General features: G+C 45.8%; 1 protein-coding gene across 2 annotated transcripts; it reads right to left on the bottom strand.

Moving 5' to 3' along the window:
- Positions 1-32,603: 32,603 nt before the first annotated feature.
- On the bottom strand, positions 32,604-217,873 carry ATP10A (ATPase phospholipid transporting 10A (putative)). Of its 2 annotated transcripts, XM_024349066.3 has the most exons (22): positions 217,194-217,775; positions 135,184-135,388; positions 89,586-89,671; positions 80,701-80,807; positions 79,496-79,627; positions 77,427-77,557; positions 75,189-75,441; positions 71,711-71,928; positions 70,257-70,451; positions 67,214-67,781; positions 61,688-61,791; positions 61,467-61,593; positions 55,390-55,574; positions 48,292-48,619; positions 45,192-45,268; positions 41,172-41,297; positions 36,765-36,965; positions 34,481-34,561; positions 34,297-34,401; positions 33,608-33,795; positions 33,086-33,461; positions 32,604-32,981 (listed from the first exon to the last, which is right to left on the bottom strand). In XM_024349066.3, exons 1-22 carry the CDS (start codon positions 217,640-217,642, stop codon positions 32,784-32,786), a joined length of 4,440 nt encoding a protein of 1,479 aa, XP_024204834.2. In that variant the 5' UTR covers positions 217,643-217,775; the 3' UTR covers positions 32,604-32,783. The 2 variants fall into 2 exon arrangements, with proteins under 2 accessions (XP_024204834.2, XP_510255.4); XM_510255.9 differs by having other exon boundaries at positions 32,604-33,461; positions 217,194-217,873.
- Positions 217,874-271,193: the final 53,320 nt, after the last annotated feature.

The following is a 271,193-nucleotide window of genomic DNA, read 5'->3' as shown; positions in this document are numbered from 1 at the left end:
TAAAAAGAAGGAAATCCTGTCGCATGCTACAACATGGATACACTTTAAAGACATTATATTAAGTGAAATAAGTAAGTAACAGAAAAAGACAAATATTGTGCGATTCCACTTACGTGAGTTATCCAAATTAGTCTAATTGGGCCAGGCACGGTGGCTCATGTCTATAATCCCAGCACTTTGGGATGCCGAGGCAGGAGGATCACTTGAAGGCAGAAGTTTGAGACCAGCCTGGTTAACATAGTGAGACCCCATCTCTAAAAATAAAAATTTTTAAAAAGATTAAAAAGTAGCCTAACTCATAGAGACAGAAAGTCGAATGGTGGTTGTCAGGCACTGGGAGAAGGGAAAAATGGGGTGTTGTTCAACAGCTATAGTTTTGGTTTTGCAAAATAAAAAGGTTCCAGAGATCTGTTATACAACAATGTGAATATAGTTAACATTACTAAACTATACACTTAAAGATTGGTTGAGATGACATGTTTTGTGTTTTCTTTTTTACCACAATTAAGTTTTTTAAAATTTAAATGTACAATATGGTCTAAATCAGACATAATATTTTGGCTATATTTTAATTCATAACAACAGAATTAGATCCCTAAATCTTAAATTTAGCTGGATAAAAAAAATTAGATTCCCTAATTTTAAGAAAACTTAGGAGCGGAAAATTTAAATTTGGGAAACTTTATCCACTAATTTTATTTTGTTCTGCTTAATTTGAGGGAGGAAAAAGACTATTACCCATTGTAGTGGCAGATATTTTGTTCTAGTTCTAAGAAACCAGCTGAGAGCCGAGATTGGGAAGTCTTGATTTAGGGCAGGAATTCTCAACTTGCTGGAGCCCGCCCCAGCTGTCTGTGGGGAACCTAGGCACGCAGGCATTTTTAAACATCCTGGTAATTCTGACTGGCACTCAAGATTGAGAATCGCTGATTTCCAGGAGCAGCATCTGCTCGTACTTGGTTGTGGAAGCCCTTTGCACAAAGCACCTCACAGGACCCTGGAGTCCTGCAAGACAGCCAAGCAGACACTGGGATAGTCAAGAGTTGGGCTGTGCCTGGCCAACATGGTGAAACCTTGTCTCTACTAAAAATACAAAAAACTAGCTAGGCATGGTGGCGGGCACCTGTAATCCCAGCTACTCGGGGGGCTGAGGCAGGAGAATCGCTTGAACCCAGGAGGCCGAGGTTGCAGTGAGCCAAGATCGTGCCACTGCACTCCAGTGTGGGCAACAAGAGCAGAACTCTGTCTCAAAACAAACAAACAAACAAACAAACAAACAAACAAACAAACAAAGAGTTGGGCTGTGGAAAGAATGCAGGAGAAGAGGAGCAAGAAAAGAATGCCTGCCTCCACAAACATAACACATGGCTCTTCCAGGTATGGCATGGGGCCAGGTAAGGCGGAAGAGAAGCTCACATTACCCAGGTGAGAGGAGACCTGTGGACAGAGAGGGGAAAGAGAAGAGCACCCCACTGTCCTGGTTCCCCGCGGCAATGTCACCCTCACAAAGGATGGGTTAACTCTGAACTCATCTTGTCCCCAAATAGGTGCTCTCTCACAGTGGTTTTTGTTGTTGTTGCTGTTGTTGTTGCTCCTTTTAGTTTAAATTCTGGAACTGTACAGAAAAATTTAGTAATTCTTAAAATGCCCATGAATTTGTCACCTTTATAACATTTTCACAAGGCCTCATTCTAAGTGGTTCTAACAAATTCAACACCAGGTACGGAATTATTACTGTAGCCTATACACATACACATTCTATTCCTTCCACAACGGAGTGTGAAATCTTCAATCACGATCATTTGCACAGCAGCTCCAGGTCTCTCCTCGAGGCCCCTGGAGGAAGGAGGCACAGTACATTGGATCTGTGGATGAGCAGATACATTGATGAGTGGTGCTTCAGCAAGATAACAGATCTCCCAGGGCAGCCGAAAACATTCAAGTGCTGAAAAATTAAGGCACCTTTTTCCTTGATACCTGCAAAACAGTTTATTCATCATATTGTTTTTACTTTTACTAATTCCTCTGACCATGAGTGACAGGTTTATGCCATTGGATAAGTGATATTGCATCCCAGAGCCCAGAGTCCACTGTCTTCCTGATGAATGACAGAGGCTAAGTGGATGGGTGGGTGGAGAGATGGAGAGGATGACAGATGGAAGGATGCATGGATGTATACATGGATGCATGCACAGGATGGACATATGCGTACATTCATACATGCCTTCACACACATATTCATCCTTCCATACACAAGAAAGACAGATAGGTTGCTATGTAGGTAGGCAGGTATACAGATGAATGGATAAATTGCTTTTGTATGGTCCACAAAGCACTCCAACTTCACATGATTTTACTGAATCTTTGCAGTACTCTTGAACAGCTACTGTCATAATTACTCCTAATTTATAGATGAGAATGCCATACCTGGGTTAAGTAACTTGCACAAAAATCACACAACTCGCAAGAAACAAAGCAAGGACTTAGACAAGAGATTTGGTCCTCCTGCAGGCCCTCAAGAAATGGACCCTGTCCTAAAAAATGTCTCTCTCTCTCTCATCCCAGATGCTCTCAGCTACCAGTGAACTACCCTGTCCACAATCAGTGATGAGGTTTACAAAGAAGTACACCTGCAAGAGGTCACATCTGCTGACTCCCACACCAAAGGATTAAGAACTCAAGTGAAGTTGTTCCCTAGCAAGTTGTTGGTTGACAGAGGGAAAAAAAGGAGAGAGCTCCAGACTGCCAAGGCTGCCTGTGTAGGGGAGAAGAGGAGGGTCTTCAGGGGCATAGGGTTGGGGACATTCAGAACTATGATAATGGCCTTTTCTTGATCCACACACTCATCTACCACCAACCCTAGCAGAAAGACAGAGGAGGTATTTATCCATCCCTACTGCTTCCTTCCTATCCTAGTCTAAATCCTTGATCAAGTAGGGCTGGATACCAGGATTCAGATGTCACAATTTTAAGGGGGGTTTCAAGCAGGGCAAATCACAATACTTCATCTTCTCTTGCCATTATCTTTTTCTGTTAAAAATACGAGGTTTAAAAAGCACGTAAACATTTATCCATTTATTATTTACTTTGAAATTCAGCCTTTGTTTTATCCAGAACCAAATGCCAACACAGCATTCTTCTCCAGGCTTAATATGACTTATTCACTTAGGAAAGGGCTGGGAGGCTATGAACCTTCTGAAATTAGATGAAAGCTGTGTACATTTTCCGAGGGACAGGGATTATCACTTTTATTGGATTCACAAAGGATCTGTGTTAGAGACCTTGAGAGGAATTAAACATCTCTGTGAGTATACGCTGTAGGGCTTTGCTGCACTGTCCTTGGAGGCTGTGCTGACACTGACCCCAGTGGTGAATCCCCCAGGGCTCTCATGGGAAGTTAGAAATGAAAGCAGCTCAAATAAAGAAGCCTGACTACTGAGTGTGGCCAATGGGAGAGAGAATCAGGTAGGGGAAGAGACCTCCAGACCACAGCAATTATCAATCAGCATGGGGAGTTGGGAGTCTGCAGAAAAGTTCTTCTTTTTTTTCTAGAAAAAAAAATTTCTTTAAAAAAATAAGGATTCTTCTAGAGGGTGTGTACTTTAGAAGACAATTTGGCATGGCTTAGTGTCTTAGTGTGCCCGGCTGTCATAGCAAAATACCATAGACTGAGTGGCATAAACAGCAGACATTTATTTCTCACAGTTCTGGAGCCTGGAAGTTCAAGATCAAGGTGTCAGCATGGTCATTTCCTTGTGAGGACTCTCTTTTAGGTTGCAGACAGCTGCCTTCTTGCTGTGTTCTCACATGGGGAAAGGGGGGATGGAGAGCGGAGAGAGAAACAACGAGCAAGCCTCTGGTCTCTTCTTATAAAGGCACTGATCCCACCATGAGAACCTTACCCTCATAACCTCATCCAAACCCAGTGATCTTGCAAAGCCCCATCTCCAAATACTGTCACATTGGGGGTTAGGGCTTCAACATCCACATTTTTTGGGAAATGATTCAGCCCATGGCACCTAGTAAAATTAAAGATATATAGTGATGGTTAATTTTATGTGTCAATGTGACTGGGCCACAGGGTGCCCAGAATAAACCTTATTTCTGGGTGTGTCAGGGAGGTTGATTCCAGCACCCAATCCTTTGAAGGCCTGAATAGAACAAAAAGGTGGAGGAAGGAGGAATTTGCTTCCTTTTTCTGGCTTCACTGCTTGAGCTGGGACATCTCATCTCATCTCATCTATCTCCTCTCCTCTCCTCTCCTCTCCTCTCCTCTCCTCTCATCTTCTCTGGCCCTCAGACTGGGTTACACCATCAGCTCCCCTGGTTTTCAGACCTTCAGACTTGGACTGAATTATACCACCTGCATTACTGGGTCTCCAGTGTGCAGACATTAGATCATGGGACTTCTCAGCCTCTACAGTTGTGTGAGTGAATACCTCATAATGAATCTGTCTATCTATTATCCATCCATTCACCCATCCCACTGGTTCTGTTTTCCTGGAGAACCCTGACTAACATATGCACATAGGTTGCTACCCAGCAATTCTGACCCTCTACATATGCATTAGAGACACATCCGTACACGTGACCTAACAGGTGCATTGAACACTCTCAGCAGCACTGCTAGCAACAACAGCAGCAGAATGGACAGACACACAAGACACATTCATACTGGGGGACACTGTGTAGCAGTGAAAATAGATGAAGCACATCTCCAGGCATGAGCCAGGAAGGATCTCACCAATGTTGGGCAGGAAGAACTGGCTGCAGAGGATACATACAAGTGATCTGGTTTATATGAAGCTAAAAAATAGGCACAACTGAGCACTATATTGTCTGTGAATATGCACATGTGGGACATGGCTTCCAAGAAAGCCAAGGAAACAAGTAACCAAGTTCAGGGTATTTCCCTGGGGATAGGGTGGCAGGCTGTCAGAGGAGGGCACATTGAGTAGGGGGTCATTGGTATTGGTAATGTTCTCTGTCTTAAACTTGGCTCACAGGATCATAGCAGTTTATTTTATCATTATTTTAAAAAATGTATGTGTGCATATATACATATATATACACACATGCAATATAATACATATTTACATAATGTAAGTCACATATACCATATATCATATATAAAGCATGGCACTCTTGTATGCATATTTCTTTTTTTTTTTTTTTGACATGGGGTTTTGCTCTTATTGCCCAGGCTGGAGTGCAATGGCAGGATCTCAGCTAACCGCAACCTCCGCCTCCCAGGTTCAAGTGATTCCCCTGCCTCAGCCTCCCTCAGCTGGGATTACAGGCGTGCGCCACCATGCCCAGCTAATTTTGTATTTTTAATACAGATGGGGTTTCTCCATGTTGATCAGTCTGGTCTTGAACTCCCGAACTCAGGTAATCTGCCCGCCTCAGCCTCCCAAAGTGCTGGGATTACAGGCGTGAGCCACTGCACCCAGCTTGTATGCATATTTCAAATTAAAAAAGAATCTCATTAGGAAAACAAAATGTAAAAAATAAAAAAATTAAAAATTCTCATTAGAAAAACAAAATAAAATAAATTTTTTTTAAAAAGGGAGAATTAATAAACATTGTAATATAGTCACGCAATGGAATACTAATCAACAATAAAAATCGCAATATTCATATGTATTAACAACATGAATGAATCTCCAAATAACTATGCTGAGATGCATACATCTCACTGTGCTGAGCAACAGACACAAAACAATGTATGCTCCGTGGTTCTGTTGATATGCGTTCTGGGACAGACATAACTATAGTGATAGAAATCAGATCAGCGAAAAGTGTGGGGAATGGAATTGATGAAATGGGCGAGAGGGAACCTTCTGGGCTGATGGAAATGTTCTATACCTTGTTTAGGGTGGTGGTGATGTGGCTGTGTGTTTACATTAAAAAACCAATGAACTGTATCGTACATTTAACATCTGTGCATTTAACTGCATGAAAATTATACCTCAATACAAATGAAAGTTCGGGGTGACAATTTAGCTCCTCCTTTGATTCTGCTGACAACTTCAGGCCTTAGACTACCCAAGGCTTGGAGAGGGAGGCTCTAGGACTGCTGGGAGCTGGCGAGGGCAGGCCATTGGCAGCTTGGCTATGGAGGGCAGGTGGGGGCTTCAGGCCAGCTAGGGGGTCACAGGCATAGAATGTAAAAATGGCCGTTTCAGTAGCCTTCTCTTTTACATCAGAGCCAAGCAGAGTGGACGAACTGACTTTCACCCCGGGATGAGGCTTCAGGGTGGCCGATCCACTCTAGAAGAAGAATTCTAGTTAGGAGCCAGAACTGGGTATTGCAAGTCAGCTCCCAGGAGTGGAGGAAGCTTTGGGTTAGACAGAGGGCACACTCTGGGGTAACGGAGAGGCTCCACTCCAGGCCTCAGAGCCTGGAGCAGCTGTCTGGTCCTGAGTCCTCTTCCTCATCTGTGTAGCAGGAGCACTCACCACCAGGCTGATGTAAGGCTTGTAGATTACAGTGAGAGGTGCCCCAAGGATTCAGAGCTCAGGAAGTTACAGCTTTTATTATGACTGTGCACGACCTGCTGCACCCCTTGCCTCGCTTATTTTCTTGCTGTGTCATATTTGTCATCATCATCTTCTTCCCCTTTTCTTCTTTCTCTCCTCCTCCTCCCTCTCCTTCATCCTCTTCTCCTTCTCTTTCTCCTCCTCCTCCCTCTCCTCCTCATCTCTCTCCTCCCCCTCCCCGCCTTTCTCCTCGTTCTTCTCCATTTTCCTTCTTCTTCAATTGCAGCTCCCAAAGGCATTCAGCATATAATTTTGTTAATGGAAAAATCCAACTCTGTAAAGTATTTTAAAGAGTTTTATTCTGAGCTAATATGAGTGACCATGGCCCAGGGAACAGTCCTGAGAAAGTCCACCTGAGGTCGTCTGGTTACAGTTTCGTTTCATACATTTTAGGGAGACAGGAATTATAGGTGAAATAATAAATTAATGCATAGAAGGTACACATTGGTTCAGCCTAAAGAGGCAGGCGCTACTGAAGCAAGGGGGTGTAGGTCATAAGTGGTTTCAAAGATTTTCAGATTGGCAATTGGTTGAAAGGATTTAGCTTTGACTAAAGACTTGAAGTCAGTGGAAAGGAATGGTTGAGTTAAGATAAGGGGGTTGTGGGGCCAAAGTTCTTGTTATGAAGGAGGAAGGCTCACAGGTGGCAGGCCTTGGAGAGAAGAATAGATGGTGAATGTCTCCTCTCAGACCTTAAAGGTGTCAGGCTCTCAGTTAATCTCTCCTAGATCAGGGAAAGGCCTAGAAAGGAAAGATCTGGCTGCATTGATGGCGATCTTCTACAGATGCAAATTTTCCCCACAAAAGATGGCTTTGTAGGGCTGTTTCAATCCATCGGCCTTGTGGCAACCATTTCATTTATTTTTTAAAATTTACTTTTATTTTTAAATTATTCATACAGACAAGGTCTCACTGTGTTGCCCAGGCTGATCTCGAACTCCTGGCCTCAAGCAATCTTGCCACCTAAGCCTCCCAAAGTGCTGGGATTACAGGTATGACCCACTGTACCCAGCCAAAATTTTTTTTCTTTTTTTTCTCTTTTCTTTCCTCCCTCCCTCCCTCCCTTTCTCTCTCTCTCTTTCAAGACAAGGTCTCACTCTGTCACCCAGACTGGGGTGCAGTGGCGTGATCATAGGACACAGCAGCCTTGAACTCCTGAGCTCCAGTAATCCTCCCACCTCCATCTCCCAAAGGGCTGGGATGACAGGTGTGAGCCACCACACCCAGCCAGCCATTTCAGAATGTGTCAGAGAAACATATTTTGGGGTAAAACGTTTTGATCTCCTTCAGGTCAGCTGTCACGTGATGCTACACCAGAGTCAGGATGGAAAATAAGCCACATTGTACTGGGCTAATAGAAAACTGTCTAACGCGATTTCATGGTGTGTCAGGCATGACTGAATCCCTGACTTGCATGGCTTCAGGTCTTGCTTATAATTTGGTATCTTACTGGCACAAGAGTCTGTTCGGCTAGCCTTATAATCTCTATTTTAACCTAAATGCCAAAAAACAGGGGGTGTAACAAGGTGTGTCTGACCTTCCTTCCCATCATAACTGGGAATTCAGTTTCTCAAGTTTCTCTGGGGTTTTCTTGAGCAAGTTTTCTTGAGCAATGAAGGGAGCCCATTCATTTGGTTGGAGGGCTTAGGATTTTATTTTTGGTTTACAATTTTTATAAAACAAATAAATTGATATACCCTCCCTGTATTTGGTTTCAGAAATTAAAGAACAAACAAGGCTTTGCAGAAGACTGAGAAATAAAAATAAAATCAAAAGTCCCACAACAAACTGGATGGAATCTCCTCTTGGCCAGAGGCCCCCCAGAGAAAGAAAACTGATTTCCTGGCTCGCCTGTCCTCCCTCCCTCCCTCCCTCCCTCCCTCCCTCCCTCCCTCCCTCCTTCCTTCCTTCCTTCGTCATCCAGGCTGGAGTGCAGTGGTGCGATCTTGGCTCACTGCAACCTTCCACCAAGCGATTCTCCTGCCTCAGCCTCCCGAGTAGCTGGTATTATCAGTGCACACCACCATGCCCTACTAATTTTTGTATTTTTGGTAGATACGGGGTTTCACCATATTGGCCAGGCTGGTCTCAAACTCCTGACCTCAAGTGATCCACCCACCTTGGCCTCCCAAAGTGCTGGGATTACAGGTGTGAGCCACCGTGCCTGGGCACAACCAACCAGCATTTCTTCCTGAAAACAGACCACCAGTGGCTCTGGCCAGTCGAGGGAGGATGCACAGTGAAGAGGGGTCCTCTGTCCACCTTTTGACATCACAAGTCCAAAAGCTCCACCCTCGGATCATGCTAACAACACCGTTTGTTGAACGTGGGCCCTATGGAGAGCCAGGAAGCTCGACTACGCATGCGCACATTTTTCCGTTCATAAATATTCGTGACTCCTCCTATGCTTATTGACTATGCATATCTGGGCACACTGCTTAGCATAAATCCCTGACTTATTCTTCTCACTCTCTAGGTGCCTGTTCTGGCTTCTGGCCGGAGGCTACCCTTCTCAGCCTGTCAGAATGGCCACCCTGCAGGCTCAACACTGTATGAGAAAAAGCTCTCCTTTCTAAATGTATGAACCTTGTCGTTCTTCAGTTGACAAGACGAAGCAGGCAGGTAGAAGGGAAAAGGAAGAGAAACTTCGCTTTCGTTTTTATAAGCCGTTTTTCCTGTTCATTAAATCTAATTCAGAAAATGTCAACTGAGTACCTCCTCTAGCTTGGGCACTGTGCTAGCTTCTAGGAAACACGAATAAAATGCTTTCCCTTGCCTGCCTCCCAGAGCTCTCTGGATTTTGTATTATAATAGGCTCAAAAGCTTCTAGAATAAACCTTGGTGAAGAAAACAATTGTTATGTATATCATGCAATCTCCCCCTAATTGATCCATTATATAAAGCCAGAATTTTTATATTCTGAATTTGTTTAAAATTAGAAACAATCCATTTGGTTGGCCAGTTTTAGACTAACTGATGATTTCTGAAAATAATTTCCGGAGGCTTGAGAAGCTGGTTAGTCAAATTGGACAGAATATAAAGTTTTGAAAACAGGCCATGGTGCCTACTGGGGGGGTCTTCTTGCACTTGGCAGGTTCTTTGTGGGCTGATGGTGAAAAAGAAGCTGCTCTTGCTCTTGCAGAAGTTACAGCTGAGAAGGGGACACACGAAGGAAAGCACTTGAAGCGGATATAAGATGAACACTGAGGCTTCAAGTGTGGGCAAGGAGCTAGGGCAGCATGAGGGGTGATCCAGCCATTATGGGAACTTCAAGGGGAGAGGGGGCTTGAGGAATGAAAGGCACTTTATTATGAGAAGACGATGAGGCTAGCAGACATTCCAGGCAGAGGGGACAAAGCTGAGTACCGGGATTAATTTTATGTGCCAGCCTGACTAGGTCACAGGCTGCCTAGATAGCTGGTAAAACATGATTTCTGGGTGTGTCTGTGAGGGTGTTTGTGGAAGAGACTGGCATTTGAATCAGTACACAGAGTAAGGTGGATGGCCCTTACTAGTACAGGCAGGTATCATCCCATCTGCTGAGGGCCTGAACAGAACAAAAAGGGAGAAGAAGGGCAGATGGGCTTTCTTTCCTCCAGCTGGGCCATCCCTCTTCTCCTACCCTCGGGCATCAGTGCTCCTGGTTTCTGGGCCTTCAGACTCAAATAGTGAGAGACAAGACTAGCTGGATTTCCTAGGCTGACTAAGAATTCCTAAGCCTAGCTGGGGAAGGTGACCGCACCCACCTTTAAACAAGGGGCTTGTAACTCAGCTCACACCCGACCAATCAGGTAGTAAAGAGGGCTCACTAAAATACAAATTAGGCTAAAAGCAGGAGGTAAAGAAATAGTCAATCATCTATCACCTGAGAGCACAGGGGCAGGGACAATGATTGGGATATAAATCCCAGGCATTCGAGCTGGGCGTGGGCAACCCCCTTTGGATCCCTACCCATTGTAAGGGAGCTCTGTTTTCACTCTATTAAATCTTGCAACTGCACACTCTTCTGGTCCATGTTTGTTCTGGCTCAAGCTGAGCTTTCTCTCACCGTCCACCACTGCTGTTCGCCGGCATCCCAGACTCTCCATTGACTTCCACCCCTCCGGATCCGGCAGGGTGTCTGCTGCATTTCTGATCCAGCGAGGCGCCCATTGCCACTCCTGTTTGGGCTAAAGGTTCGCCATTGTTCCTGCACGGCTAAGGCTCGGGTTTGTGCTAATCAAGCTGAACACTAGTCACTGGGTTCCACGTTCTTTTCCATGACCCATGGCTTCTAATAGAGTTAAAACACTCACCGCATGGCCCAAGGTTTCATTCCTTGGAATCCGTAAGGCCAAGAACCCCAAGTCAGAGAACAAAAGGCTGGCCGCCATCTTGGGAGCAGCCGCCACCCTCTTGGCAGCTCTAAGAACAAAGACCCACCCGTAACAATAGGACTTAGACCATGGCCCTCCAATTCTCCACCTTTGGTCTTGGATTGGGACTTATGCCATCAGCTCCTCTCAGGCCTTCAGGTTTGGACTTAAATGAGACTCCCAGCTTTTCTGGGCCTCCAGCTTGCAGTAGTCAGGCCATGGAACTTCTTAGTGTCCATAATCACATGAGCCAATACTTCATAATAAATTTCTTCCTATAGCTATATAAATTGAATATACATATAGATCTATGTATATCCAATTGGCCTTCTCTGGAGAGCTCTAATATACTGAGAGACATCAATGATTTCTCAGTCAGGGCAGGCTAGATAATGCTGAGTAACAGACAACCCTAAGGTTACCATGGCTTAAGGCAGCAAGGTGGATGTATCTCTCATGCTCACGTCATCTTTATTGGCAGTGGGCTCTGCTCCCAGGCTGATGGAACCACCATCTATGGCATCGCTGTCTCCTTGGTCTGGGAGAACCCAGTGAATCACATGCTCTTCAAAGCTTCTCTGCAGAAGCCACACATGTCCCTTTCACTCACATCTTAGTAGCCAAAGCAAGTAACATGGTCACACCTAACTTCAAGGGCATGGGGTCGTGCCATCCTGCCATATATCCAGAATAAGAGGAAACGCTATAGATGAAAGCCTCGAAGCATATTGACCCTTCATGGCGGGTCAGAAGTGGCAGGGGTGAATGGAAGCAGGCTGATGAGATTGTGAAGTGCCCTGACAGGCTCCATAGTTCAGACCCTGGAGCTGTGGAAGGCCTCTCATAAGCAGACTCAGACACACAAGGCATGTTTAAGCTTCCGAAAGAGGATGCTGGTGGTGGGGTGGAGAAGGTCTCAGCAACCAGGGACAGGGAGGAAGATTCTGCATTGACTGTGGGACAAAGTGGAGGAGAGGTGATGAATTTGAGGGGTATTTCTGAGGTAAAATCAGTGGGATTTGGTGAAAGACTTGCTCTGTCAAGAGAGGAATCTAAGACAGGGTGGAGGGTTTTCAGTTGGGAGCTGAGGCCATTGATTTTATGACTAAGAGCAAAGGTTAAGCAGAAACAGAGGCTCGAGGGGAGACAAGCTGGATCTGGGACGCTTGGGGTTTGAGATTCCTGGGGCATCCAGGACATCGCGTCTCCTTGACACGCAAGGCAGAAGCCCCAGGCGCTAGGTTGAGAGTTATCTTCGGAGGCTGCTGAAGGGCTGGCGGTGGGTGGGCACCCCGAGACAGAGGGCACATAGTGAGAGGGAGGCTCTGGCTGGAAGTCGGGCGCACACAGGTGGAGATGCAGGGGGCAGCCAGCGGGCCGCGCGTGAACACCGAGGGGAGGAAGCTTCCACGGAGCAGCTTCAGCTTCAGGGACAGCCCTGGCGGACGCAGGGGAGCCGGGGGAGCCATGAACTCGAAAAGGAGACATCCGTGGGATACTCAGAAATCATTGGCGATATTTGAGAGAGCAATTGCAGTGCAGCTGTGGGGGCAGACACCGCCAAAGGTGGAAGGCCCTTCTTCAAAGGGCTTCACACAAGCTCTTTCCTCAGCTCAGAAATTCCCTGGCTTCCGGCTGAGGGTGGTGGCTCACGCCTGAATCCCAGCACTTTGGGAGGCCGAGGTGGGCAGGTCACGAGGTCAGGAGTTCGAGACCAGCCTGGCTAACATGGTGAAACCCTGTCTCACTAAAAATACAAAAATTAGCCCGGCGTGGTGGCACACACCTGTAATCCTAGCTACTTGGGAGGCTGAGGCAGGAGAATCGCTTGAGCCCGGGAGGTGGAAGTTGCTGTGAACCTAGATCGTGCCACTGCACTCCAGCCTGGGCGACAGAGCGAGACTCCGTCTCAAAAAAACAAAAACAAAAAAACAAAAGAAAAGAAATTCCTTAGCTTCCTTAGTATGTAAAATAATCTGGAAGAGCATTTCTCACTCCCCTGGGCTCTCCCCTCTGGAGGCCTCCCCACCCGTTGCGCCCCAGGAGCCTCTACTCCTGCAGCCTGGTGTGCAGCGCCCACTGCCTTCTCCTGCGCAGCCGGGGCTTGGCGCTCCTCTCCCTGCCCATGCTCAGCTGCCTCCGCGCCCGGCGGGGATCGGGCATGTGCTGTGCTCATCTGTGCAGCCTCAGTGTCCGTCTCATAGAAGAGGTCCAGGAAAATTCATCAGCTTTGAATGAGGGGAGGTGGGGGAGCGAGCATACCTGCAGGCTGAGAAGGAGTCAGTAAAGAAAGAGAGGTGGAAAACAAAAACGAAGAAAGACCATGGCATCGGGGGGGAGATGGGGCAAGAATGCAGGAGAAGGGATTTCCTTGGCAAAGGCGTAGGGATGCTCCTACCAGGGACAGAATGCAAAACAAAAAGAGCAAGAAAAGTGGTGGATAAATCCACGTCCAGTTAAAGATGGCGGGCTGAACACCCGTATTTATCTCCGCTCCTTCCGGAACCGCAGGAAGTTATAGTTGGGGAGAAAACAGTGTATAGACCGACCTAGTGGACAAGAGCATCCGATGATCAGAGGAAAGGAAGGCAGCAGGGAAAGAACATAGAAGGAGTCGCCACTGAGATGTGCAAAGAGCCCGGAGTCTCCCTGCAGAGCCCGGGAAGCCTGGGCGCCGGGAACCCCAGAACACCAGGAGAGGGGTGCATTGACTGCAGAAGCAGATACCCTCCCCCTACACAGGAGAAACGCATCCAGAAGCCTGTGAACTCTGGCAGTGGGAGAGAGGGGTGAGAGACTGGTGTGAGAACAGGTTACCTGTCTGTTGTGGAAGGGGAGAGCTTCCAGCCCTGCCCCGGCTTGCTCCACAGCACAGGTAGACGCACCTGTGCTGGGTCCACACCACCCCAGGGTGCAGACTGGATGCCTCATTACTATAATAACTAAATAGCCCCAAAGTAAAGACCTGCAACTTCTCTAACTTGGGTCCCAGCTCAATCACCCTAAGGAAAATTGTTATCTCCAATTAGATTTCAATCATTTACTTTTAAATATATACAAAGAATCATCAAACATTTGAGAAAGCATCATACACGAAAGTTAGAGCTCAAAACAAACAGGGAAAAACGTAATATCCCCCAAAATACTGCACCTATGAAAAAAAACAGGAAGGCATTACAAATAATAAAGAACAAGAAAGTGCTTTTAGGAATTAAAATTATAGGCTGGGCACAGTGGCTCATGCCTGTGAACCGAACACTGTAAGGGGCCAAGGCAGGAGGATTGCTTTGAGCCTAGGAGCTTGAGACAAGCCTGGGCAACATAGTGAGACCCCCATCTCTATTAATTAAAAGGAAAAAGAACATTTTTAAAAGAACTTTAAAAATAAGAAATTAAAAGTATATCAAATTAAAAATTTTAATGAGTAGAAAAAGTCAACGAAATATCCTAGAAAATATTTATAGATTCAAAATGACAAAGGTGAAAACATAAAGGAAAAGAGAAAAAGTAGACTCTAAATGTACAAAGAATTATAAATTCCATAAAGGAATAACCGAAGAAATGGAGAGAAGAGGAATTTATCAATAGAATAAGAAAAAACTGTCAAGAGGAAGGGACAAGAGTTTTCAGATTTAAAGTGTCAGTTATGTATCCCAGGAAAATACTGAAAAATTTTTTCAAGTATTTTTTCCAAGGCAACTCATGTCACTGTAAAATGTTTATAACGCAGCTATAAAGGAAAGATCCTGAACACTTCCAGAAAGACAAAATAACAATCACATGCAAATAACTGGGAACAAGGATGGCTTCCAACCAACTTCTAAGCTGCAACATTGCAAGGTGGAAGGCGCTGGAAGGCCTTCAAAATGCCAAGGGAAAGTTATTTTCAACCTGGAATTTCATTGTCAAGCTATTATCAGTCAATTATGAGCAAGGATAAAGCAAGCAAAGGACCTGACCAATGCTCTTACCTTGATCTAACTCTAGTCTGGCTCCTCTGAATTCTGACTGGGCCCCGACCTTGGGCTCTGTTCTTGGCCCACTTACTCTGATCTTAGCAAGAATCCTGCTGAGTCACTTAGTGAAAATCCCCCACCCTTAGTCCGACCACTCTTGCTATCTTATCACCCTGGCTACCTTCAGCAAAAATTCAGATAGGTCATTTTAGCAAAGAACTGCCTTAGCAAAGAATGACTCTTGGTAATTTTCCATCCACCAGCCCCCCACACCTGTTTCTTGCCTATACATCTGCATTTTTGCTTATTGTAGTCAGAGTTGAGCCAGTGTCTCTTGCCTACTACAAAACCCCATTGTGGCAGCCCCCCTTGAATAAAGTCTTCCTTACCACCTTTTACTTAACAAGTGTCAGGAGTATTTTTCTCTTTAATAGATCACACAATTTATTTCCAGTACACTCTTGCTAAGGAAGCTACTGGAAGATTTCACCCAAAATAGGGAGTAAATGAAGAAGAAGGAGATGTCTGACTAGGAAATGGAATACAATGCTGGGGAGGGTGAAGGGGACCGCTCCAGGTGCTAAGTGAAGGCCGGGGCCCGGGGGGGGGGGGGGGGGGGGGCGGGGAGGCGGGCAGGCTTGCTGCCTGTAGCAGCAGGAGGGGGCTAGAAGAGAGCCCTGCAGGGAAAGACAGAACTGATACCTGCTATGTGAGGAAACGGCTCCCTGGTAAAAACAAATCAAAACCTGACTTGTAGCATTGGCTGATTTCTGTACTGTAAAGCCTCTCACCATGCTGTGTTGAGCAACTAAATTATAGAATTCCTGAATATTTAACAGCAGACTCTTTCAGCCAGTAGGAGGTGGCACAAGTACACTGCCCGAACTGGTCCATTACCTGATGTGTTTGTGTGGAAAACAGCATTGAGAGGCATTTTGCTGTCCCATTAGGTGGGACAAGATGAATTTGGGATAGCTATATAGAAAATGAGGCAAAGGGAACAGTCAGTTTTAATTCCAAACAAGAATAAAAAACTTACGTGAGACAGCAAATGGGACTAGCCTAGCAGTATATTGGGCTCAGTGTTGAAGTAAGCAATGAAAACTGATTTAACAGAAATGGGGATAGATTGGAAGCATTGGGGTGGGAGGGGCGGGTAAGTGCTAAGTTTTCATCTCATAGCAGACAGTGGATGGATAATCAATCAATAAACAGGACAACAAGCATTTTTATTTAGAACTTTGGAAGAACCAGGTTGAAAGTAGAATTCAACCTCAGGCAGGGAGGGAGGCGTTGGCAACTGCCTTTTTTAAATGTCATGGTTTAGGTCCTTTTGGGCACCTTAAACCATGAGCACGTAGTCCTTGGGTAGACAAAAAGATTGTGTTTTAAAGGCGATGCGTACTCCAGAAGTGGGGAGGACCTCAGGCAAGTCTACTGGACAGTGGATCAGGAAAGGGAGGGCTAAGGGGAAAAGCTTCTGCATGCTTCCTCTGTAGCAAATCCACTTAGAGATTCTGATCCTCCTCCTCTACCTCTTCCTCCTCCTTTGCTTCCTCTTCTTCTTTATTATGGTAAAATATACATAAAATAAATATTACCATCTTAAACCATTTTTAAGTGTACAGTTCAATGGCATTAAGTATCATACATTCACCTTGTTGCACAACTATCAGTACCGTTCAACTCCAGAACTTTTTCATCTTTCTAAACTGAAACTCTGTGCTCATTAAACACTAATCCTCATTCCCCCTCCTGTCAGCCCCTGGCAACCACCCTTCTACTTTCTGTCTCTGAATCTGATTACTCTGGGTACCTCTTATAAGTGGAATCGTGCAGCATTTTCCTTTTGTGACCAGCTTATTTCACTGAGCATTCTGTCCTCAAGGCTCCCCCATGTTGTGGCACGTGTTAGAATGTTCTTCCTCTTCAAGGCTGAATAATACTCCCTTGTATGCGTACACCACATCTTCTTTATTCACTGAGTTGATGGACATGTAGGTTGCTTCCACTTTTTGGCTATTGTGAATAATGCTGCTATAAACATGGATGTGCAAATATCTGCTTGAATCTCTACTTTAAATTCATTTGGGTACATATCCAGAAGCGGAATTGCTGAATCATATGGTAATTCTATGTGTTTTTTGTTTTTGGTTTTTTTTGTTTGTTTGTTTGTTTTTTGAGGAACTGCCACACTGTTTTCTACAGTGATTTTACCATTTAATATTCCCACCAGTGGAACAAGTGTTTAAGTTTCCCCATCCCCACCAATACTTGCTATTTTCTTTTCTTTTTTTTTAAACGAAAAATGCAATAGCTGTCCTAATGGGTATGAAGTAGTACTTAGAGATTCTTAATACTGTACTCAAGTTATTTCTCAATCGAATTTCAGCCACTTTCTCTAATTTGGGTCTGGAGAGAGAGTCCCTGACAGCAGCTGGCATCTGGGAAACACTTACTCAGTGGTGGACATTCTAAACCAGCTGACTGTTCACTGCAAACAAGACTTGACCCGACAGATGGCCTGTATGTTCTGTGGGCCTGTAGAGAAGAATCACCACTCAAAACTCACATCTCACTGCCTCCCACCCAACCCACTCGCCGGCCTTTTGCTTTCTAAATGGAGGCATCTGACAGGCCCCACGGTGGATACCCCTCTGTGCACCAGGGATCTCCAGGTGCCCAGGTGATGATGGTTGATGGAAAGAACGTCTTGCTTTGCTTGAGTGTGAGACATTTTGACATTGCCATTTTGATCTTCCCTAAAAGCCAATATTGCACCTTTTGAGGAGATACCCTCTTCCTGCCCACAGCCTCACACATCCTCCCACATCCTCTGCTGTGGAACGGGGCTAAGGGTGGTGGGAAATGCAGGGACAGGGTGGGCACGCCACGTCAAATAAAAAAGCGTATCATGGGTTTTTCTTTTTTCTTTTTCTTTTCTTTTCTTTTTTGAGACAGAATTTCACTCTTGTTGCCCAGGCTGGAGTGCAGTGGCACAATCTCAGCTTACTGCAACCTCTGCCTCCCGCATTCAAATGATTCTTGTGCCTCAGCCCCCCAAGTAGCTGGGATTACAGGTGTGTGCCACCACACCCAAATAATTTTTGTATTTTTAGTAGAGACGGGGCTTTGCCATGTTGGCCAGGTTGGTCTCGAACTCCTAGCCTCAAGTGATCTGCCTGCCTTGGCCCCCCAATCTGCTATAGGCGTGAGCCACTACACCTGGCCCTACTGCTAGAATCTATTCCTTGTATCTAGTTGTAATTTCGTATCTGTTAACTCATGTCTCACTATCCTACCTCTTCTCATCCTTTAGTAACCGCTATCCATTTCTATGATATGCACCTTTTTATCTCCCACATGAGAACATGCAGTATTGACCTGTCTGTGCCTGGTTTATTTCACTTAACATAATGTCCTCGAGGCTCATCCATATTCCTAGGAGCAGTTTTCTAAGAATCTCTCACTTTACACAAGATGCAATGGCCCTGGCTCCATCACAAGCAGGAGAGAGACACACAAGTTTCTAACTATGGAGTAAGAAACTCTTCTATGATAACAGGTGGACCCTGAAGGCTGGCATGGCCGCAGCCTAGAGGGACAAACTGCCTCTGACGGTCAAACTCACTCTGCACAGGCTTGCCGAGAACTTGAGTGTTCCTCTGTGGGAATGAGAGAATGTGCCCAGCCCAAGTCTTTCCTCTGACATCGGGTGTATCCTTCACACGGCTAGTCTGCTGGTTTGGTAGTTAGCCAGATGGAAACGACCTGAAACTAAGTCTGAGTCATCTGTCTCACTCATCTTTGAATCCATTCATTCATTTGCTCCATCACTCATTCATCGTAGAAATAATTATGGAACATTCTGTGTGAACCAGGCACTGCTCTTGGCACTTGGGATACTGAAGTAAACAAAACAAAGACAAAGATAACCCCCTAACTTCATGGCAGGGCAAAGACAAGGACCAAGGAACATCTGTGTAAAAGTGAATTGGAGAGTTTATCTGAAGAGGGTGGCAGGCATGGAGGAAAGAGAAAAGCTTGAGCCTAGTAGAACAGGTAGGGTGATCATGAGTGTTCCACAGGGTGCAGGGGCCTCACAGAGCATGGAGGAGCAGGACCTGCAGCTCCCTAGTGTGGAGTGTGCCCCTCCATATGCAGGAGGTCACAGAGATCTGGCCCCCTTTGCTGGGAGCAAATGTCGGACTGTGAGTGCAGTCCCAGGGAAGTCAGTGCAGGGGTTGGGGGTGGTGGTGGGGAGAGACAATTGCATCTGGACACATTTTGAAGCTGAACTAAGAAGATTTCAGAAAGGATTGGGTGGGGTCAGAGATGGGGACAGTAGGGGAGGAATGGGGTCGGGGTTGACTTGGGGTGTGGGCCTGTGAGCTCAGGAGGTGTCTGCGTGGAATGGAAAGGTGATTTCTCACTTTGCCCAGGCCATGTGTGGTACCACGTCCGAATGTCTGCACACTTCAGATTCAACTGGACCCCTTTGGGTGTACCCAGAGCTTATTTGCTGCTGTGATCTTTACAGTTCCCTTTCATATTGGGCTCAGATGTGTTGAATGTATCCGACTAACTGAGAATTTGAACGAGCAAAAAAGATGATGGGACCAGATAGGCAATTACTGCTGGAAAATCATGGCCTTCCCAACTTCAGTGTTCTCTGCCCCAGAGGCAGGTTTTCATTTTAATGTGAAACTTCAGCTACTGTCTTGGAGGGGGTGGACTTTTCATCTTCCAGATCTGGGGAGGAAGGTTATATTGAGCATTATGGAAGCCGCTTCAGATGCAGATTTTAGGAAGACCCAAGAGAAGAAAATAGGACTCTATGACATCACTTCCATATGGAAGGGAGCTTGGAACAGATTTCCTAGTGCACAGTAGTCTTGAGAGAAGTCACCATGCTGTTTTCCTCGTTCCCACTTGCTCTGCCAGGAGTGATGCCCAAAATACTCCTTCTCGATTGACACTACAAATATATCCCTCTCTCCCAAGAAGCTCATCATGGCTCTGAAGTTCCCAGTTCATGAAATTAAAATTTATCACTATAGTTTTCTTCCCCCGCTCTGAGACAGAGTCTTGCTCTGTCACCCAGAGCTGGAGTGCAATGGCACAATCTCAGCTCACTGCAACCTCTGCCTCCCAGGTTCAAGCAATTCTCCTGCCTCAGCCTCCTGAGTAGCTGGGATTACAGGCACATGCCACCATGCCCGGCTAATTTTTGTATTTTTAGTAGAGACGGGGTTTCACCATGTTGGCCAGGCTGGTCTCGAACTCCTGACCTCGTGATCCGCCCGCCTTGGTCTCTCAAAGTGCTAGGATTACAGGCGTGAACCACTGTACCTGGCCTATCCCTGTGGTTTTTAAGGCTGTATCAAATGGCTCCATTTTACCTCTCTGGGCACATTTTACACACAAATGACAAACATAATCATAATCAGCAACATAATAAGAAGTCTGTAATTCTTTGTTATTTTATGTATTTGTTCGTTCAGAAAATATTAAGCACCTACTGTGCATAGGGCACTGTTTTAGTAGCTGGGAATACAATGGTGGATCTAACTCCAGTCTTCATGGGACTTATAATCCAGAAAAGGATCCCAATAAGAGAAGAATCTCCGTCCGGTAGAGTGTTGGGTGGTCCAGATGAGACACACTCAGAGATGGCAGAGATGATGTCTTACAGGGACTGACCACGGGCTTGAGGCCCCAATGAGGAGTCAGCCCAACAGTCTCTGGATCATCCCGCAGACACTCAGGGTCCAGGATACTAGCAAGACCCCAAGTGAGGCCAGGCCAGCAGGTAAACAGGGTCTAGAGCCCATGAAGCATGATGGTGAGAACAGAAAACAGGTGCCTGCTGTGGGCTGACGCCCTGCACCCAAATGTCTGCTGAGGGATGGTGCTGGTCCAGGGCTTCCTGACCAAGGGAGGTCCATACACCTGGGTGGGAAAAAGATATTTATTGCCACTAATCTCTAACCAAAAGTTAGCATTTCTTTCAGTTATAAATGTGCACAATAAACGACTGTTACAGTACTGGGAGGCAATGTTTGACAGATTCAGCAAATAAAAAATACAGGATGCCTAAATAAATTTCAGATAAACAAAATTTTTTAGTATATCTCACGCAATATTTGACACATACTTACACTACAAAAGTTATTCATTGTTTATCTGAAATTTAAATTTAACTGGTGTCCTGTATTTTATCTGGCAACCCTCTGTCCTGGGGACTCTGTCCCCAACAGCAATCAGCTATTTCCATTCACATTATGCTTGTTGCAATTATCCTGACACACATGTGTGCTCACTATTCCAAAATTGCAGCAGCTATGAAACCAGCTTCCAGATTATTTAATGCATTAATAATGCACATATGTTGTCATATAGCAAGTTGGTTTTTTAAAACTTATTTTGCTGTTTCAGTGTCATTGGTTTTCTCTGTCACCTGATATAGTTCATTTCATGCACTTAGAAGCATGAGTGTGGCGAGTCCATGGTCTTCTGCAGATGACCTTGGGGATCCATGGCATGAAGACAGGGAAAGCTCCAGCAGTGCAGTACCCGTCACCCCTTCTCCATGAGCACAGGCCTGACGGCATCCCCCACGTGCCCCCGAGGCCACATTCCCTGTGCAGTATGCTGGCCCTGAGGGAAGGCTGCCGGATCCTGTGCAGGACCTGAGAGCCCACATGTTGACAGCCCTGATGTCAGCAGTCAAGGTAGCAGGAGCCTCGCAGCCTGTACACGTGGATGACAGTCCTAGCACACCTTCCAGTGGGTCCAGGAGCCCCCACCGCCCCAATCCTTGCAAAACCTTCCCCTCACAGAGCCAAGGTTTGTCTTAGAGGCTGGGCGGGGTGAGGAGACTTGGGGATGAGAGCAAGGAGAAGCAGCCCTACTGAGGAGCAGCCCCAAGAGTTGCTTGGAGGGGACGGGATAAACATTAAATTGTTCCTGCTACCCAGTGGGTGAGAGCAGACAGGCAGGAAGGGCAGATGATTCTAGAGAAAATCCACCACATTTGCTGGTCCCAGTTTTGTCCTCATGGTGCATACCACTGTGTTTATCTCTGTGTATGTCTGGAGCCCTGGGGCAAACCCGTCCCTCCCTCCCTCCCTCCCTCCCTCATCCCTCCTTTCTTCCTTCCCTCCCACACAACTCCACTATGCTAAGCCCCTTCTTGTTACTTTGCTTTGGGTCCAAGCTCAGTGCCTTCTCCTGATGCCAAGATCACATTCTCACCCACTCTGGTTTAGCTCCCCCCACCCCAGCCTGCCCTCCCTTCCTTCCCCACCAATGTCAGCCTCTGCCCCATGTGGCCCCTTCGCAGTGCTTGTTGACACACCTGACACAAAGCTTGTGTCTCCAGTAACTCACCAAACGTACCCAGGACAGGGCCCAAGTGTGAAGCCGTGAGCGCACTGAGGGTGCTGCAGGGGCACCCAGGCCTGGCCCAGGCGTGCTGCTCAGTGCACATTTGTTGAATGCGTGAATGAATGGATGAGTGAATTGAATTAAACAGTAGGTGCCACATGAACCCTGATTTAGAAATAACGTGGGTCCCACAAGAATTACCTTTAAAGTGTTTATTTTAATTTACTTATCTCCAAAGGCCAGGATTTGAGAAAGACAATCGGTATGTCTATGCACAAATGGAATTCATATTTTTGACTTACATGTGGAAATTCCTGTTTGCAGAACCTTTCCTCCACCAAGATCCTAGAATGTAGTCCAGGAAGACTCATGCACCAGCCTGCCTGGGCTCTAGTCCCAGCTGCACCGCTACTGCCATGTGACCTGAGCACGTTAATTACCCTTTCTGGGACTTGATGTTTCCCATCTGCACATCGGGTGAAATTAGAATAAATTTTACAGGCTTTTGTGAGGGCTGAGGCGGTCCATCTGCATAAATCACTTTGATGGATGTCTGCCTCATCATGAGAGACACGTCAGGCAGGCGCTTGGAGGGTGCTGCTTCATTTGGTTTTAAAATGTGTGGGTGTCACATCACATTAGGTGGCCGATCTAATGGCCCTAAGGGAAGGACCTGAATTCCTATCCCAGCCTCCCCACGCCGCAGTCAGCTGACTCCAAAGCATAGGGATGCAGGCAGAGATGAAACCGTGTATAAAATACATTTATTTAGATCCAAGAATACGGTTAGCATCCAGCTGCTCCTCCCTCCACCTAACTGTGTAAGAACCAGGCTGCCACACAGAGAAACCTTGGTGCTTCTGCTTCGAGAGAACCAAGTTCATATCATCTCCATCTTAAACACTTTTGTTAAAGCTGCATACCGAGCACACGTATAGCCATGGTGTGTGTGTGTGTGTGTGTGTGTGTGTGTGTGTGTGTGTGTTTGAGGGTGGCATTTGGTAAAGCCCTCTCAGAGGTTACTTACATGCACCTTCAGCCTGTGGGCACTCACTCACCATCACTTTGCTAGATTGTGCTTTACACTGTGCTATGCTTAATAAGAGCACATGGAAACAGCTTTTTAAAAAGGGTGATTATATGTAACTACATATATATGTGTATTTAGGAAAACATGGGACAGTTGTCTTGGAGACAACATCCTCATTTAAAGAGACCCCTCTTAGCCCTGGGCTGGGGTCTCTGCATTTGATTCCCACCCCTGGCTGGATTTGGGAATCCCTGTCAGGGCTGGGGGAGGGAACGAGGGAACCACCAGAGGGAGGGGACATGTGATCCTGGTTCCTTGTGCAGGATCCCCAGCAGGGAGGCTGCAGACAGCCCCACGTGGCCAGCCCGCGTGAGAAATCCAGGCTGAAAATAGCCTAGAGCCTCACACTCTACAGCTCAGGGAGGCACGATTTTTCCTCTAGGGTTCAGAGCAGCGTTAGGAGAGCACTGATGAAACTGCGGCACACCAGAAGCATTGGCTTATTCTTATATGTCACTGGAATACACCGCAGGCTTGATTTTCCTTTAACTCCAGTGCCTTCTGATAAATCTGGAATGTGCATTGAGGAATGCTGGGGGGTGGGGGGCATTTCCTGGGTTCGGGGGCTGTGAAGATCTCTCCCCAAGTCCCCGCAGAGACCAGGCTTTGTGTACACAGCCTCCTCCAGCAGGAGGGCTCCCAGTCTCTGAATGTGTCACGTACACTTCCTTTCAAGGCATCACTATGCGGCTGCATGCTTAGGTGTAGCCGAGAATTGAGCTCCTTCTTCACACAGAGGAATATCGTATCACCTTTCTTTTTTCAAAAAACAATGTATATTATCTTCAGCAATAAAACTGCATGGTTTGCTCTCAGGGCATGATTCAAGAAGAGACCAAATGAAAGGGGCCTTGGAGGATCTTTAAAAAATTCCAGTTTTAGTGTATAGACCTAATGGAATCTCCTTTTATTGAATCTATTTATAAATGCTCAATCCAATTGCGTGGATTTGGAAAGCTAACATTTTCAACACGAGACAGCTGGTGGAATGTGTGCTCTTAGTTCTAAGAATAGGTAAATCCCAAGGAATATATCTGTGCTTCCTGTTGTGAGATGGTGCAGATGTTCTAATAGCAAAGATCAAAATGACATTTGCCAGTTACGAAAATCATCCTCAATTAACTGTGAAAAATACTGTCTCGTCTATCAGATAATTTCTCCCTCTCTCTCCTCTCTCCTCATTTCTTGTATGGGATTTTTGAGATGGAAACTCCCCATCTTAGTGGGAAGGGAGGGGATAAGGGGCAGAGAAATAAGAAGCGAGTATAAAGTATACAAGATGCTATCATGAGGCAGTAATTCCTGCAAAGGAAATACAGTGTGTGTACAGCAGAAGTGTCTGGCTTAGGGTTGGGGAAGGTGTCCCAGTTTATGTCTGCAGAGGCCGGCCGAGTGCCCCAGGGGAGCTGTCCTGCCCAGTGTGGCTCTTCTGATGGCTTCCGAGCCCCTGGCTGTCAGCCCCTAGTTTTCTCTGAGAGAAAGTGGGAGCTTAAAATAGCAGAATGACTTGCACTGGACCTCCACATCCACGTGTTTCCTGCATCTCGGGCCATAACTCAGGACAGAGATTTATGGCCACCTGGGTTCCAACAAGTTACTCAGGGCTTCCCAGTCAGAGCAGACACATTTGCTGTCATGTTGATTTTACAAGGAGATGAACTTTCAGAGGCTCTGAAAGTGAAGGGTGATGGGGCAAGCCCTGCCACCAAGCAGGCTCAGGCTGGAGGCTCTGGAAGCCTCTCTGAGCTCTGTCTCGGAATCGAGTGCTTTGAAAATATTTTGATCTAAAATTGTATTCCCTAAGGTGCTCTTGCCTCTTTTTTTTTTAATTAAAAAATTGTTGTGGTAACTTGCACATACATCAAATGTAGCATTTTAACCGCTTTAAAGCATATAGTTGGTTCCGGGGCCTGAAGTACCTTCACGCTGTTGTGCAACCACCACCACCATCCATCGCAGAGCTTTTTCGTCAACCTAAATGGAAACTCTGTGCCCATTAAATACGAACTCCCCTTTCCCCTTCCAGCTCCTGGCCACCCCCATTCTACTTCCTGTCTGCACAAGTTTGACTACTCTAGGCACGGCATGTAGGTGGAGTCACATCATCTGTCCTTTTCTTTTCGTTTGTTTGAGAAGGGATTTCACTCTTGTTGCCCAGGCTGGAGTGCAACGGCATGATCTCGGCTCACTGCAACCTCCACCTCCTGAGTTCAAGCGATTCTCCTGCCTCAGCCTCCCAAGTAGCTGGGATTATAGGCATCCACCACCACGCCAGCTAATTTTTGTATTTTTAGTAGAGACGGGGTTTCGTCATGTTGGCCAGGCTGGTCTTGAACTCCTGACCTCAGGTGATCCACCGGCCTCAGCCTCCCAAAGTGCTGGGATTACAGGCGTGAGCCACCGTGCCCGGCCTGTCCTTTCGTGACTGCCCTCCTTCACTCAGTTTCCTGTCCTCTAGGTTCATCTGTGTTGTACATGTGTTAGACATTCCCTCCTTTTAAGACGGAATAATATCCCATTCTATGTAGAGTCCATATTTTTGTTTGTTCATTCATCTGTCGGCAGACATGGGCTATGTTTATCTGTTGGCTATTGTGCGGAATGCTGCTATGAATATGGCGGTGTAAGTATCTGTGTGAGTCCCTGCTTTGAATTGCTTGGGTAGGTACCTGGAAGTGTAACTGCTGGATCAGATGGTCATTCTGCCTTTAATTTTGGGAGGAATTGCCACATTGTTTCCCACAGCAGCTGCGCCATTTTGCATTCCTTCCAGCAGTGCACAGGGCTCTGGAGCTTCCACATCTTCACCAGCTCTTGTCATTTCTTCATTGCTTAAATGATCCAGAAAGCCTTCTTAATGGGGGTGAGGTGCTATCTCACTGCGGTTTTGTCTTTCTCTATTGATTAGTGATGTTGAGTATGCCTTGACTATCCTTGTTATGAGATTTTATATGAATGATTACCAAAACAATGGAAAAAACTCCGGTAGGATATGTTTGGTGGTTGTTTTTGAGGGTAGACCGAGGGTAAGGGAAACCATGGTGCCTGGGAGGGAGAAGGGGTCCTAGGGCAAGACAAGGTGTGTGGAGGGTTACTAGTTTAAGGACTAACCTGTGGTCACTGCTCCTGAGACACTTGTACAGATGTGTGCACGGCCACATCCCAAGCATAACATCCTGGGGTGGGATGAGGAGAAGGAGGGTCACAGGGGCAAGGGCCAATGAGCAGGGCCAGTGAGCAGCATGCAAGACCACACCCAGGGCCCCTCAGGGGCTCGGAGGGCTGCAGGGTGGGCTGCCACTCCAGTGGTCAGCCGTCAGGATGAACTAGAATCTCATTCCAACGTGGAGGGTGGGTTTTACAGGAGCAGCCCACTCCGGTTGAGCGGGGTAGCTCAGGCAAAACCTGCTGGACTCCCCCTATGCGCTGGGCAGGGGCGGAGGAGGCCCCTGCTACCCACTGTCATGGACACTCCTTGGCAGAAATTTCAAACAAGCGTCGAGGAGAGGTGGGGCTTCCTGGGTGTTGGTCTTATACAACTGCTGCTCCCGTGCAGCAGCCCATGGCTTTCAGCTACATCAGCTGCAAAAGAGGTACATTTTTGTCAGAACTGTCCTCATTCTGCAATTTGCTCTCTTCAGTTTCAAACTACTCTAATGTGTCCTCACATGTGTGGCCACACACATAGGACTTTCACAAGCATGAACTGGACCTGACAGCTGGGGGACAACGTTGGCCTTCCAAGTGACGGAGATGTCACTCTGCGGTGGGCCAGGCTTCCAGAGTAGAGCGTTCTGAAGGACTCACCCTTCGTCACTGTCATCCAGAGAAGGACTTGCATGCCCTTTCTTGCTTGCTTTGGCTCATTTTTGAGACTGCCATACCCAGAAGTCCTGAGAACAACAAACTATTTTTTTTTTTTCTTTGCATTTGAAGAAGGGAGGGGATGGCAATGCTTCTCTCTGGGAGTCTTTGGTGAAATCCACAATTTCCACTGGGCTTCTTAGCCCTGTCTTGGCAGCCTGGCTGGGCTACCTCAGTGCCCCACCTGTCCAGAGCTGTCCTGCGTGTGCAGATGCCGAGGGAGACAGCTGTGAGTGTGTAGCAGTGATGGGCATTCACTTAGTGGATATTTCCCGGCTCCAGCTGTGCTGTGTTTGGGCCACGGAGTGTGATGGGAGACAAGGAGGTTGCGTGTCCCTGGACAGTTACCGCTGTTACACTGATGAAAAGAACGTGATGGCAAGCCTTGGTGTGTGTCCCCAGCCTGGGACGCTGTCCATCAAAGTGCGTGTGGGCATGAGTTTCATGGTGCCCTGACGCCCCTGCAGGGTTGGAGGGCAAAGAAGAAGCTCACCCAGGTCCCCTCAGGCTTGCTGGGTGATGAGGCAGAGCCACCCATGCACCGTGGGGTCAGGGCTCTGGAAGTGTTTTCCAAACAGAATAACCATGGCAGCCTCTTGTACCCCAAAGGCCTGAGAGTGAGTCTTCATCACAGGCCTTGAGCTTGGACAAAGGAGATTCAGGATGAGAAAGACGCTTGGCACTACCTGTCTACACACCTCTGCTGTCTTCCCAGCGTAGGGACTGCTATTGATAATAAATGACTGGTTAACTCAGACGGCCCAGCTAGTCAGGATCCCCTTCTTTGTTTTATTTAGTGATTGTATCCCTGGCCAGGCCTCTTTAAAATTCATGGCTTCGGGAATAATAAATAAATAAAAAGAAACTTCACAGCTTCATTCTGAAGGCATAGATGGGTCAGCCCTGGCTGTCCAGAACATTTTTGCATTTCTCTCTGGATTATTTGCCGGACAGCTGGTCTGTCTTACATTATTTATTATTTTTTTGTCATTTAACTTTGAGATGCAAAGTTAACATCTGTAAAACTAAAAAGATAGCCTTTTCTAAAATAATTAAATTATGAGCTAGGAAATACCACTTTCTGCAGTAAAGCACGAATCTGCCTGTGGCATTAGAGAAGGCAGCTGTGCTGAAAGCTGGAAGGGAAATGGGAGGACAGCCCGGGGCCTGGGGCCTCCCCAGTCTCACCTGGGTTGCTGTCGCCCTCCAGCCAGAGAGGCTGGGAAAAGGTGAAAAGCAGACAGGTTTGCAGTTCAGGGAACAACCTGGACTTTGTGTGCCATTTTAAACAAGAACTGAGGATGCTGAAAATTCCTCATTAGGAAGAAAACGTTAAGAGCCGGCCGAAGTCTGCCCTGGCTGGATGGCTGTGGGTGTGGGCACGCTGCTTGGGGAATTTTGGAAGCCGCGGATGGTCTCCCGGCAAAGTTGGAGGCACATCGTGTACTGGTTGGGCCTGAGCCTGGGCCTGGCTCAGAAGGTGTTGGTTTGTGCCATCCCAAGTCTGAGCCATGTCGTACACTTTCCAGCGAAGGCCTCCAGCTGTGGTTTGATTAATGAGGACCAGAGAACAGCAGTACCATTCTAAGTGACCTGTAAACACTCTTGTCACTTCTGTTGTTCCAAAACACTTGCCCCAGGTTAGGTATAAACTAAGGTCAAGTAGTTCGAAAGTATTTTAGTGCTTTTAAATACAAACATGAGAAAGGATTCATTCAGTAAGACACCAGGTTGACGTTGTGTGAGAACAGGCTAGGTTGAGATAAAAAAGGAGTTGCAACAGGAAGATCCTCTGGGTGGGGCTCTCAGGGCCCGTGTAACAGCGGCCACACCATTGAGAGGCCCTGGAGATGGCTTCCCTTCGGAGTGAGATGAACCCCAGGGGCCGGGAGGGAGGGAGCAACAAGGCTGTCTTCCCCAGAGCTTGCTCAGACCACCAAAGGCCATCATTTCATTAAAGAAAAACAAGGTCAGACGGCGCTGGCTTACACCTGTAACCCCAGCACTTTGGGACGCTAAGGCAGGCAGATTGCTTGAGCCTCAGAGTTTGAGACCAGCCTGGCCAACACGGCGAAAGCCCATCTATACAAAAAATACAAAAATTAGCCGGGCATGGTGGCAGGTGCCTATAGTCCCAGCTACTTGGGAGGCTAAGGCAGGAGGACCCTGTGGGCCCGGGAGGTAGAGGCTGCAGTGAGCTGTGATCACACCCCTGCACTCCAGCCTGGGCAACAGAGTTAGACCCCGTTGGAAAGGAAAGGGGAAGGGGAGGGGAAAGGGGAGGGAGAGGAGGAGGGGAAAGGAAGGGACCAAAAAGCTGGTGGTGACAAAGATGATTTTGTGATCCACAAATGTGCCCTCACCCTGAGTGTGGGAAGCTCCCCTGGACATGGGCTCTGCAGCAGTGGCAGGGTGAACACTTATGAAAGTCTTCGTGCCTTCGAGGTAACAGGTCCAAACAGGGGCATTTTCAGTAGAGATGCGAGGAAAGCAGGAGGAGGGCGAAGCTGAGTCCCGGCCCCTTACCGAAGGCACAGATACGATGAGGGCAGGTGCCTCCTGGCCAATGAGTCAGGGAGCCGGGACCCTCTCTGTGCTCACTCCTCTCCCAGGTCTCTCTCCCTGCTCCTCTCTGCACTCTGCACCTCTCCCCGCACCTCCCTGGCCTTGCTTGGCTTGGGCCACTTCCATGTGCAGGGGAGAAGCTCTGCTTGTAGTTACCTCCAAGCACTTGCAGCCGTGCACACTTACAGCTGGGCCTGCATTTTCTAGTCACAAATAAGGACATTGCCTATGTCTCTCTAACTCCTACACCCACTTTTTTCTCTATCTATTCTATAAATGACTGAAAGACAGTCTGGGTATATTTGTGATTTGTCTATTTCTCCTTTTTGTAAATTTGAGTTTCATGTATTTTAAAGCTCTGGTTATTAGGAGTACATCACTTGGGTGATTCTCATGTCCTGAGAAGGCCTTTTTATCATTATCAGGTCCCTCTTTATGGCCTGAAGTTTATGTTGTCTGATATTAATATAACTATGTCTCCTTTCTTTTACATATTGTTTATATATTAAATCCTTTTGCATCCTTTTACTTTCAACCCACTGTCTTTATACTTCACATGCCTTCTTTTGAAGAATGCATGTCTTGTCATATTAGCCAGAGATTACAGAAAATATTAAATCATAATGGGTTACTGCCAGCAATTGTCCTTTACCTCTGATTATCACAGGAATGCCTTCAGTGTTTCAGGATTACCACTCATTCTTTGATTCTTCAAACATTTTCTCAGCACATTCAAACTGCTAGGTTCTGTGCAAGGTGCCAGGGATCCAAAGTGAAGAGGACATAGTATCTGACCTCCGAGAACTTAGAATTAATTGATTTTGACTTCGAGTTAGGCACACTGTACAACGTCAAATGACCAACCCAGCTATTTTGTCGCCAAGCCTCAGGAAGCCAGCCTTCCTACTTATTTTAGATTTGTTACTAGGATTTGGTAACCTATTTCACCTACGGCTTTTTTGAGATAATCATGAAGTTCGCCCCCCCATATTATGTTCATTTTGACATCAAACTTAGTTGCTTGCCATAGATTGTTATTGTGGATTTCCATAATAATCCTCATCCTAAAGAGCAGCTGTCAATGCCATTTACAACATTTATTTCTCTAAACTGGCTGTGGGATGCATATTCCTGAAGCCAGTGCCAAGGTCATTCCGTTTCCCAAGAGCAAGCATCTACTCTCCAGAGGAAAAGACATCCTCTGGAAGGAAGGTAGGTTGTATGTGCAAGGATCATCTGGAAGCTGGGGATCTGGAACTCTCAGATACGCAGGTAAATATGCGTCTAGTCCTTGTACTTGGTGCTCGCAACCATTACCTTAATTCAGGGAGCACTGTCACCTTCCAAAGGAGATTCTTTTCCTATGCCTTGTTCCAAGAACAGAGGAGGTGGCATCAGGCTGGGCAGGGTTGGGACGGCTGTCACCTTCGGTCCGAAATCACTGGCTGAAGCCCCCACCACCCCTTTGTCTCCCCATTTAACAGGGCATAGAGATTCTTCTGACGTCCACTCATGCAGCAGCTCAGGTGTTCTAAGGGAAGTGGACCTCTCTCCCAGCTCCAGCTGGGAGTCCCAGTAAGGACGTTCCCCTCCATTTGCCAGTGAATGGTTCTGAGGATGTTGTGCAAGCTATGCAGGGTGAGGCTGAGGAAACCAGGACTCTGTTTGGAATGTGGAGAGAGGGGCCCTCTGTCTCTTCTGAATAGTGATGCATGGATAAGTCCTGGGGGTGACTCCTGCCAAGCATCCCCATGAACAGAGGCAGACCCAGGACAAAGCTGTCCCTGAAAGCTGGGAGAAAAGCCCAGGTCCAGGCACCCTCTCTTGGGACCTACACTGAGCCTGTGCCTGTTTTTCTGCTTGACTGGAATGAGGTGCATTTTCTGTGACTTGCAATGGCCCACACTCATGGCTCATTGCAGAATGAGCCATGCTTTCCTGATACGCCATGCTGAGGAATTTCCTTGTCCTCAGATCCTATGCCCTCTCTGCATTGCTGTCCTCGAAGACAGGCATCCAAAGAGGCCCTAGGTCCCTCCCACACAGCAGGGAGTACACCCTTCACAGCCCCAGTGCTGAGCAGAGCCAGCAACTAAGAACTGTTTGACAAAGTAGAAAGAAGGGCTCAGAAGATGACATGCCATATCATTGCCTTGGATTGTTATCATTTCCTCCCCTTCCTTTTCTAGTTTTAGAGGGACAGAACTAATGGCTCATTAGAAAAATGCCTGAAGACCACTGAGCTCCTTGGCACGTGGTGCTGATGGCCTGGTGCAGGGTGCCATGGTGGCCGGCTGTGCAGCAGCTTTGGTATGTGCCATGCAGCTGTTTTCTTCATAGCCTCTAAAAGGACTTGCCTTACGGAAGTGCCCTCAGATCATACTCTGTGAGGTCAGGTATTAATCATTTCATACACCAGTGGTAACTGGACACACTGTCTTTGCAAAGTGAAAGTTGTTTATTGCTTGTTATGATTTAACAGGCAAAATACTACACCAGGGATGTAATACCTACAAGGCGGTCTTCCTGAAATGCCTGCCCGGAACAGAATGCTGGGATGCACTCAACTGTGAATTTTTCTTGAGGTCTTCCTTTCCTTCATCTGGATAAAGTGGAGCCCAGCCCTCCTGTGTCAGTGAGACTGGAAGCCTCTGGGGGCCATGTGCTCTGCCCTCTGCCATCTCTGCTCATTGTTCCCCCATGTTCACACCTGCCTGCATTAACTAGGAGCAGTCACACGTTTGTACTCAGTGCACAGTCATACATGTTGAAGAAAACAAATCATACTGCTTGTTCTTAAAAATGAGATGAAAAAATAAATCTAAACACACTTTTCAAGTGTTACTCTTCTTTAAACTTTTATATATGTTAAGGCTCTTTTTCTTTTCAATATACTCTACTTAGAACTTTAAAAAATAAACTTTCTTTTTTGGTACCTCTTGTTTCCTGTATTAGCCTGGGAAACATTTAGAAATACATCTCCCTAGAACTCTTCTGTGCAAATAATAAACATAAATAATATTAACATTTATTTATATATATTAAAAAAGGCCATTTCAAGGTTTTCACTGTGACCGCCTTGAAGATGCTCCTATAAGTAGTCTGTGGTCTGGCCCCTGAAGTCCTGATCGGCCTGAGTGGGGCTGGACAGGAAGTCCACGTCCCGCTTGTCCATCTGCAAGCCGCTCCGTCCGGGAGAACTGTAAGACACTCCCCAGCCTGCTGACCAGCGACCAGGAGGAAATCCAGTTGAGTAAGCTGAAGGTAGGCAGGCTGAAGAGGGAAGACAGGGGGGTCACCCTGCCGGTGCTGGCAGCTCTCACCTTGGACTCCTCAGGACACCCTCCTGGACTCCTCAGGACAGCCTCCCCTGGCGCGGAGGACATGGGGGCCGGTGCGCTCAGCCCCTCCAGCAGGGTGTGCTCCCTCAACGGCATGCTCATGTCCACTGTGCTGGGCTCCCTGCTGGCCTCCAGGGAGCAGACCGGCTGCTGTGTGTGCCAAGAAGGCTGGGACAGGGGCACAGAGGTCTTGACGGTCCTCCCTGATGAGTGCTCGGTTCCCGAGTCCTTCGGGAGGCGTCCCTGAGCAAAGGTCTCTTTGGGAGCACTGCATCTCCTGGGGGACTTCCTGGTCAATTGACGTGCCAGCTGAAGCTGTGTGGGGAAAACGCTCCCCTGGAGGGATCTGAAAAACAATCTAGAAAAAGTACATTAAAACAAAAAGTGAGATATTCCTGTCAGTGGTGTCTTTGAGCCTCCAGAGACCCACACAGAGCAGAAGCAATGCCAATGTCGTCTGGGCTCACTCGGGGCTCAGAGGCACTATCCCGCTCCGACACCCACCTGGGCAGCAGCGCAGCGACAGGCGTCATCAGGCAAGTCAAGTAAAACACTGGGTCACCCAGTAAGGCTTGCATAGTCCAGTAAGGGTTGGACGGAGGATAGCACGTGGCACAAGACGCATTGTAAATCAAAGCCACGGTGAAAAACAAAAGGACACTGAAGCCACACGTTATCCAGTTGAGCCAGGTCTGAGGGGGAATGAGAAAGAAAGGGCTTTTATTTCCACCTAAAAGTGACAACAATGACAATAACAAAAACGTGCCAGTCATCAATGAGCAGGTGTGAGGTTCTGAGGCCTTCAGACACACTGCGGTCTATGACGCGGGTAACCGGTGGGGCTCAGTGAGGCCTCCGGAACCCATGGACCACCCTGGGAGACGCACATGAGGTGAGAGGGAGTCAGGGGCGAGAGGGCAAGACAGGAGGGAAAGGAGAGAATGTGGTGGTGGAAGCGGGAAAGAGGCGGGAGGGAGATGAGCGTGGCCGGGGAAGTGCGAGCAACAGGCTGCAGCAGCTCCCCACACCACAGGGCTCGGAAATGTGTCATTGTCCTTCTCATCACACTGAGGTCAGCTTTGCAGTCTCCTGTCTACTCAAAACGACCTCCCAGACCTCATGAATCTGCAGGGAAGTGTGGGGTCCATGGCATCAGTGCTCTTCTGAGACGTGGCCACGCAGGCGGCTCTTACCCAGGTTTTGGTTTCAATGCCCAGGTGGAGCAGGAAAGTGAGCAGCGCGATTGTCACAATAGGAGTCCCCCAGGTAAACAGGTCCACGCTCGAGTCATAGTAGGCCTGAAAGACAGTGGGGTCCTGGATCTGTAGGTCCCCGGATCCAGCTGGTAAGAAAAACTGCACCCGGGGGCCAACTTACCAGGTAAGGAATGGAAAAGCAAACCAGGCTCTGGAAGGCAGCGTCGGCCATGTTAAACCAGAACGTTCGTGGCCGGTATTCCTGGGACACAAAAACAATCAGTGATGTTACAGTGAAGCATTGGCATCCTCTGTGAAAGCAGTTAGAATAAAAATGGAGTCACTTGTGTTAAAAACAACAACAATAACAACAACAAAAACCCACCCTGAGGAGTAGAGCTGGGAAAGCCCATGAAGGGAGGGTTCTCATGCATAAATACCTGATAACAAAAATGATCATATCCACAGAAAAATATATCTGTAAGGACATGTGCCCAGCAACTGTCTGTCCAACCTCAAACAGGCACCATCTTTGTCGTTTATCCTTGTAGTCAAGGGAAGAGCATCTCAAAACGATCATGAAATTTTTCCCTTTACATACATTTGTCTTCCTTTACCTCGCTAAATATGCACATAGCTTACTACAGCACACACATTCCCATTGCAATGCCCTATTCCCAAATAAACACCATTCTCTTTTAGAGAGCCTCTCTCTGTTTGCTATTTAGGTTGACACCTCGAATGACATTTCCTAGGACGCTACACGTAAGTTAATGCACAAGGCAAGCACCCAGGGAAAACTCACTCTCTCAGGACTTTTGGAGACGCGAGGCCCCAGAGTCCCGATGAAAAGCACTACCAAACACCTACAAAACTATCTGCAGCTGAGTCACTCACTGGGAACACCTGCACCAAAAAGACAAGCTTCAGTAGCTCCAGGTTCACAGTAAAAAGATGAGACTGGCCGGGTGCGGTGGCTCACGCCTGTAATCCCAGCACTTTGGGATGCCCAGTTAGGCGGATCATGAGGTCAGGAGATCGAGACCATCCTGGCTAACATGGTGAAACCCCGTCTCTACTAAACATACAGAAAAATTAGCCGGGCGTGGTGGCGGGCGCCTGTAGTCCCAGCTACTCGGGAGGCTGAGGCAGGAGAATGGCGTGAACCCGGGAGGCGGAGCTTGCAGTGAGCCGAGATCACGCCACTGCCCTCCAGCCTGGGTGACAGAGCGAGACCTTGTCTCAAAAAAAAAAAAAAAGAAACTGCTTTCTGCATCTTCCCAGGGAACATGTCTCTCAAGTAGGAAGTAGGAATAGCACCTGAAATTCCGGGCATTCTCCCCCAATTTGAGCCCTTCTATTCCTTCCACTTTGACCAGGTTTTGCCTCTCTTGGTGGTGGGTCCCTTAGAATGTTTCTTAAGAGTGAGTCTTCACTTTTAAAATTACACGATGGATGTGTCCCAATGTTGAAAGCAAACAGCTATATGCCCATGGGCAGAAATGAAAATAACCTTGATATAGATGAACAGAGTCTCTATTACCCAGGTGACCAAATGTGTATTTGACCCTGCCAAGTACCAGAGCAGCTGGCACGGGACCTGCAGGAAACACACACTGGGGAAGGAGCTCTGGCTGAGCACTTAGGGAAAGTGCTGGCTAGGCTCTTCCTGTGGGCCACTTTAATTCCACAGGACAGGACACACTCCCAGCGTCTTTGTACCACAGGTGGCCGAGGAGGCTGAGGCCTGGCCAAGGATGGGAACTCTCCTGAAGCAACAAATAACAAGCAGAGGCCCTGCTCCCCTCCCTGGCCCTTAGCCTCCCAGCACCCCGTGCATGCGGCCTGCTTCTGTGGGAACTGAACATTCTCAGAGGTGGCCAGGGGAAGTTAACTCATCAGTGAATGAATCTGGAATTAGGGATTATTGCAGGAGAAATGAGACTCCATGTTCTTTTTGCCCACATGGAATAATTCAAGGCAAAGAAAAGCACTTGCTGTCTATTTTAATGGCTGGCAGAAACATCTGGTCATCAGTGTGTGAATCTATGTGGTATATTAATGCCAGTATGTATTTAAATCTATTTGCTCTTTCAGTGGCTCAGTGGCTTCCTTGTGGGTTTGTCTTCTTGTTAATTCCCATTCAAAATAAGTCACATTTTCTTCCTTGCTTTAGAAAAATCCCGCCTCTAGCTTCAGTGATCCCCTGTGACTGACTGGACTCTGGGCTTTTCTTGGGCTCCAGGAGACTCTTGGAGGGGGGACAGTTTCGCTTACAACACTTGATGTACTGTAGCCAAGCAGAGAGAAGCCCTTTTTCTCCATCCTCTAGAATGGTGAATTCTAGAATTTCAGTTTGTCCAGGGTGTCCATCTGAAGGAAGGCTGGGGGACTGGCACTTTGGAAGAGTGAACGTGGAGGGCAGAGCTCAGGAGGTGGAAGGCGGAGACTCAGGGGAGCTTTACCTCCATGTTCTGGCCACTCTTGTAGACCTGCGGGTTGGTCAGCAGCACGTTGGCTGGCACATCCCTGTCCAGCACCCCGGTCACGAGCGGGGGAAGTGACGAGAAGAGCAGATTAAAGAAGATTAGATACCACTGGTCAATCATGGCAGATGCAGAGAAGCCACAGAAAAACTGGAACCAAAACAGGAGGCCCACGAACATCTGAAATCAAGAAAGGAAGAACAGGAACAGGCGAGTCTTCAGCCATTGCTGAGGATTCTCATCCGAGGGAGCTGACAGGCCTGCAGAGTTTCACAGTCAAGATTAACTGTATTGGCAGCGATTTCTGCCAAAGACAGCCGTGACCTTGAGCCCTGATGCTGGCCTCTGCCTCTCCCTCTTCTTCTTTCCCTTTGCCCTCCTCACTCCCTTAAGAAAGAAGAACTGGCAGTGGGAATTGGGAATTCCCAGGAGCAGCCCTTGCGGGGATGAGATTTTTGTGCTTGACAAGCTCTGGATCATTAACATAAAACAAAATCAAGGTTTCACAGGGGTGTAGGGCTGCTCACATTTCAAGAGGGCCAGTTGAGTATGAGCTGTGGCATCTTCCCTAGTGGCCCTCCTCTGTCTGTGACCCCAGACAAAGCCTACCTGTGGCTATATCTCTGCTCCTGTCTCTTCTTTAGTGACCTGCATACTCTCTGAGGAGGTGCAGTGGACAGTGACTGACTCCCACTGAGGGGAGGACACACAAAAGCACAATAGCAAAGCCAATGACCTCATCAACATCGCTGCGGTGACCTGATTGTCCACGGGGACCTCTGCTGGGGGGAGAGGGAGAGGCATCATCTCTGATCCTCATAGCTACAGCTACCCAGCTCAGCAGAACAGGAAAGTGAGATTCAGGGAGGTGGAACAGCCACCTCTGGCCCCTGCTCACTGGGGTGGGAGCAAGGTCAGATCTCTTCTCACTATTGCTAGATTCCTGTATATCAGCGGCCTGAGTGCATTTATACGGTGGACATGACAGTTTAGTGATTGCAAAGCATTCTAACACTCATGAGCTATGTAGCTGGGCACAGAACATGAACTCCTTAGTCTCGCTTTCCTTGCTCATGACATGGGCATACCAATGATACTCAGCCAATGCAGCTGCTGTGAGCATGAAGCGACCCAGTGCATTTAGAGTACTCATCAGAGTCCCTGGAGAGCTATAGGTGATCGCCTATGGTGTGTGATGGTGAGTGGTATCGTTAGTTCCCTTGTTTGGGACTCAGGCAGGGCGAGTGCTCTTATCCCACATACAGAGAGGGAACTTGAAGTTCCAAGACATCAAGTGACTTGGCTGAGGTCACGGTGTGAGTAAGGAACCCAACTTGTTCAACTGCGATGGGTCTTGGCTTGGAGGGCAGGCACAGTCCCAGCAGGGAACTCTGACGCTAGACAGACATTTTCTGCTGGGCACCACAAGGCCTGGGCTTGGTTCTGGAGCTGCAACTATCTACCCTTTTGACCCTGACTCAGTCACTTCACCTCCCTGAGCTTTTGCCTTCTTGACCTGAAAGTGACTTGTGAAGATCATAAGAAATGATAGCTTATGTTGAAATTACCCACCATGCCACACAGCCTCCAAGTCCTGTGTCAGACTATGATTTAAATGTCTTAATATGCAGCCTTTCCCTACATGCTGAAAACGAACATTTGGTTTTTATTCATTGACTTTCTTCCCTTCCTCACTCCTACGGCTGGCTCTCGCTCACTCACCCCCACAGGCTTGGCCTAGTGAGTCATCGGTAGCAAATACAGTCAAGAGAAAGAGAAGATAAGTACTCAGATAATTGAGATTTTTTTTCCTATAGTACCAAAAAGCTTTCTTCCCAAACCACTGTTGCTATGGAAACCTTTCTTCTCTGCTTTTTATTGGAAAGAAAGGCCACCTTATTCCTAAAACTAATGAATTTCTCATTTCAGGAGGCAGAGTGATTATCCTTGAACTCCTCATGTAGATTAATGCTTGTTAACAAAGGCCTGGCATTTTTATGGAATAAAAACAGGCGTCCTCTTCTCCTTTCTGCACCCTTCAATGGGGAGGGACTCATCGTAGCAGGCAGGAGGCTGTGCCCATTCCAGGTGGCCACTAGGGCCTTTGTTTGCATCTGAAATGTTTAATGATTTGGCCTACATCATTCTTGCCCTCCCTTTGATCTGAGACATTTTAACTGGGAATTAGGGATCAGCTGGCTCAACTCACAGGCTTTGTTTTGTTTTTTTAAGATTTAAAAGAAGACTGGACATGGTGGTTCATGCCTATAATACCACACTTTGGGAGGCAGAGATGGGACGATAGCTTGAGGCCAGGAGTTTGACACCAGCCTGGGCAACATAGCGACACCCTGTCTCTACAAAATAGAAAAAATTAGCTGGGCATGGTGGCCTGTAGTCCCAGCTACTCAGGAGGCTGAGGCAGGGGGATTGCTTGAGCCTAGGAGTTTGAGGATACAGTAAGCTATAGTGGTGCCACTGCACTCCAACCTGGGCAACAGAATCAGACCCTGTCTTTAAAAAAAAAAAAATCCAAAGAAGGAATTAACTTGCTCAAGAACTCACAGCTAACAAGTGATAGAAAGGGGGCTTGGATTCTTCCCTGCCCACCCCCATTCATCCCTCCACTCCTTCGGGAGCTGAGAACCTTTAGGCTTACAACTGTGCACTTGAGGCCTCAAAGCTCTGGGGGATTTAATGCCAGGGCTGGGAGAAAGGAGGTATGAGCCGGCAAGCCCAGGGGTGGTGTGACACAGCCTTCCTCGGATAGTCCCAGGCACAGCCTAATCTGAATTAATGTCTGGGACCAAACCTATCAAGTTAAACATGCCCTGACTGGATCTGAGCAGCTGTATGAATTTGCTAGAAGACGCTCCGAAAAATGAAGGGGGTGAGTGTGAGGGGGAAAGAGAGGTTGGGAAAAGAAAGGCAGGTGTAGCCTCCAGAAAAACAATTAAGAACATGGAGAACCAGCCTGAGCAACAAAGTGAGACCCTGCCTCTACAAAATTAAAAAAAAAAAATTAGATGTGCGTGGTGGCACACACCTGTAGTCCCAGCTGCTTGGGAGGCTGAGGCTGGAAGATCACTTGAGCCCAGGAAGTTGAGGCTGCAGTGAGCTATGATGGTACCACTGCACTCCAGCCTGGGAGACAATAGTGACACCCTGTCTCAAAAAATAAAAATAAAACGAACATGAACAACCACTGACAGTTTAGAGCTAGCTAACTGGAGAGTTTTTATATGGAACTGGAAAAAGAATACACCTTTTATTTTATTTTATTTTCAGAAGAGTATAGGATAATCTTGACACTGGAGTTCTGGTGTTTAGCCAGGTAGATTTATGGGACTACCTTGGAAGATCACCTAGCCTAAGAGTTTATTTTGTCTCTTTGTTTGTACATTCAGCCAAAAGCAGCAGCAGCCTAGCAACTCCTCAGAAAAATATCTAGAAATCTCTTACAAATGGGGCAGAACTCAGGCGGCCATGTGGTCCATCCTGCAGGGCTATGGAGGAGCCCATCTGCCAAAGAAGCAGTGAAGAAGGAACGAAGAGTCCAACGTGAAGATCCACATGAAATGACCATGCAGAACCCTCAGAGAGACAGAAATGTCTGCAGCCAATCTGCCCTGGGTGTGACTTTATAGCAGGGTCACTTTAGCTACAGAATGAGCTCATCTGAGAGGGGTGTGTCTGCTCCGCAAGCCTGGGAGGTGGGAGAGGGCGGGAAGGCCCGAAGGGCACCCCCTTCCTGCTGGGTCTGGGCCTCCCTGACCTAGGGGCTTGCCGCCTGTCACCTGTCCTGGTGTGGGTGTGTCCCAACAGAGGCCGTTCAGTATGGGAATCAGAGTGAGGCTAAGTTCCCTTATTCTGATCCCAGACCACAAAGCACACTTGTGCTTATCATTGGATTTTCCGTCTACTCTAGAGAAAATGCTGATTAGAGGACTCCTGTTTGGGGATATTTTGGCAGCATGCTCCTGAGAAACCCATGGACAGAGTGGTTAGGAGCCTGGGAGCAGGACTGGGTGGCCTGGGGTGAACGCAGCCTTGAAGGTTTACCAGCTGTGTGCCCCTGTGCAAACTGCTAGCCTCATAATTATGCCCCTTCTCACTCTGCAGCCATCAGTGGACTTGCTAGTGTTATCCACCTGTTTCCACCACCTCTCCATAGAGATGCAGCTGCTCTCACGCCCCTGAATTAGACTCTGAGCCTACAGAGCGCAGAGCCAGCCCAGGACAGGGGACAATTACACAGGCGAAGGAGGATGGAGCAGGCTGTCCATGGCCTCCCATCTGCTCCATCCTCCTTCGCCTCATTCAGGCGATGGTCCTAAGAACCGAACCTTCCAATCCCAAAACTCTAGACAGGTATCCAATACCTACTGTGTTTTTGTAGAAGAAGTACAGCACCATGTTGGCAAGTCGGGAGTAGCACCAATGCCCGTGAAGAATCAAGAGCCTCTCCAGGTATCGGAATTTCGGCACCGCAAAGTCGCTGGCCATCACTGCCTTCAAAGGGAGAGGGATTCCTGTTACTGGTGATGCCGACCTGGCGTAAGGTTTGTCTTCTCTTCTCAAAATGCAAGGTACACAACAGGGAAGGAAAATCCCCATTCTGAACACAGTGCGAGCATGGCTGGCCAGGGTCTCCGTCGCTGTCGTCTCCCTCAGCATCTCCTTCCGTTACAAAAGAGGCAATCTCACCCAACACGCTAGTTCAGGGATGTCACCTTATAGGATTCATTTACGCTTTCAAATATGTGTCATTAATGGGGTTTAAAAGGTTTTCTTTTTTCCTGCTGTTTTCTCAACAAATGAAAACACACAGAGATACATGGAGTTTATCTGCCTTTTTTTGCCCCCGGATGTCATTTTCCTCTAAATCGGTCCATGGTCACAACCCAAGGATGACCCAAAGCTGCTCCTGCCGTATGTATCAGAGACAGACATTCCCCTGTCCTGGGAGGTGCATTTTGGGCTGTTCCCCCCAGGAGCCTTGGTGATGGGCAAAGCCAGGCCCACGGCTCCACTGGCCTCCCACATACTCCCAACCCAGGACGCCGGGTGCGGGCAGTGGCCGTGTGCAGGAGGGAGTGGAGAAGACGTTTCCTCCATGAACAGGCAGGACCCTGCCGTGGAAGCTTCCCCTGCATATCATCAAGCAAGGTGCTTACACAGTGAAGCCAACTAGGCTGGAAAACACCATGAAAATGATACCTTTTGTCCCCAGAATAATTTGAAACCCACTGTACAATAAATGTCTTTGGAAAAAAAATCAAACAAAGTGGCAGGAAAAGCTAGATTTCTGCTTATCAACAGAAGGTTATTCTAAACAGAATGCCAACCTGCCTTTAACATCTAACTGGTTTCCCTATATTCAAATAATATGTAGAAAGCAGTAAGTTATGCCTCAAATGGTACGCTTGAAATGGAATAGTGTCATGATACACAAAACCTTAGAACATCAATTTTCTGAACCAAAAGTTAAGGATTTCAAAGCAAATGTCCCTCTACCTCTTGCTGTCAACGCATAGGGGCTTAAAAGGTTTTTCGTGTTCTGTAATGCTTTACTCATTAACCCCATGATTCATTCTCTCAAAAATCATTTATTAAGACTCCACTATTGCCAGCCACAGACTTGGAGAAACAGATACCATCAGACACAGTCCCCGTCCTCCACAGAATCAGTCTGAGAAGCTCAGTCAAAAGGGACCAGTGTTAAAAAGAGGCTGATGGCCTACAAGGCCAAACTCTAGGCTGCCTTTGAAGAAGAAACCCCCGCCCTTGAGAACCACAGTCAAAGCCCTCCGAGGACGCCTGGCTTGCCAGCCTTCTGCAGCTCCTTCCTCCCCTAAATCCAGGCCTCAAATACAATGCTTGTCCTTCCGTCAAAGTGGCCTTTCCAAAGCCTCCCAGCTTTTCTGGGAATTCTAGGAGAGCAGGATCAGAGATGTTGGGGTCACCTCGTATCCCTGGCTCCCAGTCAGCCTTGGCTCTAGAGGGTGCAAGACAAATAGGGTGAACCAGATGAGCCAGAGCTCACGAAGACAGAACTTCCCAGGAGCTGTGGGATCTCCTTTGTTCCTCTTGCCCCCTGCCTGGGGCAGTCTCCCCACCTTGGCTGAGCTGGGGAGCGCCTGCTCCTCCTGCCTGATCCTCCACGGCTCAGCTCTGACATCTCTGGCATCCCTCTCCCTCAGCATTCCACAGCTCATCTCTCAAAGGGCTCAGCAGGGACTGACTAAAATGCAAGCAACAGGGTCGCAGTGCTGGAAAACCCAAGTGCATAGGATGGTAAGGAAAGGTATCAAGCCTCGTCCCCATCTCACCTAACACATCCCCAGGGAGGATGCACAGCTTTACATATGTGCAGAAGTGCCCAGCAACCTCCTCTCCAGCAGCTACGCCTGTTCAAAGCTGCGTCTCTGGGCACCTGCCCTACGACTCAGCTGTTCCCCTCACCTTGCATGTAGAGCCCCAGGGCTTGGGCTGGTGCTCCCACCTTGAGGAGGAGAGCAGGCATGGCAGCTCCGGCTCCTCCCCAGCCACATGCTCAACATTCAAGTGTTTGATCCAAAAGATGTTTACTAGTCGAGTTTCCAAGCATATGAGGTCAATAGGCACTGCCCCCATCAGATTTTCAGTAGAGGAAACAGTGAAGACAGAAGCAATGCCAACAAAGTCAGAATGAATGAACTACAGTTGACGCTTGAACAACACTGGAGTTAGGGGTGCCCCCGAACAGTCGAAAATCCACATACAATTTCTGACTCCCTCAAAACTTAACTACTAATAGCCTACGGTTGATGGGAAGCCTTACTGATCACATAAACAGCGGATAAACACACACAATGGAATCTACATGTATTTCACATATTCATGACACACCTATGTTTTCCTTAATTTTTTCTTTTTCTTTTTTTTTTTTTTAAAAAAAAAAAAAAAAGAGACTGGGTCTCATTGTATTGCCCAAGCTGGAGTGCAGTGGTGCAATCATAGTTCACTTCAGGCTCAACCTCCCAGGCTCAAGTGATCTTCCTGCCTCAGCCCCCTAAGTAGCTGGGACTACAGGCATGGGCCACCACGCTGGGGTTTTTGCATTTTTAGTAGAGATGGGGTTTCACCACATTGCCCCGCTGGTCTCAAACTCCTGGCCTCCAGTGATCCTCCCGCCTTGTCCTTCCAAAGTACTGAAATTACAGGTGTGACCCACCACGCCTGGCCCGCTTTAATTTTTTCGATATTTCTAGGCTATGCGGTTCATCTGCAAGTTTTTTCAAATTGTCACAAATCTCCAAAAAATTTTCCAAATATTTATTGAAAATGTCCCCATATAAGTGGACTCAAACAGTTCAGACCCGTGTTGTTCAAGGGTCCACTGTATTTTGTACATTTACTTAGCAAATGTTTCTTGAGCTTCCCCTTGTGCAAGGTGCCACAGTGGGCACTGTGAAGACACAAAGGTGAGTCAAACATGAACACCATTTTCAATTTTCTGGAGGAAGAAAAAAAGTGCGAGTAACGTAACATGGAGATTCCAGTCAGATGACGGGGGGGCGGGGGGAGTAAGGCAAGTGTCAAGGACCAGCCATGACGGAACTACTGTGCATCTAGCTTGGGACCCTCCATCTGAGGGTGGAACATCAGCTAAAACTATTAATGAGCTCTGCACAGGCCTGGCATGTAGTACATGCCCAACAGATCATTACTGATCGAACCACTGAGTCAGCAAATGAATCAACCAGCGAGTAAGTGGTGTCAACATCCTGGTTTGTAGAACTTCGGATAAATTATTCCCTAAAATCTCCACCAACCCAAAAATGTTGTGATTCATACTTAATCAAATGTTGGAAACTGTTGTAATACTAAATCCAAAAGAAGCACATTTTTAGTTAAGTCATTTGTTCAATGTCTGACTCCCAGACCGAGAGTGAACACAGTGGCAGAGGAAAGATGCAGAGGTGAACTTCCATGTGAGTGAGGATGGCTACATTCCACCTGTACAGTGACACCAGGCTCCACCTACATCAAAGGCATTTTTTCAAATGGTATTGCTCAGTGTTCACGGACAGTAAAAAGTGCATGCTGGGACTGAGCCATCGAAAGCCAGACAGAAGGCGATGACTCACCTTGCCTCTCTCTGAACCACTTATTTCACAAAAATAGACTTGTGACATGGGAAGACATGCTTATTGCACACTGCTTCATAAACAGGAAGAATGGCATTCCTCCTTAGCTTCCACTAGTGGCTTAGCAGCTGTATTGAGCATCAGCTATATTAAGGGCAAACCCTTTAGCCTCGTTCAGTAGAGCCCAGAGGAAGTCGGGGACAGCCCACAGGGTGATAGGACAAGAGGTCAGTAGGGCCAACTGGTCACACAGAATAGCCTGATTGGTCTTTACCTGCATACCCTCCTGGCCGGAGATTCCCACACCCACATCTGCCACCTGGATCATGCTGACATCATTGGCTCCATCACCTAGAAACAGCACAGGCAAGAATTGTTTGATTCTAGAAACAGCACAGAATCAAATCAATGTGCTAGATTTTCTTGGGAGTCCCCAGTGAACTCAGTCCAGTGAAAGGGTCCTGGGGAAGATGGGGGAAAAAGGAGTAGAGCATCCACCCTGGGAGAATAGAGTTAAGCATTCAGAATAAGCTAGCGACACCAGGAGATGTTTCAGAAAGCGGGCTGGAGCTGAGCCACCTGGTACGTGGCACCCGCTCTGCAGTGTCGCTCTTACACCAGTAAAGCCCTCATCCTGCTGTCTGGCACAAGGAAAGACGCTATCATCATCTTCATCATCATTAGTTACTGAACCACTCCAGCCAAGCAGCCAAGGCTACTTCCAGCCACACTTCCCGGGCAGTTTCTAAACTAAAGGAAGGAGGTTAAATTCAGCCCAGCACGTTGTGGAGCTCTTTTTTTTGCATATGGATTGCCACAGTATTAGCCATTGTGCTCACTTTGGGGCCCTCTAGGGGTGCAATAAAGGAGAACTTCTCTTCATTCTGTCAATTTGTTGATAGAAAATGTTTAGGAACACAGAGCATGGTCAGATATCTGGACACCTTCGGGGAAAGGACAGCAGAGACATAAAGTCGTTATCACTCCGTGACGGTCACCATTCTTGGAACTGGGCAGCAGAAGAGCCCAAATCAGGGCATACATCCCAAGTTGCACAAATGAGAAAAGGTACAGATACACAAAGTTAGAATGACTTGTAGTGTGACTACAGGATGTCTCTTCCCTGTGATTTTCCTGTTCTTTATAATGTTGAGACCAGTATTAACTGATCAGTTTTATATATCAAATTGGAATTCTCTGAAGCAATAAAAATCTGTACAGCTTTCCCCAGAATGTCCCATTTAAAATGAGATATGGTAAAACATGAGATATGGTATGCAACAATGCTCTCTACATTATAAACCACTGGGCACTAGGAGTAGGTCACATCGATGCTTTAACGCATTCTTTCTTTCTTTCTTTTTCTTTTGAGACAGGGTCTCACTCTGTCACCCAGGCTAGGTGGGAGTGCAGTGGCATGATCATGGCTCACTGCAGCCTCAACCTCCTGGGCTCAAGTGATCCTCCCACTTCAGCCTCCTGAGTAGCTAGGACTACAGGTACCTGCCACCACACCCAGCCAGGTTTTGTATTTTTAGTAGAGATGGGGTTTCGCCCACCATGTTGCCCCAGCAGTTTTTTTTTTTCTTTTTTTGAGACAGGGTCTCTCACTCTATTGCCCAGGCTGGAGTGTAGTGGTGTGATCACGTTTCACTGCAGCCTTGACCTCCTGGGCTCAGGTGAGCCTCGCACCTCAGCCTCTCAAGTAGCTGAGACTGCAGGTGTATGCCACCACACACAGCTAATTTTTTTTATTTTTTGTAGAGATGGGGACTCACTATGTTGCCCAGGCTGGTCTCAAACTCCTGGGCTCAAGTGATCTTCCTGCCTTGGCCTCCCAAACTGTTGAGATGACTGGTGTGAACCACGTGCCCAGCCATGTGCTGATGTTCTTATGGGTCATTACTTTCCCGTTTTCTTTTGAGATTCCATTCTGTGTTTCCTTTTCTTTTTAATCAGCCAAGGATTTCCTTCCACTTCTTCAGGAATACCAGACAGCAGTGGCTACGCGGCTGAGCCAGGCACTGGCCAGGCCAGGGAAACATCATTCACGTCTTACTGTGTACTGTGGCCTTTCAGGGCTGACGTTGTCCTCGTGCTCCCAGGGAGGACACTGACGCTCAGAGGAGGAGGCTGGCACAGGGGTGGTGCAGGTCAGCCTGAAGACCATTTCCAGCTTCTCAGGGAAACCTGAGGGCCACCCCAGGCACATGAAGGCAACGATGGCCTCAGGACAGGCCGTGGCTGTTAGGTTCCCCGGGCCTCCTGAACACGTGCCCTGTGCCCACTCTCCTTAGCGGTTACTGGCCTCAGGGTGTGTAGAGCAGGGTCCCCATGACGACCGTGTTCAGGCCAGTGCTCGCTCTCCTCACTGCCACTGTAACCCAGGCTCAACAGCGGTCTCCTCTGGCCAGGTGAGGTGCCCACTGTGAACAGGCAGCAATCTCCATGTCAACAAGCAGGGGCTGTCACAGACCTTTTGCAGAAAATACTGCCAACACTGGCTGATTGATTGGTGAGGGTACTTGATTTCTGATCCAGTTCTCACCTAGGTGTAGATTCTATTTACAGGGAGGCCCAATTGTTGGCATGTGGGGATCACGGCCACTGCTTCCTTCCTGGCCCTCACCAGGAGGTGGTGCTGCTGAGCCCCTGAACCTGTGCTAGAGACTCTGCCTGCACTAGAAGTGGGCAGAGAGGATGTCCTGGAAGGAGGCGAGTGGCCACCATCCCATCCCTAGAGAGGAGCAGACAGGGCTCTCCAGGCCAACAGTGTCTGCCAGGAAAAACCACCATGAGAAACACAGTCCTTAAATAACTGGTGTAAAACTGAGCAGTGATGTGTATCTGAGGATGGACTTATTTACTCAGAAGCCTGTCCCAGAACCATCAGCACAGCTGACAGGAGGCAGTGGGAATTCTGGTCACCAAGCCTCTGGGCCCTTAGGGCGTTACAAAGCCTTGGACACCCGGAGGTTCATGGTGACCAGAAGCAGCTGCAAAGGGCCTTCTAAGTTGGCCTGGGCTAAGGCTGAGTGTGTAGTGCCCTCTGCTGTGGCCAGGACAGACTGGGACAGGCAGGTCTCTTGTGTCCTGTCTCCTGAGAAACAGGGTAAGCTCCATCTTGTTGCCGTAAAGCAGCACTGGATTACTGACCTTGCAGCATGAACCTGTAACTCTGCTACTCTCTTTTGTGGCTTTCCAATGTAAACTTTACCTTCGGAACATGTTGCCTGCTCTATCACACTGGGTGTGATTTTACACACAGAAAGAAAGGTGAGGAAGTGTTTTCCCATCTCGTGGTGTAGCATGGAAGGGTAGAGGAAGTTTGGGTCCAGCTGGGAGGAGGCCGTCTGGCCAGCTGGGATACTTGCCTATGGCCAGGGTCATGGCCTTGAGCTTGCTCCGCACCAGCTTCACCACCATGCTCTTCTGCAGAGGCGTCGACCGACAGCAGAGGACGGAGCGGCACTGCTTGGCAAGGAAGAGGAATTTGTCCTCCAGGTTTTCCTCGAGAGCGTAGGCCAGGCTTCTCCCATCGATCACGAGGCTGGGTCTGCGGCCAGAGGCAGTGGACGTGGAGGGTGGGCAGAGAGAGGAGAACCTCATGCTCACTTTGCCCTTGGTCTTCTCAGGGGCTCTCTGGAGGCCTCTGGACTGCACGTAGCGTAGGCACTGGTCTAGCAGGGCTGCACACGCCTCCTGAAAGGGACATGAGAGGACAGCGCAGTTCCCTCAGAGTCATGCCACAAACATCCCCGCCCTGGCTCAACACCTCTGGAGCTGACATCCTTCCGGGCTCCAGGCTGCAGTACCCGCCTGCCCAGAGGCCACCCTCCAGAAACTGTGAAGTTCAGCCGGAGAGGATGACTTTCCCCAGAGAAGAGACTGAATTGGTGGCCGGGCACCGTGGCTCACGCCTGTAATCCCAGCACTTTGGGAGGCCGAGGCGGGCGGATCACGAGGTCAGGAGATCAAGACCATCCTGGCTAACATGGTGAAACCCCATCTCTACTAAAAATACAAAACAATTAGCCAGGCGTGGTGGCGGGCGCCTGTAGTCCCAGCTACTCGGGAGGCTGAGGTAGGAGAATAGCATGAACCTGGGAGGCGGAGCTTGCAGTGAGCCGAGATCATGCCACTGCACTCCAGCCTAGGTGACAGAGCGAGACTCTGTCTCAAAAAAAAAGAGACTGAACTGGTCTAGGTTTCTCTAAGATCTTACTTGATCACCCATGATACAGTGCAGAGGTTGGAATGGACCATCTTCACTTTGGAAGGCCGTACTGTATTATTGTGAAATTGCTGGATAGTTAGACTGAAGGCCCTCCATGTACTTCTTGATAGTTCTCAGAGGCCCTTACCTAACCCACCAAGGACTAACTGCAGGACACAAAGCTCTGCAAAAGGCTTTGTTATGATTAGCCCCTAAAGAAATGCAATTTTCAGTATCCTCCCTAAGTTCTCCAATTCTGTCAGGAAAAGAAAAAAAAAAAGCACAATTACGGAGGCTTTTAATAGGCAAAACTTGATCTGGATTCCAGAGAAAGGAGGAAAACCTACGGTGGTAGCAGCACTAGGGATCAGGGGCAGGAGCTGGAGGCACAGGAGGGACCACCGTCTCCAGGAACAAACACGCTCCGGGGAGCCTGGGCAGCTCCCGATCCTCCGCAGACGGTGAGTCTGCCGGGTCAGTGACCAGTGCCCTGCAACACACCACGGAAATCCAGCTGTGTTCAACACACGCTTACTGAGGATCCTTTGTATTCAGAAAATGAAGTCAGACTAGAGAAAAGAAGACTGAAAAGACACAGTTACTGCTGTAGGGGGAACAGACAGCTGATGCACACACACTCATGGCTGCAGCAAATCACCAACCAGGATGTGCGAAAGTGTGGAGATGGACAGGAGAGGGAGAGCTTTGCTTCCAGGGCATGGGGTGGGATATGGCAGTAACTGGGGAAGGCCTTGAGGAGAATGCAGGATGCCATCACAGGAACTCCATGAGCTCCCTGGACCCGCACAGCAGTGGAGACTCCTCCTTCATCCCCGTTGCTCCCACTGACTGCAGCCTGCACGTGGGCAGGGCGCATAGGCTCACTACTGCAGAGCTCTGAGAGGGAGTAGCAGCCGATGGACTGGGAGAGGAGACAAGTGTGCTAAGGACACTGAATGGGTGGTGGGTATGTCACTGTTACTCTGGTAGCCCCTGGCTTAGCCCAAGGCACCAGGGAACCTGGACGTGGGCTCCAAGGCAAGGACAGAGAGAGCTCCAGGAGACACCTTCTAGCTCTGGCTTGAGGAGTGAAAAGGGGGTTCCCAATGCTCTGAGAAGATGCGAAAGTCTCCAATTTTATTTATTCTTTTTCGTCTATTATTTTGAACTCAGTCCCAGGCAATTTTGCTACCGTGGCTGTGCAGGAATGGCAGTGGCTGAACTGTCTGCTGCCGCAGACCCCAAGGGAGCTAGACCCTCCTTTCCATCAGAGCCTGTGGTGCTCTGTCTTCTATTCTGCCCCCACTTGGCGCTGGACGCAGGAGAAGGGCAGGAAATATGGGAAGAAGAAGGTGACACACTCCAGCTTTCCTGCCAGAAGACTGAAAAGGGGATTCTTGGGGAACCAGAGGCGCTGGAAAAATTGTAAAGAGAAGCTTGGCTAACTGACCCCATAATGTTGTTAATGAATTCCTGGGCTCACCCATAACAAAGCCTTTGAGAGGCAAACTCTGCAACAGACTGCCACCCAAGTTCCAAGGTGACCTCTGGAGGGCAAAAATGCAAGACTAGGTCTTATAAACATATCTGCCTTTGAAACCAATACCCAGAGCTCACAGCCCAAACCCCACAGGGTTGATCACCTGCTTAAAAAAAAATCCACATTCTCCATAGAAGTTTAAAATGGCCAGTGTCATAACATAATACTCAAAATGCCCATGATGCAATCCAAAACTTCTTAGCATACAAAGAACCAGGAAAATCTTAACTCTGTGGAAAAAGACAATCCACAGAAGCCAATGTCAAGATGACACAGATACTGACATTATCGACAAAGAAAGACGAAAACAGCCATTATCCAAATGTTCCAAGAAGTAAGATTGAACATGCTGGAAATGAACAGAGAGACAGTCTTGGCCAAAAAGAAGGAAGATATTTCAGAGAACCAAATAGAAATTTGTGACAGAAATACATTAACTGAAATAAAAAGCTCACTGGATTCTAAATCTTCTATGCAGATACTCTGCCCTCAAGGAGAAAACTATAACTCCACACTCCTTAACTGTGAGCTGTGCACAGTGACTTCCTTCGGAAGAATTCAGTATGGGAAGAGGCAAAGAGTACAGTGACTAAAAGGTCAACCCCAACAGTGACATGGTGTTGACAGCATGTACCCTTGATAGGATATGATGAAAATGGCACTTGACCTCTGTGGCTGTCCTCCCTAAAACCCTTAGCTCCACTTTAGTGATAAGAAAAACATCAGACAAATCCCAATATAGGGGCATTCTACAAAATACCTGGCCAGCACTCTTCAAAATGGTCAAAATGATTAAAAATAAAGAAAGTTTACCGAAGTGTCACAGCCAAGAAGAGTGTAAGGAGGCATGATGACAAAATGTAATGTAGTGTTCTGGATGGGATCCCAGAACAGAAAAAGGACACTAGGTAAAAACTAAGGCAATGTATGAACTTCAGAAAGTAATGATGTATCAACATTGGCTCCTTAATGTAATAAATTTACTAGGCTAATGTAAGATCAGTAACAGAATAAATTATGTATGGCATACATGAGAAATAAGTCTGTACTATCCTCACAGTTTTTCTCTAAATTTGAAACAATTCTATATATAAAGTTTATTTTTGAAAACTCTCTGGATGGGCTCAATGGCAGAATAGACACGACCAAGGAAAGAGCCAGTGAAGATCCGCTTTCACTTAATGAATAGTAAATATATTTTCTCTTCCTTAAGATTTTCTTGATAACATTTTATTTTCTCTAGCTTACTTTATTGTTAGGAATACAGCATATAATACATACAATAAACAGAATAGGTGGTAATTGACTATTTGTTATCAGTAAGGCTTCTGGTCAACAGCAGGCTATGAGTAGTTAAGTTTTTGGAGAGTCAAAAGTTATATGTGGATTTTTGACTACATGGAGGGATTGGTATCCCTAACCCCTATGTGTTCAAGGGTCAAGTGTACTACAAACAGTTGGAAAATAGAAATTTAAAAATACTACTTACGAAACCTACAAAAAACGTTGTACAGATGGTCCCTGACTTACAATGGTTCAATTTACAAATTTTCAACTTTTGGATGGGTCTTTTGGGGTATTAAATACATTTTCAACTTATGATATTTTTGACCTATGATGGGTTTATCGGGACATAACCCCATCATAAGTTGAGGAGCATCAGTGCTTGGGAATGTATCTAACAAAACATGTATATGATGTGTATGCTGAAAACTATAAAATGCTGATAAAAGAAATAAAAGAAGACCTAAAAAATGTAGAGATATACCATGTTTACAGAGTGGAAGATCAACATGATAAAAATATCAATGCTTCCCAAATTGATTTATAAATTTAACAAAATTCAAACAAAAGCTCCAGCAGGAATTTCTGAACAGAAAAATTAATTTAAAATTCATATACGAAGGCAACAAATAAGAAGACTAGCCAAAACAATTTTGAAATAGAATAAAGTTGGAGGAATAACACTACCAATTTTTAAGACTTATAAAAAACTACAGTAATCAAACTACTACAATGAATCAATACACATCGTATTGGTGAAGGGATAGGCAAACAAATGAATGGAACAGAACAGAAAGTCTAGAAACAGACCCACACAAATATAACTAACTGATTTTTGACAAAGACGCTTTCAACCAAAAAAAGACGCTTTCAACAAATGGCACTGGAGGAACTGGGCAGCCACACGTGGAAAGATGAAGTCTAACCTAACCCTCACACCTTTCATGAAATGTGACCCAAAATGGACTGCATCTATAGATAAGATGTTAACGTGTAATGCTTTTAGAATAAAACACAGGAGAAAATATTCATAATCAGGCACATCTTAGACATGACACTAAATGCATGATACATAAAATTTTTAAAAAACGACCAATCAGACCAGGCACAGTGGCTCAAGTCTATAATCTCAGCACTTTGAGAGGCCGAGGCAGGACGATCACTTGAGTACAGGATTTTGACACCAGCCTGGGCAACACTGGGGCATCCCATCTCTTAAAAAAATAAAAAATTAGCCAGGTATGCTTGTGCGCTCCTGTGGTCCCAGGTACTAGGGATGCTGAGGCAGGAGGATCCCTCGAGCCTGGGAGGTTGAGGCTGTAGTGAGTTGCGATGGCACCACTGCACTCCAGCCTGGGTAACAGAGTGAGACCTCATCTCCAAAAAAATAAAATAATAAAATAAAAATTAAATTTAACAAGAATAAAAATTTATCAAAACTAAAAGCTTTTGTGAAAGACAATATTAAAAAACAAAGAAGATAGGGATGAAATATATGCAAATCACATAGCCAACAAAGGACTTACATACAGAAAACATAAAGAATTCTCAAAACTGAACATTAAGAAAACAACTCAATTAGAAAATGGAAAAATACTTGACAATTCATCCAAGAGGATATTTGAATGGAAAATAAGCACATGGAAAGATGTTCAACTTCATTAGACACTAGTGAAATGCAAATTAAAACCATAACAAGATACCACTACACACCCCTTAGAGGGGCTAGCAGAAAAAAAATCAATGACAATGCGAAGTGCTGGAAAAGACACTGAGCAAAGTAATACAGCACTTTGAAAAGCAGGCTGGTGTCTGGCAGCTTCTCATAAACTTAGACACATTCACATCTGACCTAGGTATTTAAAGAAATGAAAACATGTTCACACAAAAACCTGTATACACACATTTATAGAAGTGCTGTTTATGATTGTCAACAACCAGAAACAACTAAAATGTTCTTCACTGAGTGAATGGATATGCAAAATCTGGTGTTAGTGGATATTACTCAGCATCAAGGAGAAATATACTACTGGTTCATGCAACAGCTCAGGTGAATCTCAAAATTGTTATGCTGAGTGACAGAAGCCAGGCTCTGAAAGTTACACACTGGAGTATTCTGTTTACTTGACATCTGGAAAAGACAAAACTGTAGTTCTGGAGAACAGATTGGTGGCTTCCAGAGGTTAGAAAAGGAGGGAAGTTACAATTGCACGGGGGTAGCATGGCAGACTTTCTGGGGATGATGGAGCTCTCCTGGACTGTGGATAGGGTGGTGTATATACATATACAGATCTGTGCACGTGTTAAAATTCATGTAAGTGTATAACCAAAAAAAGAGCCAATTTTACTATATGCTAATTATAAATAAATAAATAAAAGCAATGACCAGGTCATCAGGTCAACCTTTAGTATAAATTCGCAAACTGTCTTGGAGAAAGAGGTCACTTAAAAAAAAAAAAAGGCCCTGGTGAAGGCACAGGCTCTGAAGCAGGGTGACCTTGCATAGATGTGAGAGGAAGGGGGTGCCCCGGCCAGCGTGGCTGTGAAGAAAGGACTGGGAATGGTGGGAATCTGGATCATAGAATCCAATGGAACAAGGTGCGAGAGTCACAGTGGCGTCTGTACAATGCGGACAACGGGGCTCAGCAGGCAGCCTTTCCTACACTTACAGATGGAGTGAGAGGCCCTAGAGGCCAGGAGATGAGTGGGGGCTGCTGCAATAACTCACGGAGCAGGAATGCTCCCACCAAGGCCATCTCAGAAAGGGGCACTCCCAAGCGACAAAGTCCCAAGGTCCTGACAGCTGATGGTGCAGGTGTGGACCTAAGAGGGTGGGGTGGGGAGTCTGAGTGTGAGCCCCAGAGAGGCTGTGGTGGCTTTGGCCACACTGGGGAGGAGCAGATCAGCCACAGCAAGACAGTTCCCTGCTCCATTCAAGAAGCCTGAAAGCCGGCGCAAGAAGTTTTGAGTGGGAACTTCTGCGAGGACTCAGAGCCCAGACCAGGGCAGTATATGAAGTAGCTATTGGCCACAGACTTGGGGATTTAAACAGACAAATCCAACTGGATAAAGAAGTCCTCAGTGCCTGCAATGGTCCTGAGGTGGTCAGTGCTAAATGGACCACTGCCCTGGCTCCACTGTGGAAGCACATGGGACCTCACGAGAAAGTTCTTTGATGACTTGGACACTATGTCAGGAGAAACCAGGCTGAACTTTGTATCAATAAAGCCCAGATGTGCATTCCTTTGGTACTAAGAAATTCCAGCAAACTTTACCTCTTCCAAGGCAATAACATGCACATCCTAAACCCGAACGCGGAGGGTGAGGTCCTTCTCACAGCAGCTGCCAGGAATGTGAGTGTCTGCCAAGGGGGTCACGATAAACATGGACCACCCCAGGGGAAGGAAGCGGAGCCACTTGAAACCCACCTACCTGGGAAGTGGCATTCAGGGTGATGACCTCCTCGTCGTGGTCCAGCAGTTTGCAGGCATATGCAATGTTGACAGCTGTTTCTTGTTTGTCACCAGTGAGAACCCAAATCTGCAGGCCCGCTTGACGCAATTTAGAAATAGTTTCAGGGACTCCGTCCTGCAGGCGGTCTTCAATCCCAGTGGCACCTGGTCAAATGCACAGCAGTGTGAGCGAACCTGCTTCTCACGTGCCCCCCAATCCTTCTGGGGTGCAAATGGCATGCACCAGATACATCGAAGGCAGGCACTGGTACAGCCCCTGTTGCCTGGGCCCTGCCCGGGGCTGGGCTGCCAGTTGTCTGCCATGTAGTGACAGGAAGTCCCCTGTGGAACCATTTCAGGACAGTGGTGGACGCTTTTGACAGCTCTGTCGATGTGACTCAGTCGAGTGCGTAGGAATAACTGTGAGTCACTGAGCATAATTATGCGTACTTACACCAAAGTACCTCAACTTTTTTCTAACTTGTAACTTTACAGATAACCTGAAAGCAAAGCGTATGGGAAGGTGTTGGGAATGACGATATTCGGAGGGATAAAAATATCGTCTTAAAAATTGCCCATCCCATAGAAAGCTTCTGGTGAATGAAATTCAGAATGTCCAGTCTCAACAATGCTTATTACTAGTCACTATAGAAACAGACTTCACAGGTAAGGCCATTATTTCTTGAAACCAAGATTATCCTAAATACGCTTTTTCCACAAACATAGAGAAGTTGAGAGGCAGGTTTTGACTTTTTGGTCTCAGTATGTTGGGAAAAATCTACTATTGACTGCGGAAATGTGCTTAGGCCTGCCTCAGATTTTTTTTTTTTTTTTTTTTTTTTTTTTTTTTTTTTTTTTTAAGATCTGTTTACAACTTGGTGAGATGGTTTCTGTCTTCCCCACTCTGGAAGTGAGCTGCAGCCCCGGTCCCTAGGTTCGAGCCCTGACTGAGGCTCCTTTACTGCGCTACACCATGCTGTGCCCTGTGCTGGGATGCTGCTATGGACTGAGCGTTTGTGTCCCCCAGATCCATAGGAGGGAGCACTAATCCTCAGTGTGGTAGTATTAGGATGTGGGGCCTGCAGGAGGTAATTAAGTTCAGATGAGGTCATGAGGATGGGGCTCCCGTGATGGGATCAGTGTCCTTATAAAAAGAGGCACTGGGGTCGGGCGCGGTGGCTCACGCCTGTAATCCCAGCACTTCGGGAGGCCGTGGTGGGCGGGTCACTTGAGGTCAGGAGTTCCAGACCAACCTGGTCAATGTGGTGAAACCGTTTCTACTAAAAATACAAAAATTACCTGGGCGTGGTAGTGGGTGCCTGTAATCCCAGCTGCTCGGGAGGTTGAGGCAGAATTGCTTGAACCCAGGAGGTGGAGGTTGCAGTGAGCTGAGATCATGCCACTGCACTCCAGCCTGGGTGACAGAGCGAGACTCTGTCTCAAGAAAGAAATAAATAAATAGGCATTGGAGAGGTGATTTCTCAATCTCCCCATTGTGTGAGAACACTGCAAGGAGGCGGCCATCTGCAAACCAGGAGGAGATCTCACACCAGACACTGCGAGCTGTTAGAACCTTGATCTTGGACTTTTAGCCTTCAAAAGTGTAAGAAGTAAATGTCTGTGCCTTAAGTCCCCAGTCTGTGGTATTGTGTGACAGCAGAACAAACGAACTAAGCCACCCTTACCCCTTCTTCTAGAATGACAGGATGGCAGGCATGGGGAGGGGAAGGTAGAACTGAGGTACAGTAAACACACAAGTGTACATTTCTTAAATATTCCTTTGATACACTTTCACAAGTCACATACCAGTGTCACCAGCCCTGAGCTCAGGGGGAAGAACATCAGCAGCACCCCAGAAGACCGCCTCAGGGGCAAGTGGCTGATCTGCTGTCTTCCAGCTCAGGTAGCCTGGGCCTAGCTCCCATGTCGGGGATATACTGGAAGGTGATGTGGGAACTTGGGGAGGGCCCAGAAAGGAGGAGGGAACGTTGCACCCATGCTGCACACTGCTCTGAACCTTATCACCTGAGTACCCTGGGAAGACCACACAGAGTGTGGAGCTTAAGACCTGCTCAGGAAGAAAGCCAGGTCACGCTCTGTGCTCCCCGCGAGCACATCCCCAGCCACCCGGGCACCGGGAGGGCATCTGACCTTAGCTTCGCTCCTCTACCCTGGCCCTTGGGCTCTAGCAGGGGGGCAGACTGTGTGTGGCCCGTGTCCCTGGCTCATCCTGAGTGTCACTTGTACTATGACAGGTTCCTTGATGTCTGGGGAAGACAGGGATGGTCTTGCCTTCCTCTGTGTGTTCACAGTAATTCATTCATACTTAATGATAGTAATAATGATTATAGAGTAAGACTAATAATGGCTAACCTTGATGGATTACTGACAATTTGCCAGGATAACGCTTCCACTACAGTGCTTGAAACATAACCCAAGCAGTTGCCCACTCTTCTCTAAATGGCAACTTCCTGCCTCAAGGACCTTGTGCCTCCCACCTTTGTATCCCAGCTGCTGAGCTAAAGTCCCTCAGTCAAATGTCTGCCAAGAAAGAAAGCAGGGAAGGCCTTGCCGGAAACTCCAGTAAGGAGGGTGTCTGCTGTTTCACAGGAAAAAGTTAACACCTTGAAAACAGAACCTCCTTAGTTCAGGAGCTAATTGGTCAAACTCATGGGCCTCCCACTGGGTCACCCCACCAACACTCACCTTTATAAGGTGTGAGCCTGAGTCAGGTGCAGAATAGCATTGAACTGAAAAAGGAGTTATGGGAGGGACCCCCACCTCGGCATGAAAGACGGCAGAGGAAAGAGTGCCTGCAGGCAGCAGCCTTTCAAGATGATTTGGGGCACAGCGGCTTTCTTCAGCTTTCCAAGGTACTTGTTTGTGATATAATTTATGTGACTCTGAGTAAATGCCACTGTCTTTACGACCTGACCCTCTGGAAGGCCTGGCATTTCTGAGTATCATAACTCAGGAGTTGGTGGTGTGCAGAGCCCAGCGTCACTGTGCTTGGTGCCACACAGCTTTGAATGGGAGGGGAAAGGATTTCACCAACGAGGAAGTTTTAGACATTTAGAGAAACTAGCAAGGACACTGGGGAAAATGAGCAAGAGTATCCTTTGAATTTAGGTTCCTGCCCAGAGCATTAAGGAAAAGAAAATTTCAAGAGCATGGAGAGAATGGAGATCCTTTCTGCTGAAGATAGTTATGTATGGTTCTCTGATGCTATTTAAGATAAGCACCTGGGCCTGGTGCAGGGGCACACGCCTGTAATCCCAGCACTTAGACAGACTGAGGCAGGAGGATCACGTTAAACCAGGAGTTCGAGACAAGCCTGAGTGAGACCCTGTCTCTACCAAAAAAAGTAAAAATTTATCTGGGCCTGGTGGCACACGCCTGTGGTCCCAGCTACTCAGGAGGCTGAGGCGGGAGGATCACTAGAGCCCAGAAATTTGAGCTCACAATGTGCTGTGATCGCACCATTGCACTCCAGCCCAGGTGACAGAGTGAGACTCTGTCTCAAAGCAAAAAAACAAAAAACAAAAAACAAAAAAAAGCACCTTCATGAAAAGATTTGGCTTTGGAATGGTAAAAATATAAGTGGCTAGCTTCACTTTTCTTAATGAAGCTGAGGAGCTGGAACACAGTGCCCGCGTTTGAGCCATGTGAACACTAAGGTGGTGGGTGGCTCTCATACTCTCCAGCTCAGGCCACGTCATTTGAAACATAAACATATCAGGTAGCAGGAGATGGTAAGTGGTTAACAACCGGTCTGTGGGAGGAAGGTCGATTTACTGCATTTGCTCATTTCTGTGGTGTAAATACTCCCACCTTGGCTGACTTCAATCTACTAACATAGCATCAAAAGGCGACGTGAGATTCCTGAACATTTATGTGGGCTACTGCAAAATTCTTCAAAATGTATCCATGAGCTCTGCCAGGAGGCGTGAGCAGGCTCCAGTGCACGGCTGGCACCCATGTGGGCAACCCAGGAGTTCCATCGCTGACACATCTCAGAGCCATCCTCACGTGCACCTGGAGGGAAGGAATCCACCTGAGGATGACAGCGGGATGTGGTGGAATCGGTGTGGAGAAACGCTGATGACCAGGATCCCGACTCCAATCAGAGGAAGTGGAACAGGGGATCGGTAGAAAACTCTGATTTTGGATCTTCACACAGTTGCCCAAGTAAAAATTATAGAATCCAAGCAAGGAATCCCCATGAAAAAGGCCTAAGAAGATGACTGGATCTCAAGTTCACCATGAGCCTCGGGTGCCGCAGGGGCCGTTAACAACTTAGGATATGTTAACAGAGCTGCAGCATCCAGGCCAAGAGAGGTGACCGATGCATGATCACCAGAGAAAGCCTGCAGAGGAGAGGCCAGCTGGGTGGAAACGGTGTGGAAGCACCAACCAGGAGACTCACCACACAACCGCTCAGTGCCAGGCCCTGTGCCTGCGCCACGCTCAGTGCCTCCCGTCATCCCTTCCTTTCACCCTCACAAGAGCCCGAAACACTGGGATTACCACAGAGCAGAACTTGGATGCAAAAAGGATTGAGCCACTTGCCCCAGGCTGTCCGATCAGCCTGCATGACCATCCTGCATGACCAGCTTGCAGTGGCAGAGCAGGGCTGGATAACTGAGTCAGGGCTCCTGGGCTCTGAGAGCAGGGAAGATGGAGAAGGGGCAGCCTGGGACTCACAGCCATCTCCCCAAATAGTCAAGGTTTCATCATGTGGAAAAGGGAGGAGATTCTGTCTGCATTACTCCAGGGGGCGGAACCAGCAAGCACTGTGAAACGGCACCGGAGGGCCAATTTCACTCCATCTGAGAAGTTAGTGCTGTCCAGGGGAAAAGCTCCTCCCTGGGGAAGGTGCCCCACAGTGAAGGGTTAAAAACAAGGCTGGTCAATGAGGCTGGGCGGGCACGTCTGGGACAACCAGCAGATGCCTCCTACCCCACAGGCCTGCACAATACTGTCTTCCGGGGAAGCCCAACCAGTCCAGACGACAGCAGCCCTGCTTTAGTAAGCCAAAACTTCAGGGCCTAAAAACAGGCACAGCCATTTCTCAGGTGTTCCATTTAATTCACATCCAGGGCTGCCGCTCATGGTGCCACTGGGCCCCTGGATCCCAGGGCTTTCCGAGTAATGCGTGGCCTCCTATAAGATTCTGTGGGCAAACAATATATAAAATGTGTGCAGATATATGTTATGCCTAGTGTACATTATGCTATTAAATGCAAACCTTAACTATGTATTATACTAGAAATGTAGATGTAAATATATAGCTATCCCAACTCCTCTGCCCAGAAAAAGAGGGCAAGTGAACACCGCCTTTTTGTGTTAAGTGAAGATGAACTCCCCAGGGCTTTGTGCTCGAGAAGTACCATCTGACTCACAGCACCCGGGATGGAGGTGGGGGTGGACCATCCTCAACACCAGCTCTTCAAGGACACACAGAGCATGTATACAATGACTTGGCTATTTAATGAATGCTTTAATAAATAGGAAAATAAATATTTTAAGTATTAAAGTAAGCATTAACATAATAAATACCTTCATTTATCACTAATACTAGTTAGCATTTATTAAGTACCAAGATGAACACAGTTGGAAATGTGGACATATTTCAGTAAAAATGAGCCCATTTTCTTTTCATTCACCTCGAATCTGTGAAACATTCCTAAGATGCAAAATGCAGCAGTTTCTGGGTCCCAAAAGTTCCCCTGTTTCCCGAGGGAAAAATCCTTTCAACTCCCAACTGTCAGAAATCTCACTCCTTGGCTCTATTTTTGGTGGGAAACCAGGTTAAGGGGAAGCATGGCAGCTGCTGTCTTGGGGTGCCTCGGGGGCAGCACGTGCACCTCACAGAAATGAGACTAGGAGAAGATTCAGGCAAGCACCCTCCCGCCTCGGCTGTGCCAGCGTCCTGCCAGGTGGCTCCCTAACCAAGGCCAGCCTGCGGAGCAGCCGCTGACAAGAGCACTCACCCCTCCAGGGCCGTCCCTGCAAACTCCACACTGCCCTTAGGCATGCGACTCTCAAGTTAATTACCTAATAAGTGCAGGTTGGTCTCCAGGCGAATGGCAGACTGGAAGAGGAGCTCCTTGCTGTTTTCCAGGGAGGATTCGGCTTCTAGGTGGCTTTGCAACCAGCAGGCATACTCCTCTTTACTCAGAACCTATGGGAGATACATTGTTGAGTGCTGCACCGGGCGCTGCTCACTGTGGGGCGGCCACCTGCACGTGCACCCTCGTGGAGCTGCCCCCACTCACCCTCTTGGCGATGCACAAGGTGCGCAGGCCTTCCGCCGCATACACGTTGAGGTAATTCTGAGTTTTGCTCCGAATCTTTTTTTGATGCCTCCCTCTGGCGTCAACTAGGTTGGAGAATAAGCAGAAACATGGGTAAGAACTGGCGCCTGTGGAATGATCTTCAGACACTCCGAGATTTACCCCACGTCTGTTCGTTACTTGAGAATAGAGCACAAGTTTTCATATAGAATTCAAAGCAAAAATGAGCTGTTATGTTTTAAAAAAGAGTCTCATCAATATGCAAATGTTTGACTGTTTTATTTTATTTTTTTATAGAGACAGGGTTTTGCCACGTTGCCCAGGCTGGTCACGAACTCCTGGGCTCAAATCATCCACCCGCCTCGGCCTCCCAAACTGCTGGGATTACAGATGTGAGCCACTGCGCCCTGCTGATATTTGGCTGTTTTTAACATCCTTTGTTGAAATAAGCTCATGAAAGTAAAAACTACATCAAAAGTCATTTGGCATCCTTTTGCCCAGCCTATTAAATGGAGGCTCACGTTCTTCCTGTTAATGAAAAGTCTTACTTAATGGGAAGTGCACTTTCTATCCTCAGAACAGTAGGATCCTTACAAGTAGCATTGCCAGATACAACAAACGATGTCTAAATATGGCATAGGACATACTTTTACTTAAAAAAGGACTTGTTTGTCTGAAATTCAAGTTTAACTGGACATTCTATATATATAGTTTGTGAAATCTGGCAACACTACTGACCAGTCATGAGGCCCGTGGCCCAGGAAGGATTATCTACTAATCTAAGTCCACCGCCTGAAAGAGGACCTGGTAAGAGACCCTTTTACATGCCTGACCATGCTGCATTCTCCATAGGGGTGACAGAGCCTTCAAGGGAGTGATCACTGGTTCTTGGAGGTGGAAGAATCTTACTCTTTTCTAAACAAAGTCTAAGTACACATATAGAACATAAACAGATACACAGCATATCTATGTTATTAAAAGGCCATGAGGGGACAATTGAAAAAGAAGTCAGAAAAGACTCTTCGTGGAGTTGATAATGGGGAAGAAAAACAGTTGCCCTAGAATCCTTTGCTTTAGGTATTTACATTTCCCGAAAGGATGATGCTCAAACTCATCTGTGTATTCCTGGTATCGTGGTAACACTCTTAGAAGATGCAGATAACCTTTTCCCAGAATCAGATTGTTCCTCGAGCAAAGCCGTGCCTAACTGAGGGGCTTTGGAATTGAAATACTCATGATAAAGCTGTCCCATTGTCCTGAGGAGAGGTGACATGTGGCGTGCACTGGGACGTGCAGTGGTACCGGGTGTGACACTGAGATTAACCACTCTCCAAAACAAAATGAACTGAGCCCACGGAGGGAGGATGGGCCACTCGGGACCCTGGGTGCCCCAGACGAGGAGACAGCCCCACAGGTGTCTGCTTCTCAGGTGGACAATGGGGTGTTTCTTTGCAGGGCCATCTGCACAGAGCCTAGTGACAGGGAGCACCTGGCCTTGCCAGGCAGAAGTGGCTGAGCCCGTTGTCCTCTCCTGCAGACATGGACACACACCTGTGCCCCTTCTGGCGAGATCTGCCCCTCGTTCTTGGGTGACTTTTCCCTTACATGTCCTGCCGCACCTACCACTGGGCAGTCACTGCGGAATACCGAGGCTGGGCTTTGGAGGGTGGGGCCCTTGTGGAGGCTGGAATCGGTCTACACTCTGATGGGGGATAGGAGAGGATGGGAAGAACTCAAGCTCCAAGGAGACCATCACTGAGGAGCTGGGGGAACCTCTGAAGGAGAATGTACTGGGGAACAAGAGTGTGGATCCCCAGAGGCATTCAGTCAGCCCTGCTCTTCTCCACTTGCTGAAGTGATGCTGGGGGTGGCTGATTTCGAGCTGAAGGCATGGCAATTTTCACACTGCATTTTAGGCAACGGTCATGCAATATTAGCCCCTTCTTTCTGATGTTCCACAGCCACCGAAGTCCTGTGTGTCTTGTCTCCCTATGGTGACAGGAGGAATTCTGTGCCTGGAACTCAGCTCCTTGGGTGAAGAGTGACACCACCTGCGGGAGTGGGACCAGTGCTGCCCGGCGCCCCCTGCTGGGCAGGGACAGTCGAGAGCTCTGTGCTGCAGGACCCTGAGGCTGCATCTGGGTCGGGGCAGGAGCAGGGGGCTAAGGGGCACAGCTCCAGGTGCAGTCTGCGAAGATGACTCCAGTGCCCACTGACCCCAGACACAGCAGGGCCGAGACAGCTGCACCTGACAGTGGGCTGCACCTGATGTTCCCACCAGGAGACAGCTGGCGAGTGGTGCTTGCAGACCCACAGAGAGGCCCTCAGAGGGATGAGGGTAGCCTCTCTTCATGATTTAACCACGTGCTTTAAAATTGCTCCAAGTGATATTTCCATTTCTTCTAAGCTTTACAAGCGATATTTCCCCAATAAGGAGTTATCTTATTAAAATGGTAAACTAACGTGCAGTCCCTGCTTGTACATGCATGTACTCATCATGCAAAAAATATATACTGGTTACTGCATGGTATCAATGTGTGAGGCCCACGCTAGGCAGTGGGCTACGGCCATCTCTCTGTCCTTGCTCTGGGAGAAGGCAGAGTGGCCTCAGGTTTACACCTTAAAGACCACTCCAAGTAGCAACGCCACCAAAGCATAAGCAAGTGGATCTTAACAAGAAGGAGCCAGAGACTTGGGAAAGGTACCGAGTGGACGCTGGACATCAATGTAACAGCAGGCACTGAGCTAGGGGCTCGTGTGGGGACTTCCCGTGAGAGGCAGGCACTGTGATTTCCTTTGTAGATGGGAAACTGAGGCACAGAAAGAGTGAGTGACTTGTCCAGGGTCATCCCAGCCGTAAGTGTAGACCTGGGATTTGAACAGAGATCTGTGAGAATGGGTTGGGGTGGAGTCCCTGCTTGTTGCCTGACACCACACCTGCCAGGGCAGGTGAGCCACGGCCCCATCCTGCTGATATCATACAGTCACGTCCACTATCTGCTCAGCCAACTCGGGCCTCTTCTGGTGAAAGTGTTTCCAGCCCTCTGAAGAGGGCATCAGATTAAGTCTGGAGTGGGACACCTCTGTGCCCTCCTCAGTTTGTCACCTACACACAGGTAGTAAGTTGATTTACACAGGCAGAGCGATTCCCAGGCACAGTGAGCCCTCTGCAATGAGTCTGCACCTATCCACACCCCTCCACCACTCCCCAAGTAAAAGGCGAATGATCTGTGCATAAGGGCAGGCAGTCACAGGTGGATAACTTCCAGGGGACTCCAGGGCCCTCCTGTAGTCGTTCTCTTGGGAAACTGCTGGGGTCTCTGAACTTCCTGAACCTTAACCTGCCCAGTGTTGACACGTAGATCTTCCCTATCCAAAGCTGACTTCATGCACTGCTTGGAAATTCCCAGAGGAAGGCAGAGATCAACACAAGCCCTTGATTAACTTTTCCTATCAATGTCATGGTTTTGATAAGGTGAGAGTTGTGACAATGTCATTACCTGGCCCTTCCATGATGCCATGGATTTGAGGTTCTTTTTCTTATCTGCAGTTACCTGGTTATGGGAAGCTCCCTTCCTGAGACCCAGAGCAAAGCCACGCTGACGATGCCAGGCCTGAGAGGCTCCCCGGCCTGGGCAGGGGCTCCCCCACCCCGACTGTGAGTTTGATTTTGAGTCGGAGGAGAGCAATGTGGATTGTCTTGTAACCGGCATCAGGTGCCTTCCCAACTTGCAGACAAACGAGGAAATCCCTGGCTCACTCAGGGGCCTCTGGAGGCCAGGCCACCACTGTTCCTTTTGCCATGGCCCTCGGCACCTGCTAGTGAACAGGCAGGGGGGCCCTGCCTCTTGATAATGCTCTATCCACTCTGGGAAGGTACCAGAAAAGCAGGGGTAGAAGAGTGAGCAGGTCGTGATGCTAAATTCATTCAATTGAAAGGCATCCAGTTTTCTGGGCTATCCTTGGTAATTTTTTGGGGGGGACAGGGTGGAGTGTGAAATGTGGTCCTTCTTTTATGAAATGATGGCTGATGGTATTAGTGAGACTTAGTGACAGCAGTTCTTTTTGTGTGTGTTCTGCTTTTGAGGTTTTTACTCATGTAAAAAAATATGTTGCCAGCAAAGACAAGCCCGGCAAGTGCTGCGGCCTTCCTTGCACAGCTCACAGGGCTCCCTGCTCTACAGGACTGGACAGGCCTCGCCTGCCAGTGCTGGGCAGCCATGCCAGGGCCACTCCATGCCTTCCCCTTAGACATCACCCGTCATGCTGTGAAGTCTGAAGCCCAGGACCCCTTATGTTGTCTTGAACCCAAGGCTGTGGAATAAGACAGAGAGATTTTTTTTGCTGTAGAATGAAATCACTCAGATAATTGCCCTATTTATGTTTTTCTTTTGCGTGGATGTAAACAAGAATCGATTTTCAGAAGAAGCTTCCTAGAACTCAAAATCTGTCCATGAATTGGATTCTTTGCTGACTCCAAGGCAGAGCCACTGCAGTGGGAGAAAGGGAAGATCTCGCCCCGTGGTGGTCATCATCATGGAAGGTCATCCAAACTCCTCTCAGAGACACATTTGCAGATTTAGCTCAGCTGCATTTTGGAGGTCACAGCTCTGTGATGGGGACATGGATTTCCTGTATGAAGCTCTTCCTCCCATCCAATTCTCCATCATGAGTGGTCCTGGGCTTCTGTGCCAGGGGTCCTCTCCTGAGGCACTGAGATGCTGGCAAGAAAGGCCAGTGGGAGGTAAAGTACTCCCTAGCTCCAACTCGGAGCTCCAGAAGGGAGCAACCAGCTTATAGCATTTCCCAGCAGCTGCTGCCCAGAGGTGCTTCCAAGGTGCAGCAAATAGGAAGCCCGTGGCAGGCAGTAGAGCCTCAGCGGGGCCCCTAGGCTCCTGCAGCATCCTCACCTCCACCCAGTTCAGTTCCCTGGAGGTGAGGCTGCACTCCTCCATCCTCTGAGCACAGAGGGAGAGGTGGGTGGCCAGGTTCCCTTTATGAGGGGGGCTCGGCCCTTCCCCTCCCAAGTGTCAGAACAGAGGGCAGTGGGGGAGGCCAGCATCCCTTACTTCCTGGGCCCCCACTGTGGCCCAAGGCAGCCCTCACTTCCTGGGCCACCACTGTGGCCCAAGGCAGCCCCATAAACTGTGGCCTGGATCTCTCTGCTGCACCAGGTCCACAGGGCAGGAAGAACTTTCTAGAGCTACTAGTCTAGATTCTCAACCTTCATTGTTCAAATTTAAAACGTGACACTCTTCAAGTATCCTCTGACCCCCCAGTTCTTGGAGGTGGGGGTGTGCAGGCATGGAAGCCCCCTGAATACTTCCTAGTCCAAACCCTTCAAACAGGCAAACACTGATCTGAAGAAACCATGCAATTCTCCAATGGGCATTTCTGTTGGAAAAGGATTAATGAAAATCACTTTACTCAAGAGAAGGAATTGGGTGGGGATATTTCTCAGGACCTCCTCCCCCGAGCTGGGGTGCAGCTGGGCAGGGGTGAGGGTACCTGAAGAGCAGGGCTGCAGGAGATCCATGACCACTGAGTCGGCCCCCTTGGTGTAGACGTTGATCTCATCGGTAAGCGGGTGCCGGATCACCACTGACATCCTCTTGCGGACGGAATCGAAACCCAGTGTGTGCAGGAGCTCGAAGGTGAGCCTGCCCAGGTGGGGCAGCTCCACTGACACTTGGTCGTGCAGCCGCTCCACAAGCACGCAGTTGTAGGCTCTGGCCGCATACACCAGTGCGGCCTCATCCGGGCTCTCCGCCTCGTACCGCAGCTCGCGCTCTGACTCCTGCTCCTGAGCAAGCTCCGAGGCCCAGTTGTCCGCCTGGCTGCTGTAGCCGTTGCTGGCGATGGCCGAGGTGGGCTGGCCCAGCCTCTCCTCCAGCCTGAGAAGCATGCTGTCGCTGGACGGGGTGGACGGGAAGCTGGAGCCCAACTTGTGGCTGGACTTGTTGGCGGCCAGGCTCCCGATGCTGCTGCAGCCTGAGGTCAGGCAGCTGGGTGTGAACCTCCGCAGGAAGTCTTCTATCGTCTTCACGGGGGACTTCAGCTCAAACCTCACCCTCACCTGCAAGAGAAATGGTCAGAAGGCAGGTGAGGGAACTGCTATGTCCCCCAGAAGCCCCACCCCGGTTCCCACAGGATGCTCCAGGCACTTGGAGGAACAATGACCTCGACTTCCCCACTGGGGTCTCAGAGCACAGATTTCCCATTTCCCAGATTTCAGGCATGCATTGAAATTGCAAGCAGAATAGTGTCGCAATAATAACATGTTGTGCACATGTATCATAAAACTTCTTAAAGTATAATAACAATAATAAAAAAAGAAATTGCAAGCAGAGACAGTACTCCTTCCTTGAGATCGTCCGCTGGCCTCTTCCACTTCTCTTAAACAAAGGTTATGCAAGATTCTTTCAGAACGTGATTGCCGAGGGCCCATCAGTGAGGCCTGGATGTAAGCAGGGGAGTTGCAGCTGGTGGCATCTGCAGGCTTCTTTTGGGGCTGTCCCTGCACTACAGCGTCCCCTTGCTTTGCAAAAAACAGCTCAGGGGAGCAGGCTCACCATTGCCTGGCACAAAACTGGGCATTTTTTTTTCCAATTAAAAAGTCACTTAAACCATCAGTTTATACTTCCTTTGAATTATGTCTATAAAAATTTAATATACAAATCACATTTCCAGTCCCCAAATAATCCTTCTAAGCGCATTAAATACACTGACAAATTGAGGATCCCAAACATTGAAACAATATTTTAACCACCACAGTAAGAAACAAAATGAATGACACATACACACACACACACACACACACACACAATTGTTAAAGTTTCAAAACGCTCAATGATAGGGCAACAGAGCCACGCTTTTTACTTGCTCTTTATTGAAAGAGCAAATGTCAAAACAACCAAAATACTGAATTAGCAATTCTTAAAACTGCAATTTTACCATCGCATCCTAAGTTGTGAATTACAGTAACAGCCTCCAGAAAAATCAGGTGTTTGGTAAAGCAAGGCGCATAGAGCCAGATTTTGATATAGGTGCTTTTCCTTTGGTCTTGCTATGACTTTAAATACGCTACATAGCCAGCTGGGAGATACAGGCACCTGCACAGCAATCCCTGCTGGCTCCAAATGTCCTCGAAGGTGGCGCTCACCAACCAACATGTGGGAACAGAAATGCACCCAGAGACATGTTCACCTGCAGCCTGAGTGTGGGTGATTGATAGGCTGTTCCCTAGGTGGAACTCAAGCCGTGTAACCTTCAGCACAAGCCTCAATGACGCTGCCATCTCTCACCCTTCATTTAACATCTGTCAGTCAGGGTCTAGCCCAGAAAAGGGGCACTTCCTGCAGGGATACACACCAGAAGGGTTTTTAATGCTGGGGGCAGAGCCCAGAGGCCAGATGGGAGATGCTGAGGCAGCCAGCAGATGAACTGCAGCTTCGGGAAGCAGCTCCAGCCCAGGGCTGCCGGCCTAAGCCTCAAGCCTGCTGGTCTCTGAGTGGCAGGCCTGTCCACTTGGGAGTCACTGGGTCCAGGTACTGCCAGACATGCTGCCGCAGCAGAGAAAATACAGGCCACCTTGTTCACCCCACATCGCCTGCGGAGGGACCTGCTGGAAGGGCAGACCCAGGAGGCTGGGAAGGGATCCTGGGAGAGTCGGGGGCTGGGAGGTCTATGACACACACCCACCCCATTCAACATTCAAAACTGCCTGGTTCCATATGCATATCACGCTTCTGTGCCCCCTACACTGCTTAGCCCACTGCAGGGCTTTCTGGGGTGCACTGGGTGATAGAGGAGCTTTCATACGTGCAACCTTTCCTCTCTCAGGAGAAAACCTTAATGTCAGACTGAACCAAACCAATTTGAGCATTGCTATATTTCCAGTATCCTAAGTAGCCTCTGATCGATTCTCGACCGCTTTTCATTGAAGAACAATCTTTGATGCCCCATAAATCCTCCCCATGGCCCCACGGCCCAGGCGGGCACCCCAGGCACAGGGAGGAGGCCAATGTGTCTCCAGCTGCATGGCTGGTAGAGTCAGGGTCCATGTGCAAGCTCCTCGTCCCAGAAGCTGGGCCCCCGGCCTGTCTTGTCCTCTCTCCTGTGTGGATCTGGGACCCTGAGGCTCGGGGAGGTTGTCCTGGGCAGCCTCCCTCTGGCCCTGCCCCAGGCCAGGCAGCGAAGGAAGGACCCAGGCAGGCAGGGCCTCCACACACCCACCTGCCTACCTGAGGCTGGCCTATCTGGCTGCCCTGTGTCCCTCCCCTCCCAGGCTCAGAAGTCATCTCTGGTGGGCTGTCCCCTCCCACTTGGCCCCAACCATAGCCCCTGCCCACTACAGCCTGGGACCAACGCTGCAGAACCACAAGCACTGTTTTGCCCAGTATGAAGCACCCCACTGCATCCCCCTTAGGTCACGATGTGCTAAGAGCGCTTGCTGCAGGAAAGGGAAGGGCGCCTGCCCTCAGGAGGACTGACAACCATGGCCCGCAGCGCAGAAGGTCAAGGTCAAGCTCAGGGACCCTCCAGAACTTGCCTTTGTTCGTGGCTGATCCGGGGACGTGACGACGACTGTGTTGCAGATGGTGAGTGCGATGAAGAAATCAAAGACGTCAGACAGCTCGGGCGAGAGGTGGGCCAGCAGGTGCTCCTGATGCCTCGCCACGGCTAGGCTCTTGTCACACTCACTCACCTTCTCCAGCAGCTTTGGGTCGGGCGTGATATCCTTCTCCTGGGGAGAAAGGGAGGCTGGCAGTGAGTCCCACCCAGTAGCCTGCCGAGGATCTTGGGGCGTGACTATTTAAGGTACTTTGATTTTATTATAAGCTGTAAACAGAACTTCATCTCTCATATACATATATGTCATTTTATAATTGTAAATTACTTACAATTTTAATTGCACAAAATATACATAGCTTCTATCCACTTTGTGAAAAACATGCTTCAGCATTGCCCTCTAGTCTTTTCGCTCTACATTTAAATTTCACATAATCAAAATATTTTATATACATATTGGTGGTTTCCATTTTCTCCAAAACATTATTAATTGTCTGAACTTTTCCAGGCTTTTAAGAATTATTTAAAAACACATTTTAACAACTTGAAAATGGACATGTCATCATTTATTTGACCATCCCTTTATCACTGGATATTTAAATTTCTTTCAGTTTTGCTGATGTAAATTACACATTGATAAACTTCCATATGTAGCAATCCTTGGCTGAATCGCTAAATTGCTAGACAAGAAAGTTTGAATACTTTAAATACTCTTGACTCATACTGAAAAATGCTGTCAGGAAACCTTGTTCCAATGCAGCCTCCCTCCTGCCAAGCGTGAGAGCCCCCACTCCCAGGGGCCCTGTAGAAACCCACCAATCAGCGTCCAAAACTCTAAATCAGCCCTATTTAGATGGCAGCTTCTCTGTGGGTTTAGAAGCACATGAGAGAATGAGGCCACAACAGAGTAAGCAAGGGGGATTCATCCCCTCTGCTGCATTGGTAAAACATTTCAGAAGTGAAAGGCTCTTTCAGAGGTTATTGCTCACTTCTGCGCCTCTCCCTGCTGGATGATGGTGGTCCATTTATGTCTGGGCGGCTGACAAGGCCAGGCAGAAAGTATTTTATGGATTTGGGCTGGTCTAATTAAAACTCCCTTGGGAGGGGTTGGCTTTGCTTTTTAGCGGTTGTCATCTTGTCCTGAGGTTTTATTTGCTTCATTTGGCAGCACGGGCTTCCTCTTTGTCACCCTTTCTGGGTGACTTGCCAGCAATCAACCAGCCTTAGAAGCCATGCAAAGGGGCCATGTCAGTGTCTTGGAAAAGACGACAGTGGAGAGAAAGTGTTGGCCAGAAAAGCTTCTGCTGAGTAGAGCCAAGCCACCCAGTGACAGTGTATTTGTAGGATTAAATATAGACACCTTCCATGAGCGGGGGATGGTGAAAATGGGGAAGAGATGTGGCAGCGCCCTAGCAGGAGGCCCTGTACACTCACCATGGGGCTGCTGAAGGCCGTGTGCTTGGACAGCATGCTGGCCCTCTTGGCCTCAGCCCGGCTGCCCGTGCGCCGGTGGGACTTGGTGCTCTGGGTTCTGTGCACCACCCGGACACTCTGGTGGCTGCCGATGCTGCCGCGCTGGGACACCGAGCCCCCTCTGGGCACCACTTCCTCCTCCTCCGAGTCTGCTTCCTGGTACCTGGCCAGACGCTGCGCTGTGGGGAGAGGGCGTAGGGTGAGGCATCATGGTGGAAGGCTGGGCGGAGAGAACCCATTCAGTGTGTTTTAGGTTCCGCGAGGCTTCCGGCAGGGCAGCCCCAGAGGATTCACCACCCTTGCTCTCTAATAGCAAGGGACAGAGAACATCCTCAGTCAGCTGCAACCTGGGGAGGTTGATATTCTCAACTCTGTTTCACAGAGACTGGCTTTCATCTCAGAGAACGTAAGGAGCTTTCTAAGGTCGCACGACTTAGGGGAAGGGGAACGGGTTGACGTCCAGCCGGTCTCTTCAGGTAGAGCCTAGGTGTACATGGGTTAGGGTGGCAGGTGGCCGGGGGAGGGAGGCAGGACAGAGGGTGGCGGGCCTTCCAGTCATGCTGGGATGACGGTGCTCACCTGGTGCTGAGCTCCTTGCCCACATGGACGGTGGCCACCATCTGCTCCTGTCTGGATGAAATGCTATGGCACAGGGGGGCTCACACTCCCAGACTGCACAGCTTGGACCCCTACAGCTAGGGTTTGGACTCAGCTTTGAAACTCCATCCAAGATGATCTTGACTGTGATGTTGCCCTGCTGAGCAAATTCCCCATGACCTGGTGAACGCTGGGCAAATCCCCTTTGGAGGTGCCTGCGCTGTGGCTTCTTGCTAACCCATGGCTCTGAACCAGTTTTCTGGGTTTTGCCCAGGGAGGACAGCTTGTTTCACCGTGGATGAGCAAAATGGAGACCATTCATGAGGATTACTTATCAGAACAACCGTTTAATCAGAACTTCAAGCACAGGCATGGTGCTGAGTCAAAGCAGCAGGGGCCTGTCAAGAGGCCGGAGAAGGAGATACTTCTGGAGCTGGCCAGCCGCTTGGACCAGGCCTTACACTGCGTATCTCTTAACAGACCCTCTGTGAGAGATGAGAAAAATGGGGATAAAAAAGGGGAAGTCACCTGCCCACCATCACAAGGCTGAGTACTTGCCAATGCCAGGATTCCAACTCAGGGAGATCCTAATTCCAGGAGCAGATGCCCTGCAAATGCCTCCCCAGCTCTCGGGTGGCATCAGCTCAGTGCACCGGAAGCAAGGACGCACAGAACCTGGACACATGACTCTGTCCAGCATGAGGTGAGGGGCTGGGCTTCAGCCGCCAAGAAAGTGGACTGGCCCATCCCACCCTCCCCCAGCAGTGGTCCCGCACATCCGGAGCTCCATGGAGCCATCCTTCAGGGCCCCCTCCTTCCCTCAGAGGCTGTGGGGGCCATGGCTGGTATGTTGGTGTTCTGAAGCAGTTTCTGATCGGCAGTGGCTCCTGGGATGCCTTCCATGTCCTCAGGAAAGATGAGGCCCAGGAGCAGGTAATGCCCCCTCCTGGGCATGCACAGCCAGCTAGCTCCAGGTCATCTTGCCAAGCTGTCAGAGGGGGCACACCCATGGCTTCCACAGCCGGTTCTGGTACGTGAGCAGGGCTTGGGGCTCAGAGTCCATCTGAACTCCTTTATGAGTGAGATCTGGAGAGGTCAGATCATAAGATAACTGGCTGATGACGCGCCTTGCCTGGGTGCCTGTCAATAGCTGATCCAGGCACTTCTCTAAAACACGCTGCTGAGATGTATGTGGTTTCATTCATCACCAGGAAGCTCCCTGTGTCTTGAGGCAAGGAAACCCTCTGGTTTTATGGCAGCATTTGGCAACTGTCAGAATCTTTCTGTAATCTTAGCTGGGATCCTGCCCCAGGGAGCCTGAGCTTCCAACTTTATTATTATCTTTTAAATGTATTATTATTATTAATGGATAGATCAGCACTGTATACATTCATGGGGTGCAATGTGATGTTCTGATGTATGTGTACAATGTGGCATGATTAAATCATGCTAATTAACAAATCTGTCACTTTGCTCGCCTATCATGTTTTTATGATGAGACAGTTAAAATGTACTCTCTCAGTCGTTTTGAAATGTGTAATACATTTTTATTGCCTCTGGTCACCTGGCTGTGCAACAGATCTCAAAACCTATTCCTCGTGTCTGTCTGAAGCTGGGTCTCAGCTTTAAGGGCTGCTGTAGAACCGACTGCCCGGGTCTCTGATCCCCTCAGGACTCTGCTGAGTTCTGTTTTTGAGAAGAGCACACAATGCACTGTGCTGCACCAGGTTTAGCAACTATGGGAGGGGAAGGGGAGGAAGGAGGGAGAGGAGAGGAGGGTAGGAGAAGGGAAAAAGAGAGGAGAGGGAGGCCGAAGGAGGCTGGTGGGAGGGAGGGCGGGTGAGTGGATGGAGTACTGTCTCTGATTATCTATTTTGGGTGGCAAATAAAACTTTAAACAAAGTGGGTAATTTCCTCTGCCTTCTGTTTACTATGACTGCTTTCCTTTTGTGTTGAGGAAGACTGTGGCTATCATGATAATCCTTGGTTTTATAAATCTCACAAAAGTGTCAGGTAAACAACAGATGCTTCCCACCAAATCCTTCTAAAGAGCAGCTTCCTAGTCATGCCCGCTTGCGTTCCCTCTGTCCGGTTTTAATTTGCTGTTTCTGTAGCATGGACTCTGTTTCTGTCACAGGCAGGAAATGGACCCCAAGCTGCAGTGCAGGGTGCCCACTCCCCGGGTGCTGCAGCCCCAGGCACAGTGGTGGCGGGGACCCTGGTCCATGCCCTCTCCTGACTGGGGTGGGGCGCTGGCTGCAGTCACACCCTGGGCTTCAGAGGCTGGTGTCTCCCCAGAGACACCAGGTTGAAAGGAGGCAGCCACAGATAAGGAAGGGAGAGGTGGGAGTGGGGACCGCTTCAATAATTGGGAGTGAGGCGATTCATCTTTCCAGTTCCCAGGAACACTGTTCCAGGGAAGAGAATGAAGCATGAATTAGCCAGTGCCCTTCTGAGGATTTTATGACTAGAAAATGGTTGGATGACAACAGAGACATCTCTCTGTCCCTTGGTGTGGCAGAGCAAGGGGACCGGATGCCTTGGGAGTGAGCTCCTTGCGGGTGGCTTGCCTGATTGCTTAGGCGGATGCCTGGCACCCCAGACACTGCAGGAACAGGGCGGGCAGCCGTGCCAGTGCCTGCTCTATAAATAGCACCGGGCTTCAGGCACCTGAGCTGCTGTGACAGCCACGTCTTTATACTCCCTTGAAAATCAGTAATCCCTGAAGCATGTGTGTCTGTGTGTGTGTGTGTGTGTGTGTGTGTGTGTGTCTCCAAACAGCTCTGGATAGGGCAGCTTTCTGGTTCAGCCTGGGTTGGGAGCCCCGCACCCCCAGACTCACCATTTGCATCATGAGAATATTCTACACCAGACACAGTGCATCTTCGGAAAACCATCTTATTCTCTGTCAAAGTGCCAGTTTTATCTGAGAAAATGTACTGTATCTGTCCTAAGTCTTCCGTGATGTTCAGAGCTCGGCACTGTAGCTGCGAGTCTGTTTCTTCATCATACAACTGCATGTCCTGGTTAATGAAGTACACTTGGCATGCTTTAACAATTTCAATGGAAACGTATAAGGAAATTGGGATCAAAACCTGGAAGAGACAAGGCACACAGGATGAATGACCGTGAGGACCAGGGAGCTGGGGAATTACTCAAATCTATTTAAATAACAAATGACTAAAACCGCAAGAAAGTAGGGACTATACTGTACCTTTAAGAGAGCTTAAATAGGTTGGTTTAGAGTCAGTATTGGAAAAGTATTAGAGTATTGGCAAAGAGAATAAACTAGGACAGCTTATGGAGCAGCTGCAGGGCGGGGATCCACTATGGTGTCTGGAAGTATGGTACCCATGGCTTGGATAGAAGCAAGCAAGTTGTGCTTGAGAGAGGCTAGGACAGGAAAGAGAGAAAAGAGAAAAAAAATCATGGCACAGTCAGTCCTCATAAGCAAGGTCACCTCACACCACACTCCATGGTGGCATTCGACCCCCAGGCTTTCCCTGGGCTCCCATCTCCCAGGGATACAACCCCAAGTTCAGGGGGCAGTGCAAACACAACAGACAGTCTTTTTTCAGATGCTGGCCTTGTGATTCTGTGCTCTTCTTGTACAATGCAGAGGAAAGGGAAAGAGGCTTTGAGAAAAACATTCAGTGATGCCTCCATAATTTAAGAACAATTCTCCTCGAAATTAATGTTTGCTTACTCATTTGTTTTTGTAGAGTAACAGTATTGAACTAATGTTTACAGACTCAGAATATCACACACAGACTAACTGGGTTCTCCTGGGAACTGAAGTACGTTAATCAAACACCAGCTACAGTCCTAACTCGAGGCTAGAACAAAATTTGCATTTATTTAGAAAACTAATTTAGACAGTTAAATAAGACTGTTTCCTGTTGTATGAAGCACATATAAGAGACAGCAAAGGTTCCCTCCTAGGCAAAGGCTGAGCCAATGTCCTCTGGTCACTCAGTTCCCAGGAAGGTTGGTAGTGACCCCACTGCCCCCTCGTCCTCTGGACTCTGGGACCCTCCCCACTCTTTCACAGACCTTTCTGGGCATAGATAGCCAGGCATTGACTGGGAGGTGTCAGGGAGGCATGCGAATTAATAATAATAGTAACAATAGCAAGTGCAGATAAATGCAATGTGGATAACCTCGACTAAATCCTGGAGGAGAAAAAGCACATTTATGGAAGGACTAGTGGGATCTGAAAGAAGGCTGTAGTTTTGTTCAAAGCAAAGGACTAGGCCGGGTGCAGTGGCTCATGCCTGTCATCCTAGCACTTTGGGAGACCGAGGTGGGTGGATCACTTGAGGTCAGGAGTTCAAGACCAGCCTGGCCAACATGGTGAAACCCCATCTCTACTAAAAATACAAAAATTAGCAAGGTGTGTGGCATGCACCTGTAATCCCAGCTACTCGGGAGGCTGAGGCAAGATAATTGCTTGAACCCAGGAAGTGGAGGTTGCAGTGAGCCAAGATCGTGTCACTGCACTCCAGCCTGGTGACAAAACCAGACTCTGTCTAAAAAAAAAAAAAAGAAAAAGAGAAAAAAAAAAACAAAGCGAAGGACTAAAGTTGGCTTCTTAGTTTTCACAATGTCCCATGACAATGTAATATGTTCACATTAGGGGAAAGTGGGTGAGGGATGCATGGAAACTCTCTGTAACATTTATTTAGAAAACTAAATTTTATTTTGGAGTAATTTTAAGGTTTACAGAAAAGTTGCAATGACTTTCGCAACTTTTCTGTAAACCTTAAAATTATCCCAAAATAAAATCTATTTTTTTTAAAGTAACTGAAAGGAAAAATAACAAAATGAAAACAGTGACCCAAACCAAACTCTCAAAGCACAAGAACCTTAAGAACAGAAAAGGAGAATTTTAACTTAAAAATCACCCAAGGAAAGATCCCATTGGTGATTTAGGCTGAAAAATAAAAGGCAGAACTCCAGGTAGATATATTTGCCATCTTCCTAGCTGCAGAATTTATAGGAAATTCTGAACAGAGTATGATGATTTTAAGTTCTCTTCATAAAAGTAAAGCAATTATTGTATGATACTTAGTATTGTTACCTGCAGAACTATTATCATTGTTAAAAATGAGTAAACTGCAGCTGTGACTGGGGATAAGGAGCTTCCATCAGACTTGGGGACATAAAATAATGACTTCTTCTCTTGATACCGCCATATCCACAGTCCATGTCCTGTAGTAATGTTCAAAGAGAAATGTCATTCATCCAATGGAAAAATAAGAACATTGCTAGCATATATTAAAGCAAAACTTTAATATTCGTTACCTGATGCAAGCACATTTGGTTTTCTTAGTCAGCTTTGCCATGTCAGAAAGCGAAAACACAATGTTCTCAGCACCTTCGATCCAACTTCAGGAAGGAGGTGGGACTTGGTCTCTTCCTTACACTGAGAGTTTCCCATTGTTGGTGCTAAGTGGCACCACTTGTCCCAACACAGAGCTACCCGCGTGTTGGCAGCTGACAGTGTGAGGCGCCAAGACAGAATTTCTTAACACGCATCTCACGAAATACCAGTCTCATGAAATGCGCAGCAAAAAAACAGTCAGTAGGCTCAGACACTGCCATTATTGTCCTTTCCTGAGATTCACAATTCACATATGGGAAGCTCTGGGAAGCCAACCGTAGTGCACATTGCCTAATCCACTGGACCCACACCTGTCTGGTCACAGAAGCCTTTTTCATGTCCCGTACATCTGTAACTTATGCCACTGGGCTGAGACCACATCGCACCCACTTGGTGTAGCCCTACATGGAACCTAACTGCTAGTCCCTTCTTAGGATCCAAAGCCATTTTTTGTTTCTCTTTTCATGAAGTTCCCATTAGTAACATTTGTGCTTCTCCTGCTATTAGCCTTAGTTCGGCACCAGCTTACTGATACTTCTTCCCCTGGAATTACCACCACTGCTGTGATGAAAGCATTCTTCCACTAAGAAATCGTCAGTTCAGAAAATAACATTACAGTCAGCTCTCAGTATCTGTGGGTTCCATATCCGTGGATTCAACCAACCATGGACCAAAAATATTAGGAGAAAAAAATTATATCTGTGTGTATTCCCTAAACAACACAGTATAACCATTATTTACATGACATTTACATTGTATTAGGCATTATAAGTAACCTAGAGGTGATTTAAAGCAGGGGTCCCTAATCCCCAGGCTGCAGACTGGTACTGGTCCATGGCCTGTTAGGAACCGGGCGGCACAGCTGGAGGTGAGTGGCAGGTGAGTGAGCATTCCCACCTGAGCCCCGTCTCCTGTCAGATCAGCAGCAGCATTCGATTCTCACAGGAGCACAAACCCTACTGTGAATTGTGCATGGGAGGGATCTAGGTTGCACGCTCCTGATGAGAATCTAACTGGTGCCTGATGATCTGAGGTGGAACAGTTTCACCCTTAAACCATATCCTCTGCTACCCCCACATCCGTGGAAAAAAATATCTTCATAAAACCAGTCCTTGGTGCCAAAAAGGTTGGGGACTGCTGATTTAAAGTATAGAGGAGGGTATAGGTAGGTTATATGCCAAATACTATTCCACTTCATGTCAGGGACTTGAGCATCTGAAGATTTTGTTATAGAGGGGGAGTCCTGGAACCAACCCCCCATGGATACCGAGGGACAGCTATACTCTGCCATGCCCATTCACCCAGGCGTTTCCATGTGGCCTGTGCTGATGTAGGCTGCCCTTGAGTTCAAGTCAGTGAAAAACTGGGGTTTTAACTTTTGAGTGCTAGGTTTGCATGTCTGGGGGCAGCCCACCAAGCTCACCTGGAGCCCACTCATTTCTTTCTTTCTTTCTTTTTTTTTTTTTTGGAAACAGAATCTCACTCTCTCACCCAGGCTGGAGTGCAGTGGTGCGATCTCAGCTCGCTGCAACCTCCCCCTCCCGGGCTCAAGCCATTCTCCTGCCTCAGCCTCCCGAGTAGCTGGGACTACAGGCACATTTTTTTTGTATTTTTAGTAGAGATGGGATTTCACCATGTTGGCCAGCTGGTCACCAACTCCTGACCTCAAGTGATCCGCCCGCCTCGGCCTCCCAAAGTGCTAGGATTACGGGCACGAGCCACTGCGCCTGGCCCCCACTCATTTCCGATCCATCTAGGAGACTTACCGACTGCTGAAAACAGAGACATGCAAACAAGGAGCAGGACACACCAGAGCACGTCGCAGTTCATCTGCCTCTCCAGCTTGCTGCGCTTGTAGCGGGGCCCACTGTTGTTCAGCAGAGCCTTGGTTTCATGTCCTGTCGGGGAGGACAAAGAGACATGGCAAGTCAGAGACTGGAGCTAAGGGACCAGCTGCACGGATGGCGTGGAGGGAATTCCATGCTGCCATTCAGTGGTGCTTAGGTGAGAAGCTCGGTCAAAAAAGCAGGGTTTAAAATTAGTCTTACTTCCTGTTGAACAGGTCTGAAAATAAATAAAATAAAATGAAATTAATCTTATATATATATAATGACTGTGGAGAAAGAAATGGAAAGAAATACACTACCGTGCCAAGAAAGAAGGCTTTGGGTTGAGGTACTATTCAAAGAATTTTTGCTTTTGCTCCTTTCCATTTTCCCAGTTTCCAAATGTTCTACAATGGGGATATGTTATGCTTTTTTTCTTTTTTTTTTTTTTGAGATGGAGTCTTACTCCGTTGCCCAGGCTGGAGTGCAGTGGTGTAAACTCGGCTCACTGCAACCTCCGTCTCTCAGGTTCAAGAGATTCTCCTGCCTCAGCCTCCCTAGTAGCTGGGACTACAGGTGTGCACCACCACGCCCAGCTAATTTTTTGTGTGTTTTTAGTAGAGATGGGGTTTCACTATGTTGGCCAAGCTGGTCTCAAGCTCCTGACCTCATGATCTGCCCGTCTCAGCCTCCCAAAGTGCTGGGATTACAGGTGTGAGTCACCACATCCAGCCATGCTACTCTTAGAAAACGGTGAGGGAGGCCAGGCACGGTGACTCATGCCTGTAATCCCAGCACTTTGGGAGGCCAAGGCAGGCGGATCACAAGATCAGGAGATCGACACCATCCTGGCTAATACGGTGAAATCCTGTATCTACTAAAAAAATACAAAAAAAAAAAGTAGCCAGGCGTGGCGGGCGCTTGTAATCCCAGCTACTCGGGAGGCTGAGGCAGGAGAATGGCGTGAACCCGGAAGGCGGAGCTTGCAGTGAGCCGAGATCGCGCCACTGCCCTCCAGCCTGGGCGACGGTGCGAGACTCGTCTCAAAAAAAAAGAAAAAGAAAAAAGAAAAGAAAACAGTGAGGGGAAGTGCTGGAGAACACAGCGCTGTCTGGCGGCAGGTGGTGCCAGGTGCCCGAGCCTACCTGCGTAGATGACAATGCCGACGACTGCGTCCGTGTTCCTAAGGGTGCAGCCCCTCAGCAGCAGGTTTTCTTTATACAGCCCGGCCTTTTTCCCGTTGTCATGTATGCTGTAGAGGGACAGTTGGCACATGTCACGTGGTTGCAGGCCTGTGCCTCATGTCTGGAGCCGCACTGCCTTGAGGAAGGAAGGCCCTGACACAATGAAAGCTTGGGGCCGCTGGGATCTGGACTGGGAAGGGTACAGGGGGCCCCCGAGAGTGGGTGGCTTGCCTTGTGGGTCTCTGCAAGAGCTGAGACAGAACTGCTGTTCACTAGTCACTAGGCATCCAGAAGCAGCTCGAGAGCCTGGTGTTTATTTGTTTTGCAGATGGTCTTGTTTTCACTCTGGGACTGATCACCACTAGGAAGGGCAAACCCCCAACCGGCCAAGGAAGGCCTTGCTTGGTCTCTGTACATCTCCTGCTCAACACAGGAAATGTTACTCCTAATCAGTCTCAAGTTGTCATAAAAATACAAACATCTTTCTACAAAAGGGGACGATATTGGTTTCATTTTTAACATCCTTTTCTCTTACAAGAAGTTATAAATTTATTAGAAATATTAATATACGTGGTCTGAAATGTGGTAAATTCCATGAAACAATTCTATAAATTCTGTTTTACTGCTATTTAGATTCAGAGGGATAGTCTAAGCTTAAGCTACTGGTTTTCAAACTTGTCCTCCGGGCCCACTGATGACCCAGGCTGGCTGGGCAGTCTTGGGCTAGGACCGCCCTGGGACAGATATGGCCCCAGGGGCCAGAGCACAGGTCACAGGGGGAGGCCTCATAACCGGAACTGTAGCCCAGGCCTGCTGTGGTTCCAGGTTTCCAGAACAACAGCAGGGGCCCAGCCTAACCCACCCCAGGCAGGGCCACCAAGGGAGTGCCTTCCGAGAGGCTACCTTTTCACACCCACCCCCCTCTCCGCACACATTCCCCACACTCTCAAGCCCACATGCTTCCTGTATGGCTCTTAGCGTCTCACCAGGGACCCCTGCAGGGGTTTCCCTCCTGCCAACTATTAGCCTTCTGACCAGGGAAATAAACCTATGTCCTAGTGAAGAAGAGAAGCTAAACAGTAAAGGCAAGGCTGAAATGCAAGCTGGGAGGATATATTTTCCACAAGTCAGTTATTTACCAACAGCAAGGGTTCTTCGCCAGAGCAGTCACAGGGGGGCCACACAAGGGCTGTTCAGCCAACGCCGTGTCTACTGTTCCCTTGGCAATGCCAAGACGGAGTAAGGTTTTCCTTTAAAGAGAGATTCGAGACGGCAAACCACTTTGCCAGCCACAGCATCAAAAGCCTGGCAGGTATGAGATATCCTTAGGTACAAAACCCTGCTCCGCACTTGTGGAGTGAGGACACCCCCTATCACGTGTCTCCCGCGGACTTCTCCAGCGAAAGCCAGACAAAGACACCATTGCACTGGGACAGTAGAAAATAACAAATCGTCTCCAAGTTCAGGTTATGCTTATTAAGGAAAAACGATAAACTTTATAGAAACAAGAAAAATGTTCTACATTAAATGTTCTTAATTGTGACACTGACTTTTGAGCAACTACTGTGATTTCTGATGAGTCCAAGCCAGACGGCAACTTGGCACCTTGCACAGATGCATCGACCTATACAGGTCCACGCCAGAAGGAAGAGCGAATGCGAGGGGATGGGAACGCACTCCTGCGTGAACAGCCCACAACACAAAGGGGAGGCTGGAGAATGACATCACCATCAGGTGCCTGGTGCCTGGGCTAGAGGCTGCCTTGGGCTTCTGAGAGAGAGGGCCCCGGCCGAGGGCGACACAGGCCCAGAAGCACACAGGCACAAGGCTCAACTCCACAAAGACACACACAAGAAGGTGAGCCGTCAGCTCCGTTGTCATGGGCTGAACCGTGTCCCCTCAGAATTCAGCTGGTGAAGCCCTAACTCCCAGGACTGCAGAATATGGCTGTATTTGGAGACAGGGTCTTTAAAGAGATCCTTAAGTTAAAATGAGGTCCTTTGGACAGGCGTGGTGGCTCACACCTGTAATCCCAGCACTTTGGGAGGCCAAGGCAGGCGGATCACTTGAGGTCAGGAGTTCGAGACCAGCCTGATCAATATGGTGAAACCCCGTCACCAGGTGTCCTTGACTCCTCCCCCATTTTTACATCCATTCAACCTCATCTCCCTGGCTGTGTCTTTAATCCATGCCCTCTTCTGTATATCTCCATGCAGCACTGCTCTGATTCAGGCGTCTGCATTTCTCTGCTGGAGCCGGCAACACACGCTTGCTGGCCTCAGCTCCACTGGCCTGGGTTCCTCACGTGGGTTCCTCACACAGGCATCGGAGCAATCTTCGAGTGTGCGCCTGTGAGTGTCCCCTGCAGGACTCCTCATTGCTCCAGCTTGACGTGGGAACAAGCCGACTCTGCAGCCCCTGCTTGGCCCACAGAAGGGGTGGCTTCTGTGGTTTTCTGCCCCAGCCACCCCCACACAGCACGTTCTGTCCACTCTGTGCTAGCCTCTGCCTGAGGTAGCCCGGCCTTCCGGCCTGGGCTCAGCTTCTGCCACCTTCAGGGCAGTCCTCCATGCCACACTCCCAGGCCCCCCACCCAGGCCAGCTGGCAGTATTCCATCCACTTCCATGTCTCTGCTTCCAAACAGGAGCTGCTCATGTCCTATCCATTGCACACCCCAGTGCCTACCTCAGAGCCTGGCAAACGTTGAAGGCTGCCCGGCCCTTGGCTTTGAGCTGAGTCCCTCCAGTGGGGGATGACAGGAAGGACACTGGAGGAGTGGCTGAGAGCAAGAAAAGACAGGGAGTAGGCTGGGTGCGGTGGCTCACACCTGTAATCCCAGCACTTTGGGAGGCCGAGGTGGGAGGATTGCTTGAGGCCAGAAGTTAGAGACTAGCCTGGCTAACATGGCGAAACCCCGTCTCTACTAAAAATACCAAAAAAAAAAAAAAAATAGCCAGGCATGGTGGTACACACCTGTAATCCCAGCTACTCAGGGAGGCTGAGGCAGGAGAATCACTTGAACCCAGGAGGTGGAGGTTGCAGCGAGCCAAGATCGTGCCACTGCACTACAGCCTGGGCAACAGAGTGAGACTCTGTCTCAAAAAAAAAAAAAAAAAAAAAAGAAGAAAGAAAGGAAGGAAGGAAGGAAGGAAGGAAGGAAGGACAGGGAGTTTATTCCCTGCTCCCTCCTAGAGAGGCAGCACTGGCTGGCAGTGTCCCCTGACCAGGGCTATGAGTCTCCCCAGGCATCTCCCTGGTCATGAGTCCCCCAGGGCCACTCTTCCCCATGGGGCATCATGGCAGTGACTGCTCAGCGGCCACTAATCTAGCATCTGCTCTGTCTCCGATGCGTCCCCTACACCCACCCACTCCTGCAGAAACACCTTAGCAAAGATGCACCCTTAACAAGTATCCTTCCTCATCTATATGAATCAGGGTGTTCAGTCTGCTTCCTAAGTGGGTCCTGACTGACATAAGTTGGGAGGAAGGAATGACAGATAATTCCTTCCATTGGCAAATCCTGGGCAGCATTTGCTTTAAAATAATCAGATGTTCATATTTTTGTATAAATAATACATAAAAATAAATAAATATTTCTGTATAAAATAATCAGATGTTCATATCTAACAAAAGTAGTGTGGAAATTACCAGACTGTTTTGTGCTGATGTTCAATATTTTTAAGATATAAATATGTCAACTAAAGATGGCAAGGTGAAATTAAAACATTCCAGTTTTAATGAATCTAGTTGATGCAGTTTATTTAATGCTTGGTCACTGGCAGTAAAGACATTTTGGATACAGCCCACACAAGGCTCCAACCAGACACCAGGGAGGAGGGGGAAGGGGCCCTGACAGCTCTGTTGTTAGTGACAGCCCTGCTGTCTTTACTAACCACCGTCTCTGAAGGGTGTCACCCACCAGGGCGAAGAGCCTACCCCAAAATGCAGCTGGTGCTCGTGCCGGCCCTATGCGGTTGTAGGAGGCTCTCCAGGTCAGAAGCCTGCTCTGTGGGTTAAGAATGGTCACCAAAGGAGAACAGGGTTGGCTATACTTGTATCCGACAAAATAGACTAAGTCAAAAACTATCCTACAAGACAAAGAAGGGTCAATTATGCAGGAAGACATAACAATTATAAATATGTATGCATCCAATATCAAAGCACCCAAGTATATAAAGCAAACATTGACAGATCGGAAAAGAGAACTAGGGAACCTGCTTTACAACGTGAAATGGAATTTTACATTGGATGACCAACTAACCAGACAACCTCTTTGCTTTATTCTTTAGGGGAAAGTGCAAATGTTTGATTGATTTGTGGCTTCAGAGGTGACCACATGCCATAAAATTGGCTGAGCACAATCAGCAGGGTCAGGCTGAGCCAGGCCTCCATTCCCAGGAGGCCTCTCTGAACGATGACACCTCAGGGTTGGGGCTAAGGAGTGAGTGCTGGGAACAGCTGGAGAAGGTGGGGAACGATGTTACTTCCAAATCCTAACTCCGAAGATTTCATTAGGGCTTAACTATATGAGGATCCTTCCAAAGAATGCAGCCTTAAAGGGCACTTGAATAATGAGGCTCCTAGCACTATTTTTCTGCCAGCTGGAGATATATTTCACATACTATAATGTTCACTCATTTAAAGTTCATAGAGTTCTGTATTTTGCTTTGTTTCAGATAGGGTCTCGCTCTGTTGTCCAGGCTGGAGTGCAGTGGTGTGATCATAGCTCACTGCAGCCTGGACCTCCTGAGCTCAAGCCATCCTCCCACCTCAACCTCCTGAGTTTCTGTGACTACAGGTGCGCACCACCACACCCACACCAGGCTAATTTTTGTGTGTGTGTGTGATTTTTGTAGAGACAAGGTCTCACTACATTGTCCAGGCTGCTCTTGAACTCCTAACCTCAAGTGAACCTCCCATCTAGGCCTCCCAAAGGATTACAGGCATGAGCCACTGCACAGCCTAATTTTTTTTCTGTTTGTATTTGTATCGTCAGAGTTGTAAAACTACCACCACCAGCTAATATGAGAACATTTTCTTCTTTCTTTTTTTTGAGACTGGGTCTTGCTCTGTCTCCCAGGATGGAGTACAATGGCACAATCACGGTTCGCTGCAATCTCTGCCTCCCCCGCTCAAGCGACCCTCCCACATCAGCCTCCCAGGTAGCTGGTACTATAGGAGTGCACCTCCACCCCCAGCTAACGAGAACATTTTCATCACCCTAAAAATAAACCCTAGACCCACGGGCAGTCACTTCCCATTCCTATCTCATTCCACACCCCCAAACCCTGGCAACTGCCAATCCACTTTCTGTGTCTAAGATTTTCCTACTGTGAGCATTTCACATGCGACACCTTCTTTTTTTTTTTTTTTTTTTTGAGATGGGAGTCTCGCTCTGTCACCCAGGCTGGAGTGCAGTGGTGTGATTCTGGCTCACTGCAAGCTCCGCCTCCCGGGTTCACGCCATTCTCCTGCCTCAGCCACCTGAGTAGCTGGGACTATAGGCGCCCTCCACGACACCTGGCTAGTTTTTTGTATGTTTAGTAGAGACGGGGTTTCACCGTGTTAGCCAGGATGGTCTCGATCTCCTGACCTCGTGATCCACCCGCCCTGGCCTCCCAAAGTGCTGGGATGACAGGTGTGAGCCACCGCGCCTGGCCACGACACCTTCTAATTCATGTTGTACTTCACATTCATTCCTTCACTGGACTCTCATGTCAGCCTGTGAGGTTGACAGGCAGTCGATGATACCTCCAGGATTAGGAGAAGGCCGGGGCTCAGAAAGGCAGAATAACTTTCCTAAGGCCACTTCCCAGGGAAGAGAAAGAGCCTGTATTCAGACTTGGGTCTTCTTGCTACAAACCCAAACTCAGTTCTGTTCTCCAAGTGCAAACAGTTAATGTTTCAAGTTTGGAATGGCAGGTCCTAAAAGAGGCAAATCTGCCGGCATTCCTGGGCTCTGTGGTGTGAAGGAGGTTACGGGGCAGCAGCTGCCTCATGGAGGCTGCAAGGAGGCCAGGGGGAGGAAGCAAACCAGGGAGGTGGCTCTGCAGCTGAGCCACTTCCTGAGCCTAGACAGCAGATCTACCTCCCAACTTAGCTCCCTGCCCTGGGCATCAGGACTGGTATGGGGTTAAGACCTCCTTTCTCTTTGCTTGGGACAGATAGCATTACCAGGCCCTGCAGGAGGGAGGATTCCTGCCCGAGGGAGCACTCCAGCCCCAGGGAGCACTCCTACCCCGGGAGAATTCCTCACTGTGAGGCTGCCCCAGTCCCCTTCAGGCTGATGGTCTGGGGCAGGGCTGCTCCCTCTGGTCGTGCCCCACAGTCACGGGGGGAAGTATTAACACACTGCTGCTCCACCCCCAGAGGCCCCTCCTGACTTGTCTGGCTGGGAGAGGGGCCATCCAGGCCCCGACAGCCCTGTGGCAAGCCCAGAACACCCCGGCTGGTGGAGATGGCGAATCACCGTTAAAGAGCATCAGGTGTGGAGAGGCCTGAATTGGCTGGGCGCACACTGGCCCAGATGGTGCCTGCGCCCAGGCTATAGGCGGGCTACCAGGGTTGGACGATGGGTGGAGTACACGAGGAGACAACACGACATGACTGAGGGCAAAGCAGGAAAGGATTTCACTCTGGGAGAGCTGCTCTTCTCATGTCCCTTTCTCGGGCAACATGCCGGTGAGGACACCACACGAGGAACGCCTGCTGGCGGCACAGGCTGGAGAAACCCCAGTGGGCCTGGCTGGCTGGCTGCAGGCAGATGACACCCACTCAAGAGGCGTCTTCCCCAGCACCCGGGGGGAGTGCAGCCAGGCCTGGGGGTACACAGCCAGGCAAGGGCCTCATGTGGGAGGCAGTGAGGTGCTGGGGCTGAGCGCAGGGCGGAGACACCACCCCAGACTCCTGTCCTCACCACACTGCTAGAAACAGTGGCTGAGCAATACAATGCTCCTCCCGTCTCCTGCACCAGACCCTGCCCCTCTCGTCCACCCCAGCAGAGGGCCGTCACCTTTCCTAGGCTCTGTGGGATCCAGCAGGCTGCAGGCCTTCGTATCTGTCCCTGCTGTGCCTCCACTGCCAGGCACCGCCCTGTCACACCAAGGACAATGAGCTAGGAGTGCAGTCTTCAGAAGAGAAAGTCGACTCCTGGTTTATTTATGTTTTTGGTGGAGTTGGCACCGTAAAATCATTCCAGGGATACCACTGAACATTCTCCAGAGACTGCCCTCACCCCACTCTTTACAATTGTTGTTTCAGGTCAAGATGTCTAGCAACCCAGCACCTGCTCTCTGTAGCCGACTCATGCCTGGGAATTCCCAGCAGTGCTGAGGATGGTGCCGTGCACACAAACTCTTGGGGCAAGGGATCAAGGAGGCCTGGGGAAGATGGCCCAGGAGTCAAGAAAGACCAGAAAAGCCACAGCACACGGGTTGTGCTGAGTATTTCCTCCCCAAATCGTAGAGGTTATATGCTTACATTTTGTTGTTGAGTTTTACCCTGCTTTAATTGGCTTATTTAAGGGGTGATTTAATGCTATCCATGTCTGATTCTCAGATAATAAGGGCAATTCCAGTGGGCCATCACTTGGCTGCAGACACATTTCAGCTTTTGCTGTGCAGAGCTCACTTCCGTTGGGTCATCCCCAGCCCTACCGCCTGCCACTGTGTGCTGGGCACAGGCAGTAATGCTGGAGGTGCTGGCAAAACAGAAGACTCAACCTACACCGAAAGCTCTTAGAAATGGGGCCACTTCCAGAAGCAGATCGCTCCCACGCCTCCGTATGTCTGCGTGGTGGGAGCGGGGGGCTGGGGGGGTGGGGGAAGTGGGTGGGGCAGGCGAGGCCACTGCCTGGGCCATTCAGCGGCTGCAGGCGTCAAAGGTCCATCCCTGCCTCCAAGCAGGACAGTGCCAGGAGGTGGCCCCTTGTGCTGCAGGCGAGAGGGCTGAGCCCACGGGAGGTGGCTGAGGCATGATAGCTGGAACAGAGCTTGAGGGCAGAGGAAGGTCATGTGCGTCATGCCCCTGTCACAGCCTTGTTTTCCAGAAGACCATCCCCAAGGGCCCTGGCAGGCCACTCAGCAACTCTGTTCTGACACTGCCTATTCTCTTCCATGTTTTTGCCCACAGCACTGACCACACGCACACACTCCGATTATTATGGAAATTTTCAAACAGACATGAAGGTGGTTTCTACTACTCCCCATCACGTGGCTTCAGCAAGTGCCAACACAGGGCCAGGCCTGTGCCCTGATCCACCTGTCTTTCTGTTTTGGAGCAGGAAGGGGCTGGCCTACTAGATACACTCTAGGTTATGCTTATTTGTTTTAATTGTCTTTCTTTCCCCCTAACTAGAATGAAATAAACACAAAGGCAGGAACTTCGGTTTATTCAGTTTACCACATTACATCCAGTGCCTTGAATGCGCCCAGCATGTAACAGGTATCAATAAATACTTGTTCAGTGACTGAGTGGAAGCATACATTCATGAAACTCCACCCGGCCTACTCCTGCTTCCATGTAACGGGGCCATGTGTGGTCAGCTACACATCTCTGGTCACACCCATCACCTACCCGGGCCTGCTGGCAGGAGGAAAAGCGGTACCTCCTCCTCACAGATGGTAGTGGCAAGCTTCTACTGACAACAGGCTCTTACCCACTACTGACAACAGGCTCTTACTTCCAAAAGCAGCCAAGAAGGCTCAGGTGCTGGGCCACATTCCCAAACAGCTACACCATGTGGCAAAGAGTATTAAACGCATACTTTATAACTGAGAATGTGTATACACCTGCCTATGTAGTTAGCAAACAGAAGGATGCGCGCAGGCAGACGCACGATACTCACATGCAGCCGCGAAACCTACTCAGGTCGTTGTTTGGCTTCTCGCATTCGATCACGCTGGTGAACGTCAAAGGATTGAATTCGGAGACCTAAAATAACAGCACGTAGACATTAGAGAAATCCGGGCTCAGGCTGCGCCGTTCTAAAAGGCACTCGCTTTTCTGTCTCGCATCCGCGGCAGGCACATTTCACCGGGGAAGAACTCTGCCTATGAATCTCCCTGGAAATCCAAGGCACCGCCTTCTCCACTGTATAATAAATAACAGTTAATCATTTTACAACGAATGACAATTGGGGGACTGGTACTGGTTACTGGCTAGTAAGTGAGCAGAAATGACTGCAGCTCTATTGCAAAATGAGAGAACAGGCGATAAAGCAAAGGAGGCCATCAATGAAGCAAAGGGATGAATGAGTTTTTTTAAGACACACGGCACTTGCCCATTTCTACAGACTTAGAGAAGCAAATTCCACCTGGAAAACAGGAGCTTATAATAAATTCTATTTTTTCAACGTACACTACATGATCTTCATGGGTCTTTGATGAAAAAGATTCACATAGCCAATGAGTGAGCCAACAACTTCTTTAGTGTTCTGCTCAATTAAAAAAAAACCCTGACAACTCACCACAAAAATGTCTTTAGAATTTTTCCATTGATAGATAAAACAGAGCCTGGCTCATAAGAAAGGCTTAGGAGTGGGGGGAAAGGAGGAAGAAGGGAGAGAAATGGAGGGAATAAGCCTTCAGTATAAATGAGCACAATTAGTGGATTTCTTTTTTATCAGCTCTCTGGTCAGGCCTGGCATTCTACTTAATCTAGCAAGTGTCATAACATGGTAAAAAATCGAACTATCTTTGATGACACACACAAAAAGTGAAGGTGGTTAAAAATTATAGAAATGGCATAAACACTGTTGACCCCACCCCAGGTTAACTATGGCTCTGCCGCAACCACACATTTCCCTGCATAGAATACAGCCATAAAGGTAATTACTCAAAACTCAGTTCCTACTGTTTCCCAGTGTAAAGCGTACCTTAAAAGGGGCGTGTGCTAGATAATCGTAGCTCGATTCAATAACTGAAATTGAAATGCTATTTTAAAAGGCTCTTCTTGGAGTTTAATTAGCCATCAGTCTCTCTTCTCCTTGGACTGAAATGGCCTCTCACTCTATTTCCAGAGCGGGGCTCTGTTTCAAGGAGTCTTGTGTTTATTTAAAGCCTGTGGATTATCTTGAAACCAGTGGATGGCTTTTTCCAGGGCAGACATTTGCAGATACAAAGTACAGGATGGCCATGAAGGCAGTGAGTTCCAGAGAACACCAGGATTATTCTTGGCAGACGAGGAGGGTAAGACTTAAAATATTTTGTCTCTGTTTATTATTCTTTCTCTCTAAGAAAAATGTCATGGACATGGCTCAGAAACAGTAGGACATTCTGTCTCTGGGACTTCAGAGCTGTGTTTGTAATGTTCTACCAACAATCCCATGCCCTGGGGAGTGTGCGCAGGGGAGGCCCCAGGCACGGGACGGCTGGCTTCCTCTGCATCCTTCTGGAACTGGGGAGGATTTGGAGGATTTTTAGAACTGGAGGGATCTCTAGAGACTGGCATGGGCTGAACTGGAGCCCCTCATCCGCCGCTAGAACTCATATATTGAAGTCCTAACCCCACGTAGCTCAGAACGTACCCTTATTTAGAGATGAAGTCTTTAAAGAGGTAACTAAATTAAACTGAGGTCATCAGGGTGGACCCTAATCCCACATGACTGGCGGCCTTATACAAAGAGAAAATCAGGACACAAAGACACACAGAGGGGAGATCATGCAAGGACACAGGGAGAAGCCAAAAAAAGAGGCCTCAAAAGAAACCATCCTGCTGACCCCTTACTCCCGAATGTCCCGCTTCCAGACCTGTGAGAAAATAAACTTCCGTTGCTTAAGCAGCCCAGTCTGTGGTGTTTCATCAGAGAGGCCCCAGTAAACGAATACAGAGACCATCTTTGAGTTTCTCATTTAAAAAGCATTTCATATCCAGAGCACACCTTCTGGATGAGGAAAATCCTGTTTACATTGCTTATTTCTAACAACAGGCAACACAGCAACACTCCCCATTTAGGAAATACATTGATTTATCCCTCCGTCCACTCATGTCTACCCCTGACTCATTCCAAACCAGCTTTGAGGTCATGCCCAAGTTATCCATCAGTCAGACTTGTCAACCTGCCCCCTGGAGCATGGACAAAGGTAGAGGCCCCCGATCCACCCTTCTGCTCTGAGCACACTAACTCCATTCTTCTTAAAAAGTAGATATCCAGCTAGGGAAGAGGAGGCAGTTCTAGAGATGGATGGTGGTGATGGTTGCACAACAATGCGAATGAACTTAATGCCACTGAACTGTACACTCACAAATGATTACAATAGTAAACTCTACGTTATGCATATTTTGCCATGATAAAAAATTTCATTTACGGCCATGCCACCCTGAATGCATCCAATCTTGACTGATCTTGGAAGCTAAGCAGGGTCAGTACTTGGATGGGAGACACAATTTAAACATTTTTAAGTGGATATAAACAAACTCTGAGAATTGACTGAGAAGAAATGAAATAATCATCAAGTTGAACATAGACCAGAAATCTGGCACCTTTCAGTACAAGTACATAAAGTCTCCCTCGCCAGTAATTCGTGAGGGCACTGCCATTCTGATCGTCATCACCATCAACATAATTACGAGTTTTGGGAGGCTTGCCAAATGCCAGGCATTGGGCTAAGTGCCCTACGATTATCAGGCAACCCTGCTAGAAAGTCAGTTTTTGTACCACCTTCAACTTAGGATCTTTAAGTATCGTGCCCAAGGTCACAGTGGTCTTGGAGTGACAGACTGGAGCTTCCTTGGCCTCTGAGCTATCAGCTCAACCATCGTTACCTACAGAGACAATCTGGCATTAACAGAAAAAGATTGTGCAAGTAAGCCAGAAAATGTGTAACAGATTCTATAGAAACGTCCCCAAAAATTTAAATTGCTTTTTATTTTTTATTTTTGAGACAGAGTTTTGCTCCTGTCATCCAGGCTGGAGTGCAGTGGCGGGATCTTGGCTCACTGCAACCTCCACCTTCTGGGTTCAAGCGATTCTCCTGCCTCAACCTCCCAAGTAGCTGGGATTACAGGCGCCCGCCACCATGCCCGGCTAATTTTTGTATTTTTAGTAGAGACAGGGTTTTGCCATGTTGGCCAGGCTGGTCTTGAACTCCTGACCTCAGGTGATCCACCCGCCTTGGCCTCCCAAAGTGCTGGGATTACAGGCGTGAGCCACTGCACTCGGCCTTAATTGCTTTTTAAAGTTCTAAGTTTCCAAAATTTAAGTTTTAATGTTTTGAAAACATGCTTCAGCTCAACATACCTTAATCTGATCGTAGATACCCTCTTTCCATCTTCAGCAATGCCTGTGGATGTGGGCTTACCAGAGCCCACTCAAAAACAGAGTAAAAAATCAGGAGCCCGGGGACTTAGTGCTAGTTCTTCTGATTAATAAATATGAGACTTTTGGCAAGTGAAGAGAGGGCATTTGGACTTGGATCTCCGGGGTCTCTGTTGCCCTATAAGTCCACAATTCTGTAGGATGTAGAGATGGTTCCAATGAATCCCTGTGCTTGGGATGACAGACGCACTATTGCAGAAACAGCATCACCTGCAAGAGTGCTGCCCACACATGCCAGCTTCAAGCTGAAGCACTACCTTCTGCATCTCTGCTGCAGCACCCCAGCATCTCAGACAAAAGGAAGCGGACACCGTGAAGGGTTCGCCCACTGCAGAGCAACATGTTCAAATAAATATCTCACCGGCAAGAAAGAAAGTGCTCACAGTTTCTGTTGTTGTCTTACAAATATTTCTGAAACTTCTTTGGGCAAAGTGATTTGACCTGACTAGGTGGAAAGAAAGAGGCAGGACAGTGGTGCAACAGAGAGCCCTCCAGCCCTGCTCCTGAACTTGCGTTTCTGCTAGAGACCGCAGCAGCAGGTGCTCCAGGGATGCCCAGAGCCCTGAGGCATGCTTCTGTTTCCTCCTGATGCCTGGACCTCCTCCTGGTGGAACAGCTGTGTCCCCTCTTCAACCACATGGGGGAGGCGTGTGTCTAATTCAGCAGTGCCCAGATTGCTACTTGAATGAATGGTTTGATTCACAGGGGAGATTCTGTTACCAACCTTGTATTTCACATTTGTATTAAGTGAATTGCTACTAAGTACTCAACAAAAGCAAATACAGATGTCCTCCATCTTGAAACAGCAGTGATGTTGGAAAGGGCATTTACAGCCCATTAAAGAGGATACTGTTATTTTTTTTCTATCATAAAAAAACTAAAGTAAAGAGGTTCATATTGTTTCAGCCATTTGGGTGAGCACACAGCACAGGTGCACACTTGGGTCATCTGCAGGTCCGCTGCCAGCAGGGACCCTGCCTAACGCTCCAGGTGGAAATCTGTGAGTGAGGCCACCTGTCTGGGTCTCTGGATGATGTGGGCAGAGAGAACCCTGGTGAGAGAATGCACAGAGAGCAGGGGCCAGCACCTGCCAGCCAGGCAGTGCCACCGCCTGCACCAGCAAGAAGACGTGGAAAACACACACACTCCCCTGTCTTCTGCATCTGGATCCCATTCTGAAAACGCCCTTTGCGTTTCCCGTCATGATACTCCCAGGTCACAAGGAGGGTGAGGTCCCCCTGGTTCACCTCCAGCCTTGACATCACGCCTGGACATGGTCCTCGAAGGCTCTCAGTGACAAACACAACACCTCTAACTGTCTACCTGGCTTTGGTCTTGCCACCTGCTATGGGCCTGTTTGTCCCTGGACTGAATGATCCCCATCTGATCACAGAAGTTTTCCACCTTAACAAAGCCTTGGAGACAGCTGCTGCCCTACAGGATGCAATCCTCATCCCGTGCAACAGCAAAGCTCTGCTCAGGGTCACTGCGCTGACCTCCTCGGCTGCCATCCCTCCCAGCACCCATTCCTGCCACGCAGGGAACCCTGAGGAAGCCCAAACCTTTCTGCATGGCTTCCTCTGTCTTGCCATCCTACAGCATCAGGCGAAGTGCCCTTCATTTGGCATTTCAGAATGTTGTCTTTTCTGGAGAAGCCTTCCTGACGGCCCCCTGGTAGGGTAGGCAGGTGCCACAGCTCCGAACTTGCTTAGTCCCCATGCAGACGTCAAACCCCGTGCTTCCTGGGTGTGGGTGGAGCTGGCTCCCATTCCTCCTTCACTAGACCACAGGTTCCCTGAGCACAGGTACTCTGTGCCCTTGAGACCATCACAGTGCCTGACACACACATGGTCAGAGGGTGACGAATGCTTATTTCAGAAGGATCTCAGGTGCCACAAGATTCTGGATCACCCCAGAACTCCGTGCTGGGCTCTTGGGGACCTAGAGCCCCTGCCTGCCGTACCATCTGCCAAGAGGGCCTGCTGAGGCGTCTCTGTGGTTCCAGAATGCATAGTTCCTCTTTTTAAAGTGCGGGCTCTTTTCCCCTGGCAGCAATATAAAATGATTTCTTCACAGCCTCTAATCTGGCTCCTTAGCTCCTTACTTATTGATCATGGGTAAAGAATGCCTTCATTAAATTAAGTCAAGCATTTTAACCCAAATTAATGGAATAATTACCCCAACTCTTTTGTTTTGTACTTTCTTTGTTATTACTATTATTATTATTTTGTATTTCAATCTAATTTGTATTTACCACTTGACAGTCAGTGCTGTGGAAATTCAAAGGAGGGCAGATGGCCCGATCCCAATACTGAATGAATGAGTGATTTACTTTTTCACTGCCAAGACTGTATTGTCAGGTGAACATTTTCAATTTGCTAAACTGAAACAGCAAAGTAGTCTGTTTTTGTCCACCACGTGTCTCCTGACACATAGTGGGTACTCAATCAGTTATTTACTGAAAAAAAATACCCAAGTGAAAGCGTCTGGTGGCAAGAAACACTGAACGTACAAGGAAACTTAACTCAAAGTGATAATTTCTCCAAGTTCCACAGATTCAATGTTACTCTAGGGGTTAATGCCCCGTGACAAATACTGAATAGAAATGAGCATGAAACCCATTTAGACAGCAATGTAATCTATAATAGCGGCTGTGATTGTATTATTTAAGGTATCCTAAATATGGAAGTGATAAGTAGGTTGGCCCAGCCGCTCATGGCAGGACACTCCACTGCACGTCACACAGCACGTGACGGACTCTGTGAGTGCTGCGTCCCTGCCTGACGTGGTTCTCGTCTCCACGGTGACAAGCTGACAGGGACAATGAGAACTGGCATCCGGGCCTCCGCAGTCCTCTTTCAGAGTCAGCTTCACACAGGTCCACAGGTGGCTTCTGGGAGGCTCACGCCTCAGAGAAACTGATCAAGGGGTGTCTGGGTTCTGCCTTCTTTTTCTAACTGGAGATTTTCTTGCCGCAAGCACCAGTGTTAGAGATCAAGTGGTCCTCCCTTAGTTTCTGAGCAGAAAGGCAGCTTTTCCCTTGTTAAATTCTAGTTGAGAACGCAGGTGCCAGCCTCCCCTTGCCTTTCCTGCCTTTCATCTTTTGTCCCCTTGCCTCCTGACTGTCGCACAGTCAAAAAGCCTCGGTAGATGGTGGCAAAATTCAAAGGCTCACAGTGCGGGGTTAGAGTTTGAAGTCTCAAAATCAAAACCCTTTCTTTCCCTCCTGGCCCCAAACACTCCATGCTGTTTCAGTGGGCTGTGGCTGTCAGCAAAGCCTTGCTTTCTCCTCCGTCAAATGCACCTAAGAGTCCCTAAGAACTGGCTGTGCATTCAGGCAGTAGGTAATGAGAGTTGTTTCACAGAACACCAAATTCAAACCTAGATAAGGGCTGTTCGTTAAAATTGCCCTCTTGAACGTATTTGTACTTAATCCAACAGGGTGTCCCTGCATGAAACCCGCCTGCAGCCCCTCTGCTGAGCTATTAGCACAGTCAGGTCCACATCAGTCTGTCTGCTTCCACAGCCACAGGCCACTTAGTGCCTCTTCCATCACTACAGGTGGGGGTGATGGTGTGAGCAGAGGCACAGCTTTTGGGTGTGAACGTGTCATGCTTTAGAGCTCACTGAGTAGACAGCCTTGCTGGAGAAAAGGTGCTCTCTCTCTGCACAGCATAAGAGGGGTCTGGAGCCTCAGTTTATTTATAATAAAAGGGACCCTAAAGGCAGAGTTCCATGGACCACAGGGCCATTGGTAGCCACAGAGAGGAAGACCATACTACTATTTTAGAGGCCAATTGGGATGGAGAATACAAAAAGAGGTCAGCTAAGAAAAAACCTCGGTGCTAATCTGGGGAATGATTCCAAGACTGAAATGGCAACAGAAATGTGAAATTCTAAAGCACAACCAGATTTGCTCAGTCATCAGATTCAAAAGAAAAGTTATCCAGCACCAGACGACTGGGCAATTTGGACCAAACCTCCAGTTACTGGCAAACAGAGATGCTGGACAGAAAATTGAAGACAGCTGCCTGGAGGTATGAAGGATTTAACAAGAAAGTGAAGAATAAGCAAGCCAAGAAATAAAAAGACAAAAATCCAGAGTTGAGGCTGGGCTTTGAGGTTTCTTTTCCCTGAGGAGGGTCTACAGCTTCTGCAAGATGTAGTTAAGAGGTTGAGTGGAGCTCATGAGACACATGTTGGTGCTCGGGGCCCACATTAGTTTCCTGTAGCTGCTGTAACAAATGACCACAAATGTGGTTGCTTAAAACAACAGTCATTTGTTATCTCGCAGTCCTGGAAGTCGAAAGTTGGAAACAGGTCTCACTGAGCTACGGTCAAGGAGTTGGCAGGGCTGTGTTCCTTTTGGAGGCTCTAGGAGAGAATCCATCTCTTTGCTTGTTCCAGCTTCTTGAGTCACATTCCCTGACTTATGGCTTCCTTCCATTTTTAAAGTCATCAGTGTGCGGGGATTGAGTCTGTCTCATGCTGTATCACTTTGATAGTGAGGTCTGATTAACAGCCTTAATTCCACTTACAACCTCCATTTCTGCTTGCTATGTAGCATAACATATCCACAGGTTTAGGTGATTAAGATGTGGGCATCTTTCGGGGGACCACTATTCTGTCTACTATAAAACCTACCAAGAGGGGGGCCTGATAAACACCTATGCTTTCTAACGCAACCAGGAAGAACTGCATCACAGAGGTGAACTGCAGAAAAGAGCTTCAACATGGAACTTAATACAACACGGTGCCACTGCATCAAACACATCCAGAACACTGCTGAGCTCCTTTTGTGCAGCTGCTACCCAGCTTAGAGTCAATTGAGTGGCCCAGAAAAATCTCAATGTGAAAAATGGAGTATAATAATTCCAAATTGCTAGAACCCCTAGATACTAAACAAAACCAGCAAAAGTCTTCTTTATATATGTGTGTCTGTGTGTGCACATGTATGTGTGTGTGCATGTATGTGTGTGAGTGTGTGTATATATATATGAAATACAAGGCCTCAAATTATTTGTAAAAAATCAATTTCCAGGTACAATGTCAGACACAGACTCAGGGATAACCAGGCATAACAGGATGTAAAGCATCATGGAAGAACCAACAAAACAAGAATACGAACAGATCCACAGGAAGTTTAAAATCATGCTTGCTGTGATCATAAAGCTAAAGATGCACCTGAAATTTTAGAACAGCTAGAAATTATAAAATGTGACCTTAGAGATTTTGAAAAAATAGAGCCCACATGAAATTTTCAATTAAAAGCTGACTGCCTGGCTTATTAGCAGATTTGGCAAACACAAAGAGAAAACTAGCAAACTACAAGAAACGTGAGAAAAATGGTTTTGAATTAAGCATGGGAAGATGAAAGGATGAGAAGTACAGAAGACAGGGAAGAAACCATAAAGGATAGAGGGAAGTCTAACGTGTGTAATCAGGGCCCCAGAAGAAAAAGACAGAGAGAATGATGCAGGAGCAATTATTGAATACATAATAGCTGAGAATGTAGTAAATCTGACTAAAAAGCAACAAACCGCAGATGCAAGAACTTTTAAATAGGGTCTGTGAAGGGAGATTATACCTAGGCACATGACACTAAAATGATGAAAACCAAAGAAAATAAACTCTTAAAGGGAAATTGGGGCCAGGCGCGGTGGCTCACGCCTGTAATCCCAGCACTTTGGGAGGCCGAGGCAGGCAGATCACGACGTCATGAGTTCAAGACCAGCCTGGCCAACATGGTGAAATCTCAACTCTACTAAAAATACAAAAATTAGCTGGGTGTGATGTCGCATGTCTGTAATCCCAGCTACTTGGGAGGCTGAGGCAGGAGAATCACTTGAACCCAGGAGGCAGAGGTTGCAGCTTGAACCTGGGAGGCGGAGGTTGCAGTAAGCAGAAATTGCACCACTGCATTCCAGCCTGGGCAACAGAGCAAGAATCCGTCTCAAAAAAAAAAAAAAAAAGGGAAATTGATAAAACTTGTTACTGGCACACAAAAACTAAAGAAAATACTAAACAGTAGTGTTAAAAGAGAAGGAGGCCAAGCACAGTGGCTCATGCCTGTAATCCAAATACTTCGGGAGGCCAAGGCAGGAGGATTGCTTGAGGCCAGCAGTTTGAGATGAGCCTGGGCAACAGAGCAAGACCCCATCTCTGCTATAAGAAAGAAACAGAGAGAAGGAAATTGGCCTGATGAAAGGACTAAGATGCAGGAAGAAATGAAAAGCAACAAAAACGGTAAATAAGAAAGTAAATATAAAAGCATGTTGACTGTATTAAATAATAATGTCTTTGGCAATTCATAAACTGATATAATTACAACACAAGAGTATGTAAGTTGGAAGAGAATAAAAAGATGTTTTTTTGCTTAAAAAGGGCCCTTGCATTATTCAGAAAGAGAATACAAATCAATTCATGTTTAATACTGATAGTCAAAGATGCATGTTGTAATCTCTCATGTAACCACCAATATTATAGTAAGAAGCATATAATTTCCGAACCAACCAAAGAAAGCATGATAAACTCAATGAATCAGAAAGAAGGCAAAAATGGAGAGAAAAAAGAATACACCAGGCAGGACAAATAAAAATAATAAATGGATGCTTCACACTCAAATATACCAGTAGTAACTTTAAAAGTGGATCAAGAAAAATATTTTAATGAAAACCCAAAAATTATGTCAGACTGAATCTAAAAACTCAAGACTATATTGATGAGAAGAAAGACCTAAAGCATGCAGATACTAGAAAAGTGTGAAAAGCTGAAAAAGATATAAATGGCAAAGAGTAACAAAAAGAAAGCTAGTGTGCCTGTATTAATATTAGATAATATAGTATTCAATCAAAAAGCATGTCTCTATATAAAAAGCATTAATTTGAATTAAAAAGTTCAACTCATTTGAAAAATAAAAATGTCTAAATTTAGATAATCCTAATAGCATAAACTCAAATTATACATTACAAAAATTGACAGAAACAAAGGAGACATAAAACAAATCCACAAACTTGGTAACATTCCTTTCTCAGTATTTGATAAAACAGTCAAAAAACCAGGAAGTTATATAATATTTGAGCATCACTATTAATAAACTAACCTAATGGACACGTATAAAACACTGCACACAAGAGCTGTAGAACACAGTCTTCTCAAGTACTCACACAACACTGACAAGTACTGACCATATTCTGTGCCATAAGCAAGTATCAATCAATTTCAAAAAACTAAATTCATATAGGATTAACTCAAATCAGAATTCACCATAAAAAGAAAATTACTAAAAGTCCCATTTGCTTTGAAATTATGTAATATAATTCTAAATGACCAATTAGTCAAAGAAAAGAAGTCACCAGAGAAATTAAGAAAAATATTTTTGTAAATGATATTAAACATATAGGTTGAGTATCCCTACTCGGAAACTCCAAAATCCAAAATGCTTCAAGATCTAAAACTTTTTGAGTGTTGGCATATGACACCCAAAGGAAATGCTCACTGGAGTGTTCCAGATTTCAGATTTTCGGATTAGGAATGTTCAGCTGGTAAGTGTAATGCAAATAATATCCCAAAAAAAAAAAATCAGAAATCTGAAACACTTCTTGTCTTAAGTATTTCAGATAAAGAATATTCAACTTGGCTGGCTCACGCCTGTAATCCATACACTTTGGGAGGCCAAGGCGGGTGGATCAAGTGAGGTCAGGAGTTCGAGGCCAGCCTGGCCAATATGATGAAACCCCATCTCTACTATAACTACAAAACATTAGCCGGGCATGGTTGTGGGCTCCTGTAATCCCAGCTACTCAAGGAGGCTGAGTCAAGAGAAACACTTGAACACGGGAGGCGGAGGTTACAGTGAGCCAAGATCGCGCCAACACTCCAGCCTGGGCAACAAGAGCAAAACTCCATCTCAAAAAAAAAAAAAAAAAAGAATATTCAACTTGTACTATGTATCAAAGATTGTGGGATATTGCTTGCTTTCGGGGAAATTAATAGTCTACTTGACTATATTAAGGAATACTAAAAGGAGAAATTAATGAGCTAGGCACAACTTGTAAAAAAGAAGACTATACTAAACACAATAGCAGAAAAAATAAATAAAAATAACGAATTAAAAGACAAATCTAGGAAAAAAGTATAAATTATATAATAACAGAAATAAAAAAGGGAACATCAGTACAAATCCTACATACATCAACAGGTTAAAAGTGTTATGTGAACAACTGAATGCTAATAAATTTGAAAATTTAAGTAAAAAGGACAGATTAATAGAAAAATACAAGTTTCTAAAATTTAGAGTAGAAAAAAACCCAACATATTCTCAATAGTTCTTTAACATTAAGCAAATTGACAGGTAATTTGAATCTTTCTGCAAAAAACACTTCAGATTCAGATGGCTTCACCAGTAAATTTGCCAAAAATTTGAGGAAGAAATAACATTCACTTACATAAACTCTTCCAGTAGTGAGAACAAATACTTCTTAATTTATTTTATGAAGCTGGCATGGGCTTTATACTAAAACACAATAAACATATTAAAAAACACAAAAGTACAAGTCTATCTTATTTAGGCAAAAATTCTTTTTTTTTTTTTTTTTTTTTTTTTGAGACGGAGTCTCGCTCTGTCACCCAGGCTGGAGTACAGTGGCGATCTTGGCTCACTGCAAGTTCTGCCTCCCGGGTTCATGCCATTCTCCTGCCTCAGCCTCCCAAGTAGCTGGGACTACAGGCACCTGCCACGACGCCTGGCTAAATTTTTGTATTTTTAGTAGAGACAGGGTTTCACTGTGTTAGCCAGGATGGTCTTGATCTCCTGACCTCGTGATCCACCAGCCTTGGTCTCCCAAAGTGCTGGGATTACAGGTGTGAGCGGCCAAAAATTCTTAATAAAACATTAGCTTACTAATCCCAGAAATATATAAAAGATAATACATTAGGAAGATGGATATAGCTCAAGAATTCAAGATTGGTATGGCATTAGAAAAATCAATGTCATTAGATACATTAACACAAAAAGAGAAAAATCATATGATCAACTCAACTGAAGCAGAATATGCATTTGATTCAACATTTATTCATAATACTTTCTCTTAGCAGGCTAAGAATAAAAGAATCATTAGTTTGTAAGGGCTATTCACCAATATCCTAATAAAATATCATATATAGTGGTACAATGTTCAAATTTTTCCCTTTACACATTGTATCAGGGAAAGAATGTATGATATCACCACTTCCATTTAGAACTGTACTGGAGTCCTTGCCACTGCAATTAGGTAAGAAAAAAAAAGTATAATGACTAAAAAGGTAGAAATAATGCTATCGTAATTCAAAAATAAAATGACTGTGTAGAAGATCTAAAATAATCTTAGAAACTTATTAGAATTAATACATGAGTGACCAGGCACAGTGGCTCATGCCTGTAATCCCAGCACTTTGGGACGCCAAGATAGGCAGATTATCTGAGGTCAGGAGTTCAAGAACAGCCTGGCCAACATGGTGAAACCCCATAGCTACTAAAAATACAAAAAAAAAAAATTATCCGGGCGTGGTGGTGTGTGCCTGTAATCCCAGCTACTCAGGAGGCTGAGGTGGGAGAATTGCTTGAAACTGAGAGGCAGAGGTTGCAATGAGCCAAGATAGCACCACTGTACTTCAGCCTGGGCAACAGAGTGAGACTCTGTCAAAAAAAAAAAAAAAAAAAAGAATTAATACATGAGTTTAGCAAAGTTTCTGGATACAAGATCACCTACTATGTCTCTATAGACTGTATGAACATACATACATATGCATGTATACTATATTTACTACATGTAAACACACACACATTGAATTCATAAGCACACTATTTGTAATAAGCTAACAAAATCACTTTGCTAGGAATACATCTAAAAAATGTATAAGATCTCAACACTGAAAACTATAAAGTATTATTAAGAGATTAAAGATGATGCAAATAAGAGAGAAATGGAACTGTGTTCTGTGTTACATAGATCTGGGGTCAGTGCCTGCTTCCACCAGCCACACTGGAAAAACTAATCATTCATCAGCACTGCTAGGGAACTTAGGAAAGTCTTGCCTCAGGAGTGGAGAACAATTAACTCTAGATGAGCACTTCTTTAGATCCTCCTAACAAATCAAATTGTCTTGAGTAAATTCACTGCAGTCCTGGGCACAACTCAAGAATATTTATAGTCAAATCCAATATCTGGCATCCTATTAAAGATTATCAGGCATGCAAAGAAGAAAGAAAACTAGGCCCATAATAAAGAGAATAAGTGTGGCCGGGTGCGGTGGCTCACGCCTGTAATCCCAGCACTTTGGGAGGCCGAGGTGGGCGGATCACGAGGTCAGGAGATCGAGACCATCCTGGCTAACACGGTGGAACCCCGTCTCTACTAAAAATACAAAAAATTAGCCGGGCGTGGTAGCGGGCACCTGTAGTCCCAGCTACTCGGGAGGCTGAGGCAGGAGAATGGCGTGAACCCGGGAGGCGGAGCTTGCAGTGAGCCGAGATCGCGCCACTGCACTTCAGCCTGGGCGACAGAGCGAGACTCCGTCTCAAAAAAAAAAAAAAAAAAAAAAAAAAAAGAGAATAAGTAAGTCAGCTTAATCTAACATAGAAGAGAAACAGATGTTAGAATTTGTAGAAAACGACATTAAAGCAGTAATTATGCTGGCTTTCCAATGATCAAAAACTTAAGTAGGGACATGGAAGGTAAAAAAGAGACCAAAATTGAACTTCTAGAGATGAAAGCTACAATATCTGAGACAAAAAATAAACTGAATGAGATCAACAGCTGATTAGAACTTACAAAAGAAAAATATAGTGAACTTGAAAAATAGTAACCAAAACTATCCAAACGGAAATACTAAGAGAAAAAAGAATCAAAAGAGAGGATGGGTAAGTTGTAAAACAATTTCAAGAAGCCAATATTCTATTACTTAGAATCCCCAAAGATGGGGAAGGGTATGAAGAAATATTTGATTAAATAATAACTGAAAAGTTTCCAAACTTAATGAAAACTATAAACCTACAGATCCAAGAATCTCAAACCTCCAAATTATGAAGAAAATTACAAAGCATATCATGATCAATTTGCTTAAAACTAGTAATTAAAAAAAAAACTTGCAAGCAGCTGTGTTATGTACAAAAGAACACAAATAAGGATAAGAGCAGATATTTCATTACAAACAATGCAAGCAAGATGACACTTGAGCAACATCTTTAAAGCACCAAAGTGTAAAATACTGTCAACCTAGAATTCTATACCCAGTAAAGATATTTTTCAAAATAAAAAAGGAGGGTGTAAAATAAAGATGTTTGCACATATACAAAAGCTGAAAAAAAATTCCTCACCCACAAATCCATACCAGAAAAAAATGATAAAGGAAGCCATTCAGGCAAAAGGAAATTATCAATTGGAAATATGGATCTACACAAAAGAATGAAGAGCACAGGAAAAGGCAACTGTTTGTTTGTTTGTTTTGTTATTTGACAGCCAGTTCATCCTTAAGCTCTAGGTGATTTTAGTGCTCTTTTTATGAGCATGGGTAAGTAAGACTTTTTCTTATTACATAAATCTCTGTAATATATAAGCAAAATGTATCATAAAAATAACATTTGTTTACAACATATATATATGATGATGATGATGATGATGACAGTACAAAGTCTGGAAGGAGAGAAATGGAAGGATACCATTGCAAAGTTCCTTTACTATATGTGAACTGAAATAATATCACTGAAAGGATAGATCAGGATGAATTAAAGATGTATCCAACAAACCTTGAAGTAACCTCTAATGAAGAGGTACAGCTAATGGGAGAAAAAAGAAGCAGAAAAAGAAGAAAAGGGTCACAAAGAGAAGATGGGAAAACAACTAGCAAGATGATAGGCTTAAATCTAACCATGTCATTAATCACATTAAATGCAAAGCTTTACACATTTCAATTAAAAGGCAGACTCTTTTTTAAAAAAATTAGCAAAAGACTCAATTTCTTGCTGTCTAAAAAAATGCACTTTAAATACAAGATGCAAATATGTTATATAAGGTTATGCTGTAACTAGTCAAAAGAAAGCTAAAATGGCTATATTGCTATCAGACAAAGTAAGTTTCAAAGCAGAGAATATTGCCAGGGATTTATAAAAGGGCCAAAATGCCCCTGACAACAAAGCTTCAAAGTAAATGAAGCAAAACTGATAGATCTGCAAAGAGAAATACACATATCTGCATTATGTTCAGAGGTTCAGTAGCCCTTTACAATAATTCCTAGAAAAAATGGCATAAAATTAGCAAGAACACAGAAGACTTGAATAACATCATCAACCAGTGTTACCTGTTTGACATCTATAAAATACTCCACCTAAAAACAGCAGAATGCACGTTATTCTCTAAAGCACATAGAGCATTTAGCAAGATAGACCATATTTTAGGTCCTAAAACAAGTGTCAACAAGTTTACCATAACTCACATTATAAAAAATATTTCCCATTTGTCTGGGTAATAATTTTTTTGATTTGACCCCGAAAGGACAGGCAACAAAAACAAAAATACACAAGTTTGGTAATATCAAACTTAAAAGCTCCTGCACAGCAAAAGAACAATTAACAGTGTGCAGAGACAACCTGCGAATTGGGAGAAAATATCTGCAAGCCATATATCCATTATTGCAAGCTATTATTGATTAATAATGGATTAATATCCAAAGTATACAAGGAGCTCAAAAACCCAATAACAAGAAAACAAAAAATCAAATTAAAGAATAGGCAAGGGATCTGAATAAACATTGCTTAGAAGAAGACATACAAATGGCCAAAAGACATATGAAAAAATGCTCAACATCACTAGTCATTAGGAAAATGCAAATTAGAACCACAATGAGATTTGCTATCCTACCTGTCAGAATGGTTATTATCAAAAAGATAAAAGATATCAAATGTTGATGAGGATGTGAACAAAGGGAACACTCATATGCTGTTGATGGAAATATAAATTAGGGCAGCTGTTATGGAAAACTATATGGAGGTTCCCCCAAAACTAAAAATAGAATTACCATATGAACCAACATCTCACTTCTGGGTATTTATGCAAAAGATTTGAAATCAGTTTGCCAAAGAGATGTCTGCACTCCCATGTTCATTGAAGCATTATTTACAATAATGGAATCAACCCAAGTGTCCATCAACAGATGAATGAAGAAAATGTGGTATAGATACACAATGAAATACTATTCAGTTTTAAAAAGAAGGAAATTCTGTCATTTGCAACAACATGGATGGAACTAGACAACATTTTGCTAAGTAAAATAAGCCAGGCACAGAGACAAATATTTCATATACTCACTTATATGTGGAATCTAAAGCAACCAAACTCAGAAGCAGAGAGTGGAATTGTGGTTACAGAGGCTGGGAGTTGGGAGAGATGGGGAGATGACGGTCAAAGGGTACAACATCTCAGGTAGACCACACTGTTTTGGTTCCTGTAGTCTTGTAGTACATTTTGGAGTCAAGATATGTGAATCTTCCAACTTCATTCTTCTCTTTCAAGATTGTTTTGGCTATATGGGGAGCCTTGTAACTCTACATAAATTTGAGGATTGCCTTTTTTATTTCTGCAAAAATTCATTAGGGTTTTGACAGATAGCGCATTGTATCAGCAGACTGCTTTGAGTAGTATGGCATCCTAACAATATGAAATTTGCCTATCCATGAACATAGGATGTCTTTTCACTTATTTAAGTCCTTTAACGTTTTTTTCAGCAACGTTTTATAGTTTTCAGTATATAAGTCTTTCACCTCCTTGCTTAAATTTCTTCCAGGTATTTTATTATTCTAGATGCTGTTTTCTCTAATTGTTTATTTTATTTTGCGATTTTTGTTGTAAACTAATCATTTATAATTGTATAAATTTATGGGGTATAAAGTAATGGTATAATTTGTGAATACAATATAGAATAACTAAATTAAGCTAGTTAACATATCTATCACTCCAAGTTCCTGACGATTTTGTGGTAAGAACGTTTGAAATTTACCCTCTAGGTAATTTTGAAATGTATAATATTCCATTACTAACTATATTCAGCACACTGTACAACAGAACTCAAAAAATATGTATTTATTCCTCCTGTCTGAGATTTTGCTCCCTTTGACCATCATCTATCTTCCTATCTCCCCCATCCCCCAGCCTCTGTAACCACAGTTCACTCTCTGCTTCTGAGTATGATTGCTTTGCATTCCACATATAAGTGAGTACATGAGATACTTGTCTTTCTGTGCCTGGCTTATTTTACTTAACATAATGTTGTCTAACTCCATCCATGTTGTTGCAAATGACAGAATTTCCTTCTTTTTAAAGCTGAATAGTATTTCATTGTGTGTGTATGCCACGTTTTCTTTATTCATTCATCTGTTGATGGACACTTAGGTTGATTCCCTGAGACCCCCTGAGGAACACAGGAAAAGGCACCCCTAACTGCACCCCCCCACAAGTCACTCTTAAGGGCTGTAATTTTTGCTCCATTTTTCAAGACTTCTTGTGCTTAGTTCCATAAAACATTTGAGTCAAGCTCCCAAGGATATGGCTGGACAGAAGTGTACATTGTCCCCCACCTGTGGCTAGCATAAATAAAGGGCTGCAGTTTCTATCTATATAATCACATATATGTTATATATATCATATATAGTTATATATATGATATATGTTATATATATATATTTTAAAGACAGGGTCTCTGTCACCCAGGCTGGAGTGCACTGCCGTGATCAGAGCTTACTATAACCTTGACCTCCTGGGCTCAAGGGATTCTCCCACCCTAGCCTCCCAAATAGCTATGACTACAAATGCACACCACCACACTTAGCTAATTTTTTGTTCTTGTAGAGACAAGATAAAAAATTGCTGTAGAGATGGGAGTCTTGCCACGTTGCCTAGGCTGGTCTCAAACTGTTGGCCTCAAGCAATCCTCCTGTATCGGCCTCCCAAAGTGCTGAGATGACAGGTGTGAACCACTGTGCATTCATGTGCTGCGGTTTTTTATTTTGTTTGTTTGTTTTTGGTTGTTTGTTTGTTTTTTGAGATGGAGTCTCGCTCTGTCACCAGACTGGAATGCAGTGGCGTGATCTCGGCTTGCTGCAACCTCTGCCTCCTGGGTTCAAGAGATTCTCCTGCCTCAGCCTCCCGAGTAGCTGGGACAACAGGCGCGTGCCACCATGCCCAGCTAATTTGTTTGTATTTTTAGTAGAGATGAGGTTTCACAGTGTTGGCCAGGATGGTCTCGATTTCTTGACCTCATGATCTGCCCGCTTTGGCCTCAAAAGCTCTGGGATTACAGGCGAGAGCCACTGGGCTGCAGTTTTAAAGGGAACTGACAGCAGTTGCCATAAGTGGTTATTACTGCAGGAGGGCGTGAACTCCAGCTTTTGGAATTCACAGATTTGGATTTGTGTTCTTTTTTCTTACACACACAGGTAAGAGAAGCCTTGGGTGCCTGGGTCAGACAGAAAATGGAAAATCATTGGCTGAGTTGGTCAAGGCAATCTCAGAGGTAAAGTCATCCTGGCCCTGAGAAACCCAATATCCGACATAAAAATTGGATCCCTAATTTCTCAAGCTCTAAATACTTGCCTTCTAGCAGACCTGCCTTTTTCATGTATATTTGGCCCTGTAACCTGCAAATATTTACAGAAGTGGAAAAATCTTACTAAAGATAATCCAGAATTACAGCAGCCATTATGTAAAACGTTCCAGATGAACAAAACTGTTTATTGAAGAGTGCACTTGAGTCCTGGGCTCCACAAATTAGGCAGAGGGAATGGGATTCTTATTGGCATTCAGGATCCTCAAAGAGACAACAGGATTCCAAAATAGCCTTTTATAAAGATTCATTACAAAAAGCTAATGAAAATCTAAAAATGCAAGATATTCCCCATACCCTATCCCACTTTGTCTGAATATTCATGGTCTACTCCTGAATATTCATAGGCTAACACTCTGTCTGAATTGCCTTTTTCCCTTGAAATAGCAGTTAAACAGTTTCCCTATAAGAACTACCCACAAATTCAGGAGATAATTCCCAAGTGACTGATACTCCCTAGACAGAAATAGAGCTCAGGGCCATAGTTCAAAAATTTCCTAAACCTAGGAAAGACCTTCGAAAGTTTTCTAAAGAATTCAAGGTCTTAATTGTAACATATGACCTCTGGATACCTGACTGCCACCAACTAATACACAGGTTGGTGGGACCTGGGGAGGCCCAAAAATGAATGAAAGGGGCACACTGATATTTTTTGAGAATGATAGGAACCTGACAAGTCTCAATGGACTACTTATGGGCCAGGCAATGCTGAAACAGCACAAATGAGCTTTTGAAAGCCATTCCCGAAGTGTTTCAGCTCCATGGCAACCAACAACCCAGAACAGTTTTGGGACTGCCCTGGAGCACTTTCTAATAGGTGACTCCGAAAACAACAGTTTCCAAAAAATTGTTGCCACTTGTGCAAACAACCAGGACACTAGAAAAGGGGCTGTCTCAAAGATTTCCAAGAAAGCCCTTAAAAACAGTCTGCCCAACCTCTGAAAATGGTCTCCATGTTAACCACCAGGACAAATGGGCCTCTGAGGGAAGCTTCAGGAGACTTCTACCTAATATGCTTTGCCCATTCATTAGTAGCCTCTACCCCCTAAGTCAATAATCTAATTAAGAAACGAAGCTGAAAAGTCCAACTCTGGAACTAAACCTGTCTTTAAAATACAATTTTCTGAAATTTAGTTAGCTAATTTTGAAACTCTTTGTAAAAGAAATTTACATCTATAAAGGAAATCTCCATTTGTAAGCGTGTCTCCTTCTCTGTACTTAAACCACTAGAAACTTTTGCTTTGGGAAAAACATCGGTTCAACCTTCACATAACAAACCTTACCTTTCTTTAATGTACTTTTCCTGGCCATCTTGCCTTAACTGGGCCTTTACCCCTTCTTTGTTTTGGCAAATAATAGTATCTAGATCTAAGTTCTGTTCATTGTTTACCTTGTTTCATTTGGGAGCCATCCCTTTGAGACTGCAAATTTAGGGTTGCCTAGCTGGCAATTGTTTAGGACAATGGAACAGGTAAGCAGAAGATTGACAAAGGAAGGAGAGAACACTGGCAAATGAAGAATCTTGTCAGATCTGCTCCTATTTGTGTGTCTGTTTGTCTATATGTCTGTATGTGTTCTGTGTATGTGATATTTCTCTGCCAAAATATATGAGAGCTCGGATTAATTGGCTTAAAGAAAAGTGAGTGCTGGCCAGGCGCGGTGGCTCACGCCTATAATCCCAGCACTTTGGGAGGCCGAGGCGAGCGGATCACCAGGTCAGGAGATTGAGATCATCCTGGCTAACACGGTGAAACCCCGTCTCTGCTAAAAATACAAAAAATTAGCTGGGTGTGGTGGCGGGCACCTGTAGTCCCAGCTACTCGGGAGACTGAGGCAGGAGAATGGCGTGAACCCAGGAGGCGGAGCTTGCAGTCAGCCGAGATCCTACCACTGCACTCCAGCCTGGGCCACAGAGCAAGACTCCGTCTCAAATAAAAAAAAAAAAAAAAGAAAGAAAGAAAGAAAAGTGAGTGCTTAAATCAAACATTCTATCTGAAAGAAACAGAACAACTCAAATGACTTTTGATCCACATTACCTGGGTAAATCTTTGGTAAACAAAACTGGTTTAATGTTGCTGGTTTAATGAAAACAGTTGTGTCTTCTCATCAGCAAAATACCTGTGTATTTAACTTTAGGGTTTTTGCTTAGGTGCTGACTAACATTTGCATGTTGTAAAAATGGTTCACAGGGAAAACTTGAGATGATGGCTAGTTTAGTTCAATGTCTCATAAAATGTTCATAAACAGCTCAAATATAACTGTTAAAATGAGTAAATTAGGTACATTCAAACAGCCATAAACATTTATAAATGAATTCTTCATAGTTCAAAAAATCTTTTTGGTAACTTAAAACCTTCAAGTGAAATTAAGTAATAGATACTCATTAAATGTTTAGGTCATTTCTTGATAAGTTAAAATACTAAGCATTCATCATTAACAATAAGTTAAAAGTTTATATACTTTGACATCTTGTTTTTATATGGTAGAGAGTAGCTAAATATATTTGGGTCTGTTAGTAAACATAAAACAATTGTTCTGTGAGGAAGTTACATGTTTCTAGTAATTATAAAATTTAAATCCATAAAATATTGGTAAGTGACAAATAAAAATTGCATATTTCCTAGCTTTTCACAAAAAATAAAGGTTAAAATTCTAAATAATATAGCTAATTAGAACTACTAGAGAAAAGGATAACAATTTTGTATGCAAAATGTACAAAGAAAGTAAGATGTGTTTTTGGTGAGAAAAATCTTGAGAAGATAGAAGGATATATTTTATGTTAAAAAAGAGCAATTCTATCTAATTCAAAGGTTATTTAGAGGTTTTCTTCAAAATATAGATTTAAGGAGGAAATAGAAAAAAGGCAGAAAGGAGCAGTAAATAGGAGAGATGAGAAAAAAAGGTGTAAGTATGAGGATTTGTTTTTGGTAAAAAATTAAAAAGTTGAAAAAGAGTAATTTCTTTCTTTTGCATGAGAGATAACTTTGTGTGGTCAAAATTGTTAGATATGAGTTCTAAATTTCTTTTCAAAGAATTAATATGTCAGTATGTTCAATTCTTTGCCTTCTACTTCTAAACTTAACTTCCTCGTAAAGCAACCTTTTTTGATCACCTGCTCCACCCTAACTGATTCCGACCACCTGCTCCACCCTAACTCATTCCGACCACCTGCTCCACCCTAACTCATTCCGACCACCTGCTCCACCCTAACTCATTCCGACCACCTGCTCCACCCTAACTCATTCCGACCACCTGCTCCACCCTAACTCATTCCGACCACCTGCTCCACCCTAACTGATTCCGACCACCTGCTCCACCCTAACTCATTCCGACCACCTGCTCCACCCTAACTCATTCCGACCACCTGCTCCACCCTAACTCATTCCGATCACCTGCTCCACCCTAACTCATTCCGATCACCTGCTCCACCCTAACTCATTCCGATCACCTGCTCCACCCTAACTCACTCTGACCACCTGCTCCACCCTAACTCATTCTGATCACCTGCTATCTGCTCTCCCCTGACTCCCGCCAAAGCACTTACCCTGTCATTCTCTTTAAATTAGCCCATTGGAACTAGTTTAGCCTGTGCAATCTAACCCTAGCCAATAGGGGACCGACACAGCACCAGGGGCCACGTGCGTCAGGGATAAGAACCCCTTCCCCTCCTTTGTCCAAATGTGCACTCGCCATTGTTCCATCTGTAAGGGCGCACCCTTCTATATAGAAGTAACTTGCCTTGCTGAGAATTAAAAGGAACATTTTATATTCGAGTGCTATTTCTTTTGTGGCACCGAAACTTTATATATAACAATATATATAACAAAATGATAAAGGGAAAAGGCAAGTAAATTTTTATCCTCAGGTAGAAGGCATAGGACAAAATGGAAGGTTTAAGCAAGATGTAGGTTTGTGCAAGATTAATCTCATGAAAATATAATTTTATGTGTGATCAGATTGACTAAAATTAGAAAATTTAAGTTTTTAAAAAACTGAGCATTAGTATGAAAAGTACACTGATGGGAGGGAGGAGTTTGAGCCTCTGTGTTAGAACAAGGTTTTCTTGGAGCATTGCTCTGCCCTTAATAGAAAACTGTGGGCCAGGTGTGGTGGCTCAGGCCTGTAATCCCAGCACTTCTGGAGGCCAAGGTGGGCGGATTGCTTGAGACCAAGAGTTCGAGATCAGCCTGGGCAATATGGTGAGTTCCTATGTCTACACAAAGTTTTTAAGAAAATTAATCGAGCATGGTGGCACATGCCTGTAGTCCCACCTATTCAGGAGGCTAAGGTGGAGAATCGCTTGAGCCCGGGAGGTGGAGGTGGCAGTGAGCTGAGATCACACCACTGTACTCCAGCCTGGGTGGAGACCCTGTCTCAAAAAAAAAAAAAAAAAAAAAAGTGAAAAGTTTTTCTTTACCTTTTAGGTAGCTGGCCTAGGAAACTGATTCTATGTTTAATCAAGATAATTTATTGTGCTTTGTGTCTTTGAAATCTTCTGTCACTTTGGTTTTATTTCAGTGATCTGTGTTCTATCTGATCATGTAATTTTTTTTGTTTTTCTTTGAGATGGAGTCTCACTCCGTCGCCAGGCTGGAGTGCAGTGGTGCGATCTCGGCTCACTGCAACCTCCATCTCCTGGGTTCAAGCAATTCTCCTGCCTCAGCCTCCCTGAGTAGTTATGTAATTTAAACCTTGGATATTTGACAAACTTTTCAAAAAACTTTTGACCGAAATTAACTTTAGGACATTCCAGAAAGCCCTGGAACTTCTAAAAGGAACTGTAAAACAAAGAGATTAAGCCAACATGGGCTTATCAAATATTTTAAATTATATGGGAAGCACTGTCAAAACATGGAATGATGTTTAGCCTTCAAGTGACAGTTATATGGATGTGTTATTAATAGATGTTCCAAAATTGTATAAAGTTCCTAGAAACCTATGTCTTCATATAAATGCTATCAGTCATAATTATGGTTCACGAATAACCAAATTTCCTTGTCAACTGCATTGCCATAGCCATTTTAAGCCTTGGTGTTCATAGCAATTGCTTTATTCCAATGCCTTTCTGAAAGCTACTTGTAAGCACTTACAATCTTCAAGTGTTATGTCTTCAGGGCAGTTCATGGAAAGAATGAAAAAAACTCTGACAAGTATATAGTTTCTAATAATTTTGAGTTCATAGCATTGGACTGAATTTCCAAAACTATAATAGCACAAAACTGATGGGTTTGTGCTAAGCAAGTTCACAGCAGGAATTAATTACATGGGGCTGGGCACGGTGGCTCATGCATGTAATGTCAGCACTTTGGGAGACTGAGGCAGGAGGATGGCTTGAACACAGGAGCTTGAGGCTGCAGTGAGCTATGATCGTGCCACTGCACTCCGGCCTGGTGACTGAAACATACATACATACATACATGCATACATACATAAAACATGTGCCTACCATATGCTTCAGCCATTCCACCTCTGGATTTATCTAAGAGATGTGTCTAAGAGAATGAAAGACTATGTCTTTGCAAAGACTTTTATATGAATTTTTATAGCACATTTATGTATCACAACCAAAAATTGTAAACAACCCAAATGTCTATCAACAGATGAATGAATCCAAAAGATACATAGTTGAGCTATACTATATATCTCAACCAAATACTACTCTCAGTAAAAAGAAATAAACTATGAATACCTACAACTTGGATAAATCTCAAAATATTTATACTGAGAGAAACAAGTCAGACGAAAAAAGGACACACTGTATTATTCCATTTCTATCTCTTAAAAATTCAAAATAATCTACAGAGACTGAAAGAAGATCAATGGTTGTCTGGGGCCACTCTCGGTACCAATTTACTGTATGAGTCTGTTCTCACACTGCTAATAAAGACATACCCGAGACTGGATAATTTATAAAGGAAAGAGAGTTAATTGACTCACACTTACCACAGAGTCCCCACAGGGGCAGCGCCTAGTGGAGCTGTGAGAAGAGGGCCACCGTCCTCCAGACCCCAGAATGGTCGATCCACGGACAGCTTACACTAAGTGCCTGGAGAAGCCACAGACACTCAACGCCAGCTGTGAAAGCAGCCAGGAGTGGGGCTGTACCCAGCAAAGCCACAAGGGTGGAGCTATCCAAGGCCGTGGTAGCCCACCTCTGGCATCAGTGTGACCTAGATGTGAGACATGGAGTCAAAGGAGATCATTTTGGAGCTTTAAGATTCAATGACTGCCCTATGGATTTTGGACTTGCATGGGGCCTGTAGCCCCTTTGTTTTAGCCAACCTCTCCCATTTGGAATGGCTATATTTACCCAGTGCCTGTTCCCCCATTGTATCTAGGAGGTAACTAATTTGCTTTTGATTTTATAGTCTCATAGGCAGAAGGGACTTGCTTTGTCTCAAATGAGACTTCGGACTTGGACTTTTGGGTTAATGCTGGAATGAATTAAGACTTTGGGGGACTGTTGGAAAGGCATGGCTGTGTTTTGAAATGTGAGGACGTGAGATTTGGGTAGGGTGGAATGATATGGTTTGGCTGTGTCTCTACCAAAATCTCATCTTGAATTGTGGCTCCTGTAGTCCCCACATGTTGTGGGAGGGATCCGGTGGGAGGTAAATGACTCAGGGGTCGGTTCCCCCCATGCTGTTCTCGTGACAGTGAGTTCTCACGAGATCTAATGGTCTTATAAGGGCCTTTTCCCCCTTTTGCTCGGCACTTCTCCTTCCTGTCAACCATATAAAGAATGACATGTTTACTTCCCCTTCAGCCATGATTATAAGTTTCAATAGGCCTCCCCGGCCATGCCAAACTGTGAGTCAGTTAAACCTCTTTCCTTTATAAATTACCCAGTCTTGGGTATGTTTTTATTAGCAGTCTGAGAGTAGACTAATACAGGAACGCAGTGGCACAATCATGGCTCACTGCAGCCTTGATCTTCTGGGCTCAAGAAATCTTTCTGCCTCAGCCTCCCGAGTAGGTGGGACTACAGGAATGCACCACCACGCCCGGCAAATTCGAAAGAAAAATGTTTGTAGAGACTGTGTCTCACTGTGTTGCTAAGGCTGGTCTCAAACTCCTGGGCTCACGTGATCCTCCCGTCTTGGCCTCCCAAAGTGCTAGAATTACAGGCATGAGTCACTGTGCCCAAGCCTATTTATTTATTATTTTAGAGACAGGGTCTCACTCTATTGCCTGGGCTAGTGTGGAGCGGCACAATCATAGCTCACTGCAAACTAGAACTCTTGGGCTCCAGGGATCCTCCAGCCTCAGCCTCCTAACCAGCTAGGAATTGGCGTGGCACCATGCCCAGCTAAGGTGTAAATTTTCTGTAGAGACAAGGTTTTGCTACGTTGCCCAGGCTGGTCTCCAACTCCTGGCCTCAAGTGATCCTCCCACCTCGGCCTCCCAAAACTTTGGGATTACAGGCATGAGCCTGGCCAAATTTTACATTTTAAATATGTGTGGTTTATTTTATGTCAGTCAGACCTCAATAAGGCTGTTTAAAAAACGAAAGGGCAGCTAAAGTTTTCAACCGATAATTAACAATGTTTTTTTTTCAAGTGACACACATTTTCCCAAACTTTTGGTTTTTTGAAAGACTCTTACTGAGCAGCTAAAAACAACCAGTTAATGAACTGCCTGTCTTTAAGAAACTACTGTCATCTGACTTATCCAAGGCTATTTTCAACTTAGGGAAAGGGAAGCTTATTTTTGTAAGAAAATAATTGCTCCTCCACCTGCACTCAATTCATTCTCGAGCAAAATTAACCTGCTGAGAATAAGGGTGTTATTTTACGTGCCTAAATTGCTTGCCCATGGAATTCTTGAAATAAATTATTTTCACTGGGACTGGGCATCCTTTTAATTCTAGATCACTAATTTAACATCTGCTCATCTGTTGGTCTTGAATATCAGCAACCAGTGAGTCCGACTCATCCCAAACGACAGCAGATGGCCAGGCTCCTCCCCCTGCATCCAGACTCACTTCCTCCTGGTGAAGTTGGCTCTCCAGCATCCCTTCCAGCACTGGGCTCCCAGAAGGATGCCTCTGAGGCTTCCACGCACATGAGTGTTAATTTTATGTGTCAACTTGAGTGGGCCACAGGGTGCCCAGATTAAAGATTGTTTCTGTGAATGTCTGTCCTCTGTCATTATTTGGAAAAGCTGGAGGAACACAGGATGCAGATTAATGAAGACCAGGACACAGCAAGACACTGATTCTGCAGCACCTGCTGTAAAATGATTCACTCCAGGAAGCACAGGATCAGTGCAAATAAGTGCTGTTAATAATTAACTACTTTGCAGATGAGAGCTGGCCAGCTATAAGCTCCTCCCCTGTGGATCAATCAATAAGCAATGGAAATAAAGCATCCCTAAAATTATATCTATAGGACAACACCGTTTCATTTTATTTTATTCAGAGCTTTTCAAAAGTACATTTTTTTGTAAAAGATAACCTCTCTGTGTCTTCTTTTAAGTGCTTGATTAGTGAAGTATGAAAATATCAACTATGTCAGGAAAGCAAGATCACAGAAGCGGATTATCCCACTTGCATGCAAAACCAAGGACAACAATTAGAGAAGAATATGCCTCATTATGTCCAGGTGACACCCATGCAATGCAGGGCTTCTCAGTCTCCAATGGGCACATGAATCCCCCAGGATCTTGTCAAAATGCAGATCCTTGCCTCAGTGGATCTGGGCGGGGCCTGGGACTCTGCATTTCTTCAAGGCACCGAGTGAGGCTGATGCTGTTATTCCACTGACCCGACAAAGACTTATGAAAATGAGGAATCCTGGGCAAAGAGCTTTCCAACCTAAGGTGCACCGTGCAGCGCGGGCTTCCAGGACTCAGGATATTCCCTGCTACAGATGGCAGGTTTGAGTCCCCCAAAATGTATATGTTAAAACTTAGCCCTTAGAATGTATGTGTTTGAGTCCTCCATGTATATGTTAAAACCTAGTCCTTAATTTGATGGTATTTGAAGGTGGGTCCTTGGGAGGTGATTAGGGCATGAGGGTGGAGCCTCACGAGTGGGATTAGTGCCCTTCTAAGAAGAGACACTCACTCGAAGTTCTGCCTGTCTCTCTCTCTCTGCCATGTGAGGACACACAGTGAAGGTGGCTGTCTGCAGGCCAGGAAGAGGGCCCTTGCCAGACGCCAGATCTACTGGCGCCTCAATCTTGTACTCCCAGCTTCCAGAACTGTCAGAAATAAATGTCTATTATTTATACGTGACCCAGTCTGTGGTCATTTCATTACAGTATTAGGAACAGACCAAGATATTCCCTTTCCAACAATCTGAGCTATCCTTCACTTCTTCCCATCACCTGAAATACAAAGGGTTATCACTCAGCCTATGATGCTAGAATCCGCAGACGCTCTACCTTCGGGTTTAGGAGTGCCATGAGCTAAAAGCTCCGGCCTGCTAATGGCAGAGGGTAATTGTGGCTTCCATGACTGGGTTCAGGAAATGAGTACCACTGGGGACCTGAGACTGCAGGGAAAGGTAAGGAAATACACTTCATTCTATTAAACCTCCCGGCTGAAGTGTTTGTCTGCGGAATGCTAGTGAGGATGCAGGACACACATTAAACAGCATCAAGACTTGCTTCTAGACGATTTTCTCCTTGAAGCCTAGACTTTAAACAGCCCTGATGTTTCAGGTGAAGGTTCTCTGGGGAGCACCAGCAGCCCTGTGGAGCCCTCATGATGAAGTCAGCACAACACAGGGGGGCAGGGCGGGGGTGTTGTGTCTGCCTGGCACAGCCTGGTGGCTTCGTGGAGAGACAATGTTTAACAGCCAGTAGCATAGTAATCCAATATTCTCCACTCCTCTATAGAATACCTGCCAATAATGACAACATGTGAACAAAGAATTCCCCTTCAGCATCAGAACTTTCCATTAGAAACACGTCTACCTGCTCCTGCCTTTGATATCTCAGAAGCCCTCCAGAACATTCAGCGTGTCCAACTTGCTCTGGTTTTCTGGCACCAAGAAAGCTCAGGTTAAAGTCAGAGACTTAGCGTTCCCACCCACATTCCAGAATTCTGCCCGTGTAGAGCCTCTGATGATATCACATCCCTCACCGCGGCACTACAGCTGTCCTGCTCTTATGTGCAGGTAAGCGGTCACTCCTGAAGTCCTGGGCAAGGAAAAGATCGTTGAGACGCAGCTTCCTCCTTCCCAGAGCTCGGGCTGGAAGCTCCCAGCCCTGGACAGCCAATTCTCATCTAATACCCAAACTCTCCAGCCTCACCTTAATTCTTCCAGCTCTGTGGATTAGACAGAGGTATTGTATTCATGATCAAGTTCTTCTCACAGAGACGCAAACCCTTTTCTCTATAACTTCACTCCTGGTGCCGGTCTCACCTTTCCTCCAGTAGCCTGCCTTTCAATGACAGCAGCAGCAGGGCAGTGCTGAGGGCGGCCACCCTTCTGAGCACTCACCACCTGCCAGGTGCAGTGCGAAGGACAGGCTAGAAGGACCTCTGACATCATTCCCATTTTGCAGATGTATCAGTCCGTTTTCACATTGCTAATAAAGACATACCCAAAACTGGGAACAAAAAGAGATTTAATTGGACTTACAGTTCCACATAGCTGGGGAGGCTTCAGAGTCATGGTGCAAGGTGAAAGGCACTTCTTACATGGTGGCGGCAAGACAAAAATGAGGAAGAAACAAAAGTGGAAACCCCTCATAAACCCATCAGGTCTAGTGAGACTTATTCACAGTCACGAGAATAGCACAAGAAAGACCAGACTCCATGATTCAGTTACCTCCCCCTGGTTCCCAAAATATGTGGGAATTCCGGGAGATACAATTCAAGTTGAGATTTGGGTGGGGACAAACCATATCAGCAGATACTGAAACTGAGGCCCAGAGAGGTCAAATGATGTTCTTGGATTACAAGCTAGCAAATGTAGGAGGCAGACCCCAAAGCTCACTCTCCATGCCATGCTGTAGCCTGCCTGTATAATCAAGTGTCTCACTGTGCTGTGGTCAGGCCCTCAGACCCAACATCCTCAAGCCCCCAAATGCTCCACCAGCATCTCCCTCCCCAGGCCCAGCCCAGCAGCCCACACCCCTCCTGAAATAGGGCTTCCCTCTGAGCCAGCAGAAGAAGTGAGGAGGGCAGGAAGCTCCACCAGCCTCTATTGTAATTGGATCTTCCTGCTGGCAGTTCTCGGTGACAAGAAAGGGCCAGGTGGTGCTCACATGCACTGAGGAACCACACGCTCAAACACTGCCTCCAGGCCCCAACCCAGCCGCTTCCATTCCAGCACCCTGAGCTCAGTGTCTGTGCCGCCTGCAAGCGCTCCTCGGGCCTCAGCAAAACATCCTAGAACACAGCCAGGTGCCACGGGGACTAGAGCTGCAGCTTGAGAAGGCACCAGTCCCAAAAAACTCCCGAAAAATACTCTAATCGGGGTTTTGTCCATACTTTAAACTAGTGGAACTGTTTCTAAAAAAAAAAAAAAACTTTAATGGGCCCCATATAACTTAATACATGGACATTCACAGGCAGACATATACACATACACACACTTTGCCCTGCCTGGTTTCTTGGCATCAGCAATTTCTTTGAAGAGGGCTGCTCCGCTACGTAGCACATTACAGTCAGATGTGTGGGCAGCAATCAAATTCCCTTCTGCCTGTTCTGGTCTAGAGAGCCATTCCCTAACTTTACCATGGTATTCACAGGTGACACTCACCGCTGCAGGCCTTTCAGCCTGAGAGTGCCAAGGTTAGAACTGCAATTTTGGTGCATCATTCTGGCAGGTGCTGCAGCAGAACGTAGGGCTTCCTGCAGAGAGGAGATGGGTGGACACGCTGTGGCACCCCTGAGACGGTGAAGGGGGTGCCATGCAAGGCTGCTGTCACCAGGAAGCAGAGGATGGATGGAGGCTGCGCCACGTCCCGGACAGCGAGTCTGCTGGGAGACCTGGATGAACCGGGGCTCAGGCAGAGAGGCATGGGGTTGGGGAGTGCTGTAAGAACAGGATCTGGAGCCCAATGCTGGGTTTGCAGCACAGCCCCTCCTCTGACTGGCTGCATAGTAGGGTGAGCCCATTGACCTGTCCAGACCTGGATCCCTTTATTTGTAAAATAGGGAAGCAACTGTACTTATCTCAGGGTGGTGGTTCTTAGTGCAGAAGAGCCTGGAGCACCCCAGTGCCTGGCCCACCCCACATGAGGGGAGTCAGAATGCAGGGGTGAGCCCAGGCCTTTGGGACTTCTAAAGCTCCTCAGGGGAATCCCACCTCGGCCAATGAGACACTAAGAGGCTAAAAACTAATGCGTGCTAGCTGCCTGTGCTAAGTGCTGGCAGATGTTCTCTGCAGCCACTGCAGTGAGCAAGGACCCAGCCGCTGTCACCTCGCTGAAGTACTGTGCTGTAGACGGAGGTAGGTGTGCTCACTGGAGTATGGGACCCTTGCGGGCCCTCTGTCTGAGACGCATCTAACATGCCAACCTGGATGGGTGCATGGGCAGGCACTGGGCATCCCTGACCTGGGAGACACTGGGGTGAACATGGGGCCAAGGGGGTCCAACGGGCGCACCAGGGCTGGCTCCCAAAGTCCCCTCACCCCTGTGAGGCTGGTTCCTGGACTTGCACGAGCAGAATCTACAGGACTTGGCAGCTGGTTCTCTGCACTGGATGAGGGACAGCCAGGTCAGAGGGAACCCCAAGTGCTGGGCCGGCATGACGAGGAAACCGCTGGACCCTTCACAGGACACAGCACGCGAGCAGCTGCGATGGAGGGAGGGTCAGTGGCTTGGGCCTCCAGAGCTGTGGGCTGGTGAGCAGCAGGGGATCCTGGGCCACTGCTCCTGTCACTGTGGCTCACAGTCATTACTGTGGACTTTCTGTGAAAGATGTAATCTGAGAAAAAATGGCATTGTCTGTTTAAAAGAAAAGCAGTGCTTCCTAATTCCTTCTACTTGCAAGTGTGGACTGAGAGGCAAAGTTCCTGGCTGGGCACCTGGACTCCCATCCTGTCCACCCCAAGTGCTTCAACCCCAGACCCAGGTCCAGGTCCGGCCTTGTGTTTCCAATTTCTAATTGACTCTCAGCAGAGCTCTCTCTCTCTCTTTTTTTTTTTTTCTTTTGAGACAGGGTATCACTCTGTCATTCAGGCTGGGGTGCAATGGCACAATCTAGGCTTACTGCAACCTTAACTTCCCAGGCTCAAGCAATCCTCTCACCTCACCCGCCCAAGTAGCTGGGCTAATTTTTTTTTTTTTTTTTTTTTTTTGGTAGCAATAGGGTCTCAATTTGTTGCTCAGGTTGGTCTCAAACTCCTGGGTTTATGTGGCCCTCCCACCTTGGCCTCCCAAAGTGCTGGGATTCCAGGTGTGAACCACCATGCCTGGTAGAGCCCTCTTTTCACTACTGGTGTAAAACAAGTCTGGATTACTTTTATAATGTTAAACAAGCAGGGAACAGGAAAAACACTACGTATTGCTTCCGTGGAAATTATGTCTTCCTTGAAGGAAATGCTAAGAACTTTTAAATGAGAGTTTAGTTAAGGGTTGAAAGGTTTTCCCTCACTATTTCTAAGGGAAATGTTTAATAGAATTTCTGTCCTGACATTGCTTATTAATGCCTTGACTCTCACACGCACATGCATGCACACGCGCTCCAATACTGAAACACACTCTAATCAGATTTTTGAAGTCTGCCCCATAGTAAAATCCTTATTCCTTTTGATCCACTGTTATCCACAGAGCTTTTACTTTTACATGCATATAGGCTGGGCATGGTGGCTTACGCCTGTAATCCCAGCACTTTGGGAGGCTGAGGCGGATGGATCACGAGGTCAGGAGTTCAAGACCACCCTGGCCAACATGGTGAAACCCTGTCTCTACAAAAAATACAAAAAAATTAGCCGGGGGTGGTGTCGGGCATCTGTAATCCCAGCTACTCGGGAGGCTGAGGCAGAGAATTGCTTGAACCCGGGGGGGCGGAGGTTACAGTGAGCCGAGATGGCACCACTGCACTCCAGCCTGGGTGACAGAGGGAGACTCTGTCTCAAAAAAAAAAAAAAAAAAAAAAAAGACATGCATATACTAACCATAACCATCAGCTTCCTAGAACACTGCAGCCAGCCGGGGAAGTGGCCATCCTACCCCGGTGCCTCAGCCTTCAGCTAACTTTCTGGAACTGCAGTTTCTAGCTGTAGGTTCATCATGAGAAAGCATTTCCTCTTCCTGACAGTGGAGAGAATTGGGATGCAGTGAAATGGATTGATCTGAGGTGATCAGCATGGTGATGCCACTATCCAGGAATGGCGGTTACTTTCACTCTGAACCTGCACTGTGAGGGGTTGAATTCTACCTTCCCCAGATTCATGCGTTCAAATCCTAACCCTGGATACCTCAGACTGTGCCCTTATTTGAAGACAGTTTTTAAAGAGGTAATAAGGGTTAAATGAGGTGACTGAGATGGGCCCTGATCCAACAGGACTGGTGTCCTTAAAGAAGAGATCAGAACACAGACATACACAGAGGGACGACCACCTGCAAGCCCAGGAGAGAGGCCTCAAGTAAACCAACTCTGTCGGCACCTTGATCTCAGACTTCCAGACTCCAGAACTGTGAGAAAATAAATTTCTGCAGTTTAAGCCGCCCAATTCATGGCACTTTGTTATGGCAGCCCAAGCCAACTATGAGGTGTGCATTTAAAACACGACCCGGGCGAGGTGGGGAGGGGCCCCACCCATGTTTTCAGCCATCCCTCCCAGTGGATTTCAGCCAGGACACCCCCGGAGCTTGAAGCTGAGACTTCAGTTGGTGTCCGCATTCATGGACTCCTGCAGACTAAAACCTCAAGTGAGCAGAGATGACCCCAAATTGCTGGGTGGGTCCCAAGGCCACAGAGCCATCACAGGGTGCTCCCTTCCTCCTCACCCAGACATAAAGTCTACCTTTCTTTCTGGTTCCTCAGGGGATTTCCATGCCGAGGTGGAAAGGTGAGTTCCTGAGTGCTGGACCCAGCAGGAATGGCTGGCGCTCCTGGCTGGAGTGATTCGAGGTCACGGGGGCCATGTGTTCTCTGGGGACTGGAACACCAGGCTGACTGTCATGGCTCAGGGACACATCTTGCCTTGTGCACCAAGCTGCCACCACCGCAGGTCTGTGTTCTTATTGGATGAGAGTCAGATCCCCTAATGTGGCCTACAGGAACCAGGGACTTAAGAATTCCCTTCCCCCAGCACATGCAGTCCAGCGAGTGCAGGTGGGCAGCCAAACACTGCATTTACAACATACGCTTTCAAAACATTCCAGCCCATCAAATTGACATATGCGTGCCAGTGCCTGGGATGTTAGAAATGCCTCATGCCGTATGTCTGGAGCATCCACAACAAATACTAACAGCAGGAGTTCAATTCTGAAGTGCAGAATAAGGGTTAAATGAGGTGACTAAAGTGGGCCCTGATCCAACAGGACTGGTGTCCTTAAAGAAGAGATCAGAACACAGACATACACAGAGGAACGACCACCTGCAAGCCCAGGAGAGAGGCCTCAAGTAAACCAACTCTGTCGGCACCTTGATCTCAGACTTCCAGACTCCGGAACTGTGAGAAAATAAATTTCTGCAGTTTAAGCCGCCCAATTCATGGCACTTTGTTATGGCAGCCCAAGCCAACTATGAAGTGTGCATTGAAAACACAACCCAGGCGAGGTGGGGAGGGGCCCCACCCATGTTTTCAGCCATTCCAGACTTGACCACAGTTGGGGATCGGCCCAGCCCAGCCCAATCAGCCTGAGCAGCGACAGCAATGGTGACGCTGCTCTGCAGAGATGGCCCTGAGGGGCTTCACAGCCAGGCCCTGCGCCCCAACTGTTGGCCGAGAACCTGGCCCACCACTCACTTGGACCCCAGCAGGCCAAGGGGCTGACTCCCTCTGAGTCTCAGTGGCTCCTTTGCTAAATGGGAGTAATAACAGCACCTTCTCAGAGCTGCCAAGAGAACTAAATGAATGAGGGCCTCACACAGGCAAGTGCCCAGTGTCAGATGGCACTGTTACCCAGCCAGGAGAAGGGAGTAGTGGGGGTCGTCACTCTCACCAGAGGGTTGCAAAGGAAAATAATAAATCTCAGGACCCCCAAACTTAGGCCCAGAGGTGGAGCCAGGCAACACCCTGTTCCAGATGAACCGCTCTCACTGGCATTACTCATCATCCAACGCCCCAGGGACAGGCAAGAGGCCTACAGCATCTTTGCAAGGCTGCCCTGCAGGGCAAATGCACCTGACAGCAATACCTCAAGCCTGCCCTGAGGATGACTCTGCATGGCAGATGTGCCTGAGTATGTGTGCTGAGCTAGGACATCTGGGCGTGGCCAACCCGGAGATTTGTTCTTTGTCTATGATAAACATCTGAGCCCCCACCTGTCCTGTGGAACTCAGGCCGCACAGGGGATTGAGGCCCTGAATTTTGGGTTAAATGAAGGCTTCCAGGTAGAGGTCGTTCAGGGGAAGGTGTTAAGTGAAAATGCTGTAGAAAGTGCATGCTGTTTATAAGCGGTAGTGGTTTTCCTTTTCAGCCCGCCACCACCAGACTCTCTCCCCTCCGTGTAAGCCCCTAATCAAACCCCGTGTTGCATGTGCTGGCTCTGGGTCTCTTCTTCAGCCTCTTGGACTTGTGCCTTCCCCACTGAGGTTAACAGGGGTGCAGCACAATATGCCCCCCGGGATCACTCATGAGGACATTGTTTGCTGGCCACCCATAAACAAGGACATGCCAATCATAACACAAAGAGCCCGGCACGGCAGCTCACGCCTATAATCTCAGCACTTTGAGAGGCTAATATAGGAGGACTGCTTGAGCCCAGGAGTTCAAGACAAACCTGAGCAACATAGTGAGACCTTCTTATCTCTATAGAAAATAAAAAGAAAAACATTAGGTCTGCGATCTAAGTCTAGCTTCTAAAACTAAAGTCTGTTGGATTCCACATTAATAATGTCCACTAGAGGCTTATCTTCCCAGCTACAGAACAAAGACAAGACTCCTTCCTCCACCCACCCAGAGATGTCTGCAGAATTGACTCTGTGCTTTTTCTCTTCACACATTGACTTTGTCTGATGTAAAAATGTGGATTTACTGGACACCAATGAAGTCTCACAGGAAAGTGACCATTCCCTGGCTGCCTACCTGCCCCTCTTCCTGTGTGCCTCCTCCTGCTTTAAGGAAATGTATGAAGACTACACCTCCTGAAAGCCACCTTTTTTTTTTTTTTTTTTTTGAGACAGAGTCTTACTCTGTCACCCAGGCTGGAGTGCAGTGGCATGATCTCGGCTCACTGCAACCACCTCTGCCTCCTGGATTCAAGCTATTTTCCTGCCTCAGCCTCCCAAGGAGCTGGAATTACAGGCACCCACCACCACTCCTGGATAATTTTTGTATTTTAGTAGAGATGGGGTTTCACCATATTGGCCAGGCTGATCTTGAACTCCTGATCTCAGGTGATCCACCTGCCTCAGCCTCCCAAAGTGCTGGGATGACAGGCGTGAGCCATTGCGCCCGGCCTGAAAACCTCTTCAGAAATCAGTCTGTGATTCCTATTTTACCGGGACACATCCTAAAGCTGGCTTAACAAACCTCAATTGATTGATGCTTCTGCCTCAGTCACTCATTTCAGTCATCAAAGGTTACCAGCTTTCTGAACACTGACTCAGAGCCACCCCAATTCCAGGTTCTGGGCTGTGGCTGAATCTCTGGTCCATAGGAGATTTGCAGAAAAAGTAGAGCTCTCTCCTCCGAACGTCCCCCACCCACCCACCAGGCCCTGAGGTCTCTGATGCTTGCGGCAGTCTGATCTCAGCTTCAGAACCCGACTTTGCACCCAAAACCTTTCCGTGCCCACTTTTAGCCTTAAAACAACACTCAAAATCCCCGAGAGGGGTTTCCGTGGCCCACGCAGGCTCACTGGGCCGAGATGGAGATGTCAACCTCAGAGTCTGTCCTCGCAGAATTTCCTGCCTGGTGGTCAAGGCTCCAGAATGCTTGATAAAGGCCGGATGAGCAAATCAGCTATTTGAAGTTTTGTCCAAAACAAACCTACATCCATAATGCTTTGAAGTTGGCCTTCTTTACCACACAAATGAAAGGGCTTGTTTCTCGCCAAGGGCTGGTGCCAGTGCGGCAAAGGTCAGTTGTGACAGGTGAGTGGAACGACCCTGAAGCTCTGGCACAATTCCTAACCTATGAACACCCCGGCATGCACCCAATCCCCCACTCTCCGGAACCCCAGGGAAGACAGCGTGGCCAGCAATGACACCCACATTTCTTGTCCTTTTACAGTTTTGGGAAGCGGGGAACATAAGGCCTTCTGACAGACACACTACTGAAAAGGGCTTTGTGAAAACTGACAAATTGAAGAAGTTTGCAGGCCTGATCTCAGCTTGGTTAAAAGTCTCACTGGGGTTCACGAAGTCATTTCCTTGGCACACGGATTATTCATTAGCAGTGGTGAAAAAGCCCTGAATTAATTTCGACACTAAACCCAACTGAGATGTCAGGAAGCCCAGTTTCATCCACATCCCAGTAGGCAATAGTGTTTTCTGAAGTCGAGTTCTTGCTTTCCTTAAAGGTCGATTCCCTTATAAGGTCTGGTTTATGTGACCATATGAAACTGCAAATGTGTTCACGGATCTCTGCTGCTATAGACGGGAGAAACTCTAAGGAAGCCCTAATACCACAGTGAGAACCAAAATACAGCCTTCCACTTGAGGAGCACTCGCAAACCGAAAGCATTGCATAGGTTGAACGAGGGAAGCTGGCTCTTACCAATTCACAAAATTAAGATAACTCCAATGTCTGCGGAGGTGCTCTGACAGGTCTTGCATTGTGCTCTGTGGACACAAGGAAGTTCCCTCTTGTTGAAAGCTGTGCTCACAAAACAAGCAGAAGGGAAATGACACACAGCACAGGGCCTCCACCAAGGGACAAAGGTTCCAGAGTCCAATCAGCAGAAGTGGATTGCGTGGGCACCCCTCACGTAATGCATGGGCTCACAGCAGGTCCTCAATAGTGAGACTGGAAACTCCAGATTCCCCCAGGGAGCACTCTCTTGCAGAGCAATCCACTTCTGCAACGCTATATCTTAGCCCAGGAGGGAACATTCATCCTCTCCTAAATTTAGAGATAATAGAAAGTGACAACCTAATAAAGCAATATCACTTCATTTTGCTTTCTTCTTTGGAACATATACTTACTTGCACACTCACTTGCAAAAATGTTTGCACTCACACCTGTCTGCATACACACTCACACAAACATACACACCTAAACATCCACACACACACATACACACAGACATTCACTCACTCATGAGGAGATGCCTAGTGTTAACTGCGTCGATCTCACATTGTCACCTCTTCCTACTGGTAAGGAAATCCCTGCTCCAGAAACACACATACACACAGAGGAAGTTTCAAACCCTTTGCAATTGCTGATGCAATTAAACTACATTTAGGAAAATTGGAAATTTTATTAAATTCCCCTGTTTTTTTTTTTAAACAGTGAAAATACAGTTAAAGAGAAAAAAAGCATTTCACATTGTATGCTACCTTGAACAGAATTAAAACATCTTACTGCTTTGGCTGTCTTTTTACTTCTGGAATAAGAAATGATCATTTCCAACCACACAAAAAATTTTAAGTTTCCACACAATATAAGAAGATCTTTTTGGATAAATATTTCAGACTAGCCAAATTATTATCAACTTCATGGCATTAATTTATTCATTTAGATCAGAGGTCCGGGTGCGGTAGCTCACACTGGTAATGCCAGCACTTTGGGAGGCCAAGATGAGTGGATCACCTGAGGTCCAGAGTTCAAGACCAGCCTGACCAAGACGGAGAAACCCCGTCCCTACTAAAAATACAAAATTAGCCGGGAGTGGTGGCACATGCCTGTAATCCCAGCTACTTGGGAGGCTGAGGCAGGAGAATCACTTGAACCCGGGAGGCAGAGAGGTTGCAGTGAGCCGAGATGGTGCCATTGCACTCCAGCCTGGGCAACAAGAGCAAAACTCCGTCTCAAAAAGAAAAAAAAAAAAAAGATCAGAGTGCTGGTGCTGCACTCTCTGTACATGGTGATTTAATAGACTATAAATTAAAGGCAAAGAATCCATTATGAAGTCACCAGAATTAAAAAAAAAATCTTCTTCGGGCCAAACTTATATTGCCATGAAATAAACACAGTTAATATGAAAAAACATGGTATGTCTCAAATAATCATATTACCTACCGAACTGAATTTCTCTGAATATCCACACTTGTTTGAATTAAAATTTTAATCTAAATAAAGTTATTGTATTGTCAAAGTCATTTATTTCTGTCTTTCCTGTTACAGATTTAATGTCCTTCAAGAAAATTACGAGATTGTTAAATTTAAAAACAAAAATGTCTCAGTATAAATTATGAGCTTGTTGACTATCCTTCAGTGTATAAGAGAAAAACACGGAAGCCTCTTTGTAAAGGCTTAAAACTGACTGATCTAATTACCATACCCAGGCAGCTGTCTTTATTTTCCACTTAGATGATAGATTATGCTGCCTCCTTCAATTCCACGGCCAATGTAGCTAAATTTCATTAAAGACTAACGACTTGAAAAGCTTAGGGAAAAAGAGACTTGGGTACAAAAACTACCTTGCAAATTATACTTTTTCACTTCTAGTTTTCCTGTGATAGAGACAATTTTGGAAGCATGTGTAGGTAGCAGTTTTTTTAAAAAAAATATTTTGTCTTCTACATATTTGGACTTTTAAAGTCACTTTCTAAGCTTCTGAATTCTGTCAAGTAACTTGGGGTGGGACTGACTCTCCTTTGTAAAGAAAACCGTGCTGAGTCACAGCCTGAATACACCAGGCCCCCCAGGGACTGGTCACAGTGTATTCACAAAACAGGGGGGAAGCCCTGTCTCCGCCTTGGCATCACTGCTGACCTGACTGTGAAGGTACGTGTTTAAGAGCAGTGTTTGTCCAGCCTAGGAAGTTTCCATACTCCTTTTATCTTTCTTCCTTATTTGGAACACGCACCACTGTGCACACACACACATGCACACATGTGCACACGCCTGGGAAGAGTCAGCAGCAGATCTTCCTGCAAGCCTAACAATGACTACTCCCCACAGCGCTGCACAGAGGACGTGGGTGTGGCTGGGATTGTGGGCACTCATCCAAACAGGTCCACCCAAGAGACAAATTGTTGGAAACTATTTTCTCAGTAAACTAACCCACACAGAAGTCACCTCTGGGACGGCTCTTCCCGACACTGACGTGTCCTCTGGGTCTGGACTCTCCAGCTGTTCTCAAGCAGGACAGCCCTGTCCCCGCCTCACCCCGGCTGAAATTCCAACACTCATCTGACATTTCATATCCCTGTTTCTGCTTTCTCGTCTACAGTTAGCACCGAAGACTTCAACCGTCTACCCAACTTTTCACATAGATCATGTAAGCACTATGGGAGGAAAGATGCTCCCCAGTTTTGATCAATGCACCTCCTAGAATGGCGTTAGAAACATAATAAATGCTCAGTACGTATCTGCTGAATGAATTAAACCTTACAAAAATGAGTCTTTGAAAACACTGAGTTTTATACAAAATTATCAGTCTAGGGATCTCCTAGTTCTGCAGAAATGACAAATGTTACAAATGAACTAGAAACTGCTACCCACAGAACGTCTGAACGTATGCACCTTCGTGGCAGGGCTGCAGGGCTGCACAAATGTGCAGGTGAGAGACAGCAGACACCCCACGCAAAGTGGAGGAACCCGCTCCGAATCCACACTGACGGATGGGGTGGGGGAGGGGAGGCACCTTGGGAGAATCTCCTGACTTCACTTTTTCTGTTTCTCATCTATAAAATGGTGTGATAATCATTATCTCACAAGATTTATACTTAAAACTCTGTGGAATTGTGTTTAAAAATGTTTGCTCTACTACAGTTGTGGGAGATACAGTAGGCCTGGCGTGCAGGAGGCTGAACAAATGTGAGACATTGCCTGACAGTGTGATGCTCCACACGGGGGCCTCTCTCAATTCTTGGATAACATCCATTCAACTCCAACTCTTACATCAAATCTTTACGTCTCAAGATCTCTGTTTCTTTTGCCAGAAGTGAAATAGCTGGGTGATTTAAGGTCCCGGAGCCATCAGCCCGGTGTCTAGGCCTCGCCTTCAGATGCTGGGGTCTGGGTGGGCCATGCCCACCGCCTTCCGGCTTTTGTTGTAGCCCCTCAACACTGTGCACTTTTTCCAATGCTCTTCATTAAATACAACCCTATTCCACCTCCGGGGCACCTTCTGACCGACGTCATTCCCCATAGTGCCTGGCACCCGAGACCTCTCCATCCTGGCCTTCAGAGTCAGTTTCAAGCTCCTCTTTCTGGAACCTCCCTTGACCTCTCATGGCCCCAAACCCCTAACAAAAGCCCCCTGGACTCATCTCACTGCTCCATACTGGGCATCGCTGGTGAATAGGCCTGAGTCCTCCACGTATTGGTCCCGTGGCTGGTCTTTAGGTGGGGTGTGTGTGTGTGTGCATGCGCGTGCGTGTGTGTGTGTGTTGTACCCGTTCCGCACTGCCCACCCCCTCCAGGTTTCTCCAGGGCTGGCCTGCTCCACACTTTCCCCATCTCTCAGTCCAGGGTACCCTGGACATATTGCTGCAGGTAACTTGGGCCCTCTCAAGCCCAGGCTGCTGCTCCATGAACCCTCTCAAAGGTGGGGCTCCACGGCGCTGCTGTCTAGAGAGCTGCCACCAGTCTTCATCCACTGCAGCGAGGGCGTGGCTCCAGCAGCGTCCAGTGGCCAGCAACTGCTCCTGGCATCTAGCAAGTTCTTATGCTTGGCACCTCCCTGGCAATAGCCTCCCCGGCCCCCAAGGGAAGGCTTCTAGCAGGTTCCACCAGTGCAGCCCCTAAGTACCTTTTCTGCCATCCCCCAATTTAAGGCTGTGCCCCCTGCCACGGTTCAGGGGTTGGGAGGGTACTCTTCCCTGAGTGGGAGAACTCTGTCTCAGAGCCAGGGGCAGTGGCTGTCCCTTCATCAGCTATTCCCATATATATATATATATATTGGAGACAGAGATAGGGTCTCTGTCCCCCAGGCTGGAGTGCAGTGGCATGATCACAGCTCACCGCAACCTCAAACTTCTGGTTCAAACCATCCTTCCCATTCAATCCCTTGAGCAGCTAGGACCACAGCTGCACACCACGATATGTGGCAATTTCTTTTCTTTTTTTTTTTTTTTTTTGAGATGGGGTTTCTCTGTGTTGCCCAGGCTGGTCTGGAATTCCTGGCCTCAAACAATCCTCCTGTCTCAGCCTCCCAAAGTGCTGGGATTATGGGCGTGAGCCACTGTTCCTGGCTCCTATATTCTTCAGAGTCCTCTTTACTTCTTGTTTATTTATTTTTTAAAGATAACAGCTTTATTGAGATATAATTCACATATCATTACTTCTTATAACCCAATCCCCAACTAAGAATTCTTCACATCAGACTTTCTCTGATTGAATCATGTGTGGTTTCTGTCTCCTGACTGGACTCTGCTGGATACCCTAAGTTCCTGCATTAATGCCACGGCCCGCTCTTCTCCTTAAACTAAGCGTTGCAAATCACTTCTAATTTAAGTGATTTGCAAAGGGGCTCCCACTTCCAACTGATCATTCATTAAACTGGTAAAATATTATATTGTATTTCACATAAGTCAGTGTACAGATTATTACCAGTTCTTAACCTGTCTGAGACAAGCTAACTCAGTATTACAAAAAAACTAATTGAAACACAGAGTACTTAAATGTTCTTGGCATTTGTGGTTTTTCAATTGCTGGGGTTTAAAAGTCAAGAGACTTGCTTCCTTTATTTTCAGTGGGGTGGTTCATAGATTTCAGAATATAATGCATAAATGGGAATTTGGATACCAAAAAAATGTCTTTGGACCTTTAGGGAAAGAGAAAAAAAAAAACCCAGAAAGTCGGGGGAAAAAGGTAATTGGGACCAGAATGTGCCTGCAGGTAAAGAATTTTGGTGCTAATAAAACAATTTTTTAAAAACCCTCAGAATTGTTTAGGCTGTTAATTTGGCCACTTTGACCAGATCATGGCTCAAAGCTACTTCCTCAGCATTCCTGGGGCCCTGAGAAGGGTGATGTAGATGTGTTGGTCTGCAGCCATCCTCGAGTTTCAAACATCTAACTTGTAAGCAGCTTATTTATATAAAGCACCACTGAGCTATGAAGTGCTGCAGTTATTGTTTGGGTAAAAAGTGGGCGGGGGAGGACTGTAGATACGACTGGGTTCAGAAGTTGAAGATCAGAAGATAGGAAACGGGGAAGTTCTTATTTATTTTTTTTGAGACGGAGTCTCGCTCTGTCACCCAGGCTGGAGTGCAGTGGTGTGATCTCGGCTCACTACAACCTCTGCCTCCCGGGTTCAAGCGATTCTCCTGCCTCAGCCTCCCGAGTAGCTGAGACTACAGGCATGCACCACCACGCCCAGCTAATTTTTGTATTTTTAGTAGAGATGGGGTTTCACCATGTTGGCCAGGATGGTCTCGAACTACTGACCTCAAGTGATCCACCCGCCTCGGCCTCCCAAAGTGCTGGGATTACAGGCATGCGCCACCATGCCCAGTAGAGGAAGTTATTCTTGAGAGTTGATCAAGGAGATCTATCTATCTGCGGCGTTCCCCTACCTGCCATGCCAAGTGTGCATGCTCCACCCTCCAGTGCTTAAATTCTGCTGTATTTTCCGCCTCGTCTGAGGTTTCACCAGTAGATACTCATCTGCATTTGTTTAAGTGGCACTCACCCTCTGTGCGTACAGGCTGCTCCTCTCAGAGGTGACATTCGAGCTATCAGCCCTCTGCCTGCCCCTAACTCTAGCTGAGACCCCGGGAACTGAGAGGGGATGCTGTCCCTGGCTGATGTCAGTGTTAGTTCACATCCCTGCAGAGGAGACGGGGGCAGGCCTAGGGGAGAAGCTGAGAGTGAGACCGGCTCACGCCCATGACTTCCTGAAGAGAGCCGGGGGTGGGGGGTGGGCACGAGGGCCTGGGGCGAGGGGGTGGCAGCGGATGGGGCCCACACTTATCACCAAACCCTGGAGCACAGTCATGGAGAAGCTGGGCGCCGCCGGGCTGTGCCTCGAAGGGTCCCTAACTCTTTCACCAGCTCTCCTGATCTAAATGAGAGCACTCCATTAACAACAACAAAAATACTATTTTTAATTTTTATGTCTGCTTTGCCTCATTCCAAAAAGATTTGAGGCAGCTCACAAAAATACACTTGGCATAAAAGAAGGTTAAAACACACACACACACACACACACAAAGTAAATGAGGAAATCATGGCGGAAATCAGCCAGGTTGGAACAGTCAGGCAGATGCTTGTGTGGTACTGACGCCTGCTGCAGGCAGGCCGGGCGGGCGAGGTGTGGAGTACCTGGCCTGCTGCAAGTGTGTCAGGCACCTCCCCCTGTGACGGTGACCGGGGGCATCTAGAGCGGAGACAGGGATGCTAGAGCCCCCCACAACCCTGCCCAGCCAATCGCTCACCCCCCTACTCCCTACAGTGCCCTCGCTGAGGTCCACAGACAGCAGAGCCCACTGCCCCAGGGAAGTCCGATGGGCTGGTGCCGAGGCCGATGGGAGAGGGCACTGTCTGATAGAGGAGGAAAAGCCCAGTGGCATCCTCCCTGTGAACCAGAGGCCGGCTTCCCCACCCTTCAAGGCAGGCCGACTCAGACCTGCTGTCTAGGCCAGAGCAGGGCTGGGAGAAGGAGGCTTGGGAGGAGAAGGCTCAGGCCAGGCCCATTTCCTTGTAGGGTCTTCCTGATCTCTGAGGGCTCCTGCCCCTGTCAGTTCACCTGGCATTAGCACCTTGCACTCCCGGCACAGACCTGGCGGGTGGGGCCCTTTCTCCCTGGAGCAGGGACAGAGGTTGGGCAACCCGATGGAGTCGGTGTGTGCAGCTGTCACACCTGCTTCCCTCCAGCCTCTCACCCCTCACCCTGCTGCACGGTGGCCGGGGCACACCAGAGGCAGGATTCAGCTACGAAGACCTCGCGCTGAACCCAAACACCCTTGAGGAGAAAACGTTCCTGAGCATCCTGGTGGGAACAGGCCGTGACTCCTGCTGTGTTGCCATTTAGTAAACCAGTGAAACAGCTAGGTACGTGTTGACCATCAGCTGCTCATAAATGTTCCTTGTAACTTTACAGGAACAAATAACATTCTGAGAAACTTAGACACGCACAAGAGAAATCAGAGTCAGAGAAACTGAATCCTGCTTCCCACAGTCACAGGCGGGTCATGGGCTCAGGTAGGTCAGGGGTCCTCTCAAACCCTCAGACTCGTCTACTAGGAAAAACAGCCTGGTCTGACAGAGAGGAAAATGCAGGTGCTCTGAGCCCCAGAAGGCTGTCATGGGGACACTGTGTGGCTGTAATGCCTGCGAGGCCCTGGAAACGTGGGTCACTTACCAGCTCCGAGAAGCCGCGGACCACCTGCCGCCGCTTCAGGTTGGTCTCTCCATCCAGGTTGGCGGTCTCGATGTGGCATAGCCCGTCGGGGTCACTGGAGGAGAGCAGCAGAATGTCCGCAGGGAAGATTTCGTTGCAGCGAAGACGCACAAAGTCTCCCACGTGGATTTCTTTCCAGGATCGGTTCACGTATTTCTTTTCTTCCCTAGAAAACAGATTTTGATTAACAAAACTCACGAGACATTGGTCGTGGCTGGATCTGGGTGATGGGCACGTGGGGCTCATATGGCAATTCTTTCTACCTTTGCATAGGCTGAAAATTTTGATAATAAACAGGTGTTTTAAAAAGAATATTTGGCCGGGTGTGGTGGCTCACGCCTGTAATCCCAGCACTTTGAGAGACCGAGGTGGGCAGATTATGAGGTCAGGAGTTTGAGACCAGCCTGACCAACACGGTGAAACTCTGTCTCTACTAAAAATACAAAAATTAGCCGGGTGCGGCGGTGCGTGCCTGTAGTCCCAGCTACTTGGGAGGCTGAGGCAGGAGAATCACTTGAACCTGGGAGGCAGAGGTTGTAGTGAGCTGAAATCACACTACTGCACTCCAGCCTGGGCTATAGAGTGATATTCCGTCTCAAAAAAAAAAGAAGGAAAAAAAAAAGAATACTCATACCACTGAAGCTCACTCAAAGTAAAAGAAGAAAAGAGTATTCATAAAGGCCACATATTGTATGACTCCATTGAACAAGCAAATGCATAGAGACAGAAAGTGGATTTGTGGCTGCCAAGGGCTGGGAGAAAAGGGAGTACCAGTCACAGCTTAACGGCAAGAGGCTTCTTTCTAGGAAGATATGAATATTCTGGAATCAGTAACAGTTGCACAACACTGAATGCACTTGAATTTTTCACTCCAAAATGGTTAAAATGACCATTCCTAGGTCTACACTCAGAAGAGCTGAAAGCAGTGACTGGAACAGGTATAGCAAGCCAATGTTCACAGCAGCATCACTCAGAATTGCTAGGAGGTAGGATAATCCATGTATCCATGAACAGGTGAATAATAAACAAAATGGAGTATTATCCAGTCATGAAGAGAAGTGCTATAATACTGAAGACATTGTGCCAAGTAAAATGAGCCATTCACAAAAGGACAACTCTTGCTGGTTCCACTTAATATAAGGTGCCCAGTGGGGGAAAATTCAGAGACAGAAAGTGGATTAGGCACCATCAGCGGCTGAGAGAGGCAGAATGGAGAGTTACCATTTTATAGACACAGAGCTGCTGTTTGGGGTGATGGAAAAGTTTTGGAAATACATAGTAGTGATGATTGTACCACACCATAAGTATCACTAATGTCACTGAATGGTACACTTAAAAATAGTTAAAATGGCAGATTTTATGTGCATTTTATAATTTAAAAAATGTAAAATGGTTAAAATATTAAATATTATATTTTGCATGTTTCATCATAATAAAAAATAATTAAAACACGTTAAGCCATGGGAAATGGGACTTAAAGTGCAGCAGGTAAGGGAGATACTTGGCAGTTGGAAGGCCCCCTTACCTCCCAGGGACACATTCCAAGCCACCTGCTTAGAACAACACCCAATACAGTCAGCCTGCAGAACCTACAAGTCACTATCAACAGATATTTAGATTAAAACATAATTTTTAGATTTCTTCTTTAATTCTTTTTCCTGGAATAACAGGCTAACTAATGTCACAAAGGTCATTTCTAAGAGATCCTTGAAGGCGGTTTTGGCCATTTTTAAATAAGTGGAGGAACATAAATTTATCTGAACAAGGTATGTTACACCTTGGAAACATACCTTGGAGAGGAAATCTCATTGAGAAATCCTCTGGGTTGCCGGGTGCCATGGCTCACACCTGTAATCCCAGCACTTTGGGAAGCTGGGGCAGCAGGATTGCTTGAGGCTGGGAGTTTCAGACCCGCCTAGACAACATAGTGAGACCCCATCTCTACAAAAAAATTTTAAAAAATATTAGTTGGGCATGGTGGCATGAGCCTGTAGTCCCAGCTACTTGACAGGCTGAGGCAAGAGCCTCACTTAAGCCCAGGAGATCAAGGCTGCAGTGAGCCGTGATGGCACCACTGCACTCCAGCCTGGGTGACAGAGTGAGGCCCTATCTCAAAAACAAAGAAACAAAAAACCTGTCCTCTGGGTGATACTGTAAAAGAGTAAAAAGCACTACAACACATTTCATGTTTACCATAACCATCTTACTAATCCTCCCATCCTACACCCCCCATAAAACTCTACTCTCACCCGAGTTCCAAGAGAGCAAGGAGTTTGGTTTGTATCTGGAGGTGGACTGTGTGGGCCACATCAATCAGCTGCCTGAGCACTGGATGAGAAGTATGGAGAGTTTGCAGAGCTAGGAAGCCACACGCCAATTTTCTCACTTCTATTTTATTCCCCTGTGTGGATTTGAGGGACCCCTTGGCAAAGTTCCAGAGGCTCCTAGGAAACCATCGGCTGCCCTAGATGCTGAAGAGAGGAGTGTCCCCTGCCATTTTAAGCCTCTACTTTTTTTTAAATCCTCTAATTCAAGATCCACCAAACCAGTTATGTACAAAGCATAGCTCTGGGGCACTACGTTGGGAACAAAGATACATTAGATGATGCGGTTCTGACCTCGAAAACAAATGCAAGGCAAGCTATCACCACTAGAGAGCGCCCTTTGGGGACTGCGGAGTCAAGCCCCTGAAAGTGGTCCCAAAGTTGTTCTTTCTGAGCTTACCCAAGCATTCCTCAGAGCTGCTTCTCCTGCTGTGACAAGCTCGGTCACCTGCAGGCCATGTGGTCCCAGCATGGTCAGTTCAGGGAACCATGGGGTCCTCTGGCCATGCAGAGGCTCGTTCCTCAGGCCCCAGCCCGAGGTCTGAGAGGAGGCATGGCACTGGCCCCCATCCCCAGGCCATCCAGCTTACGAAGGCCAGTCGGACCCCTTCTGAGCACAGACAGGAAGCTGTGATGACTGAGACACTGACATATCTAGCCATGTGCCTACTTCCTTTTCCAAAGGTCAAGCCTTGACTTCATGTCATTACAAGCTTTTTTGTCCTTCTTCCTTCTCATGAGCGTCTGCTGGGCTCCTACAGAGGACACGAAGCCATTTGAAAGGGCCTGTCCCTTTGGAAGAAAGTTTCCCAACGCTCAGTCACAGTTTGCTCTCAGAAGAAGGCAGCCTATGCCCGAGCATCGGCGGGGCAGGCTTTGTTGCGATGGGGTCCCCAGGAGACCGGGCAGTCCTGGGCCTCACCCTGGGTGGAGGAGGAGAGACACCGCAAGGCACTGTCTCTGTTCAGTTTATGTTAACTACATTCCATGTATAACTCTCATCCAAAATAAAGTCAGTTTCCATCTGCTTTGTAATCATAAAACAATAGCTTGCCTGCCCCATCCAGGAGGCTTTTAAAATAGAAACTTCAGGGGAGGGATCTGGGCTCTGAAGGAGATTCCCCCCTGAGGACCCTCCACACATGGAGAGATGGGGGTGCCACGTGCAGACCTCAGGTCACTGTCCTGGTTTGTGGGAGCGGGGGAAGGGGTTCCTCATGGGCTGCAGAAAGACGCTGGCTTCTAAGAAAAGGCCCTGGCCAGGTGCAGTGGCTCATGCCTGTAATCCCAGCATTCTGGGAGGCCAAGACTGGCGGATCACAAGGTCAGGAGTTTGAGACCAGCCTGACCAACATGAAGAAACCCCATCTCACTAAAAATACAAAAATTAGCCAGGTGTGGTGGCACGTGCCTGTAATCCCAGCTTTTCGGGAGGCTGAGGCAGGAGAATCGCTTGAACCCGGGAGGTGGAGGCTGCAGTGAGCCGAGATCGCGCCACTGCACTCCAGCCTGGGTGACGGAGCGAGACCCCATGTCAAAAAAAAAAAAAAACAAAAAACAAAAAGAAAAAGAAAAGGCCCTGCAGTCCACGGGAATCCCTACCAGGGACAGACCCTGGAAGACTCAGATTCAGGAGCCCCTTATGAAGGAACAGCGGGACAGGCCCCTCCTTACTGCAGCAGACCAAAAAGGCAAGAGATGCCTCAGGGGTCCAAATCCTGCAACCACTCCAGCTGGAGCACCCGGCAAGGAGCCTGGGCCCACATCAACCCTGCCATGTCACCACTGGCTGCATTTCCCTAATTTTTATTCTTCTTATGATATAGATATATAGATAGATATAGATATGTGTTTATATATATATCTATATCATAGATATATATCTTATGATATAGACAGATATAGATATGTGTTTGTATTTATGTACAAATCCCCTCCTTTCCATGGGGGGATATCTTATTTTTTCTAGCCTTTCCTAATGTCCCCTGAACTGTGTCCCCCGAGAGACTATTTGGAGAGAGAGGCTCTAAAGAGGATTAAAGTTAGAATGAGGCCATAAGGCTAGGCCCAAATGCAATGTGGCTGGGGTCCTTATAAGAGAAAGAGGCAGCAGAGGCGTGCGCACACAGCCGTAAGGACAGGGAGAACATGGCGAGGGGAGGGGCCTCAGGAGGACCCATCCTGCCCACACCTCGGTGTCTGACTTCCAGGCTCCAGAACTGCGAGGTGATACATTCCTGCTGTTGAAGTCACCCCATCTGTGGTCCATTGCTACGGCAGCCTGAGCTGACGAATACACTTAATAACGTCCATTCTCGTGACTCTGGCTGGAAGGAGCAGCTCACAAGCTGTAGTGACAGAAACTGAAGGGCAGGCAGAAGCAGTGAGTGGCAGGAGAGGCATCTCACCCTGCAATCTGTCCCCATGCACAGGTTCTACATACCCCCAAGACAGAAATCGAGCCCACTGGCACAACACTCTTAATACCAGCCACTCAACCATGCCCTTCTTGAGGCTTTTATCAGCACGGACCTCTAGAGACAGGAAGAACGGCTGGCTGGGGAAGTCTGCCTGTGCTGCTGAAGAGGACATCGTTGAATGGGCATCCAGTTCTCTGGCCCTGGTGGCTGGAATGGGGGCACCACCCACCTCGCCCAGGGGCAGGGTCTGCTTGGAGAAGGGACAGAGTCCAACAGTGACCAACTTTGAGTTCAAGAGGCTGGTGGGGCTGTGCGGGGTCTGCTCTCCGGAGGTGTCTCCAGCTTTGAAGACAGGCAGATGGAGACAGAAATATTTGGGGGTCTTAAGCACAGAGGTGACAGCAGCCCCCACTGTGGATGTCATCACTGAGAGCACCAGGGAGAAGTGTGGGGAGAAGGAGAGCTGAGGGCTGAGCACAGGCCATGCAGGCAAGGTCGTGCCCAGGCGGGGAAGCCAGCGGAGTGGCTGGGGGCAGAGAGGCGCCACGCCAGCACACGGCATCGGGGTGGGCCAGGGCTGACCACACAGGGCCCGGAGGACACAGGGTTCCTGGGTGCCTGCCACCCCAGCCAGCAGCCACAGGTCTGCCTCCACACCTCGGCCTTCACCTCCCACGGCCGAGTGAACACGGCTGGAAGGACATCTCGAATGTGTGCCCGTCACCACCGCAGTTTTACTCCATTTTTGGAGACAGTAACTTCCAGTGGCACATCCATGAAAGCAGACAGTCCTCTTGCGCATCACTCAAGCACATTTCATGCCCAGCTGTAGCGAGACCATGTAGTCTTTTGAATGACAGAACTGTTCTTCAGAAGTGGACCTCCCCTACAAGGGCCATGGACGACTAAGAGCTTGGGACAGGTCTTTAGGCCACACCAGCAGGAGCTCTAGACGCTAAATTCCTCTCAGCATTGAGACATCATTATCATCTTTTTTTTTTTTTTTTTTTGAGGCGGAGTCTCGCTCCATCCCTCAGGCTGGAGTGCAGTGGCGTGATCTCGGCTCACTGCAAGCTCCGCCTCCTGGGTTTACTCCATTCTCCTGCCTCAGCCTTCCGAGTAGCTGGGACTACAGGCGCCCGCCACCATGCCCGGCTAGTTTTTTTTTTTTTTTTTGTATTTTTAGTAGAGACGGGGTTTCACCGTGTTAGCCAGGATGGTCTCAATCTCCTGACCTCATGATCTGCCCGTCTTGGCCTCCCAAGTGCTGGGATTACAGGTGTGAGCCACCGTGCCTGGCCCATTATCATCTTAACTGTAATAACAACATTAAAAAATCAGCAAAGCTGTGCTGGATATCCTATTATGACCCAGGCCTGCACAGAACATTTCACAGTCTCTCTCAGTGAACCCTCCCGCGATCCTGACAGCATGTTCCCACTTACAGACATGGAAACCAAACACGCAGTGACTGACCTCCCAAAAGTCACACAAACCTGGGTGACTCCAGGGTCTGGGAAGCCTTAGAGAGATTTGGTTTTGAAAGCACATCTGATCTGGTAGCCTAAAGGAGGAATATCTCATGAAGACTATAAAGTGCTAAGCAAAAAAGTTCTTCCATTTTTCCCTTTAAAATTATGCAGTGCAGAGACTAATGTGGTCTGAGATAAAATATCACTAAGCTTGAGAAACGGTGGAGGCTGGGCATGGTGACTCACATCTGTAATCCCAGCACTTTGGGAGGCTGAAGTAGGAGGATCATTTGAACCCAGGAGTTCAAGACCAGCCTGGGCAACATAGTGAGACCCCATCTCTCCAAAAAATACAAGAATGAGCCAGGCGTGCTGGCACACCTTGGTCCGAGCTACTCAGAAAGCTGAGGTGGGAGAATGACTTGAGCCTGGGAAAGTTGAGGTGGCAGTAAGCCCTGATTGCGCCACTGCAGTCCAGCCTGGATGACAGGGCAGGACTCCTTCTTAAAAAAAAAAAAAAAAAGAAAAGAAGAAAGAAAAAGAAAAAGGTGGGAGGAAAGGCAGACAGTTCCAGATTTGTGCCAGTGTTTGACACAGACATGGAGTAACACCGTTCAGTCCATTTGCCAAAACCACTTCCAACGTGCAAACAACCGGAGGGGGCTTGTCCAAGATCAGGAGTCACCAAACTGTGTTTTTTTTTGCTACAAACTGGGAAGTGCCCCCTACATCGGCCTGCACAGATGAGGGATGAACACCTCCCTCACTGGTACCACCTGCAATTGGGACCATCTGAGGTGTGGCCACAGAAGGACACTGCCCTCCCCCGGGCTCACCTTGGGGACTTCCCTCTGGGCTAAATAAGCCACTGAGAGAGTTCCCGCTAGGGCAGGGTAGCTGTTTATTCCCCTGGCTTTAATCAGGCTGATTTGGTGGCTTTGAGAGGTGCTCCCATCATGGGCAGGGCACACCTGACACTTGAGGGGCCCCAGCCTGGCCACCTGACAGGTTCCTTCTCACAAAGCCGCCATACCCTTCCTCACAAAATCCCTCCTGCAGGAAACATGTAGGAGCAGCACTAAACAGCTGGCTTTGGAATGATCAATAATTAACGAGGGTGCTTCACATCTGGCCACTACTTTCATTTAGGGTCACAAAGCCACGGTGCACACACAGTCTCAAGTGCATTGATGACTCATCCCCAGTAAGACAGGGCGCCAGCCCAGAAGCCTGGACTCTGAGTGCCCGAGTTCCTGATCTGCAGAACGGGGGTCTGTAGGATCGCTACAGTCTCCCCCAGCAGACACTGACCCATTTCCCCATAGCCCTCTGCTCCCGTCCCACCCGCTTCACGCTCTTCTGGCTGTCACCAGACTGTCAACAGTGACTGTTCAATTAAGTGAGAGGCCGTGGCCACTATTTTGACTTCACATCTCCTGTTTTCTTTTTGAGCATGGTTTTTCCTCACTATTATTGTTGAAGTGAGTGTCTGATTTTGACTAATACAATCAGAAATAGTACAAATGAGCAGCGCGTTATATCTTATCTTTGATTTGTGGTTTGGAATTAAAACAAGAGCTGTTACTTTGATTTTTTTATTAGAAAGATGGTAAGATTGCTCACAGGATTTCCATGAAATGGAGAACACAGACAGTACTGCTTGAGGTGCGGTGGTATATAAAATATGATTATGCGTTTAGTATCATTCTGTATTATTTCATTGGAAGAGAACAATTAATCCCTACAAAGAGAAAGCTCCAATTAAACCTGTGTTACATTCGACTAAACCTAGAAAAATCTGGATGCTTTGTGCCTTATAGATGAAACAGGTAATGTGTTATTTTGCGGGGCTGTTTGTTTCTGAGACAGGGTCTTGATCTGTCATTCAGGCTGCAGTACAGGGCTGTGATGATAGCTCACTGCAGCCTCCAACTCCCAGGGCTGAAGGGATCCTCCCTCCTCAGCCTACCAAGTAGCTGGGACGACAGGTGTGCACCACCACACCCAGCTAAGTTGTTTTTTATTTTTTGTAGAGATGGGGTTTCACCATGTTGCCCAGACTGGTCTCGAACTCCTGGGCTCAAATATCCACCTGACTCAGCCTCCCAAAGTGCTGGGATTACAAGAGTGAGCCCCCATGCCTGGCCAGAATACATTTTTTAAGAAAAAAGAAGACATGTTAAAGAAGCTAACATGCAGACCAACTAGATTGGGGCCTCCCAAGTGAGGTCAGCCTGGGGGACTCCTTTGGCCAACTAACAGGAGAAGTGCGTAACACTTTAAACAAACAGAGCAAATGTGAAACCAGGACACAGTGAGGCGGGCCCTAAATGGGAGGATCACCACAAGAGATCCAAGAATCTTGTGGAATAATCATTAGTGCCAAGGCCGATGCCTTGGGAATAAGAAAACCCTTCTTGGAATTTATTTTTCATATGGTGGACAAATAAAGAAGTGTGTGTGTGTGTGTGTGTGTGTGTGTGTGTGTGTGACAGAGACAGAGAGAGAAAATAATTTTACATCACTTAAAAAAGACCAAACAAGACTCTGAAATTATCGCAGATTTCATATACACTCATTATACATCAGGCAGAGAAGCAGAAAGCCCGGAATGCCAGCAACAATAGCTTTCAAGGGTTTCTCCGCCATCAGCGCTGTTGAGATTTGGGGCTGGATATCCTTGATGGTGGACAGCTCTGGGCTCTGCACTTTGTTGAGCACCATCCCCAGCCTCCCCCTATAGATGCCAGTAGGGCTCCCTCCCCACAAGTTGTTACAACCTAAAACAGCTCCAAACATTGTCAAATGCCTCCTGGGGGTGCAAAATCGCTCCCGGTTGAGAAATGCTGCTTTAAAACACCCAGGACAAAGATTCTGGAAAATGGATTATTAAGTAAATGTTTACAGAACCAACGTATTTTTAAAATCACGAAGGTGAGAACTCAGCACTGAAACAGCAATGGCAAAATCCGCAGTGGGAACGTGAGCCAAGTATGTTGCATAACGCTCAGAATGTGTCTTCCTTCCACCATAAACTGAAACATCTGCTCCTTCAGTGAGACGTGCTAATGGATTCCGAATCTAATACTGAAAGTGAGAGGCAGTGAGAAATGATAGTTGGAGTGCTTTTTCTGGAGTGAATCTTCTGATACCAAAATTGCCAAAAATACGGTAGTGTAGACTAGATGCACAAAATGTATTTTCTGAACTACTTTCTATTCTGTATGTCTCCTCGAGGTGATGTGAGCTCTAAGAAATGTCCCAGATGTGTGGAAGCACATGTGTGCATGGAGCAGACTGCTCAAATGAGTCAAGCTGAATGGAAAATACTGGTCGCTCTGTGGTAAGTCAGAAAGGGCTGAACGTTGTCCCAGCGGAACTCACCCCCAGAAGGCAGGGCCTCTGGCCTCTTTTTAGAATGAAGAAAGGATGCAGAGTCTCTCAGCCCAGAGAAAGTGACACACCATGCTATGCTCACATCACATAATTACTCACTACAATGCAACACTGAACACCCAGATTAAATCTATTTTCCCCAGGAAACACTAGTTTGCGAAAGCAAACCGATGCCTAAAAACAATATCACTTACAAACCTCTTAGTAAGTTTTAACATGAAACTTTTTTTCTGACAAATCATTTCTACTGTGGCCTTTTCTGCATATAATGGTACATTCTCAAAGTATCTTAGTAGACCTCAAGACATCTCAATAATACTGCCCACTAGTAATGGATGTAAAACACTCCGGGGCACTTCTAGAGTTTTCAAGGTAATTTCTTATGCATTAATTCATTCATTGGTATGACAATCCCAGGAAATGGGCAGGAGTTGTGCGCTCCTTATTCCTACGGAGAAGTTTTGCATTGTAAATATTTTTTCCTAAGAGGCTGTAACAATTCACACTCCTCCATCAGTATCTAAGAGTCTCCAGGCCCTTTTTTCTGCAAAACCAGCTGCTTTGTCTTTTTAAAACCTCCCTGCAAGTGTTTTTTGTTTTTTTGTTTTTTTTTAAGACAGGGTCTTGCTCTGTCGCCCAGGCTGGAGTGCAGTGGCACGATCTCGACTTACTGCAACCTCCGGCTTCTGGGTTCAGCAATTCTCCTGCCTCAGCCTCCCCAGTAGCTGGGATTACAGGCGTGCACCACCACACTTGGCTAGGGCAGGACATCTACTTTTCTTTTAATGTGCATCTCCCTGCCACCCAGACCACTTGGCAGGCTCCTCTGTGAATTAACTCTGCATGTTTCCCCTTCAATCTTTCTTTTTTTCTTCTTCTTCTGATTTATTTAGTTAGAGACAGGGTTTCACTCTGCTGCCCGTGCTGGAGTGCAGTGGCACAATCTAGCTTACTGCGTGGCACAATCACAGCTCACTGCAGCCTCTACCTCCTGGGCTCAAGCAATCTTCCCACCTTGGCCTCTGGAGTAGCTGGGAGTAGCTAACATGCACCACCTGCCCAACAGTTTTTTAACTTGGTTGTAGAGATGGAGTCTTGCTATGTTGCCCAGGGTGGTCTCAAACTCCTGGGCTCCAGCAATTCTCCCGCCTCAGTCTCCCAAAGCACTGTGATTACAGGTGTGAGCCACCGTGCCTGGCTTCCCTCATTTTTTCTATTGTATTCTTTCCTCTCTTCTTGACCACGAAACCTGTGAGAGAATTCATATTGAAAATATTAACCCCTTTTCTGTCTTTTGCCTTGCAAATATTTTTCTCTAAGAGCCATGGTTTGTCGGTTTTAAAATTTCTAGTTGTGGCATAATTTTGGTATATAATCCTTTCAGATTTTTATATAGGTAAATATATCTGACTTCTCCAGGCCTGGCTAAGACAGTCACCTATGTCCCTGTATTATACATGTTGTTTCCAAGTATTGCTTGTTTGTTTTTTGTGGGAGGAGTGCAGAGTATTTTTTTTAAAAAAAAAACATTTAAATGGTCAAACCAACTGATGTTCATTTTCCTCTGTTATGACCTGAGCATCCAATGCTGCTTCTTCCAGACAGCCAGTTGTGTCAATATTGCTAACTAGTTCTTTTCCCACTGAACCTACATACCCACTCTGTTACAGATAATATCATTTGATTTGGGCTTACTAGGTTCCATTAATCTACTTGTCCTTTCTCATGTCAACCCCACATGGCATGGTAGTACAGTATGTTGGATCAGTGCCACCATCAGCTTCAGTGCTGAGAGTATTCATGCAAAGGTACCTGCTCAGGGTGGAGCCCAGAGACAGGGCCCTGGGCCAGCACACTGGGGAGGTCCTGCTCTGCTCTCTGCAAAGACAGTGGCCACCAGCCCTCCCCCTGCCCCAGCCAGTCTGAGGTCCCATAGCCACCAGGAGGGCTTAGGCAGGATGCCCCAAAGCCTCAACAAACACCCATGCAGGTCATTTGTCATAGAAAAGGGGGCCAACCCCAGACCCACGTGGGTGACAGATGTTGCATGTATTTAAATGACCCTGCAAATGCTCCCAGGGGTTAGATGGCCTACTGCAGCCTCTATGTGGATGTCCAACCCCAACCCCCCAAGCACTGGCCTGGGGAGGGTGAGGCCCGCGTTTAGAATTCAGATCTTAGAGCACGAAGCGCGCACTGCACCAGGCACCTCCAGAGTGTTAATTCACCTCCAGGAGACTTGTTTGGAGTGTCAGTTTTGTTGCTTTGAGGTCCATCTCCCCTGCCAGGGCAGGGCTCTCACCGCTAAGACCATCTTTACCTGCACAACTTCACCTGCAGCCCCAGTTCCAATATCTGTTAAAAAAGTTGCTCCTTTTCAATTTTTTTTTTTTTTGAGATGGAGTTTTGCTCTTGTTCCCCAGGCTGGAGTGCAGTGGTGCAATCTTGGCTCACCGCAACCTCCACCTCCCAGGTTCAAGCAATTCTCCTGCCTCAGCCTCCCGTGTAGCTGGGACTACAGGCATGTGCCACCATGCCCAGCTAATTTTTGTATTTTTAGTAGAGACAGGGTTTCTCCATGTTGGTCAGGCTGGTCTCGAACTCCCGACCTCAGGTGATCCACCCACCTCGGCCTCCCAAAGTGCTGGGATTACAGGCATGAGCCACTGCACCTGGCCTCAATCTTATTTTTAAGACTGTCTTGGCTCATTTGGAGGCATCATAAATGTTAAGGCCATTTTATTCAATTCCAAGAGAAGCCTCCAGATAGAAAGGCATGCGACTCTTGGGAGAATGAGCACTGCAATCATACCTGCTCTTCCCGTCCCACCCAGGGCCCTGGGAGATGCTGCAGTGCCTCATGCACGCTTACACCCTTTAAAAAGATATCGCCACTTTCTTCATGAAGCTCCTAAGCCTCTTGTTAAGTTTCTGAGTACTGTGCAGTTTTTGTTCCTATTTTTGTAGACCACCTTCCCCACTTCCCCTTCTAAGTGCTCATTGTGCTCCCTGAGTGATTATAAGTAGTTCTCTGTAAGTGGCCACAGGTCTTCCCCAGCAGCTCCACTTCGCTGGGTGTGAGTTCTGTTTGTCCAAACCCTCTTCCGCTCCCTGGCAGCCAGGACCCTGCGGATGAATGGTTACTATTTTGGTTAGCATAGCATGCTTGGGTCAGCTTTCTAAAGTGATGGCAGATCCCTTTCTTAGAAAAGGTGAAGTGGCCTCCCAAGAGTTGTGGGCACATAACTTCCCCCAAACCTCCCTCAGAAGCAAGGGAAAATCAGCCTGGGGAACCAGGGCATCCAGTCGCCTTTGCATGCACAATTGACCTCTTTTCCACTGGAGGCCCCCAGACCTCTGCAAGCCCAAGTTTCCTCCAAGATGCTCTGCTCTGTGGGACTCACCCCAGGGTTCTCCGATGCCCCACCAGTGCTGTCTAGGGACCCAGGGAACCCAAGTCCTGCCCCAGATTCCCAGGGATACAGCAGCTACCTCATTCAGGATGTGTATGGGAGGGAGAGAAGGGTTTTGTCCAGGACACCATTTCCCCAGAGTCCCCTGATTCCTCTAAATCAGAATTCTGAAGGTGAAAAGGCTTCACTGATTATAAGGTCCCTCTCTCTCATTTTTCATTATGAGGGGATTAAAAGCCAGACAGGCAGATTGATTTTCTCACTCATGTGAAGGTGGCAGCCTGGGTCAAAGCCCTCAGATGTGCCTTTCCCTGAGGCTTCTCTTGCAACAACTTACTGAAAGCACTCACCCTCCGATCAGTCCCTTACTAACATCACCCTGCCCAGAGGCTGGCTTCTCCTACCACGCAGAATTAAAAATCACAAAGCAACCTCTTTAATAAATAAATAAATATAAGAAGCAAAAAAAAAAAAAAATCTCTGGAAATATCTCCAAAAAATATCACAATATTTCTCCATAACATATTTACTGCAAATATCCCTAAATTGTAATGGGCTACAGAGTATGATCAGTAAAGTACCTTAAGCAAACAAACACTGCCCCGTCTTGGAAGACCCAGCCCTGGGAATAGAGGGGACTTTAACATATGGATCAAAATATACTATGGAGACATGATTTCCCTGGGCACAGTGTGCAGTGACCTAAGACACCTTTGTGAATCCCGGCTTGGAAGCCGACGTCAATTTTCCCAGTCAAGCATCAACAGCAGCAGTGCCCTCGCGAAACTGACTTTACCCGGTAATATTCCGAGAATGGATAACAAGGCTGAAACGCAGAACTAACTACAAACTGAGTTTTCCTCCTTGGGTAAAATACAGTGAGAAGGGCCATGCAGATGGTCATCTTCTCTGGAGGCCACACACGTGGATTCCACAAAGGCCATTGCAGGGTCATTGTCACCAGTCAGTCTTGGCAGTGTCCCTGGAAGGTGTGCCATTCCCATTATCAGGATGAAGAGGGGGTTGAGTCAACGCCCAAAGACTCACAGCTGGAGGTCAGAACAGCAGCTCTAAGGAAGGCCCAAAACTCAACTGGCTCATGCCTCCCAATTTTAGAGTATTTGGGAGACAGGAAGTGCTGAGAAACGGGCATTGCTAAATCACAGTGGTTCTCTCCTATCTTTATTTAGGAAAAAAATTTTTTTTTTCTTTGGGAAAATTGTGTAGGTTACAACTGGCTATATCCCAGGTATCTTATGTGACCGCGCAAGCATACAACAATGAGCAGCTCCCCTTCTGAGGGACTGAATCAGCCAGGGCATCCCCACCTTCTCAGCACGAATCACAGCCACACAGCCCAGCCCACCCGGGGCCTGGGGGCCACCCAGGACACCACCGTCCACGTGACTATGACACAGGCCCACGGAGGGAGGGCCTGCGCCAACTTGGCACCTTCAGTCCAATGTTTAACATCTAATGAATGGCGACCTTGGGCTTTCCCTGCCACCTGCTGAGAAGAGAGAGTGACAGCCTCTTCCCTACACTCTGCCCAATGATTTGAGATTGAATACCTTTCCTATTGTAAATAGGAACAAGAACTGTTTTAACATTTTTGGATTTCTGATGAAGGGAATAACAACCTAATGCCACAGAATGAGCTCTGATTTTGGTTTTAGTCATATGTTATGACACTTATGCTTACTAGTAGGGGTACTTGCTTTCCCAGAGTGTGCCAGACAGGCACTAGCACTAAGACATCTGTCTGGAAGTATTTCTTTAGATATCATTTTATTCCTTCACTCTGCAGTCCTGTGTAATAATACACACTGGGAAAATTTTGACGTGTGCTATAGTGTGGACGTTTGTCCCCTCCAGACCTCTGCTGAAGACCGATCCCCAGCGTTAGAGGTGGGGCCTCATGGGAGGTGTCTGGGTCATGGGGGTGGATCCCACATGGATAGATGATTGCCCTGGGGGTGTAGGGGATGTGCGAGAGTTCTGGCTCTATTAGTTCCTGTGAGAGCTGGTTGTTAAAAAGAGCCTGGCACCCCCCTCCTCACCCCTGTGATTCTGCTCCCCTCTCCCTTCCCCTATGAGTGGAAGCAGCTTGAGGCTCTCACCAGATGCAGATGCTGGTGCCATACTTCCTGTACAGCCTGCAGAACCGTGAGCCAAATAAATCTCCTTTCTTTGTAAATTATCCAGCCTCAAATATTCCTTTATAGCAACACAAAACGAACAGGGACAATATGTGAAAATAGTTTGTTTCAGGGCTAGGCGTGGTGGTTCACATCTGTAATCCCAGCACTTTGGGAGGCCAAGGTGGGAGGAGTTCAAGACTAGCCTGAGCTCTACAAAAAACAGAAAGAAAATTAGTCAGGTGTGGTGGTGTACCCCTGTGGTCCCAGCTACTTGGGAGGCTGAGGCAGGAGGATTGCTTCAGCCCAGGAGGTTGAGGCTGCAGTGAGCCACAATAGCACCACTGCACTTCAGCCTGAACAAAAGAGCGAGACCCTGTCTCAAAAAAAAGTAGTTTGTTTCAGAGCTTATAAATATGAGTGTGGCACTGGCCTCTTTAATGCACACTGCCATGGTCTAATTATGGCCTGTGTGCATGCATGCAGCAATGCCCGAGCAGCTGGAGTTGGAAAAGAAGCCTCCGTTCATGCACAAACGTGGTACTCATGAGTCATCGGGGAGCTGCTAGCCCACCTCACAACGTGGCTTCTTCCCACCCACACTGGGGGACCCTCTCCCATAGTCATGGACCCTCCACAAGTGAGGCAGACATCGTCAGAGCCACATGTGTCCTGGGCAGGTGCTACCTGCCTGGAACCTGCCGGAGATCCCTCTGGGATGGGTCAACTAGGCCACAGGACAATGTGACACTTGACAGAAGGTGGTGACAGCTGTAATTTGAGCTGGCCTTGTAGAGGCCTTCCTCCTTCCGTAGCTTTGGAGATGTTTAAAAAATTTAAATTTTAATTGCCAAATAATAATTGTATATAGTATGAGGCACAATGTCATGTTTTGATACATGTATACACTGTGGTATGGTTAAATCAAACCATTAACATCTCACATACCGATCTTTTTTTCTGATGAGAACATTTAAAATCTACTCGTTAGCAATTTTGAAATACACATTGCTATTAACTATGGTCACTGTGCTGTACAACAGATCCTAAAACGACTCCTCCTGTCTAAGGGAAACTTTGTATCCTTTGACCAAAATCCCCCCAAGTCCCTTCCAACCTCTGGTAACCCCCATTCTACTCTGCTTCTATGAATTCAACATTTTTAGGTTCCACGCGTACGGGAGATCATGCAGTGTTTGTCTTTGTGTGGCTGGCTTATTTCACTGAACATAATGTTCTCCAGGTTCATCTGTGCTGTTTCAAGTTCTAGTAAGTTGGAAATGTAATTTTTTCAGAAAAGAATTCACAAAGTACATGTCTTTGTGAATAAGGACTCCTCAGTGGCATGAGGACAGGCTAGCCCCCTCAGAGAGAGTCCCCTGAGGCCAGTGCCATGGTGGCTGCCCTGGCCCCTGGCCCCTGCCCCCACCCCACCCTTTCAGAGGTTCTGTGCTCCCTTGAACTCAATTCTTCCTGACTTTCTGCCACACTTTTCCATTTTGTGCTAGGTTTTCTCTTTGAAATTACAGACTCTCTACATACGGAGACACGACACGCTCTGGGCTCCAGGTGCCAGTGCTGCAGCTCTGGAGCGGGGTCAGTGGGTCCTTGGGCCCCTCCTGGGGGGACAGCCATCCAAGAAGGGCAGCCCAGCTCCACAGCACGCAGATCCTTCTCTGTCACCAAGGTCAGAGCTGGGACTCCTCTGGCTGCCACTCTTTTGGGGCAGGCAGATCACCAGGAGACTGCCGCCCTGGGGGGTGAGGGTGGGGAGAGAGATCTTCAGCCCTGCCTTTACCCTCCACGTGCCGGCACAGCCATGCTACCCGATCTCACCCTGGGCTGGCTCCTCGTCTATGTCATATCCTCCAGGGACATCTACAGGGATTAAACTGAAAGTGTGTTACCCAGAGAGCACAATAAGAAGTTGTCCAAGGAGAGAGTTAAATGTAAGACTTCTGTGTTGTTATAGACTTCATTTTAAGCTTCTTAAAAATATAACCCTTGCAAAATTCGTCAGGGTCACAAATCTGGAATCCGGCCTAGTTAACTGGAAGAGGGAGGGAGGCCCCGGGTTGCATTCAGCCAGCTACTCCCATCACTGGAGTTAAGGAGCTCCTCAGCTTCACTGACATAGGCACTCTCAGCAATGAGAGCCCTGCCCTGGCAGGGGAGATGGACCCCAAAGCAACAATATCAAAACTCCAAACAAGTCTCCTGGAGGCGAATCAACACTCTGGAGGCGCCTGGTGCAGTGGGCGCTTCATGCTATAAGGTCTGAATTCTACATACAGGCCGCACCTTCCCCAAGCCAGTGATGGGAGGCGTGGGGGAAACCAGTGCCTGTCCAGCCCTCCCCCTGCCCCAGGCAGTCTGAAGTCCCATAGCCACCAGGAGGGCTCAGGCGGGAATCCTAAAGCCTCAACAGACACCCACGCAAGTCCATTTGTCATAGATAAGGGGGCCGAAGCCCAGATTCATCTGGGTGACAGATGTTGTATGTAATTAAATGACCCTGCAAACGCTCCTGGGGGCTTAGACAGCCTACTGCAGCCTCTACATGGATGTCCAACCAAATGGCCAGGGCGGCACAAGGCAGCAAAGATCAAGTCCACAGAGAAGGCACGCTCTTTTCCTGCGGGCACTGTGCCGGACTCCCATCTGGTGAAACAGCGCCCAGGTCTCCACGGCTGAGTGAACTGGGCAATCCTCAGACACTGAGAGGGAGAACAAACTGCAGACTGTGGGGCAAAACCGATTCTGTGATTCTGTTGGAGCTGCCTGACAGCTGTGCCCGTGTCCCTTCGCTCCTCCTCAGGAGGGCACTGTGCGCCTCCCGCATCCACCAGCCCGGTACAGGGATCCCACTCGGAGGCCCCCGACTGGCTTGAGTGGTTTGCTCTGTGTCCCCTGTAGAAGAAACAAACTCCCCCGTCCTCATGTAACGGAGGCTATGTGACTTTAAAAAACAAACCATAAGGTGCCTGTTTGGCCCCTCTCTTTCTCTGTGCCTTTCCTTCCTCTCCCCATGCCTGCTTGCCCGCAGTTATTTTGGTACAGGGGCATCACTAGTCATCGATAACTTCACATCCTAACTCGGGGGCCATCCGAATGGTTACGGAACTTGTTTTTCTTTCAAAGAACAATGATCCTTCGGTCACGCAGACTTCCCTGATAGTGTCTGGTTTGACTGGCCCAGAAAGGTGAGCAACTTTCATCCTGGGCTCTCCCCTCTCGCATCCCTGCCTTCCTCATAAAAGCCTGCGTTATGTCCAAACGCAGGTCGGATTTGGGAGCTCGTCTCTCCCGGCCTCACATTTTTTGCTCCTGAGCGCTGATGTGTCCGGTGCTCAAATGTAGCTTTTGGGAATTTATAGCCTCTAAAGGCTGGCACTACAAACTCAGGGGTGGGCAGCCCGGCCCAAGCACCCTAAACTCAGAGATGAACCAAAATGGTGTTCAGCAAAATTCCTCACTAAGAATAAAAGCAAAACAAACAGACAAAAAAACAAAGTTAAACTAAATAACATTCATTGGCATGTTCCACAAAGAAATAAAATTCAAGACAGGCATGGAAGTGCACGCCTGTGGTCCCAGCTACTCGGGAGGCTGAGGTGGGAGAATCGCTTGAGCCCAGGAGGACGCGGCTGCAGTGAGCTGTGATCACGTCACTGCACCCCAGCCTAAGTGACAGAGCAGGACCCTGTCTCAAAATAAATAAATAGAAGTAAAATTCAACAAACCCAAAGTACATATAGCTTCAGGGCATCACTGTGAGGGAATCCAGTCCAAACACATCAATTTATAATGAAGTATTTATCAACTGGTACATTTATAAATTAGGTAAAAGTTCTGGAATACAATGTATCTCTTCCTGGCCAACAATAACAACAAACCCAGAAAACCCAACAGAGTGGAAACAATTCTTCACTAATAGGAACTATTGATGGATACCTCTAACTCCTCCTCAGTCTCAGGAATTCTAAAGAAGGAGGAAAAGCGACAAAGAACCTTGTCATTAGACACCAAACTCGCCTGGGGGCCAGGGTGAGGCAGGCGAGGAGTTCACATCAAGTGCAAAACGCAAGGGTGCACGCAACAGCTCAGGGATCAGGATGAACACTATTTTAATGCAATATCTTTTACGAAACAAAACGAGTGAACAAATATCCCTGAGGAAGAAACATTGACATTTAAAATAAAGACAGAATCGGCATTGCTGAGTTTTCTTTGGCTGCAGGTTCCCATAGGGCTTCAGTGAGTTTTCTATGTCCTGGACAGATAAGCTGCTTCCCTTGCTCTCCTTGGCCCACCCCACACCAACTGAACACCCCAAGAACCATTTCCTTCCTTCTCTGATATCCGCCTGTCCCCTGCTCCTGCCTCCCCAGGGGACACAACACAGATGTCTGCCTCCCAAGTGCCTCTCCTATCCTGCCTGAGTTCTCACCTGCCCTCCCCTTGTGACCCAGCGGTTGCAGCTGGGAGCTGACCACGCTCCTTCACTCCACGCGTGCCTGCTGGGTGCTGCTGCTCCCTGGCACTGTTCCACCGTGCGCCTTCCCGGAAGAAGCTACATTCTGACACGGCAATTTCAAATGGGGCAAATGAAGAGCGAGTTTACGGAGGTACAAGCACCAGGAGGAAACACGAACACTTGAAGATGTTCATGCAAACTCAGCTTAGCTTTGTGTGGAAAGGTCTCTGTTCAGCCCCCACTCTGGGGGCCCCCGAGGCTTCCCACCTACCCTAATTTCAAAAGCTGGTGCTCACAGTAACTACTTTAACCATGTCTTTCTGACTTCATTTGATCTATTATTTTTTGGTTTAACTTTATTACCAATATTACAACGACATCAGGAACCGAGTTCCCATAGAAGTCAAGCCTGTCTCTGTCACATCTTCCTGGTGTTTGATGAACCCGCTGTACTAGATGCTGACGCTGCTCCTGGCTCACTGTCATGGGGTTTGGTAAGTCTGCTCCAGATGAAGGGAAAATATGTTTTCCTTTTACAAAACTAAAAGAGAAAGACCTTTGGGGTGACAGCCTCTCCTCAGCACAGGAGAGCAGTTAGGTGCACAAGGGGTATCCCAAGGCTGGTTGTGGGGTCTATGCCCCCATGTGTATGAACCCACAGGCTGTCCTGTGCATGCTGGAATTTGAGGACATGTGCTCCAAATGCCCAAGGCCACTCAGCCATCATCACCTCGAGGCCCAGGGAGAGCTGATGCAGGTGTCCAGGGGCCCTTCCACTGCACTTTGGCTCGGGGCATGAGGTGGACCAGCAGAGAAGAGGAGCGAGGGGTGGGAGCCAGACCTCCAGGGTTACACTGCACCAGCACTTAAGAGTTCACAGCCAATCATGGCTCTGAGCCTCAGCATCCCCATCTGCAATGTGGGGATAACACTGGCAGTGCCTGTGTGGCAGGTGGTAGTCAGGGGGACTGTGTTAAGCTACATGCAGCGCTTAGCATCCTGCGTCAGGCAGAGCACTGAGAATGAGGGCGGACGAGAGTCCTGGGGGCAGATGCGATGCTCACTCCTGGTCAACTCTTGGGCAGCCAATGGCCACTACGCTGAGACTTCAATTTGCTAAGCATGTTACAGTGGTTTAATCCGGTGTGGGACAGCTTCGCTTCAGGAAAAACACACTTTCCAGCTTTCTCAAGCCCCGTGACGCTGATGTGTCTCTGACTTGCCTGGCCTGCTCTGGCTTTGCTCAGCACTGCTGGGCAGGAATGGCATCACAGCCCACCTGCTGGAAGGCCCCCGTGCCAGTCTCTGAACCCCGATGGATGTATCTGACAGCATACAAAAGCCCCATGTCCCTAAACCTCCCCAGTTACTGACTCATTACATGGATAACAGATCCAGGCGGTGAACAGCTGGCCACCTGCACCCTACAGAAGGCTCCACACCTCCCTGTGTTCCGGAGCCGAGGATCTCATCAACTCCTTTATGTTAACGCGGAGAACACGAGATCTGCAGGACAAGGGCATGTGGCCTACTTGGGTTCAGCACCAAATACAAAGCCATCTTTGTTCTCCCAAGAGCCTTTTAAAATAATTTTCCTGTGTTGACTCAGTAAAATGTTGCTTTTGGGCCAAAACTCTATTTGGGAACTCTCCGTCTGGATGCTTTTCTTCTTAGAACAGAACAGAAATTGGGCAGAGTGCACCGTGGAAACACGTGCGTGTGCCTGCGCCGCAGCACAGACCGAGCTGTTCTCAACGTCGGAATCTCAGCCCGAGGCTGTGGCACCCAGCTTCAGTCCTTGCAAACCTTGAGGACCATGTTCCTCAGCACCTCCCACTGCAGGCTTTTTGTTGATAAACGTCCAGCAGGTTCTCTCAGGCCCGTGAGCCTCCCTGTTGTAGGCTGGGGCTACCCAGACCTTGCGTGCTGTGTTCCGACCACTAGGCCCATGAACTCGCTTCCTGGGGCTGCTGTAACAGGTCACCACAAACCTAGTGGCTGAAAACCACACACGTTTATGATGTTATCGTTCTGTAGGTCAGAATTCCAACACAGGGCCCACTGAGCTAAGGTGTCGGCAGGGCCACGCTCCTTCCTGGAGGCTCAGTGGAGAATATGCTTCCCTGCCTCTCCTGGTTTCTGCAGGCTACCTGCATGCCTCAGCTCACGGCCGGCCGCCTTCTCTGTCTTGAAAGCCAGCAATGGTGGCAAGTCTTGCGCACTGGGCCACCGGCACTCTGGTTCCCTCATCTGACTCTTTCTTCCACCTTAAGGACCTTGTGATTACACTGGGCCCACCCAGATGATCCAGGAGAAATCTATCTCGAGGTCACTGAGGAGCTCCTGACTTCCCCTTTGCCCTACAACCTAAAACATCCATCAGTTCCGAGGATTCAGATGTACACATCTGTGGGGGTCATTAATCTGCCTAAAACAAATCATGAACAGAATTTAGGTGAAACTGCATTTTACATATGAGTGTGTGGCCAACACCAGTAGGGCTGCTGTTTTAGGGGTTTTGCCTAGAACCTAGTTTCCTCCAGGTGCTTTTATGGCCAAGGGCTGTGTCTTTGTGAGGTGAGATAATTCCTGGCAAATCCGGGTCACGAGGACACAGCCACATCTCACCCTGGGATGTAGCAATCTCGGCACCTGCGAGGAGGGAGACGGGTAGTAAGCAGACAGATGGCCTGTGACACTGGTCTGTGCTGGTGCCTCCTTCCCTGTCTCAGGCACTTCCGCCACACCGTCCCCTCCAATACCTGAATGATGCTTCGCCCACTGGGCTCCTCCATTCATTCATTCATGCATTCATTCAGGAAACATCTGTTGGTTCTGCTGAGCACACACCAGGTGCTAAGGATACAGTGGGGCACAGGGTGGGCACTGCCCATGTCACATGTCCTCTGGGTGCTGGGACATTTTCTCTCCTGCTTCTCGGGTACAAGGACTGAATGGCTAGGACAACTCGCCCTCTACCAAGAGCTTTGCAAAGTGACAGAACTGAAATGAGGAGCCCAAGTTGCTCTGTCTGTGTGAATCCGTATGAACCAGGGGCAGCTTCATCCCCAGATGCAGCCTCAAGTGGGCCAGTCCTGTCCTACTCCCAAGTATCCGTCACTGACACTTGTTCTACACAGGTATACGTTCCCCGGGATCCAAGGCCTGTGGTCATCCTGCTTGCACTTCCGGGACAGCCCGCAGTGGGCACTCCGGCAGGGCCTGTGGAACTGAACAGTGGATTCAGAAAATCTGAGAATGACACCCAGTCTTTACCATGATGGACCTCGCAAACCTCCATGGGCCTCGGCTTCTCTGAGTGTAACTGGGAGCCGCTGCTGTTCTCCCAGGCACAGGCCCCCATCGCCTCTCCTGGCACTCATGTGCTGCTGCTGGTCTGCCTGCATATTGCTTCGCCCCAAGACACATGTGTGTGAGGTATTCACATGAGTGTGTGTGTGTAATTGTGCTTAGTGTGTGATGTGAGGTGTTTGTGATGTGAGGCTGTGTTTGTCAGTACGCAGCATGGTGTGTGTGTGCATCTGTGTGTGTGCATCTGTGTGTGTGTCTGTATGTGTGGTGTGTCTACGTGCATGGTGTGTGTGTGTGTGTGGTGCATGCCTGTGAGTGTGTGGTGTGTGTGTGAGGTATAATTGTGCTTAGTGTGTGATGTGAGGTGTTTGTGATATGAGGCTGTATTTGTATGTAGCTTGGTATGTGTGTGCATCTGTGTGTGTGTCTATATGTGTGACGTGTGTGTCTATGTGCATGGTGTGTGTGTGGTTATGGATGTGTGTGGTGTGTGAGTGTGTGTGTGTAATTGTGCTTAGTGTGTGATATGAGGTGTTTATGATGTGACGCTGTGTTTGTGAGTACATAGCATGGTGTGTGTGAGTGCATATGCGGGTAGGGGTGTGTGTGCATCTGCATGTGTGTGTGTCTGTGTGCATGGTGTGTGTGTGGTGTATGTATGTGTGTGGTGTGTGTCTGTGTGTGTGTGAGACGTGTGTGTGTACATGCATGAATGAGCACATATGGCTAAACACGGAAAGGACAAATGACAGGCAGTGGAGTAGAGTGGAAAGAGCTGAGGCCTTAAACAGGTGGCCAGGTCCAGGTCCAGGTCCACCCGGCCACCGACTCCACACAGGTTCCTGGAGAAGCATCTCACTCCTGTGAGCTGAACCCAAGCCGTCTCATCTGTGAAATGCGGTTAACGACAGTAGGCCAGTCACCTCTCAGCACAGTCTTTAAGAATCGAATGAGAATTCTTCCAGCACAAAGTAGGCCTTTGCTGAATATTTAACATATTTCAAATAAGTGTTTGTTGAATAGTTGAAAAAATTGATATGAAAGTTCTTTTAGAAGTAAAAAATAAAATATGATAGAAATGTGAGAAATTTTAAACATTGGCATTTTAGATTTACTTAAATTATAATAAAGCCTGGGTAGGTGGAGGCTCTTCGTTTGGAAAATAGAAAGGCGGGTGTGGAGGAAAAGGAAAAATTCTTTTGAAATAAAAGGCGCATTGCCAGAATGGGACCTGTGGCAGCCATGGTGAGCGGATGGGCCATCACGCGGGCATTCTTCCAGGAGAAGCCAGTCCAGCATCCACACACAGGGCCCCGGCAGCCTACGGGACCCCTGTCTGCCACGTGCAGAGAAGCTGCACCCAGTGATCCTTCTCAAGTTTGTTTTTGAATGACTGGCTGGATCTGGGTGACTCACTGTGTGCCAGGAGCCCACGCTGGTCTGTGGCAGCCGGTCCCTCCAAGGGATTGGAGCCACGCCACCAGCCACACAATTCCAAGTTCCTTCACTGTGCCTACGGGTCTCGATCCAGGAAAAGAGATGCTGCCTTCATTGTTGAAAAAGGGTCCTTTGCCACAATGAATTTTTTCAATGGCAGCACTTAGCAATGTATGTACCCACTCACTGCAGCACACTTTACACGCGTCCGTATTTTTGTGCTATCTCTGAGTGAGAACAGAAATGAATTGGCTACTTATATATTTTGATGGGGAACTGAATGCACTAAAATCTAAGTAGGTCTCAGATAAAAGTCACAGTCTTCAGCCAAACAAACGCAGGTCTCATTCCTCTCTGGCACTTCCTGGGCCCTCAGACTGGAGGGGTGTGTCTGTCTTACATGGGAAGAACATGAAGAAATGCTGCATCCATATGTGAAACACAAAGGCTGCGCTATTTTTTTCCCCCAAAATTAAGTCTAGGGAATGCCAAACACTTTATAATTGGCTTCGTGAAAACAAGGTCTTGCCTTTACTTTAAAAAAAGAAAAGAAAAAGTAAACCTGTAATTCCCACAATTCACAGAGACTAAAGGAAAATGTATTTTGAAATCAAAGATGGCAGGCACATCTGCCATTTATTTGGATTAGTTTTCCCAAGCCATTTACCTGAATGATTACAAGCAGCCCCTTACAACCTTGAGAAGAAACAGAAAAGTGCCAAATTTTTAGCACTTTTTATTTTCTAATGCAGAAAATTAAATATCCTTTTGGTCATGCATCAAACAAGTGATTTTTTCATTCATTCCGCGTACTACCTGAAACAGCCACAATTACACAGGTCCATATACATGTGGTTTTTTTCTAACAAAAGTTACACCAAGTGTGCCTGGCTCTCCTGCCTCCCCTTCCACCTCCTCCACCTCTCTGCCACCCTGAGGCAGCAAGATGCCCTCCACTTCCTCCTCAGCACGCTCAACATCAAGATGACAAGAATGAAGATCTGTATGATGATCCACTTCCACTTAATGCACAGTAAATGTATTTCCTCTGCCTTAAGATTTTCTTTTCTTTTCTTTTCTTTTTTTTTTTGAGATGGAGTCTTGCTCTGTCGCCCAGGCTGGAGTGCAGTGGCACGATCTCTGCTCACCGCAAGCTCTGCCTCCCAGGTTCACGCCATTCTCCTGCCTCAGCCTCCCGAATAGCTGGGACTACAGGCGCCTGCCACCACGCCCAGCTAATTTTTTGTATTTTTAGTAGAGATGGGGTTTCACGGTGTTAGCCAGGATGGTCTCGATCTCCTGACCCCGTGATCCACCCACCTCAGCCTCCCAAAGTGCTGGGATTACAGGTGTGAGCCACCACACCCAGCCAAGATTTTCTTAATAACATGTTCTTTTCTCTAGCTTACTTTACTGTAATAACACAGTATATAATGCATCTAATGTACAAAATATGAGTTAATCGACTGTTTATGTGATTGGTAATGCTTCCAGTCAACAGTAGGCTATCAGCAGTTAAGTTTCAGGGGACTCAAAAGTCAAACACAGGTTTTCGGCTGTGCAGGGAGTTAAAGGTCAACACCCTTAAGCATTGTTCAAAAGTCAGCTGTACATTTACTTCTCTTCCTCTCCACCATAAATGTTCACTTACTTCAAACTATAACTCCTTCCCTTTCTCCAGAAACTGAAGGGAATGAATTTTTCTCTAGTATGTGGAGATCGCACCATTCTGACCTCAGCTTACGCTTCCACTCACATGTGTGTTTCCATCAAATGGAGGGGCATCCGCCGGGCTGGAAAGAGCAGCTTTGGAGGAGCAATAACAGAGCACAAGCGCGAGGAGTGAGAAGTTCATGGCTTTTAAGGAATGGCTGTGATGGCTGTGAGATGAGGAAAACAGCCTTCACTCTTTTCTCCCCTGGTGGCATCCTTAACGCTTTTCAAGCATCTGCTCCAATGTCATCCACTCTCCTCCCTGGAGCATTACTGGCTGCTTGACCCTGTCCTGAGCACCCCGCCCCAGGCAGGTGGGGCAGCCAGCAGGGTGGTCCCCCCACCAGCCCAGGGGCCTTCCTGCCCACCCTTCTGCGGCTAAGGGCTGGCTTCAGGCCGTCTGCCTCTGTGTCCAGCCACAGGGGCCTCCCAGATATATTAAAGTGAGCTTCGCTAGCTCAATGAATGAAGGCTTTGAAAGTTCTTGTGACGACAGCTGAACACTCCCTGTGAAATAACAGTTTTAAATGAAGTTGTCATTCACCAAATATTTTTAAAACAAAAACACATGGGGCTGAGTGTGGTGGCTCACACCTGTAATCCCAGCACTTTGGGAGGCCAAGGCGGGCAGATCACCCGAGGTCAAGAGTTCGAGACCAGCCTGGCCAACATAGTGAAACCCCACCTCTATGAAAAATACAAAATTAGCTGGGCGTGGTGGTGCACACCTGTAATCCCAGCTACTCGGGAGTCTGAGGCAGGAGAATTGCTTGAATCTGGGAGGCAGAGGTTGCAGTGCACTGAGATGGCACCACCGCACTCCAGCCTGGGTGACAAGAGCGAAACTCCATCCCCCCGGCCAAAAAAAAGAAAAAGAAAAAAAAAACCCAACATGTATTGGTGACAACCGGGGCTCTGAAATAACTTCCTTATGAATTCTGCAGCTGTTTTGTAGTGGAGGTGAAGGTCAATTGAACGATTTCTTTGAGGAATACCACAGTAGAACACACCAGTAGGAAAAAAAAACAATAAGCAATCATGAAAGAATATTTAAAGTTAAATCTGTCATATTTACTTTTCAAAAGTGACACATGTATCACTGGCTGATAGAACACACCTCGAGATTTAACTCTTTGTTTTCATGCTGGACGTAATAAACGTCCTTAATTTTGCAATATGAAAACAGCATTGCCATGAATCTTCCCTGTTCCTCAAGGTTATTTTCTGGGTCTAAGGCTTGTTCTCATTGTTGCATTTGTCTTTTGTCAAGGTCTCATCATGGGTTTACTATCCTGCAGGGAATTTTAGATTAAGCAGCTGGCCATAAATTAATGGTCACATGAGGAAGAGCAAGGAAGGATTACCTCAACACAAGTCACAACAGCTCTCATAGAAACATGCTCCAGTTTACCTCATTTTGCAGGTGTGAGAACAGTTTTGTTTTGTTTTTTGAGATAGAGTTTTGCTCTTGTTTCCCAGACTGGAGTGCAATGGCACAATCTCGGCTCACTGCAATCTCCGCCTCCTGGGTTCAAGCTATTCTGCTTCCTCAGCCTCCGGAGTAGCTGGGATTACAGGCATGCACCACCACGCCTGGCTAATTTTGTATTTTTCCTAGAGATGGGGTTTCTCCATGTTAGTCAGGATGGTCTCGAACTCCCAACCTCAGGTGATCCACCCGCCTCGGACTCCCCAAGTTCTGGGATTACAAGCGTGAGCCACGGTGCCTGGCTGAGAACAGTTTTATAAGTAACTACTGATTCCCAACTCAGGTATTTTTACCCCACTCTTTTCCCCCATTGGGTGGCTGACCTGGATCTATGTTATCTTTGTGCCAGTATACCAACTTTATGCCAAATGCCATACATTCTTTGAGGGAACCTGGAGCAGCTCCTTGAGTGAGGTGGGATTTGAGTTTAGGATTAGAGGGTGGGGAAGGTGGACAGGCATTAACATTAGAGCAGGGTTCCCCAGGCTTTGAGGGAAGACTGGACGTAGTTGGGAGGGTGTGATGCTCTCACTACGTGGCCACGAGATGAAGGTGGGGCATGTGGAGAAGCCAGGTACAGGCAGTAAGGGTCTAATGGAAGAGGGGCCACAGGGTTGGGAGAGGGGACATGATGCCTAAGTGAGAATGTCCCTCTTGTGTCCCTGAAACCTGAGCCCTGCAGATGCTTCCTGAAGGATGGAAGAGTCTACACTGTGGGTCAGGGCTCCCCAGTGGCCGCAGATGGGATGAAGCCACCACCAGAAAGAGCCCAACTGAGTGTGGGGTGGGGTGGGCCCTGCAGGATGTCACATGAAGAGCCCATGAGATAGGAGAGAGGAGCATATGTCTGGGGCGGGGTGAGACATGACCCAGGCATGCACTCCCCAAACCTTCAGACACAGCTTACTGCATGGTGGAGGAATGGAGAACATGCATTTTACTCTGATTTTCTCTAAGGAATAAATTTTATTTTAAAATCACAGAGAAGGAAAAAATCAAATGGAGTATCAAACCTTAATTTAAGAAATCCATCTGCTTCATCAAAAATTTGCTGTGAGCTTTTAAGAACAAACAGGGAAAATTTACTTTATTCAAGAATGATATTCTTTTTGTAAAGCCTATCTTCAAAGTAATACATTATTCAATTTCTGCTTTAAACCCTTCGTTTTTATTCATTTTCCTTTTCTTCTTGAGAAAATCTCAAACTCACTCATGGTTCCATATATGTACTACGTGCCTGAGAACAGTGCTGTTCCCCACAGACGGGCTGGGAAGGCAGGAAGACAACCCCACTCCTGCATTTAATCTCTGGTCTCCAGCAACATACTGTAACTTAAGCATGGGAAGATCCTAAAACACATGACAGGTGAGGAAGGGACTGGAGACACCTAGTCCTGTTTCCCACAACCTTCATTCTCAGTTCCACCTTGGACTGCTGCTGCCTGGGTCACCCATGAAGAAGTGGCCTGCCCTGGTAGTCACAGGTTCCAAGTCGCCCCAGCTGGAGAGCTACAAGCACTTCCTGAAAATCTGGGACATGCATGGTGAACCATCCAAACGGGAAGAAGGTCATTACAAAAAAAAAAAAAAATGACGGAACGTCCATAGTGGAACCTAGTCTTACACATTAGGCTCATCACCTAGCAACTAGAACCCTTGCTGAGGGTTTCCACATCACTTCCTGATCACTCCCAGTGACCCACAGTGGGGACGTGTTGGGGAGATGATGGATGCGGGGCTAGAGCAGGAAAACCATTCTCATGCTCCTCATTTCCCCCCAGACCTTCTAATAAGATCTGCTGTCAGAAAGCCCAAGGGCCTGGCTTAAGATCCCCTAACATTCCCTGTCCCTGGTCACCCGAGAGGGCAGAGCCCACAGGGAGGACAGCTCTGTGAGTCACCTACCGGGACCAAGCCCTAGGTACCTGCACCGCTCAGCGGTCACCACTGCTTATCAGCAGTTCCAGCCCAGCCCGAGGTTCTTATGGTTCCTTTAAATCTGAGGATGTCCTAGGAATGGGCATCATGTGTTTAGTTGCTTATTTTCAAAGTGTAGCAGTGCCACTGGGACTCTGGGCACGGGGACTGTTTTGCAAAAGTTGAAAACACACACGGGTAAAAGCCGGTCAAAGAAAGCAGTAGCCAAACTAAAGTCAGGTTATATATCCAACAGGGCTTTACCTCATACCTGCCTACAAAAGGCACAAGATCAACAAGGCCTGTTTGTACCACGGTCTGAAAAACGAGCCAGCACAGCCCTGGGCAGGACGAGGAGCCCTGGGCAGGACGAGGAGCCCAGGGCTGCCCAGGTTCTAAAAGTAAAAGCCTCCCACGGAAAATAGCACGCCAGGGATTCCAACACGAGGAATCGAGGTGGTTAGAGACTCATTTTCAGAGCCAGGAAGGTGAGGTGCAGCCAAGACCCAAACACCATCAATTACGTCTGACAGCTAAGAGGAGGGCAGCCGAGATCCTCAGGTGTAACCACAGCCTTACAAAGGCACACAAAGCCAGGACGGTCTGATCTGAGAGTCAGCAGAAGCCTAGCTTTACATATAATGAAGCCGGGGCTGGAAGGAGGCGGGAGGATCATGTTACGTCTCCCCCAGATGACCTTAAGGGCAGCTTGGCAGGAATTTTACTTCCTTGCATTGATTAAAGCCCATTAACAGCCTTAAGTCCCCAGACAAAATAGCAAAATAGGTCCTGGACGATTCAGCGCGGGGTGGGACACAAAAGGGAGGGAGAAGTCAGTATCCAGGGGCACTGCCCGGACCCAGAAGGCGGAGGCTGGGATGTCCCCAGCAGAAACGGACTTCCCTGGGCTCCAGCAGGCTCTTTGCAGATAAGGGATTGGAGTGAGTGAGAGGAAGGAGGAGGACAGAGGCAAACTTTTCTTTCTGCCCAGTTCTAGGCCATCAAGGGAGTGAAGGATCCCCAAAGACATAAGGCAGAGCTAGGAGAAGAAAGGAGAGGAGGAAACGAAAAAAGGAACAAGAGGTAAGGATGAGGAGACAAAACAAATGGCATGGAACATGCTAGAAGCCTTCCAATGACTTCCCCATGCGGAAACTGCACACCCGGGCATCCCTCCCGGCTTTCTGTGGATGGGCCCATCCAACGCAGCTCTTGTTAGAGGAGTGCACACGCCCCTCTACTATTTGGTAAGTGTTTGTAGCAAGACCAGTGCACAGGTGGGACGTGATCTGAAAGTTTACAAGAAGGAAGTGAAAAACCACTTGTGAGATTGTGGGGAGAAAACGCTGGGAGCCCAGAGACACCACAGGCGTCAGGAGTCCAGGGACCATGCATGGTGGTTTATCAGTGGCAAGGAGACCAAGGTTTGACCCAGCCTGACCTCGTAGTGCTTCCTCGTCCAGATGGATGTGGGCTTGTCCTCCCATCACGCACCTGTCCAAGCTGGCTGCACCTGCACGGACTGCTCTCCACTCTGCAAGGGCCAACACAGCTCACACCCACCCTGATGCCAGAGGAAACCAAGGTACACGGCTGGAAGCTGCCAGTGGGCAAAGCGCTCCAGCCCCAGCTGGTGCAGAGCATCACGGAGAGACTGCTATGGCTCTCACCCAGCGCACACTCCCCGTTCCACCCTACATGGCGCAAACACGCTCCCCTAAAATGGAGTGAACGTTTATAGCGGCAAAGATGGCAGCCAGGGTTTGGGTTTGGCACTCTAAGAAACTGACGCCTTGGAGTTAAATCAACCAAAATGACTTTTAGTTTAGTTTTTTTGTTGCTAACAGTTTCCTTAGTTTCTGACTTTTCTCTGGTGAAGAGCACAGTATCAATCACACTTCAAAATAACAAGTCAGGAAACAGGAACCTCTCACTCAGATCCTCACCCTGTTAAAAAGACTTTTGTAGTTTGGATATCATGACCTGTACTAAGTACAAAGCTCTATTTGTTTCTACTTTGTAACACAGAGTGTTATGTTCTATGGTTGCTACACAATCACTTTGAGGAAACATTTCTATAAAAATAAATAAGTTTCTTTTTTCATTCAAAGCGAGGGAAAATAACAAGGACGCCCTAAGAACACCCACAAACCTTTTCCAAGAACACTTGCATTTGTTCCTGAGCTGGTAAGAATGCTTTGCTGATGATATCAAAGCCCTTTAATTTATCTACAATCGACCTGACTTAAACACAAAGGAAAAAATACTCATTTTGTTTTACTTTAAATTAAAACAAGCTATTTTTGTTGTTGTTGTTACTGGGCTGTCTCTGTTTTTCTCTGAACGCAGGGGAATACAGTATTCTGAAGCACTGCATGATTATTCTCTCTTGGCTGTGGAAGGGTGGCCAAGCACACTATTGATCTCTGAGTGGGATTGTTAGAAGGACAAAGTGTGATTTCACTTTGAAAGTGATTACAAACCTCTACTTCTCACTAAGATAGAATAAAAGTGCAGTGCAGGATTTACTCTTCTGCATCAAATAAGTAAGAAATGCATGTTAAGAAATGATTGTTAGACACAGGAATGAAGGACAATTATCCTATAATAAGGCAAAACAAGGTGAGCTCTCTGTCCCAGTTCATCATCTGAGGAGCCAGGCAGAGCCTGCAGGCGCCCTGAATGGAGCCCCACGGAGACACGGGCAGATCAAGTTTGTAAGGCAGTGCCCCAGAAGGAGAGCTCTAGTTGTCTCTGGAGGGTACCCTTGAGATTGTGGCTGAGGCTTGATCAGTGCATGCATGTGAGGAGACTTCCCCAAGTTCAGGGAAAGACCCAATGGTAAAAGCAAAGGAAAGTTTATCTGGAGCTCACCAAGATCCAGGAATAGTCCTTGATCTCACCAGTTAAGGTAGAAATTCACAGGTCATCAGGTAGAGTAATCTGATGGGTATTATCTCAGCGCTAGGGGAAAATGCCTGGATTAAAGGCTGCTTTGATCCCAACTAAGAAAGGTTAAAAGTAAGCCTCCACAGGGCCCACCTGTTCTGAGTAACTTCTCTGCATCCTAGAACAAAGCTCAAGAATATTTATATGAACATAAAAACGTCCAGCACTTTGTAAGGTGAAATTCACAATGTTAGATTTCCAATGAAAAAAAGCAGGCATGCAAAGAAGCAGAAAAACACAACCTACAATAAAGTATCAATCAATAGAAAAAGATCCAGGAATGGCAGTGATGATAAAAGGAATAGATAGCAGATAAAACACTTGTGAAATATCCCTGTGTCCAAGAAGCTAGAGGAAAGATTAAGTTACATAGAGACATGGAATGGATTAAAAAATAAAATTTTTTAAGATCCAAACTGAACTTCTAGAGTTGAAAACTACAATGTCTCAGATGAAAAACCCACTGATGGGATTAATGACAGACTAGACCACGAAAGAAAAAAAAGTTAGTGAACTTAAAGACAAACCAATAGAAGCTATCCAATATGAAACAGACTTTTTTTTTTTAAAGATAAGGAAATGAAAAGTGCATTAGTAATCTATGGGACAACTTCTAGTAGCCTAATCTATCTGTAAATTCAAGTTTGGGGGGGTGGGAAACAGAGAAACATGCTGAAAGAAATAATGATCAAAATGTTTCCACATTTACTGAAAACCATACAGCCACAGATTCAAAACACTCAGTAAAACCCAAGCACAGGAAACAAGAAGAAAACTACACCCAGGCTCACCATATTCAAATTGCTTAAAATCGATGATAGGAAAAATCTTGAAAACTGAGAAAAAAAATATTAATACCTTATATATACAGAGAAGTAAAGGTAAGAACTATAACAAATGTCCCATTGGAAACAATGAAGCAAAAAGACAGAGGAGCATCATATGTCAGGAAGTGACAGAAAACTGCCCGCCTAGAACTCTGCACTGGTGCAAATGTATTTTAAAAACGTAGGAAAAATAAAGACTTGCTCAGACTTACACAAAGACATTCATCATGGGCAGACCTGTACCACGGCAAATGTTCAACGAAGTCCTTCAGGCAGAAGGAAAATGATGCCAGACAAAATCTGCGTGTACACAAGGAATGAAAGTCACCAGAAATGGCAAAGATGCCCGTCTGCCTGGTTCCACCAATGATGTCTGCAGACCAACGTGATTGGGACTGGAATCCAAATCCCATTTGCCCTTTTCCTCAGTACCATCTGTGATGACAGGAACCTCACCTTCCTCTGTCTCTTCAAAATCGCTCTGGAATATACCCACTTCATTGTGATCCCTGGAGTCCCCACAGTCCTAAAGCTGGGAAGCTGGGCAGGTGGGAGTCAGCTACTTCTAAAGACAAGTGAATAAGCCTTCTTTAAGTTAACTTAAGCTACCGTGCATTGCCCTTGGAACCGTTCTGTCTTATTTGGGAAGTCATCTGGTGTATAAAAAGTGCAAACACTTTTTATTTCCAAATCTGAGGACAGACAGAAGAAAAAGGCAGAGCCAGCTACATAACCTGGTACTGCAAAGCTTGTCACAGCCTGGCACCAATGATGAAAAGCCAGTGAGAAAATGCACAAACACATACATTTTTGTGTATGGTGTGTACCTTACAAATATGAAAAATCCACCTGGCTTATGAAGAATGTATACACAGGAAGGTTCTCTCAAAGAATCAGAATGTCCTTTTAAGGAAAAAGATGCCCAACAGAGTGTCCTGCTGGTTGTTAAAATCAACTTGATTAGATGGATCTCCCTCCATCCCCTAAACCCACTACCAGGTCGACATCACACCACCAGGCACTCAGAAGTTACGCTCCATGGAACCCGACTACTATTCTCCATCATAAGAAAAACAAAACCACAAATAAATGCCTACTCACTTAAACAACCCAGTTAGTTGAAATTACTGATAAAGGGAGATCATCAGTGCTCAAAATGTTTCACGTGACTTCCAGTTTCAGAACATGCATGGGCTTCTTGGGATGTGACCACGGGCAGGCTGCTCACACACTCTAAGCCTGTTTTCTCATTTTATATGTGCACAGACTTCTCATTGTGTAAAGGATGAACGGTAGCTCCCTATCTGCCTCAAGGGTCTATTCCCGACACTTTAAAAATAGCATCTACACAGTGCATGGGTGCATGGGCAGTCTATTCCATGGGGTTTTCGAGATGCCAACCAATGATCCTCAATAAACTCTGTTCTCAGAGCTGAAAAAAAGGAGACGTATGAAAAAGACAGTTATGAAAATCTCCATGCATAGCTTGTTGTACACCTCAGACAGCACTGGACTCCACGGGCTCCGGGCCCCCCTGGGGCCAAACTGCTCTGCAGCCACACAGTGCCTCCATCACCGGAGCTCCAGTACCCATACACCCCAGCGGCATCTCGGTGTGGACACGCCCTTCTTCCGGCCCCTCAATTCCCGCAGCCCTTCCCACCAGCTCTTCCTTACTTTCCATGCCGGTAAAGACCAGGCAAACAGAAGATGGAAAACTTAAATGCATCAGCTTTGCTACTTTTTAGCAGATGTTCTGCAAGTTGCAGAATCCTAAAGAGCAAAGAAACTTAAGAGTTCACCTCTCGCAACTGTTACCCATCACACAAGATTATGTCTACAGGGTACTACAGAAACACAGACTAAAACCAAACCCAAAAATGAATTCTGCAAAAAAATTTGTTAAGCTTATTTAATCATTCCATTTTCTGCACATGTGAAAAACTGCTTTTTCCACGAAAATAAAATGTTGGAAATGTTAAAAGACTGTTTCTATTTGTTAGCCATTTTAGGAGAAAAGCTAACTTTATTAAGCAACTAGCTCGCCTGCTTAGAGTAACACATTTTTGCTTTATATAGAGTATCTTTGCGTTTTAATTGACTTATTTTGGTTCCAACTCTTGCAAATGTAAGGAAATTTTGCCTAACTCTATGTTAATAATCTAAGGGTTAATCTGACAATTGTGTAGGGTGGAAAGTTTTAAGAAAAGAAGAAATTACTTAAATATTTTTAAATCAAAGATTTCCAGGGTAGAAGATCTAGAATGCCAGTAAAAATTGACTTATAGGAAAATTAAGAATATTTTTTAAAGTGAGATATACTTGCTTATTTACTATCAATAATATTTGAAACTTAGAATTTAAAATATTTTAAGTTGGTAAACAGAACTTCGAGAACAATAAAAATTATTATAAGTGAAATGAAAGATCTTATGTTGCTTCTCTGGGTTTTGTTTTATTTTGCTTTGTTTTTTTTGTAGATGAGGGGTCTCACTTTGTTGACCAGGCTGGTCTCAAACTTCTGGCCTCAAGCTGTCTTCCCACCTTGGCCTCCCAAAGGGCTGGGATTACCGGTGTAAGCCACCACACCCAGCTGCTTTTCTAGTTCAGCTTTTAAAATTAAAGGTGGAAAAATATGGAAAACCAAATGAAAAACTTTTTCCTTTCTGACGGTCCCTAAATAATAAAATTGGTTCTACATATAATATAAATTCAAGTTTGTGTTAAGTGATGGGCACAGTAAAAATATGAAATACAGAATTCTCTGCAATTTTTAGAGAGCTTTTTAAAAAATATTTTCACAAGTACTGCCATTCCATTCATACCTCTTTAAAAAGTAACAATCCACCATGCGAAAGATTTGTGTACTTCTTTCCCTAACCTTGCAATGTCAGTGATAATGCTATTCAATTCTGAGACGGTATGATATTGTAAAGAATTAACAAATGAGAAGAAAACATAATTTTTTTGTCTTAGTCACATTATTTTTTAAGGTATGACCTATCTGCAAAGTGAAAAGATCTAAGATCTCCACTTTTAATGTATTATTCTCCTTGTTAGGGAAAGAAGAGGCTTACAAAGAAAAATCTGACATAAAAATGGATCTCAAAAATCCAATTGTAAAAGAAATAAAAAAAATTCTGTTGTATCTTACACTCTTGGCTATAAACGGTGTGGGCCTCTAACCTAAAATTTGTTAATGTGTAGGAAAAAAAAATCCTACCTGAATTTTACAATTTAGCTAGTCTATATAATATACTATCTATAATGCAACTTTCTCTGTCTTTCTCTCTCTCTGTTTTTTGGTTTTGTTTTGTTTTTTTGTTTTTGTTTTTTTCTTGAGACAGAGTCTCGCTCTGTCACCCAGGCTGGAGTACAAGGGTGCAATCTTGGCTCACTGCCACCTCTGCCTCCCAGGTTCAAGCAGTTCTCCTGCCTCAGCCTCCCAAATAGCTGGGATTACAGGCGCCCACCACCATGCCTGGCTAATTTTTGTATTTTTGGTAGAGACAGGGTTTCACCCTGTTGGTCAGGCTGGTCTCAAACTCCTAACTTTGGGTGATCCTCCCACCTCAGCCTCCCAAAGTGCTAGGATTGCAGGCGTGAGCCACGGCACCCAGCCTCTCTCTCTCTTTTAACAAACAATGTGGTTTGTATCCAACTAGAAGATGAGGTTCTTATTTAAATTAGATCAGTTTAATAAATCAATTTCCAATTTGGATAGTATAAAGAAAACTGAAATGCAAATATTAGCAATATGGGGAAATACAACTTCACTTAGCATATTTAATCCTATAAAAGGGTCTAAATAAGATTGATAAAATAATTTACAGAAGTGCAGAAAACAACTGCTCAAATGCACATAAATTATTCTTTCCTTTCCCCCAAATCTCTAGTCTACTCTGATTATAGCTGGGAGGACACTGGTCACCACCATGGTTCAAAAGAAATATCAAGGTTCAATTGTCAGTTCAGCTCAATACATGGATATCCACCTCTACACATTATTTAACCTTTCCTAGGGTCAGATTTCTTGTCTCTAAAATGGGAACAATACAACACGGGGCTCTTGTGAAGATGAAACGGTTTAAAGAATTTGAAAGATTACATGTAATAATATGATGATGATAAAATTCTGTTTGCAATGTACATTCCTTTAAAGAGAATATACAAAGTTGTATTCATTTTTGTTTTTCACTAGAAATTAGTTTTAGTATTCTAGTTAATTTTTGGCTGGTTAGATGGTAGTGGGTTATCAGAACTTATTAACATTGGTGTTATTATACAATCCCCCCACTGCTAAATTTTACTAGGTTTTAAAAAATTATTTTTAAAAAAAGTAATTTGCATGGAAATTGTTTGAAACATCTGGGATATAAATTCACTAATATATTAAAAAAACCTAGAAACACATAAATATCTCCTACTATTATTTATTTGAACTTAAATCCCACTAAAGTGATCTCTAAGGAAACTTGAATTTTCAATTTAACTTGATTTTTATGCAAACTACGTAAAAGTCAAAATATTTGCTCTTTATAGGAGATACTCCTAATGCAAGTTAAATCTAGAATAAGTTTTTAATATGAAAAATCTATTATAAGCCAAATATACAAAAAAAGGTTAAAGAAAGGTAGTAAGTTCATGTTAAACAAGTATTTTTAGAAAACTACAAAACATTAATAAAATAAACTGTAGATGACACAAACATGGAAAACATTCCATGTTCCATGCCCGTGGACCAGAATAATTAGTATCATTACAATGACCATACTGCCCAAAGCCATCTACAGATTCAAAGCAATCCCTATCAAAATACTAATATCACTTTTCACAAAATTAGAAAAAAACCATCCTAAAATTCATATGGACCCAAAAGTGAGCCTGAATAGCCAAAACAGTCCTAAGCAAAAAGAACAAAGCCGGGGCATCACATTATCTGACTTCAAATTATATCTGAAGCCTTTAGTAATCAAAACAGCACAATATTGGTACAAAAATAGACACACAGACCAATGGAATGGAAGAGAACACTGATACATTCAACTGATCTCACAAAGTCGACAAAAGTGTAACACCAGGAAAAAGGACACCCTTTTCAATAAATGGTGCTGGGGAAATTGGATTGCTATATGCAGAAGAATGATCTGGGACTCCTATCTCTCACTCTATACACAAATCAAGATAGATTAAAGACTTAACTCTAAGACCTGAAACTATAAAAGTATTAGAAGAAACCCGAGGAAAGACTGCTGGACGTTGGTCTAGGCAAAGAATTCATGACGAAGACCTCAAAAGCACAAGCAACGAAAACAAAAATAGAGAAATGGGACTTAAACTAAAAAAGCTTCTGCACAGCAAAAGAAATAATCAACAGAGTGAACAGACAACCTGCAGAATAAGAGAAGACATTTGCAAACTATGCCGCTGACAGGGGATTAACATCCAGAATTTACAAGGAACTCAAACAAATTTACAAAAACCAAGTAACTCCATTAAAAAGTGGGCAAAGAACATGAATAGACATTTTTCAAAACTAGACATATAAATGGCCAACAAGCAAATGAAAAATGCTCAACGTCACTAATCATCAAAGAGATGCAAATTGAAACCCCAATGAGATACCTCCTTACACCAACCAGAATGGCAATTATTAAAAAGTTAACAAATAACAGGTGCTGGTGAGACTGCGGAGAAAAGGGAACGCTTAAACACTGGTGGTGGAAATGTAAATTAGTACAAATCTATGGAAAACAATATGGAGATTTCTCAAAGAACTAGAAATGGAACTGCCATTTGACCCAGCAATCCCACGATAGGGTATGTACCCAAATGAAAAAAAAAATCATTATATCAAAAAGACACACCTGCACCTGTATTGTTATCACTGCACTATTCATAGTAGCAAAGATGTGGAATCAACCTAAGTGTCCATCAAAGGATAATTGGATAAAGAAAATGTGGCATATATACACTGGATACTATTCAGCCATAAAAAGAATGAAATCATGTCTTTTGCAGTGACATAAATGGAACTGGAGGCTGTTATCTTAAGTGAAAGAACTAAGAAACAGAAAGTCAGATACCACATATTCTCACTTATCAGTGGGAGCTAAATAACATGAACACAAGGATATAGAGTGTAAAATGATAATACTGGAGACTTAAAAAGGGGGGAGGGCGGAAGGAGGTGAGGGATGAGAAGTTACTTAATGTACATTATATACATGTGGTAGATACATTAAAAGCCCAGACTTCACCCCCAGGCAAAATACACTTGTACCCCTTCAATTTATACAAATTTTTAGACATTTAAAAATTAAAAACAGCACTAAAGGAAGGAATACATTGTATTATAGATATAAATAGAAATACATATAGATAAATAAAAATATGATAGAACTACAGGATCATAATTTTAAACCTTCAATAAATAAGCCAGCTTCACATGAACAATATGCATCAGCAATAACTAGCTCAAAAATCTGGGAAAAGGGGTTTGTCCACGGAAGGTAGGTCCATTCACCATAACACAAAAATTACAAAAGTTAAAGAAGTAAATTTCAAAATTAATGGACAGAATGTCTATGGAGAAAATGGCAGTACTTTCTGAATGACTTAAAAAGGAAAACTGGGCTAATACAAAGACCTACCGTGTCTTAAACAGAAACACAATATATCATACTGATGTTGATTCTCCTGACAGAAGAGCAATCCCAACTAAAACTCCGAAGTCGGAGACAGAACCTGACAATAATTCTAAAACTTACACGGAAAAATAAATAGGTGAAAATACACAAGAAAACATTTTCAGAGGTGGGTTTTCACCACTATGTGTTGAAATGTTTATAAATGTTCAGCATAGTGTGCAAGATAATAGCAGTGGTCTGGGGAAAATGTTTTAAAAAGAGTACAATAAAGGTCGAATTTTATGTGGTAAAGAAGAGTAAATTCAAAAATGCTGCTTGGGAAAATTTATTATATGAAGGGGAAAAACAACACCTGTACCCAAACAGAATACACATTTAAAAGTTTCAGATAAATTAAAACATAAAACCATAAGGCAAACAGAAATAAATGTAGGCAAATATTTGCATATTTCAGGGTTCGAAAGAACTTTTTAGTTAAAAAGTACTTAAAAGGGAAAAGGTTGATATATTGGAAGGTATGCAAGTTTTCCACTTTATGTGTCAAAAACTCTCTAAACAAAATTGAAAGTAATGATAAAGTGGGAAAAATACTTGACAGATAAAAATAAACATACATTATAGTCATATCAATATATCCTATAAACTTTTTAATTGAAAAAACCTTAATTTTTAGAAAAACTGGCAAAGAAACAGGCAATTTAAAGAAGCAGCAGACTGGGCACAATGGCTCATGCGTACAATCCCAGCATGCTTGGAAGCTAAGACAGGTGGATCCTTTGAGCCCAGGAGTTCAAGACCAGCCTGGGCTACACAGCTAGACTCCTACAAAAAAAGTTACCTGGGTGTCATGGCATGAGCCTGTGGTCCCAGCTACTCAGGAAGCTGAGGTGGGAGGATCACTGGAGCCCGGGAGATCGAGGCTGCAATGAGAGCTGTGTTCTCACCACCGCACTCCAGCCTGGGTGACAGAGTAAGACTCTGTCTCAAAAAAAAAAAAAAAAAAAAAAAAGCATATGGCTAGTGACCTTACAGAAACAACACTGAATAGATAAAAACTGGAAACAAAAAGATGTCATTTTTGCCTGCCTTAAAGGAAAGACCAAATTTAAGGGGGTGGCCCAGTGTCAGTGAGAGTTGGGGAGGGGCCTCTCTGGGTGAGCATTTCAACTGTGGCATCCAATTTTGGAAGGGGCTTTACTTGAAATCACTGGAAGAGTGCACAAATTTGTCTACAAGGATCTATGCCCAGGTCAAAACAAATAATGAAGTCAATGGTCACAATCTTTAGAGCAGAAACATTGTAGTCTTTAGAAATCATATTTTTGCAGAATATTTTATGGCACAGGAAACATAATATTGTTGGGACAAACATGGGACACAAAACTACAGCTATGCCAAATTGGTAACAGCTCTGAATGGCAAAGAATCCTGCAAATGATGGCTGTTTTCTTCCACATTACTCTAGGGTCCAAATGATCTACAGGAAATACTGTGTACCTTTTAGAATTATGAAAATTCAGTCAACCCTCCAGTATGGAATCCTGTGGGAAACTGGTTCTAGGAGTCCCCCATACCAAAATTCACAGATGCTGAAGTTTCTGATCTAAAATGGCATAGTGTTTGCATATAATCTATACACATCCTCCCACAGACTTTCAATCATCTCTAGATGCTTATAATACCTAATACAATGGAAATGCCATGTAAATAGTTATTATATTGTATTGTTTAGAGAATGACGACAAGAAAAAAAGGTCTGTATGTGTTCAGTATAGACCCAGTGATTTTTGTCTTTAATACTTTTAGATCTGAATCCAGGGATGCAGAACCCATGGATACGGAGGGCTGGCTGTGTGTGTTATTTACAAATATATGTTGTAGGATGCCAAGTTGTTCGGTAGTACTTCTGAAAACACAAATAATGGTAAATAATAACCTATGTTTTTTCAGCATTTCATTAACATTCTAGTCTGGATATGTAACTTTGGGACAGGTGTGAATTTTATTGATCTGACCTATGCTTTGCCCTCCCATTTCTGCTGGCCTAATGATCAGAGTGGCAGGCAGGCCACAGGGTCCTGACACACCTTTGCCTATCGCACAATAAGGCTACATGAGGCAAGTAATACTCCCAGTTTACAGAGGAGCACAAGGCCTAAGTGTCGCACCCAAATTGACACAATGAGCTTCTAAGCAGAGTGGAAACAAAACCCTGACCTGTCTCACTCCAAGGACAAACCTAGTCACATACCCTCTGTACCCCTCTCTCTCTCACACACATACAGAACCTGCTGCTTAGAAAATAATTATTAGAGAAAATTACCTTAGAGATAACTATTTCCCCTCACCTTTTATACCTTATACAAAGCAGTATATCATCAATTCACCGTTGAATCAATGTTTAACTGCGGTAAGTCAAAGTTTTAGCCAGATAGAATTGCTAATTTCAACCTAAAATAAAAACAAGCTAGATTCCTATGTAATATTTTTTCTTAGACTTTCCATCTAGGATTGTAAATTCTACCTTCACTAAATTGTGAGTCATTTAATCTAAATAACAACTCTTTTTTTTCAAGGACATGAAAAAAATAAGAACTATTGATGCTTCTGCAATGCACAAACTTTCAGAAATTAACTATTCAAAGAAGCAACATTTTTAAAATTAAACTTTTATTGTTTTTGAAAAAAATCTCAAGAGTGAAACAGAAATTGGAGTTTGGGCTTGGAAAGCACACAGTGTTTTTAAACTAATGGAGGGTTTAATATTTTAAAGAATCTGGCTTCAATGGTATGGCTAATGGCATTAGCAACAGAAAAAAACCTCTTCTGCATCTTGATTACACATTAGCAACAGTATCGATGATAGTAATAGTACAGACAATTGTTCAACTCTTATAGATCATGAGGAATATTCACACGCAACCTCATTTAATTCATGCAATGTTTTCAGAAGAGTTACGTTACACCCATTTAATAGAGGATAAAATTGAGACCAGAAAAGCAAAGTGGCCTGCACAAGTTCAAATAACAACTGAAAACTTGAGGACGTCCCCCAGGTGCCCTTCTGTGGGGTCAGTGCCCTTACACAGGCATTCCTCCTGCTTTGGGGTCAGATACCCACTATGTTGTATTTCAAATGCTAAGATTTAAGTGACTGGACCAAATTGTTTCCAAATAGAAGTCTTCCAAGGAAGTTACGGTACAATTTATTCACAGCACCAAAAGCATTACTTGAATTAACTCAACTATTGTTGATCTTTAATTTCTATAAGGCAAGTAAAAAATTTTCATAGCTTAACATTGCCCACAACCAAAATGTTCTCATAAATTCATTGTTGACATTAGAGCTTTTAAAATAACAATGTAGTAATAAGCAAACTTCAAGTTAACACATTTCCCAATTCATTACTATATTTAAAATAAAATAGCTACTTACTTTCCTATGCACGAGGGGTTGGCAAACTATTTCTGTAAGGAGCCAGAGAGTAAACATATTAGGCTCTGCAGGTCATGTGAGTTCTTTTGCACCTATGCACCTCTGCAACCACAGCACGGATGCAGCCACGGGCAGTGCATTAGTAGAACAGCATGCCTGCATGCCAGTAAGACTGGATTTACGAAAATGGGGGCTGTAGTTTACCAACCCCCACGACTTACTAAAAATTTGCTACAAGGCAAACTTACTTGTGTATGAACATAACATTTATAGATTACACTTCCTACTATTAAAGAGAAAAAAAAATATTTCACTAAACATAGTAATTGAAAAAAACATTTCTCAGCCTGGCAAGGTGGCTCATGCCTGTAATCCCAGCACTTTCAGAGGCCATGGCAGGAGGATTACTTGAGCCCAGGAGTTCCAGACTAGACTGGACAACACAGTGAGACCTCTATTAAAAAAATACAAAGAAATGCTGGGTGTGATGGTGTACACTTGTCATCCCAGCTTCTAGGGATGTGGAAGCAGAAGGGTTGCTTGAGCCCAGGTGGTTGAGGCTACAGAGAGCCGTGATCATACCACTGCACTCCAGCCTGGACAAGGGAGCAAGACCCTGTCTCAAAAAAAAAAAAAATAGAAAAAAGAAAAAACATTTCTCAACTCATTCCTCTTCCTTACATTTTTAACATTCTCACTTTTTTTGTGTTTTTTTTTTTTTTGCATTTTAACGAAACACATTTAATATCCTATGTTTAGGAAGTCAGTGAAGATGGTGGAGTGAAGGACCTCCAAAAATTATCTCCTTCATAAAAGCAGTGAGAAAGAACAATGGCAAAATACCGTCAAAATCAACTTTTTTCAGGTCTCTGAAAATTAATCAAATATTAGCAACAATCCAAAAACATTTATTCAAGAAAAATGGCTGAAACTCAGTAAGAACAGTGAGCTTTGTGGCGTTTTACGTTTCCGTATTTCCTACTCTCCTCACTGCAGCTCCAAGGTAGCCTTTAAAAGCAGCCATTAGGCCAGGTGCTGTGGTTCATGCCTGTAATCCCAGCGCTTTGGAAGGCTAAGGCAGGAGGTTCGCATAAGCCCAGGAGTCTGAGGTTGCAGTGAGCACCACTGCACTCCAGCCCAGGTGACAGAACGACACCTTCACTCTGGGAAAAACAAAACAAAACAAAACAAGAAACCAGCTACCGAAGGGCAAAATACGAGGTTGGAGCTCCTTCAAAGCCCGTACCAGAGAACTATCATTAGTTGACCAGGCTGCTTTTCCCTGGAAAATCCCATTCACAAGTCTGTGTTTATTTAACCTGACTTGGAACTCACCCATTAGGAAAAGCGTTTTCACTTGACATTTGTCAAATTAGAGGCAGTTGTTTAGAACATCTGAGATGGTGGCTATGAGGTGGGGCAAACAACAAGCAGATCAAAATCTTAAAAAGAAAGCCTGAGGAATGAGATATTAACAGAGGGCTTTGAAACTCCAGCATATTCCTGGGAATCTCTAAGACCACACCCATGTGTAGGAATATAAACATGCTCAGAGCTATGCATACACTCAGAAGGGACATGAGAGGGCCATGAGCCCTCAGCTTTGGCAGACATGAGGTTCTGCACAAGCAGGAATGAAGGCTAAGACAGAGAGGTAACCACCTGGCTCAGAGTTGAAGGTGTGCCCAAAACATGCACACATAACATCAGCAAAGGTTAGGAGACTCTGTCCATCATTATTTGACCACTAAGATAATCAAGCACAGTCTTCAGTGGCTACCACAGGACAAAGAATACAGACCTTACAGAACTGGTTCATAAAAGTCAATAAATAAACAACAATAGCAACAAACAGCAACAACAAACCCTGGGGAGAAAAAAAGAATTCAATTTCCAAAGTTTTCACATTGTTTTATTTTAAATGCCATTTTCAACAACAAAAAAATTATGAGACATGCCAACAAATAAGAAAAGAAAGTCCATGCACACAGGAAAAATTGTCCCCAAGCAAGCTCAGATGTTGGAGTTACTAGAAAAAATAAATATTTCCAAAAAATTAAAGAAAACCATGTCTACAGAAAAGTATGATAATAATGTCTCATGAAATAGAGAATATCAGTAAAGAGATATTGCAAAAAAGAACCAAGTACAAATTCTGGAGTTGAAAAGTACAATAAATGAAATAAAAATTTGAAGATCTCAACAGCAGATTTCTGAGCAAACAGAAAAAACAATCAGCAAACTTGAGAATAGGTCAATTGAGATTGCTCAGTATGATAAACAGACAGAAAAAAAATGAAGAAATAGCAACAGTCTCAGAGTCCCAAAGGACATCATCAAGCAAACAGATGTATGAATAATGGGAGTCCCAGAAAGAAAAAAGAGAGACAAAAAGAAGAAAGTACAGTTGAAAAAATAATGACTGGATTGGGTACGGTGGCTCATGCCTGTAATCCCAGCACTTTGGGAGGCCTAGGTGGGTGGATCGCTTGAGCTCATGAGTTTGAGACCAACCTGAGCAACATGGCAAAATCTCATCTCTACAAAATAAAAATACAAACATCAGCCAGGTGCGAAGGTGCACCTGTAGTCCCAGCTACTTGAGAGGCTGAGGTGGGAAGATGGCTTGCACCCAAGAGGTGGAGGTTGCAGTGAGCCGATATTGCACCACCGCACTCCAGCCTAGGCAACAGAGCCAGACTTTGTCTCAAAAAGTGGAATCACCTGAGGTCAGGAGTTTAAGACCAGCCTGGCCAACATGGTAAAACCCCATCTCTGCCAAAAATATAAAAATTAGCCAGATGTGGTGGTGCACACCTGTAATCTCAGCTACATGGGAGGCTGAAGCACGAGAATCATTTGAACCCAGGAGGCAGAGGCTGCAGTGGGCCTAGATCGTGCCACTGTACTCCAGCCTGGGCAACAGAACAAGACTCTGTCTCAAGAAAAAGAAGTAATAATAATAATGATGATAATGATAATGGCTGAAAACTTCCCAAACTTGATGAAAATCATCTATCTGCACATGTAAGAAGCTAAATAAACAATTCCTAGTTAGATAAACTCAAAAGAGATCTAAACTTATACACATCATAATCAAACTGTCAAAAGCCCAAAGCCCTACATTCGGTAATGAACAGGAAGAATCTGGAAAAAAGAAAGAAAAAAGTGATGCAAGTCATACAAGGGATCTTCAGTAAGTTTAACAGCTGACTTCTGATCAGAAATCGTGAAGGACGTGAAGGACAAAAGGGAGTCAGGTGACATCTTCAAAGTGCTGAAATAAAGACTGCCAGTCGCTAATTCTATATTCAGCAAAAACTACGCAAAATACATAGGTGAAATTGGACATTCCCAGATAAACAAAAACAGAGAATTCACCACTAGCAGACCCCTCTCCTACAAGAAATAATAAACAGAGTCCTTCAGGCTGAAACAAAAGCACACTAGACTGTAACTTGAATAGATCAGAAGAAATAAAGAGCACCAGTAAAAGTATCTACTAAGTAAATATAAAATGCAAAGGTAGTTTTTCTTTGTAACTCTTTTTTCCCCTTGATTTAAAAGACATAAAGCAACATTTACAAATCTATGTTGATGGGCATACAAGGTGTACAAGATTTAATTGACAGGACTTGACAACACCAGCACAATGGAGGGAGGATGGTGGGGCTACATATGAACAAAGTTTTCATGGCACTGTAATTAAGGTGGTATTAATCTGACCTACATTGCTGGAAATTTAGATGCTAATTAAAACACACAAGGTGATTACTAAGAAAATAACCCCCAAAGTGATAAAATAAATGACAAGGAGATAAAAATGGCACACAAGCAAATATCTATTTGACAAAAAAGGCGGCAGTAATGGAGGAACAGACAAATAAAAATACCTAAGACATAAAGACTGCAAATAGCAATATGGCAGACTTAAATCCTACCAACTCAGTAAGCACATTAAATGTAAATGGTCAAGTTCTCCAATTAAGAGGCAGAACTGACAGAATAGATTTTTTAAAAAGCACAATCCATCTATATGTGATCTGTAAGAGACACACTTTAGATTAAAAAATACAAATAGGTTGAAAGTAAAAGGATGAAAAAAGTTATACTGTGCAAAAAGTAACCAAAAGAGAGCTGGATTGGCTATATTAGTATTAGAAAAAAATAGACTTTAAAACAAAAAAATGATACTACAGATCAAGAAAGACATTTTATAATGAGAAAAAGGTCAATCCATCAGGAGGCCATAACAATTATAAGCAAAAATGAAGCTAACTGTAAGTTCCCAAAACAAATGAAGCAGAAAACGACAGAACTGAAGGATGAAATAGACAATTTAACAATAACAGAGAATCCAATGCCCCACTTTCAACAATAAATAGAACTAGCAGAAATTAACAAGGAAATAGAAGACTTGAAAAATATTATAAATGAACTAGACCTGACAGACAACTGTAGAATACTCTGCCCAAGAACAGTAGAATAAACTTTCTTCTTAAGTGCATGTGGTGTGTCCTGTAGTACATACCATAAGCTAAGCCACAGAACAAAACTCAGTAAGTTTAAAGGATCGATACCATACTAAGTAGGCTCTTGGAATGAGCTTAGAAATGAAATCAATAACTGAAGCAAATTTGAGAAAGACATACATACGTGGACATTAAACAATCCACTCTTAAATAACCAATGGATCATAGGGGAAATCACAGGGAAATTAGGAAATACTCTGAGGTGAACGCAAACAAAAATCCAACACACCAAAACATACGGGATGCAGCTAAAGCAGGGCTTAGAGGGAAATTTAACACCCCGTATTTGATATCATTTGTATTGCTTTATCCAGTCATTAGCATTTCCATGTAACCAGAAAGTATCTTAAAATATAATTTAATAAATACACAGTATTCCAGTAAGTGAACCATGACATCTAATTATTATATGGATTTGGCAGCACTCATGCTGTGTTTTACATGTGCTGTTGTAAAAACTGACTATCCTCGGGCACTGTGATCTTTGACTGCATCAAAGATTATCTTCCCAGGATAGATTCATAGAAATGGAATTGTTCACTCAAAAAGGTAGGCATTTCTATGGCTGGTGATTCCTGGCAACCTTATTAATAAAGCTTTGCTCCACGTCATGCATAACGCTGGAACATGTGCGAGAAAGGAGGGGGTAACAGACACACAACTCCAGTCTGTTTGCAAGAACCAACATGGAGTAAGGAGGTGGAAAGTCGATGCAAATTTTATTTCCTTCTTTCCCATTTTTCTGGTAATAACACAAGTGTACTAAAATAATGTGGTGAAAAGTGCCTCTTTACAGAAAAATTTTCATAAAGCCTGGTCACATCTGTCTGGGAGAAAGGGGGAGGGTCCGTTCAAACCTCTCCATGGCTGGGTGGTGATGTCACCTGTGATGATGTCACCTCACAGCACCCAGATCAGTGACTTTCAGAGCTTTGCATCCATTTCCCCTGAACTTAGGCTAAGGAGGCAAGATCAGTTCCATTTTAAGGATGAATTAAAATGGGATACCCAGGAAAAATGTCTTAAATATGTGAATAAATGAGTATTGAGTGTTGATGTTATTTGTTCTTTCAAAAAAATTTTTTTTTCTTGAGCAGGAACCAAGCATGCCGCCACACAGAAAACAAAGCTCTTGCTCCCAAGAGTTAACATTCTAATGCGGAGGAGGGTGGGTAGAGAAACATCTAAATGCCCAAATCCATACGTGGGTCAGACTGTAGTAAGATAAACAGAGTAGGGACAGAGATGAGGCATTTAGGGAGAATCTCCCTGGGAGTGCGACGCTGGGAAAGGTGCCTGAACTAGGCAGGAGCCAGCAGAGAGCTGGGGGAAGGGGCAGCAGCCCAGGGCTCTAAGGCAGGGCTCGCCCTGGCGTCCCAAGAGGCCAAGGCGTAGTGGGATGGGAGGTGGAGAGTGAGGGTGCGGGGGAGGGACACAGTGGGCCACCAGGTACAGGACCCTGTGGGTCAAGCAAAGACTTTGGATCTCACTCCCAGGGAAGGGAAGACAGTGAGGTTTCCAAGAAGAGGAGGGCCCTGGTCTGCTTTCTATTGTAAGGAATCACTTTGGCCATTGGGTGGAGGATGCTCAGGTGTGTGCTAGGGGCCGGGGTGGAGGCAGGAGGTGGTTAGGGTAAGCTAGGAGGCCTCGGTCACCATCTGGAGGGAGATGGAGGTGGTTCAGGTGGGGAGAAGTGCGGTGGGCAGCCAGGTCCAAGGCCTCAGCCAGCAGGAGCTGTGAATGGAGCCACGGAGAGGAGGAGGCCTGGTGATGTGCCGCTGCCAGCACAGGCACCTGGGGGTAAATGCAGGAGAGGGGGTGCAGCCATGCAGCGCTGGCCTTCCTGGGTCATCCCCACCTTCCCCTCATTCAGAATGGCCTCAGAGGCCAGGCTCCACTCTCCTAAGGGGTGCTCTGCAGAGCCACCCTGGGAAGTCACTGAAAGGGGTGGAAGTGTCCCTCTATTGTGCCCTGAAACTGGCGGCCAGCCTGTCCAAAACCACACAGTTCTGCTAGAGGGAGTGGTAAAGGTTAAAATTCCCACCACACTGCCCCTTTGCAACAGCATTTCTCAAGCGAGAAACTGACTTGGGCTTCTTTACACCTTCCTTCCTTTCCAAAGAAAACCACGCCACAAGTTGAAGAATCTGGAGATTCCTGAACAGGCTCTCAGGAGGAGACCCAGACCCTTTCTCTCCGGGGGGGTCCTGTGTCCCTGCACTAGCCACATGATCTCTAACAGCCCAGTTCGCCACGGCCCCCTTCCGTCTTCCCTCACTGTGGCTCTGGGGTCTTCAGTCCCAAACTCAGAGGTGACAACTTATCTCTGTCCCCCTGCGTTGTCCCATGAGGTCATGACATTTTAAGATGGTCTATATTAAACCCGTTTCAAAAGAAACAAGTGGCTTTAGTAAACGTGCCACCTGATGAGGCTTTCAGCACTTACCTGCTCCTGGGAATCACTGTTTCAAACCTACGGACTTCATTTCCTCAGAATTTGAAAGGAAGCCAGAAAAATGATTCACTGAACTATGTTCTCAGAGGGGGACGGCAATACTTCCCAGGCTTCAGAGCTTTGGCTGTGCCGGGCCTCCCTTCATCTGGCTGCTTCGCTACATGATTCAAGGCCAAAATTATATTTGGGGCAAATGATGAGTCTGCAATGAAATGCAAACAAAAGTCCCAGCCACCCACCCCACCTTCCCCACCATGCCCTGCCCGCTCCTCAGCAGACAGGCTGGACCCCGTGCATACCCAGCACCCTCCACAGTGTCTGGATGTCTGGGACTGCTGCCCATACCCTCTCCCACCTCATTCCAAAGCGGTGTGTGGCTCGGGGGCCTCGGGGGCTCCACCCCGTATGAGATTCTCTCCCCGCTGCAATTACACATTGTTGGGCAAGTCCTGGAACTGTAATGGGCTCTGCGTGTTTGTGCTACCTCAGAAAAATGCTGGACTCACCCATGTGGACAGTTAATCTCCTTGACAACATTTTCCTGGAGAATGCTGCGGGCAGGGAATTCCTAATAGGGGATGGAACTGCATTTAGTCATTCTCTAAAAATACATGTTCAGTGTGTCGAGATGTGAAAATGGCTTCTTGTGGAGTGTAAATGACTGCCACTGACTTAGCAATATCCTCATAATTCTTGGCAATCAATGACAGTCTTCACAGATTCAGCTAAATACCATATGGATCGATATTTTGTGTTTCCTGAGTTTCTATCTGTCCACAAACTCTGAGCTCACATGATGTGCAAAGCATGGTACCAAGGGGAACCTGCACCTACAGAGGCTCCTACGGGCACCACCTCACTGCCTGACCCAGGTGAGGGGATCTAGAAGATAGCATTGTCATATATTTCCAAAGAGCCACACAACCTTCTGAACCTCCTCCTGCTGTTAATAACTCATTATTCATGAGCAAAATGGAATGCTTAAAATAAACAAGCAAACAAAAACCCTCCAGTGCCAGTAGGACAGTGCCAGTACGTGACTTTGGCGATTACACTGTGTTGAATGAATAGTGTCCCCCAAAATTCATGTCCATCTGGAACCTCAGAATGTCACTTTATTTGGAAATACGATCCTTGCAGATATAGTTAGTTAAGATAAGGTTATACTGGAGTATGGCGGGCCCTAACCCAATGACTGGTATCCTTATAAGCAGAGAAAACAGAGACACAGAGACTCATGAGAGAGAAGACAGCCATGTGAAGACAGAGACAGAAATCAGATCAATGTGGCTGCAAGACAGGGGACATAAGGACTGGCGGCCACCACAGACGCAGGAAGAGGCAAGGAAGGATTTTTCTCTAGAGCCTTCCACAGGAGCGCGGCCCTGCCCACACGCTGGTCTCAGCCTTGAAGCCTCAGAACTGTAAGAGAATACACTTCTGTTGGTTTAAGCCACCTGGTGTATGGTAATCTGTTATAGAAGCCTCAGGAAACTCATTCAGCAATGGGTGGAAAATCTGAGTGCTACTCTCCTAGCAGACACAAGGCCTCATTTCAGCAAAGGCAGCTGCCTGTGAGTGTGCCGGGCAAGGCAAAGACATCACAAAGATCTGTCATGTTCTGGACCATTGTCGCAGTCTAAAATTGGCATCTTTATATTTAAGGTTGTCAATGACCAGATTCCATTTTTTGTCGTATGCTTACAGGTCCTATGTAAATTCGTTTCCTTTTTTTTTTTTCAAACACATTTCCTTTTTTGAATACACTCTGCTTTCGTGCGCTATATGTGAAGCAGAAAAATAAAACAAAAACAGGCAACATCTAGCCTTCTGCTCAAAGAAAGGAAATGAAAAGAGTATGTTACTGGATACTAAACTACAGCTGGAGAGGAGGGATAAGTTATGGCGTTCCGCAGCACTGCAGGGGGACTATAGTTAACAGTAATTTAGTGTGTATTTTCCAATAGCTAGAAGAGAGGATTTTGAATGCTCCCAATAAAAAGAAATAAGTATTTGAGGTGATGGACATGCTGATTATCACAATTTGATCATTACAAACCGTATACATAGGCAATATCACTCTGTGCTCCACAAATGTGTATAATTGTTATGTGTCAATTACATTTTTTTAATCTATTTTATTCTTTTTTTTTTTTTTTTTTTTTTGAGACAGAGTCTCACTCTGTTGCCCAGGTTGGAGTGCAGTGGTGTGATCTCGGCTCACTGCAACCTCCACCTCCTGGGTTCAAGTGATTCTTGTGCCTCAGCCTCCCAAGTAGCTGGGATTAGAGGCAGACATTACCACAAGTGGGTGATTTTTGCATTTTTAGTAAAGACGGGTTTTCACCACGTTGGCTGGGCTGGTTTCGAACTGCTGGCCTCAGGCAATCCACCCACCCTGACCTCCCAAAGTGCTGGGATTACAGGTGTGAGCCACTGCGCTGGGCCCATATTTTTTTATTTTTATCTTTAATTGAAAGAATAAAAAGCATGAATGCCTGCTGGCCATTCTCCCCAAAAGACCTCACTGAAAAGCAACACTGAGGTCTCTCAACAGCCAGAGAAGTCCAGCCCCGCAGAGCCGAAGATGACTGGTCTGAGGCCTGCTCACCATGAATTTCTTGTGATAACCCTCACTTTTATTTATTTAAAGAGCAGTTTGACAGTAGAGTACCCCTCCCACACTTCTCTTCACTCTGGAGTGAAAAATTATTACAAAATGGATCACGGTGGAATGGCTAAATCAAGCTAATTAACATGCACCGGGCAGTATTCCATTTTTTCTTCCTCTCAGTTCCTATGTTATTCCTGCATACTTCATGGACTTAATTTTTTTGTGCTAAGAACACTTAAAATCTACTCTCAGCCGGGTGCCGTGGCTCACGCCTGTAATCCCAACACTTTGGGAGGCTGAGGCGGACAGATCACGAGGTCAGGAGATTGAGACCATCTTGGCTAACACAGTGAAACCCCATTTCTACTAAAAATACAAAAAATAAGCCGGGCGTGGTGGCAGGCACCTGTGGTCCCAGCTACTTGGGAGGCTGAGGCAGGAGAAAGGTGTGAACCCGGGAGGCGGAGCTTGCAGTGAGCCCAGATGGCGCCACTGCACTCCAGCCTGGGCAACAGAGGGAGACTCTGTCTCAAAAAAAAAAAACAAAAACAAACTACTCTCTCAGCAAGTATACAATACATTGTCATTATTTATTATTATGCTATTATATGCTATTAACTATTAACTATGTGTGTTATTAACTATTCATTACTCCACAACGTATATATATTTCAAAACATCATGTTTTACACCATAAATATACACAATTTTTTGTCAATTAAAAATAATAATTTAAAAAGTCCGTGCTTCAAAGGGCATAATCAAGGAAGCAAAGAGACAACCTGCAGAATGGGGAAAAGTTTTTGCAAGTTCTATTATCTGACTGGAACTTGTATCTACTAAAAACTGCAACTAAATAATAAAAGGCCGAATTTAAAAATGGGTGAAAGATCTGACTAGACCATTCTCCAAAGATGATACATAAGTGGCCAATAAACACATAAAGCATCATGTGCTTCACATCAGTAGCCATCTGGAAAATGCAAATCCAAACCACAATAAGATGTGACTTCACACCCGATAGATGGCCGGAGTCTGAAACAGACAGGTAAGCATTGGAGGATGTAGAGAAAGTGGAACCCTCGTAGAAGTGCTGGTGGGAATGCAAACAGCTCTCCAGTTAAACCTCAGGGGTATCGTGTGCTCCAGCAAGTCTCCTCCTAGGGACATACACAAGAGAAATGAAAACACACGTCTATACACTAACCTGTACACAAATGTTCACAGCAGCATTATTCATAGTAGCCAAAAGTAGAAACAGCCCAAATGTCCATCAATGACAAATGGATAAACAAGATGTGGTACATCCATACAATGGGATACCATTTAACAATGAACAAAAATCAAGTACTGATACAGGCTACAATATGAATGAGCCTGCAAACATGCTATGTGAAGGAAACCAGTTACAAAGGACCATGTATTACACATGATCCATTTTTGTGAAATGCGCAGACTAGGCAAATCTGTGGAGGATTAGAAGGTGACTGCTAAGGAATATGGGGCTCATTTTTCTGCTAAAAATGTGCTAGGCCAGGTGCAGTTGCTCACACCTGTAATCCCAGCACTTTGGGAGGCCGAGGCAGGATGATCACTTGAGGGCAGAAGTTTGAGACCAGCCTGGGCAACACAGTGAGACCCAGTCTCTACCAAAAAGTTTAAAAACAAAAATTAGCTGGGCATGATGGCATGAGCTTGTGCTTCCAGCTATACCTGGGAGGCTGAGGTGAGAGGATCACTTGAACCCAGGGGTTCCAGGTTCCAATGAGTGATGATCATGCCCCTGCACTCCAGCCTAAGCAATAGAGTGAGACCTTATCTCTTAAAAATTAATCAGTTAATTTAAAATGATCTAAAGTTGATTGTGGCAATGGATGCAAAACTCTCCCAGATACTCAAATATATTAAAAAGCTACTGAATTGTATACTTTAACTGGGTGAATTGTATGGTATGTGAAGTGGGTCTCAATAAAGCCCCCGCAGGAGCAGCAGCCCACGGAAGCAGCTCTCTCCCTGGTCGCAGTGAGGGCAGGGACCATAGCTGCTTTCCTGACTATGGGGTCAGCACAGTTTTTGCCAATTGTCCTTAACAGGGTCCCAAGCCTGGCCCTTTGCACACAACAAGGCCGGCCATAGGAAACTTCATCCTTGGGCGCAGCCTCCTCCCTCCCAATCAGTATTCCACTTTTATATTTTCTTTAAGAGACTGGGTCATACTCTGTCACCCAGGCTGGGGTGCAGTGGTACTATCATTGCTCACTGAACCCCAAACTCCTGGGCTCAAGCGGTCTTCCCACCTCAGCCTCCCAAGTAGCTGGAATTACAAGCTCGTGCCACCACGCCCGGCTAATTTTTTATTTTATTTATTTATCTATTTATTTTTGAGACAGAGTCTCACTCTGTTGCCAAGGCTAGAGTGCAGTGGTGCAATCTCGGCTCACTGCCAGCTCCACCTCCGGGGCTCACGCCATTCTCCTGCCTCAGCCTCCCGAGTAGCTGGGACCACAGGTGCCTGCCACCACGGCCGGCTAATTTTGTGTATTTTCGGTAGAGATGGGGTTTCACCGTGTTAGCCAGGATGGTCTCGATCTCCTGACCTCGTGATCCTCCCACCTCGGGCTCCCAAAGTGCTGGGATTACAGGCATGAGCCAACGCGCCTGGCCTAATTTTTCAATTTTTAGTAGAGACAAGATCTCACTGTGTTGGCCAGGCTGATCTTGAACTCCTCACCTCGAGTGATCCTCCTGCCTCGGCCTCCCAAAGCACTGGGATTACAGGTGTGGGCCCCTAGCCTGGGAGTATTCTACTTTTTCTTCCTCTTAGTTGCTATGCTATTCCTGCTCCTCTTTTCCCAGCTATATAACTTCACCTCTCTCTTTCTAACCTTTCCTCTTTGCTAATTCTCTTCTCTTTCCAACTTCCTTTCCGCGGGTTGTCTGAACCAACCATCCTACAGGTCCAGCTTGGCAAGAGCAACACACCCAACAACAGAGTGGCAACGCTGGCTGCAAAATGAGAAGCATTTAAGGCTCACGGTGCAGGCTGAACACCAAAGCCAGGCAATCACGCACGTCGATTTCATCAAACTCCTGTCTACCCAAGTGAACATCAAGGCTGGACAGGCCCAGCACCTTCTGAAGGGTGTCTTCCAGGCAGCGCGGCCAGAGCTGAGCAGCCTCCCTGTTCCCTCAGGCAGCTTTGTCCCTACCGCTAGCAAACACACACACAGTGCCAACCATGTGCCAGGAGCCATCCTGAGTCCTCTGCAGCTATTGGCTCATGGGCGCCAGTGCCCATAGCAACCCTAGGAAGTGGGCACTATTGTTACTGTCGGTTCACAGTAGGAGATGAGGGCTGAAGTCACTTGCAAAAGTCTCCGATCCAGCAAGACCGTCTATGCATGTGCTGTCCCTCTCCCTGGCCTGCAAGTCTCTCGAAGGCAAGACCCAGTATTTACCTTCAGGTCCACACACCACCTGCCATGGGGCTCTCTTTTCTTAAAAAAAATTATTATATACATATAAGGTACAAAACATTATATTTTGATATACATATAACATAGTGAAATACATAGAGAAATGATCACTACAGTCAAGCAAATTCACATATCCATCATTTCACAGAGTTACCTCATTTTTTTTTCGGTGAAAGCACCCAAAATCTACTCTTTTAGCCAATTTCTGGTATATAATACAAGAGTAACTACCATATTAGCTTCAGTCCTCGAGGCTTATTTTTCCTACCTGCCCCTCAACAGGGTTCACAACAGCATTATTCAAAAGAACCAGGATACAGAAGCAACCTAAGTGTCCACTGAGGAATGAATGGATAAAGAAAATTGTATATACACACAATTCAATACTATGCAGCCTTTTAAAAGAAGGAAATCCTGCCATTTGCAACGATGTGGATGAACCTGAGGGACTTGAAGTGAAATAAGCCAGACACAGAGATGCTGTGTGATCTCACGCTAACAAACAATCTTAAACACATGAACAGAGTAGAAAGGAGGCTCCCGGGGCAGGGAGTGGGAGAAATGCGGAGACGGTGGTCACAGGGCAGGAAGTTTCAAGGCTGCAGGACGCATAAGCCTAGGGCTTTCCATGTAGTAGATGTTGATGCTGACTGGTCCTGCTGACCTGAAGATCAAAGCCGAAAGTGTCTTTCAGCCCTCAGAGGATTTCCCATCTAACATGAACGAGCGCCACTGGGTAATGGACCAGAAGGCAAGCACGTCCACAAACAGCAAACTGCCCGAAAGGCACCTTCCTGCTTTGCGCTGGCTGGCAGGGTCCTGGGAAACAGCTCGAGGGCATGGGGAAGGCTCTGGGCTAACAGAAGGGGAAACTGCTCAGGAGCACGTGGCAGGCTCAGGTGGAAGGGGAGCCAGGCAGTGGGGAAGACGGGTGGGGAGGGGGGAACTGGTGACAGTGCTCTTGGAAGGAAGGTATGCTGGAGCCTCTCACTGCCCCTTGGCAGTGTGGAGGATGGACGAGGGACAGCTGAGCTGCCAGGGCTCCGGGCCATGGAGCTAGTTTGCATAGATTAATGTACAAGATTCACTGTTTTAGTAAAAACTAGGGCATCCTGGGATTTCAACTTTAATACATTTCATTAAACATGAACCAGCATCCAACGTGTAGAGCAATGATGAGGAAAGGTATGAAAGTCCATACCCTGTCTGGACGGCACTTGTTTGACCCAATTTGAACATAACAGAAACTGTGATGCTTTGATGTTTCAATCAAATGTGAAGCCAACACACTCAAAAAAGTGCTTATTACTCAGAAATAAGAGCCTAAGAGGCCTAACACTTTGGAATATACTGCCCATCTCACCCAGGTGACTTGCCTGCACCTGGCACGCTAGGTGTCTGCCCAACCCTTAGATTCCTTCAGGGAGATAGGAGTGAAAGCCCTGGAGCTGTCCATTCCAAGTGCCTTGCCTATGCCCAGCAAGGTGACAGTGACACCTTCACATCCCCAGCAAAGCCACCCTTGGCAACCTCCCTAACCACACTGTTAATATGAAAGCCTAAGGGGCCTCTCCCACCATAGAATTACAACCTCAGGGCTTGGCTGGGAGCTGAGGTGTCGCCCTTTAATCTCCATCCTAGAATCATATTTTAGTAATCCAGCAACGGAGTGTTATTACTCAAGTGCAGATGAAGTTTTGATTTTCTGCATCTTTAAACTCACTATGCAACAGAGTCCCTCGGGGCTTTTTAAGAGAAGCAGCCCTTTGAGAGTTGTGGTGCTTGATGATAATATCGCATGTGGCACTTCCTTAGTACTTATTTCCCCTGAGAAAATGGGGGAAAGGACGGGCTTCACTCCAGGGTACTACTGCAATGTTAGAAGCAGCCTTTCTTTATGGTGAGGGAGCAGTGTGTTTGCAGAAGCATTTCCTATTGAGAGCTTCCTTGTTTTCCCATATAACTGCAAGGCACCTGCCCCGAGTTCACTGTAAACTTGTCTGGTGGAGCAATGCGTCTAACCACAAGCTGGTTCATTCAGGAATATCCCATAGCAGTATAGTATTTATTTCTCTATGGTGTCTATTTCTCATAAATGTGTTACAAAGGCGTGTTTACCTAGGTGACAGCAATGACTTAACAGCGGGCTTGTATCCAATACCCATTCTGTTTAGAAGACACTGGCTACACCTTAGCTCCAGTTTAAACTCCAGTGTCACAGGTGAAGGGCTGTGATATTCCCAGGATCAAGGCTGGGATAATAAGTAACTCCAGCGTATGTGCGTCGGCACATCCCTTCCAACTGTAATTATCCAAATGGCTCATAACTACAAGAACAAGTACATTAAAATAAAGTGCTTTTGGTATTTCCAGGAGTTAATGTAATCTCATCTTCCAGAGCATTTTATGTACCCTTTATCACTAGAGAGCCAAGTCTCCTTAGAGGCCAGGTCTGGGGGAAAAAAAGCAACATTCTCCCACTCTCCCTCAAGTTACTCATAAATCTTAATGCTTATCTTCACACCCGTGAGAGATGCCGTTGACCAAGATCTTCATCTCTGCTGGAAAGAGGGTAAATCTACACTAGCCCTCCTTAGCAAGGCGGCAGGCTCGTCCTCTCTCCCGCTCTGCAGAGCATGCTGGGTCCTGAAAACCTCACATTCCCACCACCGGGCACTCCGTTGGCAGGAGCCCCACCTGGGCAACATGTGCACTGGGCACACCGAATTTCCATGTCTTCTTCTTATACTGACTCATTACCATTAATAACTCAATGGTCATATTTTAAGCTTTTTATTTTGGAATAATTATAGATTCATAGGAAGTTGCAAAGAAATGTACAGGGAGGTCCCATGCACCCTTCACCCAGCCTCCCCTAAGGCTACCATGCCCCAAAACCAGAGGACAAAATCAAAACCGGGAAATTGGCATTGGTACAGCCGACAAAGCTTATTCAGATTTCTCTAGCTTTAAGTGCATTCGTGTGCGTGTGTGTGCGCGTGTGCATCTGTGCAGTTTCTCAACCACAACCAAAATACTACCCACACACAATCAAGATGGTACCAATGGGACAAGACCCCTCATGCTACCTCTCTGGGGCCACGTTCACCCCTCCCGCATCCCTAACCCCTGGCAAACACTAAGTTGTCCCTCATCCCCCTAAGAATGTTATTTCACAAATGTTCTATAAATGGGATCACGCAGCATATATCCTTTTGAAATTAGGTTTTCTTAACTTTTATTTTAGGTTTGGGGGTTTGTTACACAGGTAACAAACCTATGCACATGTGAAGGTTTGTTACGTAGGTAAACTCACGTTATAGGAGTTTGTGTACAGATTATTTCATCACCCAGGTATGAAGCCTAGTACCCAACAGTTATCTTTTCTGCTTCTCTTTCTCCTCTCACCCTCCACCCTCAGGTAGACTCCAGTGTCTGCTGTTCCCTTCTTTCTGTTCATAATTCTTATCATTTAGCTCCCAAGCTTTTTCCATTTACCAAAATCTCCTTGAGGCCCATGCAAGTTGCTGTGTTTATCAACAGCCTGTTCCTTTTTACTACTGACTAGTATTCCACCGTACGGATGGATCACAGTTTCTTTAACCACTCACCTTTTGAGGAACATCTAGGTTATTTCCAGTGTTGGGTTATTATTTTTTAAAAAATGCTGCGATGAACATTTCTGCAAAGCTTCTCTGTGAATGTAAGTTCTCATTTATCTGGGGTAAATGCCCAGGAGTGCAACTGGTGGATTATATGACAATTCTATTTTTAGTTTTGTGAAGGGACTATTTTCCAGAGTGGGTATGTTTCACATTCCCACAGCAACGTAGGAGAGATCCCGTTTCTCACACCCTCAGCAGCATTTGGTGGTATCACTCTTTTTATTTGTGCCATTCTGATAGATGCGCAGTGGTATCTCTGAGTGGCTTTAATTTGCATTTCCCTGTTTTGTAAAGATGTTGAACATCTTTTCATGTGCTTACTTGCCATCTGTATACCTTCTTCAGTGAATGTCTCATGTCTTGCCCATTTTTAAACAGGATTCGTTGTTTTGTTAATGTTCGATTTTGAGAGTTCTTTACGTATTCTAGATATTAGTGCTTTGTTGGGTACGTGATTTGCAAATATTCTCTCTCGTCTGGAATTTCTCTGCTCTTTTTCATTGGATCTTTCCCACAGCAAAGGATCATGCTTTTGGTGTCAAGTCTATGAATTCTTTGCCTAGTCTTAGATCCCAAAAATGTTCTATGTTTTCTTTTAGAAGTTTTATCGTTTTACATTTAAATCTATAATCTTTAACAAGTTAATTTTTATATGAGGTATGTGAGGTTTAGGGTTTTTTTTTTTTTCTAATGGATGTCTAATTGCTCCCACACCATTTATTGGAAAACTATATACTTCCTCCACTGAACTGATTGTCAAAAACTAATTGGGCATATCTGTTGGGACTTATTTCTGGGTTCTTCACTCTGGTTCATTACATATGTGCCATCCCTTTGCTGATACCACACTTTGCAGCTCCACAGTAAGCATTAATATTGGGAGAAGTGAGTGCTTCCACTTTATTATTCTTTTTGAGAAATCTTCTGGACATTTTTGGACCTGTGTTTTTCCACGTAGAATAAGCTTGTGTATGTCTACAAAAAAAAAAAATTGCTGAGGTTTTGATAGGAGTTACGTTAAATCTATAGATAATTATAGAGAAAACTGACTCACTATTATGTTCATTTCTCCGATCCATGAACATGGGAAGTCTCTCCATTTATTCAGATGTTCCTTGATATTTTTCATCAGCATTTTGTAATGTTCATCCTGCATCCTGTATGAGCATTGTGAAATTTATATGTAAGTATTTTATTTTCTTGGTGCAACTGTAAATGGTATTACGTTTGTGATTTCAGTTTTCACTAGTCCATTGTGGGGATACAGAAATGCAGTCAATTCATAGCCATGGATCTTGTATCCTGTCATTGTAATGAGCTCATTTTTCAGTTGTAAGAGGTTTTGTTTTGGGTTTTGTAGAATCAGTCTTTCACCCTTAACTGTGAAATTGGTTGTAGGTTTTTTGTAAATGCTCTGTATAAAGGAGTGGAAGGCAGTTCCCTGGGCCACCTGTTGCTGTGGTGTGGGTGGATGGGCAAAAACCCCTGGGTCTGGGTCTCCTGGAGCCACCGGATAGGGAGTGGTCCACACAGCAGCATCAGGCTGTCCACTGGTGGCTTGGGTGTGGAGCGGGCCTTGGGCTCCCACTAGGTCTCACTGAGCTTCCCCTTGGGCCTGACAGAGCCTTTTGGTTTTGCTTTATTTTGTTTTCTCTATACCTGTTGGCGGTTCTGGTTACAGGCCTTCCTGTGCCCAGACTGGAAGGATACAGGAGATAAAACAGAAGTCCAGGGTCTCATGGTGTTGATACCCCCTCATGTCCTGAGGCCCCAGTCAGTCTGCCTGCTTTTAGTTTCCAGCGTCCCTTTACTGTTTCTTGTTAAATTATTTACTTGTAATCACGGGGAGGAGCAGGGAAAAATGAATCTACGCCATCTTGTTCTAAAACCAGAAGCCCCTGTTTTTAAAGTTTTCTACCGTGTTTCAGTGCACTGCCTAGAAAATAAAACACTGGTTTTCATTTCCTTGTATTTTGGGGGATATTTCTATAGGAGCCAAATGATTTTCATACTAGGATGAATAGAATGAATATGTCAACAGTCTTTTAGGTCTCAGTCATAAACATTATCTCTGATTGTATAGATAGGTAAACGTCTTTGACTCCATAATCAAGCAGACTTTTTTTTTTTTTGAGATAGAATTTCACTCTGTCACTCACAGTTCAGTGGCACAATCATAGCTCACTGCAACCTTGAACTCCTGGGCTCAAGCAGTCCTCCCACCTCAGCCTCCCAAGTCGCTGGGACTACAGATGCACATCACCACAACTGGCTATTTATGTACGTATACATTTTATAGAAACGGGATCTCACTATGTTGCCCAAGCTGGTCTCAAACTTCTGGCCTCAAGCAATCCTCCTATCTCAGCCTCCCAAAGTGCTAGGATTCCAGGCACAAGCCATGGTGCCTGGCCAAGCAGGCTTACTTAAATATCAAAATGATCACCCTCCATTATCCAGAATTTCAAAACCTATTGTTCTAAGTGGCTGCCAGGAGGTGCCAACAGTTGGCATGAAATTAAGCTAAACTCATGTCAAGCGCAGTCACGCCATGTGCCTCCTCCCCGGCACCAGAGGGCTGCCATGAACCCTAGGAGCCGCAGGCCCACCCTCCACCCCCCAACCCCACCATCCCGGGGTGTGACCTCGGCACTCCACCTATCACCACCCAAACCCACATCAGTGTGTGCAGAGGCTCCCAGGAGCACAGCTCCACATATGTCAAAGTTCAGAGATGGAAGGAAACTCCTCAGTGCAAGTGGAGAGAGACAGATGTGATTTAAACGGGGAGTGGGGAGCATCATAAATTCACCAAGAATCTGGCTGAACTATGCCTCTGTATAGACAGGATGATAGATTTTCCCAAACCAGAGCCCAGACTTGGTGCAGAAAAGAGTTACTCCTCTCTGCGCAGGATTTCATCATTTGCATCCCGCATCACAGCAAAAGCAGGCACAGAGGCTTAAAGCCCTCTTAGACATCTATGAGTGAATACAGCTTCTTATAAACATCCCTCCCAGACTCCATCTACTCAGAGTTTATCCAGGCATCCAGAGTAGAAAAGGTCCTTTGGGGATATTCAAGGAAAACTGGTCCCCTGTAGAAAGACAGACGCACGGCTGCCACAGGGAAACTCCCATCTGAGCTATCTGGGAAAATCATGCCATGCCCACAGCTCCCGTCGCAGACCCCACTAACTCTAGAAGCTATTTTTGGATGCACTTTCCGGTTAACACAAGAAACTAAGTTCAAGAACACGGACCAGGCACTGGAAGGGCTGGAGTCTCCCTTTTAGCCGATTTCCTGCTTCCCATGGTCTCGCGGAGCTGTTTTAGAGTGCTTGTCTGAAATGACACTATCACCCACCGCCAAAACTGAGACAGCACCCACCACACTGGACACCTGTGTTCAAGACAAATCGAATAGAGATATCACCTGATTTTACTGTCACCCCAAGAACATGAAGGAGTCAAAATTTCAGAAACTAATGATACAAGGCCACAAAGCACACGGTATTAAAACATACCTCTGTCATACACTTTGCTCGCATATTTGTTATTTACAACGGGTATGTGTCACAACACTGCAATTTGAACATTTTCATAAAGACGAGGGGAGAATCTGCCATTCAGTAGAAGGGACCCTGAGGGAACAGGTGGTGCGTTTCTCTCCACGGCACGTCTTTGCCAGCTGGAGCCTCTACGAAAGGGAGGACTCATAAACTGCAACCTCAAGTTAAATTATGAGGCAAGTAAAAGGGAATTTTATGGGTCTTCCTAAACTGAGGAAGTTTAAGAGATATTTTTCTATTTTATCACCACGTTCCTAGTCCATTTGATTTTCTGATGTCATATTTTAAAATAAAGGGATATTAATTGCCCAGGTAATCAAAAGTAAATCAAATAATTGAAATTGTTTTCTTTCGGAAAAAACTCTCCATTTTCCTGTGAGCTTTTAAAATGTAGGGAGAACAAGCACTTACTCAGGGTGCAGCCCCCCAACCTGATCCTCCTGCCCGCCCCACGCACCCTGAGTGGCAAAGGAAGAAGAGGGCTCCTGCCCCTCCTGGCTGGACCACCCTGAGAGGCTGCGGTGGGCAAGCAGTGAGGAGGGCAGACCTGGCCGTGCACCAGCTGCCAAACAGCCAGGACTTGTGGACCCTGTGGTTTGCCGTCTGGGGACATGCTTAGCCCCTGTCTGCAAAATGAGACAAGGAGGGGCTGGCAGCCTGCACCGGCACATGAGGTGGCTTCAGCTTGTCTTAAATGACAGGTTTCAGGCATGGCTGTTCTCCCTGTCCCTCCCATCCCCAGTCACTGTGTGCTTCCGATTTTATCCAAGGGGCACAGGCCTGAACAAGGGCCATAGCAAAGGGATGAATGAAAAGGTTTTCCATAAACTCCTACCAAATACCCGGAGAAAGTGGTTCTCCACAAATCCCCACCAAACACCATGAGAAAGTGTGCGATGAGGTGGACACTCACCAAGCAAGACCTCGCCTCTCACGGAGTCCCTCTGGCTGGTGCCTCTCGGGAACTGCGGGGAGCGCTGGCAGGCAGCTTCTCACTGCTGACTGCCAGGAATCTGGGCACGCACAAGGGACACAGACTGAATGTATTAACGAAGGTGGCAGTTACATATTCAACAAAAGGCCAAGAAGACCAAGTGAAGCCTTCAAAATCAGGACATCAGCACGGACCGTTTGTGTGTTTGTGTGTGTGTGTGTGTGTGTGTGTGTGTGTGTGAGGCCACCTGGGTGATGGCCGAAGTTAACTGTGATAAGGCCGGGCCACCTCCACCAACATACACACTGAGCCTCCCTGGAACTGCTTCGCATACTCTGCCTCGAGCTCACAGTCATGTCCCTGTTACCAGAGAGTAGGGCCTTACAAGAAGTGTCAAGGTTGAGAGAAAGTGTGGGATGACATCTAGGCAACAAGACCACAGACAGGGCACCTGACCCCGCCCACGCTGACAGCAGCTCTCCTGGGCTCCCTGGCCAAAGGACTGCAGGGAGGGGAGTAAACACCCAGCCAGGGCCCGACACCTCTCCACTGGCAGCAGCAGCGTAGTGAGTTAAGGGGCCACCTCCCTAGAGGTCCTGAGAGCAGCACAAATGCTACCGTGGGAGGGTCCCCAGGGTGCATGCTGCCCTAGGCACCACCCCAACAAAGCCGTCCTGGAATCCATGCAGAATGTCTCCACGGACGAAAAAGGCAAGATACTCAAACAGACACTGGTACCCCCATGTTCACAGCAGCACTGTTTACAACAGCCAAAAGGTGGAAGCGCTCAAGGGTCCCTTAACAGATGAATGGATAAACACGATGTGGTGGTGGGTTCATGCAATGGAATGGTGTCCGCCTCAGAAAGGAGGCTCTGGCACACGCTCCAACACAGATGAGCCTTGAGGACACGATGCTGAGTGAAATAAGCCGGTCACTAAAGGACAAGTACTGTGTGATTCCGCTCACATGAGACACCCAGGGCAGTCCACTTCGTAGAGGCTGAATGCAGAAAGGTTGTTGCCAGGGGCTGGGCATGGGGGAAGGGGGAGTTAGTGTTTCACGGGCACAAAGTTTCCGTTTGGGAGGATAAAAAGTGTTGGAGAGGAGGGCGGCGGTGATGCTCACAACAATGTGAAGGTATTGAGTTCCACGGAACTGCACACTTAAAAGGGTTAAGTGGCTAATTTTATGTTATGTGTATTTCACCATAATAAAACAATTTTTTAAAAGTAAAGCACAAGATAGAACACGCTTAAGGTTATAAGGCTGTGTGTGCCAGTGGAGCACAGCTCAGCTGCTCAGTGTGACAGTGACAAGCCCCAAGTTAGCACGTGGTCCACTTCCAGGAAGTGGAGGAGTCAGAGCGCCCACACCTCATGCCTCAACCTTCAGAACTGACATGCTCAGCACAGAAGGGCCACCCCTGGGCATGAGGGTAGACCGTGGTGGTGGTCCCAGACTGCTGGGCGTTCTTCAAGCCTTCCTAAACATCCCTGGATAAAAGAGACAGCATGAGAATCAGCTAGCCTGACATGTGCCGGACACGTGCCTGACACGTGCAATGTTCCTTCAGTGATCTAAAATGACATCACAACATAAAGCTCCTGGAAGATGTTCTGGGTAGTGGTGCCTCAAGTGATGCCCACACACAAAAACATACACCATCACAGGAGTGCAGAAAAACACTACCACCTTTGTTTGTAATTGTGGTTCATTTTATTTTCATTTATATTTTGTATGTTTCAATAGATGTAAGATATTTATGCATTACATGCCTGTAATTTATAAATAAATACACACACCCCCACTTTGGGTGCACATGCCCACTTTTTACTGATAGAGGTGTGAGATCAAAAACATCTGAAGACTGCGGCTGTAATGAACCAGCTACACTAAAAAGGATCAATAACATATACATTTTTCTAAAAAGCATCCATAGAGCATCTTTGTCAGCTATCCTTGTTAAATTCTGGGTATTGGCTTTTATCAGGATAACTATCTGGTGTTAGACACTTTCTCAAAAGCCAGAAATATTTAAACAACTTGATCTCATCCACACACATCAAAGATCAAAGGGACACAGGAGGCTCTGACTGAGCAGCACGCGCAGGCACTCAGCCAGTGGCCCTGAGTAACATCTCTTGGGACCCCAGAGCCCCAGGGCCACCTGTTCTGCTCCCAAGCTCTGCCCCTTTTGGACTGAAACCTCCCTCTCTGGGCTCCCATTTCCTCACAGGAGCAATGAAGAATTTATAAGCTCTTCACAGAGCTAGCTAAGAATGGTACCATACAAATTCATAAAAATTCAGGCAAGTATATGGTGCTAGAGAAATACGTGAAGTTTTATCACTAAGTATTTGAACAACAATTTTAAAAAGCACCTTTTTTCCACCGTATCATGATCTTTGGGGGTCACGGGGTCTTCATGATCCCACTAAGCAATTTGGAGCTATTCCAAATATTCCTAGCTAATTCAAACAGCTACAGCCTTTTTTTTTTTGTTTTTTTGTTTTTTTTTTTTTTGAGATAGAGTCTCACTCTGTCACCTGGGCTGGAGTGCAGTAGTGCAATCATAATCACGTCTCACAGCACTCTTAACCTTCTGTGCTCAAGCAATCTCAGCCCCCCAAGCAGCTGGGACTACAGGCATGCACCACCATGCCCAGCTGATTTTTCGTATTTTTTGTAGGGATGAGGTTTCGCCATGTTTTCCAGGCTGGTATCCAACTCCTGAGCTCAAGCAATCCACCCACCTTGGCCTCCCAAAGTGCTGGGATTACAGATGTGAGCCACCACACCTGGCCTACAGCCATTTTTTAACGGAAATCATCTTAATCAATATTAACACACAAAAAGCTGTAGTTAAGAAGGTGGTTTCTGCCAGGCATGGCAGATAGAGCCTGTATTTCCAGCTACTTGGGAGGCTGAGGCAGGACTGTGTGAGGCCCAGAAGTTCAAGACCAGCCTGGCAACACAGCAAGACCTGGCCTCTAAAAAGTGTTTTTTTTTTTTTAATCATCTGTAAAATGAGGATGCAAAACAAACAAAAAAATAAACATGGTATCTGTTTGTTAAACTCTGCAATGAACACATGTATTAGCTTCCCGCTGCGGCAACAAATTATGACAACTTGGTGGCTTGAAGTAACACAAATTTGGGGAGTTTTATTTTATTTATTTCGTTTTATAGAGATGGGGTCTTGCCCAGGCTGGAGTGCAGTAGCATAATCACAGCTCAGTGCAGCCCCAGTCTCCTGGTCTCAAGTGATCCTCCTGCCTCAGCCTCCTGAGGACCTGGGACTACAGGCTTGTGCCACTGCACCGGCTAAACAAATCTGTCATTTCACAGTTCTGGAGGTCAATCTGACATGGGTCTTACTGGGTCAAAACGATGGTTTCGGCAGGGCGGCGGGAGAGAATGTTTCCTTGCCTTTTCCAGCTCCTAGAGGCCGCCCATACTCCTTGACTCTAGGTCCTCCACTTTCAAAGCCAACAATGGCAAATTAAGTAGTATTCATATCGGATCTCTCTGCCCGCTCTTCTTCCACTTTTACAGACTTGTGATTACACTGGGCCCACAATTCACTCCAGAATAATCTCCCCATCTTTTTCCACGAGAAAGGGGAATTAGAATCGGCTGCAGTTAAGGTGGCACCATCAGCTGATTAGCCACCTTAACTGCAGCCAACTTTCATTCCCCTTTCTCATGGGACCTAAGGGAGGGCAGTAGCTCCAGGGATGTTTTACAATTTAAGTTCTATTATTATTCAAGCACTATGGGGCTGACAGGTCAGGAGAGGACTGCCATTGAAAAGAGGATTTGTTACTCAGAGTCCTCCAGAGAAGGAGCTCGCCACACCTACCGCTGTGGGAGGGGGAACATAGGGGAGACCAGCGTCCTAGGAGGCAGAGACCTTGGTGAGAGGAGGGAGAGTCTTTTCTGTGCCTTCCATGGGAAAGAACAGGAGAGGCGGGGTAAGCAGGTTTAGAATCCATTAGTTTGAATAACCTCGGTGGACCCTGGGACAAAGGGCTGTCCCTAGCTGCTTGGTGGCTGGACCTGGGGTGACGAGAGCAGGTGCACAGTGGATGAAACACAGAGGGGGCCGAGGGTGTGGACGTTGGATTGGGTGGCTTGCACACGTAAGGCATGCTGCAGCAATGCTGTTTGCTATCTCTAGGAATTATCTAGCCCTGGGAGGGCCTGTCCCTCCGGAGGCAGCAAGGCTCCAGATGTCAAAGCACCAGACAAGAGAAAATAAAAAGACATCCTTAGTACAGGAATGAATAAGCAGGAACTGAGTTTAGATGTCACTGCATGCAGTAGTTGGGAACAGAGCCAAGAATTACAGACACCACCCTCCCTCCTTCTACGCCTTCTCCAAGTCCCAAGGGTGCATTATGAAGGAATTCCCATTAAGTCTGGCCAGACGCTTTACAGAGGAATTAACACAGGATAGGAAACTGAAAGGAGAAAAAGAGAAAAGACCAGAAACGGAGGAATTTAACCGTGATCAAGGAGGAGCACGGCGCAGCTGCAGGACTGAGCTCAACTCTGGCTCTCACCTCCATGCCAGAGAGAACCTGAGGGTCTCTGTCAGCATGGCCTCCTGGCCCCCAGACATGCTCCCCATGGATGTGAAAGACCACAGGCAGCAGCCAGATTTCTATGGAATGAATCAAACTTTCCATCCTGCTTAAAAGCAATGATTTTCTTTCCAAAAAAAAAATAAATGTGTACATGGAAAATATTACAATGCAAGTCGCAATGAGAGTTAAAAAAGACACACACATCTGATTTGACTAAAGTCTGTCCTGGCAACACGAATAAATAAAATAATGACAACGACACGATGGCACTATGAAATGCCATTACCTAGGTTTCTACCAATTAATTATGAGGGACAAGACATACATAACTAAATATAATTAAATCACGCAGGTCGATAAGATTACCCTTTTTGAGAAAATAATTACATGCCACGTATATTTTGAAACTGTTCAGTGGAGGTGAACAATTGTAGCCCATTATGTGTATGAGACATTCTGGAAAACATCGCTTTGACTTATGTTCAAAAACGGTTGGCTTGTTCAGAGAGAGAGAGTCAGTGGGGAGCACCCAGCAGGAACAGGGGCCTCCCCAGCTCGCTCTCTCCCTGCCTCGTCTTTCCTCTCACAATGCTCTCGGTTTTCTGAGTCAACCATGCTCCTGGGCCAAGGTGCAGCACTGGAGATGACCGAGACAGGCAGCGTGGATGCGTTTTGTAAGGGAAACAAAACTGATTTCCAACTTGGCAAAAAGCAAAAGGAGAGGCCCCGGCTGTGTCTGGTACCGCCTCAGCCGAGCGCTGAAGGGAAAGGCCCAGAAAAAGGGATGTGGCCACACCCTGGGGGCCAGCCCACAGGCGAGGCGAGTCCCCAGGCGCCATTCTACGCGGCCAGTTTTGGAGAACTGGAACTGTAGAGCGTCCGGCGGCAGCGGACCCAGCGCTGCTCCTTCCTCCCTCCCTCCCTCCCCAGCCCCGGTGACTCACTCCGCGGCCCGGGCAGGGCGAGACCACGCCCACCGCCCCCCAAGACCTGGCCGCGCTCACCTCCCCTCCTGCACAGAGCACCTAAGGGCCCCAAGATCACATCTGAACAAAGGATGGAACTTGGAACTTACATTTACCTTTCCTGCCCCTGACTTTTTAAACTGTTATTAGAAGTATACAAAAACAAAAGGCAGGACATAAAAGTAGTGAAATGTTTTAAACTCTACAAATGACTCAGTTCAAATGTGCGGTGACAGCCTGGGTTTCCTGCCATTTCGTTAACCCCTCGTGTACTGGATTCTTTTAGAAGCAGTAGTTTCCATGCCAGACATCACTTTTTGGGGGAAGCAAAGCAAACAGAGGCTGGGGAGGGGTGAGTGGGGATCTCGGGGACTCCGCCGAACTTGGGGAGGGAGCCTTGTCAAGTCTGGCCTGGCCCACACTGAGGTCCGTTCGCACCCCAGGACCTTTCTAGAAAAGTCCTAGATTACTATACAACAGGCAGATCTGATGCTGAAACAGAAATAAGGCAGGTCTCTGAGCGGATCTAAAGTTCCCTACTATGCAAGAGCTCACAGGCCTCCAAAGCACCTACTAAGCACCTTTCTGAGAAGACTTGCATGGAGGGCTCTGTTCCAAGGCTCTCCATTCGTGGCCTAGGTTGAGTTTCCTTTTGAAAACCAAGACTTACTTTAGGTTTTTTTTTTTTTTTTATTGTTATAACTGTTGATAAGCAAAAATCAATCAAAGACATCGTTAAATGGGCCAATGAATTTACTTCATTTTATGTTTTCAAAACAAACCTTCCCCCTAAAAGGTTATTACCAAATCCAATTTCATTTACAATATACGCCACATTGCCATTTAAACAAAGAATGCTTTAATGTTACCATTTCCCCAGAATGCTTCTTCTAGTGAGGTACATTTTTCAGAAGACATTTGAGCCAACAGAGGGTATCTCTGGATCCTTGGTGGTCCTCAAAATTCTCAGTGGGGATCGGATCTATTCCCAATATTTCAAAATTCTTTCCAAAAGCTGTCCATTTCCTCATGGTACAAGTATACAGCTAAATGACACCTAAAATTCTTTGGGCTTGGAGGCACAATTCAGTGTCTTAACAATGTGGACAGGCCAGGTGCGGTCCCAGTATTTTGGGAGGCTGAGGTGGGATGATTGCTTGAGGCCAGGAGTTCGAGACCAGCATGGGCGACACTGCAAGACCTCATCTCTAAAAATAAAACTGTTTTAGAAATTTTAAAAAACTGAGGAAGTTCATTTTGATCAAAAGATCTTAATAGCAATAATGATAGCAGTTGTAACAGGAATACTAATGAGTTGCAACTAAACTTTTCAAATTCTTACCTGCCTGCCTGCCTGGCACTGTAGCCCACCCTCTCTGCATTATTTCACGTATTCCTCACAGCACACCAGAAGCTGCTATCTTCTCTCTTCCCCTCCCTCCAATTTAATGCCATCCTCCCTCCTATTGAATGCCACCCTCATTCCAAAGTAATGTTATACTCCCTCCTATTGAATGCCATCTTCCCTCCAATTTAAATAAGAACACTGGGATGAAGAGAAATGCATTCTGCCTAGCATCTAACTGCTGGCAAGGGTCTGACCTCATTGAGGGTGTTGGGGCTCAGGCACCAATACCGCAAAATATGGCACTTTGATGCGCTGAACTGAAGAACCCTCAGCGTCTCTCTAACCGCCCCCCACCCTCACCTCTCAATCCTCTGTCTCACCCAAAGCCCAAGATGAACTCCTCCGAAGTTCCCTTCTCTCCCTAAAATCCAGACACTCCAAAGAGGAAAACAGGTTTTTATTAACTGAATTCATATTGTGGGAAGAAAAACTGAAGTCTGTCAACACAGCTGGACAGGCTTTTGTCACAAACCACTGTCTGTTCTGCAGGCCTGAAAGACTGTGGCCCAGACTATGGTGTGTTCTTCAAGCACAGTGAATTCCCCTAAAACTCATTTACTACCCCCGTACAATCATCCCCACTTCCCATCTCCCTTTCCCCTGAGAAGGAGGGTATATAACCCTGCGTACTCCACTGAGATTGGGCAATCATTCTCCTACAGTTCTTCTGTGCTATGCATGTTAATAAATGTGCTTGCCTTTTCTCCTGTTAATCTGCCCTTTGTCAGTTGATTTCCAGCAAACTTTCAGAGGGCAAAGGAGAAGTTTTCCTCCAGCCCCTACAAGGGCGTTTTAATTGTCTCTAACTTAAAATGAGGACAAAAATTCTTAATTGCCTAATAAAAATAGTTTGGTAGGCAAAATGTTCCAAAATACAGTATCCCCAGTGGAAAAATAACCACAAGGTATGTGCAGGGTAATTCATACAAACTGCACTCCGGGAAAATGCAAAACAAGTAAACATAGAAAGTCAGGCTAAGAGTCTTCTAAAAAAGCAGACATCAAAATAGCTCTTCATGCTTCCTGTAAGTTCTGTCAGTGTGCTAAATATGGCAAGGTGAGTCTTGTACAAATGTGCACAGTGGGCTCCCCTGCTGCAGGAGTTCAACAAGAAGCTGAAGCACCATGTTGTGACCAGCAGGAGTCTAACAGTCACCCAGCCCCTTCTCAACCTTCCCAAAACGTGGGGAAGCCCTGTCTTTAAAAGGTTCTTCCAAACATGCTTCTCAGTGAAGGCCTGACTGGCCTTTGGGAAAGGGTAGTCAATGGGGCAGGACCTTCCTGGGCAGGTGGGGCCATCACATGTCAACCAGCAACCCCGGTTGTGAGTACCAGTGCCAGGGACACTGCCAGTCACTGTGATTGTTAAATGTCTACCAACACGTCGGGAAGGAAGTACTCCCCCCCAGATGAGACCCCTGACCCCTTACTTGCAGGAAGGATGGAACCTGAGAATTGACAATCACCACAATGAATGACCATTAAATGAGCACCATGCAGGCCATGGCATAGCACCCGGGAACAGGCAGGTGGGGCTTCAAAGGCCACTGAAAGGTACAGAAGAACTGCATTAAAAGTGGCAAGACCTGGTGGAATCCAAAAGAATCAGCACAAAACAACCAAAAACAAGACCACTTGTGGTTCCAGTGAGCTATGATTGCACCAGTGCGCTCCGGCCTGGGCAACAGAGTTAGACCCTGTCTCAGAAAAAAAAAGAAAAAAAAAAAAAGACTCAGGAGACAACTTGATTGGTTCCTACTGACCAAAGAAATCAATTACAGTAATAACTGCAGTGAACTAAAACCAATAAATTATATTTAAATCCACAAATTCATAATAATATATTTTTTAGAAAAGTTATATAGCCCTCAGGAGAAGTGGTTGGTTCTAGAGCTGGGCCAGCCAAAATAGATGAGCCTGGAACAGCCCATGTAGTCAGAGAGTAAGGGAGAGTTCAGAAAGAAGAAGGCCTGGGGCCTGTGAAGGACAGGACAGCCAGCTTGAAAGAGCTCCCAAAAGCCACAGCCTGGAACAGTGTGAGCAAAAGGATCAATTACATTAATATCCACTGATCATCCCCAGAATAAAACAAATTTCCAGTAGACTACAATGACATCAGTCATGGAGTATACAAATTAATGAGAAAGAAAAACAGCTGTTCTAAGAATTCTAGTTCATCAATAGAGAAGGAATGGGGGAAAGAAAATCCCTATTAGACCACACTACAATAATTACTACAGACTTCATGGAAATAGAAAGGATTACAAGTGCATACCATCAGCAACTCTATGACAACAAATTATGTGACTCAAAGAAATGGACAACTTCCTAGAAAGATACAACTATCACAACTGACTTGAGAAGAAATAGTAAATCTGAACGGAGTCATAACAAGTAAATGGGTTGCAATAGTAATCTTTAAAACTCCGCACAAAGAAAAGCCCAGGCTCAGACTGAAGTTATCTTCCATGTTGAATTCTTCCAAGGATTTAATGAAGAATTAATACCGAATCTTCACAAAATCTTCCAAAAAAGAAAACAGGCCGGGCGCAGTGGCTCACACTTGTAATCCCAGCACTTTGGGAGGCCAGCACTATGGAAGTCAGGAGTTCAAGGCCAGCCTCATCAACATGGTGAAACCCGGTCTCTACTAGAAAAATACAAAAATTAGCCAGGCATTGTGATGCCTGCCTGTAATCCCAGCTATTCGGAGGCTGAGGCAGGAGAATCGCTTGAACCTGGGAGGCGGAGGTTGCAGTGAGCTGAGATCACCCCATTGCACTCCAGCCTGGGCAACAAGAGTGAAACTCCGTCTCACAAAAAAAAAAAAAAAGAAAAAAAGAAAATAGTGGAAACATGGAAACACTCCCCAACTCATTCTATGAGACCAGTATAGTACTTTTCTGATATCAAAACCAGACAAAGACACACATACGGTCCCCAATCCCAAATATCGCATATGAATTCAAATGCAAAATTCTCCAACACATTCTAGTCAATGGAATCCAGCAAAATATAACAACAGATTGTACACCATGGCCAAGTAAGTTTTATCCCAGGAATGCAAGACTGGTTTAACATTTGAAAATCAATTAATGAGTATATGTCATATTAATTGAACTACATATAAAAGCCACATGATCATTCCAACAGACGTAGAAAAAGCCTTTGACAAAATCCACAATTCTTTCTTGATGCAAAAACACTCAACAAAGTAGGAACAAAAGGGAAATTCCTCAACCTGATAAAGAGCATCTATAAAACCCCACAGCTTGAAATCTTATTGGTTAAAACACACACACACACACACACACACGCATGCAAACAGCTAGCATCATACTTAATGGCAAAAAAGAATGCGTTCCCCCTAAGATCAGGAGCAAGAGAAGGACATCCATTTTTGCCATTTCTATTCAACATTATACTGGAGCTTCTAGCCAGGGCAATCAGGCAAGAAAAAGAAATGTAAGGTATCAGGTTGAAAGGGAATAAGTAAAACTATCTCTGCTTACTGATGAATGGTTCTATATGGAAAAGACTAAGGAAGCCACAAAACAATTATTAGATATAATAAATGAGTCAGCCAGGTGGCAGGACACAAGATCAACATGTAAACATACTGACCAAAACTTATTAATGCATTAATGGAAAACTGTTTAGATCTAAATAAAGAATGTGACTTAGTGAATAGCTTTGTACTAATGTTATTTTCTTGGTTTTTGAAAATTATAGTGCAGTTAAATGTTAAAATTAAAAGAAGGTGGGTAAGGGGTATGCATCTGTACTATTTTTGCAACTTCTCTGTTAAGTCTAAAATGATTTCAAAGTAAAAAGCTTAAGAATTTTAGAAAGCTAACTGGTTACTGATATGGGTTGGCTCTCTGTCCCCACCCAAATCTCACCTTGAATTGTAATAATCCCCACGTGTCAAGGGCAGGACCAGGTTGAGGTAACTGAATCATGGAGGCGGTTTCCTCCATGCTGTTCTCATGATAATGAGTGAGTCTCACGAGATCTGATGGTTTTACAAGCGTCTGGCATTTCCCCTGCTTGCACTCATTCTCTCTCCTGCTACCTTGTAAAGAGGTGCCTTCTGTCATTATTGTAAGTTTCCTGAGGCCTCCCCAGCCATGCAGAACTGTGAGTCAATTAAACCTGTTTTCTTTATAAATTACCCAGTCTCGGGTATTTCTTCATAGCAGCCTGAGAATGGACTAATAGAGTTAGCGTTAGATGTTAGTGATCCAATATCAAGCACTTATTTCTCTTTTACTATATAGGCTGGACCACTGGGAAACCAGGGAGTAGATGAGGGGAAGTGTCTCTTTATAAAAGTATTGCCTATAATAAATTAGGACACCACCATTTGGCAACCTCTAACAAATCAATGGATATAGGCAATGATCATCAATGGCTGTCAACATCACAAAAAGACAAGTGAGCACACGTGTCTCCTAATGGAAGTGCAGAACACCACCTAGGAATGTGGAGACCAAAACAACAACAACAACAACAACAAAAATGCAAACCTGAGCCTGATGAAACACTGAGGAAGTGTGCAGACCCTCCTACCAATTCACAGGAATTACAATAGAAAAAAAAATGTTACCTGAAACCACACAGAAGCAATCAGCAGTATTCAGAGGCCCTGGAAAACCCCATAGGACAAATAACCCAATTTCTTCAAAATAAGTTGCAAGGGAAAAAAAGAAAGAGAATAGAGTTTTCTGGGGGAAAATCTATAGACTAAAAGTGACTTAAAAGATTTATCAGCCACCTGCTGAGTAGGCCTTATGTATAGCGAATTCAAACATACATATTGAAATGTACACATCCCATTTATGAGATAAGTGGAAATCTGAACACAGACTGGGTATTTAACAGTATTAGGAAATTAGGCTGGGCACACTGGCTCAGGCTTGTCATCCCAGCACTTTGGGAGGTCAAGGAAGGAAGACAGCTGGAGCCCAGGAGTTGGAGACCAGCCTGGGCAACATAGTGAGACCTTATCTCTATGAAATTTTTAAGAAAAATTAGCCAGGTGTGGTGGCGTGCACCCGTGGTCCCAGCTACTCAGGAGGCTGAGGCAGGAGGATCACTTGAGGCCAAGAGATGGAAGCTGCAGTGAACCGTGATCATGCCACTGTACTCCAGCCTAGGCAACAGAGCAAGACTCGGTCTTAAAAAATAATAATTTTTTTTAGGTATGATAATGGTATTTATAGTTTAGTTTTAAGAAGAGTCATGCTTTTCTAAAGACAAATACTGACACATTTACAGGTGAAACATCATGATGTCTGGAATTTGCATCAGAATGACAGAGGAGAAGGGAGTAGGTGGGAATACAGATAAAATAATGTTAGCCATGAGTTGCTAATTGTTGAAACTGGACAATGGTACATGGCAGTTCGTTACATGTGCACATTTCTATGTATGTGAAATTTTCTAGAATAATTGTTTTAAAGAGGCCTGTTGTTCTTGGGGTGGGAATAGCAAGTAAGGTAATAACTGTGAACACGGGGTCAGAGCAGGGTAGATCTGGGCTCAAATCACGGTACTGCCATCTCCTAACAGTGTGACCTTAGGCAAGCTATTGAGTCTTGAAGCCTCAGTTTCCTCATCTGTGGAATGGGGATGTGGAAATGATATGATCGTTGGGAGGATAAAATGGAATTGTGCATATAGAACATTTGGCTCATATTAACAAGTAAAAAAAGAACTGCCTCATGAACAAGACTGCCTTTGGATGACAACCAAGGTTTTAGAAAAAGAAACGTTCTTTTTCCACTGCAACTTGACCTCATGAGCCCAGTAATATATGACAGGTAACAGGTACCGAAAAATTATTTCCAACAAACATGTGAATGGCAATGTGGAAATAATATTCCGCAAGCGTCCAGTGCCCTAACCTACCTACAGGGATGTCAACCCTGCTTAAGAAGAACTGGCGTGGTCCCTGCGCATTCTTAACTCCTGGGTCTTGTCCTGGTGTCTCTGCTTTTGCAAACCTTTTACCCAAATGACAGAGATGCTGTGCTTCCCAGGGGAAAGATGGGTTGACTGCTGGCCTCTTGTTGCATTAAGAGGGAGGGATGGAGGGAATATGCCACGAAAGAGCCAAGGGTGCCACAGAGGAAGAGATGAGGCTCACCTGGAAGGGAAGGGAAAGAAGCACGGAGAAGGAGTAGGAGAGGGGAGACAAGAGAAACAAAAGCCCTGGCAGAAAAGAAAACAAAAGGAGGACTTTGTTGAGTGAGAATCTCACCTTCTCATCTGCTCAGCTCTTCCAAAACAACAAAGCATGAAGGGCAGGGGACACGGGTTGGATAAATAACCCTGGTGGGCTGGGAAAATGGAGTGAAAATCAAAGTGAGGGGAAGAGACCAAAAGTAGGGCAATTCCAAAATAAGCAGAGAGCACCTCCTGACTACCTGTTTCCCAAAAGATGACGGAAAGACACTGAGATGCTGCCCTCAGACCCAAGCACAGAGCCCAGAAGATTCAGGGAAAAGTCGCCTCCGGTTATTTCCTGCAGAAATACTGCTGGTTACATCATCCTGGAGACAGACACTGAAAGGTGTCAATAAGATTATATTCGAGTCATCACAAAGTACATAGAAGCAAAAGGGAGAAAAAAAAAAGATAACAATAGCCTAGGCAGGCTTTGGGGAACAGATGAAATCACTGGCCCAGGTCCTCCTCCAGCAGCACCCTTGCAAGCCACACTCCATTTCTGGGAGCAGGGCTCCAGGTCTGCTGATTTAAGGTTTCCCCCCTCACCCCTGCTGGGGAAGAGGTGGATGAGAAAGCTTTCTGCAAGGCACAAAGTCTTCCTCTGATAGGAGATCTCTGCTTCCTGCCTGCAGAACCGCCCGCCACTCTCCCAGCCTGGGCTGAGTCCCTTTGCCCTTCTCTTCCCCTCTCCTCCTCCAGCCCTGCCCAGCAGGACCCCTGAGGTTGCTCTGCTGCCCCCTCAGCTCTCGGCCCCGAGGGATGCCCACCCTGTTCCAGCTGGACACTCAGTGTTGGAGACCGATGTCAGCTAAAGGGAAGTCCAAGCCTCAAATGAAAGCCGGAGGCCACATCCCCCTCGACTCTTACCAGGGCTCACTGAGTGGCAGGGTCTCAAGCGCAGGCAGCCCCTTTCTTCCCACCCGGGGCTGTGGGAAGATGGCTTCTCTGAACAGCCTTAGCCAGCACCGAGGTCCATATGACCAGAGGGGCTTCCCACACCCTCCCATCACAGTGGACCACAGCTTAGTGACGCTGGGTGGGTGGGCCCTTCCCCCCTGCAGGCGCCACAGGCAGGACCTAACCCCCCCAGAATCACCCAGTGCTCCCCCAACCTGCTGAGCGTGGCTCAAGAGGGTTTTCCTAAATAGCGCGTGAAATCCATTAGGAGAAAATGGGTTCAGAAGGAGGAAACAGAGGACTGCTTCTCAAACACCCTGGCCTAGGAAGCTACATTTCTAACAGGCTCCAAGGGGATTCTCACAGAAAGGGGCCCAAGGATGGTGTCACTGAAAAACAGCACATAAATAATAACATAAACGATGACGCACTACAGGCTGCACATCCACATACAAGGGAATGTCCAAGAAGTCACTTCTGGGACAGTGGCAGCAGGTAAGACTTCCAGCTAAAGTCTGCTCATACTCTGCGTGAACAATGTGTTGCACGCTTGGACCGACACTCCTGTGCACAGCAGCTAGAGCAGCAACACTTGGAGGAAGCGCCACACAAAACAGACCTAGACAGTTCACAGTCGTGCGTCTGATCTTCTCTGCAGTCAACCAAACGCACTGCACAGACCTTGGCCTGACACAGAAGTCATTTCCTTGGCTGCTCTGTGCTGTCTGGGTGCCAGGTCCCGAGAGACAAGGCTTCATGTCGATGCTTCACCCCAGTGTACCCTAGAACCTGTTCTCAACCTCTGTGCCATGACCCTGTCCACCCCCCGCCCCCGATCTCTCACTGCAGCACCCACTCTCTGCCCCACCTTGCTTGGCACCATTTTCCTGATCCTCACACCACCGTCCCAGACTCTTGTCCTGCACTGGGAGGCCTCGCCAGACATGGAGCCTGCATCCCGGGGCTGGGAGCCCCACCCAGGACTTCACCTGGTAGACATGCCCTATGGTGCCATCTGTCCCTACAGTAAACTCTGGGTGAAACCAGCCTCCTCCTCCTTCTATTCCCAGGGCCTGGCACCACCTCTTCCAGCCTTTCTGGGACTGGAAGAATTTGACCTGCCTTCCCAGGGAACAATAAACAGAAGTAGGGCATTGCGCCCACTGTCCTCAAGGCAGCTGGGAAGTGAATGAAAAATGCTGACAGTTCCTTCAGTAAGGAAGAAGACAGAGTCTGAGGGAGAGTTAAGATGCCTGGAGTCAAGGGCAGAGTGGAAGGGGAGGGGAACGTAGATGGGTGTAGTCCAAATGGAAGCTAAAGTTTCAAAGTCCCATGAAGCCTTACAAGGTCATAGAGACAAGAGAATAGCTTTTAGATCCCAACCTCAGTTTCCTCATCTGCAAGATGGGTGTGATAGTTACTATAAGGATCAAATGACATAATGGATTCAAAGCACTTTGCCAACTGAAAATAAACTGTATTTCTCCTGAGGCATAAGTATTTCTAAAAAGGAGGCTACAGGAGTTACGGGCTCAGTAATAACAGGAAGTGGTATCTGTGCAAAGGCTTAAAACTGTTGAGCCCCACCAGGGCTATGTGGTGGAGGCCTCGCTCAGGGGACACGGAGGGCATTTGTGTAAGGGGTGCCGCTCTTGTCCCTGCTCAGGCTTCTGGTGAACAGGGGCCAGGAAATCCCACAGCCTGGTCTAATGACAGTCACGCTTGCTGACTGGCCAAAGGGCAAGGCTTGGGAGCAGGCAGAGTGGTGTTTCTGAAAGTGTGGGCCATCATATAAGAGTTACCTGCATGCTAATCTAATACATTCCTGGGCTCAATCCCAGGCCTGCTGAGTGAGACACTTTGGAAAACTGTTATTTTAACAAGCGCCTTCAGTGATTCTTACAAAAGTTTCAGAAGCACTAGCAAAGAAATATTCAAAAAGCTGTGCGGTCGGGAAGACCTGGGTCAAATCGCAGTACCACGACCTTGCTGCTGTGTGACACTGGGCAGGTTTACTTAACCTCTCTGAACCCGTTTACTCTGTTTACAAAAATATGGAGCATAACCACTGCAGTGTTGCTGGGAGGGTGAAAGGTACTCAACTACAGAGGCACGCATCCATGGCTTCATCCAAGCTATGAGTGCCTGTGTCTAAGGCATTCATGAATGCCTACGTCTAAGAGGCAGGAGCCACTCCGACCCTCCTCTTTTAGGGGAACAATCTGCCACTAAGAGAGCATAGGGCTTCCTAGAGTCTCCCCATGCATAATGGAAGCCAGATACCGCTAATGTTCTATTCAGAAGCGCATCTCAGTCCCTGTTCCGGGGTCAAGCAAGGTGAGGCAGGAGGTAACGATGGGCTGAGCTTTGGAGGAAAGCTAAGACGACCCACCTTTCTCAGGGACAGGGCCTTGAGGTGGTCCAGGCTGCTGGACACAGCTCCAAGATGGATCTACCAAGGGGCTCCCTTGGGGTGGAGAGCATAAAGGATGAAAAGGCCGCAGGCCTCTGGACAGGTCCGCCCGAGACTCTAAAACTCAGGGAGGGAAAAAGAGCAGGAGTGGTCCATCGCAGGGTCACCCCTGGTACTGCCCGTGGCAGGGCTCACAAACACCCCACAGCCTCTTTCCCCCAGGAAGCAGGTTAAGATGAAGAAAATTAGGCAGGCAGCTACCGGGCGGTGCCTGGCTCGCGGCTCATGGCTCACAGTGGAGGATGGACACTGCTGCTATTTCCCCTGCCCTGGTACCTGGGCCGTGCCAGACATATCACCACTTGGCAGCAGTTTCACTTTGCTGCTGTCCTGAGCCGAGCTGTTATCAGACTGAGCTTTACTGTCCTGTGCCGGCTGTTCAGAGACCACTGTGCCTGGCCGAAGACTGAGGCAGGGACTTCAGGCCAGGGGGCCAGGCTGGCTTTTCCTGCCTTTCACTTCAGGTGGGAGCGGCTGTGGATGACGATGTCCAGCGGCCGTCGGTTTCTAGCCTTGGGATCATTCTGGCCCCGACACGAAGTGACAGGGGATCCCCACGCGTCCCCGCATCCAGGGCGCCCCTTTAGCTGCGGCGGGGGCACAGAGAGGCCTTGGCGGCGCTGTGGCTTCGGTCGGCACCGGGTCCCGCGCAGCCAGGCCCTCCACCCTGAGTGGAGCTGCCTTCTAAGCACCCAGCCCCTGCCAATCACTGCGCCCAACACCAAGTTCCCGGGGCGCCCTGCCCTGCGCCACCGCGCGCTCGCTCGCCCGCCCGCCCAACTCACCTGCTGAAGACCAGGCAGCCCAGGTGGTTGATCTTGTGGTCGGAGCGGTGGCGGCTGTAGTCCTCCCACAGGTCCCTGAAGGCCGTGATGGCCAGGATGAAGAGCACCGGCGCCAGCGCCAGGCCGGGCTGGAAGGCGTTCACCGCCGGCACGAAGTTGAGCAGCGCGATGAAGACAAAGTACACGTTGGCCGGGCGGTGGAACTGCTCGAACAGGTTCTTGGGCAGGAAGGACAGCAGCGTGTACTTGGTAGTCTTGAGCCGGTTGTCGGCCAGGTGCTGGGCACACCCGCGCCGCCGTCGCCGCTCGCCCTTGGCCGCGCCAGCCGCAGGGTCCTCGGCGCCCGGGGGCGGCAGCAGGTTGGAGCGCACCGTGCGCGTCCTGCCCTCTCGGCGCCTCCGCCGTCCCGGAGGCCCGGGCTCCTCGGTCCCCGCCGGCTCCCGCTCCATGGCCGCGTGTCGCCGCGCCTGGCTCCTCCGCCGCTCACGCCCGCCCGCGCCGGCCTCTTAGGTTATCATCACTCGCGGCCCGGGCGCGGCGGTGCGAGCTCCCCGCCTGCGGGACGCACGGAGACCGCGGTCAGCGCGCCGCCTGGCCGGCCCAGCGCGCCCAGCCCGCGCCCAGCCCCGTCCACTCCCGTCCAGCCCCGCCGCCCGGCCGCAGTCCCCAGGGCGCAAGCTGGGCGGGTGCCGCACAGAGCCCCCTTGTCCTCGCCGCCCGCCCCCGGCCCGGGTCGTTTCCGCCGCGGTGGCCACGGCCCCGCCCTCGTTCCGCGCCCGGACTGGGCCACGCCGGATAGCGGGAAACAAAAAAAGCCCGAGCTGGAAACTTCAGAGAGGTTTAGTTTCGTTTCCCAGAAGCATCAGTTCGGTCCCAAAACGCTGCAAACGCGCGCTGCCTGCAGTAGGAGAGAGGAAACCGCGAAGCGCGAGAAAAGGCGCCCCCGTCCCCAAGCAGCCCGCGCGCCCTTCCAGGGGCCAGACCTGCTCCATCCTGGACGGCGAAACGACCTCGGGAGACCCCGGTTAGGACCTTACTCCAGGGATCAACTGGAACCAAAATCCAAAGGAGCCGTGGCATCCAGTGCTCCAATTTTTAAGTCTTTTTTACGCAGGACCTCTGCTCCTGGGGAGCCCTGGGAAGGGCGATTCCGCGTTGCCTCTAAGAACTTCTTTCCTACCCCACTTCCCAGCCCCCACCACTTTCAGATTCCGTTCTTGGGCGAACTAGACCGTTTCCTTTCCACCATCATCATTACTGCCTTTCCTTCCTCTCCTAAATAAATTCTTTTTCTTTTTTCTGTTCTTTCTTCATGGAAAGGAGAAATATATCGCTATAGCAAAGACAGAATTTGGTTTGCAGGTATTTGAGTGTCTGTTTCCCTCCCTGGGAAATCATGAGGACCGAAACGCTCCTTGTGCGCTGTAGCTCTGAGGTGGCTGTCATGGCCCAGACGGCGGGGGAGGCGAGGATGGTTGTGGGGAGGCGAGGATGGTTGTGGGGAGGAGAGGGGAGCGTCAGGAGGGTGTCCCAGAAGTGTGGGGCGAAGGGCTCCCCTCCACATCATGGGGCATCCGAGAAGGGGTGGGAGAATAAGCACGGCATGGAAAAAGGAGCTGGGAGTCCCCCACGTCCGCAGTGAGACCCCACAGATGTCTCATGGCTGTGACTGTTTGCCTCCCACTCAAGAAGTACAGAGATGAGAAGCAGTTATTTCTTGCCCAGGAGGCCGTGGCTGGGGGGTTGGCCGTGGCCCCAGGCTCTTCCTGGGGGTGCCTGCTAACAAGGCACTGCCCTGGATGGACTCAAATCACTTACGTCTTCCCCAGGACCCTGGCTTGGAGAGGCCCTCCCCTCCAGCACCCTGGCTTACCCGGCTCCAGTTATGACATTCTTACATCTCTGCCCAGTTTTGCCACCATCCACAATGTTGCCCAGAACCCAGTGTTAGAAGGTAGAGTGGTGACAGGTGTGAAGAAAATAATCCCATCCCCCAGTCACAGGGGTGGGCTTTTGAGATGTAGAGGCCCAGATCAGGGAAAGGTTTGGCTGAAGTCTGCATTGTTGGGGAAAGGAGTCAGGTCTCACAGTCAACCAGCAGATACCCAAACGGAGCATCAACTGCAAATGATGGCCCACAGCGCCTGCAGTCTTGCGGCCTCACATCCCATGGCTCCGTGTTTTCCTCTACCAGCCCACCTGGTGACCCCCGAGGCCTTCGGCCTCCCTACACTTCGGCCTCCTATCTTCACAGGCATCCCCGTGGACCCTTCGCCCAAAGTCTCCAGGGGTGTCCGCGCCTACCAGACTCCCAGCTTCAGCCAGTCCACACTGTTGCCAAAGTAATTACCGCCTCATTCCATTTGCTTACCCTGGAGCTTCCAGGAGTACTCCTGGTGCTTACAAAGCCAAATGCTGATTCCTCAGGCAGAGGTCCCTTGAGGCCCTGAGGGGAACCAGCTTGCTGATTTTCTTCAGCCCCTCCCTGGTTCAGGCCCAGCCCCAAGGTGAGAGGTCTCCTTATCCTTCTCAGAACAGTCCTTACTCATCCCATCCACATTCCGCTCTAAGGTTCCAAGATTCTGTGAGTCACAATGCTCCTCAAGTCTGGAATCTTTTTCCACCTGCTCTTCCCCAGTGCAAAGTCAGGATTTCCAGGAAGGCCTAGCTCAGCTCACCTCCGGAAAGGTCTCCAAGCTGTGTGATCTGGGGAATCTTGGAGGGGTTTTGAGCTCAGGTGTCTTCTGCCAGCTGGACTCTGAGACCCTGGCCTGCTGGGGCGAGGATGAGGCTCTGATGTGGTCTGGTCAACTCTGGGTTGGCCATCTGCACCACAGGGCTCTAACAAGGGCCTGCCATAGGCCATGAGAACCACTGTAAGTGTCCTTGTTCGGCAAATACTCATCACCTGCTGTATGCCCGGCAATGTTCCAGGCACAGGACTTCATCGGAGAGCTAGAGAGGACAAGACGTTGTCATGGAGCTGCAGCAACTGAACGAAAAACCATGAGAGCCCACGGAGGGCTTTGGGAGGGATGAGGGATGGCCTTTTCGAAGAGAGGCACTGGAGTTGAAACCTGAATGGGACAAGATCAGGTGGAAGAGGCTTCCAGACAGAGGGGGCAGCTCTGTCAAAAGGTCCCAAAGAAGGAGAAATCTCAATGTGTTTAAGAAACAGGTGGGGCTTCTGCCTCACACTCATTCTAAAACCTTTAACCCCACAGCTCCTGCTTTAGGCAATGGGGACACCTGGGAAACACAGTAAGTTTCTGCTCCCCGGAACACTAAGTCCTCACGTGGGAATCCCAACAAAGATGGCTCAGAAATTGAAGGGACACCTGAAACCAGGGCTGGGAGGGGTGGGATCCTGCTCTTGTTCCTGTCAATTGGGTGGTCCAAGGAGGCTTCTCAAGCAACACTGAGCGGAGGCCTAGGGACACAAGCTGTGCAGGCACCTAGGGAAGAAATGGTAAGCACGGGGCGGGATAGGGGGCGTTCAGGGATTTCAGGCCCAGCAAGGAAGCCGGGGTAGCTGGAGCTGAGTGGGAGATTGGAGACGTGGCCGAGAGTGAGGTCATGTGGGGCCTTGTGGATCCCGGTGAGGATTTTGGCTTTTGAGCCAGAGGGAAAGCTTGGGAGGATTTTGAGAAGCGGCATCAAGTGGCTTTACCGAGGTTTCCAGAGATCGCTCCTGCTGCAATGTAAATAGAATGTAGAGGGCCAGGGCAGAAGAAGGGAGAGGTCGTGGCGAGCGGCCACTGCAGTGATCCTGCAAAGGTGCTGTGGCTCAGGCTGGGTGGCCATGGTGGAGGTGGGACATAGCCTCCTCAGAGCATGCAGGACATGCTGTTGGAATGGTTGTGGGATGTGCAAGAGAGGAGGTGAGGGCGGCCCAACAGTTAAAAACCCAAGTTTCATCTAGTGAGTTGGGAAGACAGAGGATGAGGCAGAACTGGAGGTGCCCACCAGCCCTCAGGAGCAGGAGTCGTGCTGGCAGTGGTGATGTCAGTCTGGGGTCAAGAGCAGGTCTGGATGCAGGAGAGGGTAGCCATGAGGAGCAGCAGAGTGGCCAGCATTTAGGGCTTCACTAGCCTTTGGAAAGGACAAGTCTCTGGATTTGCTCCAAGTGCAATAGTAAGCCATGGGCTGCCCCAAGCAGAGAGGCGTGAGATGAGAGGATCTTATATGCTCTTTTAATAGATAGAAAATTGATTCCGAGCAGAGTTGGAGCAGGAGAGGTGTAAATTAAGAGGTGGCTTAGACCTGGCATTGGATAGACAGACATGGACAAATTGGAAGTACGTCTTCCAGGTAGAGCTAATGTGACTGGCCAACAGGTTGGATGTTTCAGTGAGAAAAATAAATGAAGAGGTTTAAGGAGAAAATGCAAGCTCAGCATAAGCCATGTTAAGTGTGAGATGGCAAGTGGGCAGTGGCGTATCGAAGACCGGGCATGACAGCAAAGGTCCACACTGGTGACACAGCTGTGGGGGATGCTGGGAGACTACCTGGGGGTTAGAGCTATGTGATGAGATCGCACTTAGATGCGCGAGATGCACACAGGGCATAAACAGAGTGCAGAGAAGAGACTCTGGGTGTTACTTTCCAACTAAGAAGTATAGAGAATTGAATGAGACAATCATCAAGATTGTTTCCAGTTTTCAGATACCAAGAATCAGTACCTCTAACGGCTGGTGAAATAAATAATTATGGAATAAGTAAGAATCACAGTCTAAAACATTTTAACCTGACAGCATTGTTTAATATTTACTCTAGTGACTGCCCTTACAAATAGGCATAACAGATTCTGACATTTTTAAATTTTTTATTTTAAATATTTTTAATTTTTTGGCTGGGCGTGGTGGTTCATTCCTGTAATCCCAGCACTTTAGGAGGACGAGGTGGGCAGGATCACTTGAGGTTAGGAGTTCAAGACCAGCCTGGACAACATGGTGAAATCTCATCTCTACTAAAAATGCAAAAATTAGCTGGGCATGGTGATGCACACCTGTAATTCCAGCCACTTGGGAGGTCAAGGAAGGAGAATTGCTTGAACCTGGGAGGTGGAGGTTGCAGTGAGCCGAGATTGTGCCACTGCACTCCTGGGTGACAGAGCAAGACTTCAACTCAAACATAAATAAATTATTTTTATTTTTAATTTTTAGAAAGAGACAGGGTCCCCCTATGTTGCCCAGGGTGGCCTCAAACTCCTGGGCTCAAGCAATCCTCCCACCTGGGTCCAGCCAGATTCTGAAATTTGTAATATGAAAAACCAGGCACAGATGCTACCTATTAATTAATATGGCCTCAGCATCATCCAAAAAGTTCCAAAATATAGAGCTGTGAAATTTTGGACAAAAGTAATTAACTAATGATTGAATAAGCTAAATCTGTGATTATGTACATAATCCTAAAAATACAAAATTCTGGCCAGGCACAGTGACTCATGCCTGTAATTCCAGCACTTTGGGAGGTCGAGACAGGCGGATTACCTGAGGTCGGGAGTTCGAGACCCACCTGAGGTCGGGAGTTCGAGACCCACCTGACCAACACAGAGAAACCCAATCTCCACTAAAAATACAAAATTAGCCAGGGTCGGGAGGCTAAGGCAAGAGAATCGCTTGAACCAGGGAGGTGGGGGTTGCAGTGAGCCGAGGCTGTACCACTGCACTCCAGCCTGGGCAACAAGAGTGAACTCCGTCAAAAAAAAAAAAAAAAAAAAAAAATTCTAGAGAGAGAAGCAAAAATTTATATTTTTTATTTTTAAGCTTTTCCTTATCCCACATACCATCATTTCTAAGGAATTCATAGTTTGATATGCCTGCCTGAGATAATTTGTTCTCCGTTTTTCCAAACTAAATTTCCTTTACAAAACACATGATATTTTTCAAAAAGATAAATGTACAGTTGTGCTGGGGGACTGGGAAAAAGTACCTTCAGAAGACGAAAAGATATCTCAGAAGATATTGAGGGATGTCAGGAATATATAAAACTGATGAGCACATTAGCGGGAAAGTCTAACACATATAAGAAAACATATTGTCCACGCGCGGTGGCTCATGCCTGTAATCCCAGCACTTTGGGAGGCCGAGGCGGGCGAATCACAAGGTCAGGAGTTCCAGACCAGCGTGGCCAACAGGTTGAAACCCCGTCTCTACTAAAAATACAAAAAATTAGCAGGGCATGGTGGCGCGCGTCTGTAATCCCAGCTACTCGGGAGGCTGAGGCAGGAGAATCTCTTGAGCCTGGGAGGCGGAGGTTGCAGTGAGCTGAGATCGCGCCACTGCACTCCAGCCTGGGAGACAGTGCGAGACTCAGCCTCAAAAAAAAAAAAAGAAAAGAAAAAAGAAAACATATTACAGAGTTAAGTAAGCAAGGACACTTTTTTTAAAAAAGTGAGTTTTCCCAGTAGATCCCTTGAGAAGGCTCAAAATCAGAGAAAGCAGGCCATTCTAGGATGAGGCGCAGTTGGGAAAATAACGAGGCCGCCATGTTGCTACATCCAGGATGCCACTGCAAGTCCCACGCTGGTTATTTCAAGTAGCTGCTCTTAAGACCGGCTGCTCCTTAAGGTTACCTGATGAGCTTCTAATGCCCAAGCAATGCCCAAGCCTTGCTCCAGACTCAGTACACATGGGGACCAGGCCCCAGCACCCAGATTTTTTAAAAGCTTCTTGGGTGATTCCAATTGCAGCCAGGTTTAAGAACCTCTGGTCTATATCTGCAATGATAAGCATGAATCTATATTACAGTCAAGAGTCACTGGATTGTTTTAGAACAACTGGTAACATGAAAAAAAAAAAAAAAAGCAAACTTCACCCAAGTGAGTTTCCTGTCTCTGAGGAAAAAGAGCCAATGCAGAACACAGACAATAACATTAGAAATCACCGTTATTGTCCTTAGATATCCAGCAGACCAGCCCATCTATAAAATTGCCATGGAAAGGAAGTAAATGAGGAACAGCCAAAAATTCTTGGAAGTAGAAAGCACAGCAGGTAACACATTTAAAAAAACCCACAAAGTGGCAACATTAACAATCTAGATGATCATATTGGGGAGAGGGTGGATCCAGAAAAATCCCTCTCACTTTTGCCTGCGCCAGTAGCAGACCAAGAAAATTGGGACAGCCCTTCAGGAGACATCTAGGAAAGATGGACAAAATGCTTACAAAAAATATATTTTAAAGCCACAGGGAACTAACAGGGCAACTAAGATAATGAAACCAAGACTGGGCAGAAGGAAGACACCAGAGAGCTCAGCCCAGCTGGGTTGCAACTCTCCAGGCACTTCCTACACAACCCACCCAGGGCTCCACATCCCCTTCCAGCTCTATTTGAATTTGCACCGATAGGCATCCCACGTGTTAGCTGACTGCCTCTTCTCCTTCGTGGCAAGACGTTCAGCTCCACAAGGCAGGAGTCAGTGTCTGCCTCTTTCACTGCTGCAAGGTAGCCCCTGTGCCTAGAAGAGCACCGCGCAGGGTGGCTTCTTACTAAATATCCAGTAGATGAATGTTCACCTTCATTCTGTGATGGAAAAACATCAACAGAATTTTTTGAGAAGTAGATTTTGAATATAAGCTTCTCTGTTAGTCAAACTGATATTCAACGATCCTGACAATTAAATGCATTTGCAGACAAGCAAAGACTCGGAGAGACAGCACTTGTGCTTGTGTGCTGAAAGAAAAAGTATTTACCTTGATATCATGCTAATGTATTTATATAATAAACAAAATATAAATTAATAAGGAATAGGCACGTATTTCGAATAGATTAACAATCTCCAGAAGATCTTGAATGGGTCCTCAGAATCTCATCTTCCAAAACCACGCAATGGAGAATATTTGACAAAGTTTACAAAATAGTTTATTCCTCAATTTTATTTATAATGCAGTACAAAAAGATATTGAAACCCTCTCAATTTATTCTGCAAGGTTAGCAAAACCTGCTATTAAAACTGGATAGCAGAATTGCAAGGGAAAATAGTTTACTTGTAGTTTTCTTTTTTATTCTATAGTAATATTTATAGGTGTAAAGGCAAAATCTATCACTATTTGCAACTTTGTGAGGTTTTTTTTTTTTGAGACAAGATCTAGCTTTGTCACCCAGGCTGGAGTGCAGTGGAGCAATTAATTACAGCTCACTGCAGCCTCGACCTCGTGGGCTCAAGTGGTTCTCCCATCTCAGCCCTCCAAGTAGCTGGGACTACAGGCATGCCACTATGCCCAGGTAATAAACTGTGGTTTTTATCAGGGAAGTAGTTAGTAATGAGGCTAACTATACAATAAAGATGTACAAATCAGTAAGTTACTCCTATGCAAGCAATAGCCAATTAGAAAATGCAGTAAATGAACAAAAATGGTCTCATTTTTAGAATAAAATATTTAAGGAAAAATAACAAAAACCAGTTCAATATGTTTGCAAATAATTGTAGCAAACAACAGCAGCAGTAATATTTGGCCTGTGTAGCACATGTAACACCAGCCAGGCATGTGCTTCTCATTTTATAGTCATTTTCTCCACCCTCCTGGCCATTCGCTGAGGCAGGAGAATGTTTATCCCAATATTATAGACGAGAAGTATGTTGTCACATGACTAGTCAACTTAAAATTTTACTCAATGTGATAAAGGAAGATCTCAATAGATATGAAATATGCCATGTCCCTGAATGGAACTCTGAAAGTAACCAGTTGATCTTATACATTTTCCGAACTAATATTCCAGCTGGATTTATTTTTTCAACTCAACAAATGAACTATAAAATAGCTGTATTAGTCAGGATTCTCCAGAGAAACAGCAAGAATAGAAGATAGATATTAATAGAAAGATAGAAATAATAGCTAGCTAGCTAGCTAGATAGATGATAGATAGATAGATAGATAGATAGATGATAGATGGATAGACAGAGATGACAGGTAGATGGAGGGATAGATTAGATAGATAGATATTTAAATGGATGGATGGATAGATAGAGATGATAGATGATAGATTAGATAGAGAAATGATGGATAGATATGATAGATGATAGATGGATGGATAGATATGATAGATGTATAGATAGATTAGATAGATAGATATGATAGATGATAGATGGATGGATAGAGATGATAGATGGATAGATAGATTAGATAGATAGATAATAGGTAGATAGATGATAGATGGATAGATAGGTAGATAGATAGATAGATGATAGATAAATAGATGGGATAGATAGGTAGATGATGATGGATAGAGATGATAGATAGATGGATAGATAGATGGATAGATGGATGGATGGATGAGAGGGGACTGACTGTGGGAATTGGCTACAAGGATTATGGAGACTGAGAAGTCCCATGATGTGCCCTCTGCAAGCTGGAGAATGAACGGAGCCGGTGGTGTGGCTCAGTCCAAGTACTGAGGTCTGAGAGCCAGGGAAGCCAAAGGTTTAACTCTCAGTCCAAGGTCAAAGGCCTGAGAACCCGGTGGGCCACAGCTGTAAATCTTGGTGTGTGAAGGCTAGAGAACCTGGAGTGCTGATGTCCAAGGCAGGAGACAATGGATGGCCCACTCCAGAAAAGAAGGTGGTTCAACTTTCCTCTGCCTTCTTGTTCTATCCAGGCCCTCAGCTGATTGGATGGTGCCTACCCACATCAAATGAGGGCAGATCTTCCTTCCTCAGTCCGTTGATTCAAATGCTAGTCTCTTCTGGAAACACTCTCACTAAACAGACCCAGAAATTGCATGAGCGTCATGGTTCATGCCTGTAATCCCAGCACTTTCGGAGGTCAAGGCAGGAGGATCACTTGAGCCCAGGAGTTTGAGACCAGCCTGGACATTTTAGCGAGACCCGTCTTCACAAAAAGTAAAAAAAATTAACCAAGTGTGGTGGCATGCACCTGTGGTCCACACTAATCAGGAGGCTGAGGCGGGAGGATCACTTGAGCTCAGGAGTTTGAGGTCACAGTGAGCCATGATTGCGCCACTGCACTCGAGCCTGAGTGACAGAGTGAGACCTTATCTCAAAAATCATAAAACACAACATAACATATAAAAATAAAATAGAAATAATGCCTTTCCGGCTATCTGGATATCCCTTAATCTAGTCAAATTAACATTTAAAATTAATCTTCACAAATCTACCCCTTGTCAATTTAGCACCCATATGCATTTCCTTAAACCATCCCTTCTCCAGAAGAGGAGGTAAAGTCCTTGAGTAATGTTTACTTTTCTCCTATATCCATTTATGTATGTATGTTTGTACGTATGTTTCTAGAAACAGAGACTCACTGTGTTGCCTGTGCTGGTCTTGAACTCCTGGGCTCAAGAGATCTTCCTGTCTCAGGCTCCTAAAGTGCTGGGATTACAGGCATGAGCCATTGAGCCCAGCCAATATCCCATAATTTAAATGATATTATGTAAAATTAGCAATACTTAAATATTGATATGAAGTCAAAATTTTTTTTTCTTAATAGAGATAGGGGCCTCTCTAGGTTGCCCAGGCTGGTTTCAAACTCCTGACCTCAAGCCGTTCTCCTGCCTCAATCTGCCAAAGTGTTAGGATTACAGACGTGAGCCAAGGCACCTGGCTCAATATATCTTATAGTTACATGATGAGGGAATAAGAGAGGAAAGAAAACAAAGATATATCATTTGCTTGATATATTTATATATACACACAAACATGTTCTTTTTTGTTTGTTTGAGACAAGGACTCACACTGACACCCAGGCTGGTGTGCAGCGGCGTGATCTCAGCTCACTGCAGTCTTCACTTTCCGGGCTTAGTACAGACTGTGTCTCACTATGTTGTGTTATACACAACAACATGGAGAAATCTTGGAAACACTATGTTGGATGTAAGTCCCGGATGACCACGTGTAGTACAATACTATTTTTGCAGAGCACTAATACTACTAGCAAGATTAAGCACAATCTTGTTAAGCATACTTATATATGTGATAAAGTAGTTTCTTATGAAACTAAACATGTGCTTACCATACAACTCAGCAATTGTACTCTTAGGCATTCATCCTAGAGAAATTAAAACTCATTCACACAAAACTTGTATGTAAATGTTCATAGCAGCTCTATTCATAATAGTCAGAAACTGGAAACAAGTTAAATGCCTCCAACAGGTGAAAGGATAAACAAATTATAGTGCATCCACACTGTGGTATTAACTGCTCAGCAATAAAAAGACATGGTCTAGTGAGGCACACAACTTGGATGGATCTTGAGAGACTTGTGCTGAGTGAAGAAAGCCAATCTCTAAAGTCTACATATCATACAATTCCATTAATGTAGCATTCTTTTTATTTTCTGTTTTTTTTTTTTTTTTTTTTTTTTTTTTGAGACAGGGTTTCACTCTGTCGTATAGGCTGGAGTGCAGCGGAGTGATCTCAGCTCACTGCAGCCTGGACTTCCTGGGCTCAAGTGATCCTCCCACCTCAGGCTCCCAAGTGTCTGGGACTGCAGATACACACCACCATGCCCAGCTAATTTTTGTATTTTTTGTAGAGACAGGGTCTTGCCATGTTGCCCAGGGTTTTCTCAAACTCCTGGGCTCAAGTGATCTGCCTGCCTTGGCCTGTCAAAGTGCTGGGATTACAGGCATGAGCCACGGTGCCTGGCCTAATGTAGCATTCTTGAAACAGCAAAACAACAGAGATGGAGGGTAAATTAGTTGGTGGTGCCAATTTTTACAAAGGGAAAAGAGAGGGAGATGGCTGTGGCTATAAAAGGGTGGTGGAAGAGATCCCTATGATGGACTCTTTCTGTGTTGAATCAGAGTGGTGTTCACAGGAAAAATTGCACAGAACAAATATAAATACACACAAAGTACATGGTGAAATCTAAGTAAAGTTGATTATTTTATTAATTTTAATTATTAATTATTATTTAATTATATATTTATATTTTAAATAAATTTTGATATAAAATATATTTAACTATAATTATTTAAATATATCAACATTTAGTATATTATAAATATTACTTGAAAAATCAAGATTATTTTAATTTATTAATTTTATTAATGTTAATTTTCTCATTGTAATATATTTGTATATTCATATGCTTTATAACTAGCATATGTCTAACATATAATGTTTGTATTCCAAATGATGTATGTTAAAGGTGGGCTGCACACACACACACACACACACACACACACACACAGAGAAACAATGTAAATTCCACTACTGAAATATAATCATGAGAGAGAGAGATCTACTCTGTCAATTAAAGATATTATTTCTGGTGGCTTTCACACAGGAATGCACACTGGGGACAAAAATAAGAACTCACCAACATTTCTGTGTGTGTGGAAATTTAGTCTGTGATGAAACGTGGAGTTTGAAATCAATGGAGTGAGGAAAGTACTGTGTAGTATATGGCGTTGGAAACAGACAATTTGGGCGGAAAAGTCAAATCCTTATTTCACATCATAAACTAAAATACAACCTAGGGGGTTTATTATTAAGACATTTTAACAAGGGGAAGTACCAGAGAAGTACGTGTTATATTTGTGTTAGAAGGGGAAGAATTTTCTAAACAAGGACAAAACCCAGAAGCCACAAACAGCAAAATGAACGACATAAAAACTTCCGATTTCCGTAGCATGAAAGCCTAACATATTATCATATTAAAGGTAAACAACATTTTAAAATTCTTTTTACTTTTATTTCTTCTTTTTTTTTTTTTTTTTTTTGAGGCAGGATCCTGCTCTGTTGCCCAGGCCAGGGTGCGGTGGTATAATCTCAGCTCACGGCAGCCTCAGCCTCCTGGGTTCAACTGAAAAGGATAGGTGTGGTCACGTGTTAGGCCCCATTTGTGGGATATGAACAAAGTGTGTAGAATACACTCCTATATTTTTCACTAGGGCTGCTGTACAAAGCACCACCAACTAGATGGCATGAACAGAAATGAGGTGTCTCATAGGTCTGGAGGCCGAAAGTCTGAAATCCAGGTGCCAGCAGAGTTGGCCGGTTCTGAGGACCAGGAGGGAGACTCTGTTCTCGGTCTCTCCCCTGGCTTCTGCGGTTTGCTGCTCATCTTTGGCATTTCTTGTCTTGTAGAGACATCACTGCAATAGCTTCTCCTATGGTCACATGACATTCTCTCTCTGTGTGTGTGTGTGTGTGTGTGTGCGTGTGTGTGTCCACGTTCCCCCTTTTTGTAAGGACACCAGTCACATTGGATTAGGGCCCACCTGCTCCAGCATGACCTCATTGTAACTTAATGAATTACATCTGCAACAGCCCTATTTCCAAATAAAGTCACATTCTGAGATACTTGGGGTTAGGACTTCAACATATAAATTTGAGAAGGACATAGATGAATCCATAGTAATCCCTAAGAAGCAAGACTGATTAAGTCATTCATTGAGTCACTGTTGCTATGACCAGCTACAGGAGGATAGCAAGACAAGGAAGAAAAAAGGGACATTCAATTTTATCTTATAGAATAATCAAATCATATTTGGACCAATAATATATTATTAGATGTATAAGACAGATGGAGACAGAGAAAAAGGGCGATAGCAAGAGAGAGCAATTTGCTATTATATTTTACTGAAGAAAGAATTAAGAGAGGAAAGTGATTACTGCTGAGGAGAGAGAAGGTCCACTCTCCCGAAAAAGGCCTGAGTCCTCTAATGACTGTTCTAAAGCTCAACTCATTCATGAGAATAACTATTTCACAAACAGAGTACCACGAAGCGCCCACTATGTGCCATGCTCTGTAGTAACGATCAGGAGTGCAGTCACATAGAGCACAGTCAGTGCTACTTCAGGTGTGGTCTGCAGACGGCTTGTGCACTGCCTGTTAGGAAAGACACTCTCAGGGAAGGAAGCAAGGAAGCAGTGTGTTTGCTTTATGTTCTGAGAAGTTCCTTATCTTGTTGCAGACAAGCAACAAACAGTGGTGGAGATGCTGCTTCAGTCATGCTAAACAGGGCTGTGTCTCTGCCCTCTGGAGACATGTTGAGCGGAGGAGACACTTGTATTATGACAAAACATCACCCTCCCCAGCCACATTCAAGTGTTAAGTCTGAAATTTTTCCTTCACACCCTCTGTTGCTCCTCTAGGTGTCAAGGAGCCCATCTCCATTTTAGAAAGACAGAGATGCGTTCTGGGCCGTTGCCCGGGAAAGAATGTCTACCAGGACAGTTCTGAGAAGGCTCAGCATCATATCTAAACACAGGAAAGGAATTCCCTGTTGGAAAATTCAGGATGACAACTGTGGGTAGCAAGCCAAGGCAAAGGGCAGAACGTGGAGCAGCATTTGAGGCTCCAGCCAATTCCAGCCTGTCTGCAGGCACTGCCTGCCTCCACGGCTGTCAGGTGTCGCCCCCAGGAGCTACATAGGGCGAAGCTAGGCAGGCTTTCAGTGCCAGCTGTGGTTTCCCCAACAGCTCACAGGCCAGAGGCCCCGCCCAGGCCACCTCCTCCAGTCCCCCTGCCGCGGGGTGGTCTTCGGTGGTCTTACTCTCCCTCCCACTGCATTTCCAACTCTGCTGTAATATACCACCTCAGCCCTTCCTTTTTGATTCCCAAGAGCAAATTTTGGAAATAAAGCAACCTGAAAACATGCTGTTGCTCATTTTATGCCTCCTATATCCGTTCTCTCCCAAGTGACTAATAGAAAGCTCCAGTCACCAAGATCAACTTCTCTAAATCCTACCTCCTTCCGCTTGTAAACACCATATGCCCCTATGTGATACCATGGCACCAAGTGCCATGACAGAAACCTCTGCAGGGCTCTGGAAGTCAGAGAACTGTTAATACTACCCAGAGAGGGCTGGGTGCGGTGGCTCATGCCTGTAATGCCAGCACTTTGGGAGGCCGAGGCGGGTGGATCACTAGGTCAGGAGATCGAGACCATCCTGGCTAACATGGTGAAACCTCATCTCTACTAAAAATACAAAAAATTAGCCGGGCATGGTGGCGGGCACCTGTAGTCCCAGCTACGAGGGAGGCTGAGACAGGATAATGGTGTGAACCTGGGAGGCGGAGCTTGCAGTGAGCCAAGATCGCGCCACTGCACTCCAGCCTGGGCGACAGAGTGAGACTCCACCTCAAAAAAAAAAAAAAAAAAAAAAAATCTACCTGGAGAGAGGCAGTCAAGAGGCCATCCTTGACTGGGTCGTGAAAGGAGAGTAGGAGCTTGTCACACAGAAACAAGAAGGAGGCGCAGCAGAGAGAGTGGTGGAAGCAAAGGATAAGATCACCAAGTATTTTCGCAAGAGTTTCAGTATGTCTGGAATTTAGGTGTGGTAAGGAATAAGTACAGACGGAGGCAGTGGGCCAGGTAAAAGAGGCTCTTATTTGAGTTATATCAGTGTGTTAGTTCTGTATCCTAGATGTGGTGAGGCATTGCATGATTCTACCAACTTCCTTCGGTCTTCAGCTACCCAAACATAAATTTACACATATTATCTGACAAGTTCTAGATCCTAAACGCTTTCCCCATGTGGCTGCAGATAATCTAGACATGAAACATGTTTGCCTCATTAGAGGCAGTTAGAATAAAGAGAAATGGCTTCCACACCACAAAGGCAACTTTGAGCGTGGATGCGGTGGCTCATGCCTGTAATCCCAACATTTTGGGAGGCTGAGGCAGGAGAATCACTTGAGTCCAGGAATTCAAAACCAGCCTGGGCAATAGAGTGAGAACCTGTATCTACAAAAAAATTTTAAAAAAGCAAAGAGATTAGCTAGGCATGGTGGCACACATCTGTAGTCCAGCTACTTAGGCTGAGGCAGGAGAATTGCTTGAGCCCAGGAGTTGGAGGCTGCAGTGAGCTATGATCATGCCACTCCACTCCACTCCAGCCTGGGCAACAGAGCAAGAGTCTGTCTCTAAAAGAAAAGAGCAACTTTGAGTAAAAGTAATGCACATACATTACATACTTTAGCTACCCATGTAGAAAACTGGATATTTCATGTTCTTTTCCTTTGTCTGTAGTTATGATCTTCTGGCTTGGTTGAAACTTTAACTTTTTTTAAAAATAAAACTTGGGTTACAAAGGATCATAAATCATTCTGCCATAAAGACGCACGCACACGTATGTTTACTGCAGCACTATTTACAATAGCAAAGACTTGGAACCAACTGAAATGCCCATTAATGATAGCCTGGATAAAGAAAATGTGATACATATACACCATGGAATACTATGCAGCCATAAAAAAATGAGTTCATATCCTTCACAGGGACATGGATGAAGCTGGAAACCATCATTCTCAGCAAACTAACACAGGAACAGAAAACCAAACACCGCATGTTCTCACTCATGAATGGGAGTTGAACAATGGGAATACATGGACACAGGGAGGGGAATGTCACACACCAGGGCCTGTTGTGGGGTTGGGGGAAAGAGAAGGGAGAGTATTAGGACGAATACCTAATGCATGCGGGGCTTAAAACCTAGATGATGGGTTGACAGGTGCAGCAAACCACCATGGCACATGTATACCTACATAACAAACCTGCACATTCTGCACATGTATCCCAGAACTTAAAGTAAAAAACAAACAAACAAACAAAACAAAAACAAAAAAAAACCCTTAGGTTATATTTCCAGTAGAATTGAGAGGGTTTTTTTTTGTTTATTTTGTTTTGTGTTTGTTTTTTGAGACAGAGTCTTACTCAGTCACCCAGGCTGGAGTGCAATGGCACGATCTCAGCTCACTGCAACCTCCACCTCCTGGGTTCAAGCAATTCTCCTGCCTCAGCTTCCCGAGTAGCTGAGATTAGAGGCAGAATTGAGAGTTTTATTTCAAAAAAAGTGAAAGTTTAAATTTAGCATTTTTATTATTAGAATGATGGCTCTGGCAAGTGCAATAATTTATAAACTCCAAGCAAATGAGAGCGCTGCAAAAGACAAAAATATAAAAATATAGGTACAGATTGGAGTAAAGCATGCATTTTTAAACTGTTTCTTTTATTAACGTCACACATCTATTTCTCAGCTGTGTCTGCCAAATGCATTTAGATCCTAGCATCCAGGGACTCTGCTGGCGTGGCGGAAGGTAGCGTAGCAGCATTGTCAGCAGAAGACCTTTCCATGGCTCCGCTTTCCTCAAAATGAATTTTTTGAAAACCAAGCTACTTAAAAATCTGTTTCCTTACTTTACATTTGTTGAAGTTTCTTTGTTTGTTTTAAAGGTTGGACAACATGTTGTAAAATATAACCTGTATATGATGATGTTTGTAAATCATTAAAGTACAAATTTAAAAAGAAAATGCAACTCTTGGCAATTTACTTTCATTTCTTGCCATATGATGGAGTCACTGATACCAGACTAACCTTTCCACCATCAACAACTATAAATATGGGCAAAATAGGTGAGGAGTTTTGTTTTTTTGGGACAGGATTTCACTCCGTAGCTCGGGCTGGAGTTCAGTGGTTGCGATCATAGCTCACTGCAGCCTTGACCTCCGGGGCTCAAGCGATCCTCCCACCTCAGCTTCCAGAGTAGCTGGGACTACAGGTGTGTGCTGCATACCCACCTAATTTAGTTATTTACTTTATAGAGAGGAGTCCTCACTATGCTGCTCAGGCTGGTCTCCTGGCCTCAAGCAATCCTCCTGTCTCAGCCTCCCAAAGTGTTGGGATTACAGGCATGAGCCAAGGTGCCCAGCCAAGGCAATTGTTTCTGAGCACCGGGCAATAGCAAGATTGAACTGTGATCCCTGAAAGAGGAAGAGAGTGTAGGGTGGGCACCAAAATTGCCTCTGTTTGCCACCTGAGGGCATTTTCCAAACTGCAGCTGGAGATGGGAGGAAGTGGAATCCACCCAGAGCATGACTGATGGTCTCACCACGTAATAGAGGCCTTGCTTGAAGCTCAGGGTGGCTTAGGCAGCTGCAATTTGAAGGACAGGGTATCAGAAAGAATGGGGAACTGTGCAGAGAAGGAGTTTAAAAGTCTGCACAGTGTCCGCTTAAGTCTTTGGCTAGATACTAAGCTATGCTTCTGTGTTGGTCAATTGCAAGGCCTGGCAGTGAGCAGCTGCTAGATTGAATGGAAATTCCAGAGACTGTGTAGTGCTTGGAGTGCTGGGAGACACAGGAGTTCTGCCTCACCAGAAACAGAATGGTGAACACTCTGAGTATTCAAGTGAGACCACAGCAAGGCCATGTCTGAGGGACAGGACTACATCAGTCAGAGTAAGGGCCATTCAGCCAGGGTCGATGGCTCACGCCTGTAATCCCAGCACTCTGGGAGGCCAAAGTGGACGGATCACCTGAGGTCAGGAGTTTGAGACCAGCCTGGCCAACATGACGAAACCCTGTCTCTACTGAAAATACAAAAATTAGCCAGGCATAGTGGCAACGTGCCTGTAATCCCAGCTACTTGGAAGGCTGAGGCAGGAGAATCACTTGAACCTGGGAGGCAGAGGTTGCAGCGAGTCAAGATTACGCCACTGCAATCCAACCTGGGCGACAGAGTGAGACTCTGCCTCAAAAAAAAAAAAAAAAAAAGAGTAAGGGCTACTTTAGACCCACAATGTCAATATCAAAGTCCAGAAGCAAGCCTTAGCTGGATCAAGCTGAACCACCAGTACCTTAACTGGCTGCCAGAATAAAACGCACAGATCTGAAAGAAGACCAAGAAGAAAAAGATTCTCAGCAACCTAGCATACACAATGGTCATAATAAATTTTAATATAAGGGACATCAGTGGAAAAAATAGAAACTGTAAAAAGAACTAAATGGATATTCTAGAACAGTACAATGTATGAAATGAAGATTTCACTGGATGGCCCTAGCAGTAGATTGAAGATGATCAAAGCATACTCTGCTTACATTCATATAGATAAATGCAAATTATCCAATCTTAATATTAGGGAGAAAAAGTATGCAAAGATTCATTGATCTGTAGGACAATATTCAATAGTCTACAGTATGGAAAGATGGAGTCTTAGGAGGAGAACAGAAAGAGAATGAGTCAGAAAAATGTTTTGAGAAAATAATGGCCAATTATTTCCCAAATTTGTTTAAAATATAAGCTTCCATAAGTCTCCAAGAAGCTCAGAAAACTGCAGGCAGGATAAATAAAACAAAAATACAACTAGGCCCAATAGAGTCAAACAGCTGAAAATCAAAGATGAGGAGAAAATCTTTAAAGTAGCCAGATAAAACCAGACATGTTACATAGAGAGAAATTATATATAAATTCAGCTACTTCTCATCAAAACCCATCAACCTATAATTCTATATCCAGGAAGAAATATCTGTCAAAAATAAGGACAGTGTGAAATAAGGACAGTTTAAGATAAACAAAAGCTGAGAGAATTCATTACCAGCTGACCTGAGTTAGAGGAGAAGCTAAAAGTTCTTCAGGTGAAAAGAAATGGAGAAAACTGGATATTGTAAATATAAACCAAAAAAGATACTGTATTATATTTAATTTCTGAATGTCTTTGAAAAGCAAGCAATTGTTTAAACAAAAAATTATACCAATCTATTGTGAGGTTTCTAACTTATGCAAATTTAAAATATATGACACTGATAGCAAAAAAGTGGAGGTTAAATGAAATCGCACTCTCACTACAACACTACAACGTATAGTTATTAAAACAACAACAAGTCAACATAGTGGAGACTTCTAATACATTCAACAAATTAGATGTTATAGGATATTTCTTTGAAAAACAGTTTACCAAAACCAGTGCAAGATGAAGGTAAAATTTGAATAGCTCTATATCAGTTAAAGATATTAAATTCAAAATCTAAGTCCTAGGCCAGGTGCAGTAGCTCATGTCTGTAATCCCAGCACTTTGGGAGGCCAAGGCTGGAGGATCACTTGAGCCCAGGATTTCAAGATTAGCCTGGGAAACATAGTGAGATCTCATCTCTCTTAAAAATAAATTAAAAAAATTAGCCGGGCATGGTGGTGAACACTTTTAGTCCCAGCTTCCTGGGAGACTGAGGCAGGAGGACTGCTTGAGCCTGGGAGGTCGAGGTTGCAGTGAATCATGATTGTGTCAACAGGCCAATGTCCATCTCAAATTTAAAATGAATAAAAATAGAAATAAAAACAAAATCAAAGTCCTTCCCATAAAGGAAACTCCGGGCCCAGGTGGTACAATTACACACACATTAGAATGGCTCAAGTGAAAAAGAATAATACCACCAAATATTGGCAAAGAACGTGAAGCAGCTGGGACTCTCAGGCATTGCAGGTGGAAGTGTAAAGCAGGTACTGAGGTGGGAGGTGGGACTTGACTCCAGAGGTGGGGCTCAGACTCCAGACCAGATTGAAGACTAGCTGAAACAGGGAAGAGGCAAAAGCACCTCTCCATAAGACATGCCCACCAGTGCCATATCAGTTTACCATTGCCATGGCAACACCCAGAAGTTACCACCCCTTTCCATGACAATGACCTGACAACCCAGAAGTTACCATCTTTTTTCTAGAAATTTCTGTGTAATCCACCCCTTGATTTGCCTGTGATTAAAAGTGGGTATGAAATGACTGCGGAACCCCCCTGAGCTGCTGCTCTGGGCACACTGCCTGTGGTTAGCCCCGCTTCACAAGGAGCAGTACCCCTGCTACTGCTGTGCACTGTGCTGCCATCAAAGTTGCTGTTTAACACCACCGGTTCATCCTTGAATTCTTTCCTGGGTGAAGCCAAGAGCCCTCCCAGGCTAAGCCCCAATTTGGGGGCTCGCCTGTCCAGCATCAGCACAACCACTGTGGAACTATGTGTGGTAGTTTCTGTTTTAATGAAATATATTTATCTGTGATCAGCAATTCTAGTCCTAGTCACGTACTCTAGATAAATGAAAATATATGTACATAAAATGGTTATTCATTGCAGCTTTATTCAAAATAGCCAAAAACTAGAAACCACTGCAATGTCTATCGACAAGTGAATGGATAAACAAAATGTGTTATTTCCATACGATGGACTGTTATTCAATAATATCAAGGATACATTCAAGAACATAGATGAATCACAGTACATTATGCTGAGTGAAAGATGCCGGAGATGAAAGACTCCCTAATGTTTGATTCTATGTAGATGAAGTCCATGGATAGGCAAAACTAATGTAGCTTGGAAAACAGTCTAAACAATGGTTGCCTCTGGCATTGAGGGGTGGAAGATGATTGGAAAGGGTCTTAAGGGAACTTTGTGAGGTTTTGTAATATTCTATTAACTGAACAGAATGCCAGTTGCCTGGGTTTTTGCATTTCTTTTTACTTTTGTGGTTACCTTTAAGAAGGAAAGGTGTCAGTGGCTGGGGAAAGCATAAGGGATCTTCTGGAGTGTTGGCAATGCTCTACTTCTTGGCATGACTGTATTTACTTTGCAGTAATCCTTTAACTGTACATTATGATGTGTGCACTTCCCGGAATGTGCAGTATGCTTTTATAATAAGTCAAAAATTAGAAGCCCTTTGGATGACTTACTGTCCATATATGCTATCCTCCCACAGTCTAGTTACACGTGGCATCTGCATAGTCAGGCTCAGACATTCTTTAGCCACCCCTGAAGCTTGACTTCCATGCTTGAGCAAATACTTCCTAATCCTGAGAGCTGTCAGGGTTCACTTGAATTCTCTGGCGCGGTAGGAATCCTTGTGCCTTTCCCAGAAGGAAACTGATCTAATTGGCTTAATGAAGCCAAGAACCTCTTATTCAACTCTCTTTTCTTTATAATAACATGGTATTATTTCTTTTAATTATGGACTATCACATGGAAATTGCTGACTTATTCTAGCTCCATTAAGTGGACACACTAAGATGAACCAAAATACTTACAAAAAGCACGCAAACACCCCCTGCCTGCCTCTGCTGCCTGCACTCAGTCTCTGTGGTCCTTTGCACCTCACCTTCCCAATTTGGCTCTGCTTCTTGGTTCAGCTTTAACAGCCTGCCTAGTGCATGCCTCTGTAGCCCCTAGGTCCTGATCTGAGAGAGCGTGCATCTGGCCAAGTGCTTTCAGAGGGAGCATGAGGAGCCTGCCCTGACCTCTCTTGGCCCCTTATTGGGAGACGCCCTTTGGCTGTGATGCATATCCTTACTTTAATGTGGTTGCTGTACACAGCATATTGGATTCCGCCTCATAATAATCTGCAGATCTGTGCGTCTGAGCAATCGATGCCTGTCTAACTGCCACTGTCACTGCATTAGGCTGTCAACTTTCTCAAAGACCTTTCCTAATGCACTGACATCCAAGTCAGTCCCTTTTTATTTTATTTTGTTATTATTTTTTAGAGACAGGGTCTCTCTCGCCCCAGCTGGAGTGCAGTGGCATGACCATGGCTCACTGAAGCCTCAAACTCCTGGGCTCAAGCAATCCTTCTGCCTCGCCTCCTGAGTAGCTGGGACCACAAGCACATACTGCCATGCTGAACTAATTTTTAAGTTTTTTTTTTTTGTAGAGACAGGGTCTTATTATGTTGTCCAGGCTGGTCTCAAACTCCTGGTCTCAAGCAATTCTCCTGCCTCAGCCTCCCAAAGCGCTGAGATTAGTGGTATGTACCTTTTTGACACTACTCCAGTTGTGTTTGGCAGCTTCCTTCTTCCTGACTTACTCATCTTCAGAGCCCTCATCACCACCTGGTGTTACAGTCTATGTGTTGATATCATTTTCTACCTCACCCCCGGCCTATTTGAATATAAAGTCCATGAGAGGGAAAGGATAGAAATTGTGCTTACTTTGTTCTCTCCTGTAGCTCCAGTGCCTGCAACAATGACTGGCGCATAGTAGATTGTCCATAAATATTTGAAAAATGAAAAAATGAGACAATTGGGAAAAGAGAATGAGAAGCTGATAAACATTTGTTGTGCACACACAATAATAATAATAACAATAATAATAATAGTAATAATACAGATGCTCCTCGGCTTATGACGGGATTACATCACAATGAACCAGTGGTCAATGGAAAATATCTTAAGTAGAAAGTGCATGTGATATACCTGACTTGCTGAATATCCTAGCTCAGCCTAACCCACCTCACCCATGCTCAGAGTGCCTGCAGTTGCCTGCAGTTGGGCAAAGTCATCTCACACAAAGCTTATTTTATAATAAAGTGTTGAATATCTCAGATAGTTTATTGAATATGGTTGAAAGTGAAAAACAGAACAGTTGTGTGGGTTCTCCAGCTACTATTTCTTTTCTTTTTTTTTTCTTTTCTTTCTTTCTTTTTTTTTTTTTTTTTTTTTGAGAAAGGTTCTTGCTCTGTGGCAGCCTTGACCTCCCAGACTCAAGCCGTCTTCCTACCTCAGCCTCCCCAGCAGATGAGACCACAGGTGCCCGCCGCCACCATGCTTGGCTAATTTTTGTATTTTTGGTAGAAACGAGGTTTAACCACGTTGCCCAGGCTGGTCTCGAGCTCCTGGCCTGAAGGGATCCATCCACCTCAGCCTCCCAAACTTGTGTGATTACAGATGTGAGCCACTATGCCTGGCCTCAAAGTACTGTTTCTATTGAGTGTGTATTGCTTTCACACCACAGTAAGTTTGAAAAGTCTAAGTCAAACCATCGTAAGGCAGGAACCGTCAGTCTAAAAAAGGCATAGATTTTGAGAAAAAGGGAGGCAGAGGAGTTGGGAAGAGAGGTTATAGGACTGATGAAAGATAGTGAAACCAATGCGGATGTAACAAAACACTGAATCAAAGGGAACAAAGACAGGGGTAGGCAGAAGCCAGGAAGGGACTGGGCCAAGTAAGAGGGAAAGGAAAAGGGGGTTCCCTCTGTCCCTTCTCCCTCAATCAGGCTTGTGGGTGCAGGGCAGGACGCTAGGCCGCCTGCCGTATAGAATTATCTGTGTTGGTCTTCTCCTTTCTTCCTTCCCTGGACTCTGACGTCTTTGTCAAGTCTGGGATGAAGTGGGTGAGAGAAATGCCTTTTCATCATGAGCTTCCCTGAGGTCTCTCTTTCTCCACATGAAGTTTCAAAAGTCTATTTTGGGATGCAAAGGCTGAGAGCTCCAACACTAGGTCTCCCCTCCTCTCCCGGCCAACATTCGAGAGCTGGTAAGACAAGACCTCAAGTTGCTGCCAAAATGGAAGGAGGCCATGGGGAAAGACGGACTGATAAACATGTCGGTTCAGATCAACATGTTATCTCACCACATGGGTGTTTGTTAGGAAATGAATGTGTTTGTTCTTTTGCATCAATCAGGAGCAGCAGGGAACATGGAGGGGTGGAGGGATGGTGAATGGGTTTGTTTTAAAGAAAAAGACCAGTGAGAGGGGAAGTTCAAGGCCTCTAGTCAAGTCACCCGTGCTTTCTCCCAGGCCCTCATCTCTGTTCCCTTCCCACGCAGACTTGCCCAACCTCCCCATTCTGTGCCAGCAGATCTGGGTGCTTATGCCTGGCTTGGAAGTGTCTGTCTTGGAGGGGAAAGGGTGTGGGGACTTCACTTGTATGCACAGTGCACCAGATTCCACAGGGCCTCTGGAGCCCAGGGTTTTTATCATTATGTTTGTTGACTTAATATGTAAAAATTGTACTTTGTTGCTTTTTTATTTGCTTGTTTTAATTGTTACTTGCAGCCATTTTTCCAAACGGCTGTTGTTCTTGAATGTTAGCTGTGCTCACACTTTCCTCATTATTGGTTCCTTAGTGAGCTTTCCTTTCCTTTATTCCTTCCTTCCTTCCCTCCCTCCTTCCCTCCCTCCCCTCCCCTCCCCTCCCCTCCCCTGCCTTCCCTTCCTTCCTTCCTTCCATCCCTCCTTTTTTAGACAAGGTCTTTCTCTGTTGCCCAGGCTGGAGTGCAGTAAGTCGTGTGATCTTGGCTCACTACCGCCTCAACCTCCTGGGCTCAAGAGATCTTCCTACCTCAGCCTCCTGAATGGCTGAGACCACAGACACTCACCACCACACCTGGCTTTTTTCTTTTTTTTTCTAGAGACAGGGTCTTGCTCTCTTGTCCAGGCTGGTCTCAAACTCCTGATCTCAAGCAATTCTCCTGCCTCAGCCTCCCAAAGTTCTGGGATTACAGACATGAGCCACTGCATCTAGCCTGTCCTCTATATTTTTGTTTTTTAAATATTTATCCTTTCTTTCTTTTTTTTGGCCTCAATGTATAACTGTTATTTTCTAGATTTGATCTGAGATGGAACCAAGGATCTTCTTTGTATTTTGGAATGAAAAGAGTTGTGAGCCAGGGTAAGATTCTGCAGGAAGACCTTTACTGGGCTGAGGCAAGGATGTGAGACGCAGTCCAGTTGCTACTCTAAAACCTGTCCTTGAGGTTGCTGAGGAGTCTGATGCCATGACTCCATGGGGGGTGGTGTTTACACCTTGGGAGTCCATATGGCTAAACTACAAAAGAAACATGTGACCCTGGTCTTTGCGTATCATATAACAGCAGAAGCACAATATAGAAAATCTTTCTTTGCAGGCTGTTTGGATCTTACCCATTGTGGTAGCTCTGTTGCATTCTCTAGCAAAGTGTTTTCGAAACCTTCTTGACCAGTGACATACTGATAAGTATTTCGATCATATAAGTGGTTTTCTATTGCAAACAATATGACTCAAAACATACATTACACGTATACCTTTGGCACTGACTGAATTGATATAGGCTAGATTCCTAGAACTGGTGTCTCAGTCAAAGGAAACATGCATTTGAATTTGAATAGATGCAGTCCTTCCAAAGAGCCCTTCCAAAATGCTATGCCACTGCATGGAGTTTGTATCTGCCACTGCATGGAGTGAGCTATTTCCCTACGTCCAAACCTATAAGATACTATCCATCTGTCTCTTTTGCTTATCTGATGGGGAAAATTGGTACTTCATGGTTCCCAAACAATTTTGAATACTAGGGGATTTTGACTTTGAAGCTTCTTTCCTTTCCAGAGTTTTCACAATGGAAAGTAGACTAAAGGGAAGATATTGAGGGTGGGATGTACATCAGAGAGGCCAAAGGAAGAAAATCATTATCCAGGTAGGAGGAAAAGAGGGCAGGATTTAGGGTATAAGGGAAGATGTGAGAAACTTGTAGGGAGCCACCTCCTTGCCAGTGCCTTCTCTCCATGCCCATCCTGACTTTTTGCAAGTTTTTTGTTGTTGTTGTTTGTTTGTTTGTTTTTAGAGATAGGGTCTCTCTCTGACACCCAGGCTGGTGTGCAGAGGCCTGATCCTAGCTCACCACAGTCTTGAACTCCTGGGCTCAAGCAAACTCCCGCCTCAGTCTTCTGAGTAGCTGGGACTACACACGCATGGATGCCACCATGGCTTGCTAATTTAAAACAATTTTCTTTTTTTTTTTAGAGACAGGTCGCACTGTGTGGCTTAGGCTGGTCTCAAACTCCTGGTCTCATGTGACCCCCAGCCTCAGTCTCCAGAGTAGCTGGGTCTATAGGTGCAAGCCATCACGCTCGGCTGACCTTTTGCAAATGTGAGTACAGATGCCCTCCTGAGACTTGGCTGCAGAGTCGCATGCACGGGAAGGAAGACCTAAGGCTTGATCTCTTATGAGGCAGCCAGCCTCTGAGAGATTCATGTCAACCACTAAGGTCACCTGCTGCCCCCACAGTCCTGTGGAACTAAGTGTAAAGAGCTTTTGATCTTGGGTGGAAATAAGGCAGAATTTATTATGTCACTAGAATCTTGTTTTTTTTTTGAGTCGGAGTCTCGCTCTGTTGCCCAGGCTGAAGTGCAGTGGTGGGATCTCGGCTCACTGCAAGCTCTGCCTCCTGGGTTCACGCCATTCTCCTGCCTCAGCCTCCGGAGTAGCTGGGACTACAGGCGCCCGCCACCACGCCCGGCTTATTTTTTGTATTTTTAGTAGAGACAGGGTTTCACCATGTTAGCCAGCATGGTCCCTATCTCCTGACCCCGTGATCCGCCTGCCTCGGCCTCCCAAAGTGCTGGGATTACAGGCATGAGCCACCGCGCCCGACCGCTAGAATCTTTTTAAGGTCTTCAAGGCAGAGGAATGTGTGCAGATTCATAAGCTGCCAAGATTTAAGAAAAAAGAAAAGTTAGTTAGGTGGAAAATTCAGATAGGATCCTAAAATTGCTACCTTCAATTTACTGCTTTTGAGTTGGGAAAGGAAATAAAGGATTTGGAAGCATTATGGGGAAGGCATTTAGGCTAGAATGGAAATACTTATTCATATTGTTTCTGCACTGGGTGGACAAAGCTATGAGCCACATCCGTCTTTGCAGGAATAAGAAATCATGAGATGGTCAAATTATGTGACTGGCATTTCTGCATAACATACCTCCCACTTAATGGGCACATAACAATTTCTCTAGCATGTTCTATTTATCAATAAAATCTCATTTTTAAAAAATATTTTATCTTTTTACAGCAGTTTTAGGTCCACTGCAAGATGAGCAGAGGGTCCCAACATCTTGTCCGCCCCCACACAAGCATAGCCTCCCCTACCATCCATATTTCCAGCAGAGTGGCACATTTCTTTATGATTGATGAAGCCACATTGATACGTCATTATTACACAGAGACCACAGCTTACATTATGCTTCACTCTTGGTGTTGTGTATTGTGTGGGTTTGGACCAACGTATGATGCCCTGTATCCACCATTGCAGTATTGTACAGAGTAGTTTCACTGCCCTAAAAATCCTCTGTGCTCCCCTATCCATCCCTCTCTCTCCTCTAGCCCCCAGGAAACTCCGATCGCTTTCCTGTCTCCATTGTTCTGCCTTTTCCAGAATGTTGTTCAGTTGGAACCATGCAGTGGGTAGCCTCTTCAGATTGGCTTCTTTGACTCTGTGACATACGTGTCACTTTCCTCCATGTGTTTCTATGGCTTGATAGCTCATTTCATTTTACTACTGAATAATATTGCATTCTCTGAATGTACCACAGTTTATTTGGCCATCCACTTGCTGAAGGACATGGTGGTTGCTTCCTAGTTTTGGCAGTTATGAATAAAGCTGCTATAAACATCTCTGTGCACATGTTTGTCTGGACACAAAGCTTTTACCCACTTCATATATTCATTTGCATGGTTGCTTTACAGTGCCAGGGGCGAGTGGGTGGGGATTTTGTGGAGGCTGTGTGTTTTGGCTGTGAAAGACATCTAGCAGTCCTAGTAATGCCCTAGCTCCCATGAGCCGTGCTTCCTAAGGGCTCAGAGAGAGAGACTTTGGGACTATGCAGTACTGAAAAGGCAAGAGGTAACGCAAGCTGTAGCAACGCATTTCACTGCAGTTGCATGCCGGCAGCCAGAGACAATGCCAACTGAAGTGGATGCAGCCAGGGGAAGTCTGAAGAGCAGCCAGGCTCATAAATTTGAAGAGTGGAAAAGAATTGCTATGGCAACTAAATATTGCTCTGTAAAGTAGCCAGGCATAAGTCTTATACAGCAGTGACTTTCAAACTTTACAAACTCTATTAACACTCCTCAAGTAGAAGGCTGCTGTGAGCTCCTGAAGAGGCACAGGCCATCCTCAGATCTCTGTGTTCATGAAAGATGCCCCGACTTTCTATCAGGGCCCATCTCCCTTGGGGTAGGGGGCTGGGTGCAGAATTTAACATTTTATGATACTTTTTTTAAAAAAGAAATACAAAACTCAGGAGAATAATATAAGAACCCCAACATAACCCCTGCCCAGATTCCTCTTTCCTTTTTACAATTGCGTTGCCCACGTCATGTATTCCATCAGTTTCCTGCTGTTTTGACATGTGGGCTGTCTCTGGCTGGCCTTTGGCTGCAGTGAGTAGACACCCTTTTGCCTATATGTTTTCACATTTTTGCAAATGTAGCTTGAAGTTAGATTCCAGGAGGTGTGTTTGCAGGGTCATGAGTAAGCGTATATGCAGTTTTGCTCACCATTGTGCAGTGCCGCCCCCAATATCTGGGGATGCCTGCTTCCCAGGGCCTCTCAGCATCATTTGTCATTAGTGTTTTGCATTTTTGTCAACCTGGTAGGTGAGAAATGATATCTCAGTTTAGTTTTAATTTGTTTTTTTTTTTCTATTTTGTTCGAGATTGATCATACTTTCATATGTTTGAGGGCTATTTACATTTTTCCCCCTGGGAGCTCACTCTCTATTTAGATGTCTTGCCCATCTTTCTACTATTGGTCTTTTATTGCTTCTAAAATTTGAATTTCTACTTTATTTCCAATTTTTTTTCTTACTTGTCACTGACTTGAAGCTCATACATTTTGAATTTTGAGTCATAATTAGGAAGTTTGAATTTTGAGCCATATTTAGGGAGATTTTCTTACTCCAGATGATAAAGAAGTTTACTTATATTTTCTTCTAGAATTTAGATAGTCTCAATATTCCACATTTAGATTTTTAAACATATATTAAATTGAGACAGGGTCTCACTTTTTTGCCCAGGCTGGCCTCAAACCCCTGGCCTCATGGGATCCTCCCTTCTCGGCCTCCCAAAGTGCTGGGATTACAGGCATGAGCCACTGCACCTGGTCTACATTTAGATTTTTGTTACATTTGTCATATACTATTCTAGTGTGGAGAGTGAGGTATGGATTGAATGTTACTTCTAAATAGCTATCTATTTGTCCCAAAAATATTTATTTGAGGGTTCCATCTTTTACTTGCTGACTTAGGGTCTGTATCATTTGCTCTATCTCCATGTGTACCTGACTGTATTTCAGGCCTTTACATTCTGTTTCGCTGGTCTGCCGTCCTTTTGTTTGCTAATACCACACTCCTTTAATTAAGGAAGCGTCATAGAGAGCTGGCCGGGAGTATAGAGGAGCAAACACATTTTTCCATTCGGGCACTCCTGACTCACCTGAATTCCAGCAGAGCACAGGCTGTGCCAACTCTCTGCCTGTGCTTTTAGACCCTGTGGCTGCACAAAAAAAAAACTCAGGAATCAAAATGGAGACAGTGAGAATTCAGGCTGAAATTACTAGAAAACCCCAGGAAGTAAAGAAGGAAAAAGAAACCAAGGAACCAGAAAAACCAACAGATGCAGTCAGTTAAAACTTAGAGTGACCAGGAGATCCAGTGTTTCTTAAAAGAATGGAGATTTCTTGAGTGTGAAGATTTGAGGAAGAGGATCGTGAATGGTCCAAGACAATTGCCCAGCACCTCAAGCAGAGAGGCACCAACAGGAGCTGGTAACAATGTCTAGAGTCTACAGATGCTGGAGAGAGCAGGACTCACTCTGGGCCACTCATGAGACCAGCCATGGGCCAACGAGCCAGCCCTGGCCCTGTCCTCATGGTGAGGCCCTGCCAGGATTCTGGGATACAGATGGAAGGACAAGGTCTTTTCAGGTCCTCTCTGTGCATATGTGGTTGTTCCTGCAACTCCTGATATCAGTTCCAGGTCTGTCATCCCCATTGCTTTAAGGGGCTGCTGTCAGCCCCCATGCATGATTTCCATGGAGGATCCTCAGGTACCCAGATGGGAGTCCTGGAACATGAGCCTGAGAGTCAGCCTCCTGCCTGTTTCCTGCTGTTGTCCCAGCTGGAAACTTGGAGACAATTAGAACCTCGATCTCAATTCTGCCTGAAAGCAAGGCAATAGCACAATCTATACACTGGTGCATGACTCCTCCTCTCCCAGCCCAGTGTGATGAGGATAAAATGAGAAATAAATGAATGAGCATCACCTAAAAAAAAGAAAGAATTCTATGTTTTAATATCTGGCAGGGCTAGTCCTTTGTTATTTCTTCCAGAGTTTTTCTGGTGATTTTTACTTGTTTATATTTCCATATGAACATTATGATCAACTTGTACATTCAGGTCTTCTATAATTACTGGGTTGCTTTCTGAAGGCAGAGTGTCTGGAATCCCACAGGTGCAGAGAGCAGCCTCCTGGGTGTGAGTTAATTTGCATTTATACCTGACTTCCTTTACCATTGGTCAATAACCTAGGCATAAAGCTAAGTTGAAAAGTACTGCCCTAGGTAGCCTTAAAATCTAATGAAGAATGAACACAAAGTATTACAACACAAGGAAGAAACCCTATGTTACTAGAGGGCAGGGACCGTTTAATAGTATGTGCCTAAACATATGTGCTGGAGCTAGATACATTGCCAAGGTCCAGTAAAATGCTGAATTATATTAAAAGAATGAACGTGATCAATGCTAGATTGGAATCCTGTTTCAAGGGGGAACAGAAGAAGAAGGTGTTCACTTGGAATTCAAAGCTTTTGACAAGGAGGTGGCATTTGCGATTGGCGTTGAAGAGTTATCGGATTCTAGTAGCTGTAAGAGGCTGTGTGGAGGAGAAAAAGCCAGACAGGGAATGCCATGTGTGAAGAGCAGAAGGCAAGGAGGCGTGTGATGGGTCTGTGGAACAGTGATGAGTCTTGGTGCTGGAACAAATGATGTTGGGGTAGAAAGGGCGTGCCGTAGACACCACAGGAAATGAGACTGAAAACGAGGACTGGACTCAGAAGATGGGAGAACATAAGACATTTGGGATTTTTACAGCTATGGGAATAATGAGTCTTTGAAATCTTGGGGCAGGAGGGAGATAAACATCGGTAACAGTTAATGTATATAGAAACAGTTAGGATTAGTTTATTTCAGTTGTAATAAGTGATTCTTCATTATTTCAGTTAAAAATCTGTTAAAAACATCGCCAACTACTTGGGATCCTTAGAGCCTCATACTCCAAGTTAACCTGGTACATGTTCAAAGTAGAAAACCTCACCCTGGTGTTCTTTAAAATAAAGTTAAATTAGTAAATTTGTATCTAGCTTGGATTCTTTATGCAGCACTTCTAGAGAATTGGAGTGTAATACTATTAGAATTTGTGAGCTGATCTAGGTGCAACTAACATAGTTTTGTTACTGTATTAATTCCAAATGCTATGTTTATGTTATCACGTGACAAAAAGTGGCAATCCTTTATAGGAATGTCATCTTTTATGCTTTAAAATTCTCAAAGCCTGCCTTCCCTGCTGCCCTCCCCACCAACCCTCACTACAACAAAGGGAATCAATTTTTTACTGTTGTGTAATTAGAGGAAAAAAAATGTTCTTAATTTCCTTCTCTCCCAAGAGGAAATATGGTGTTCCAAACCACAAGAGTTTATTGCATTTGAACCTCACATTTTCTGTTTATTAATCACAGAAGTATACATTTCACTAAAAACTATAAGCAAATTATTTCTTTACCTGTAATTGTTTCCCAGGGCAGCTGTGACTGGCTAAGCACAGCCTGGAGCTCTTGCAGAGTGATGTGTGCTCTCCATGAGGATGGGACAGGCAAGGAAGAGGGACCTGCTCGCTCACTGTGCTCCCGGGCCTTGGGCTTGGAATGGCAGACAGGGCAGGGGCAGAGAACAGCTGAAGAAAACAGAAAGATGAAACTTTACAACTAGAAAACAAAGAAAAGTTGCATGTTAATTTAAGCACTGGGAATTCAAATTGAAATGATCACAAAGGAGTGTTATTATTTCAAATTCCACTTGTACATTTACCTTGTATCCTGCAACCTTGCTATAATCACTCACTAGTCTCAGAAGTTTTTTCCTAATGTGTATACCTTTATTTTTTTTTTTGTCTAATTGCATTAGCTAGGACTTCCAGGATGATACGGAAAAGCAGTGGTGAGTGGGGACATCCTTGCCTTTTTCCTGAACTTAGTGGGAAAGCTTCTTGTTTCTTGCCATTAACTGTGATGTTAGTTGTAGGCTTTTTGTAGATATTATTTACCAAGTTGAGGAAGTTCCTCTCTATTCCTAGTATACTGAGGGTTTTTTTAAAAATCATGAATGAGTGTTGGATTTTGTCAAATACTTTCTCTGCATCTATAATACAATCATGAGATTTTTCTTCTTAGCCTGTTGATGTGATGGATTATATTAATTGACTTTTAAATGTTGACGTGGCCTTGCATACCTGGGATAAATCCCACTTGGCTGTGGGGTATAATTCTTTTTAAACATTGTTGGGGTCAGAGGAATATTATTATTATTATGTTTAATAAGCATCATACCAATAGCTCAAGTGAACTATGTAACAGGTGGGAGTACTATTGAGTCCAACACATGGTAGAGCTGAGAACAAAATAATTGCAAGGAAGCTTGACTCTAAATCAGCATCCAAAAGCACATTTGTAAGAATGATAGAAATATTGAGAAGTCGTTTCTTTTGGAAAAGACTTTTGAAAAACTTTTAGTATCTGAACTAAAGCTACTTCAACTCTCCTAACAGGGAAGCCTCTCCTGGTCTCACTGCCAGGTGGCAACCGCATTCCTGATCTCAATGCTGCTGGGGAGGAGTGTTTGGTAGCCAGGGTGCCCATGGTCTGCAATACTAGAGCCAACCCCAGGTGGCCATCGGGTATAACATAGGTGGCGAGCCATGCTAGCACCACTGGGCTCTGTGGTCCAAGGAGAGTTCCTTCTGTGTTCCTTGTAGACTTGCAATGTGAGGAAGCCCCTGCTGCATCCAGGTCAGACTCACATGGGACCGGGGAGGGTGCATCATAAAATTTTTAAAAGAGAGATAAACCACTCAATTTTCCCTGCAATGTCATTAAAATATGAACTGAGATAACAGCAAAGATGAATTGGAAACAAATTGTTCCATAGTAATCTAATTTTTAATAATCTCATGTTTTTGCATTTGTGCCAGAAGGAAATAATCTCCTTGATTATCAGAATCACTGTGCTTAGTGTTTCCTTTTCCTCCCTTCCTCCCTCCCTCCTTCTTTTTCTTTGATAAGATCATGTTTTCCAGAGTAGACATTATTTAAATTGACATCTATTTTGTTACAATGATGTTTTCATCTTTCAGTTCCACAGCAGGATAAAATAATAAAGGGGGTACTTTGAAGCAACCACCTTTCTCCTTTGAAGTGTTATGTACCAACAATTTAAATCAAGGTCATTTTTCCCTTTGATATTTATCAAGATGAACTTTGACCCACCTACATTGATATTCCATATCAGCTTTCTTTTCCAACCATTGACACTCCTGTTAGATTAGAAAGGAAAACTTTCCATTTTATCGCAATCACTTGATTTATCACTAGCTGATATCTTCACATCTTTTCAAAGTGGAGAAAACTCCTGTTGCTCATTTTGGCAGCAGCTAGAGCTCTGGTCTTGATCTCTGTTCTCTCTATGGGCCCAGTTCTGAATCCAGCAATCATGGGCTATTTGGGAATCTTTGGAGTTATTATCCAACTCTTCCTTGTGTTGAAGATGTCCTTACATCTCTAGTTGTATATCAGTGTTCCTAACACCATGACTTTTTATTTCTTTTTTCTCACAGCAAATGAAGGCTCTTGTTACCAAGGACAGATATTTACAAAAAATATTTGGTCATTAAGTCCAGTCTCTCTCCCTCATTGCAAGCCTCCATTGCAGTGGAAAAAAAAAAAAAAAAAGAAGAAAAGAAAAAAAGAAAGAAAACAAAAAGAAACAGAACAATTGTTTATTTGGTTCTGGGTTGATGCAAGGTATCCTCTGGAGCACATCCTCCTGCAAAGTCACCAAGAAAAGAGAGTGCACGCAGGGATAAGAATGAGGGCTGAGTGGCCCCAACCACAACATTCACCTGATCCAATCATACAATACAATAAAGGACTCAGTAGCCACTCTGCCTTTTCTTCTAATTTGGGCAAAATTCTAATATATTTGGCATTTAGTCTTCCCAAGAATAATAGATGAGAAATAGAAAAATTATCCGACAGAGTTAGAGGGAAGTATTCTGCCTACTGCAGAAATTGACGACTTGGTTGGGTGCAGTGGCTCGCACCTGTCATACCAGCGCTTTGGGAGGCTGAGACAGGAGGGTACCTTGAGGAAAAACATTTGAGACCAGCCTGGGACAACACAGTAAGACCTCGCCTCTACAAAAATATAAAAATAAAAGAGCACTAACTGCAGACAGGCTGCCATCCACGGAGGAGTCTGAAAGACCAGGAAGAGCCATAAGGAAGGGTCCATCGGCATTGAGCCAGAGGCCTTCATGAAGGAAGAGACTGTCCTTCACGCTCCACTGGCTCCTGAGGACACCCTAGAAGTGGCCTCCAACCTCAACACCTGGGGAAACCTGCCAAAACCAGCCCGAAGCATGGGAACCTTGGGGTGCACGCAATTGTGTAGATGGTAATGTTAATAGCTAGCATCCACTTAGCACATCCCATGTGCTGTGTTCTTTCTTGTGCTGCATTTTACCATTTAATCATCCAATCAAACCCAGAAGGTAGGGACCACCCTCCTTTCCTTTCTACAGCTTGGAGAGTTGAGCTAGATTCCCCCAAGGTCACACAGTGAGTAAGTAATGGAGGTGGATCAGACCTGGGCCTCTTTGCTCCTGAACAGCCTTGTGTGACAGTGGTCAGAGTCCTGCCATTGCATCACCATGCACCCTGGCTGAAGTCCCAGGTCCATCTTAACCCTCTTGGATCAGCATCTCTGAAAGTGGGGCCTGGCCTCTGTGTTCACCATAGTTACTCTGAGTACTGAGAACCACATGCAGGCCATGGTCTCTGCTTCCCCAGGGAAGGCATGGGGTTTCCATCCATTGAATGCAAGAGGGTGTCTAAGCCCTCAGTGAACACACAAGCCCCAGCTCTCAAGAGACAAGGTGGGTAGAGGCAGTGGGTGCAGAGACAATGATGGCCACAGTGGGCAGGACCCATGCAGCTCTGTCCTCTCCTCCAGGAGTCCCCTGAAATGACAGAAAAGAGACTTTCAAAAGAAAGAAAACACACAGATGCTGGAACACAGAAAAGGGGCATCCGTGGGCCATGAATTTTGAGGAAATCGTGAGAGGACCTTGAGAGTGGGGTTGAGTGTTTGAGCAGGGGGTAAACTGTAGTCTGAATGTAAGAAGGTCAGCAGGGTTTTTCCCTGGGAGACATGAGAAACAAGCTGAGGTCTCTCAAGGCAAAGAGCAGGAGTGGTGGGGGGATCTGGTGAATCACTGCGTGGGCTCACCGAAGGTGCTGGGTCCTTGCTTTCCACCCTTTGCCCTTGGTCCTGATGGGGCAGAGCTGACTGCGCTGGGGACAAGGCTCCCACAGCCCACCCTCCGCCAGCGCACCTTGCCTGACCTGACTGCCAGAGGGTTCCGCCCTCCTCACCACCTGTACCAAACCCTGCAGTCCTCAAAAGAAAACCTGAAGAGTGAGGAAAACTACAAACAAGGGAGGAAGATCAAGAAGGAATCCAGAGAACAGGGGAAACTTCACTGGACACAGATATTAATTGAGTGCATGTGTGTAATATAATTGTTTGTATTAATATTACGTGTATATATACATGCCCTATATATATATACACTCATATATATATATATACACACACACAGCGTCATGTCATATAATGACATTTTGTTCAGTGATGAACACAGCCGTGGTCCTGTAAGTTTATAATGGCACTAAAAGATTTCTGTTTCCTAGTGACATTATACTCATCCTAGTGTCTTAGTGCAGTGCAATTACTCATGTGTTTGTGATGATGCTTGTGGAAGTAAACCTACTGCACTGCCAGTCTCGTAAAAGTATAGCAGTACAATCACATACTGTACCAAGTACTTGATAGTAAAGACTAAGTACTTGAGAAAGACTATGTTACTGGCTTACATATTCACTATACTTTTCTTTTTAGAATGTACTCCTTCTACTTATAAAAAAAAATAGTTAACTGTAAAATAGCCTCAGGCAGTCCCTTAGGAGGTATTCCAGAAGAAGGCCTTATTTTTTATATATATATTTTAATGTTTTGAGACAGGGTCTCACTCTGTTGCCCAGGCTGAAGTGCATTGGGCGATCTTGGCCATGATTCATGCATGTCATGGCCCCTGAAGACCTTTCAGTAGACAAGATATGGAGGTGAAAGGTGGTGATATTGATGATCCTGAGCCTGTGTAGGCCTAAGATAATGTGTGTGTTTGTGTCTTCATTTTTTTTTTTTTTTTTTTGAGACAGGCTCTTGCCCTGTTGCCCAGGCTGGAGTGCAGTGGTGCTAGCTCAGCTCACTGCAACCTCTGCCTCCTGGGCTCAAGCAATCCTCCCACCTCAGCCTCCTGAATAGCTGGGACCACAGGTGCACACTGCCACAGCTGGCTAATTTTTGTATTTTTTATAGAGATGGGGTTTCACCATGTTGCCCAAGCTGGTCTCATACTTCTGGACTCAAACTATCCTTCTGCCTTGGCCTCCCAAAGTGCTGGGATTATAGGTGTGAGCCACCATACCTAGCTGTGTCTTAACTTTTAACGAGAGAGTTTAAAAAGGTTTTTTAAAAGTTTTTAAATAGAAAAAAAAGCTTAGAGTATTAGAATATAAAGAAACAACATATTTTGTGTTTGTGTTTTAAGGTGTTATTACAAGAGTCCAAAGTTTTTAAAAATTTAAAAGTTTGTAAAGTAAAAATGTTACAGTAAGCTAAGGTTAGTTTGTTATTGAAGAAAAAAATATTTTTTATAAATTTAATGCAGCCTAAGTGTACAGTGTTTCTAAAGTCTACAGTATTCTACAGTAATGTGCTGGGTCTTCACATTCACTCACCACTCACTCACTGACTCATCCAGAGTAACTCCCTGTCCTGCAAGCCCCATTCATGGTAATTGTCTTATCCAGGAGTCCCATTCGTCATCTTTTACACTACATTTTTACTGTATCTTTTCTATGTTTAGATATGTTTGGATAGACAAATACTTACCATTGTGTTATAACTGCCTACAGTATTCAGTACAGTAACATGCTGTATAGGTTTGTAGCCTAGGAGCAATAGGCCGTCCCATACAGCCTAGGTGTGTTGGATGCTATGCCATCCAGGTTTATCTATGAAGTTTGCAGGATGACAGAATCACTTAATGAGCATTTCTCAGAGTGTATCCCTGTTGTTAAGTGACAAGTGACTGTGTATACACACACACACACGCACACACCACACACACACACACACACACACTACAGGAAGATACAGCCTTAAAATGACAATGGACTGCTGTGTAAAAGGAGTTTTAGAGAAATATAATGTGTTCTTGGAATTTTGAAACATGATAAATGATACATGAGCCAAAGGTTAGAGCAGGATAATAAATTGGAAATGGCTGAACACCAAGTTGCAAATCTGGAAGCTAAAGCTGGGGAAATCTCTCAGGACTTACTTGAAAAAGACATAAATGGAAACTCACAGAAGAACTGGAGCCAGAAGCTACGGACAGTGGTTACCTCAGTGGAGTGAGAAGGCCTGTGATTTCACTGACGGCCCTTCTGAACCATGTGAATTTCTTCCTTCACCACATGCAGACATCAGTTAATAGGACAGATTAAAGTTGCATGCTAGCTGATGGCTGCCGGGGAGGCAGGAATACTCAATTAAGCGCGGCACAGTTCTCGTGGGTTCTTGTTGAATAGTGCAAGTTGGGATTCCGGTCTTGTTCACCGTTTCCCTCTGTTCTCTAGGAGTGGGCAACCACTCTCATGGATGGGTCATACCTATTACATGAGCTGCCCTGTGATAACTCACTGTCTCCCTTCTGTCTCAGAAGGTCTGCCTTTCCTTTGCCCTAGTTGTGGGGCATTTGGAATTCAGCCAATCTGCAATGCTGAATGTGGAGGAGGATCCATGTGACATGGTTGGAGCCAAGGTGTTGAGCAAAGCCTCATCTGTCTGGACAAACTTCAGTCCTCACAAGCAAGCAAGCTACGCCCAAGCTTATGTGCAATGCTTTGAATGGGCAGAGGTCAGTCTGACAGTGACAGTGTGAGAATGATGTGGAGCTGGGCCTGGGTGGGGAGAAGGTGTCCGTCCTCCATGAGTCTAAGTGGAGTGTACCCTTTTGACTCACAGATTCACTTATTCCTGTCACCAGTTGGTGCATGAACGCAATACAGTCTCCTGAGTTTCTATAATACCAGGTCTGTCATTTAGTTGTCCTTGTTTTTAAGTGAGAGTGAAGTTCACTATTCTGAGGTCCAGGGAGGGGTGAGGAATTCCAGCATTAGGTTTGGCCTCAGGAAGAGAGACTGGGAGAATTTGATAATGGGGAGTGCAGTAGGCTGAGTTGTAACATGGTTCCCAAAGTCCCCACCCTCATGTACGTACTCTGAATAGCATCTCCCCTTGAGTGTGGGATATTCCTGTGAAGACAACAGGGTTTCAGTGTGAACAGGCAAAAAGGGACTTTGCAAATGTAGTGAAGGTCCCTGATCAGTTCACTTTGAGTCAATAAAAAGGAGATTATCCTGAGTGGGCTTGACCTAATCGGGTGATCCCTTAAAGGAGACAAGAGGCAGCAATAGACATCCTCCTGCTGGCCTTGAGGAAGTCAGCTGCCATATTTTGCTCTTTTTTTTTTTTTTCCTTTTGTAGAGACAGTCTCCCTATGCCACCCAAGCAAGTCCGGAATTCCTGGCTCAAGCGATCCTCCTGCCTCTGCCTCTATGAGTACCTGGAGAACAGGTGTGAGCCGCTGCCCAATCATATTTTGATTGACACTCTCCAAATGTGAGAGTGGCCTCTAGGAGCTCGGAGTGACCCCTGGCTGACAGCCAGCAAGAATATACAGACCTCAGTGTTACAGCCCAGCTGGATCCTGCCAAGCACCAGTGAGCTGGAAGAGCATCCCCAGCCTCAGATGAGCCTGCAGCCTGTGCTGATGCCTGGATTTTGGCCTGGGAGACTCTGAGCAGAGGACTCGGCTCAAGGCTGTCTAGAGTCCTGATCTACCAGAACCATGAGATAATAAACAGGCATTGTTTAGGTAGTGAAATGTGGTTACACGTAAATAGGAACCCAGTGCAGCATAAGATGCCCTGGCATATCAAGGGCGGTTCATGAGTGGGTGCCTTCAGCCTGGGAGGAAGCAGGCATAGGGCTGATGCATCGCAGAGTCCACATATGCAGGGAGGCTGGTTTCCTAGGAAGCCTCCCAATGAGGAAATTGTTGGGAATGTGCTGCAAGGCGCTGCCTCGCTCTGGAGCCAGACAAGAGGCCGGAGCATCCGCCCCAACACGGCTGGCTGTGTGAGCCTCAGGAACGCTGGCAGCTCTGCAAGACTGTCTGCCATCTGCAAAATGTGGGTGAGCATATCCCCCCAGCCACACAATTCTTGGGGATGGAGTGAGACAATTCTTAGAAAGCTCTAGTTGCAGTGCGGGTGCACAGGAAGGGCTCGGTGCACACTGATGCATGTTGCTCTAGCTCAAAGTGTCCCTTGAGCAGCCGGGGTGTGATCTCCAAGTGCACCCACCAGCCGGACTCACCTGGCCTGGGCTCCGAGCAGGGGTCAACCTGAGGGCATTTCACTCCAGATCCAGCATGGGTTTGAGGAAGGGGCCAATGAGGGGCCGGTGGCCACAAAATAGCACTTGATTCTGATCATGAGCCCAGTCACCAAGAGGCGGGTAAAAAGAAATGCTTTACCCATTTGACAAATTTTCTATGGCGAATGAATACAAATACTGGGTTACAATGAGCACTTGGCTAGCTGGCTAAAGGTAGGGCCCCAAATAGGGGGGCTGAATGGAGGTGAGAAGCCTGTGACCATTACTGAGGCATGGGCAGGGACTCAGGCACACATGTGTGGGCGGCTCCGTGGTGTTAACCTCCAGCCAGGGTCAGTTGCTGGCCTGGGCTGACTGTGGTGACCACAGGCCAGGGGATATTGGGAGGGACTGAAAACCATGAAACAAAGCAGAACAAACTTGCCACTCCAAAACCTCACACACGGCAGGAAGTGGGCCAGCCTGGAGTCACTGGAGGGGGCTGTGGCCGGGCACACCCTGTCCTACCTGAACCCAGAGTGTCAAAGACACACAAAGCCAGGCAGTAGTGAGAGGGTTAGGAGAGATTTTTCACAGTAATAACCGTTGCAGTGGGGAAGAGGTTACAGTGTGAACTGAAGTCAGCTTGGATGTGTACAGAGGTGAGTGGATGTTTCCAAGGGAGGAGGGAGGGGTGAGGGAAGGCTTGCTGGAGTCAGGAAGTGAGAAATTGCAAAGCCCAGGAAGGAGGGGCCGGCCCCACTGGGCTGCTAACTGGCTCTGGTCGAAGTTAGCTCCTGATGTCCCACAGAGGCCGGGAGACAGGGGCCATAGCTGCAGGGATTGGCTGGAACGGGGAATTTTTTGGCAGCCTTGAGTTTCCTGAGGTAGGGACTATAAGGGGGGCTGGTGTCATCCTAGGGATGTGGCCATGAGCTGCTAGATGCCATGTTAGTGTTAGCTGAAGTCTTTATAGGCCAGGGTGGAGGTATTGTTGAGAAGAGGACTCAGAGGAGCCTGGCTGGCGGTTGGTCGAGAGAGATCTTAGTCTAGGGCCCCACACAGCCCAGGTTCCAGGGATGTGGGTCCTGGCCAAGTATCCCATGGGCTCCTTCCTTTGGCTCACTCGAGTGGGCCTCGGGGACTCGCCACCAAAAAACCTGAGACTCCAGCCTCAAGGATGTGAGGGTGTCACATCTGTCCTCCACAAAGAGCCCAAGCAAGATGAGAAACAGCTTCATGACCCCCATAATGAACAAGCCTTTTAATGTTAGGACAGCTGCAAGCCCTTCTTCAAGCTCTCGGCCTCACCTGTCTTCCTTATAACCACAGAAAATGTCACTCCTCCTCTGATTTGCCTTCTATACTGTGCCCTTCCATCTGAGGCAATCTTGTGAAGCATTCCACGTGGTCCTCCTGGGCCAGCTCACCTTCATGACCCCTGGGCTGCAGGCCACAGCTCTCCCTGGCGGACCAGGAGGCTGGCATGGCAGCATGGGTAGAAAGTGTCTTTTACCTAAGTCATCATTCATTAACTCCAGTTACATTAGAGATGTTTCCTGCTGGAAAACTTTCAGAATCATCTCTTTTTGAGAAAAAGGTGTGTGTATTTTTTTAAACAACAGCAATAGTCCAAGTCTGACTACTAAGAGCACATTGTTGTTTTTAAAATTAGACATTGTGCTGAAAACAAGTTTATTAAAATATGATCTATAACCTAATTTTATTCTTTCTTATAGACATGGGGGTCTCAGTATGTTGCCCAGGCTGGTCTTGAACTTCTGGCCTCAAGTGATCCTCCCACCTCAGCATCCCGGGTAGCTAGAACTAGAGGCACACACCACTGTACAGAGCTATGACTTGGTTTTAATTGTCAAGGGAACCAGATTTGTGAAAGAACAAAAACAGTGGCATTTGTTTGTCTGGAAATGGGGCCATCTGGGTTCTCCATCTCTTGGGGGCTGTGTTTGGAAAGGAAGAGCTGTCAGTCTGGGTTCCGGGCCGATCCTCCCCGCAGTGGCTTCCTTCCTCTCTCGCCTGGAGGACATCTCATAGTTCTTGCCCTCAGGGTCCCCCCAGGCCGCCTTATCCTCCTGGCTTTTCATCCCCTGCAATGTGCCACTCAGCTGCTGAGCTTCCAGGCCAGGCCTGCAGTTTCCTGGGTACCCAGCATGAGTGGGGCTCTCAGCTGAAGGGTGGGTCAGGTGGTACAGGAGCCTCCATAACAGTTTGCTAATATATATGAATAAATAAATTATAAAACATTAGGCCCCCTGCCAAAAAAAAAGCACAAAACACAGTTTGAGGTGATGTGTTTTTGCCCTTGCCTGAGGGAGTTGGGATTTACACAATGCCACCATTTGCAAACTGGGATCTACAAGCCCCAGCAAGACACAAAGTTTGCAAGGGCACAGGCAGTGTTAAGCAAGCTGTGTTCCAGAACCTAACACCATCTTCATGGGCAGGCCCTGATGGAGACGCAGTTCTTCCCCGCCTTCCTCCGCAGCACCCAGCTCCCTCCCCAAGCAGATCTTTCCACCCAGGGCAATGTTGCATCAGCCCAGAGGAGGAAGGCCTCGCTGGCCACCGCCACAGCCCACCCACCAGAGGATATTTGCAGTGTTGGGAAAGTGTGAGAAAGTGAGTGACTAATGGCTGTGTTACTAATCTTCTGGCAAGTCAGATTGTTCTAGTTCTTTGCTTTCCATGAACTGAAAGAGGATCTAGTCAATTTATAAACTGATGGATTAGATCATTAAAAGTAATTTTTAGGCCGGGCGCAGTGGCTCATGCCTGTAATCCCAGCACTTTGAGAGGTTGAGGTGGGAGGACTGGTTGAGCCCAGGATTTCAAGACCTACCTGGGCAACATAGTGAGATCCCGTGTCTACTAAAAATAAAAATTAACTGGGCGTGGTAGCACACATCTGTGATCCTGGCTACTCAGGAGGCTGAGGTGGGAGGACCCCTTGAGTTTAGGAGTTTGAGGCTGCAGTGAGCCATGATTGTACCACTACACTCTAGCCTGGGTGACAGAGCAAGACTATCTCAAAAAAATTTTTTTATGATCAATCATCACGTAATTTTCAGCACATAACTTAGAAGGAGTGGAATCTTTACAACAAAACACTTTCCATTCAGATGTATTTACTCATGTAAAAACGTTTTTCGCCATGCTTACATATATAAAAAATAGGAATCCAACTGATACCGAATCATATGTCATGCTACCGATAAGTAATATTCATCCATGGATACATAAAGTAATTTGAAAACAGTTTTAGTACCATTTATCTCGTTATAAGATGGGCTTCTGATAAGTGTATATTTTCACTATTAATAATTATCAAGTTATAATGTAGTCATTTTACCTTAATGAATTGAGTGTTAATAACCATGATAACTGGAATAAATCATTTACAATAACTGGAAAAAGTTATTTAACATTTAGAGACATGTTGAAGAAAATTAAAATTTTAAATTTTTATACATAGCTTTTGTAGCAAGAAACCTGATAGTGTGATGAACAGAAGAGTTTTAAGCATAAGAAATTGTTATAATAAAATTCTGTGGAGGAAGAGGAATGAAAACAGGAGTTGCAGGAGAAAAAATGGATACTTAAGGAGGAGATCGTTCACACACTTTTTTTTTTTTTTTTTTTTTTGAGACAGGGTCTCACTCTGTCACCCAGGCTGGAGTGCAGTGATGTGATCTCAGCTCACTGCTTCCTTGACCTCCTGGGCTCAAGTGATCCTCCTACCGCAGCCTCCTGAGTAGCTAAGACTACAGGCACATTCTGCCATGCTCAGCTAATTACAAAACAAATTTTGTAGAGACAAGGTCTTGCTGTGTTGCTGAGGTTGTTCTGGAGCCCCTGGGCTCAAGCAATCCTCCTACCTCGGCCTCTCAGAGTGCTGGGATAACCAGCATGCGCCACCACGCCCAGCCATGTTCACACATTTTTAAATTTGGGGGATGGTGGGTATATAATTTTCAGGCTGTTTAGATTCCACTGGACACATTTAAAAGAGCATGTAATTTTTGTAATGTCAACATATGCCATATGCTGAAACTATTTCAATGTATGATAAAAATGTTAAATATCAACTTAAAAATATGCTAGATGGTATACAGTCACAGGACACTCTCTTAAGGAGTGAGAGGACAAAGGCTTGCAGCCCGTGGTGGGAAGACATTGAGAAATGTCTCAGAAAGGTAAGTGCTGATGTTACTAGGAAACGGGATCAGTGAGAGACGTCAGAGATTGTTCTGTTAAAATACACTCCCAAGGAGCTACTAAAACCCCTAGAAGATAGAACTGAATGAGGAAGAACTAGCTAAGCATGAAGGCAGCAGAAGTAATGGCACAAAGAAACATGGGATTCAACCATAGAGAAGATGTACACCTCTGTATGTCAGAAAAACATTCCCATTCAAATTAAACACCATAGTTACAGTAATGCTCTCCAAACTTTTTCTCGCAAATTCCTAAAAGTACACTGAAAAACTGTATACCTTTTTACACATTGCAAAGATGGCTGTTGACATGTTTCACCCCAAGTTTAAATATCTGAAAAGAATGTAATTTTGGTATATCGGAAACATTGACCTTTAACTATATATATATTTATATACACACAATATATATACATATAGAATACCTTAATACAGTATATGTTTTATATATATATACACAGACACACAGAGTATGTGTTACCACAATATGTGATATATGTATATATAACATATACTGTATGAATTGTGTGTGTATATATATAACGTATATGTTATGACGATATTCAATACTTTAGATGTGTTTGGAGTTATATGCCCCACATTATGTAGTAATCTATCATTACAAATTATTTTCAATCTGACTACTTGATTCAATTTTGTTAAAAGTAAAAACTGGAAACAATATTACTGTCTGTGTGTGTATGTGTATGTGTGTGTATATATATATAAAACACATATATTAATATATGTTCTATATACATAGTAAATGTATATGCCCTAAATGTATGCAATATAATCTAAGTGCTCTAGTAATATGAAATACACTATCATCCTTAAAAAAAGTACACAAACAAAACCTTTGACAACTGTAAATTGTGTTTTTCCTTCTATGTTTATTTTTTCTACTTTTCCACACAATTTTATTGTAATATTGATTTTTTCTTGATGTCTTTTATTGATTATTCTGTCATACCTCTCTGTCACATAATATATATATAAACTGATCAAAACAACAAATGCATTAAAATCATTATTAAAATTATTAAAATTGTTTCGGGAATGCATCACTTAATGAAACAGATGAGAATTCTTTCCCAATTAATTCATGTATCCATGGATGAACATTGCTTGCTGTTAGAAGGCGGTACAGTTCTGCCTCACATCCATCCCATGTTAGCTTTTATAGATGTTGCACTGAAAAGTCAAACCATCTGTCACATCTTAGTCAATTTCTGTTAAAAAAAAATAGACAATTTTTATACATAAATAAATGTTAACATGCAATTTGAGGAATATTACAAAAAACATTGAGAAATAAATTATCAAATCTGTCTTTCAAGAGTGCCAATAGCAAGATTAAAACAATAGCGATGAGATATAATTCCATTATGTGTACTATTGAATTGTAAAAACAAGATAACAATGCTGATCAGCAACACTTAATTTCTAACAATAAAATGTTACACGTAACTAGACTGAGGTATATGGGTGGAAAGCATAGAAGAAGCCATGATATCACTTCAGTAAATGTGTAGGCAAGCATGCACTGGATTCCAGGGTTTGGCTTGAAGAATAATTAAATAAGAGGTTTTTTTTTAATGCCAAAAAAAATTCATTTTAAAAAGATAATTGACCAAAATTGTCCTTGGTCTAACCCCTGGGGTATACTTTTTATTTTGTATTAACAAAAGGCAGATCATAATGAACATTTTCTCTGATCAAATAAAAGTGAGGATTTATGCAATTGGAATATTTTATGGCCTTATTTGACCACATGAGTTTGATTTCCTTATTGAATGATACATGAAATCTGAAGGAAAGCTCACGAAATATTAATGTGCAGGTCTTGTATATCTCGATGGTCCTGAGGAAACATTCCATTCACAACGAAAAGAATTTGCACCATTAACCTATACTGCTCCTGCTTTTTGGAGAGATTTTTCCTTCTAGCTAATGATATCTCTACTAATGAAGTAGGAAAGAACAAAAGGTATTTTTAGAATTCCACACTTTTTTTGCTGTGCTCTGGTAAGACCTTCTCTCGGGATCTGTGAGTCCTTTGAGAGTAATTTGTGGGGAGTGGAGGTGGGTTGGAAGGGGTGAGGTCACTCTTGCAGCTGCACTGTAGCAATGCTGAATTCCGGCGGTTCCACGCCCGGGCTTATAGGGACAGCACAGTATTCAGGGCCAGAAGGAGGAGGCCTTGGCAGGAGCAAGGTGTTTCATCAGCTACCGTGGGGTTCTATTCAGAAGGGTCTCTTGGTACGGTTGTCTTTTACACTCTTTTCTGAGACTGGGGATGGGCCAGGCACAAGCCCTGCTTTTGTCACATGGAGAGGCATTGTGGAAGGTGATTTCGTGTGAACCAGCCGCGGGGGTCGGGCAGGGAGATGAAGAACTTAGAGAATTGACACCTCACAATGGCCTGCACCCACGCCCTTCTCAGAAGGCACTGCCTCTTCGCTTGAGGGGTAGCTTGAAGGCCCCTGAGAGCAGGGAACCAGGCGCGGCTGTGCGCGCCCGGCAGGTGCACAGGACCCACCTCGCCGCAGCCCCGGCGTGGCCTTTCCCTGCGCGCTGGTTAGGAGGCTCCTTCTCCCGGCCCACCCCAGACCTACTGAATCCCAGGCTCTGTGGAGAGGCCCAGCCTTTTGTCTTACGAAGCAGGCCAGGTGATTCTGATACACAGGGAAGTTTGAAAACCTGTCTCCTGGCAGAGCGCAGTGACTCACGGCCTGGAATCTCAGCACTTTAGGAGGCCAAGGCGGGAGGAGCGCTTGGGCCCAGGAGTTCGAGACCAGGCTGGGCAAAATGGTGAGACCAAGACCCCGTCTCTACAAAAAACTACAAAACAGAAGAAAAACAAAACAAAAAGCATGAAAACCTCCGTCTCCTTTCCCAGCAGGGACCAGCCCTCCCACTCCGCTGATGATGGGGGTACTGGGGAGCGCAGCGGTGCGCAGGCACCTGGGATTCCGTGCCTCTCCTCACCCGCCGAGCCCCGCAGCAGTCCCGCTGCCTCTGCTCTGCAGCACCCTGACTTGCGGTGCTCCCCACCCACCGCCGTGCTTGTCAGCTCCAACTCCGTGCTGGACCTTGGCTGGCTCTGAGCAGGTTTCTCCATTGGTGGAGAATTTGAATATGTTTCATTCAAGAAATCCCAGCAAAACACAAGGGTAATGCTGAATATTTTAAATATCGGTGGATAAAAAGTGAATGAAACACACACACAAAAGTAATACAATCTCTTAATAAATATGAAGAGATTCTATCTTTCAAATATAGAAATGGAAATGAGTAAAATAGCATTTTGCCTACTGTCAAGGACTGAAGGAAAAAAAGGAGATAATAGTCTCTACTAAAAATACAGCTGGGCCTGGTGGTTGCACGCTTGTAGTACCAGCTACTCTGGAGGCTGAGGCAGAAGAACTGCTTGAACCTGGGAGGTGGAGCTTGCAGTGAGCCGAGATCGCGCCACTGCACTCCAGCCTGGGCGACAGAGCGAGACTCAGCCTCAAAAACAACAAAAAACAAAAAAAGTTTGCAGGAAGGATAAAACAGTAGCTTTCCGTCCTGTTGGTGTGACTGTAATCATTAAAGGATCACATTCTTGAGAGCAATTTGGCAAAACGGATCAAGAATCATTCAAATGCTTACCCTTTAAAGTCATATTTTACTTCTAAGCATTTTGCCTACAAAAATAATGCACGTTAAAGTTTCTCTACAAGGATATTAAGTTTAGGATAATTTTTATGATAAAAATTGCCCGTAGCATAAGTATTAATGAAAGGAGAATAGTTAAATTTATTAAGGTAAATTCATCGGGAGGACATTATACACCATTTCCATTCTGTTCAAGGAAAGTTTAATGACGCGGCAGAAATACGTTATATGCACAGAGTGGGATCTAAAACCTGAATCACAACATGTATTTCACTTAGAGACGAAAAAGATTGAGATCTTGATTTTGTTCTGTTTGACTTGCACTCATTCTCCCAATCTGCCTTTCGCATGCTGATTGAGCACTTTATACATCAACTGATCAGCATTTTGAGGAATCTTACCAGGAAACTGCTTGCTGGCCAAAGTTTTAATTTTGGCACCTGCATCATTGCTGCACTTGGGCAATTGTTTGAATATTTCTATTACATCTTGTCATTATTTTATAAAAGGGAGAGGGGAATGGAACTATGAAAGTGCTGTGGCAAGATTTGTCATTCTCACAAAGGCAGTGACAATATGAAGTTGGACATCTGAAGTGGGCTGTCAGCTGCAGTCATACCTGTGAGCTCAATTGTTTAGAAAAGATTCAGAATTAGTGATGATGTCCATAATGCCAGAAGTAAACTGTGAAGGTTGCGTCTGAAAGGCAAGATTTGATTAGGGATTTGTATTATTCTTTCTATTGTATTCGAAAGTAGAAATCTGCCTGTGTGCATAGAAAAACTGAGAAGGCAATATACTAGAATATTAAAATATTAAAAATTGTTGTTTTGGGATGGTGAGACTGCTTCTAAATATTTTTTCTTTCTTTTTTTTGAGACGGAGTCTCACTCTGTTGCCAGGATTCTCCTGCCTCTGCCTCCTGAGTAGCTGGGATTACAGGCACCTACCACCACGCCAGGCTAATTTTTGTATTTTTAGTAGAGATGGGGTTTCACTATGTTGGCCAGGATGGTCTCGATCTCCTGACATTGTGATCTGCCCACCTCGGCCTCCCAAAGTGCTGGGATTACAGGCGTGAGCCACCACGCCCAGCCAAGACTGCTTCTAAATATTCTTAAAAGGATATGAATACTTTTATAATCAAGTAAAGCATTAAATGTTATTTTTAAGGAGGAAAGAAGAAAGTGCACCTTATCAACCTGCTAAAATGTAACTGAATATAATAATGCTGGTTATAAGATGATGCTCTTTTCTGGACCTGTTCCAGCTTGTGAATATTCCTTTTTAAACATAGCCTTCAAAGCCAACACAATTCTCCAGGTAAGGCTGATTCCCTGGGGACTCTGGGGAGATTGGATGGAATCAGAGAATCTCAGAATCATCTAGGTTAATAGCTCTCTCAATCTGTGAATCCCAGCACCATCTAACCATTAGTATTAATTTGCTTTTCTATGAAAGTCCTTCAGCTGTATGAAAGCAGCTGTCCTGTTCCCTCTTTTATTTTTTCCTAAAATTCACGAATATTTATAAGGCACCAGCAGTGTAATACACACTAGACCCTTTCCCATCATTTAATGACATTTTCTTTGTTTCAGACTGGATGTGCCTAGTTCTTTCAGTCATCTCCTCTATGACATAGTGATGGGTATTCTCGCTCTCTTGAATGTTCTGATTTGCTGATGTCCTTTAACATGTGACAACCAAAATTAACACAGAAGAGGCTTTACCCATGCAGAGTACAAAAGGTGAAGTGCCTCTGTTTCATTCCTGTAGCTGACATGGCTGCAGTGACTCTGTTGTGAGATTACACCTGTGCAGACTGGGACATGAACCAGGTTTGCTTAAGGACATGCTCAGCCCACAGATGTAGACTGAGTCATGCATCTGCAGACAGATGAGCACCTTCATTGGTGCCTCCATCTCTTGTCTCTCCCTTCTTTCCCATCCCATGGTTGGCTATCAGAATTCTCTCTCTGCTTTTAAAAAGCCACTTTATAGAAGTATGACTGATAAACAAAAAGCTGTACAAATTTACTGTACACAACTTGATGAATTTGGAGATAATTATGTACCTATGAAATCATCATGACAATTTATGCCATAAACATATTTACCAACTCCAAAAGTTTCCTCCTGCCCTGTTTATTAATTATTATTATTACTATTTGTGATAAGAGCACTTAACATAAGATCTACCCACTTAGTAAATTTTCTCTTTTTTTTTGGAGACAGGGTCTTTTTCTGCTGCCTAGGCTGGAGTGCAGAGGCGTGAATATGGCTCACTGCAGCCTTAACCTCTCAGGCTCAAGCAATTCCTCCCACCTCAGTCTTCTGAGAAGCTGGAACCACAGGTGTTTGCCACCATGCCTGGTTACTTTTTTATTTTTTGTAGAGACAGAGTTTTGCCATGTTGCCCAGGCTGGTCTCCAACTCCTGGGCTCAAGCCATCCTCCCCACTTGGCCTCACAGAGTGCTGGGATTACAGGCATGGGCCACCACCCCCGGCCCCACTTAGTAAATTTTTAAGTATAAAATATGGTATTGTTAACCATAGACACTATACTATGTATGATATATACTACTGAATAGTAGATCTGGAAGATTTATTCATCCTGCACAACCAAAATTTTGTACCCTTTGACCCATATCTCCCCATTTTCTTCTCTCCCTAGCCCCTGGCAACTACCATGCTACTCTCTGCTTCTATGACTTCGGCTGTTTTAGATTCCATGTATAAGTGGTATCATGTAAATTTGTCCTTTGGTGTCTGGCTTACTTCACTTAGCTTAATGTCTTCCGGGTTGATCCATGTTGTCAATAAGGAAAAAATTCTTTCTTTTTAAAGGCGAAGTAATATTTCACCACACACACACACACACACACACATTCTATATATATATATAAACATTAAACACCATATATATGGTGTATTATATGATGAAATATTAAACACCATATATATGGTATTCAATGTTTATATATACACTATATGTATACACACACTGTGTGTGTGTGTGTATATATATATATATATATACACATACTACACACACACACACACACATTTTCTTCACCCTTTCATCTGTCTACAGACATTTAGCATTTAGGTTGCTTCCATGTTTTTAATATTATGGATAATGCTGCAATGAACAGGTTACTGTTCCTTTATTTTTCTTCCAAATCCTGCTTTCAATTTATTTGGATATATACTTAGAATCATAGTAGTTCTACTTTTAATTTTTTGAGGAACCTCCATACTGTTTTCCATAGTGGTTGCACCAATTTACAATCCCATCAATAATGTAAAAGCATTCTCTCTTCCCCACATTTTCACCAACACTTATCTTTTGTTTTTCTAATAGTAGCCATCCTCATAGGTGTGATCTCATTGTGGTTTTGATTTGCATTTCCTTGATGATTATTATGTTGAACACATCTTCATCAATATGTTAGTCATTTGTATGTCTTCTTTGGAGAAATGTCTACTCAATTTCTTTGCCCATTTTCTAATTGGGTTATTTATTTATCTATTTATTTTTGCTAATAAGTTGTAGGAGTTCCTTATGTATTTTGGACACTAACCCTTTATCAGATACATGGTTTGCAATACTTTCTCTCATTATGTAGGTTGTCTTTCCATTTTGTTGTTTCCTTTGCTGTGCAGAAGTTTTTTAGTTTGATATAATCTCACTTGTCCATTTTTGCTTTTGTTGCCTGTGCTTTGGTGGCCATATCCAAGACATCATTGCCAAGGCCAATGTCAAGAAGCTTTTTAAAACTCTATGTTTTCTTCCACTAGTTTTACTGTTTCAGATCTTACATTTAAATGTTTATTTTGAGTTGATTTTTGTGTATATTATGAGATAAGAATCCAGTTCCATTCTTTCTCATGTGAGTAAACAGTCTTTCCAACACCATTTGTTGAAAAGCCTACCACTTCCCCATTGTATATTCTTATATCCTTGTGGAAGATCAGTTGACTGTACATGCCTGGATTTATTCTGGCACTCTCTATTCTATTCCATTAGTCTGTATCTCTTTTTATAACCTAGTACCATATTGTTTTCATTACTGCAGCTTTGTAATATATTTTGAAATTAAGTAATGTGATATTTCCAGTTTTGTTCTTCTTGCTCTAAATTGCTTTGCTTATGATTCATATGATTTTAGAATTACCTTTCCTATTTCTGTAAAACATACGTTGGGATTTTAATAAAGATTTCAGGTTGATTGCAGTGGCTTACGCCTGTAATTCAGCACTTTGAGAGGCTGAGGTGGGTGAATCACTTGAGCCCAGGGGTTCGAGATCAGCCTGGCCAACATGATGAAGCTCTGTCTCGGCTAAAAATACAACAACAACAATAAAATATCCAAGCATGGTGGCACATGACTGTAATCCCAGCTTCTTGGGAGGCTGAGGCACAAGAATTGTTTGAACCCAGGAGGCGGAGGTTGCAGTGAGCTGATATCATACCACTGCACTCCAGCCTGGGTGACAGAGTGAGACTGTCTCAAAAAAAAACAAAAAAAAAAAAAACAAAAAAAACCCAAAGATCTTATTAAATATAGAGATAGTTTTGGGTAATATGGACATTTTAACGGTATTAATCATTCAATCTATGAACATGAGGTGTATTTCCATTTATTTGCGTCTGCTTTAATTTCTTTAATCAGTGTTTTATAGTTTTTAGCGTACATGTTTTTCAGCCCTTTGATTAAATTTATTCTTATTGTTTAATGCTATTGCAAATAGGATCGTTTCTTTAATTTCCAATCTGGTTTGGCTTTGTGTCCCCACCCAAATCTCATCTTGAATTGTAATTCCATAACTCCCACATGTTTTGGGAGGGGCCTAGTGGGAGGTAATTGAATCATGGGGGCAGACTCCCCCCATGCTGTTCTCATGATAGTGAGTGAGTTCTCACAAGACTTGATGGTTTTATAAGGGGCTTTCTCCTGTGTTCGGCACTCATTCTCTCTTCCTGCTGTCCTGGGAAGAGGTGGCTTCCACCATAATTGTAAGTTTCCTGAGGTCTCCTCAGCCATGTGGAACTGTAAGTCAGTTAAACCTCTTTCGTTTATAAATTACCAAGTCTTGGGTATGTCTTTATTAGCAGTGTGAGAACAAACTAATACAATTTTCCTTCTGAATAGTTTGTTGTTAGTGTATAGAAATGCAACTATTTTTTTTCTGCATCTCTATTGCATTTTTTTTTTTTTGAGGTAGAGTCTTACTCTGTCACCAAGGCTAAAGTACAATCGTGCAATCATGGCTCACTGCAGCCTCGAACTCTTGGGCTCAAGAAATTCTCCCACCTCAGCCTCCCAAGTAGTTGGGACTACAGGTGGATGCCACCACACCCAGCTAATTTTTGTATTTTTTGTAGAGATGAGGTTTTGTCATGTTGTCCAGGCTGGTCTTAAACAACTGCACTCAAGCTATCTGCCCACCTCAGCCTCCCAAATTGCTGGGATTACAGATATGAGCCACAGTGCCTAGCCTTAATTTTTATATGTTGATTTTATATTCTCAAGTATACTGAATTTGTTTATTAGTTGCAACAGTTTTTCTGTGTGTGCGTGTTTGTGTGTGTGTAGTCATTAGGGTTTTCCACATATAAGGTCATGCCATCTGCAAACAGAGATAATTTTACTTCTGCCTTTCAAATTTGGATGCCGTTTATTTATTTATTTGCCTAAATGCTCCGGCTAGGAATTCTCTGTACTATGTTTAAGAGGAGTGGCAAGAGTGGGCATCCTTGCCTGGTCCAGATTTTACTGGAAAAATTTTCAGTATTTCACCATTGAGTATAATGTTAGCTATAGACTTTTCGTAACTAACTTTTATTGTGTTGAGGTAAGCTCCTTCCATACCTAATTTGTTGAGGGTTTATATCATGAAAAATGTTGAATTTTTTAAAGTGTTTTTTTCTGCATCTATTGAGACAATCATGTGATTTTTATCATTCATTTTGTCAATAATCAATATTACATTGATTGATGT

Source organism: Pan troglodytes, chromosome 16, assembly GCF_028858775.2.
Source record: "Pan troglodytes isolate AG18354 chromosome 16, NHGRI_mPanTro3-v2.0_pri, whole genome shotgun sequence".
NCBI classification, from domain to species: domain Eukaryota; kingdom Metazoa; phylum Chordata; class Mammalia; order Primates; family Hominidae; genus Pan; species Pan troglodytes.
This window is presented reverse-complemented; position numbering and strand designations above follow the sequence as displayed.

Excerpts from the sequence above, each read along its gene's own strand:
- ATP10A (XM_510255.9), bottom strand. The coding sequence starts at position 217,642 with ATGGAGCGGGAGCCGGCGGGGACCGAGGAGCCCGGGCCTCCGGGACGG. Across the intron at positions 61,594-61,687 it reads CCTTGTGCATCGCCAAGAGG|GTTCTGAGTAAAGAGGAGTA; the intron begins GTGAGTGGGGGC and ends TATCTCCCATAG. Across the intron at positions 36,966-41,171 it reads ACTTCTTCTACAAAAACACA|ATGTTCGTGGGCCTCCTGTT; the intron begins GTAGGTATTGGA and ends TCTTGATTTCAG.